This window comes from Rhododendron vialii, chromosome 1a, assembly GCF_030253575.1.
Source record: "Rhododendron vialii isolate Sample 1 chromosome 1a, ASM3025357v1".
NCBI classification, from domain to species: domain Eukaryota; kingdom Viridiplantae; phylum Streptophyta; class Magnoliopsida; order Ericales; family Ericaceae; genus Rhododendron; species Rhododendron vialii.
Window position 1 is genome coordinate 43053728 of NC_080557.1, and position 266871 is coordinate 43320598.

Here is a 266871-nt window from a genome sequence, read left to right on the forward strand (position 1 = left end):
TCCCGAACTCCAATTTGTGCGTGGTTTGGACCGTTAGAAACCTTGTTGAATCTACTTTCTAACCCAAGTACTTCGGATTCCAATTTATTTGTACATCAAAAGATATTACCATTTTACCCTTAGTTGGTCAAAATACAAATCATTTCCGCAAAACACTCATATCTCCCTCCTTTTAAATCATTTCACTTTATAGTGTCTTTTGATATTTCACTTTATGGTCCTCATATATAATAGCAGTGCCATTCAACTGTATCCTTTATGACAATACAGAATCGAATGGTCAATACGCCATCCAGATAACTCAAAAGGCAAAGAAGTACCACAGTGGTATCCACAGAGCTACCTGGTGCTATCCAGCTGGTCAAAGCATCTTCCATCCCCACATTTTCAGGATTGCCAATTGTTTTGTTTCTACGAGGAACTACAATATCATTCAATTTGCTTACATTTCACCTCATTAACATTTGGAATGTCGATCGTTTTGTTTCACCTTCAAGTTATTGTATTTGAACATGGAATTGTAGTTTTTTGTGTTCAACTTTCATCCGTAGAATACGTATGATGGGTATGCATGAAGACATTCACTATATTTGCTTCTTTGTATGTGAATGTGGTTACATAGCAAGAACGAAAGAATCGAATATGTGGAAGTAAGATTGGAAATTTTTTACTCAAGCCTTAGAATATTATAATGATGATGTTAACTGCCTAGTGATGGGATTTTATAATCCTCCATTTGATCCACATGGTCTGATCTGATACATACATGCAGGTATAAAGTTGGGTGTGACTTGCCTGGGAAGTATAGGGTTGCTCTGGACAGTGATGCTCTATAGTTTGGTGGACACGAGAGGCTAAGGGGCCCTTTTCGTTTTGTTTTTTGAATCGTTTTCATGTTGTTTCTGGCCATCCAATTGCCGCCTGTGTTCAAGCAGTCTTCATATGCCATATCCACTCCAAAGATGTTATGGGTGCGGGCTAATCTGCATATGAACCTCAAAATGGAACTCTTTATTTTGCATCAAAAAGATGTAGTAGGAACTAATTCTATTGTGCCAAAAGTGTTAGTACTACAGTTCGATCATCTACTGTATGATTTAAGGCTCTGAGTAAGATGGTAGACTCCAGTCACAGGTTTCACAAATTAAAAGTTAAAACTCTATTGCCTTAATGACCAACCTTCAAGACGACTTTTTCCATTTGAATTTCCTTCTTATTAACGTAAAGTGGCCACTTCAGTTCTCGTTGGTCAGAAATGTGCTGGACCCTTGATGGGTTTCGTTAATGAACATCAATTCCATTACTTATGACGCATGTCTGATGATATAATGGATAATTTTGTTTTGCAGGTGGGCCATGACGTTGATCAGTTCACATCCCCTGAAGGAATACCTGGAGTGCCTGAAACGAACTTCAGTAACCGTCCCAACTCCTTCAACTCAAAGTACTCTCACCAGCATGCACTTGTGTGGTATGACTCTCTTTTTGTATTTTCTGTTTCTATCGTGATGATTATGTAGAAGGCTGAATTTCCCTTCTTTTCGTGAAAAGGTTTACCACAGAGTTGAGGAAGAGTTGGAAAAAACTGATGAGAGCGATACAACAAGTGTAAGCGAGTCTGCTGTCACTAATGTTATGGCCAGTGATGAGAGAGTTGAAGATTCAGCTCCTGATGAAGATTTTGCTGTTGATCCATGTAAGGCAGAAGATTTAGAAGTGGAAGAGACAGGAGAAGGCACAATGGATGATTGATAACATCCCCTTACTTCATATTATAACTCGAATCAATCTAAAAATGCAGCCCACTCATGTGTACGTATTGCAGTGCGAGTAACTAAGCCAAAAGGACCTGTCACGGCATATAATCGCCAGAGTATGGATAGTTATAGAGATCTGTCCCAGGATCTTTTTGTTTCTAAAAGGTTCCAGCTTTGTACATAATTGATTTTCATATTTTGGTATTGCAGCACCTTATAATTCTTCTTTCTGGAGTTTTACTCTTTCTATCTAGTTTTGTTCAGTGGACTTGCATAACAGGAGTAAAGAAACTGACACAACGCAACCGAACCCACAGTTGAGACTTGCAAGTGTCTTTACCAGAGCAAGGTAAAAACGCATAAAACTGACTATGTTCACAGCACAGCAGAACAAAATGGGAAACACTACCTCACACGTCTAATCTGTTGGGAACCCAATCAAATTGTTGCACTCCAAGAAAATCGACCACGAGAACCTTATGCTGAAGTTGCTGGTTCTCCAGACTTTGATTTATTATAGAGTTGGTTGGCACTCATTTGTCAGAAAATCGGATTTCAGCAACAACCATATTTTCTTGTAGTGTTGTAGTCAACTCCATTGTGGGTGATTCATCAAGCCCAAACGCACAAACCTCCAATGCACAAGCACCATATTTTCTTTTGTTCCTGCGCAACCGCATCCGAAACAATTTCAGTATCCTCTTGTACACAAGCATCCAGTAAAACGTTTTGCTCGAGACCTTGTCGGTGTCACTAATGAAAAGAAAGACCGTGGTCCTTTTCCGGAAACGAACGAGATTCAATGAAAGAAGAGTTAGGCGTATTCAAGAGTCTAAAGCAAAATGTCGTCTTAATAATCTACCTTTACCCGATGAAGTGGCTAGGGCCGAGGAGGAACCCCAAGAAGTTCATCCTCATGCCTCCAAATTAAACAAAGGGGATCTCTTACAAACAAGATGTGTCAAACTATTAGAAGAACTTAGATGAGCTAATTGGTAAGTGAACTTTACCCAATTGGTAAAACCGAATTTCGTCATTATAATGAGCAATTATACTTTTTCCTTCTAGATGAGATCCAGTAGAAATTTCTTGGCATTAGCATTTGTACGGTTTATACCCAAAAACAAAAAGAATAATGACTCACATCTTTAAAGGAGATTAAGAATACAGGTCTTTGATGCCCTTGGAACTTGTGCTATCTGCCAGATATGTGAATGCTGACAATCAACTGTCATTTTCTTCAGAACTTCTGCATTTCTCAGCAAATATTCTATCACTTCAAACTCTTGGTTTTCTCTACGTAAGTAAAGAAACTCAACTTCCTTGAGATTGAATAACAAACAATGAGGCGCTCTCAGAGGTGGGCTCCAGGATTTGGTTGAAGAAAATCTATTTCCCCGAAGATGAAAAGATTTATTTGTTAAAATTAAGCAAATGCAAACCAATGCCAGAACAATCCTGTAATTATTTTCAACATACCTCAAGAACAAGTACTTCGAGATTAGGCGAGCACCCAAGAAAGTCATTCAGAAAGTTCAAGTTGAAGCCTCTACAGTTAAAGCCACACAGAAGCCTTAGATGTGTCAAATTCTGAAGAGTATGGAAAGTTGTCGGAACATAATCCGTAATATCAGCATGAAACTGCACCAGTGACAACTTACAAATATTACAACACATGGAATAATGTAAAAACCTGTTAGTCAAAACTTTTCACTCGTGGAGGTGCAGCAGGAAAGTCTTTGTTTCCTTGCTCCACTCACGAACATACATAACATATCTATAATCCATACATATTCAGGGCAAAACGGGGTTTCACATAATAGATAAGTCCTATAAGTATAAACATGAAAAGAAATTCCTCAATCATTGCAAGCATTTTTTGAAACATTTTCTTTCAATAGTAACCAACAGGTGGAAATCTTACCCAAAGAAACTTAACATTTGCAATTCCACGAAGAAGTTTTAGTATGTTGGCTGAATTGATGGGTCTTGAGCCGGACAAATCAATATCGATGCGTGCTTCCAACAAGGATGATAAGTTCACCAATGAAAAACCCTCCGCCCAATAATAGGTGAGATCAAGGTATTCAAGCATCAGGGTATTAAAAACAAGCTGCTCACCAGGACCTAGACAGGTTACCTCCAGACGCTTCAATGTGGGCACAGAAATGTTCAACACTTCTCCACTCTTCGCATCCTCCCTATAAAAATCCAAATATTCAAGAACAGGGCATCCGTGGATGAGCTTCTGAGCTGAATCTCCATTTTCATATATAATGTCCTCCATCTTAAGAATCTTAAGACTGGGAAGCCAAATCGAAGCAGGAATTTGTAGGGAAACCATTCCTTTCAGCGTTAGATCCACCAATGTTTTGCAAATGAACATTGTCTGAGGCAACTGAATAGGAATCTCTCCACATAATTGTGAGTATCCAAGCTCTAGCTTTTGACCGTTACGCTTTATTGCAATGCTGATCCATGACTTGACAATGCCAATAATGCAAAATGATTCAAGCTTAAGACTGAACTTTTCCAAACATGACACGTTACTGAGAAGCAATACGGTGCTCACGAAATTCTTGAAACTCAAATCAGCCTCAGCTTCTCCAATATCATTAGTAAAGAGTTCAGAATTGTCAAAGTGAAGGCTGGTAATGTAAGTCCAAAGGTACTGATATCTTGTCGATAGAGTGCTGGTCCTAACAGCATATTTCATCGGAAGGAATGAAAGTATGTGGCACAGTATGGAATCTGGTAACATGCTGATTCTATCTAAGCTCCTTATAGTAAATGAATCCATTGCATTCCACCGATGCTCTTCCTGCAGGTTTTAGTGAAAAATCAAACATCATTGTGAATCGTGATTACTAAGTTGTAATAAACCCAGCAGCATCACTTGATTCACATGGTTTTTGTTGCTTTTTTCACATCGACGTACAGTTCAAAAACAAAAACAGAAAACCAAAAACATATGCCCCCAAAGTAAAGCAACCTCATGTCAATGACTTCTAATTTAATTTCCCTTTTCTACATCAAGAAAACCACCCACACACAATTACAAAACACAGAAGTTAGCCCCCACTCTTCCAATTCTACTACTCATCCTAATTAAACAGCATATCCATTAACAACTGAGAAACAAAAAACAAGAGCCGAGATATATGCTCCTAAAGTGAAAACATTCATTTGGATAACGAAAGAAATACCAACAAAAGAAACCCCCACAAAATTACAAAACATAATCGTTAGTCGAAAAGATGAATTTTATACCAAATTCTCATCCTTCCCAACACCAACAATTTATGTTAGAACTTGAGGCTCATATGTTAATATGAAGAGATACTAAGAAGTTCTAGAAAGAGGCCAGATGCCGGAGCGGAGCGGAGCGAGTGGAGCAGACGTACCCTGTTTCGTACTGTGATTATAAGAACAACAGCCGCTCTCTCGTTCCGGTGGACATACCGGGTTTTGGGGAACCACGTATATTCTGTGAGTTGATTTCTTTACTGTTTTCTATTCGCATATCGTGTGTGTGTTTCGGTCCTACAATTTATTACTTAAATAATCTCTATATCACAACAAGCGCTCAAATACACATTGGTCCATAGGCAATTCTCATATAACCGTTATTAGTTTGACCAATTTATAATGGCCTATATAAAACAACATAAGATAAGCACTAGAAACTGCACACTACCTCTGAGTGAATAACCATCATTATCCTGATTAAATACCCAATGCAATTAGATCAAATTGAGTCCTAAACAAATAACTACATAATCATGGCCAAAAAATTGCAAACTGCTTTTGGTAGTGATTAATGTAGGTGGATAAATTCAAGTAGTGCTTTCAACAGCACTGGAATGCAGCGGCTCCTCGTGCCTCTTGAACGTAACCCTAATTCGTCAAAGAAACCCTTATCCTGCAAAACAGACAAGGAGTGAGCGCACCTTTGCCTCTCGTGGCAAAGGCCCTCCGATGCCTTTGTTAGTATTTCGTACTAATGATCAAACCCTAATTATCAGTAGGAAAGCAATAAGATTGCAGTGTATTGCGTACCTTTTACCTCTAGGCTTGCTCTGTTTATATAGACATTCGGATGCTTGGTGCCCAAGCATCCCTATTGCCATAGGATTCCCAACTCGTATAGGAAACCCAGGATATCAAGGATTCTCGTTTCCTTTATCAATTTATGGAAAAGAGTCCTTTTAGGATTCTTTTCCATTACTGACCGAACATCCCATTCTTATTGGGTATCTTTCTCAGACCCTGTATTCTCGGGATCTTATTCCTTAACGGAATACCATTGTTTCTGGACTCTTCCGGAATGTTCCCTCAAATAGTACTTCTCTCTCTGTTCGGCCATCTCATGGCCGAACAGATGGCCTGGACCAATTACCTCACGTGTTACTGGTCCTAAGGAAACAATTTGAACCATATCCTTTGTAAGGAACTCTCCACTTGTTCGGCTCTCTCTTGCCGAACAAGTTTCTATGAATAGTGGCATCTCATGTCATTTTCCTTGTATCTGGTCCAATAACGTCTCATGTTATTGTACCGAGAATCGTACAACCTCTCTGGACCATTGACTTCTCATATCAGTGGTCCACAGTGCGTTGACCCTTTGTTGACCGTGCTCGGGCTCATTTTGCACCTGTTCGGGAATACCTCCCTACAATTAACTCTTATACGACAAACTAAATTCATGAAGAATGTGGAGTAAATCAAAACTCAGATGACATGCATGGTTCAGCTCAGCAGAGGTCAGGAAGGATTTTGAACAAGATGACTGACTGATAAGAAAAAGAAAGCCTAATTGAAGTGGTTACCTTAATAACCTGTAACAGCAAGGATGAGAAACTAGCTAGGGTAAAACATGGAAGATCTCTTATCCAGATTTCTGCTCCGATTCCTCCTCTGGCTCTGCTGAACAAAACAACCCTGTTGTCGTTGTGAATACATACAAATGAGTTCACGCTTTCAATAAAAGCGACGAATGAAAGCGCGAGAGGGGAAGCGTGGTGAGGAGAGGGAAAAAAAGAAAGAGAAGGGAAAAGCGTGTTTTAGGTTGAATTAACAGGAAAAGCAATAAAGTTCGGCCAGAAGCAATAATTAGCGGCCATAAGAAATATCTGGCGGCCAAGAGTAATAGTTAGCATCCAGGAGCAACGTCATTTAAATGACAGAAAAGCCGCTTTTACAATAGTTCGTGGCCAGAAGCAATATTTTACGGCCAAGAGCAATAGTTTGCAGCTAGAGGCCAAAGTTTGCGACTTCGTTTGCCACCGTACTAGTAGTCGTCGTCGTCGTTCCCATTTCCCCGAAGATTTGTACTCTCTCCCTCAATTCTCTGCGAATTGATTTTGGCCCTCAATTTTCATCCGAATTCTATAGGATTCAATTTTTTTCAGCAATTCTTGTTACTACCAAAGCTATCATTTTTCCTTTCTGGCTTTCTCAGAGTGTTTGGATAAGTTTTTGTGCATGCGAATTTCCAAGGTCAAAATCCATGCGTTTGATTATCTGGTGGATCTTTGGCTGGTGGATTCTTTCTTTCAGGACGGAGCTCGGTAAGGTAGAAAGCTTTGGGTTTTTATTTTTATTTTTTATACAGTATCAAGCAGTAAAACCACTTGCCAAATTGTGGGTAGATCGTATGGAGAAGATCGTATTGTAAGTAGCACTAGAACTATATTTGATGATGTGGGGGGCTGATTTCACCGTGCCTTTCCTTCTCGAGCCCTTCTTCTGTAATCCATGGGAATGTTGAAGTCTTTGTGTACCTGCAGAACCGGAGGGGGGTGTTCCTCCTGGAAGAAGCTCCGACGGACTAGTCAGTAAGTGGAGAAAGGAGAAGTTCAGCAAGATGGTTATAGAAAGATAGAGCTAGAGAGAGAGAGAGAGGTGTTTTTCCTTTCTTTTTCTTAGACCCCTTCCCATGAGGGGATGGTCCTGTATTTATAGTCAAAGATGTTGAGTGTTGCACAGGCTGGCTTTGCAACCCACGTGGTGTGCTACGTTCGGATGACATCATATGTCAGCGTATTTACTAGACATCACTTCTCTGTAGGTTGCAGAGCCGCGTTTGTCAGTGTCAGAGAAGTCACATCATAATCAGACAAAGATGTCTTCTCAATTGTCAGAGATGACAACCCAAATATCAGTGGAAGCTTCTAGAAGATTCTACTGAAGCAATATCCGAACAAACTTACTTCCGAGTGAATCAAACCAATTCGATCGAACTCATTATCTACCGAACAACAGGAACTCTATCCGAACATAGTGATCACCGAACGTTTGAACAAATTACCGAAGGAGACCAAATCTTCATATCCTCGGATAATTCCACGTTCGGCGAAGATTACAAGGACCTCCTTATCCTTCGGGAAATGGTCACATCCAACATACCAACTCACATGCAAATCCACAGATGAACTAAGACAACTATGTGGTGAGCTCGAGCGCGACCCATTCGGACTCGTCTACCCCTCGGATATTTCGGCCCACTACAGATGATCAATTATTTTACTCATTATTGGCTTGTAAACACCCGTAATTGGTCCTTTATAACTGCAACTGTCGAGGGCTAGACCTTAGAAACTCGGATTATGTAATGTGTATAAGTTCTTTTTGCAATGAAAATGATGAGCTGGTTCTTGATGCAGTTTTAATTTCAGGGACTGCTTATGTTCACGGTTTGAAGCATGCCTCGGGCAATTTTGTCCTAATCATGGATGCAAACTTATCGCACCATGTAAGTATGTGTTTTGGTTGCTAATGGCAACTATCGGTTCTCTTTTGGTGGGTTGTGTTTGTTTGAGAGAGACTTGGGAAAACAAGTTCATTTTGATGGATATGTCGCAGACTCACCCGATGTCAGGATCTTAAAAATGGGATATTTAGCATTTCTTCTGTTCTAGTTCATTTATGTCTAAATTCTCGGCGAAACCAACCAATCTACCACTGGACTCCTTTTTGAAGCATTTCGATTTATTGATAGCTGAGTTAGACCATGCAATGTTCTTCTATCTTGGCGAGTATGCTTTAAGTACCAAAGATACAACCAATGGATAGTATTTGAGTCCAGATTAAGGGACATGTCAAGGATGCAATGAAATATTTGGTAGGACCACGTTACCTTTCCATCAATGCACTCCGTCTTAGTTATTGCTAGTATCCATGGATGCACACAATGATTGTGTTTACATTCAGTGGGAGCAATTCTCTAGCAGGAATGGATGCTCCTCTGTTTGCCCTTGGAATTACTCATATCTTGACTTTATTCTCGGCTCCTGATTATGCTCAAATCAGACGTGAAGTCCAACATGTTTTTCTCCTATTTCTAGGTGTAGCTAGCACTCCTTCCAATTCCTGTATATCTATTTTAGAACTATTACCTTACCTTGATGGGGGAGCGTCTCACTTCCCATGCTCGCTTATCTATTTAGTGTTTGTGTTTGTGATGAAACAGTTTTTGTATGCTTTGATGAAATGTAAAAAGTTCCAATGATATTAGTAGTGGCCTGCTTTCTACCCCATTTTCATAGCATAAAGTTTATTATTTTTATTTTTGAATACCATCATCTTTTATTGCTTTGCAAATTGTCTTTATCGATATATCATAGGTATTTATCCGATTTAAAATGAGGGAGATGTGAGTGTTTTGCTGAAATTATTTGTTTTTCAACCAACTAAGTGTAAAATGGTCATATCATTTGATGTACAAAAATATTAGGTTCCAAACTACTTGGGTTAAAAAGTAGGTTTAACAAGCTTTCTAACGGTTCAAACCACGTCAAAATTGGAGTTTGGGATTGTCTATGGCAAGACCGCAAAGTTTGGCCGTTTTATGAACTTCGGAGAATGTGCCTGGGGCTAAACCACGCGCAAATTGGAACCCAATTCCGTTGCCTGAAATGGCTAGACTCCATGGAACCCAATTCAGTTGTATAAATAAGCTTTGGTGATCTCGCGGTCTTGACCCCGCAACAACTATGTGAGTTTGCCTGGGGCATTTGCAATAGCAACCAGCCATTTCTTTGGATGATTACACCAAATTTCGCCAAGGGCCAATTGGCAACTCTGCCACTTGAGTTCTTGGAAAAGACTAAAGAAATGGGTCTGATAGCCACATGGTGCCCCCGGAGCAAGTTCTTGCCCACCCTTCAGTGGGAGTGTTCGTGAGTCATTTTGGGACTAGCTCAATGCTTGAGAGCATTTGTGCTGGAGTGCCTATGATCGGTTGGCCGTATTTTGGTCATGACCATCAAGTGACCTGCCGGTACAGCTGTAACCGATGGGTTATCGGGAGGAAGATCGACGAGGATATAGAGAGGGAAGAAGTGGAAAGCCTAGTTTGCGAGTTGATGGAGGGAGCCGAGGGTAAAGCAATGAAGAGGAAGGTGATGGAGTGGAAGAAACAAGCAGTTGAGGCCACCAGTAACGGTGGGTCATCGGCGAAAATTTTCAACAACCTTTTGAAGGCATTATCAAGATCACAAAACTTCATGGGTCATCAAATTCTCAGCTAGTTATAAGTTTGGTAGGTTAGGTTAGCCAATGTTACAGTTCTTTTCTTTTCTTGTCGTGCTATGAACTGCTCAATTAGGTTGGTCTTTAGGGGATTAATGGAGGTGCATGTACATTGGCCACCCTAAAACATCAAAAGGTTAGGTTAGTCAATGATATGTATCCCTGTAATTATGAGTAATGAGTGTTCTTAAATATTAATAAGCAGAGGGTTCATGTCGCATGATCAAAAATTGAGAACTGAACTATTCTTGGACCAGAAAATTAATTAAGAAAATATATACTCTGTAAAAAGGGGGTAATTTTTGCACTTTCCAAATTATTAACCGCACTCTCAAGGGGTGTTAGGAGTGCGAAAATCACCTCCATATTGAATTTTGCACTCTCTATGGGAGTGCGGTTAAAAATTTGGGGAGTGCGAAAATGACTAAAAAAACTAAAAATCGGTCCAGGATAAATTTAGCCTTTGTCGCGCCGATGATCTTTGAATCGATCTCTCTTCGGCCAACTTTTCATAAATAAAACTTTAATGTTTTAATTGTTCGTTTGCATCATCTTTCAATACAGTGAAAACCTTATTTATCATTATATAATTGGTCTTAATCTGATTTAAAATGAGAGCGATACGAAAGTTTTACTGAAATAATTTGATTTTTGATCAATTGAGGGTAAAATGGTCATGTATTTTGATGCACAAATTATTTTTTATCAAAACTGATTCAGTAGGAAAGTAGATTGGACACGCTTTCTAATGGTTCAAACCACGCGCAAAGTGGAGTTCGGGAGCGTCCGGGACAAGTCCGCAAAGTTTGGTATTTTTGGCAGCATTAATGCGCCTCAGGCGCAATTCTATGCGCCCAAGCGCCTTTCACTGCGCCCCGGGCGCAACATGAACATGCACAACAAGTCCAACTTTGCGAACTTGCTTCGAATACTCCCAAAGTCCAATTTGCGCATGGTTTGGACCGTTAGAAAACTTATCCAATTTTTTTTCTAGACCAAGTAGTTCCAATCAAAAATCATTTGTACATCAAAATAAGTGACCATTTTACCTTGATGGTTCAAAATATGATTCATTTTGGTAAAATGCGTGTATGTTTCTCATTTTCTATTGGATCAAGACCCATTGTATATCAAAAATAAAGTTTTTAAAGCACTAAAAGATTGCCGAATCAAACTATAAAAAAAATTATATTTCATTTATGACAACTGGGTAGAAACAAGACAACTACAAAAATCGTCAAAGCCATTAATGCTAAAACACGTTTTACGTTTCATTTGGAAATCAAACTCCTAATTCTAAGGTATTTCTTCTTTGCTTAAGTGTTTCAAAGTGTTCATAGAGTATCCACACTACATCAAAGCATAGAAAGAACCGTTTCATCATCAAAACTTCAGGAACTCTTTGCTACCCCTTGAGTTTCCTTTGTTCACTTTTTTGGCACTGTAATTGCTTTTTTCTTTTTGTTTTGGTCTAGGGTCTGTCGTGTACATGGCGGGTTTTCGTGTTAGACTCTCAAGGATATCCAATGTCACCTTGGTCCATGTTTCTTGGTTTGTTTTTTTCTTAACGAAAAGCTACTTACGAAATCAAACTTGTACTAAAGCTCATTGGGTGGACTCGTCTTGTGGGTCGAGGACCTAAACCAAACACTCACACACGAATCGACAAGAGAAACTTAACTACTAGTAGATCATACGCAATAACATTACAAAAAAAAAAAACACTGAAGAGGAGCACCCCTTTGAGCTCGACTATCTCAGGTTATCTCTCACCCTCACCACAAGTCTCGCCTTTGGTGAATCCTGATTATGAAATGGTTTCTGATTAGTTAATAAAGTGTGGAGAGCTCTATGAACCTTGTGGACACTCTTACAAAATGAAGGCATACCCTAGAAAAAGGAATGTATGAATCGAATGGAAATTACAATGTGGAAATGGACGCAGAAACATACTTTAGCCTTTGTCGCGCCGATGATCTTTGAATCGATCTCCTTTTGACCAACTTTTCATAAATAAAATATCATTATTTTAATTATTCGTTTCCATCATCTTTAAATACAATGAAAATCTTATTTATTGTTATATAATTTGTCTTAATCCGATTTAAAATGAGAGCGATACGAATGTTATAATGAATTAACTTATTTTTTGACCAATCGAGGGTAAAATGGTCATGTATTTTGAGGCGCAAATTATTTTTCATCAAAATTGATTCAGTAGGAAAGTAGATTGGACAAGCTTTATAATGGTTCAAACCACGCACAAATTGGAGTTGGGAAGCGTCCGGGGCAAGTCCGCAAAGTTTGGTATTTTTTGCGGCATTAATGCGCCTCAGGCGCAATTCAATGCGCCCAGGCGCCTTTCAATGCGCCCCAGGCGCAACATGAACAAGCAAACCAAGTCCAACTTTGCGAACTAGCTCCGAACACTCCCAAACTCCAATTTGCGCAAGGTTTGGACCGTTATAAAGCTTGTCCAATTTTTTTCTTGACCAAGTAGTTCCAATCAAAAATCATTTGTACATCAAAATAAGTCACCATTTTACCCTTGATGGGTCGAAATATGATTCATTCTGGTAAAATGCGAGTATGTTTCTCATTTTCTATTGGATCAAGACCCATTGTATATCAAAAAATAGAGTTTTTAAAGCAAAAAAAGATTGCCCAATCAAACTATAAAAGTAATTGTATTTCATTCATGACAACTGGGTAGAAACAAGACAACTACAAAAATCGTCGAAGCCATTAAAGCTAAAACAAGTTTTACGTTTCATTTGGAAATTAGACTACCAATTCTAAGGTATTTCTTCTCTGCTTAAGTGTTTCACAGCGTTCATAGAGTATTCACACTACATCAAAGCGTAGAAAGAACCGTTTCATCATCGAAACTTCAGGAAGTCTTTGCTACCCCTTGAGTTCCCTTTGTTTTGTTTTTTTGGCAATGCAATCCCTTTCTTCTTTTTGTTTTGGTTTGGGGCCTGTATTGTACATGGCAGGTTTTTGTGTTAGACTCTCAAGGATATCCAATGTCCCATTGGTCCATGTTTCTTGGTTTCTTTTTTTCTTAATGAAAAGCTACTTACGAAATCAAACTTGTACTAAAGCTCATTGGGTGGACTCGTGTTGTGCATCAAGGGTCCAAACATAACACTCGCACAAGAATTGACGAGAGAAACTTAACTACTAGTGGATCTTACATATTAACATTAGAAAAAAAAATTGAAGACGAGCACCCCTTTGAGCTCGACTCCCTCAGGTTTTTTCTCACTATCACCACAAGTCTCGCCTTTGGTGAATCCTGATGATGAAAATGGTTTCTGATTAGTTAATGAAGTTTGAAAAGCTCTATGAACATTGTGGACACTCTAACGAAATGAAGGCGTACCTAGAACAAGGCATGTATGAAATGAATGGAACTTAGAATGTGGAAATGGGCGCAGAAACATACTTTAGCCTTTGTCGTGCCGATGATCTTTGAATCGATCTTCTTTTGACCAACTTCTCATAAAACAAATATCATTATTTTAATTTTTAGATAATCTGTCCTAATCTGATTTAAAATGAGAACGATACGAATGTTATAATGAATTAACTTATTTTTTGACCAATTGAGGGTAAAATGGTCATGTATTTTGAGCCGCAAATTATTTTTCATCAAAACTGATTCAGTAGGGGAGTAGATTGAACAAGCATTCTAATGGTTCAAACCACGCACAAATTGGAGTACGGGAGCATCCGAGGCAAGTCCGCAAAGTTTGGTATTTTTTGCGGCATTAATTCGCCTCAGGCGCAATTCTATGCGCTCTGATGCCATTCAATGCGCCCCAGGCGCGACATGAACATGCACACCAAGTCCAACTTTGTGAACTTGCTCCGAACACTCCCAAACTACAATTTGCGCATAGTTTGAACCTTTAGAAAGCTTGTCCAATTTTTTTCTTGACCAAGTAGTTCCAATAAAAAATCATTTGTACATCAAAATTAGTGACCATTTTACCCTTGATGGGTCATTATATGATTAATTCTGGTAAAATGCGTGTATGTTTCTCATTTTCTATTGGATCAAGACCCTTTGTATATCAAAAAATATAGTTTTTAAAGCACTAAATGGTTGCTGAATCCATCTATAAAAATAATTGTATTTCGTTCATGACAATTGGGTAGAAACAAGACAACTACAAAAATCGTCAAAGCCATTAAGGCTAAAACACGTTTTACGTTTCATTTGGAAATCAGACTCTAATTCTAACGAATTTATTCTCTTCTTAAGTATTTCACAGTGTTCATAGAGTACCCACACTGCATCAAAGCGTAGAAAGAACCATTTCATCATCGAAACTTCAGGAAGTCTTCGCTTCCCCTTGAGTTCCCTTTGTTCTGTTTTTTGGCACTGTAATCCCTTTCTTCTTTTTGTTTTGGTCTGGGGCCTGTCGTGTACATGGCAGGTTTTTGTATCAGACTCTCAAGGATAACCAATGTCCCCTTGGTCCATGTTTCTAGGTTTGTTTTTTTCTTAATGAAAAGATACTTAAGAAATAAAACTTGTACGAAAGCTCATTGGGTGGACTCGTGTTGTGCGTTGAGGACCCAAACCAAACACTCACACACGAATCAACAAGAGAAACTTAACTGCTAGTAGATCATATGCAATAACATTACAAAAAAAAAAACTGAAGCGGAGCACCTTTCTGAGCTCAACTCCATCAGGTTATCTCTCACCCTCACCACAAGTCTCGCCTTGGGTGAATCCTGATGATGAAATGATTTCTGATTAGTTAATGAAGGGTGGAGAGCTCAATGAACCTTGTGGACACTCTTAGAAAATGAAGGCGTACCCTAGAACAAGGCATGTACAAATCGAATGGAACTTAGAATGTGGAAATGGGCGCAGAAACATACTTTAGCCTATGCCGCGCTGATGATATTTGTATCGATCTTCTTTTGACCAACTTCTCATAAAAAATATCATTATTTTAATTGTTCATTCCCATCATCTTTAAATACAATGAAAACCTTATTTTTCATTATATAATCTGTCCTAATCCGATTTAAAATGAGAGCGATACGAATGTTATATTGAAACGACATATTTTTTGACCAATCAAAGGTAAAATGGTCATGTATTTTGAGGCGCAAATTATTTTTCTTCAAAATTGATTCAGTAGGAAAGTAGATTGGACAAGCTCTCTAATGGTTCAAACCACGCGCAAATTGGAGTTGGGGAGCGTCCGGGGTAAGTCCGCAAAATTTGGTATTTTTTGCGGCATTAATGCGCCTTAGCCGCAAATCTGTTTGCCCAGGTGGCATTCAATGCACCCCAAGCTCAACATGAACATGCACACCAAGTCCAACTTTGCGAACTTGCTCCGAACACTTCCAAACTCCAATTTGCGCATGATTTGGACCGTTAGAAAGCTTGTCCAATTTTTTTCTTGACCAAGTAGTTCCAATCAAAAATCATTTGTACATCAAAATATGTAACCATTTTACCCATGATGGTTCAAAATATGATTAATTCTGGTAAAATGCGTGTATGTTTCTCATTTTCTATTGGATCAAGACCCATTGAATATCAAAAAATATAGTTTTTAAAGCACTAAAAGATTGCCGAATCCATCTATAAAAATAATTGTATTTCGTTCATGACAACTGGGTAGAAACAAGACAACTACAAAAATCGTCAAAGCCATTAAGGCTAAAACACTTTTTACGTTTCATTTGGAAATCAGACTCCTAATTCTAACGAATTTATTCTCTTCTTAAGTATTTCACAGTGTTCATAGAGTATCCACACTGCATCAAAGCGTAGAAAGAACCATTTCATCATCGAAACTTCAGGAAGTCTTTGCTTCCCCTTGAGTTCCCTTTGTTCTGTTTTTTTCCACTGTAATCCCTTTCTTCTTTTTGTTTTGGTCTGGGGCCTGTCGTGTACATGGCAGGTTTTTGTGTCAGACTCTCAAAGATAACCAATGTCCCCTTGGTCCATGTTTCTAGGTTTGTTTTTTTCTTAATGAAAAGCTACTTAAGAAATCAAACTTGTACTAAAGCTCATTGGGTGGACTCGTGTTGTGCGTCGAGGACCCAAACCAAACACTCACACACGAATCAACAAGAGAAACTTAACTGCTAGTAGATCATACGCAATAACATTACAAAAAAATAAAACTGAAGCGAAGCACCCCTCTGAGCTCAACTCCATCAGGTTATCTCTCACCCTCACCACAAGTCTCGCCTTGTGTGAATCCTGATGATGAAATGATTTCTAATTAGTTAATGAAGTGTGGAGAGCTCTATGAACCTTGTGGACACTCTTAGAAAATGAAGGCGTACCCTAGAACAAGGCATGTACAAATCTAATGGAACTTAGAATGTGGAAATGGGCGAAGAAACATACTTTAGCCTATGCCGCGCTGATGATATTTGTATCGATCTTCTTTTGACCAACTTCTCATAAAAAATATCATTATTTTAATTGTTCGTTCCCATCATCTTTAAATACAATGAAAACCTTATTTTTCATTATATAATCTGTCCTAATCCGATTTAAAATGAGAGCGATACGAATGTTATATTGAAACGACATATTTTTTGACCAATCAAAGGTAAAATGGTCATGTATTTTGATGCGCAAATTATTTTTTCTTCAAAATTGATTCAGTAGGAAAGTAGTTTGGATAAGCTTTCTAATGGTTCAAACCATGCGCAAATTGGAGTTGGGGAGCGTCCGGGGCAAGTCCGCAAAATTTGGTATTTTTTGCAGCATTAATGCGCCTTAGCCGCAATTCTGTTTGCCCAGGCGCCATTCAATGCACCCCAAGCGCAACATGAACATGCACACCAAGTCCAACTTTGCGAACTTGCTCCGAACACTCCCAAACTCCAATTTGCGCATGGTTTGGACGGTTAGAAAGCTTGTCCAATTTTTTTCTTGACCAAGTAGTTCCAATCAAAAATCATTTGTACATCAAAATAAGTCACCATTTTACCCTTGATGGTTCAAAATATGATTAATTCTGGTAAAATGCGTGTATGTTTCTCATTTTCTATTGGATCAAGACCCATTGTATATCAAAAAATATAGTTTTTAAAGCACTAAAAGATTGCCGAATCCATCTATAAAAATAATTGTATTTCGTTCATGACAACTAGGTAGAAACAAGACAACTACAAAAATCGTCAAAGCCAATAAGGCAAAAACACGTTTTACGTTTCATTTGGAAATCAGACTCCTAATTCTAAGGAATTTATTATTTTCTTAAGTATTTCATAGTGTTCATAGAGTATCCACACTACATCAAAGTGTAGAAAGAACTATTTCATCATCGAAACTTCGAGAAGTCTTTGCTACCCCTTGAGTTCCCTTTGTTCTGTTTTTTGGCACTGTAATCCCTTTCTTCTTTTTGTTTTGGTCTGGGGCCTGTCGTGTACATGGCAGGTTTTTGTGTTAGACTCTCGAGGATATCCAATGTCCCCTTGGTCCATGTTTCTTGGTTTGTTTTTTTCTTAATGAAAAGCTACTTACAAAATCAAACTTGTACTAAAGCTCATTAGGTGGACTCGTGTTGTGCGTCGAGGACCCAAACCAAACACTCACACATGAATCGACAAGAGAAACTTAACTGCTAGTAGATCATACGCAATAACAGTACCAAAAAAAAAACACTGAAGCTGAGCACCCCTCTTAGCTCGATTCCCTCAGGTTATCTCTCACCCTTACCACAAGTCTTGCCTTGGGTGAATCCTGATGATGAAATGATTTCTGATTAGTTAAGGAAGTGTGGAGAACTCTATGAACCTTATGGACACTCTTACAAAATGAAGGCGTACCCTAGAACAAGGCATGTACAAATCGAATGGAACTTAGAATGTGGAAATGGGCGCAGAAACATACTTTAGCCTTTGTCGCGCCGATGATATTTCAATCGATCTCTTTTTGAACAACTTTTCATAAATAAAATATCATTATTTTAATTTTTCGTTCCCATCATCTGTAAATACAATGAAAACCTTATTTATCGTTATATAATATGTCTTAATCCGATTTAAAATGAGTGCGATACGAATGTTATAATGAAACAACTTATTTTTTGACCAGTCGAAGGTAAAATGGTCATGTATTTTAAGGTGCAAATTATTTTTCATCAAAACTGATGCAGTAGAAAATTAGATTGGACAAGCTTTCTAATGGTTCAAACCACTCACAAATTGGAGTTGGGGAGCGTCCTGGACAAGTCCGCAAAGTTTGGTATTTTTTGTGGCATTACTGCGCCGTAGCCACAATTATGTTTGCCCAGGCGCCATTCAATGCGCCCAAGCCGCAACATGAACATGCACACCAAGTCCAACTTTGCGAACTTGCTCCGAACACTTCCAAACTCCAATTTGTGCATGCTTTGGACCGTTAGAAAGTTTGTCCAATTTTTTTCTTGACCAAGTAGTTCCAATCAAAAATCATTTGTAAATCAAAATAAGTGACCATTTTACCCTTGATGGTTCAAAATATGAATCATTCTGGTAAAATGCGTGTATGTTTCTCATTTTCTATTGGATCAAGACCCATTGTATATCAAAAAATATAGTTTTTAATGCACTAAAAGATTACCGAATCCAACTATAAAAATAATAGTATTTCGTTCATGACATCTGGGTAGAAACAAGACAACGACAAAAATTGTCGAAGCCATTAAGGATAAAACACGTTTTACGTTTCATTTGGAAATCAGACTCCAAATTCCAAGGTATTTCTTCTTTGCTTAAGTGTTTCACAGCGTTCATAGAGTATCCACACTACATCAAAGCATAGAAAGAACCGTTTCATCATCGAAACTTCAGGAAGTCTTTGCTACCCCTTGAGTTCCCTTTGTTCTGTTTTTTGGCACTGTAATTCCTTTCTTCTTTTTGTTTTGGTCTAGGGTTTGTCTTGTACATGGCAGGTTTTTGTGTTAGACTCTAAATGATGTCCAATGTCCCCTTGATCCATGTTTCTTGGTTTTTTTTTTCTTAATGAAAAGCTACTTACCAAATCAAACTTGTACTAAAGCTCATTGGGTGGACTCGTGTTGTGCGTCGAGGATCCAAACCAAACACTCACTTATGAATTGACAAGAGAAACTTAACTACTAGTAGATCATACACAATAACATTACAAAAAAAAAAAGCACTGAAGAGAAGCACCCCTCTTGTGGGCACGCGCCCCAAAATTTTCAATTTTATAAAATCGGGTGCGGCCCTTTTTCGGGTAAGTGCGGCAAAACGCCTCGATTCAAAGTCGCCACTCTGGTTTTAGCGATGAAAACACCCAAGGAACCGAACTCGAAAACGTTTACCACGTTTGTTTGATTTTTGAAAAAGGCGTAGACCGGTCCGTCGTCACCTTTGATATCTGAGGTTCGGGAGCCAGGTTATGAGAGGGAAAGGGTTTTATGGCACTCCATCTCGCCCAATCCGGAGATCGGTCTCTACTCAAACATTTTTTGTAAAAACGTTTGCATTTTTTTCTCTCTTTTGATCATTTTTTAGCCAGCTAGGGAGGGGAAACAGTTAATGGGGGTTAAAACTGTAACAAGTTGTGATTATGTGACAAAGTGCTTTATGGATGATTTGCTTGCAATAATAAATATAGATTGAGAAAAAGCACCGAGAGCAACCTGAGTAAGTTGGAGTACGCTGTGTTGAAGGAACGTGAGCAGGCTCCACACCAGCATGCACTGGCCGAGCCACTGCATGCTGATCAAACCCGCGCACGCCATACCTAAACTGGCGTACTCCACTTATCTGGTTTCTCAGTCTTTGTTTGCAATCCTCTGGGCTCTGGAAAGGGACCAGAGCACACCCAGGACAAACCACGCAGTTTAATAGAACAGAATATATACAATTACAGACAAACGAAATGGCTTCAAGCCACGAAAAGCATCAGAATACCCCAAAAACAGTGTGGGGACAGGAAAGAGGCCAAAACTAAGCTAAGATGCAAGGGCCAACCACTGGATCCTGGGCAACACTGCCGTATGCCAGTCATAGAAGACCGTACGCCAGTTTGTTCTTAATCCAATGTTTGGCTTTGCATCATCTGGGTTCTGGAACACGACCAGATGGATCCCAGAGGCCTTTTGAACAAAATGAAGGAGCAAGCAATAACTACTACAGCTAAGCAGCTCTAAGTATACAGAAAGCAGTAAACTGGTTATTAGCATGCTTGGGTGATTGACAGAAATGTAAGCTAACAGAAGTGATGATCAATGATCCCCACACCAGTAGTGCTCGTACTACCATGACTGGCATACGGCATAAGTATACTGGCGTGCGCCATGTCTCATCTCACGCGACTGTTGTATTTCACCAGTTTAAGGCCAGGACTAGAATTGCTTACTAGCCTGGGCCTTACTGGTTCCCCTCAGGAGATGAAAACAGAAAGGAACACAAAGGTGGTATACCTTTGCTTGGGATGAAAGGATAGCTTAAGCTTTGATTTGGGGAGATAGAAGGTGGTAATGTGAGTAGGTATCAGTGGAGTGTGAGACTGAAATACCCCTTTCTTACTTCCTCTTTCAATGAAGGAGTAAAGAGAGAGAAGAAGAAGAAGGGCCTTGGGTTCTTTATGTGGTTAACCCCTTGCAAATGAATGCAAATGGGGTATTTATAAAGGAGAGAAGGACTGAGATCAGGCTGTGATCAGTTGGGTTAAGGATTGGTTGAGTTAGGAAGGAGCCTCCCATGCTTTAATGCATGGGACTTGGCTTGATGGAGGGTGTAGGAGAGAGAGGGAATGCCTCTGCCGAGAGTAATCATCAGGGAGACTGTAGCCGACGTCAGGGTGGCATAAAAGTCTCGTCCATGTGGCTGAATAAAGTTGATTTGACTGGGATTGACTGGCGTGCACCACATGTGGACCAGCGTGCGCCAATGAAAACTAAGTCAACGGCCGATGACCAACACGTGGCAGTCAACTGGCGTGCGCCAAGGGAACAATGGCGTAAGCCAGTTTGGGTTTTGCTGGGGCTGTTTGGCTCTGGTTTGAAGGGTTTGGAGCGGGTTCGAAAGAGGTTCGGGACGCTCAAAGCTCAAACACACCATCGTCCTCAGACTATTCTCGACCGCAATCATCATTGGGGAAATAAAACATCGAAAAATAGTGCTCTCTGGACAGTCCAGAATGGGGTGTCTACAGTAGCCCCCCTTTGACGGCACTTGAAGTACCATTGACTGGAGACAAGTAATGTCAAAGGTTTTCTAGACACCCTCTTCAAGGCTATCCAGAATGCATGGATTTTGAAGAACCTGTTTGATTTGAAGTTGAGACGGATAGATCGTCGTTGATTTGATTTGGACGGATGAATCGTCGTTGATTTGAAATTGGACAGATAGATCGTCGTTGATTTGAATTTGGACGAGTGGATCGTCGTTGATTTGAATTTGGACGAGTGGATCGTCGTTGATTTAAAATTGGACGGATAGATCGTCGTTGATTTGAATTTGGACGAGTGGATCGTCGTTGATTTGAATTTGGACAGATAGATCGTCGTTGATTTGAATTTGGACGAGTGGATCGTCGTTGATTTGAAATTGGACGGATAGATCGTCGTTGATTTGAATTTGGACGAGTGGATCGTCGTTGATTTGAAATTGGATGGATAGATCGTCGTTGATTTGAATTTGGACGAGTGGATCATCGTTGATTTGAATTTGGACGGATAGATCGTCGTTGATTTGAATTTGGACGAGTGGTTCGTCGTTGATTTGAAATTGGACGGATAGATCGTCGTTGATTTGAATTTGGACGAGTGGATCGTCGTTGATTTGAAATTGGACGGATAGATCGTCGTTGATTTGAATTTGGACGAGTGGATCGTCGTTGATTTGAATTTGGACGGATAGATCGTCGTTGATTTGAATTTGGACGAGTGGATCGTCGTTGATTTGAAATTGGACGGATAGATCGTCGTTGATTTGAACTTGGACGGGTCTCTGCTTGGGGATGACTTCAACTCGGGTACCAATGTGACTCATGGCAATTTAGAACACCATTTGAGAACGGACCCCGTCGCACGGGGTGATTTGGGCCCCAGGCCCAATATATACTGGCGTACGGTATTACAACACTGGCGTGCGCCACTTTGTGCAAAGATCCGAGCCCAGGCCCGGCCCAAATCCGGCCCAATCGCTCTCCACGTCGTTTAAACTTCTGCAGAAGACAGTAAACCGCCATTCTTTCGGTTTTGGACTCCAAAATACTCTCCAACTCCCTCAAACCTCCAATTTCTTCCTGAATCTTCCATCCTTCTCGTAAACCCACTTACCCACGCTCATTCATGGCGGAATCCGGAGGCGGCAATGAAGGCAACGGTAGTGATAGAGGTGGTGGTGACGAGGCTCGGCCGAGGAGCGAAGCCGAGATCATGGGTGTTCGAATCGACGATCCATCGACTGCAGAGGCTTCGTCGACCGTTGGTGCAGCGGTTACAGGCGAGTCTGGTGGTGGCGATGGCCATGCACTGGAGGTGGTTGGTGGTGATGAGGGGTGTACGCCAGGTTCTGTTGGTATAGTAGGTCCACGGGTTCGACGATTGGATCCAAGGAGTGGTGTAGAGGGGTTAGTGATCACCGGTTTGGGTTCGGTTGGGGCCGGCGGCAGCGGCAGTGGTGGTGGTGATGGTGATGGTCGACCGGGGACACCACCGAGGGATCCAGCGAGGGGCAAGGGTCCCGTGGTTGAGGAGGGGGTATCCGAGGAGGTGCCCACGGAGGAGGTGGAGTTTAGGCCGGCAGTGGGGTCTTCGGCGCACGTACCCATCACTCGGGGGGATTTTGCAGAGTTTGTGTCCGAAGAGGAACTTGGTCGATTGCTCTGGGAGAATCCGGGGGTGGTGGCTGCGGTGCTGGCAGCGCAAGAGGATCGGCTCCGGCAAGTTTGAGAGAGCCCAGGAGGAGGAGCGCTTGAGAGAGGAGGTCGAGAGGGCCAGGGCCGAGGATGAGGCTTTTGTGCGCAAGACGGGGGCAGCCGAGAAGGCTCAGGGGGAGGTGTGGTCCTTTGAGCGGGCAGTGACACTTGCAGAGTCCATACGGCTGGCACCCCGTGCTAGGTTCGACGCGGCCACGTATATTTTGCCCGAGCCACACTTGCGGAGAGCTATGACGCGGAGCTTATACTGAGAGACCCACAGAGACACCTGTCCGTGGACTGAGCGCAAGTATACTTCGGATCCTACTTTGATATGCATGCTTTGTCATTTAAAACCTTACGTAGTTTGAACTGTCGTGGCTTGGCTTGTAACGTACGTAGGCCAGAACCTTGAACTGTAGCTCGACCGAGAAGATAGAAAATGGTATTGGTAGGCCTCGACTTTGAAACTTGACTTGAACGACAGAACACTTGACACAGCTGAATCGACTTGTAGAACGTCCATAATTTCGATAAAAACCGTTAGGGCCAAGCTTGAATCAATCATAAGCTGCCTCGACTGATAAGATAGTCCTTTGAACTTGAATTCAACTAGGTAGATTACCATGACATGTTGAACGCCCGAATGGCGTGTCCAATAGTTTGAATCGACCACTTTGACAAACAGAACACCTTTGAAACCAACTGAGAAGTGTGCCTTGATAAAATATAACACCATGTATCTCGGAACTTGACTAAGACATGCCTTTGATTTGATTCGACCGATAGTAGAATTGGATAGAATAACACGAGTGCCTGGTAGCTTTGTTTGACCTCTATGATACCTGTTTCGACCGTAGAGTTACTTTTGAAATTCTGAATTCGGCTGGCTGTTTGAATTGCAATTGCTGATGAGACTCATTTTGTTGTCTGTCTTTGTATGCAGAGAGGAGCAGCCAGCACTCGGGGCCACGGAGGTCCAGCGAACTCGCTTGAGTTGTACCGAGGGCTGCCAGAGTGGGTCAGGGCTTTGGTAGATGCTGCAGGGTTTCGGCCGTTCATTCTCACATTGACGGCCGTGAAGAGTGATCACGCCCTGCTTACTGCGCTGGCTGAGAGGTGGTGGGATTCCTCGAACACCTTCCATTTGCCAATCGGGGAGATGACGGTGACTCCGTTTGACTTTGCAGCTCTCACCGGCCTGAGGGTAGGAGGAGAGCCTATCCCGTTTGACTCGGAGATTCACAGGGATCCCAGGGCTTTGGAGTGGTTCTTAGGGCAGGCGCCAGCAGGCGAGGCAGAGACCGTCCATTATGACCAGTTCAAGCGGTATTTGCACGGGAGGGAGCCGGACTCTGAGCTAGAGGCGAAGCAGATGACGAGGGCCTATTTGTTGTACTTGTTCGAGGCTACGTTGTACCCGAACAAGCGATCCACGGTGCACCTGTCTTACTTGCCGGCCCTCCATGACTTGCGCACAGCTTCGCGGTTTGACTGGGGAGGAGCAGCTCTGGGACGTGCTACAGCTTCATGGGGGAGTTCTCTCGGGGAAAGAAAGCGACGGCCGGCTACTGGAGAGTGTGGGAGGTAAGAAACAAAGCTTGCAATTCATTTCCTGTTTTCCCTTTTCTTGCACTTGCCCTTGATTTGCATATGAACTGTATTTTTATGCTTTGATTGTCTGAATATTTTGCAGCTGTGGGCCTATGAAGTGCTGAAGATGTACCCATCGGAGAACAAGTGCCCGAACCTGAGGATGCTCCCACGTGCCATGATCTGGGGGCCTATTTAAAGTGGCAAGAAGAAGTCGAGAGGGAGCCTCCTAGCCTTCAGGTCGTACCTTGACGAGCTATCGGGTACTCAGGTAAGCAACATGTTAAATCGATCATTCTGCCCTTAGAATTGCTTTAATGCTGTCGCTGATGCCTTAGAATCTGTGCAATTGCCTTGCAGGTAGAGTGGAACCCATGGAGCAATGCCGAGCCAGAGCCTGAGTACTTGGCGAGGAGCAGGGTGGTGATGGTGAGTCGGGTGCTGCTGGAGTCAGCCTTCGGGTGGCGGTGGTACTTGGGTGACCGGGTGACACGGCAGTCACTGGGCTTCCTCGAGTACCAGGTTCCTGGGCCACTTCCAACTCATGCCTTTCACACAGATAGGTACACCTTGGCTGAGCTGCGGCGCTTCACCGTTCCGGCCGGCCTTGCTGCTTTTCTGAGGCCCGAGCGTGACTATGCTGTCTATCAGAGGCAACGCTTGGCGAGGCCGCTTGGAGTTTTGGAGCACATCGCCGTGCAGGGTGAGGCGCTGGAGGCTGGCGAGGAGAGGAGGAGCCAGGAGAGCAGAGCAGCCCAGCCGAGAGAGAGGAGCGACTATGCCACAACGATTGGGCTGCCTTGGCTTTCTTGGACACTAGCGGTGTGGGATGCGCAAGGAGAGGAGGCCATAGTTCGGTTTGAGCCTGCCAGGACAGAGCTAGCAGAGATCACAGGACTGGTATGATACTCTTCATCCCTTGTAGTTCCCTTTCTTCACTTTTGGCATGTATATCTAGCTTGCATTCTGATTTTTGCCCAAAATTGTAACACAGGCCCCGATGGAATGGGTACGTGAGGCGGCTCGCTTGATGAAGGCCATGGAGAAGGAGTTTCACAAGATAGCCGGCGGCGCCTCTTTGCAGTTGCACTACCCACCACCAGCTCCAGCTCCTGCCGTGCAGCCTCAGGTATAACTTTCCATTCTGCTTTTGGATAGGATTGCTTTCAAAGTTTCCTGCACTTAGCATTTGAATATATACAATATGCACAATGTATGCTAAATGACTTGAATGACCATGCAAGGACATGCTAGGGCGGCTCCTAGAAGGAAAAGCGTGCGGCCTCCTTCAACGAAGAAGGTAGCACCGAGCTTCTCTCGGCCAGTAGCGCGCGTTCAGAGAGGAGTGCAGATCACTCCGGCTAGCGAGGAGCTCCAGTTCCGCCGAGAGCTGAGGAAGAGGCCTGCAGAGAAGAGGCCTGCCGAGGGACCATCGCAGAAGAGGAGGAGAGAGGAGGAAGAAGAGGAAGAAGAAGAAGAACAGACGTCCCTCAGCAGCGGCTCTGACTCAGCGAGCGATCCTAGGTTCCGGATGGACCCTTGAGAGATGGAGGAGAGCGAGGAGGACGACGACGACGAGGACCTCTTTGATGACTGAGGGCTATCACTGAGCCTCAGTTTATTTCGCTGCCACTTTGATACTTTTGAGATGGACACTTGATTTTTGGGATAGGGTCTGCGTGCCTTTTGACTTTTGGGCGAGTGTGCCCTGATACTTTTAGTTCTGCCTGGGCCGTTGTGCCGCTTCGATACTTGATACATTTCTACCTTTACGCTTTGACACAGTAGTATAAAATTTCTGCATCTTCTGTTTATCGTTTTCCCTTGCTTTGATGAGATTTTGCAAAGGAAAAGAATAAACCCTCCACTAATATCTAACATGCATTGATGAATGCTCTGAATCGACAAAAGACACTTGCACACATACATAGTCGACTTAGCTCGAAGGAAAGAGGGACAGAGAGGTCCTAGGATACGGCACATACCCTAGACACACGGAGGATACGGGAACTTTGGGCATTAGCAGGCCAAAACCCGGCATTCCCCTAAACGAAGGAAACTGACCCTTTTAAAAGATAACATAGGTGCATAACGACTTGTATGAACTACCAAAGCTGGCAGAATTGTCCCGGTGTGAGGAAAAATACCGAAGAAAAGCTAAAAATGCCACAAAAACGGACATAAGACGCAAAGATGACTCGATATGGTCCCGGACCAAAACTGACACCCCCGTATAGTCACATAAGTCCTATGTAACATGTACGGTATGACAAAACTTGGCAAACACCCTTGAAACGAGATTTGACCTCCCGTATCCTTGATTTTAGCTTGAAACGGGCCACCGAGGGTCCGAATTCTTCATCGGGCGTGGTCCGAATTCTTCATCAGGCGTGGCTTTTGGAATCCGACGCCTTGCCATAGTCCCAAACGACATTTGTGACTTGTAGGAACCAATAAACGTCCGAAGCCAGCCCCGAAATTGAAAACGACCATGCAGAGGCAGTAGCTGCTGCAGACTGGTTTCTGGTGAACCTTACTGGCGTACGCCAGAAAGGATGCCCCGTACGCCAGTAAGTGGGGGACACGCATACGCCAGTTATAAACTGGCGTACGCCAGGTTTCTGAGTGCCAGATCCACTTGACTGACCAACTGTCCTTTTTCAGGGGGCACTTTGTTTTTACCCTCACACGTTTTGCACACGGTTTCTGAGCTCCCATAAGGCAGTGTCCTTTGCTGTAGTGTAGTTTGGAAGGTAGCATGATATTTGAATGAAGTATCAGGAGATGGAAAGAATGGCCAAGGCCTATAAAGCTGGGACATATGCATTGTGGCCTTCACGGCTGCATTGCTTCCCCTTTTCTTCAGTATATTCCGGCACTTTCCATGGATAACCCCCTCCCAACTTTACTTAGGCCCTGGTTGGCGCAATTTCTAAGCGTTGACTGGCTTAATTTCCAATATCACGGCCTTGCTTCATTCCGTTTTCTTCGACACGTGCCGCTCCGCCCGGCGCTCCTGCGGGCTGCCCTTAGATTCTGGGACCCTGACGTCCATGTCTTTCGCTTTGGTGATGACGAGATGTGCCCGACCGTTGAGGAATTCCAGGCGTACCTCCGGACCTTCTCGTCCCCTATGCTTGTTGTTCCGCCCTATCAAGCGAGCATGCCCAAACTGCTAGCCAGCTCGCTCAACATCTCCCGGGGTTTGGCGAACATTATCCTTGAGGGTGGCCAAGTGAACATCATGCGGCTGATTGAAGTGTACAGTCCAGACGGCGATTTGGACAGCGATGAGGTTCAAGCGCATCGTCGCTTTGCCTTAGTAATCTGCCTGCTTGCCGCCTACCTGCTCATTCAGGCCCACGGGCAGGTCAGCCCTTCGCTTGTGAGCGTTGCTGCCCAGATGGGGGCATGAAGGAAAAACGTGATCCCTTTGGTCCTGGCTGAGACGCTCTTGGGTTTGGATCTGGTATATACGGGCCAGTCGGCCGTTTTCAGCAGGAGCCCGCTTTTGCTTCAGGTAACCTCACTCAACTCACCTTTTTCTGGCTTTTCACACGTTCTCGTTTTACCTCGACGCTCGGCTTAGGCTGCTTCCTAGCTCCTTACTTGTCTTTTCGCTCAGGCTTTATCTGACTTCTTACTTGGCTTTTCGCTCATGCAGTTATGGTTGTCCAACAAACTGAGTCTACTGCACCTGCCAGTGGCAGGCTGTAATCTCTTTCCGAAGAGGATTCATCAAAGGGAGATGCGGTACCCTGACATGGATATAGAAGGCTGGTACGAGTTCATACAGCAAATGCAGCCTGATGAGGTCGCCTAGAGATGCCCCTGGCTAGACCTCTCGGATATGGCTATTCACTCCGATGGATTCGCCAGGATGGTGATTGCAGGACTGTCGAGCTTTACTTTCTACATTCCCGGCCGTATCCTTCGCCAATTGGGCGCTTCTCAGAAGAACCACCGCATCAGCATTGGGGACTTCCATGTCCCGAATTTCAACGCTCAAACACTCAATGGTTACCAGAGGCGCTGGGGCCTTAGAGCCCTTCAGGCTGAGATGCCGGAATTTACCACAGGGCTAAGGAATCGCTACAGACAGTGGCTGAGAGCGGATGTAAATGCAAGGGAGAACATTAACTGACTCCGGGCCACTTTGCTATGCTTAGAATAAACTGCGAGCCGTTAGGCTTCTTAAGCATTTTGTTCTGTTTTTCATGCTTTAACTGTTTTAAGGCTTTCATGCTCAACTTTATGTATTGGAAGTAGTAATTTGCAATAAAGTTGAAAGACGATGGGTTTCCCCTTTTCTGATCCTCCTCAATGCGGCTTTGACTTGTGCTCGACCTTCTCAAATTGTGGTGTGGACCCAAAAATGTCAACCCTGGACCAAAGCTTTGATAGAATATGACCGAATCTCAAGGTGAGATTGCCTACGTATCCCTTTTCAAGGAATCAGGTCAGAATGTAGTTCAGGCAAAGGTTCACTCGTGTATTTTACCTCTCCTTTTACGTTCTAACTTTTGCCTAGAACCGCCTTTTCAGGTTTTTGGCCTAGAGAGCTTTTGACTTTTGCCTTTTTTTTTTTGCCTAGAACCGCCTCCTTAGGTTTTCGATCTAGCAGGCTGCTCTAACTTTTGCTTAGAATCGCCCACCCTTGTGGTTTTCGACCCAACGAGCATCTCTCAGGGATAGTAACGCTTGAGTTGATCCAGGTTGACTAGGGTGTTGAATTCGTTACCCTCGAGGTCGATGAGCTTAGCAGCACCCTCGGATAGGATGGTCTTTGTAGACACCCCAATCTGGGCTTCCAGATTAGTTTACTTACGGTTTTTGATTCCCCGATGATGAAACGGATCAAGAACACCCCGGGAATGATAGTGTGTTTGAGCTTTGAGTGTTTGCAATACCCTTGAACCTAACCTAGCCTAAGCCACTTCAAAAACCAAAAACCCTACTGATGTGCGCCAGGGCGCAACCATCCCGCGCCAGGGCGCACCATCGCGCGCCTGACTCACTCCATCGCGCGACAATGCGCCAGGGCACACCATCGCGCGACAGACTCACTCCATCGCGCGACAATGCGCCAGGGCGCACCATCGCGCGACAGACTCACTATGTCGCGCAACGGTCAAAGCTGTCCCCATCACCTTTATCAGCTGGGATGCTTAGCCACCAAGCAAACCTCAACCAGCCTCGTGGACTAGTTGAGCTCCTCTCATTACACCAACCAGATTTATCACCATCCATCCCTATAAATACCCCCATTCTTCTTCCATTAAAAGGGTTCAAAAAATTGATACATGAAGGGCTAGAAGATCCATACACCTTGGGTTCCAAAAAATGAAAGGTTAAGCACAAGCTCTAGTACTTTTCTTCCAAAACTCACAATCCTCCATTTTCACACTTCAACCATCCAAGAACAAAGCTTGTTCTTTGCTTCTACCACTCAAACTCCTCAATCAAGCCTTCAAACATCAAAGCTCAACACCTTTCAAACTCAAAAACCGAAGGTATAGCTTACCTTTGTTCTGTTTTCTGTTCTGATCCCTGAGGGGGGCTGGCAGGGCCAAGGCTGGTAATCAATACCAGTCCTGGTCCTAAAGCTAGCAAGGTTTCAAAAACCGTCGAGGTAGGAACCAACGCGCGATGGTCCCACTCTCGCGCGCGACACTTCGGTGCTGCATGCGATGGACCGCGTGGGGATTGGTGTCCTACTGTTTCATGCTTTATTTTGTATATAAATCACTGTTAAGCATGTTAAAAACCAGTTTACTGCTTTCCTTCGTTAGAAATTGTTAGCTGTAGTTCAATATGCTTATCTGTTGTTTTGGAGTACCCCTAGGATCATTCTGGACCTATCCCAGAACCCAGAAATGTGTAAACCAAACACTGGTCCGCGCCAGGGCGCACCATCGCGCGCCAGACTGGCTCCGTCACGCGACAGTGCCCCAGGGCGCACCATCGCGCGCCAGACTCGCACCATCGCGCGACAGAGCGCCTGGGCGCATCCTCGCGCGCCAGAGTGACTCCATCGCGCGACAGTATGCCTCAGACCAGTGAGTGGCCTTGCACGAGTAGCTTAGTTTTAGGCCATTATTTTGTCCCCACACTGTTTATGGGGTGTTTTATTAATTTGTAAGGCTTTACAGCCTTTAAATTGTATATTATGCTGCTATATGAACTGCGTGGTTTGTCCTGGGTGTGCACTGGTCCTTCCAGAGCCCAGATGGTTTGAGAATAAGAGCTGTGGGTTTGAGCTCACCGGCGCGCACGTGTCTTGGAGTTGTGCGCGCAGGAGTGAACAGCATGCAGTGACTTGTTCAGTGCATGCTGGTTTCTTCCTCCGCACGTCACTCCAAAACAGGGGCCTCCCAGTTTGTTTAAACTCCCACACCAATCTGTTCTCATCCTATACTAACTGCTCATGCATGCTATCCATCACATCCTGCAAACATGTTACAGTTTTAAATCCCCGATTAACTGTTCCCCTGCCCTAATTGGCTAAAAATTGATTAATCAAACAGAATCGCAAACAAACATCTTTCGCAAATGCCTAAGTAGAGACCGATCTCCGGATTGGGCGAGAGGGGTGCCATAAAACCCTTCCCCTCTCGTAACCTGGCTCCCGAACCCAGATATGGTTATGACGGACTGGTTCCTTAACTTTTTCAAATCAAACAGCGCGACAAGTGCTTCGAAATACGGTTCCTTGGGTGTCGGACCTTCAAACCCGGGTGGCGACCCTGTATTTTCGCGAGCGCTTGCTTCCCCGCTCGCGCTCCCTCGACCCGGGCCCTCGCATCTCGGAATCCGAAAATTCCAAAGGGCACGCTGCCCACAGTCTTGATGATGTAAGGCCCGGATCGCTTCGGCCTGAACTTCCCGCGGGGATCAAACACTGGGGCACGGATTTCCTTTGTGACCATGTCTCCTTCGACCAGACCCCTGGACTTCACCTTTTTGTTGAATGCGCGAGCAATTCGACGCTGATACCCCTGAACATGATACAAGGCCCGGAGCCTTCTCTCATCAAACAACATCAGCTCGACAAACCTCCCGCTTAGCCATTCAGACTCCTCGAGACCACTTTCAACCATGATTCTCAGTGACGGGACCTCAAGCTCGATGGGAAGCACTGCCTCCATCCCATAGACCAAAGAGAAAGGGGTTGCACCAGTTGAGGTGCGGATTGACGTTCGATACCCCTAAAGGGCGAAAGGCAGCTGCTCATGCCAATCCCTTACAGACTCGACAGTTTTCTTGATGATCATCTCGACATTCTTGTTTGTAGCTTCGACCGCTCTGTTTGTTTGTGGGCGATAGGTCGTCGAATGGTGGATCTCGATACCGAATTCCTCAAAAAGCTCCAGAACCCTTCCTTTGAAATGACTCCCGTTATCTGACACAAACACCTGAGGGACCCCGTACCGATAAATGATGTTCTTTCGAATGAATTAAGCGACCTAAACCGTTGTCAGCGTCTTGTAGGATTCGGCCTCGACCCATTTGGTGAAGTAGTCTATTGCCACTAGTATGAATCTATGGCCATTTGAACCAGACGACCTGATCATCCCAATAACATCGATGCCCCAAACAGAGAATGGCCATGGTGAAGTCATGCCATACAGTTTAGACGGAGGGACATGTTGCAGGTTCGCGTGGATTTGACATTTGTAACAGCATCGTACGTAGTCGATGCATTGCGATTCCATTGTAGACCAGTAATAACCCTACCTGAGGATCTTCCTAGCGAGCATGACGCCGCTCATATGAGGCCCGCAGACTCCCTCGTGAACCTCTTCCATTATCCTTGTTGCTTCAACACCGCTGACACAGAGCTTGTGCATCCCACAGTGAGACCTTCGATACAACTTCCCCCCACAGATGATGTACTGAGAAGCTAGTCTTTGTAAAGCAATCTGATCCTTCTTCGTGGCCTCGGCAGGAAATTCCTCGCGCTCCACAAAGTTTCAAATGTCATGGTACCAGGGTAGGCCATCATCGACATCATCAATGGCGTTGACATACTCATAAGCAGGCAAGTCCCTCTGTTCAATCACAATCGGCCGCAGCTTAACGCCTATTGGAAGTTCGATCATTGAAGCCAAAGTCGCCAAAGCATCGGCGAACTGATTCTTCAAGCGTGGGACATTGGTGAAAGTCACCTTATTGAAGCGAGGAATCAGTTCTTCCAAATCTTGGTGATAAGGCTTCAGCTTTTCCTCACGAACCTTCTAATCTCCATTGGCTTGGGAGACCACCAAGTTTGAATCTCCAATTACTTCGAGCTTCTCGACCCCTAAAGCCATAGCAGCTTCCATTCCGACGATGCAGGCCTCGTACTCAGCTTGATTATTGGTAACATCGAAGTTCAACTTGAAAGCGAGCGGTATGTGTGCGCCGGCGGGCGTGATCAGCAACACTCCGATCCCAAATCCCTTTTGGTTAGCAGCTCCATCAAAGTAGAGCGTCCATACTTCCTCGACCACTGTTAACACCTCTTCGTCGGGGAAAGTGAAATCCACATCTTCCGGCCACGGCACGCCCCTTTACAGACTTTCTTGTGACGTGTTGGAGTTCGAACTCAGCCAACAGAAGCAACCAACGTGCTAGCTTATGGGTGAGCGCGGGTTTCTCGAACAGATACTTGATAGGATCCATCCGAGAAATCAGTCTCACCGAATAGGTTAGCATGTAGTGTCTAAGCTTTCTGGTAGCCTAAACCAGCGCCCAACATGTCTTCTCCAGAAGGGTATAGCGCCCCTCGGACCCCACCATTTTCTTGCTCAGGTAGTAAACAGCTTTCTCGACCCCATTGCTTCCTTCCTGTGCTAGTAGACATCCCATGGCTGTCGGAGAGACGGACAGATAAAGAATCAACGGTCGGCCTGGCGCAAGCGGCGTTAGTACAGGCGGGTTCTGCAAATACCTCTGAATAGACTTGAAGGCGGCCTGGCATTTCTCTGTCCATTCGAATGGGACCCCCTTTTTGAGCAGACAGAATAACAGCTCGCAGGTTAGAGTTAGCTTGGAGATGAACCTGCTGATGAACTGGACCTTCCTTAGAAAGCTTAGCACGCCTTTCTCAGACTTTGGTGGCTCCATTTCGAGAATCGCCTTGATTTTGGAAGGGTCTACTTCAATTCCCCTTGCGGTGATCAGAAACCCCAACATCTTGCCTACCGTGACTCCAAATGTGCACTTTTGTGGGTTCAGATGCACGTTGTACTTGCGAAGCCTTTCAAGAAACTGCCTGAGTGAAGGAAGATAGTCATTTTCCTCCTTTGCCTTCACAATCATGTCGTCGACGTAGATCTCAACGGTCTTATGGATAAAGTCATGGAACAAGGTCGTTTGGGCCCGTTGGAAAGTACATCCGGCGTTCTTCAGCCCAAATGGCATCTTCACATAGCAGTAAGTGCCCCATTCCATGACAAACGTCGTTTTCTCTTGGTCCTCGGGTGCCACAGAGATTTGGTTGTATCCGGAGAATCCGTCGACAAAAGAGAGCAAGGCATGCCCTGCCGTGTTGTCCACAAGCACGTCAATGTGTGGCAAGGGAAAACTGTCTTTGGGGCTTGCCTTGTTTAAGTCCCTGAAGTCGACGCAGACTCGAATCCTTCCATCCTTCTTAGGGACAGGCACGATGTTGGCAACCCATTTGGGGTACTCTGCAACCCTTATGAATCCTGCGTCAATTTGCTTGGTAACCTCCTCTTTGATCTTTTGAACCCAATCCAGCCTCATCTTGCGGAGTTTCTGCTTGACAGGGACAGCCCCAGGCTCCAACGGGATTCGATGTTGTACTATTTCAGGATCAATGCCGGGCATATCCTTGTGGGACCATGCGAAAACCTCGGAGAATTTCTTGAGGAGCTCGATTGTTCCAGCGTGATTTTCCGAGGACAGACTTGCACCAATTTGCATCATGCGGGGGTTGTTCTCGTCTTTCAAATTTACAAAAATTACTTCTTTTTTAGAGGCTGAGCACGCCTTTCGTCTTCCTTTTCGATGATGGAACGCAACTCAGCGGGGATACTCCCGTCGAAGTTTGTTCCTTCATCGTCAGGGTCGACACAGTTTATATAGAAGCTAGCAAAGTAGTCAGAAGTAGGATCATGCATTTCATAAAGCCCAACAGGGTTGCCAAGTACAAACGACTCGAACTCAAAGTAAAAGCTACGACGTGGAGGGCCGAGAGGCACAAACTCCGACTCTAAGCTAGACTTAGACTCGACAAATTCTGTGTCAGATTCAGATACATCGTCAATGCATGTCAGATGTGGAGTGAAAATGCAGTTATTAATACTTCCCTGCGCCTTCACAATGAGGGAGGTAGGATCCTCGAGAGCATCTGATGAGTCAGGCCCAAGCATCAGCACTTCAGCTTCCTCACCCTTGCCAACCAAACCTACTTGGGAGAACAGCATCTCCAGACCCCCTTGATCGAAAGCCTTCAGCCAATTAAACTTCTCCTTGGTCCGACCCAGCTGTTTCTCGAATTCCCCCTTAGCAAGCTCCTCTTCGGCTCTCTCCTCTTCACCGTTGGACCAGGTGTCCGCAGCAAAGATTTCGAATCCCGGCAGCCAGGTGCAAGTCTCTGGATCCCAAAACGGCTCTATCTGTCCCGAATAAGCAGAGCCTCCTCCTTCCCGAACAAAATAGCTGTCGGGGTTACCAAAAAGGGTCCGAGGTTTTCCCGTGTCTTTCCTCTTTTTGGCCCCTTTGGCCGGTGGAGTGTAACCTAGACCAAAGCGGCCTTCGGTGGAAGGAAAGACAGGGAACTCAGCGATCCCTTATTGGTTGATCCCGAGTCCTAGGCCAGGCATGAATGACATTTTCCTCATCATTTCAAGGATAGTTGAGCTTATGGTGAAATCATCATCCATGGCGATGGCGAGGACTGAGCCAGATGTGTCGAAAGAGAATCCCCTAAAGTCTGAGTCTTCTTCCCCGTGCATAATTCCTAAAACAGGCGTTCCATCATCTGTGAGCGGGCGGATCCCAGAGTCCCCGCAGATTGTCAAAGTCCCGGTGGAGAGCCCCAGCATGACCTTCTGATGCAGAGTTGAAGGCACCACCATGATGTCGGCCCTGTGAAGCCATGGCCTGCCCAGCAGCAGGTTGAAGGTAGCAGGGACATCGACGACATGAAATTCTACGTCCATTTCAAAGCCCTCCGCATCAAGTTTCAGGGTCAGCGTCCTTTCCACCACACGGCGAGTGCTGTCATACGCTTTGATGGCCAGATTGGAGGGTGTTAAGTCATTCTTTGTGAGCCCCAAGCGGTAGGCAACCCTCATAGGGTAAACATTGATGGCGAAGCCATTGTCGATTAGCACGGTTGGCACCCAATGTCCCCGGCACTTGACGGTGATGTGCAGCGGGCGGTTATGAGCGGTTCCTTCAACGGGCAGGTCCTTCTCAGTGAACGTGACGGAGTGCTTAGAGAGGAGCGGTAGTACAAGAGCAATCATGGCCTCGGGGGTAATGTCGATTGGTACCATGAGCCGGGCCAATGCGGAGGATAGCTTTTCACGATGCTCCTTTGACGATGATATCAAACCCCAGATAGACACGGCGGCCGGAATCCGTTCGAGCTGTTTCAGAATGGCATCTTCTTCGGGAACCCCACTTGGAAAGACCGGATCATTCCTCTGAGCAGCGAGAGCGGTGGTCCTTTGAGCAAGCGGATTGGACGAACTCCCAGCTTGGAGATTAGATGGCTGGAATACTCGTCCGCTCTGTGTGACATTGGCAACATCCCACCAAGAAGACGAGTCAACAAAATCCCACAGATCGGCTGGCACTTCTTCCATCTTGCGCTTCCCTTTGTCTGTTGATGCGACCGTTGCGGTCGAGTCTGGCCCCAAAGCTGAGTCCGATTCCAAATCCTCCATCACTAATCCCTCCCAAAAAGCAGGGTCCTGGCAGCATCTTCCTCGAAGGGTGCCCCCGGATTGGTGACAAACGGAACATCCCAGAATCCTCCGTCGACAAGAGCAGTGTTAATAGTCCACACTTCGTTCCCCATGTTCAGATCGACAATATTGTCCACGTCCCAAATATCAGCAGGCGGTGGAGTTTTAATGGTTTCTTCTGCATCCCAAAGGTCGGCAGGAGGTGCATGCAGGACCATGATCGAACAGTCATCTCCGGGAGTAGAAACAATAGGGCGAGGCTGTTCCACAGAGACAACGTCGAGGGTAGGGTCAAACTCATGGGCGCAGCGGCCGACCATGCCAGCGATCGTATTTACCAAAGGTAGCATGGCGCCGAGCGGGCGGCGGACATCAGACATGATCTCCCCTTCTTGAAAGTAGTCCCAGTATTCCTCATTGATGTCATCCTGGTCCAAATCAGCCTTGAGACCCTGACCTATTTGCCATCATCGGGTTATGGATCCCACACGTATTCCTCGACTTCTTCCTCGACTTGGTTCAGCTCAGGCTGGTAAAAGAGCGCGAACAAAGAGAGACCGTCCAGAGGATCAACCTGCGCCGCATTCCACTCTCTTTCCCACTGGTCTAGCCATATCTGATTGACTTAAGGGTGTGCGGGGAACCCCATGTTATACTGTTCGATCCAATCATTGCAAAGCTCCTCCCATTCCTTGGCTTTGTCTTCCATGGCCCATCCGGCTGCCATCATGTTATCACTTGGCTCTGAAGGAAAGGGTATGACTGGTCTAGGGTTGTTGGCTGAGGTAATATGGTCGATGGGGTTGAATATGGTGGAGCTGAGGGTTATTTGGTTTACTTGAGGGTTGGGGTCGTGTTTAGGCAAGGAGTTGGTAATGACATTGGGTTTAGTAGGTGGAGTTGGAAGGGTACCATTGTCCACCAAGTCTTGTATCGCATGACGAAGGCGATAGCAAGAGTCAGTGTAATGGCCGGGCATTCGGTGGTATGCACAGAAAGCATTGGGGTTATGGCTGGGGGGTGGATTTTGAGGAAGTGGAGTTGGGGCCTAAGGTGTCCGGGTTATGGCTAGAGGCCTAAGGTGTCCGGTTTTGACTAACTTCTCCAACACCGAGGAAAGTGGTGCCTCGAAATTGGCGAAGTTACGGGGTTGGTTGCAGTTTCGGGGCCTTTGAGGGGTTTGAACTTGGTTGATATCGGGATGTGGTTGGAGCTTTGGGCAGAGGCATTGTTGGTAGAGGTTGTGTTGGCGTAGCTGTTGCCACCAAATAGAGCAGTGCTGTTTCCGGTGTACGAATGGGGCTTTGATTTTGATGCTGAGGTAGAGGAGGAATTGTCACTTCTGGGTAGAACACCAGTTTGGAGGGCTTCTTCAATGGCCAAACCAGAGTCGTAAAAAGTCTCGAAGCTCGCTCCCTGAACCAACACAAGGTTTTTGGCAAAGTCCGGCTGCAGATTGCGGGAAATGATGCGGATCTGGTCCTTCTCGCTCCGGCAATCGGGCATGAGAGCGGCCTTGGCCCTCCACCTCTGGATGAAGTCCGCGAAAGACTCCTTTGCGTTCATCTTAGTGGATTCCAATTCCCGGGTGGTCATCTTGAGCTGGGCGTTGTAGCTGTACTGAGCATTGAAGGCTGTGCCGATGTCTTCCCATGTCCGTCTCTTGGAGATGTCGAGTGATAAGAACCACTGGAAGGCGGGGCCGGCAAGGGTTTGTGGAAATAGCTGAGCCATCGCGTCTTCCCCAACACCATGTAGTTTCATTGCACCATGATAGGCCAACAGATGAGTTTTCGGATCTCCGGTTCCGTCAAACTTCGCAAAGTCGAGCATTTTGAACCAATCGGGCAACCTGGCGTTCGGGAATGGGCAAAGGCGATCCATGTCTAGCACTCATGCCCCTTTCCTTTTGGATTTAGCGACTGCTTCTTCCAATTTCGCCATTTTGCCGATCAAATCTGCCATTTCCGGGCTTGGGGCAGGATTTTCAATTAGAGGGACCTCTTCAGCAACGATTTCCCGTTCTCGCCTTTCACCGCCTTCCCCTCCTGCTGCGAGAGGAAGTCGCTTTTCGATTAGGGTTCGGAGATTGGCCATAGAGGCGTCGGCCTGGTCGGCCCTTTGCTGCATGATGGCCAGGTTGTGTTGTAGATCTGCCAATACGGTAGCGAGGTTCGGAGGTGGGATGTCTGCCATTGCTAGAACTTCCGTTTTAATAGGTTTTGGCGATGCCGGCGGAGACGGAGTAGACAGAGGGGACTCGTGCGGAGTAGTCGGCGGTGAATCCTCCCATGACACAGTGCAGGCCAAAGCTTCCATTGTGACTGACCGAAAGGCGACCCCAAATCAAACCTTCAAACGGACTCGGCGGACGGCCCCAAGTAGGTTTGGCTCTTGATTTCGAAACCCTGCTTTGACATCGGCATGGCTAGATAGCAAAGCACAAGAACTCAGTGATAGCCTGCAATCATTTTATTTGAAAGAATTGAAAAGAAAGGAAAATGAGCATGCCAACGTCATCGGTGTCCTCCTAGACTCTAGAGCTAGAGAGAGTCTGCCTTATGACACTCGGACATTTGCCATAGAATCCTCTGATTTTCTTTTCGACGGTGTATCCTTGATTGAATCGAATGTTACTAAGAGATGCCAAAACAGCCTTTGACTTTCACCTTCCTCAAAGTTTCAAAGTTTGATTTTGGAACAACTCGGCGTAGATGGCGTGATACCGTAACCGAAATGGCGTAAGCAGCACTGTGCCGGAGCCTGAGCGGTGTAAGTGATTAGCACTTTTAACCTGATTGGTGTAAGCATCACGTCATTCTCTCCGTTGTTCCTAGTTTTTCAGTTTGAAACCTCGATGGGGTATTTGGACAAAGACTTAGAAAGTGTTGATTTCCCGAAGTCTCATTGATTAAGGACTTGAAAATTTTTGGTAGCGTGCAACATCGAGATGCACGACTCGTCATCGGTCCAAGGCAATGTTGAACAGGCGCAAGACAGACTCGACGAAAGACACCCTAAAAGCCGCCCTAGCATGCTCCTACGCAAAACGGTCATGAATGTATGTACAGGCATGCGATAAGGAAAGCAGTAACACATAGACGGGATATAGGGGTTAGATGCAAATAATCCTACCCTGCGGGTCCCTGTCTTAGTTTGCAAGGTTCTGATGCTTTGTAAGCGCTGTAGAGGCCGGTTTTGGCTTAAGGGGTTCCTCTTACTAAAGCCGCGATATACCTCCCATTGCAACACGTAGAGCAAAGCAACGGTCGAATGGTAGTACGACTCATCATCGTCCAAGGTTGTTGGGCGTTCGAGGACCCCGGGCTCCAATAAATTGTGTCGGTTACCTAAAACACCTCAACGGGGCTGACCAACCATCGATGCGAACGGAGAATGCCGAAAAATGATTCGACGAGAGAGAAAATGCAACGCTTTTGAAATAAACGCCCTTTGAAGTTTGGCTCACTTTTGTTAATTGAGACTTGGAGAAAATTACACAAGAGAACAATAGAAAAAAAACCCCAGTTCGGATTGGTCGGATGCTGAGATCCTGTTACGTTACCATTCTGTTCTTCAGCAGCGCGAAGCGTACTGTTTTGACAAGCTTTTGAAAACTTGTTCAATTATGTATTATTCGCCAAATATCAATTAACGCAATGAGTCCCCAGCAGAGTCGCCACTGTGGGCACGCGCCCCAGAATTTTCAATTTTATAAAATCGGGTGCAGCCCTTTTTCGGGAAAGCGCGACGAAACGCCTCGATTCAGAGTCGCCACTCGGGTTTTAGCGGTGAAAACACCCAAGGAACCGAACTCGAAAACGTTTACCACGTTTGTTTGATTTTTGAAAAAGGCGTAGACCGGTCCGTCGTCACCTTTGATATCTGAGGTTCGAGAGCCAGGTTACGAGAGGGGAAGGGTTTTATGGCACCCCATCTCACCCAATCCAGAGATCGGTCTCTACTCAAGCATTTTTGTAAAAACATTTGCATTTTTTTCTCTCTTTTGATCATTTTTTAGCCAGCTAGGGAAAGGGAAACAGTTAATGGGGGTTAAAACTGTAACAAGTTGTGATTATGTGACAAAGTGCTTTATGGATGATTTGCTTGCAATAATAAATATAGATTGAGAACAAGCACCGAGAGCAACTTGAGTAAGTTGGAGTACGCTGTGTTGAAGGAACGTGAGCAGGCTCCACACCAGCATGCAGTGGCCGAGCCACTGCATGCTGATCAGACCCGCGCACGGCATACCTAAACTGGCGTACTCCACTTATTTGGTTTCTCAGTCTTTGTTTGCAATCCTCTGGGCTCTGGAAAGGGACCAGCGCACACCCAGGACAAACCACGCAGTTTAATAGAACAAAATATATACAGTTATAGACAAAGAAATGGCTTCAAGCCACGAAAAGCATCAGAATACCCCAAAAACAGTGTGGGGACAGGAAATAGGCCAAAACTAAGCTAAGATGCAAGGGCCAACCACTGGATCCTGGGCAACACTGCCGTACGCCAGTCATAAAAGACCGTACGCCAATTTGTTCTTAATCCAGTGTTTGGCTTTGCATCATCTGGGTTCTGGAACACGACCAGTTGGATCCCAGAGGCCTTTTGAACAAAATGAAGGAGCAAGCAATAACTACTACAGCTAAGCAGCTCTAAGTATACAGAAAGCAGTAAACTGGTTATTAGCATGCTTGGGTGATTGACAGAAATGTAAGCTAACAGAAGTGATGATCAATGATCCCCACGCCAGTAGTGCTCGTACTACCATGACTGGCGTACGGCATAAGTATACTGGCGTGCGCCATGTCTCATCTCACGTGACTATTGTATTTCACCAGTTTAAGGCCAGGACTAGTATTGCTTACTAGCCTGGGCCTTACTAGTTCCCCTCAGGAGATGAAAACAGAAACGAACACAAAGGTGGTATACCTTTGCTTGGGATGAAAGGATAGATTGAGCTTTGATTTGGGGAGATAGAAGGTGGTAATGTGAGTAGGTATCAGTGGAGTGTGAGACTGAAATACCCCTTTCTTACTTCCTCTTTCAATGGAGGAGTAGAGAGAGAAAGAAGAAGAAGGGCCTTGGGTTCTTTATGTGGTTAACCCCTTGCAAATGAATGCGAGGGGGTATTTATAGAGGAGAGAGGGACTGAGATCAGGCTGTGATCAGTTGGGTTAAGGATTGGTTGAGTTAGGAGGGAGCCTCCCATGCATTAAATGAATGGAACTTGGCTTGATGGAAGGTGTAGGAGAGAGACGGAACGCCTCTGCCGAGAGTAATCATCAGGGAGACTGTAGCCGACGTCAGGGTGGCACAAAAGTCTCGTCCATGTGGCTGAATAAAGTTGATTTGACTGGGATTGACTGGCGTGCGCCACATGTCGACCAGCGTGCACCAGTGAAAACTGAGTCAACGGCCGATGACCAACACGTGACAGTCAACTGGCGTGCGCCAAGGGAACAATGGCGTAAGCCAGTTTGGGTTTTGCTGGGGCTGTTTGGCTCTGGTTTGAAGGGTTTGGAGCGGGTTCGAAAGAGGTTCGGGACGCTCAAAGCTCAAACACACCATCGTCCTCAGACTATTCTCGACCACAATTATCATTGGGGAAATAAAACATTGGAAAATAGCACTCTCTGGACAGTCCAGAATGGGGTGTCTACACCTCTGAGCTCGACTCCCTCAAATTATCTCTCACCCTCACCACTAGTCTCGCCTTGGGTGAATCCCGATGATGAAATGATTTCTGATTAGTTAATGATGTGTGGAGAGCTCTATGAACCTTGTGGACACTTTTAAAAAATGAAGGCGTACCCTAGAACAAGGCATGTACGAATTGAATGGAACTTAGAATGTGGAAATGGGCGCAGAAACATACTTTAGCCTTTGTCGCGCCGATAATCTTTGAATCGGTCTCCTTTTGACCAACTTTTCATAAATAAAATGTTACTATTTTAATTATTTGTTTCCATCATCTTTAAATACAATGAAAACCTTATTTATCGTTATATTATCTGTCTTAATCCAATTTAAAATGAGGGGGATACGAATGATATAATGAAATGACTTATTTTTTGACTAATTGAGGGTAAAATGGTCATGTATTTTGAGGAGCAAATTATTTTTCATCAAAATTGACTCAGTAGGAAAGTAGACTGGACAACCTTTCTAATGGTACAAACCACACGCAAAGTGGAGTTCGGGAGCGTCCGGGGCAAGTCCGCAAAGTTTGGTATTTTTTGTAGCATTATTGTGCCCAGGCGCAATTCTATGCGCCCAGGCCCGCTTCAATGCGCCTCAGGCGCAACATGAACATGCAAACCAAGTCCAACTTTGCGAACTTGCTCCAAACACTCCCAAACTCCAATTTGCGCATGGTTTGGACCGTTAGAAAGCTTGTCGAATTGTTTTCTTGACCAAGTAGTTACAATAAAAAATCATTTGTACATCAAAGTAAGTGACCATTTTACCCTTGATGGGTCAAAATATGATTCACTTGTAAAACGCGTGTATGTTTCTCATTTTCTATTGTATCAAGACCCATTGTATATCAAAAAATAAAGTTTTTAAAGCACTAAAAGATTGGCGAATCCAATTATAAAAATAATTGTATTTCGTTCATGAAAACTGGGTAGAAACAAGACAACTACAAAAATCGTCAAAGCCACTAAGGCTAAAACATGTTTTACGTTTGATTTGGAAATCAGACTCTTAATTCTGAGATATTTCTTCTTTGCTTAAATGTTTCACAATGTTCATAGAGTATTCACACTTCATCAAAGCGTAGAAAGAACCATGTAATCATCGACACTTCAAGAAGTCTTTGCTACCCCTTGAGTTCCCTTTGTTATGCTTTTTAGCACTGTAATCCCTTTCTTCTTTTTCTTTTGGTTTGGTGCCTGTCTTGTACATGGCAGGTTTTTGTGTTAGAATCTCAAGGATATCCAATATCCCCTTGGTCCATGTTTCATGGTTTGTATTTTTCTTAATGAAAAGCTACTTACCAAATAAAACTTGTACTAAAGCTCATTGAGTGGACTCGTGTTGTGCGTCGAGGATCCAAACCAAACACTCACACACGAATTGACGAAAGAAACTTAACTACTAGTGGATCATACGCAATAACATTACAAAACAAAACACTCAAGAGGAGCGCCCCTCTGAGCTTGACTCCCTCAGGTTATCTCTCACACTCACCACAAGTCTCGCCTTGGGTGAATCCTGATGATGAAATGGTTTCTGATTAGTTAATGAAGTGTGGGGAGCTCTATGAACATTGTGGACACTCTTGCAAAATGAAGGAGTACCCTAGAACAAGGCATGTATGAATCAAATGGAACTGAGAATGTGGAAATGGGCGCAGAAACATAATTTAGCCTTTGTCGCGCCGATGATCTTTGTATCAATCTCCTTTTGACCAACTTTTCATAAATAATATAATACCCACCCCAGATATTTTGGTATTTCAATTCCTTTTAATTGAACTATATGTTTTGGGAGTTAAAAACCGTAACCAATAGAACTTGCGAGGGTCTTGTGGGTGATTTATGATTAGAACATAAGTTAACAAAAGGTCTCGCTTGCACACAATAATCTTTTTATAGGTTTACAAATATCATGGGGGAGATATTTCTCCCCATTCTTATCTCTTGAACGTGTAGAGAGAGAGAGAGAAGGAGTGAGAGAGAGAAACGGATGAGAAGAGGAGAAGAGAAAAAAGAAGAGAAAAAGGAGGAGGGTCTGCTCTTCACGAAATTATTCAAGGTAAAGAGCCGGTCATTCGAGAGGTGCCGAAACCTTAATTTGGCATACTTCGGTCGACACAAAGGTGAGTGTATTTGATATGGTTATGTTCAATAAGGTATTACATGGTGGTGATTGTAAATCATGCTATTTGGGATTTAGCTAATGATATGTCTTTGTTGGGTATTGATTGTACCCGCTAAATGATTATGGAGTGAGTCACACCATATCGTGGGCCATGCTGTCTAATTAACGGTGAATGGGAATGTGGTGTACGGGACACAATACCTTGGGCACATGGGATGTGGTAGACGTGTCACTGTATGTTGGTGTTTATACATGTGGTTATACAATTGAGTACTTATGCTGAGTTTTGTGTGGTTTACATTCAAGTAAGGTATTCCTTCGGGTTTTGTGGTATTTTATTGAATGTATTCTATATCTCACACACTCTAGTTTTCCTTTTTGGATTGCCAGGTCACAGGTGGTCGTAGAGTTGGCCCACTACTGGTCGGCATTTTGGGGACACTTGGATTAGTATCGAGTGTTGGTGTTTTTGGTCGAGTTGGTTGTAATGGGTCAAACTCTAATATTTGTTAAACTCATTTTGTGACTAGTTTTGTCAAGTACTTTATGACTTCAAGTTGTTAATTATATGGGAAACTCCGTTAATGTTTAATTACTTGTGTTGGGATAAGAGGCAACAACTTGTGTACTATGTAAGTTCGTAAAGTTGTTGACACCTTGTTTATATTAATGTTAAGTCTTCCGCTGGGGTTTTACTCCGTTTCATGTATGGTTTGTCGTTTAGTTGTTGTTCTTTGGTGTGGAATGCCACGTGGTCGTGTTAGTTCGGGCCCACTTCAGGTGTCGTTCCGGGGCGGGGCGTGACAAATAAAATATTGTTATTTTAATTGTTCATTTCCATCTTTAAATACAATGAAAACCTTATTTATTGTTATATAATCTATCTTAATCTGATTTAAAATGAGAGTGATCCGAATGTTATAATGAAATGACTTATTTTTTGACCAATTGAGGATAAAATGGTCATGTAATATTAGGCGCAAATTATTTTTCATCAAAACTAATTCAATAGGAAAGTAGATTGGACAATATTTCTAATGGTTCAAACCATGCGCGATTGGAGTTCGAAAGCGTTCGGGGCAAGTCCGCAAAGTTCGGTATTTTTGGCAGCATTATTGTAGCATTATTGTGCCCAGGCGCAATTATATGCGCCCAGGCCCGCTTCAATGCGCCTCAGGCGCAACATGAACATGCAAACCAAGTCCAACTTTGCGAACTTGCTCCAAACACTCCCAAACTCCAATTTGCGCATGGTTTGGACCGTTAGAAAGCTTGTCCGATTTTTTTTCAAGACCAAGTAGTTCCAATCAAAAATCATTTGTACATCAAAATAAGTGACCATTTTACCCTTGATGGGTCAAAACATGATTCATTCTGGTAAAACGCGTGTATGTTTCTCATTTTCTATCGGATCAAGACCCATTGTATATCAAAAAGTAAAGTTTTTAAAGCACTAAAAGATTGCCGAATCAAACTATAAAAATAATTATATTTCTTTCATGACAACTGGGTAGAAATAAGACAACTACAAAAATCGTCGAAACCAGTGAGGCTAAAACACGTTTTACGTTTCATTTGGAAATCAGACTCCTAATTCTAAGGTATTTCTTCTTTGCTTAACTGTTTCACAGCGTTCATAGAGTATCCACACTACATTAAAGCGTTGTGCTTGCGACCTTAATGTGTGTTGCAATAAGAATACCCCAAGCGTAGGGCTAGGTCGGTTGAAAGCATAATAATACCCGGAAGTCCGGGGTCGAATCCACAGAGAGCGCATCCATAACTTGGTTCAGAGATTAGCTTGCGTAGAGAATTTTGGCGTTAGGACCGCCAACCAAACTTTGGCGTTAAGACGGCCAACTGAGAATTTTAGGTGAATGGCTACTTAACCTAACTACGGCTTTTTAACTGGAGGTTTAAACTAAAGGCTAGATTTAGGGATAATCAACGCCCATAACACAAAGGTAATCTTATTCTTCTCTTTTTACAAGGGTGCTAAGCATGTCTACGGTTCTTTTGAGACATTTAAACAAACACATGGAGGGACATAGCTCCAAGCATCAAATGTGACAAGAAGTGTAACCCTTGCCTACATTTGATCAAAGAGATTAACACCTCTAAGTTTTGATACATAAAATGAACCCTAATACATGCTTAAGCTAGAAAATGAAGATTTACAAAAGAAGAACAAGAAATACCCATGGCTACGGGATGCTAACCATCCCACAACCTAGCCTTGCGACACTACTCACACATAATGAAAGGAGACATGTAATGAGCAAGAGTAAAGATAAAGAAAATACTAAACATGGATTAAATGCGAAATAAACACAAGATCCTCGAAGAGGAGAAGATTCCTTACAACTTTAATGAAGGCGAAATGCTTCGAAATTGAACGGATCGTACCTAAAATCCCTCCTCAAAGCATGAATGAGGAGAGAGGTGAGAGCAAAAGCTTTAATGGAGGTAGAGAGAGAAAATGCAGGTCTTGAATGCCCTGAAATCGGGCTTAAGTTGGTATATATACCCCCTTTACAAAATAACTACAAAAATGCCATTAAAAAGTTCGCGCGCAGACACCGGGTATTGATACCCCTAAAAAAGGTATCGATACCTTTGTCCTCTCTGGACAGCATGCTTCCTGGTATTGATACCCAGTGTTGGGGGTATTGATACCCCATGTTTCTCTGGCTGGTTTTTGCTGTTTTCTTCTTTCTTCCGGTCTTTGAGAGCCCCGCACCTTCCTTTCATGCTTTGATCACTTCGTTTGAGACTCGGGGAGCGATTCCTAACGTGCCACACGTACTCGAATGCTTCCGGATTCCTCCAGGGATTATTGGGAGCCTTGGAAACGACCTTTTCGCTCCGATTACCTACTTTTCAACAAAAACACAACTTGCGCACAAAATCAAATAGAAATAAGTAAAAAGCGCTTGCAAGAGTAGAAAAAGGGGATAGATAAGCCCCATTATTTACACTATTTAGGGCTTATCACGTTGAAAGAACCGTTTCATCCTCAAAACTTCAGGAAGTCTTTGCTAGCCCTTTAGTTCCCTTTGTTCACTTTTTTGGCACTGTAATCCCTTTATTCTTCTTTTTTTGGTTTAGGGCCTGTCTTTTACATGGCAGGTTTTTGTGTTAGACTCTCAAGGATATCCACTATCCCCTTGGTCCATGTTTCTTGGTTTGTGTTTTTCTTATTGAAAAGCAACTTACCAAATCAAACTTGTTTTAAAGCTCATTGAGTGGACTCGTGTTGTGCGTCAAGGATCAAAACCAAACACTCACACATGAATTGATGAGAGAATCTGAACTACTAGTGGATCATACGCAATAACATTACAAAAAAAAAAAAAAAACACACACTCAAGAGGAGCACCCCTCTGAGCTCGACTCCCTCAGGTTATTCTCACCCTCACCATAAGTCTCGCCTTGGGTGAATCCTAATGATGAAATAGTTTCTTATTAGTTATGAAGTGTGGAGAGCTCTATGAACCTTGTGGACACTCTTATAAAATGAAGGAGTACCCTAGAACAAGGCATGTATGAATCGAATGGAACTTAGAATGTGGAAATGGACGCAAAAACATACTTTAGCCTTTGTCGCGCCGATGATCTTTGAATCGATCTCCTTTTGACAAACTTCTCATAAATAAAATATCATTATTTTAATTGTTCGTTTCCATCATCTTTAAATACAATGAAAACCATATTTATCGTTATATAATCTGTCTTAATCCGATTTAAAATGAGAGCGATACAAATGTTATAATGAAATGACTTATTTTTTGACCAATTGAGGGTAAAATGGTCATGTATTTTGAGGCGCAAATTATTTTTCATCAAAACTGATTCAGTAGGAAAGTAAACTGGACAAGCTTTCTAATGGTTTAAACCACGCGCAAATTGGAGTTCGGGAGCGTCCGGGGCAAGTCCGCAAATTTTGGTAAAAACTACAATTTGCGTGTGGTTTAGACCGTTAGAAAGCTTGTCCAATTTACTTTCTAGACATGCAAAACAAGTCCAACTCCAATTTGCGTGTGGTTTAGACCGTTAAAAACTACACAATATGTAAAACTTCGTGGGCTCGTCTCGAACACTCCCGAATTAAGATATGTGCGTGGTTTAGACAGTTAGAAAGCTTGTTGAAATCTACTTTCTAATCCAAGTAGTTTGGATTCTAATTTATTTGTACATCAAAAGATATGACCATTTTACCTTTAGTTGGTCAAAAAATAAATCATTTCAGCAAATAACTCATGTCTCTCTCCTTTTAAATCGATAAAGACCTATTATATATCGATAAAAAAGAGTTTTAAAAGTGCTAAAAGAGTTTGCACTGTTTTTGCTTTCAAAATTGTCTTTTAAATATTGTTAATTGATGGCAGTTGGATGTGATTGGCATTGACTAAGCTTAGTTCTTTGACAACCTTTCTGTGAACCAAGTAAACAAGTACAAACAAACTGGGGCATCCCAACTGAGTACTGAAGGAGAAACAAGTATCTGAAGACAGAAACATGCCCTCCCTAATTTTACAGGTCCATTGGAGCTCGTTATTCATTATCCCACACAGAGTAATGAAGGAGATTGAGGGCTTGCTCAGGACCTTTTAATGGTCAGATATGTCATTCGTAAACGGGTGGATACCTTTATTTGGATTGATAACTGACATCTTTAAGGCCACTTTTTTTTTTCTTCCAGAATTTTGGTTCATATTAAAGACTTGATGGTGTAATTTAGCAAGTCAACTCGTTGGTTTTGTAGTTTTAAAGTGTTTCTCAAGGAGCCTTTGGGCCTTACCCTTGGTGCAGGGCTTGTTAAAAACAAAGAAATAGCAATATATCTATCTACATACCAAGACTGTATAATAATGCATAGGTTTCATTTTCATTCGCAAACCACGTTCTGCAATCTGCAGATGATCAAATGACTCTTGCTGTTCAAGAAAAAATTACGTAGACACCTGAAAAACAACGTGCCAGCCCGATACCAAATGATCAAACCTGTACGCTCTCTAGATGAAGGACCGGATCGACTTCTCTGCAGTACACCCCTTGCACCGGATTGCATGAGATTTTGGCCATCGATTTCGACAATCAATGGTTTGATTCATATCTCTTTGCGGTAGGATATGTATGTGCACTAGCCGTTGGACTGCAGAGAAGCCAACTCCATTTGATGCACTAGCAGTAAGATATGAATGTGAGTGTTTTGCTGAAATTATTTGTTTTTCGACCAACTAAGGGTAAAATGGTCATATCATTTGATGTACAAAAATATTAGGTTCCAAACTACTTGGGTTAGAAAGTAGATTCAACAAGCTTTCTAACGGTTCAAACCACGTCAAAATCGGAGTCTGGGAGTGTCTATGGCAAGACTGCAAAGTTTGGCGGTTTTGTGAACTTTAGAGAATGCGCCTGGGACGCAATGATGTGCGCCTGGGGCGCATATAGGTGCGCCCACAATATGTCAAACTTCGCGGGCTTGTCTCGAACACTCCCGAACTCCAATTTGTGCGTGGTTTGGACCGTTAGAAAACTTGTTGAATCTACTTTCTAACCCAAGTACTTCGGATTCCAATTTATTTGTACATCAAAAGATATTACCATTTTACCCTTAGTTGGTCAAAATACAAATCATTTCCGCAAAACACTCATATCTCCCTCCTTTTAAATCATTTCCCTTTATAGTGTCTTTTGATATTTCACTTTATGGTCCTCATATATAATAGCAGTGCCATTCAACTGTATCCTTTATGACAATACAGAATCGAATGGTCAATACGCCATCCAGATAACTCAAAAGGCAAAGAAGTACCACAGTGGTATCCACAGACCTACCTGGTGCAATCCAGCTGGTCAAAGCATCTTCCATCTCCACATTTTCAGGATTGCCAATTGTTTTGTTTCTACGAGGAACTACAATATCATTCAATTTGCTTACATTTCACCTCATTAACATTTGGAATGTTGATCGTTTTGTTTCACCTTCAGGTTATTGTATTTGAACATGGAATTGTAGTTTTTTGTGTTCAACTTTCATCCGTAGAATACGTATGATGGGTATGCATGAAGACATTCACTATATTTGCTTCTTTGTATGTGAATGTGGTTACATAGCAAGAACGAAAGAATCGAATATGTGGAAGTAAGATTGGAAATTTTTTACTCAAGCCTTAGAATATTATAATGATGATGTTAACTGCCTAGTGATGGGATTTTATAATCCTCCATTTGATCCACATGGTCTGATCTGATACATACATGCAGGTATAAAGTTGGGTGTGACTTGCCTGGGAAGTATAGGGTTGCTCCGGACAGTGATGCTCTATAGTTTGGTGGACACGAAAGGCTAAGGGGCCCTTTTCGTTTTTGTTTTTTGAATCGTTTTCATGTTGTTTCTGGCCATCCAATTGCCGCCTGTGTTCAAGCAGTCTTCATATGCCATATCCACTCCAAAGATGTTATGGGTGCAGGCTAATCTGCATATGAACCTCAAAATGGAACTCTTTATTTTGCTTCAAAAAGATGTAGTAGGAACTAATTCTATTGTGCCAAAAGTGTTAGTACTACAGTTCGATCATCTACTGTATGATTTAAGGCTCTGAGTAAGATGGTAGATTCTGGTCATAGGTTTCACAAATTAAAAGTTAAAACTCTATTGCCTTAATGACCAACCTTCAAGACGACTTTTTCCATTTGAATTTCCTTCTTATTAACGTAAAGTGGCCACTTCAGTTCTCGTTGGTCAGAAATGTGCTGGACCCTTGATGGGTTTCGTTAATGAACATCAATTCCATTACTTATGACGCATGTCTGATGATATAATGGATAATTTTTTTTTGCAGGTGGGCCATGACGTTGATCAGTTCACATCCCCTGAAGGAATACCTGGAGTGCCTGAAACAAACTTCAGTAACCGTTCCAACTCCTTCAACTCAAGTACTCTCACCAGCATGCACTTGTGTGGTATGACTCTCTTTTTGTATTTTCTGTTTCTATCGGGATGATTATGTAGAAGGCTGAATTTCCCTTCTTTTCATGAAAAGGTTTACCACAGAGTTGAGGAAGAGTGGGAAAAAACTGATGAGAGCGATACAACAAGTGTAAGCGAGTCAGCTATCACTAATGTTATGGCCAGTGATGAGAGAGTTGAAGATTCAGCTCCTGATGAAGATTTTGCTGTTGATCCATGTGAGGCAGAAGATTTAGAAGTGGAAGAGACAGGAGAAGGCACAATGGATGATTGATAACATCCCCTTACTTCGTATTATAACTCGAATCGATCTAAAAATGCAGCCCACTCATGTGTACGTATTGCAGTGCGAGTAACTAAGCCAAAAGGACCTGTCACAGTATATAATCGCCAGAGTATGGATAGTTATAGAGATCTGTCCCAGGATCTTTTTGTTTCTAAAAGGTTCCAGCTTTGTACATAATTGAGTTTCATATTTTGGTATTGCAGCACCTTATAATTCTTCTTTCTGGAGTTTTTACTCTTTCTATCTAGTTTTGTTCAGTGGACTTGCATAACAGGAGTAAAGAAACTGACACAACGCAACCGAACCCACAGTTGTGACTTGCGAGTGTCTTTACCAGAGCAAGGTAAAAACGCATAAAACTGACTATGTTCACAGCACAGCAGAACAAAATGGGAAACACTACCTCACACGTCTAATCTGTTGGGAACCCAATCAAATTGTTGCACTCCAAGAAAATCGACCACTAGAATCTTATGCTAAAGTTGCTGGTTCTCCAGACTTTGATTTATTATAGAGTTGGTTGGCACTCCTTTGTCAGAAAATCGGATTTCAGCAACAACCATATTTTCTTGTAATGTTGTAGTCAACTCCATTGTGGGTGATTCATCAAGCCCAAACGCACACACCTCCAATGCACAAGCACCATATTTTCTTTTGTTCCTCCGCAACCGCATCCGAAACAATTTCAGTATCCTCTTGTACACAAGCATCGATGTCAATTTCGTCTTGATCTTCAACTTCAATTTTGACCTCTCCCACGGCTTCTGCAATAATTTGTTCTGCATGACATTGTTTTCGCCTATGTTTTTCCTCCAACAATTTGCTCATAATTCCAACAATTGCCCAACTCACTGTTTGGTCTGCCAATTTGTTCATCGTCCACCAACGTTCAGACTCTCCCTAAAGTTGCTAGAAAAACCTTCTGATGGTCACAGCAACGCATGACCTTGAAAATTTTCTCTAAGGCTGAGATCTAAGACTTGACAGTCCTCGGATCCATTCAGTTCCATTCCCCAGCAATAGTCGAAGGTCCCATCCTGAGAAATTCCTTTAACATTCGATTTGTCACCCTGGCCCATAGGAAATGGTACCTAAGGTGGAGGAGGAGGAGGAGGAGAAGGAGGTCCCTTTCCTGCAGAAGGTGGAGGTTGTGGAGGCAACACATGTTGCTGTAGATTCTGAACCACACTCCAACCAGATTGGTCATCATCAACTCCATCCGAGCCATTCTAGCATTGTAATCATCAGCCAGAGGGTCAGTCAGCCCAAGTTCGTTCCCAATAATGCATCTAACGACGGTGCAAATAGTAGGATGAACAAAGATAGACTAGCAAATAAGGCAACAAGACAGAAACAAGATTCTATAAAGGAAGCCAACTGCAAAAAGTACACTGATAATTGCATGACAAAACTTAAACATGTTTCATAAAGTTTAACGTGTCGACCCACTTGATAGGTCTGCATCATTCATCTGTGAGTAGTTATCATTATCCTCCGCAGGTATTACGTCCATCACAGGGACAACTGCAGGTACCACATTTGGTACAGGTATAGGGTGTGACCCGGTTCTCGTTTCACCAAAATTTCTATCATCAAAGATTTCATAAATGGCGCTACTATAGTCAAAGAAGTTATCCTGCATGTAAATCCATGGCCCAGGTAATGTTCAATTTGGTCAATAAATTATATTTAACCACGACCCTTAACTCATCCCCCTGCAGGGAAGGGTTTTGCTGAGATTCCTCTAAAATAGCCCGATTCAACATTTGATGGGCCTCGTTTGTGGTGATGTGATGGTATACGCCAAACTGTAACAGTTCGGCTCGAGGTTGTAGTCCTGGAAAGAGATAGATGCGATAACCTCCATAGGCATCCATATGTTCAATCGTATCCATTTAAGTCTGTAAGATAATCTCTTATCAGCATATTAAACTACCAGGGATTCATGCAAACGTTCACTAACGAAGCCACGTAACAAGTATTGTCCTTAGTGTGAACATAATCCTACAGCTCTGAAGTTTTTAGAAAATATTCTTACAACGTTTTCTTGGGGTTCCTTCTCAGCCCTGCCACCTCATCGGGTAAAGATGAATTATTAAGATAACGTTTTGCTCTAGACTCTCGAATACGCCTCAGACTCTTCTTCCATTGAGTCTCGTTTGTTTCCGGAAAATTACCACGATCTTTCTTTTCATGAGTGACTCGAGACCTTATCGGTGTCACTAATGAAAAGAAAGACCGTGGTCGTTTTCCGGAAACGAACAAGACTCAATGGAAGAAGAGTCAGGCGTATTTGAGAGTCTAAAGCAAAACGTCGTCTTAATAATCCACCTTTACCCGATGAGGTGGCTAGGGCCGAGGAGGAACCCCAAGATGTTCATCCTCATGCCTGCAAATTAAACAAAGGGGATCTCTTACAAACAAGATGTGGAAAACTATTAGAAGAACTTAGATGAGCTAATTGATAAGTGAACTTTACCCAATTGGTAAAACCGAATTTCGTCATAATGAGCAATTATACTTTTTCCTTCTAGATGAGATCCAGTAGAAATTTATTGGCATTAGCATTTGTACGGTCAGGGCCGGCTCTGAGATTTTGGGGCCTAAGACGGACGTAGACAATGAGGCCTTTAATAAAATTTACGACAATAAAATAACAAGTAGTTAAATGATTTTTTCAAAGCCAAATGCATGTATTCGACAAGGAAAAACCCAATACAAATACTAATTTCTGATCCTGTTTTCTCTTCTTTGATCTCTAATTCATTTTCTTCCATTTTATTGTGTGTTTAAGAGATTAGAGCTGTTAAGGGTAGAATATGCATAAAACTTATATAGGAACCCACCACATGGGATCATTTTCCAAGGGGCTCTACATGAAGACAGCCGCCCGTATCTGCATTTTCTTTTTCTTTTTTTGTTTCCTTTGATTGAGCAAGTCAGGTTGGGCCCAACCATTGGGCATGTGTCTCTTAAGTGTTTAAGTGTAAAATAAGTGGTTTGGATATTAAAATGGGCCTCTAGTGTTGCTATACCCAAAAAGATTGGACATATATAATGGGTACCCAAAATAATAGGAGGCCCTAGTTTTTACACATTCTTGGAGGCTTAAGGCGCCGGCCTCTTGGGCCTTAGCCCAGAGCCGGCCTTGTGTACGGTTTATACCCAAAAACAAAAAGAATAATGACTCACATCTTTAAAGGAGATTAAGAATACAGGTCTTTGATGCCCTTGGAACTTGTGCTATCTGCCAGATATGTGAATGCTGACAATCAACTGTCATTTTCTTCAGAACTTCTGCATTTCTCAGCAAATATTCTATCACTTCAAACTCTTGGTTTTCTCTACGTAAGTAAAGAAACTCAACTTCCTTGAGATTGAATAACAAACAATGAGGCACTCTCAGAGGTGGGCTCCAGGATTTGGTTGAAGAAAATCTATTTTCCTGAAGATGAAAAGATTTATTTGTTAAAATTAAGCAAATGCAAACCAATGCCAGAACAATCCTGTAATTATTTTCAACATACCTCAAGAACAAGTACTTCGAGATTAGGCGAGGATGAGAAACTAGCTAGGGTAAAACATGGAAGATCTCTTATCCAGATTTCTGCTCCGATTTCCTCCTCTGGCTCTGCTGAACAAAACAACCCCGTTGTCGTTGTGAATACATACAAATGAGTTCACGCTTTCAATAAAAGCGAGGAACGAAAGCGCGAGAGGGGAAGCGTGGGTGAGGAGGGGGGAAAAAAGAAAGAGAAGGGAAAAGCGTGTTTTAGGTTCACGCTTTCAGAATTAACAGGAAAAGCAATAAAGTTCGGCCAGAAGCAATATATGGCGGCCAAGAGTAATAGTTAGCGTCCAGGAGCAACGTCATTTAAATGACAGAAAAGCGTGATTTTTAGTTGCGCTTTTACAATAGTTCGCGGCCAGAAGCAATATTTTGCGGCCAAGAGTAATAGTTTGCAGCTAGAGGCCAAAGTTTGCGACTTCGTTTGCCACCGTGCTAGTAGTCATCATCGTTCCCATTTCCCCGAAAATTTGTACTCTCTCTCTCTCTCAATTCTCTGCGAATTGATTTTGGCCCTCAATTTTCATCCGAATTCTATAGGATTCAATTTTTTTCAGCAATTCTTGTTACTACCAAAGCTATCATTTTTCCTTTCTGGCTTTCTCAAAGTGTTTGGATAAGTTTTTGTGCATGCGAATTTCCAAGTGCAAAAGCCATGCGTTTGATTATCTGGTGGATCTTTGGCTGGTGGATTCTTTCTTTCAGGACGGAGCTCGGTAAGGTAGAAAGCTTTGGGTTTTTTTTATACAGTATCAAGCAGTAAAACCACTTGCCAAATTGTGGGTAGATCGTATGGAGAAGATTGTATTGTACGTAGCACTGGAACTATATTTGATGATCAATTATTTTACTCATTATTGGCTTGTAAACACCCATAATTGGTCCTTTATAACTGCAGCTGTCGAGGGCTAGACCTTAGAAAATCGGATTATGTAATGTGTATAAGTTCTTCTTTTTGCAATGAAAATGATGAGCTGGTTCTTGATGCAGTTTTAATTTAAAGGACTGCTTATGTTCACGGTTTGAAGCATGCCTCGGGCAATTTTGTCCTAATCATGGATGCGAACTTATCGCACCATGTAAGTATTTGTTTTGGTTGCTAATGGCAACTATCGGTTCTCTTTTGGTGGGTTGTGTCTGTTTGAGAGAGACTTGGGAAAACAAGTTCATTTTGATGGATATGTCGCAAACTCACCCAATGTCAGGATCTTAAAAATGGGATATTTAGCATTTCTTCTGTTCTAGTTCATTTATGTCTAAATTCTCGGCGAAACCAACCAATCTACCACTGGACTCCTTTTTGAAGCATTTCAATTTATTGATAGCTGAGTTGGACGATGCAATGTTCTTCTATCTTGGCGAGTATGCTTTAAGTACCAAAGATACAACCAATGGATAGTATTTGAGTCCAGATTAAGGGACATTTCAAGGATGTAATGAAATATTTGGTAGGACCACGTTGCCTTTCCATCAATGCACGCCGTCTTAGGTATTGCTAGTATCCATGGATGCACACAATGATTGTGTTTACATTCAGTGGGAGCAATTCTCTAGCAGGAATGGAGGCTCCTCTGTTTGCCCTTGGAATTCCTCATATCTTGACTTTATTCTCGGCTCCTGATTATGCTCAAATCAAACGTGAAGTCCAACATGTTTTTCTCCTATTTCTAGGTGTAGCTAGCACTCCTTCCAATTCCTGTATATCTATTTTAGAACTATTACCTTACCTTGATGGGGGAGCGTCTCACTTCCCATGCTCGCTTATCTATTTAGTGTTTGTGTTTGTGATGAAACAGTTTTTGTATGCTTTGATGAAATGTGAAAAGTTCCGATTATATTAGTAGTGGCCTGCTTTCTACCCCATTTTCATAACATAAAGTTCATTATTTTTATTTTGAATTGCATCATCTTTTATTGCTTTGCAAACCGTCTTTATCGATATATCATAGGTATTTATCCGATTTAAAATGAGGGAGATGTGAGTGTTTTGCCGAAATTATTTGTTTTTCAACCAACAAAGTGTAAAATGGTCATATCATTTGATGTACAAAAATATTAGGTTCCAAACTACTTGGGCTAGAAAGTAGGTTTAACAAGCTTTCTAACGGTTCAAACCACGTCAAAATTGGAGTTTGGGAGTGTCTATGGCAAGACCGCAAAGTTTGGCCGTTTTGTGAACTTCGGAGAATGCGCCTGGGGCTAAATTATGCGCAAATTGGAACCCAATTTCGTTGCCTGAAATGGCTAGACTCCATGGAACCCAATTCAGTTGTATACATAAGCTTAATTTGTCGATCTTGCGGTCTTGACCCCACAACAACTATGTGAGTTTGCCTGGGGCATTTGCAATAGCAACCAGCCATTTCTTTGGATGATTACACCAGATTTCGCCAAGGGCCAATTGGCAACTCTGCCACTTGAGTTCTTGGAAAAGACTAAAGAAATGGGTCTGATAGCCACATGGTGCCCCCAGGAGCAAGTTCTTGCCCACCCTTTAGTGGGAGCGTTCGTGAGTCATTTTGGGACTAGCTCAATGCTTGAGAGCATTTGTGCTGGAGTGCCTATGATTGGTTGGCCGTATTTTGGTCATGACCATCAAGTGACCTGCCGATACAGCTGCAACCGATGGGTTATCGGGATGAAGATCAACGAGGATATAGAGAGGGAAGAAGTGGAAAGCCTAGTTCGCGAGTTGATGGAGGGAGCCGAGGGTAAAGCAATGAAGAGGAAGGCGATGGAGTGGAAGAAACAAGCAGTTGAGGCCACCAGTAAAGGTGGGTCATCGGTGAAAATTTTCAACAACCTTTTGAAGGCATTATCAAGATCACAAAACTTCATGGGTCATCAGATTCTCAGCTCCTTATAAGTTTGGTAGGTTAGGTTAGCCAATGTTACGGTTTTTTTCTTTTCCTGTCGTGCTATGAACTGCTCAATTATGTTGGTCTTTAGGGGATTAATGGAGGTGCACGTAAACTAGCCACCCTAAAACATCAAAAGGTTAGGTTAGTCAATGATATGTATCCCTGTAATTATGAGTAATGAGTGTTCTTAATTTATTAACAAGCAGAGGGTTCACGTCGCATGATCAAAAATTGAGAACTGAACTATTCTTGGACCAGAAAATTAATTACTCTCTCCGGCCCTATTTAATTGTCCTCTGCGGTTTTGCGTGCATTTTCAACGGCTTATATCTATCGACATATATTGCTAAAAATATGCAATATGGATCTTGTTTGATAGATCACAATTTTTTCTATAAGACAATGATTTCAAAAATATAAAACGTAATTTACGTCGAGAGATATAAACCATTGAAAATGTACGCAAAACAGTAGTGGACAATTAAATAGGGACTGAGGGAGTAAGAAAATGTATACTTTGTATAAAAAAAAGGGGGTGATTTTTGCACTTTCCAAATTATTAACCGCACTCTCAAGGGGTGTTGGAAGTGCGAAAATCAACTCCATATTGAATTTTGCACTCTCCTTGGGAGTGCGGTTAAAAATTTGGGGAGTGCGAAAATGTCTAAAAAAACTAAAAATCAGTCCAGGACAAAATTAGCCTTTGTCGCGCCGATGATCTTTGAATCGATCTCTCTTCGGCCAACTTTTCATAAATAAAACTTTAATGTTTTAATTGTTCGTTTGCATCGTCTTTCAATACAATGAAAACCTTATTTATCATTATATAATTGGTCTTAATCTGATTTAAAATGAAAGCGATACGAAAGTTTTACAGAAATAATTTGATTTTTGACAAATTGAGGGTAAAATGGTCATGTATTTTGATGCACAAATTATTTTTCATCAAAACTGATTCAGTAGGAAAGTAGATTGGACAAACTTTCAAATGGTTTAAACCACACGCAAATTGGAGTTCTAGAGCGTCTGGAGCAAGTCCGCAAAGTTTGGTATTTTTTGCAGCCTTTCAATGCGCCTAGGCGCCTTTAAATGCGCCCTGGGCGCATCATGAACATGCACAACAAGTCCAATTTTGCGAACTTGCTTCGGACACTCCCAAATTCCAATTTGTGCGTGGTTTAGACCGTTAGAAAGCTTGTCCAATTTACTTTCTAGACAAAGTAACTCCAACCAAAAGTCATTTGTACATCAAAGTAAGTGACCATTTTAACCTTGATGGGTCAAAATATGATTCATTCTGGTAAAATGTGTGTATGTTTCTCATTTTAAATTGGGTCAAGACCCATTGTATATCAAAAAATAAAGTTTTTAAAGCACTAAAAGATTGCAGAATCCAACCTAAAAATAATTGCATTTCGTTCATGAAAACTGGGTAGAAACAAGACAACTAAAAAAATCGTCAAAGCCACTAAGGCTAAAACACGTTTTACGTTTCATTTGGAAATCAGACTCCTAATTCTATGGTATTTCTTCTTTCTTAAGTATTTCACAGTGTTCATAGAGTATCCACACTTCATCAAAGCATAGAAAGAACCGTTTTATCATCGACACTTCAGGAAGTCTTTGCTTCCCCTTGAGTTCCCTTTGTTATGCTTTTTCCACTGTAATCCCTTTCTTTTTTCTATTTTGGTTTGGGGCCTGTTTTGTACATGGTAGGTTTTTGTGTTAGACTCTCAAGGATATCCTATATCTCGTTCGAACACGTTTCTTGGTTATTTTCTTCTTAATGAAAAGCAACTTACCAAATCAAACTTGTACTAAAGCTCATTGAGTGGACTCGTGTTGTGCATCGAGGATCAAAACAAAACACTCACACTCAAATTGACGAGAAAAACTTAACGATTAGTGGATCATACGCAATAATATTAAAAAAAAAAAAACTCTCAAGAGGAGCACCCCTCTGAGCTCGACTCCCTCAAGTTATCTCTCACCCTCACCACAAGTCTCGCCTTGGGTGAATCCAGATGATGAAATGGTTTCTGATTAGTTAATGAAGTGTGGGGAGCTCTATGAACCTCGTGGACACTCCTACAAAATAAAGGCGTACCCTAGACAAGGCAAGTATGAATCGAATGGAACTTAGAATGTGGAAATGGGCGCAGAAACATACTTTAGCCTTTGCCGCGCCGATAATCTTTAAATCGATCTCCTTTTGACCAACTTTTCATAAATAAAATATAACTATTTTAATTGTTCGTTTCCATCATCATTAAATACAATGAAAACCTTATTTATCGTTATAGAATCTGTCTTAATCCGATTTAAAATGAGAGCAATACGAATGTTATAATGAAATGACTTATTTTTTGACAAGTCAAGGGTAAAATGGTCATGTATTTTGAGGCGCAAATTATTTTTCACCAAAACAGATTCAGTAGGAAAGTAGATTGGAAAAGCTTTCTAATGGTTCAAACCACGCAAAAAATTGGAGTTCGGAAGCGTCCGGAGCAAGTTCGCAAAGTTTGGTATTTTTTGCGGCATTAATGCGCCTCAGGCGCAATTCTATGCGCCCAGGCGCCGTTCAATGCGCCCCAGGCGCAAAATGAACATGCCCACTAAGTCCAACTTTGCGAACTCCCTCCGAACACTCCCAAACTCCAATTCGCGCATGGTTTGGACCGTTAGAAAGCTTGTCCAATTTTTTTCTTGACCAAGTAGTTCCAATAAAAAATCATTTGTACATCAAAATAAGTGGCCATTTTACCCTTGATGGGTCAAATTTTGATTCATTCTGGTAAAATGCGTGTATGTTTCTCGTTTTCTATTGGATCAAGACCCATTGTATATCAAAAAATAAAGTTTTTAAAGCACTAAAAGATTGCCGAATCCAACTATAAAAATAATTGTATTTCGTTCATGACAACTGGGTAGAAACAAGACAACTACCAAAATCGTCGAAGCCATTAAGGCTAAAACATGTCATACGTTTCACTTGGAAATCAGACTCCTAATTCTAAGGTATTTCTTCTTTGCTTAAGTGTTTCACAACATTCCTAGAGTATCCACACTACATCAAAGCGTAGAAAGAACCGTTTCATCATCGAAACTTCAGGAAGTCTTTGCTACCCCTTGAGTTCCCTTTGTTCTATTTTTTGGCACTGTAATCCCTTTCTTCTTTTTGTTTTGGTCTGGGGCTTGTCTTGTACATGGCAGGTTTTTGTGTCAGACTCTCAAGGATATCCAATGTCCCCTTGGTCCATGTTTCTTGGTTTGTTTTCTTCTTAATGAAAAGCTACTTACCAAATCAAACTTGTACTAAAGCTCATTGGGTGGACTCGTGTAGTGCGTCGAGGATCCAAACCAAACGCTCACACACGAATTGACGAGAGAAACATAAAAACTAGTGGATCTTACGCAATAACATTACAAAAAAAAAACACTCAAGAAGAGCACCCCTCTGAACTTGACTTCTTCAGGTTATCTCTCACCCTCACCACAAGTCTCGCCTTGGGTGTATCCTGACGATGGAATGATTGCTGATTAGTTAATGAAGTGTGGAGAGCTCTACGAACCTTGTGCACTCTCTTACAAAATGAAGGCGTACCCAAGAACAAGGCAAGTATAAATCGAATGGAACATAGAATGTGGAAATTGGCGCAAAAACATACTTTAGCCTTTGCCGCGCTGATGATCTTTGAATCGATCTTCTTTTGACCAACTTTTCATAAATAAAATATTATTATTTTAATTTTTTGTTTCCATCATATTTAAATACAATGAAAACCTCATTTATTGTTATATAATCTGTCTTAATCCGATTTAAAATTAGAGTGATACGAATGTTATAATGAGATGACTTATTTTTTTGACCAATCGATGGTAAAATGGTTATGTATTTTGAGGCGCAAATTATTTTTCACCAAAACAGATTCAGTAGGAAAGTAGATTGGACAAGCTTTCTAATGGTTCAACCACGCAAAAAATTGGAGTTCGGGAGCGTCCTGGGAAAGTCCGCAAAGTTTGGTATTTTTTGCGGCATTAATGTGCCTCAGACGCAATTCTACGCGCCCGGGCGCCCTTTAATGCGCCTCAGGCGCAACATGAACACGCACACCAAGTCCAACTTTTCGAACTTGATCCGAACACTCCCAAACTCCAATTTACGCGTGGTTTGGATCGTTGGAAAGCTTGTCCAATTTTTTTCTTGACCAAGTAGTTCCAATCAAAAATCATTTGTACATCAAAATAAGTGACCATTTTACCCTTGATGGGTCAAAATTTGATTCATTCTGGTAAAATGCGTGTATGTTTCTCATTTTCTATTGGATCAAGACCCATTGTATATCAAAAAATAAAGTTTTTAAAGCACTAAAAGATTGCCGAATCCAACTATAAAAATAATTGTATTTCATTCATGACAACTGGGTAGAAACAAGACAACTAACAAAATCGTCGAAACCATTAAGGCTAAAACACGTCATACGTTTCACTTGGAAATCAGACTCCTAATTCTAAGGTATTTCTTCTTTGCTTATGTGTTTCACAGCGTTCATAGAGTATCCACACTACATCAAAGCGTAGAAAGAACCGTTTCATCATCGAAACTTCAGGAAGTCATTGCTACCCCTTGAGTTCCCTTTGTTCTATTTTTTGGCACTGTAATCCCTTTCTTCTTTTTGTTTTGGTCTGGGGCCTGTCTTGTACATGGCAGGTTTTTGTGTCAGAGTCTCAAGGATATCCAATGTCCCCTTGGTCCATGTTTCTTGGTTTGTTTTCTTCTTAATGAAAAGCTACTTTCCAAATCAAACTTGTACTAAAGCTCATTGGGTGGACTCGTGTTGTGCGTCGGGGATCCAAACCAAACACACACACACGTATTAACGAGAGAAACTTAACTACTAGTAGATCATATGCAATAACATTACAAAAAAAAATATCACTGAAGAGGATCACCCCTCTTAGCTTGACTCCCTCAGGTTATCTCTCACCCTCAACACAAGTCTCGCCTTGGGTGAATCCTTAAGATATAATGATTTCTTATTAGTTAATGAAGTTTGGAGACCTCTATGAATCTTTTGGACACTCTTACAAAATGAAGGCGCACCCTATGACAAGGCAAGTATGAATCGAATGGAACTTAGAATGTGGAAATGGGCGCAGAAACATACTTTAGCCTTTCTCGCGCCGATGATCTTTGAATCGATCTCCTTTTGACCAACTTTTCATAAATAAAATATTATTATTTTAATTTTTCGTTTCCATCTTCTATAAATACAATGAAAACCTTATTTATGGTTATATAATCTGTCTTAATCCGATTTAAAATGAGAGAGATACGAATGTTATAACGAAATGACTTGTATTTTTGACCAATCGAGGGTAAAATGGTCATGTATTTTGAGGCGCAAATTATTTTTCATCAAAACTGATTCAGTAGGAAAGTTGATTGGACAAGCTTTCTAATGGTTCAAACCACGCGCAAATTGGAGTTCGGGAGCGTTCGGGGCAAGTCCGCAAATTTTGGTATTTTTTGCGGCACTAATGCGCCTCAGGCCCATTTCTATGCGCCCAGCTGCCCTTCAATGCGCCTCAGGCGCAACATGAACATGCACACCAAGTTCAACTTTGCAAACTTGCTCCGAACACTCCCAAACTCCAATTTGCGCATGGTTTGGACCGTTAGAAAGCTTGTCCAATTTTTTTCTTGACCAAGTAAATCCAATCAAAATCATTTGTACATCAAAATAAGTGACCATTTTACCCTTGATGGGTCAAAATTTGATTCATTCTGGAAAAATTCGTATATGTTTCTCATTTTCTATTAGATCAAGACCCATTGTATATCAAAAAATAAAGTTTTTAAAGCACTAAAAGATTGCCGAATCCAACCATAAAAATAATTGTATTTCATTCATGACAACTGGGTAGAAACAAGACAACTACCAAAATCGTCGAAGCCATTAAGGCTAAAACACGTTATACGTTTCACTTGGAAATCAGACTCCTAATTCTAAGGTATTTCTTCTTTGCTTATGTGTTTCACAGCGTTCATAGAGTATCCACACTACATCAAAGCGTAGAAAGAACCGTTTCATCATCGAAATTGTAAGGACCATATTCCGGAGACTTTGTGTATTTGCAATTCTGTTTGACAAAACACATAATTTTTATCGAGTTGTAATTTTTTTATTTTTAATAGGCTAGTGAGTCTGTATAGGATTAAAGTGGAAGGAATCTTTATTTGTAATTCCGAGTGAGCGTATTAGATAAAAAAAAAAAGGAGGTCGACTACAGCAAGATTGATTTTGGCGAAGACGGATCAATCTAGTTACAATCGGTATCTTCTGTTAATAGAAAAGCAACGTGGAAAGAAAAAACGGGTCCAATTAGAAGTCTATTTATGGATATGTGCTTTTCCTCCTAGAGTTTGACTACACCATATAAAAAGGAAAAGGGGCAGCAAGATTGGGCAAGCCACACACTGCATATACACAGTCATTGGCAAAAGAAAGGTGTGGCGGCAGTAAGGTAAAAAGGGACATGCAACTGGGTTCTTTGGCGACCCATTCCTAAAGGAGATTTTGATTTGGTTTTGGAAGGCTTGTGGACTCAAGGTCGTTGACAATCAAGATCACTGGGTGCAGTGTACGTACGACTCGGCAGGTGGTACTTAAAACGTTATGAGGATTTACTTCGTTTGGATAGGTATATCTGTAACTGCACAATGATTATGGTGATTTGATTCCTTCCCGTGGTTTTTACCCATTCTGGGGTTTTCCACGTATATCTCTGCATTGTGTGATTGATTGCTTTGCGTAGTTTTTGCTAATAATTTTACTTAGTGATTCTTGTTGATACTGTTAGGTTTTTTTACGGATTATTAGGGAACCCTGATTTTTCAATTGGTATCAAAGTGGGCTGCTCCTTCCGTTAGAATTTATTTTATTCTTGAGCAGATCCATCATGAATATGAACATGAATCACATGTCTAGAAATATGCCTATACTTGATGCTGATAATTTTGATTACTGGAAATCTAGAATAAAGGCTATAATGAGATCAGCCAGAGAAGAAATTTGGGACTCATGTATTTTGGGTTACATTCGACCCATGAAAATTGTTGAGGACAAGCCGGTTCATAAAACTGCATCTGAGTTATCAACCACAGAAAAATCCTTACTTCAGGCTAATAATCGTGCACTTGATATTTTATTTGCTGCTGTTGACATAAATGAGCATAGGAAAATAGCTAACTGTGAAATTGCAAAAGAGGCTTGGGATATTCTGGTTACTTGCCACGAGGGGACAGAAGTTTTTAAGCAGTCTAAGTTGCAAAGGCTTACCACGGAGTTTGAAACCATCAGAATGCAAGAGGAAGAGACCTTCAACAATTCTACTCCAAGCTCATCACCATCGTCAATGGCTGTGAGAACTTAGGTGAGCCAATTCCTTCTTTTCATATTATTAAGAAATTTTTGCGCTACTTACCTCCTAGATTTAAAATTCATTTAGGCCAGTCATTTACCAAGCCTTGAACCCTTGACCTTCAGGTTTTATGAAATAACACCACACCAACATCAGGTCAAGGAGAGGGTAAGAAAAAGTTAAAAGAAAAATCTATTCAATAAATTATTGGGATTCTCTAAACTTATGAGGCTGACCTATTGCAATCTAAACCTGTTAAACCCAAAGTAAAACCTTCGGAGACTTCGATTGCTTTTAAAAGTGCTCAAAAATATAAGAAAGGTTCAGATAGTGATAGTGATGTCGATCTTGAGGAGATGAAAGCATTTTTCAAACAATTTAAAAATAGTACGAAAAAGAAAAATGATAAAGGAAAAGGGGAATTTTTTGGAAAAAATAAAAGGGAGGGAAAAGGACCACCCGAGGGACCACAATGTTTCGAGTGCTATGGTTTTGGTCATTGCGCCCAAGAGTGTATAAATAAAATGAAAAAGAAGGCTCTTGTCACTAAAACGTGGGATGATAGCGATTCTGATGAATCGATTGAAGAATAGGGGGCCGATAAAAATGATAAAGGAAATTTTTTGGCTTTTGGAGTAACCTTAAATTCACATGGTCATTCTGAATCAAGTGATTCTGAAACAGATAATAGCGAGGCGGATAGTCATGATGACATAGATGAGGTCAGAGAAAATTACAACAAACTCCATGTTTTTAGTAAAAAACTGATAGACGCGAGTGAAAAGCTTTTTGATAAGGTTAAAAAGTTAGAGAATATTTTGAATGAACGCACTCAAGAAAGGGATGAGAGAAATAAAGAAATTGAGCTCCTTCTTAAGAAAAACAAAGCTTTAACAGCTAGCTTCAAATCTAAAGATAAATCAGAGGATGACACATAGACAGGGACCAAAGTGTTGGATCATATTTTGTCCATCCAACGACGACCTAGCGATCGTTCAGGGCTTGGTTATAATGCAACGTCTTCAACTCCATCGATACGGAGAAACGAAACTAAACGTCAAGGTAAGAAGACTAATGCGAATGACATGCAGAACATGATTAATTCTCCTATGACAGAGAAGCAAATGGCAACAGAGGTAAACAGACATCCCAAGCGCAATGAGGTAAAATCTAAGGTTATTAATATTCATAAGTCTCACGTTTTTACTCCTGTTGTTAATAAATTTGTTCCTACTTGTCATTATTGTGGTATGACTGGCCATATTAGACCACATTATAGGAAGATGCATGAGTCATACACTTCACATGCACATGTAGCTCGTCCTTATGGTCATAATTATTTTGTGCCCACTTGTCATCACTGTGGAATTAGAGGCCATATTCGTCCATACTGCTTTGCCCTTTATGGCTACCATAAGACTCCTCCCCGCTACTATAACATGAATAGCCGCAAGAAATATTTTCAAGGGCCTGAACGTAGGATGTCTTCGCATGCTTATTTTACAAAGGTAAATTCAAAGCTCATGACCAATAAAAAGACTCATATTGGAAAGGCCAAAATGAGACAGATTTGGGTTCGTAAAATTGATTTGGTTTCTGAAGCTGATGATGACCTTGACTCTCTAGATGAATATAGTTCATTTGGAGAGGTTGACCTTGCCTTTTGAGGCTAGGTCGTGGTTCCATAACCTAGGTTTAATTGTTCATGCATATCTCATTGCCTAGAGTTATGGAGTTTCATAGTTTTTGTGTTTCTTTTGTTTCGTAGTTATTTTGTTTGTCTTAAAAAAAATTTCAAAAAAGTTATATTTTTTTTGAGTGTCGTGTGGAATGAGCATGATATATAGTGTTTGATGCGTAGTTGAATATCATTGGATTTTATGAACATATTCATCCATAGTCTTATTGCACTTCTTTCATGGTATTCTCACTACAATTAAGTTTGAATGTTAATATATCATGAGTATTCGACATTATGTACACTCATCCATGGCTATTGGTCATGTTCTCAAATAGGGATCACTCTTCTCATATGCTTCGTTTTTATCTTGTGTCTTCCGTGAGCCGTTACCACCTCTTTTTTTTGGTTTCTGTTAATAGAGCCCTCGTTTATTCCAAAAAAAAAAGGAAAAGGATAATAAATATCTTGGCTTTTGCTTATCTGAGCGTTCATCAAGTAACCGGACAATTGGGGTGAGGTATTCTCTCTCTGAGCGTTCACGTAAAAAAAATGGATAGACCTTGTGAAGACACCCATGTTGGACCATTTGCTTAGTAACCGGGCATTGGGTATAAGGTATTCTTACTCTCAATATTCGTGTCAAACAGCGGTGGGGTAAAAGTAAAAATACGGTATGAATTTCTATTGATAACTTATTAAACAACTGCCTGTTGTTGAAGGGGAGCTTGTGATTAATTATCTGTGACATGTATGTCGAACCTAAAGAGGTGTATCTTGTTGAGGGGAGTCACTAGATAAACCTAAGCACTTAAGCATCTTGGCCCTATTTTGAGTTGCTGAATTTTTTGGTCATGGATGCACACACACACACTTTCCTCTCATGTCGATGATCACGGTGTGTTGCATTCCTTCTACCTTGCATGGTGTTATATCATTAAGCAATACCTTAAAATTTGGATGTCTTTTTCATCTCATCTTATGATATAATACTTGCGATAAAACTATCTCATGCTCGTATGTTCACATTTCTCATTCTCTTTTAGCATTTAGTTTAGTTTTATTTTATTAGATTTTGTGTGTCGTTAGTCCTTCATTCTACTATTGAAATAAGCCATTATGCTAGTATTCACGCTTTACTTAAATCTTTTCTTTGGCTCCTTCTATTGGTCACTCATTGATTAATTCTCCGATACTTGCAATTATTGTTTTATTGTTTATCATATTCGCCATTTGTCATTCCATGTCAAAAAGTGGGAGAGGATGAAAGGGGTAGTATGTTGCTTATTGTTCTAATGTGTTTGGATGTTGAGTTTTGTTTGCAGCTTCTCTACAACTCGATCTCAATTCGTTCATTTTTCATTGTAGTGTGTTTTGTCATGGAAATGCCAAAGGGGGAGATTGTAAGGACTATATTCCGGAGACTTTGTGTATTAGCAATTCCATTTGACAAAGCACATCATTTTTATCGAGTTGTAATTTAATTATTTTTAATAGGCTGGTGAGTCTATATAGGATTAAAGTGGAAGGAATCTTTATTTGTAATTCCGAGTGAGCGTATAAGATAAAAAAAGGAGGTCGACTACAGTGAGATTGATTTTGGCGAAGACGGATCAATCTAGTTACAATCGGTATCTTCTGTTAATAGAAAAGCAACGTGGAAAGAAAAAACGGGTCCAATTAGAAGTCTATTTATGGACATGTGCTTTTCCTCCTAGGGTTTGACTAAGCCATATAAAAAGGAAAAGGGGCAGCAAGATTGGGCAAGCCACACACTGCATATACACAGTCATTGGCAAAAGAAAGGTGTGGCGGCAGTAAGGTAAAAAGGGACATGCAACTGGGTTCTTTGGCGACCCATTCCTAAAGGAGATTTTGATTTGGTTTTGGAAGGCCTGTGGACTCAAGGTCGTTGACAATCAAGATCACTGGGTGCAGTGTACGTACGACTCGGCAGGTGGTACTTAAAACGTTATGAGGATTTACTTCGTTTGGATAGGTATATCTGTAACTGCACAATGATTATGGTGATTTGATTCCTTCCCGTGGTTTTTACCCATTCTGGGGTTTTCCACGTATATCTCTGCGTTGTGTGATTGATTGCTTTGCGTAGTTTTTGCTAATAATTTTACTTAGTGATTCGTGTTCATACTATTAGGTTTTTTTTACGGATTATTAGAGAACCCTGATTTTTCAAAAACTTCAGGAAGTCTTTGCTACCTCTTGAGTTCCCTTTGTTCTGTTTTTTGGCACTGTAATCCCTTTCTTCTTTTTGTTTTGGTCTGGGCCTGTCTTGTACATGGTAGGTTTTTGTGTTAGACTCTCAAGGATATCCAATGTCCCATTGGTCCATGTTTCTTGGTTTGTTTTTTTCTTAATGAAAAGCTACTTACCAAATCAAACTTGTACTAAAGCTCATTGGGTGGACTCGTGTTGTGCGTCGGGGATCCAAACCAAACACTCACACACGAATTGACGAGAGAAACTTAACTACTAGTAGATCATACGCAATAACATTAGAAAAAAAAAAACACTAAAGAGGAGCAACCCTCTGAGCTCGACTCCCTCAGGTTATCTCTCACCCTCCCCACAAGTCTCGCCTTGGGTGAATCCTGATGATGGAATGATTTCTGATTAGTTAATGAAGTGTGGAGAGCTCTTTGAACCTTGTGGACACTCTTACTCTTAACGTCCATTTGAAATAATTTAAAGCTCAAAAAACATGTGACAGCTAGCATAATACGGATAGACTCTAGCCTAGCAACAGGAGCGAATGTTTCATCAAAATCAATTCCCTCAACTTGTGTGTATCCCTGAGCTACGAGACGAGTTTTATTTCTAACAAAAATACCCTGTTTGTTAGATTTGTTTTTAAAAATCCATTTTGTACCAATAATATTAGTGTGCGGGGGTCTAGGAACTAACTCCCAAACATTATTACGCTCAAATTGGTTTAACTCTTCATGCATAGCATCAACCCAGCACTCATTAATTAAGGCTTCTTTAATATTTTTTGGCTCAACTAATGAAACATAACAAACGTATGATACCTCATCCCTGAGCTGTTTGCGAGTTTTCATCGGGTCTGCAACATTTCCGATTACCTGACTCGTGGGATGATTGAGCTTTACTCGAGCTATTGGGTTCAATGGGTCGTCGTGACTTTCACATTCTTGCTCATCATCTTTGTGCTCTTCTTCTTTTGAAATATCTGTATCTTCATCACTTGAATTTGCCTCTACCGCATCACCTGTATCCTGATCACTTAAAGTCTCATATACATCATTAGAGATAAAATCTGCTTCATTTAATGGACTCTCATCAACAACGACATTTATGGACTCCATAACACTGCGAGTATGATTATTATAAACTCTAAATGCTCTGCTATCTGTGCAATAGCCTAGGAAAATTCCTTCATCACTTCTAGAATCGAATTTACCTAAGTGCTCCCTATCTCTCATGATAAAACACTTGCTACCAAAAGTTTTAAAGTACTTAACATTTGGTTTTCTACCTTTCCATAGCTCATAAGGTGTGTTCATAGTACCTGGTCTAAGATAAACACGATTGATCACATAGCAAGCAATATGAACTGCTTCGGCCCAAAACCTACGAGCAATTTTCTTAGCATGTAGCATAGCACGTGCCATTTCTTGTATCACACGGTTTTTCCTCTCAACCACATCATTTTGTTGTGAAGTTTTAGGAGCAGAGAACTCATGACGAATACCAAGTTCATCACAAAAGTTAGCATATTCTGAATTTTCAAACTCCTTTCCATGATCTAAATGAATACGAGAAATACAACCAATTTTCATTCCTTTCTCATTCTGAATATGTTTAACAAGAACTTTAAACATAGATATCATCTCAGATTTTTCACGAAGAAACCTCACCCAAGTAAAGCGAGAAAAATCATCCACGACAACAAAAATATATTTTTTACCTGCAATGCTTTCAACTCTGGAAGGACGCATCAAGTCCATGTGTAGAAGTTCAAGGGGCCTCTTAGTAGCTATCCCAGTGGTCTTTTTGTGAGCTGCCCTGGTTTGTTTACCGAGTTGGCAAGGACCACAGACGTGATTTTTCGGTTTGCTGAGTTTCGGTACACCTCTTATCAATTCACTTTTAGCCAACATAGATAAATCCTTATAATTAATGTGACCAAGACGTTGGTGCCAAAGTTCAGTGTCGCTTAATGTAGTAGAATGACATGTTATCTCACTAGAAGGGAGTATACCATAACAATTATCATCAGTACGAGTACCATGCATGACACTATTTCCTTCTTTATCCAAAATATAGCAATCATTTTTGGAAAATCGAACTTCATGATGAGAGTCACACATTTGGCTTATACTAAGTAAATTAGCTTTTAATCCCTCCACATACAGTACATTCTCAAGGCGAGTTAATCCGGAAGCTTGTATGGTACCTTTACCAACAACTTTCGAAGTGTTTCCATCACCAAAAGTCACTACACCTCCGTTATAATTTTCAAAACTAATGAACACGGACTTGTCTCCAGACATATGACGAGAACACCCACTATCAAGATACCACACATGAGAATTACGAGCTTTAAATGCAGTGTGAACAAACATACAGCTCAAATCTCTTTTTCTAACCCAAATCTGTCTAGTTCGAATTTTACTCAAGTTCTTTTGATTTTCAAACAATGGTTTTGACTGCAAACTCTTTACCCTTTTATATTTATCATGACTGGACATACCATCTATATTACCATTCTTGGTAGGATTTTTATAGTGACGAAAATCTTGAGGATACCCATACAATTGAAAACATTTTGGTTTAATGTGACCCTTAAGTTGGCAAAAATGACAAGTGGGAATGAATCTAGTAAAAATGCCCTTTTTAATGTCATGAGTCTTTACAATCATATTTTTTGCAGTATCCGTACTATGGGGTTTGAGCTTTACCTTCTTTGATTCCCACTCATTCGCAATATCCCTGAATGTTTTTTAGGACGAAGCTTCATAAAAACCAAGCCCTGTTTTGTCACTTGCTGGTCTTTGTATGCTCAGAATCTCGTCCAATGTCTTTGACCCTGTATTCAAACGCTCAAATAGAATGTTAGCTTTATCAACCTCAGCTTTTAGCATAATTATATTTCCTTCCGAGGCGGTATTTAACTCAGTCAAGACTCTATTTTTATCTTGAAGACTCTTAACCTCCTGACACAACTTATTCTTTTCAACAGTGACATTGCTCAACAATCCTTTTAATTCTTCCATTTGTGTTTTAACAGTCACTAACTCCATGTTAGACTTATTATAATTCTCAGCCATTTTCAAATTAGAATCATTAATTTTAATACTCTCCTTAAACAACATATTGTAGGATTGTTTTAACTCATTGAAGCTAAACTCCTCGTCACTTCCCTCATTCTCACTATCGTCTGAGGATTCATGATCACTAAGATTCGACTTTAAAGAAGCCCCAAACGCCATAAAGTTCGTGTGTTCATCTTCGGAGTTATCAGACTCACTATCGTCATCCTATGTTATGTTGGCCTTGAAGTTAGTCTTTTTCTTTAATTTATTAATGCATTCATGAGCAACATGACCATAACCTTGACACTCATAACATTTAGGACATGCGGGAGGACCTTTTATCCCTTTCTTATCTTTAGCACTCGAAGACTCACTTTTTCCTCTATTTTCGAATTTCTTATTCTCATCACTATCAGTCACTTTCTTCTTGAAAAATTGTTTGAAATTTTTGGTAAACAGCGCCATAGCTTCAAGATCATATTCACCATCTCAATCAGAATCCCTAGACTCGCTTTGAGAGCTTGAAAAAGCAATCGACTTAGCGGAAGGTTTAATTTTCGATTTTTGGGACTCAGGTTGTAACATATCAGCCTCATAAGTTTGGAGGATGCCTACCACTTCTTCAACAGATTTTTCATTGAGTTTACGCTTACCCTCAAGCATCGTGACCTTCATCTTAAATCTTTCTGGCAAAGATCTCAAAATCTTCTTAATCACCCTAAATGGAGGAATAGGCTCACCGAGGGTTTCGCAACTATTGACAATAGAAATCAATTTAGAGTAGAATTGATTAAATGTCTCGTCCTCTTGCATCCTAATTATCTCAAATTCAGTAGTGAGTCTTTGCAACTTAGATTGTTTAACCACATGTGTTCCTTCATGACAAGTTACTAAAATGTCCCATGCCTCTTTAGCAATCTCGCAATTCGCTATCTTACGATGTTCATTAACATCAACAACACTAAATAATATGTCATGATTATTAGCCTGTAAAGGAGCTTTTTTCGTGGCACTTAATTCAGAAGTAGCTTTAGGGACCTGTTTTCCGTCTACTGTTTTCATAGGACACCTATATCCATTAATGCAAGAATTCCAAATTTCCTCATCCACAGACCTCATGATAGCCTTTATTCTAGATTTCCAGTAATCAAAATTCTCACTATCCAAAATAGGTGTGCGACTCAATGGATGATTCATGTTAGTGTTCATATTCATTATTGCTACAGATCTGCTCTAGGACAAAATCCACACAAAAAAATGAGCGACCCGCTTTGATTGTGCAGTTACAATAACAATAACAGATGAACACAAGAATATATGTAGAAAACCCCTTAAAAAGGGTAAAAACCACAGGAGAAAATCGAACCACTAAAAGTAATCATTGTGCAGTTACAAACGATCTTAATTAAACAATTGTGAATCCTCACCAACTGACCAAAGATCCATTTGTCGAATCCACGTACACCGCACCAAGTGGTTGATTGCCGCATGTCTTGAATCCACAAGTCCTCCAATATACTTCCAGAATCCACCAGAAGAAAGTTTCAAGTAGTAGGAACAATGATTGAAAAAGAACACTTGGAGTTTATGTAGAAAAGTTCATGATCACCGAATCATGTGTAACTCCAAAAGGTAAGAACCAGTCACCATTAGACATTACTCGGCATTGGAGACAAAGGTAAACACTAATGTCTTTAGTCGTCTTGAAAAGCTTAGCAAAGCCACATAAATAGACTGCTTGAAGAAACCCTTTGAAAGGTTGCTGCATTTCCATATTGCCACCCACGAATTCTGCATTTCCTTTTCTAATATAGCATATGCACGAAATCCTTTATGCAAAATGATTTCCTTCCAAACTAATTCCCTTAACACACTCTCCCTATCAATTACATAATACAATTGATATCCTTTCCATAAAACAGATGCTCTAGAAAATAAGATACAACTTAATTAACGAGATACAAATCAAACGGGATTTTTGTCATGGGATTTACCAAAATATGGACCTTACAGCATCAACGAAAATGGAAGCGCGAGCAAGAAAGATCTCTTTCAACAAACATCATAAACTACTATGATTCGAAAGATGGAGAATTGGCAGCACGAGCATACCGCAAGCATTGAGATTGAAAGCGGAGAGAGTCAAACCAACCAAAATATTACGCGACCGAAGCCCATCTAAGGCCCATCTAAGACTTTTGAATAATCTAAACTGTAGTATTATCTATGGACATTTTGGTGGTAAGAATGGGGATCCATCCAGATCCTCTTCACATGTCCCTCTCCCCACATCTACCACACCTTTGCATCAAATGTTGCCAACACATTAATGAATCAATCCAATGGCCCATATTAAAACAAAAGCCTCACGTTGGTAGCCTTAAGAAATACGACGTCATTTCTATGATTCTCCTCAGACGGAGCTAACAGTGCACCGTTCTCTCTTCTCTCCGGTCTCCGCCATTTCTGATAATCCCCAAGTCTCCGCCATTTCTGATAATCCCCAAGTCCAACCCACTGGAATTCATCTCTCTCTCTCTCTCTCTCTCTCTCTCTCTCTCTCTCTCTCTCCCCTTTGTTACTTTAGAAATTGCCATGGAATAATTTCAATTCCATCCCGTCTTCTTTGAATAGCAGTTTTTTTTTTTTTTTTATCAGTTCTTTGAATAGCAGTTGATGAACCTGAGTTCTTCGGTTCCCTGGAATTTTTGTAAATAAAATCAAAATCTTGACCACCCCAAAATTTTCCAATTTCCCTGAATTGTTTGGAGAAAACGCCACTAATTTTGGAATACAAGGGATCTTCTCTGTAATACCACTAAGAACACATAGATTTCAACAAATGAAAATTTACAAAAACAAACGATGAGGTGCAGATAATAGGGTAAAATAAAATCAAAATAGAATTCTTCAAGTTAAAAACCAAATGGGTTCAACAGAATCGCACCCCATATGGAAAAAATCAAAACACAAACAAATCAAATTACAGTATAAGCCAAACCCTATTTTTTCCCAGAGCAAAAACAAACCAAATCAAATGGAGAGTTGGATAGATCAACCTCTACATCTTACCAATGTTCGTGTACTAAGTGGCTTCATCATCGAGGTCAGAGTCACTAGACCGATTGCAGGGGAGAGGCCGGAGTCCGGGCTGAACTCATAAGAGGGACTGAGTTTCATTTTTCGTTTTTTGTGTTAGAGAGAGAAAGAGAGGGGGGGAGGGGATGGTGCACCGTTAGCTCCGTTTGGAGAAAATCATAGAAACAACGCCGTGTTACTTAAGGCTATGCTACCAACGTGAGGCTTTTGTTTTAATCTGAGCCATTGTATTGATTCATTAATGTGTTAGCAGCATTTGGTACAAATATGTGATAGATGTGGGGAGAGGGACATATGGAGAGGATCTGGATCTGAGTCATATTTCTACCGCTTCGAATATTGTTAATTTTACTTTATTCCCTTGAAAATCCTATACATTTTGCCATAGTGTTTCTCAAATTACTACTTTTTTGCCGTAATCCATCTAAACTCAATGGAATTTCACGTGTAGCTAGCTCATTTTTTTTCTCAAATTCCTATCGGTGTTGATATAGAATTCTTCCTTAAAATCTTTTAAACAATATCCCGACGTAAATTATGTCTGGGTCTTTGAACCAATAAAGCGCTTGAAATATGTTAAATATAAGATCTATTGTAATTGTAAATTAGTAATTGATGCATAAGAGCCAGTATTGATTGTTTGTGGATGATAAAACAAATTCCTCATCCAAGCAATAAAAAGTAATGCAGAAATTAGAGAAAGTGTGAAAGGCAATGCAGAATAATTAGAGTTTACTCATGACATACATATGTGAATGGAACATAAAAGGCATGAGCGGCGCCACGGCGGAATTTGATCATCACATAAAAAGTGTGAATACGATAAAAGAAATTTGAGAAAATTCCCTCTCTTCGCTAAAGAACTTTAAATATTTTGAACAATCATATAATATCTGAAGTACTTAATTCATAGATAATATATTATGTTTTTTGATAATCTAAAAATGGTTAGAAAGAGTCCTAAATGTAGAACTGAGTAGACTATATTTTATAAAAATAGAATAAAAAAAATGCACAATCTAGTTCACATTCTTTAGCACCGGCACTTCCGGAAGTGCCAAAAGGCCCGGAGGCCGGAACTATAAATGAGCAAGTATGTTCTTTGCGTAAAGACTATATAATTTTAAACCAATTTGACTTATTATCTTATAAAAGTGTCGATATCATTGCTTCGTATATAGAATGTATATAGGATTATTTTTGCTTTAATCTTATTCTCTGGCATCTCAAGAATAATATACCAAGATAAATTCCGCCCACTTCAATATCATTGCTTCACATATAAAAAGTCGTGTATAGGACTATATTTGCTTTTATCTTATTCTGTCGCATCTCAAATATAATATACCAAGACGAATTCTGCCCAAGTGAAGTGGATTCGAAATTGTATGTCGAGCTTCACCAAATTTGTAAAAAAATTCAAAGAATGTCTTGATGCAATTTAATTGTATCGTTTTTTCCCCTCCATGACAAGAATGGCAAATGGGGAGAAAAACTTCTTTACTGCATTCCGGAAAGAAGATTTACGGCATTAAGTCGCGAGTGTCCAAAAATGTTTTGGACGGTTTAGATTGAAAATCAATTTTGACAGTTAACTAGTCAAAATTGAAAACACATCTGAGTTATTGATTACGCAAATGAACGAGTGAGATTGAACTCCACCGTGAATAAATTTCTCTCGGTAAATGGGATGAAAATGAATTGATCTTTTTCCAACTCATGATAAGTCAAACACTTTCTATAGAAGAATTTTGGAAGCTTTTTGTATTTATTCCAAATTTAACCCAATTATTCCACAATTACCGCCACCGCATTCATGATCCTTTACACCATTTTCCCTTTTTAAACAGAAAAAGCAGCTGTAATAGTAATTCTTTTTCCTAATATTCCAAAATCTTCACCCTCGTTGGAGTCCTCATTCTTCAAATTTCTTCTTCTTTTTTGTTTTTGTTTTGTGTTGTGTTGGGTTTGTACCCCGAAAATGACCGTTTCTCATTCAAAAAAAAGAGAGACCGTTTCCCATTCTTTCATTTGAGCCTTGTTGCCCACCATAGATGATGTGTTTCTTTAAATTCCCTACCAAGAAACCCTAGGACTCTCCTCTGTAGCTAGCTCTGTCTTCCGTTCCATCTGATTCCCAGGTACAAATATCGCTCATTTTCAAGTTTTTATTTGCAAAACGATCTGGGTATTGTTGGATTGCTTTGATCTGGATGTTATTTTGCTTTCCCTTATGTGATTCTAGAAGAGTTTTATTAGGTCTAATTTCTGAAAATGGGTTTGGGTTTTTCTGCATTGTTTTCCACCTCTCATGGTTTGATTGACAATTGTGCTTGTGGAATACTATCATTTTGAATATCTCTCTGGTTCTTCATTTGTTTCCATCCATGTGAATTAAGGCCCCGTTTGTTAAAAGTATTAGATGGGTTGGGATTCGTAAGGAGATGGAATTCATAAGGAGATGAGATTCATAATTTGCATGTTTGTTTCACACGGGATTAGATGATGGAATTCGTAAGATCTTCGCATCGGTTCAAACGGATTGAAAATTGGAGCACTTAATTTTTTAATCATATTTTTAATATATAAGCGGTCTTAAAAAATTTAGTACTCCAATTTTAATCCGTTTGAATCAGTGCGAAGATTTTATTTTTTTATCATTTTATCTTAGATGGTGATAAAAAATTTACCTCTAGAACTTTCATATGAAAGCCCTAAAAGAATCGGAGGACCAAATGAGGACAACTTTGTCTTTTTGGATCAACCCACCTCGGATAGGATTATCAATACCAAGTCCCAAGAGGGATTCTTAATACCCCTATGGAGCTCACTACTCATCCCAACGGAGTAATAATCCAGTTATCAAACCGGGGTTTTGGAAGCCCTTGGGATTGGTAGTCCAATCCTAAGACATAGTTTGGTTATCAAACGGGGCCTAAGATTGTTATTTGCACTCCATCCAGATTGGGCAGATGAATAGTTATCAATTTGCTGGTTTTGAGATTTTTTTTCAGCCCCCTTGTTGAAGTGACCAAAAAGCTTCCAAATTTGTGGGAAATATTACTTAAATTTGATTGTGCCTGATGTGTTCTATCCAAGATATGGTGGATTAAATTGAAGTAAGCATTGGCCGTGGAATTCAAAAGGTTTCGATGGTCTGAACTCTGAAGGGCTTTTAGGTTTTGCAACCTTAGTTACATAATCCGTGTACGCAAGCATGAAAGTGACTTCCGAAAACATCCCAACCTACTAAAATTCGCGAGACCGAGAATTGAGAGGGGGAGCAAATGGCCCTACTGAAGGATTATGTGACTTAGTTTGTGGCTCAATTAGATGAAGCCTTTGTCCTTCAGTTTGTAGCAAATATTTTTTGCATCGACTTGCTTGCAGCCAGACTGCCAGAGTAAACTTATCATCCTCTTTTACGAACATGAGTCCTCTGAATTTCCAGTGGGCTGCGTCCATTTCCAAGGAGGCGGAACATCTAACTTGAAGGGTAATATACAGGCGAAACAAGCCTGCAAGCTTTATGCAACAAGAAGTATATCCCAGTCTTAACGATGGTGTCTAAATTTATGACCCAACTCCAAAGATCAGAGATGTAACACAGCTGGGGGAGTGGAGGTTGACTGGCTGCTGGGGTGTGTGTGTGTGTGTGTGTCTCGCCCACCACCCCATTTGGGAAGGTCTTCATAGCACCTGATTTCAGAGAGGTTATAGCCTTTATTGAAGCTAAGAACCAACCCATAAGGTTGTGGAGTAGTTGGAGAAAAGATAAGCAATCAATGAAAATGTAAAGCTGGCTAATATGAACTTATAATAAACTAAACCAACTTGGTACTGAACATTTCAAGTTCCATAATTATTTTAATGTGTTTCTAGAAACTGAGAAGGTAAATTTAGGATCCTTAGTTTATTCATTCTTTTGAAATTATATCGCCCACTTTGATGATGCAGCTGATGCTTCTCCAATGAACCAACCCCGTAGAAACTTCATATATATGTAAGGGCATAAGAGGTTGCGGAGAAAAAGTTTGGCTGCTATATGTGATAGCAATTTGTTTGTACACTTCATAGTTGCAACCGTCTGGCTTCAAAATCCCGTGCTCTGAAATTGTTGCATCTGGCCTGTTATATATCCTGTAAAGTCACTAAACCTGCCACCCAATGGTTTATACTCCACCTTTTTGTTTAAGCTATTGATGTGGGCTACTGGTGGATTGGTTGTTGAGTGGGGAATATATAGTCCTCTCTGGTAACGTTTATACATGGTTTGTCCTTCGTGGCACTAAAATTTGACCATGGTGCTATGTTAAAAGCGCTTGATTTGATTCAACTTTTAACTTCAAATTAATTGCAGATGGAACATCAGGATGTCTCCAGTTTGAGGACAGAGCACCAAGTGGAATTTGAGATGATTGTAGCCTCTGAAGAAAATAGTAGTCTTCCTCTGCCGCTGCAACCATCTTGCAATCACCTTTGTGCATTTGCCGAGAAAGAGTATCAGGATTCAGCGTCGGACCAACGATCAAAGTCGGCTGTGAAACTCTTATGGCTTATAGTTTTATGCGTAATTTTCATGGTAATAGAGGTAGTTGGAGGCATGAAGGCCAACAGCCTAGCAATACTCACAGATGCAGCACACTTACTCAGTGATGCTGCCGGATTCGCCATTTCCCTTTTCGCAGTATGGGCTTCTAGTTGGGCTGCCACCTCACACCAGTCATTCGGATTCAACCGCCTTGAAGTTCTGGGGGCACTTGCATCCGTACAACTAATTTGGCTTGTCTGCGGGTTACTAATTTACGAGGCATTTGATAGAATTCTTCACAAGCATGTTAGGGTTAATGGGAAGCTCATGTTTTTAATTGCTGCACTTGGGTTTATAATTAACTTAATTATGATCATATGGCTTGATCATGGGCATCATGGTCATGGTCATGGTCATTCTCATTCTCATCATGCATGCAAACATAAGGATCACCACAATGAGAGAGATGAGTTATGCGAAACAAACAAAGAAGAGAGTACTAATTTGGTATCTCAACCACAAGAGAAGAGGACCAAAGGCTTGAACATAAATCTTCAAGGGGCCTACTTGCACATCATAACCGATCTGATTCAATCTGTTGGGGTAATGATTGCTGGATCCATCATATGGGCAAAACCAGATTGGTTGGTTGTAGACCTGGTTTGTACTCTCATCTTCTCTGTTATTGCACTTACTACGACTCTACCAATGATTAAAGATATCGTGTGTATATTGATGGAGAGCACACCAAGTCAGATAGATATCGCTGGTATTGAAAATGGTCTCAGATGTATCAAAGGAGTTCGAAATGTCCATGATTTGCATGTCTGGGCTATCACAGTTGGGAAAACTGTCTTGGCTTGCCATGTAATAGCTGAGCCTGGAGTTAACTCAGATGTAATCCTTCCCAGGATTAAAGATTACTGTGAAAGAACTCACGGCATTCATCATGTGACAATTCAAATTGAATAGGGAGTACGGGCTGTAGTTCATGTCCAGTGTCCTTTTCTTCTTTTTTTATTCGCATGTATGTAGAATGCAAGATAGACAATGTATTGAGAAACGAAAGCCATTTACTCTACAAATTGGTCTCATGAAGTGTTATACGTGGTTTTACTCTCTTTGGTTCTGTACATGCATGGATTTTTTTATACTGCAATTGGACCCAAAAGAGTTGCACTTTAGCATCAACCCCACCATCCCACCACCAAGGGTTGATTCTCAACATCCATAATTGAAACCAATCATCTTAGGTTCCAGTGGTTTCTACAGTTCCGGCACTTTGAAACTTGAGAAGCGATGAGGGCGATGAGTGATAATTGCGTCCACCAATGGTTGATTCTCAACATCCATAGTTGAAACCAATCATTTTATGTTCCGGTGGTTTCTACAGTTCTTGCACTTTGAAACTTCAGAGGTGATGAGGGTGATGAGTGACAATGGCACCCGCCCACTGGTCTGCACTTTTGGTGATCCCATTTACTCTAATGTGTCGAGAATCAATCATATCGCCTTGATTATGTTAACTTGAGCCGATATTGCTTTACAGAATAGTTAAACAATAAGTTCATGAGGTCCATTGACTGTGCTATCAAACAGTTCATCATTAATTTTCTGGAAAGAACGATCTCACGTTAAAGCTCAGTTGCCATATTTCAAGACTAAGCAGCTACAATGTAAAACCTCCAAAAGCAAAGATGCCAGGAAGTCTAGAGCAGATTATGAAGAGAGGACCAACTGTCAAAAAGATGGCATGGTTTTTATTACGGCAGTAACCAACACGAAAAGGAAACAGTCAAAATGCCGCCTCTTTTGCCCTCCTATCTCACTCTAGTGCAATTAACACGTCTAAAATCAGTCATTTCAACTCATTGCCAATAAGAATGTATAACACGAAATAGCATACCCTCCTAAGCGAGTGGCCATAAGTTTAGTTCAACTTTCACAATCTTCCATTCCATCAAACATTGGAAAACAGAGTATTCTACAAGGGGAGAACGAGAAAAATTAAAAAAAAAAATTTGTGGTTGCTTCTGAATCTTTGCTTCCTCCTTCGAATGTAAACTAAGTAGAACAACAAACTCCCTTTTTACCCCCTGACGCATCAGCCACATTGATAGTGGTCCCTTGACCAGGAAGTGCCGTGGTGCCAGCTGCTTCCTGCGCTGCCAATGCTTTCTTGCTTATGACGTGGTATATCTCCGTCAAAATGGTTTGAAATGCCTTCTCAATGTTGACTGCTTCCAATGCTGATGTCTCAAGAAACGAAAGTCCTTCCTTCTCAGCCAAGGCCCGGCCATCTTGCTCCGAAACAGCTCTGAGATGGTTTAGGTCAGACTTGTTTCCAGCCATCATGATGACAATGTTAGAATCCGCATGGTCTCTTAGTTCACGGAGCCACCTCTGGACATTGTCAAAGGTTTGCTTCTTGGTTATGTCATAGACAAGAAAAGCACCTACTGCTCCCCTGTAGTAAGCACTAGTGATAGCTCGGTATCTCTCCTGGCCTGCAGTATCCCATATCTGTGCCTTCACTGTCTTTCCCTCTACCTGTATCAGAAAATATCGTAGAATATGCTTTAGAATTGGCGTGATGTATTTCCTGAACAGAGGCATGATGCATTTCGAAGACATCAGACCTTAAATGTCATGGAAACTAAACCAAAAGACAAGAATGCTGGTCAGTTCCAAATAACCAATTGTGCAATAAAACAAGTGCCACACATCTTGACGTGTATTCACAAGTGGAAAAACTCCAAAAGTCCAAGCACCAGTATGAAAAGTTGATTGGGAACTGAAGCATTATAGATCATATAGCATCTAATAAGTAGGCAAATAACCAAGCAGCAAAGCCTTAATACACTGATGCCATAATGGATCATATAGCATCCAATAAGTAGGAAAGTACTTGGAATGGGCTCGAAAAGCCTGATGCCAGTGCATAAACAGGTAACAACGCTGACCGTGTTTCAGTTTCGTCATGTAGGTGATGTACCTTAATCAAAGTAGCAAGCCACAGGCAATATTTTCTAAAAACTTTGATTCAAAACCAAACCAAAGAAGAAGAAAACTCTTCTCATTGATTATTTTGAACCCTGTTCCAAAGGTATGGTTCAATCCACCAATGGACAATTCCACCAAAGAAAGAATGCCCATCAATCCTTCACAAAATCATATGGTCCTTGAACTTGATGTCAACAGGTCTTCGTACACAAAATCTACTTAATGAAACAATCCAAGCCAAAGATTTTTCATTGGAGGCTTTCATAGTTAACTGTTGAACTAGTCTAGGTTTCCAATTCCAAATCAAATACTATGGATTTCATGGCACCAAATACACTCATCTAGCATCCACCTAAAATGAATTCGTACCATCTAGCTATTCTTCTTGACATTCAATCTTAGCATTTCCCGTGTAATTTTTCTTCGGATGCGGGCCGTGTGGCACAATCATAATCAATGATATTTTCTATGATCCCTAATAGATGTCATGCACGCAGTTTCACCGGTTAGTTACAAGCATATACAACCAACACAACATCGGCTCTTTAAACCTGTACAATGTAAAACTACGTAATCGACAAGCTTAACAATTAAATCCTTCAAAGTCAGAAGGGTATCCGACATTCAAACAGGCACAATGTCAATCTTTGAATAAGTATAGGTGAAACATCTAATTACAGTATAAAACACGACTAAATAAATAACTCGGTCGGTGAACAAATAAGAAGATCAACCAAAACATTAAGAAGAAGAAAAAAAGAAACCCGAAAATGAAATAAAGATCTGTTGCAAGCCAACATTGTAACTAAACAGATTTAACTAGCCCCAAGGGTTAGTCCAGTTGGTTGGTGGGGATGCTCCCCACACAATTGACCAGGATTCAGCTCCTGGGGTCAGGCCGCAACAAAGAATTTTTTGGTGAATCCTTAGTCCGGGCGTGGATAGCCTGCTTTTGACCGGACTGGGGAGAGGATTAGTCGAGGTACCTATAAGCCGGCCCATCAAAAGAACCCATACGGTAAAAAAAGAGAGTGAGCGAATAACAGAGTATAGAGTGTAGAGAGTTCACCTGAAGAGTTCTGGTAGCGAACTCAACTCCGATAGTGGATTTGGACTCCAAGCAGAACTCATTCCGGGTAAACCTCGAGAGAATGTTGGATTTCCCAACCCCACTGTCCCCGATCAGCACGATCTTGAACAGATAGTCGTAGTCGTGATCTACCTTATGCGCCATCGTTTTAACTCCCTCTCTCTCTCTCTCTACTCCTTCGTCCCTGCCATAAAACCCACACCAAATTCAGATCCAAACCACACAGATCTCACCCAAATCAAAACAAATCACACACATACACACACGTACCTTAAAGTACAGAGGAGGAAGGAAAAAGGGTTGTTGGGATTGCTGTAAATCTTGAGGTGAATCGGTGGGAAATGTAGGAAAAAAGGAGGGACCTGGGTGATTTTATCTCGAAGGTGTTTGATGATTTGTCAAAAGACAGATGGGACAGAGAAGAAATGGAGGAAACAAGGAAGAAAAAGGTCGGTTTTTTTTTTTTCTTTCTGAAACGGCTCTCGTTATTTTGTGTCCATACGCAGGTATCCAGTTTTAAATATGGATGTGTTTAGGCAAAACCGCAAAATATGTGATCCTTTGGATTTTTTTATCATTTGGAGGAGTGGTGTCTGAAAAGAATCCAGCGTCGTAAAGGGAAAGTTGACAAATTTGGAGTGTGTGGTCTGGGTTAGCACCAGTGTGCAAACTGAAAAGGCAGACTGGCAAAGGGTCGATCTCTTTTGTCTCGAAAATTCATGTGTCTCAATACAGAGTGATTTTTTGGCTTTTGAATTGTGTGATTTTTTTTTTAAATTTTAAATTCAACGGTTGAAAAATTCTCTACACAAAGACAGCACGGGAATTTTCGGCAAATAAAATTCTTCCTCCTGGCAAAGGGGGTTTTCCCGAGGGAGGGACTAGTGAGTGTGTGGAGTTGATGCATTTTGTGGGATTTTTTCCCCTCGGATGTGATGGTGGAAAGTAAAGGATGTTGTTCGTGATTCTCCCGTGACGCAAAATGAAGCCTATCACGGTTTTATTTTATGATTCAAGTCATTGATTTCGTAAATCCTAATGGGTAAATTATTAATTCAGAAAATTAGACCGATTGAACCCCAATAAAACGGTTTGGTTTAATCATAGTAGTACTTGCTTTTAGAGTAATGGGTGGGTTTTAAGACAAATGGGGTTGTTCAAATAATTATGATGTTCAAACAATCTAATTTTTGAACCGATAACGTACATATGGATATCTTCAAATGAAAATCTTGACCCTTCAAACTAGGCCATGTTGGGTTCTAGTTTATATATCACATAAAAATCACACAAGGAATTGAATCAACATCTTGAAACACCATACATGGTTCACAAATCATATTCTTTTGCTGAGGGCTGCTTTAGGTGCTTTCTATACTTCTTCTTTTTTATGGTCTTTAATTAGCAATTATACATCTTGACCAATTTCTTTCTCTAGTCCAATTAGACCGATTGAACCACAATAAAGTCTTTTTTATTCGTATTTGAACCAAGTCCAAATTAACTATGAAAATGGAAGAATAGAATCTAAGCTTTAATAAAAAGCAAAATTGTTTGGAGGAAAGTTTCATTCCGACTTTATTTTTTATTTGCAATCTAATTTGTTAAGTTTGTAATCACGTTTATTTACTATTTTATTTTCGTAAGATTTTGTTCCATCAATATTTCATGTAACGTACTTTGACCAAAATTTAGTGAAGTTAATGGGTTATCTATAATCGATGGGAGCTCTTTGTAAAAATTTAAGCGAGATATGCATAAATCGATCATAGAAAAAAACATTGTTAAAATTAAAATCAATTATTTTGGAATTTGGACTCCACTAAAATATTATAATAATTGTGTGTTAAATAACCTATCAGAAAAATTTGCGCAACGTTAGAACTAAGACTTTGTTTGAAACCTATGAATGAAAGGAACAAAAATCTAAAGAGTGATGTATCAACATTTGCTATCGCAATGGAGGAAGATGTTTTTTTCTTTTCTTTTCTTTTCCAATCATCTCTCAGCGTGATTGTTGCGACAGGAGCAATCTTAGAAAAGAGAACTGATCTAGCCAAGTCTTTAGTTGCTGGCTCCCCTGTCATCAGCTCACCATTAATTTCCACATTGGATGCAGATCTATATTGAAGTATGCAACCTTTGTTATGGATTTGAAATTTTTTGGTATGGCAAGCTCGAGAAAATGGCATATCTTGGTTTCCGAGTTGGAATTGTGAGAAGCTTCTCTGCCATTGATTAATGCAAATAATGCAGTATTTTAGTACAGTAATTGGTGAACTGTTTGGCTGAATGATGGAGATTAAACTAAGCAGGCTTTTCTTTATTTGGGTTTTTTTTTTTTTGTCGTTTCTGGATTTTTTTTTTTAATATCTTGGTCAAAGGTATAAAAAATAATGAAAAATCTTTACTTAAGACTTATTTTCCTTATATTTTGATGATTGTTTTTCTGTACCCAGTCAGAATAATTTTACTCAATTATTATTAGTGTTCACTCAGACTGGTGATCATGTGTTGTAGTTATTGACCAAGATTTATGGGTCATTGATTCAAACTTCTTTAATACGGGATCATTATTACTAATTAATCATATCGAATCGTTCTAATCTCCTTTTGCTTCCCATGGCATCTTCAATTTCCTGTGCTTGGACAAAGGAACAGCATGTCAGCATTAGCCTTACTGAAATTAGCCAAGTTTCTTAAACTTGATGATAAAAAGCTTCAATACATTCCCCTGCTTTTGGGAAATGTTATGCTTATATTTAGTGGATGTTAGGCCTTCTTTAGTGAAATATTACGACTTGTTTTTGGTGAATGTTATGTATTCTTTATGGTTAGTGGTGCATACGGTATGCACCTTTATAGGTGTTACGTTTATTCGGGTAAAATGATACACCTCTTTGAGGTCTTTGAGGGTCAAATATTATACTTCTCTTTGTTCAAAATGTTACACCGTTTTTGGCGAAATATTAGACCATCTCCAATATTGACTCAAACTCTTCCCCAAATTCAAAATTTATACAAAATTACAAAAATCTCTCTCCAATCTTTTATCCAAACCCTTTGATCCCATTTTGGACTTTACCCATTTATTTGTCCATATTTGGGACAACTGAGACCCTTTCTCCATTTTTTCAACAGCTAGTTATAGAGAAAGAGAGAGAGAGAGAGAGAGAAGACCTGGTCGGAGCTGGCCGACAATCCCCGGATACGTTCCAAAGCTTCGCGAGGGTTGGGGGTTTGAAATGTGAAGGAGGAGCGAGGGAAGAATTTGGTACTGACGAAGAATAAGATGTAGAGAGAGAAAAATGGTTGTGTGAGCAAAAGAAGAAGATGTAGAGAGAGAGAGAGTGAGAGAGATACACAGAAGAAGAAGAAGAAGAAGAAGAAGAAGAAGAAGAAGAAGGGGTGAGTAGAAGATGCAAAAGAAGATTGCTTTATATTTTCACCATTTTGCCATTTGGAATTAATATATAAGGGTAAAATTTGGGTTTGTTGATTGGAGGTGTTCTTACACTTCTTTTTGTAGTGAATGTTATGCTTCTTTTTAATGAATATTATAGCGGACATATGGAATGGGCAGTGAGGGTGGAGGTGGAGGAAGAAATGATTGTTTATTTTTATTTTTTTCTAAACCGAAATGATTGTTCTTGGTGAAGGCAGCGATTAACATAATCTGTTATCCTAGCCCGCAAGCATTATTTGAAAAGTGTTCGAATTCAAAAGAGTTAGGGCGTGTTTGATAGGAGGTTTGGAGGGGAGGATTGGATTAATAATTCCATGGGATTGTTAATACCTTGTTTGGTTAGGTTTTTGTAGGGGGGATTAGTTGTCCCATGGGATTGTTAATCCCCCAAAATGGGGGTATTAGCAATACCATGGGGGGGTGTTACTAGTAATCCCATCCCCATGGGATTGAGCAATACATGTTTAAAAACCCACTTCAATCCCAATCCCAATCCTAATCCTAGCCAAAACAAACATGTTATTTACAATCCATTCCCATTCTCAATCGAATCCCAATCCTAATCCTATGCAAAACAAACATGAATAAATAATTCATCTCCTCATTAATAATCCCACCTCATTCTCAATCTCAATCCTAATGCCATATCATTACGAATCCCCTTAAAACGAAATCTGCAATCAAACACACCCTTATAGTTTAAATATTTTTTGTTCCCTAAAAGCGTTGAAGAAGGTGGACGTGCCGGAGTGGTTATCGGGCATGACTAGAAATCATGTGGGCTCTGCCCGCGCAGGTTCGAATCCTGCCGTCCACGTCTTTTATTTTTATTTTTTGTGTTTTTTTCCTTTTTCCTTTTGGTAATTGTGTTTAAGTCTCTAAGCATATCCAACCCATCTTTATTTCTTCACTAAGAGCATCTACAGTAGAATAATCAAAAGTCGCCACATCATTTTTTAGTTATCCATTTAAGGGATTGCTAAGGTTAGTAATATAGAGATTCACAATGGTACAATCAAAATTGAATAACCAAAACTTATTATATCACCTTTTCAACTTATAAAAATCTAGAAATTGTGACAAAGAAAACAATTTTTTTAAATAGTTTTCAAACTAATAAAAATAGGTTATTAGAAAAAGAGAAAATAGTTTTTTTGAAAACTTTGATTTAAAAAAAAAAACAGTTTTCAGGAAAAAGTTTAAAAGAAAACAGTTTTTGAATAAAAAAAAGTTTAAAAAACTATTTTGAAATAAATTATTTTTAAAAGTACTTTTCATAGAAAAATAAAAATATTTTTGTGTAATGATGGTGTATTTGATTGAGAAAATATAGGGACAACTAAATTTGATTGTTTGCAAACGGTTGTTAGTTTTGATTATCCAATGGCCAAAATTTGATGAGTTGCTAAGAAGTTGCTAAGTTTGGTTATTCCAATATGACCTCTTTTTTGAGCAAATGTTGCTAACCTTAGCAACCTTTTGGTTTTAATTATATTACTGTGGATGCTCTAAGCATCTCCAACTCATCTCTATTTTTTCAAAATAGAAAATGGATGTGACGTATTCAAAAGAGATTTTGTAATTTATGCTCTATTTTCTTCACTTTTTGAGAAAAATTTGGTGAGACAAATCGTCCTTTTTAGAGATTTGGCCCCAAAAATAAAAGCGTGGTCCCCATATTTGGAGACCCAAAAGTAAATTTGGAGACAAAACTTCTAAAAAAACAATGGGTCTCTCCAAAATTCTCCCGAAAAGATGGGATAAATTACAAAATATTCCTTCAATATGTCACATTTATTATCTGTTTTGAAGAAATAGAGATGGGTTAGAGATGCTCTCAGTTCGCTTTTCAATTTATACCGATAAGATTTGCGTTTGGGGGTGGTCAAAGAGTTTAAGAAAATGAAAGAATACAAAAAAAAAAGTTTCGAAAATTGAAAGGACCAAAAACAAAGTCAAGGTAACCTCGGGATTATTTCTTACACATTAGTTTATCACTAATTGTTCTCGGATATGAACCGAATTCGAATATGAAGATGTTATCTAGTGCATACTAAATCTCAGGGTGTAAGTGAGTTGGACTGAATTGATGTGAGATTAGTTTAAGTCCATAAAAAAAGGCCTTAAACTTTAGAGCTGGTAAACAATTTTAGTTTCTAGCTCAACTTTAGTGACTTCTTTTTCCATGAAGTCCTAAAGTTCTTCCTCGCCCATGGAGTCTAGTTTGAGGTCGAATTGAAAATGCATTTAAGTTCAACTTCTTCAAGTAATTTGTTTTATTTGATAAAAGTCAAGAAAAAAAAAGATAAGAAGAAGATACGTTAGTACCATATATTAATCAACAATGCTACTCACACAGCAATTCAAACTGTGTGGAGCCCATATGTATGTGAGAGATTGTATTTGGTGTTGTGTGAATATCACAGTTGTCAACTTTATAAAGAATTTGTCTCGTATCCTTTATCTTTTTGTAACTATTTGGAAAGTTATGGAATTAGCATATATAGCATCGCTTTGGAGGATTATAAGATGTTGTAACACGAGCAGAATATTGAAAATCTGTATCTTTATGAAATGGTAAGACATTCTTGGACACATGCAAGTCCAAAATCACAACGTTTGGTTTGAACAGTCTTTAAGTTAATATTTTTTGCATTTTGTTAATTTACTAGTGCATGTCAGGCATTGTTCGAACGATCAACGCATATAAATAAATTCTAGACTCGTGCGCAATATATTAACCCCTGCCCAACGAATCCAATAATTATGCAGAAAACAATAACTCAAGCATATTCCTTGATTTGTTTAATTTTAACAAATAATTTTTCGATCCATAGTTGCATGTGCCTGAAGGCACAACACAATACGTTCACAACAAATGAGCCCGTGCCTAAAAGCACTTATTAAAAAATATTAATCTAATAAAAGTTTCTTGCACTATCAACAATGAAATTGCATACTCTCAATCAAAAATATTACTTAAGGAATCAAAACTGTTTCGAAGCTGCTATTCAAATTACAAACATTCACTAAGTCAATCAAAAGAGTTATAAATATGACTAAAGAATATTGAATTTAGTACAAAGTGAGGGTCTACCCACCAAAATTCAAAGCCACCATAGTTGATGTAGCACTTAATAGCTACCAACAAAAAAGATAGAATGATAGCCAACAGTATAAAAAGAATCGAAGAAGATAGAATGAGAATCATTCGAAAGAGGATAACCAACAATATGACCTCCACCACCACCTTCCATCTTTGGATACCTGCATATAGATGTCCCTTAAGTAACTTTTTAAGAAAAAATCCCAATCGCGTGGGTTCGATTGGGGTTAGAGGTGGACATATAGGGCATTACAAGTAGTATCAGAGCAACATGTGTACACAATCATATGGGTTCAGGCCAAGGGAAAAGACCTGTAAAATATTGTGCTAACTCTAGGCTCGAGGTGCATGTGGCCACCAAGAAAAAGACTTATGAAATATCACGGCGACTCTGTTGACAGTTTACCGGGGTGTTCATAAGTATATAAGAAACCACATACACTACTACTAGTAATTTGGGTTTAAATATTTTGGGCCATATGATCATTAGGCACAAACAAGTTACTTGGCCAATATTTTGCATGGTTTCATGTGAGACTCACAAGACTTAGGGTGCGTTCTTTTGATCTTAATTTAAACTTAAAATGAGAATTGTCTTTATTTAAATTTTTTCGCATTTGTTCGTTCTGCGTTAAACTTTTGTTGGTTATTAATTCATCTCGTTGAGACGAATGAGAAAAGTAAAAAAAATTCACTTTTACCCAAGTATTTTTAAAAATAATCACTAAAAAGTGGTTATTTCTCAAAATACTTGGGTAAAAGTAAAGAAATTTTACTTTTTCGATTCCTTTCATCGAGACGAATCAATAGCCAACAAAAATTTGGCTTAAAACTAACAAATGCAAAAAAAAATTAAATAAAAACAAATTTTATTTTAAGTTTAAGTTAAGACCAAAATAATGCACCCTTAATACGAACCGGTTTCCCTTACATGTGGTATCCCTCCATATGACGGTATTCCATAAGCACCAAAGAGTTTATTTTCAGTGACCCCACACATCAACTTTTCTCCACCTATCGTAGAAAAGATTGCACTCTCCACATCGATGGAACTATGGAAGGCGCATAGGAATCAAAAGGGATTTAAACTAGATTCCGAAAGCCAAAAACGGAAAAGAAATCTATAGGAGCAGGCCTTTTCTTACGTACCCTTTTTTGTCCTGGCCTTTTACCCTTGAGCGCATGTGGGCGGCCCGGCAAAAAACCAATGTGTACAAATTCTTGAAGACGCTTTACAAGAAAGGGTTTCTGAACGACTTCTAATTCGCGAATTTGTGAGTCCGTTTTGCGCCCTTTAATTTCTTCTATTAGATTCACATCCGCTGTTTCTGCTCTGTTGTTTTCTAAATTGCGCTGCAAGAATCTTATCTCTGCGTTCCTCAATTGGGTATTTTTCTTGAGACTTTTTTTTTTTTGCTGGGCTGCCTTCGCAAATTAAAGAAAAACCCATAAGCAATGGAAAACAAGAAGCACTTGGGCTCTTCTTCGTCAGCTGCTGATCTTTTGGGTTCCAAGAAATCGCCGCCGCCGTCTGGCGCTGGAATTTTCGCGTCAATTTTTCCACCGCCCCCGTCGGTATGTTTTTTTTTTTGCATTGCTTGATGTTTTTTTTTGATAAGTGCACAAAATTTTATTAGGCTCAAACCAAGAAACAAATTACAGGGATAGAATCCCCTTACAAGAAACAAAAATACAGGCAGCCATACTTAACACCTCTGAACAAGAAAACAAAATCAAAGAACACACTGAAAAAAAAACTATACAGATTGCATGATCCTATGAGGCAGGCCCCATATCTCACAAATACTCCGATTTTGCGAGGATTGTTTTACATTCCTTCTGGAGCTAAGGAAAGCACGAATCCCATTGGCTATATCTGTTGCCACTGCAACACCTGAGTATGATCCTTCATCTTTGCACAGAAAATACGAGAGTTTCTTTCCTGCCAAAAACCATAAACAGTAGCTGCCAATGTACACTTCAAACTAACAAATCTGAAACTATCCCAAGATACATTGCCCTGCAACCAATCAAGGACATCTCCCATATTATTAGGAATGCCAGCCACTCCATTCTTTGACACCAAGTACTGCCAAACACGTGTAGAATATGTGTAGAATATGAACAATCAAAGAACAAGTGATGATGTGATTCCTCCTCATCTTGATGTTTGTAACGTTAGGGTTTAATGCAATGTTATTATTCATTCGTTGTTGTGTTTCTTAAACCTTTTTGGGTAGAAGTTATTGTTTCTTTTCATTAGACAATAAGAGCTCCTTTTTTGGGTCAAGTTTGATGTTCTGATAAAACAAACGCACTTATGATTAGAGTCTTCAAACTGAAACCAAGGGGTTGGATTTAGACCAGATATACAACAACAGCAACATAACATAACCCATCTAGTCCCCAATCATTGGGGGTATGAGCGGGGATGATTGGAGACAGACCTAACCTTTGGCAATATATACACAAAATGACTACTCTTAGAATACCACTAAAACAGTGGCTCCCCTAAACCTCCAAGAACCGAGGAGCTACAAGGACGTTTTGTTGTAAAACCATGCCCCCAAATCAAAGCCAAATGGCATCAGAGACCCAAATCAATTTATGTGCACATTACCATGCTTCCTTCATTGATAATCCAGAGCATCGGCATGCACAATGATTTAGACCAGATATACTGTCCAAAATCAAGAAACCGAATTTGAATCAAATCGTTCTTTCGATTCTAATTTCAAGGAGATGGTAATGGTATATTGCTTCTCTTCTATCGATATGAAGGGTGGAAAAGATATCAAAGATGGAAATTCGGGTCACGATTTCCGTCTCTAGTATACCCCATTTGAATGGTGGTGATGTTAAAACCCTAACCTGCTATCTCCTGGTGCAAAAAAAATGGGGAAAGGAAAATTGAAGGAGGGTTTTGCAGAATCCTGACGTGGTATCCCAAAAGATGAATAACAAAAGAAACACAAGATCTGCATGATTCACCACGGTTGCTGCTGTTTCGGTATGATGAAAACTAATGCAAGAACTACGTTGGAGATGCCTAATTATATTTGGCTGGGTTACAAGTAGGTAAAATATTCCAAAATTACCCTTGGGAAGTTAGATGCTGTGAACACATGGCTTAGCGTGCATCACCATCGGGCTCCACACTATGAGATACTATATAATACTTCACAATGCAGTCAGCAGACTCCTAATGGTTGAATTAAGTGGAGTGTGTGCTTCTTCTAAAAAGGCTTTTGTTAATATGTTGCTGTGTGTATCTCATTCAACTGTAAGAAAATAAGAAGCGCTTCATTGTGAATTTGGGATATAGGTTGTGCGTAGGAACTACTCGTGCTCGGATCTCGTGGGATGTTTGCAAGAGCAGTCCACAAGGGATGAAGTTTGGGGCACCAGACAATTAACTGCAGGTGTGCACTTCAAGCCCTCTTTTCATCAAGCTCCCTTTGGTGGTTGTTTTAGACCATTGCTGTGGAAATATTAAGAATTTTTTAGGAGTATTCTCTGAGGTCTTATCATGTTAATTTCGTGTGTCTCTTAATCAGTTAATTGTACGAGAAAAAGTGAAAGGAGTAAGCTGAGGAATATTACCGCCTTATTTGGAAACTCACACCTTCCCCTGCATTCTTTTGTAGAGATTACAGCTGACAAAAATGAAGGCCCAAAAAGTTGCATAACCAACAAGGAAAAGAAATCCATCTTCCTTGAAAGAGTAGAAACATCTCCTCTAAGTTCATCTCTCTATTACGGTGGACAAGAAGACATGTACATCTGTTCTTCGAGCACTAAAAGCTCCGGCGCCTACCCTTTTGTGAGTCTTGATTGGAGAATGTTAGCGTGGTACTGATAGATTGCTTAATAATGGAAATGATAGTTTTACTAAATTTGCAATGAGTGTTGCTATATGTACCGACCACGGGGAGGGAAAACGTACCGACGGCCGCCGGCGGGCCGTCTCCGGCCACCGGACGGCCGATCCGAGCCGTTCAAAAATTCTAAAAAATAAAACCGAGGGGGTCAACGCGGGAATCAAGGGCATCCGAGGTGTTTAGGGTGCTTGATCAAAGCACCCTTTTTTCGTGTATATATGTGTGTGTACATATATACACGAAAAAAGGGTGCTTTGATCAAGCACCCTAAACACCTCGGATGCCCTTGATTCCCGCGTTGACCCCCTCGGTTTTATTTTTTAGAATTTTTGAACGGCTCGGATCGTCCGTCCGGTGGCCGGAGACGGCCCGCCGGCGGCCGTCGGTACGTTTTCTCTCCCCCAATGGTCGGTACTCATAGATTTTTCGATTTGCAATTGTTTTAGACCAAGCAAGGAGTGGAAGATGATTCATATGGATCCAATTCAGAGAGCGCTTGTAGAGGGAATTGGTGGCAAGGTAAATTTGCAAAAGACATACAAGTGAGAAAAAATTATCGACCTACATGAAAAAGTAGCATCTCTAAGCTTGAATTCTATTGCTGCAGGGTCGCTTTATTATTGAGACTTGACCCCGCCTAGGATGTGAATTGTGAATATATTTACCAAGGTAGAGTAATGGTACCTTTTCCATGAATCATTTCACGCATCTATCTTGTTGTTTGGAAATAGGAATCCTTCTACTTTTGCAGTATGTGAGCGGCAGGGGTTATTATGTACAACATCTTATCGTTCAAATACAGTGAGTTATGGAAAGCCTAAATGTTGATCTCAATTGGTTCAACTGGAATGATAAACGTGCCTTTTGCACATGTGCAATCCTATAAGAACACTCTCCTACATTGTCATAAAATATCCGTTCTTGTTAAAATTTATCTTGCTGTTGAATATGCTAATTGCTAAGTAAATAGCATTTGTGTCAATCTCCAAGTATGATGTGCGTACGTCTTTCTTTCTATTCAGTATGCTAGAAAATACCTTTTATGTCGATCTCTTTGAAGTATGATGTGCATGGTTCTATCTTCCGGTTATATATGCTAATGTACAAGAATTTTGATGGGCCGGACTATTTGCAACCACAAATTTCCTGAACGTAGCCTGTTTTCATATGCAAATGAAATGTGTACCATAGTATAAACAGGCTACGTTCAGGAAATTTGTGGTTGCAAATAGTCGGCCCCATTTTGATTCAGTTGTTTAACCTGATGTTACTTTCTTGTATCAAATTTTGCAGGAATTCACATTTTGGCAGCGATTTAATTTGGAATCTCTTATAGCATATGCAGTATTACGCATACCTTTATTGGACAGAACCTATAAGTTCTTTTTTTCTTTTTTCTTCGTATATGGAACTCACGATGTTACAGTGGGAAATCCTTGTCAATTTTTTTCTGAGGAGGTTTCCCTATGATTTTTCATTTCTTACCAAGATGGTCTACCCATAATACTTGTGGCCTTGATATTAGGGATTTCACGTGTAATTGACCAATATTAGTAAAGTTTTCAACTAGAAATAATGGAACGAGGAAGGTTCTTATGTTTCCCAACTTGTTTTTCTTGGCCTGTCATTTGGAATGGAAACGGATTCCAAGCATGCATGTTTGATATATTGGTTTTGTTACTGCTGAGAGCCTAAGACCATCCAAACTGTTTGGTCATGTGGGAAATGTTATTTCAGTAGTATCAGCATCACCATAACATTCTCATGATTGCATCTTATTCAGATGTTTGAATACGAGACGTTGACAGTATAACAGACATTTTTTGTTGGCTAGACTGATGGAAGTACCATTCCAGAGGTTGTGGCAGCAAAAATGGGGAGCTATCTGGTCTTCGTTTGCAGGCTAGGCGATGTGCCCGCTTGGCTATTCTATTTGAGACAACGCAAGAGCTGTAAAGAAGAGGCAAAAAATGTGGAACTGGAAAGAACTAAGAAGCAGTATTCAAGAGATTCGTAAAAATTAAGTGAAAACCCACCTCCAGATTGTCTTTGGATTGTGAATTTGTGGAGGTATTTCCAACTTTGGGAATAAAAGAGCCGACATCCACCCTTTTGAAGATTTCTATCCTCAACCATGTGTCAACCAGAAAACAATGTATCAACTTGTTTTTAATCCTTTCTGTTCAGCCACTGGCCCACTGGAGGGCATGGATTGCCTTTAATCCATGTTCTCATCAAAGCTTAATTTCGCAGACAAAATTTCATGCCACCAATACTCTGAGAATCTGACTATTTTAACCAAATGAAGGCTTGTATGTGCAATACTCATTACCACTTTCCCTACTATCTGAAATGCAAAGGAACAACCTTTCATATGCATCTGCCATTTTAGTGGCAGTGAACAACTTCAACCCTCTTTCCCTACCCACCTGACCTTTCTTCTCCAGAATCCCTCTCCCATCATTCCAAACCCGATAAAGCGCCTGTTTCAGTGAATCTACGGTAGGCGAAAACGTGTAACCCATTTCGGGGCTGACAATTATGGACCCCGTAATGCTGGCAAGTCGCGTTGCAATCACCGGAGTGCCACAAAGTATTGCTTCTAACAGTGTATGATCCAACCCTTGAGCCCTTAGAGTTGGGTTCACAAAAATGTCTATTGCATTGTAGAATCTTGAAAGTTGAGCTTGATCAAGTGGCCCCAAAACCAGTAGATTGGGACCTAAATCTTTGTATCTAGCACCCCATGGACCATCCCCAGCAACTAGGACAATAACACTTTCCTGAAATCTTGAATTTTCTGCAATCATTTGCTTTAGAGCTTCAAATATTAGTGGGTGTCCTTTGTCTTTAACTAACCTACCAGCCATTCCCAACACCAATGCCTTTGATTCTGGAATCCCAAATTTGAACTTGAAATCCTTACCTTCTGAAAAATCTGGCTTGAAAATCTCCTCATCAACGCCATTGAGAATTATATGAACGCGCTCTTCTGGGATCATGTAAATCCTTTTCAGGACATCACCAACGTGATCACTTGTTGCGACATGATGAGCATAATTTTGGAAAAACTTTACCTCTTCAACAACCCTTGTAGTTCTTTCGGTCAATTCATAAGCACGATGCTCATCAGGTGCTCGAACGATTTCCTGAATGATGTCTGTATGTATCGCTTCATACGCGATTCCATGCCAGCTGACAGCCAAGTTAGTGAGGTTCCGCGCTCTGGTATACAAGAGTCCTACACTCTCAGTGTGGATCATATCAAAAGGTTTCCCAGTAGAGTTTTGGGCTTGGAATTGCTTCCAAACTAGGCTTTGGTCCAATAAACCGGCGGATGTTGGTTTCGAGAGGTGGAAGTACAAGTTGCTCATTGGGTAAGTGGGAAACGATTTGTTTTGGGCAGAAGTGGTGAAGATGTGGAGCTCATGGCCGCGTTTGGCTAGCGCGAGGTGGAGCGTTTGGGCATGGCGCTCGAGCCCACCTGCCCGAGATTCGTGGGGCCATTTCTTGACAAAGAGTGCGATTTTCAGGATTTTGGAAGTTGTGTTTGAGGGGAAGGAAAGATGATTCCATGCTGAAGGAAAGGAAAGAAGGTTAATGGGTTGGTTTTGGTTCTGCTCTACTGTTTGGACATGGAAGTAGAAGGGGATAGAACAGTGAGACCAGTACAAGAGTGAAATGGATGAGAAGGCAGACAGAGCAACAAGGATGTAACAGGAACAGCGGAAACCGAAGACGGTGGATTGATCCTTTGCCATGAAAGAGCTGAAATCAATGGAATTGAAATGACAGGTATCTCAGCAACCAAACAGGGCTTTCAGAACTTCTTGTGAATTGAACAAGAAGCAAAACTCTTTCAAGTTTCAACAGAGAAAGGGCATGAATCTACTGTTTTCTTCCTTTGTTTTGGATCTGATAACAGTTGCACGTGGGTATTGAACTGTTTTTTACTCTACTAGATAGTACAACTTGACAATTACAAGTGGGGATTGCTTACAAAAAATTAGTAAAATTTGTTTGAAAAAGGGAAAGTTGTTTTGACTTTGGGATTCAATGTAGCCTTCCTAGAGTCTAACCTGCCCTTATTATAATGCAAGAAGACACAAGTTTCAGGATACCGTCGCTGCCAATGCAAAAACAAATACACTAAGCAAAGAAAAGAGGGTAAACAAAACCCATGATGTGTCCAACCAAACTACTAGTACTAGTTTCATCAATAGTGATCAGAGTTTGTGAGGTCTAAGCTAATTCAAAGCATGAATGCTCAAAGCTTCTGCAAGACAAAAAAGTTACCAAACAAAGAAACTCAATTTCTATTATTAATAGGGCACCCGCTGGTCGACGGTGGAATTGGTTTTTGAGGATTAGTCAAGGTGAAGGTAAGCTGGCTTCGGCACCCTGAGTTGACAGAAGAAAGAAGAAAGAAAACAGAATCTACTTTGTTTGCATTCTTCTTTCCCCTAATCGATAACTACTATTCGCCCTAATTAATAACTCTTAGTTTGGAACTTGTGGAAGAGAAGGGAAAAGAAAGGGAGAAAATTGGAAATTTTCCTCCTCTCTTGTTTGGATTTCTATAGATAGAAGAAGAAAAAATAACAAAATGAATTCAACTTGCCTCCTATTTTCGCTCCAACTTTTCCTCTACTTTCTCTTTTAATTATTTTTCCTTTCCGCAAGTTCCAAACAGAGCATCGCAGTATACTTTTTGGGGTTTCGCCTACCGATTTACTCAAACATATACACAAGTATACCTCAGCAACTCTGTTGAATATTCTTCAAAACTCGAAAGATAAACAAAATGAGTATAATCTGCAAGTTGAAAGCAGCAACTTGCAAAAACGTTGCTAAAACGCCTTTGCCGGGAATCGAAGCTGGGCCAGCCTCATGACAGGCAGGACCATCAAACTCTTAACAGTCCATTTGGCGGGCAGAAAAGGGAAGGGGTACAAGGGCCTTGGGGGATAAGCTATTTCAAGACCGTCTTATCGACATACACTCCACCCTGAGATAGGCTTATCTGGGTGGACATAATTACCGGCGTGCTCCTTAAATTTCTCAAAACCTTTTTTGTATTGACATCGAAAGGGGTAACTAAGTAAATTATCACATTATTTCTGTATCCACCCACTCTTATCCATCCATTTCAACTACACCAAACAAACCACTTCTTAGTTAATCCATGTTCTTAACTAATTCTCTATTGTAACATATTCACATACTATCTACTCTTCTTCTTTGTCTCAAAAAGTACGCAATACATTGGGACATAAGGAAATTAAGGCTCAGCCCAAAGTCAGAAGGTCTAATTCTTTTATAAATTTTTGGTACCATCGATGCAATTTAGGGTTGGTTCATTCAAATTTCCAAGGAAATTCCCTACAAAAGGACCGGCACACCCTTTGGGAGTAGACCATAGTTATTACTAGTTAGTTACGTCTAAACTTTGAACGGATTTAAAAGTGGAAGAAAGTACGGGAAATGCAACTCTCGCTTTTTCCAATTAGTTGGAAACCAACGGAATAATTTTGTTCATCCTCTTCGGAGGATAGTGAACATTATCCTCCATGTGATTGGTGGAAATTGAGTGGGCCTACGGAATCAATACACTATTTTGGTAATAATGAGGTTTTTTTTTTTTTGGTGGAACCCGCAGAATTTCTATCAATCCCCGGGAAAGTAATGTTTACCTTCTTTAGAGGAGGGTGTACAAAAAGCTGATGACACTGTCCATGATATGTTGTGTTTAGGAAAAACTCTAATAAGATGTTTAATATTGTTGAATTGTTTAATACTTGTATTTTATTTCTTGAAATATATGTGGTTATGTCAAAGTATGAGACATAGAGGTGAGAGTTAGCTATTGAGTTTAATTGCTCACGATGTTACTCCCTCCGTTCTAAAATGAGTGAACTTTTTGAAAAAGTTTGTCGTTTTCAATTGTTTATAGATTTTAAAATGAGTGTTAAAAAATATGTAATACGGATCTTGTTTGATAAATTTTAATTAGTTATATTAAACAAAGTTTTCAAAATCACATAAACTTCATAAATCGAGAGATATAAGTATTTTAAAATAATACGGAATCTCAACAATGTCACTCATTTTGGAACCGATGGAGTACATTTTTGTGGCCTTAACATGTAATGCCAAAATTTGGTGAAGAATAGGGACAATTTACCAGCTAGCGGAGCAACGAAGTACGGTGCTGAGCTTGGTTGAGGATGAGGAAGAAGGACACAAAGAGGAGTAGATTTACTATAGTACCCTCCCCTTTAATTTAAATAAATGTAATTCGGATAGGGAGACAATTCGGTTTATAAAGACTTATCCGTCCTTATTTTATTTAATCAATATAATACTTAGTTTAATTTTATTAAATTAACATTTTCAAACGTTGGGACGTTACAAGGAGAGACAGAAAGCTCCCTCCACCTCCCACTGGGCTGTTGAACCTCTTGATCTATGGGCCCAACTAGGTAATTGGGCGATGACTATTAATCCGGCCCACTACATTTTCAATTTCTTGGTGTAAGTAATGTTGTATATGCTAATGATAAATGTATTGTTCCTTTTAGGTCAATTATTTATACATGACAAATATATTACTCTCCTTTTTTTTTAAATCAATTCTTAGCAACATACATATTACTCTTTTGATTTTTTTGAAAGCAATATTTAGCTTCTAATATTTAATTATGTTTGATTTCAATACAGTTTACGTTCTCTCACTACCATATTGTATATTACGAATTTTCTATTAGTATGATAAAAAAAAATCCAAAAAAACCTTGTGAAAAAGTCGTACATGGGGCTAATTAACAATACTAATCGAAAATCTTACCATCATCAAGATTTCTTGATCAGTAATGAACATTGACTAATTAACAAGACCAACCGAAAAACTTACCATCATCAGGATTTCGGGAAAATGACGGTCCAGGACGTATTTTGATAATTAATACCTGCCAAGGACATGCTGAGAACATTTGTTAATGCTGAAAATATCCTTGGAGGATATTAATTATCAAACATGTCCTTAGCCGTCATTTTCCCCAGGATTTCCTGATCAGTAATGAATGTTGCCTAATTAACAACACCAATGAAAAAACTCACCATCATCAGAAATTGAACGTTAACTAATTAACAACTCTAATAAAATATCTTACCATCATCAAGATATAGTCCTCAATAATAAAAGTTGACTGAACAAGCCTATCTGTATAAAAAAAAACTAGTAATTTTAGGCACGGCACAATACTTTCTAAACATAATCGTTCGATATTCTACATACAGCGAACAGTTTCTACACACAGTTGTGCCCGAAAATTATGTTTTAAAGTTGTGTGTAGACTTTCCAGCAAATACTAAATGGTGGTGATTTTCACGTTTCTTTTTTAATCCGTAGTCCTTTTTTGTTTTTATACACATGAATATCTTGCACCTCTTTCAAAATTCCTCCGTCCCAATTTATTTGTCTAATTTTTTGGAACGCAATTTTTTAGGGAACATAATGATTACACTTAAAAAAAATTTAACTTTTCAATATTACCCTTCTAACATTTTTAAAAGTTACTTTATATATTTGAATAAAGCAAGGAGAAAAATGACATTTAGTTCATTAAAAGTCAAATAAACAAACTTATGTGACGTGGAAAAGTCTAAAAGTGGGCAAACAAATCAGAATAAAGAAAATATATTTTTTCACACATTCGAGAGCAACATTGTAAAATCACGATGGAGACAAAAAAAAAATACTTGCATGAAGTAGTTGTGAACTATAAGAAGTGGAGTGTAAAAATAATTTTCCTACCTAAATTTGTTTTCGTCTCCTTAAGAACAGTCTCCCCTCTTGCCACCGAGTCTCTCCCAGACTCCCACCCCCACACATTTCCTGGAGAGAGAGAGAGAGAGAAAGAGAGAGAATCAATGGAGGGAATGGACGTCATGCCTCCGTCGTCATCGTCTGCGAACGGCACCAACGAAATTATGATGCACATGACCTTCTTCTGGGGCAAAAACGCCGAGATCCTCTTCTCGGGCTGGCCCGGAACCAATTCGGGTATGTATGCTGTGGCCCTCATGTTCGTCTTCGTCCTTTCCCTCCTCGTCGAGTGGCTCTCCCACGGCAACCTCATAAAAGACGGGTCGAACCAGGTCAGCGTCGGGTTGGTCCAGACGCTCATCCACGCGATTCGGGTCGGGCTGGCGTACATGTTGATGCTCGCCGTGATGTCGTTCAACGGCGGCGTTTTCGTCGCGGCTGTGGCTGGGCACGCGTTGGGGTTCTTCTTGTTTGGGAGTAAGGCTTTGAAGAAGGCGGTGCCGACGCCGTCAAATGGGAAGACGTCGGATGTTCCTCTTGAAATATGATTTGTATGATACTCCCCCCTCTCAAAATATTTATTCAGTCTGTAAAACAGAATTTTAAAAATAATACAATTTTTATAAAAAAAAATTTAAAAGTTTTTCAATAGTAATTTACTAGACATCAATGAGTTCTAACATGAATAATTTTGTTCACTCTTCTTCAAAGAAGGTGAACAATACCTCACATGTGATTGGTGAAAATTGTGTAGAGTCCACGGAATGATCAGCACTTTTTTAATAAACTCTCTTCGTCCGACTTTAAATGTCTCCTACGATTTTTCGTGCATTTTTAAACCTCAAAAAAAATATTCTATATCCTCTTCTTTTTTGTTTTCTTACACCAAATTAAAGTATTTATTTAAATTGCAACGGAGAGAGTAATAATGAGTTAGTTTGTGATGAAGTCCAAACAATTTCCACCAATACCAGATAGAATAATAAGACGTTGCACGATATGCTGCGTTTACCAAAAAAAAAAAAAAAAAGACTCTCATAAGACTTTGCACTTGAAAGTACGAGATGTTTAATATTGCTGAATTGTTAAATACTTGTATTTTATTTCATGAAATATTTGTGAGTTATGTTAAAGTATGGGATATAGGAATAGAAGTTAGCTGCTAAACTTAATTGTTTACGGTTACATTTTTTTGGCCCTAGCATGTTATGCCATAATTTGGCGAAGAACAAAGACAGTTTTACCAGTTGGAGGAGTACGCTGCTGACCAAAGCTTGGTTGAGGAAGGACACCAAGAGGAGTAGATTTACCATAGTACCTTCCCTTTTAATTTTAAAAATTGTACTCCTTCCGTCCGGATTTAATAGTCTCCGATTCAATTCTAACCAGATAAAAAATAAGTTATATCTTTCTATTAGTAATAAATTTTATATCCAATATAAATCTTATTTGATGTATCTCAAATAGTTCTATAAGACAATATTTTTAAAATTACATAAAGCATTATAAATTATAAGATATAATCGATCGAAAAGTTGTACGAATTTTAAAAAATGACTATTAAATCCGGACGTAGAAAGTAATTCGGATAGCGAGACAATTCGGTTTGTAAAGACATATTTGTCCTTTCCTTTATCTAATCAAAATATTAAACTTAGTTTAATTTTATTAAATTAACGTTTCTAAAGGGACGTTACAAAGAGAGACAGAAGGCTCCCTCCTCCACCCCCTGGGCTGTTGGGCCAGTCGATATATGGGCCCAATCAGAAAATTAGGCTATTAATCCGGCCCACTGCATATCATTTATTGGTATGAGTCTTGGGAAAATGACAGCCTAGGACGTGTTTTGATAATTAATATCCGTTAAGAATATGCTAAAAATAATTATTAATACTAAAAATATCCTTAGCAAATATTAATTATAAAAACACGTCCTTAGCCGTCATTTTTCCATGAGTCTTAGGGCCCAATCAGGTAAAATGGGGGCTATGACTATTAATCCGGCCAACTACATATATTCATTTTCTTGGTATGAGTAATGTTGTATATATGATAAACGTATTGTTTCTAATTGTTCCTTTTAGGTGAATTGTTTATTTATGACGAACGTATTACTCACCTTTTTTAAAAAATCAATTCTTTTGCAACATACATATTACTCTTTTGATTTTGGTTGAAACTTGAAAGCAACATTTAGCTTTTGAATTTAATTATGTTTAATTTTATTACAGTTTACGCTCTCTCATACTATATTGTATGCTACGAATTTCCTTTTAGTATGATAAAGAAAAAACCCCAAAAAAAATATTATGAAAAAAGTCGTACGCGGGCCTAATTGACAACACTAATCAAAAATCTTACCATCATCAGCATTTCTTGATCAGCAATGAATGCTGACTAATTAACAGCACCAATCGAAAAACTTACCATTGTTAGATTTGAACATTGAGTAGTTAACAACACTAACCGAAAATCTTACCATCATCAGGATTTAGTCATCCATTAAGAAAGTTGGCTAAACGAGTCTATCCATATAAAAAAAAAAATTGGAGCAAATATATAAAGAACAATAATGGGCAGACAATTATAAAACACAATTTCAGAAACAATCATGTCCGCAATCGTTCGATGCGCATTGTTCCACATTCATCGAACGGTTGATGTACAGTTGTGCTCGGAAATTATGTTTTATAGGGGTGTGTGTAGACTTTCCTATAAATAAATGATAGTGATTTTCACATTCCTCTTTTTATCCACACTCTCCTTTTTATTTGTATCCACATAAATTTGCTATTTTACCATTTTTCAAACATCCAAAAACAACATTAAATTCACTTAAGAAGAAACATAAAAATAATGCGAACTATAAAAAGTGGAGTATGAAAATCATTCCCCAACTGTACTCACACAGATAACTGCTCACAAATCGCGAATTGATTTTTGTGTGTGGGGCCAACTCTGAGTCTCAAACAAACAATTTGAGCCGTTCAATAAATGTAAAAAAAAATATTCAAGGGCTCCCGCTAAAAATAAACTCAATCCAATACATATAGGTGCTCGATCCAATCATCTAACTTTTCATTCGGATTTCAAGATACAGAATTGTTAGATGATTGGATTAAACACCTATAGATATCAGATTTGGCTGATTTTTCACAATAGCTCTTAAAAAAAAAAATCCACTTTTTTGGTTTTGTCCTTATTTAATATTTATTTTTCGCGTTTGTTTGTTTTGCGCCAAATTTTTAACTTTTTGATTCGTCTTGTTGAGTCAAATCGGAAAAGTAAAAAAAATTTACTCTTACTCAAATATTTTAAATAATGACCACTTTTAAGTAAACTTTTTTTCACTTTTTCTACTTAAAAGTTGTCCTAATTCAAAATATTTTGATAAAAGTAAATTTTTTAATTTTCCGATTCGCTTCGTCAAGACGAATAAAAAGTTTAAAATTTTTTGGAACAAAACGAATAAACGCAAAAAAAAAAAAATTAAAAGAACAAAACTGTAATTTAAAAAAATATATATAATGAAACACTAAAATCTGTGTCCACATACTTATTGATCATACCCCCACCTAAATTTGTCTTGTACTGCACAAACATTACTTCACTGTACGTCCCCCCAAAAACTCCTCGTCTCTCTCGTCTCCTTAAAAACGGTCCCCCCTCTTGCCACCGCGTCACTCCCACCCCCACACATTTCCTAGAGCGAGCGAGAGAGAGAGAGAGAGAGAGAATCAATGGAGGGAATGGACGTCATGCCTCCGCCGTCACCGTCTGCGAACGGCACCACCATGCTCCACCCCCACAAAATGATGATGCACATGACCTTCTTCTGGGGCAAAAACGCCGAGATCCTCTTCTCGGGCTGGCCCGGAACCAGTTCGGGCATGTACGCTGTGGCCCTCATGTTCGTCTTCGTCCTAGGGCTGTCCATCGGGCGGATTTGGCCGGATTCGGGTCGGGTCGGACCCGACCCGACATTTTTCGGGTTGGTTAAACAGCAACCCGCAACCGACCGAACTTCTGGTCGGGTTCGGGCGGGTTTGTGGTCGGGCGGGTTTGGTCGGGTCCGGTCGGGTCGTCGGATTGGGCCATTTCAGTGGGCCTATTATTTTTGGGCCACATTCATTTTTCTGGGCTATTTTTTCCCATTTTCTTATATATTTTGGGCTCTAAATCTCCTAAATTTGTAAGTTTCATAGCAGGCCACAAGGCCCAATGCCCTTATTTGGGCTTTCACCAAAGCCATATAAAAAAAAATTCACTAATTACATTGGGCCGAATGGCTCAATACCCAATTTTCCAGCAATCAGCCAATCACCATTCATTCATCAGCCAAAAAGTTTTACACATTTCCAGTCAACTTCCACCAAGCCATATCAAAAAAAGTTCATTAATTGGAATTGGACATTTCCACTTTCCAGCAAGAGAACTCCCGTCAAAAAAAGTTCAAAAAAAATTAAACATTTCCAGTAAGAGATTTCCCTGTCTTCCCTGTTTTCAGTCCACTACTAGTCTACTACATTAGTACATTCCCAGCAAGGCAGCAAGAGATTTCTAGCAAGATTAAGTTGGAAAAAAAGAAAGAAGAAACCAAACACAACCACATAGCAAAAAAAAATCAAACCAAACACAGCACACAGCCACACACCAATGAGGCAATGACCAGCCTCTCTACTCTCTAGTCTCTCCTCCCTTGTTTTTTCAACAGCCATACAACAAGTCCTAATGTTTCCAGTTCACTACTGTCTACTAGGCAAGCAATTACAACTTTACAAGTCCAAATTACAACTCCAAAGTGATTAAAAAACTACAAGTCCATAATAATTAAAAGCAACCAAACACGCACGTCCATAATTAAATAAACTAGTCCAGTAGTTGAATGTCCAAAGTGCTCCCCAATCCCATGTAAACTGACCAAACCTGTTACATAGAAAGAAAAATCACACAATTAAATTGAAAATTTCGAAGATTACAAAATAACATAATGTTAAATGTTTTACCAAGGTCCAATGTCCAAACTCCAAAGGCCCATCACTCAATCCCTAGAAACTTGCGTTGCATCATCAATTGATTCAGTTTGTAAGAGTTCTGAAAAACAAAAACAAAAAACACTTAAAAGCCAATTGAATTAAACACTTAAAAACGAAATAGTAAGTAGACTAGATCAATTGAATTAAATTACCTCGTTCAAGATCTTCAACTTTATCCATAGATTGTCGAAGAGAGATTGGAACCGTGCTTAAAAGCCAATTTTGGGTGCATACAAGAGTCTCGACCATTGACGGTGAGAGTGAACTTCGAAATGGATCAAGTACGCGACCACCCGTACTAAAGGCTGATTCGGAAGCAACGGTAGACACGGGCATAGCTAATACATCACGCGCCATTTTTGACAAGATTGGATACTTGTTGGAATTGTTCTTCCACCATACCAAGATATCAAAATCTGGATTGTCCCTACGTTCGCACAAATCCACCAAGTACTTATCTACTTCCGAGGAACAAACACTAGAATACTCTTCCTCCAAGTAAGTGTCAAATTCGCTAGCTAAATTCAAGCGACGTTCACAATCCTCATTCTCCTCCATTACTCTCGGCATTGAACTTGAACTAGACACATTTTGTCTAACTTCACCCTCTTTTTCATAAAAATCATACAACTTGTTCAAAACATCCTTCACTTGTTTCTCCATTTTCTCACCCACCGCCTTTCCTTTGGATCTTGTATAGCAAAATTTCACCAACCTTAACTTATATCGGGGATCAAGTGCCACCGCCACATAAAGTAAGGGATTAAATTTCTCTACATCCCCCCAATACGTCTCAAATTTTCTCTTCATTTCAATTGCCATCTTAGACATAAAAGAATCTCGGCTGAGAATTGATTCATTTATACGGGTATCAACCTCAAACAACTCATGAAAGAACACATTGGATGTGACAAAAAGAGAAGCTGAAAATTTCTTGGTTGCATCATAGAAAAGTTTCAAGAATGTAACAAACAACCCACAATTCTTCCAATCAAGCTTGTTTGGGACAGTTGCTTGTCTTGGAGTTGGAACCCTATGGCTATGGCTCCCACTTTGGTCACCCTCACCCTCCAATGACAAATCCTCATCGCCTTCTTTTATGCCAAAGAATTTTATGAAATTACTGTCTTCCTCCCCCATTCTTTGGAATGCCTTCTCAAACTTGATGGCTACTTCTAACATTAAGTAAGTGGAATTCCATCGCGTACACACATCAAGACACACAGTTTGTTTCGATTTAATTTTCTCCTTCTCCACACACTTCTTGAAAGTCTCCATTCTTTGTGGAGAAGATCTCACATATCTCACAACATCACGAACACGCAAAATAGATTCACTCATATCTTTCAACCCCTCAACGACAATAAGATTCAAAATGTGTGCACAACATCGCATATGCATATATTCATGACCCGAGACAGTCCTTTTCCAATCCATTGTTTTTCTTTTCAAGTACTCAATAGCCGTGCCATTCGAACTAGCATTATCTACCGTCATTGTAAAAATACCATCAACATTCCACTCAAGCAATAATGACTCAATTTTCTTGCCTATTGTAGCTCCCTTATGATCTTCAATTTGACAAAAGTTTAAGATTCTCTTTTGCAACTTCCAATCATCATCAATGAAGTGTGCAGTCAAACACATATAGTTAAGGTTTTGAATTGATGTCCATGTATCAGTCGTGAGGCAAATCCTACGGCCCTTTAATAATTTTTTCAATTTTCCCTTCTCGTAGTCTTTAATTGCAACCACCTCTCTAGTAATTGTTTGGCGAGAAGGGACCGGTGTGAACTTCGGTTGCATGACCTTACAAAATTTTCTGAACCCAATCCCCTCAACAAACCTAAACGGTAGTTCATCAATAATCACCATTTCTGCAAGAGCTTTCTTACACTCTTTAAAAGAAAATACACTTGTCACAACATCAACACCGCCCCCCTCGTTGACTTTGAATGCAAGGTTTTGTTGTCCATGTTGGTCTTTAAGAGGATATAACGGGCAAACGGGGATGTGAGCTTTCAAATTACTAACGCCATGTTTTTTACTATCAGCCGCATATCGTTTCTTGCAATAGTTACACTCACCCCATGTATCATTGCCCTCTACTATTTTTTCGAAGTGATCCCAGGCAGGAGATCGATGTCGATCTTTTTTTGGCTTAGGGCCTTTGGGAATTTGTGGTGGAAACTTTCTTTTATTGGTTTTTCTCCTAACTTGATTTACTTTTTGTACCGTATCATCTTCAACATTGACAACATCGGCAAGGGTAGTCACAGCAGGATTAGGATTACCTTGAAGTTCAAGTTCTTCGATATCAACAACATCATCCTCAAGTTCCCCCCCAGGATGGAAATCAAAAACTGGCTCCATCACCTAAAACAAACAAAAGTGATGATCAGATGGTTTTATCAGTTAAATTTAAAAAAGGGAAACATAGCATTTGAAAAGCAAAATTCTATGTATATATAGTATTTGCAACTTTGCATGTCTAATCCAAAAAGTTCTACATGTGTGCTGTTGGTGATCGAGAAGCCAACCACACTACACTAAAACCTAATAGAAGAAAAGTACCACAAATGTACCAGACGGAACATCTAGCTAGGAACTAACTAGCAGACTAATACACAACAACAACAGCAACAACAACAGCAGCAGCAGCAGCAACAACAATAACAATAATAACAATAACAGTTGGCGATCGAGAAGTCAACCACACTGCACTAAAACCTAATACAAGAAAAGTAACACAAATGTACCAGACAGAACATCTAGCTAGGAACTAACTAGCAGATTGATACACAACAACAACAATAACAACAACAACAACAATAGCAGCAGCAGCCAGCAGCAACAACAACAACAACGGCACATCCGAAACTGCAAAATAACATCCCTATTCCAGCAATTGCAATATTTCCAACTTAATTGTAGCATTCCAATTCCTTGAACCATCAAATAAAAGTAGTACTATAATTAAAAATTGGAGCAGATTCTTATGCACTGTCACGTGCATAGCTTCACACATTGCGCTTTGTGCTTGACAATAATACTCTCCCCGCAAAGCATCGACGAACTACCAACAGCTATGACAGCAGCCAAGAAACCAATAGCACACCACACATGCAGCTATATAAAATTTAACTTTCAGCATTGCGCTTAAAGTTGATCCAAGCACACCGGGAAATTAAGCAGTTCAAATTTTTTGATCAGAGAGTCTGTCCGAGTGGTCGAAAATCTAAAGCCTCTCGTAGTTCTCTGTTCCTAGTGATAGTAGTTTGGTATCGCCTGCATTTCTCTCTACTGCTAAAATCTATACTATTTTGTAAAGGGAGGAGAGCAACGTTTCAGCTTGGACAGCAGTTGCCAGTTACGAAACTGGCTCACATTTTCGATTTTTAAAATTACCCACAGCTTTTCATTTGCACAAGAATCGCGTGAGTCCCGGGCGCTAGTATATACTAACACAAAACGAGAATAACAAGACAAAATGTAATAGGAAACTATAAACCCAAGAAACGAAAACACAAGCAGTTAAATTCTTTGATCAGAGAGTCTGAGAGAGAGACGTACCAAATTTACTGATTTAGGCGTCGATCGGCTGTGAACGAGAACAAGAGAGTGGACTGTGGAGATCGGAGAATCTGGAGATCTAGAAAAAACTTAACAGTTAAAAAATGAAATCATATAAAATCTTCAAAACTGTGGAGACTGCTCAGACCGGAGAGCAGGAGAGAGAGAGAGAGAGAGAGAGAGCGAGAGAGAGAGAGAGAGACTCAGAGACGTACCACGGTCCACGGTACCAGTTACAACGGTACCAGAGTGGCAGAGTGTCGATCGGCTGCAAGATCGGGTGGAGTGGACTGTGGAGAGCAGGAGAGGAGAGGACTGGCCGGAGAATCGGAGATCTGGTCGCCGGTCGGAGAGAGTGGGGTGGGGCTGGGTGGTGTGGGGTGGGGGTGGGGGTGGCCGGGTGGGGTGGGGCTGGGTGGCGTACTGGCGTGGGGTGGGGGTGGCCGGGTGGGGTGGGCCGTGGGTGTCGGGCCTGTCGGCAGAGAGGGAGATCGAGACTGAGGTCTGAGGCAGTGAGAGTCGTGAGACCAGAAGGAGAACTGGAGAAGGCAGAACTCAGCCCTAAGTGAAGACTGAAATGAGAAAAGAAATCCCTAATTTTTTGCTTTTATAGTACTTTAATAATTCGGTCGGTCGGGTGACCCGAATTACGACCATTTAAAACCCGAACCCGACCGACAAAATTATCGGATTTGTTATTTGCAACCCGAACCCGACCGAATGTCTTGTTTTAACCCGTCCGATACTGAATTTTCGGGTCGGGTCGGGTCGGGTCATCGGTCGGGTGGGTTTTTTGGACAGCCCTACTTCGTCCTTTCCCTCCTCGTCGAGTGGCTCTCCCACGGCAACCTCATCAAAGACGGGTCGAACCGGGTCGCCGTCGGGTTGGTCCAGACGCTCATACACGCGGTTCGGGTCGGGCTGGCGTACATGGTGATGCTCGCCGTGATGTCGTTCAACGGCGGCGTTTTCGTCATGGCTGTGGCTGGGCACGCGGTGGGGTTCTTCTTGTTTGGGAGTCGGGCTTTGAAGAAGGCGCCGCCGCCGTCGAATGGGAAGACGTCTGATGTTCCTCCGATGAGTTGTTGAAATCTGATTCGTATGGTAATAATTTTCCCGTAGGGCTGGTTTGGTTGTTTGTCAAAGTAAGGGAAGTTTTGGAAAATAAGAAGCAATTGTGTATTCAGGATGATATTTTGATAAGTGTTGGGGTTTAGTCGAATTTGGGGATATGTTTAGGCTGCGTTTTTGTGAACTTATAAGTCTGAAACTTATTCGGTAGTTTTTTACTTTTTGTAACTTTGTATTTAGCAAATAAGACAGTTATTTAATACTTTTTTGGTCTTTAGTATTTTTTTGTTTTTGGTCATAATTTTGTATTTTTTAGACCGTTCTTGTTAAAACGGATGATTAATTCAAAAAATTACAAAATCCAACAAAATTCAGAAAAGATGAATAGAAACACACAAAACAAAAGAATAAGTTAAATTTACAAGGAGCCACCCTTTGTTTACTAATCAAGATGGCCTAATTAAGGGGACCCGGGGCCTCTGCTGCCCCAGGGGCGCAGGAGCCCCTGCCCACACGCCAAAACGGCAACGTTTTAGTTAAATAAAAAATTTCAACCACTCATTTGCAATTCTATGAAACAGAAACGTGATTATGAGAACTTTAGAGACAAAATTTGATTATATCTCTTTAGAATAATATGATCAGAATAGTAAGATTTTCACACCCGTTCAAACAGATTAAAAATTGGACCACTTAATTTTCTAATCATATTTTTTAATATATAAACGGTTTTAAAAAATTAGTGCTTAAATTTTCACCCCGTTTGAATCGGTGCAAAAATCTTGTTATTCTTATCATATTATTCTGAAGGGTCGTAATTTATTTTTATCTCTAGGGCTCTCATAATCACATTTCTGCTACATATGGTCCTAAATAAAGAATATATACTTAATATGAGAGCCCTAGAGATAAAAATGAATTACGACCCTTCAGAATAATAGGATAAGAATAATAAGATCTTTGCACTGATTTAAAAGAGGTGTTAAATGGGGTGAAAATTTGAGCACTAATTTTTTTTGTTTTTTTAGACTGTTTATATATTAAAAATTATGGTAAAAAAATTAAGTGGTCCAATTTTTAATCTGTTTGAACGGGTGTGAAGATCTTACTATTCTGATCATATTATTCTAAAGAGACATAATCAAATTTTGTTTCTAAGACTCTCATAATCACGTTTCTACTTTATAGGATTGCAAATTGGTGGTTGAGATTTTTTATTTAACCAAAATGCTGCCGTTTTGGCGTGTGGGCAGGTGTGGGCAGGGGCTCCTGCGCCCTGGGGCAGCAGAGCCCCCGGGTCCTAATTAAGGCTCCGTTCCAGAACACTTTCTTAAAAAATAAGTACTTATTTCACATTTTTAAATTCAAAAATAATATAAATGAAAAATTATTTTTCAATTTTTTTCAACCGTATAAAAGATCTCAATGAGATCTATCAAACAAGATTCATATTGATAGGAAAATTATTTACATAAACACATGATTTTTGAGCTTGAAATTACCTTTTTAAAAAATAAGTACTTATTTCCGTTTCCAGAATGGGGCCTAAGTAATTAGTTAGGATCCAGTCGAGGATACCGGATTTTTGCTAAAATGGAGAATTTCTTACCTGTCAAAGATCGTCTATAGATCCAAACCATTAAAAATACAATTCAGCGATTGAAATCATGTTACGCACGAAAATTGAAAATCCGGGATATCCGGACTAATTAAGTAATTATACTTCATTGTGTAATTACTTGTATGGAAACCAATGGGCAAAATAGGAAAGAAAGAAAGCAAAAATCACATCTCTAAGATTACGACGGTTTATTTGTTATGTCAGTGTTCGTTTGAATCATACAGCATCTTTTTTCAAACGAAATGATACTCACACAACCGTTGTGTATATTGTGTAATCGATTCTGACCGTTCAGATGTGTTTAGACGCTCTAGATTTTAAAAAAACTCTTCTAATGAAAAGTTTTAACTCTTTCAAGAAAAAGTTTGAACGAATCTTCATCATTTATTATAACAATGGACGGATGGAGATTGGTTGTGTTTAATATTTTGCACAACCGTTGTGCATGTAGCATCTTTGTTTTTCAAACTACCATTAGTTGGGTTGACATCGTGTTGCGTTAAATATTTTGTGTCATTTTAGATTCGGGTCAAAGTTAACATAAATGTATCATATATGACGAAACTAACCTGATTTACTTTAAATCGTGCCCATTCGAATTGACACTGTTAAAATCCTTATATATATTTTTGTTTTATTTTTTTGACGAACAAGCTCAATTCGTTAAAATACAATTAAAAGTTTAATAGAGCTGCCCTAGCTTTCACATGAGCAGCCTTAACCGTATGTCTAGCTACCTTAACCACTTTTACTACATTAAAACGAGTACATAAAGTGCAAAAGTCCATAATATATTTTTGTTGGGGATCGAGATTCTCTGTAAGGATTCCTCCCTGTGAGGATCGTGTGAGGATTTCTATGGAATCTTGACTGTTCATCTCGACAATCAATGTTTCGGATTAAAAATAAATTCTTTTGGAAAAAAGTTAACTCTTCCCTAACTTTTAGAGGATCCGGATCCAAAATACACCTCACTATACGCATGAACTTGTTTATTTTATTTTATGATACTTCGGAAATATACATGAACTTGTTTCAGCCAATAACAAAACGAGCCCACATCAAATACTATCACTAACAACGGAATGCCAACAAAAACCAGTGATGTTTTTTCCTACATAAATAAACCAAACATGATTTTGGAAGATCAAATCTTTTACTGATTGAAAAATTCAACAGGATCAAAACTAATCTTTATGAAAACAAAGGTACATGCAGGTTGTGGGTTCACATCATCGCATTGACACATCGTGTTCGCAAATTAAATGTATACTAAAAAAAAAACATGCATTGCAATATGAATAGTTATCGACTTTAGGAAAAATTAAAATAACATAATAAAAACTATAGTAAATGATGTTTGTCGTTTGCACATGAAATACGAAAAAGACTACTATAGTTTTGGAATACTATTTTGGATCTCATTTCTTCAAAAAATCTAGCGGTGACAAGTCTATATAAGTTTGAGATAACTTTTTTTTACATATAATAATTACATTTTCTAAAATTCTTGTCATGGTGGCTGCCCCTATTAGACCCCCTAGCTCCATCCTTGTGTATGCACCTTGACTAATAATATCTTTGGGGGACCAAATACGACGTGACAATAACTCAGCAAGGTAGCACGCTAGAGTTATCAATTTTGATAGAAATCTTCCCTTCTCTGTCCATGTTTGATAGATGGGTCTTGAGTCTTGACTCTACGATAAAAATCTTTCAATCACTAATAGTCATGTTACTAGAACTCCATAAAGCAACAAAAACTTGGCAAAGTCGTATGTCATTATATCATAGAACTGATGAGAAGAGTCTTTCCTCATCTTTCCGTGTTGGTTCCGTTCGTATAACAATGTGAGCTTGACTCAATCAAAAAATCTTACGATTACTCATGGCCTATTTCTTTGGATTCCATAGAGCCTCAAAGACTTGGGCCCATTGATTGAAAACCTCATGTTTTATCATTAGGGATTGATGACCATGTCATTACCACTCTGTACAAAAGCTAACACGCAAAGACTTGGCAAAACCAATTCAGTGTCATTATCATAGAATAAAACTCATTGGAAAAATCTTGCAATCAGACTCCATGCATAAAGTAGCCCAGACTTGATAACGTCTCTTTGTAGTGGATATTTATTGGTGATTTTGTATCCGTCTCCATCGATTTTAGTATATAATGTGGAACTTGGCTCATTGAAAAATCTTGCAATGAGTATTTATTCACTACTACTGATATGGCGCGCAGGGGAGGCGAGTTATATTTCTAGAGATGGGCGAGACTATACATTTTGATAATAAATTTTTTTTTCAATGTAATAGTAATATCTTTTTAGAATCGTAGGGGGACAACCGCCCCTACTAGTCCCCTCTGTCTCCGTCCTTGAATACACGGGTAGCATACACATAGGATTATGCATATCTACATAGAAGGTGAAGCATCCTTAATTGATCAAAGAAACATAGGAATTGTCTTCCAACCACTACAACTTTTAACTAAATTTGGGTTCAAATAATATAGGCTCACTTCAGCGACCATAGTTTGTTTAGTGTTTATAATTAGGGCCAACCAACATGGAAAAAAGAAGAAACAATATCAGGGTTGTTTAAAGTGCTAATGAGAATTTAGAGTTTAAGATACATTTCTACTAATTAAATGCACTAAAGCCTATGTTTTACGGATTTGTAGGCAAGTCATTCTCCTCAGCGTCCTCGCATACAACAACTAAAATACTAGTTAGCGGAAATAACTTGACCATCATTATTAATCTGTTGTCCATTTAATTTAGCAAAAACACACTCTAAACAGTGATAACTAGTTTTTGGAGAGGGGAAAAAAGATATCGGGATATTTTGAAGTGAATATGAAAGAATACGGCTCCGTTTGGTTCGATGTAAAATGTTTTACAGAAAACAAACTCCAAACTTTTATTTTTCAGTGTTTGGTTAGCACTTGAAAAATATTTTCAAAAATCGACATATTAGTGTAGAAAGAGAGGGGGGCTTAAATGGTGGAGAGATCTGAAAATATTGGAATTGAACGTGGTACATGACTGATGATCAAGAAAACTGAGTAGTGATAATTGCAGTAGTAGGTAGTGAGTTCTTTTCGGAAAATAACTTACGGGAAATAAGAGTAAGTCATTTTCATCAAATTAATGAAAAATGTTTTAGATGTAAAATGTTTTCTTCATTTTTTACACAACCAAATATCAAAAAATAGTTAAAATATTTTACCGAAAAATATTTTACGTCAAAACAAAACGAAGCGGTTAAAACAAAACGAAGCGGTTAAATGCGTGGAAATTGTTGAACTTGGGTAGGAGTAATGGATTCTGAAAGTTTCTTGGTTCGTGTGGTTGTGGAAATCGATGTTTAGCTCGGTCTGAAGATTCTACTTCTCCTATTAACGGACTTGTCCCATCTTCTTTTCTTTTGAATTTATTTGCCCTTCAGGATGAGGATTTTTATTTCATGAGAAGTGATTTTTGCATTCTCTAAATTATTAATTACACGTTTAAGAGAAGTGCGAAAATCATTTTCTTTAACTATCTCCCAGACCATGTGGTTCTCACCACAAAAACGTGGTCTTCATACCAACGGGTGACAGAAGCTACCACACATTAGCCCACCACCCATTGATGTAATCTTCATCAGGATTTGATCTTCACATTCTTTTCTCTTTTTTTTTTGTCTTTATCCACTTAAATTTATCATATTGTCTTTTACTCAATAAACTTGTCACACATTTAAAGACAATATTGTAAATTCATATGAATAAAAATAAAAATGGGAGTACGAATGATTGAAAGAAAACGTGAAAATCATTTTCCTTTCCATCACAAAGAGCGTGTACTATCCACTAATATGTTGCCCGCAATACCGTAATAAGTTTAGAACCACACACGAATAAACAAACACTTATACACACACTCACAATAGGGGTGGGCCCAATACACACTGCACACTTCGAGTGTATGTGGGTCCCATTCCCATTCCTATTGCGAGTATTTGTGTGTATAAATATTTGTGTATGGTTGTAACATTGTTGATGTCGCCTAAGGGTTTTTGGGGCATTGAATTCAAATTGGTAAAAAGAGCAAAAAAGTAAAGAAAATCCTGGTCCACATGGGGCTGATCCTAAATTTAGAATTGTATCGAGACGAATCTAGGGCTCCGTTTGTTTCGATTGTTTCGATGTAAAATGCTTTACAATGTAAAATATTTTTCATATAAATTAAAAAAAAAACAAACTTCAAACATTTATTTTTCGGTGTATGGTTGACACTTAAAAATATTTTTAAAAATCAACAAAATAGTATCGAAAGAGAGTATGAGGGTCGGGACTGACGATCGAGAAAACTGAGCAGTGAAAATTGCAATAGAAGGCAGCGGGTTCATTTCGGCAAATAACTTACGAAAGATTTAAGGGTAAGTCATTTTCATCAAATTGATGGAAAATATTTTACATGTAAAATGTTTTTCTTATTTTTACACAATCAAACACCGGAAAATAGGTAAAACATTTTACCGGAAATATATTTTAGGGAAAATGACGGCTAAGGACGTGCTTTGATAATTAATATCTGCCAAAAACATTTTCAGTATTAACAAATGTTCTTAACATGTCATTGGCGTGTATTAATTATTAAAACACGTCCTAGACCGTCATTTTCTCAATATTTTACATCCAAACAAACAGAGCTCATGTCAAGATATTTGTGCCATTCGGCCCTTCGGTTCGGACGCAAGCTTGGGCCAAATCTCTGGGCCTTTTATTTGGATTGGCAACCGAACCAACTTGCCAGGCTTCACTCATTCCTTGAGGAATATATATCAGCTCCTCCTGCATTTTGAAGTTTCTTTGTAAAACTGCATTTTACAAAGAATTGGTGTAAAAATTGGCTTCAATCAATGCAACGTAGCGTGTCCTGTGCCCAAAAAAACTTACTCCGCTTAACGTAAACACTGGGCATCACAATGTATTATCGAAAATTTGGTGTAAAAATTTTATTGCCCCCCTCTCCAAAAATTAAAAAAAAAACATCTTTCGAAAAAATAAAAATTATTGAACTATACAATTCAATCTGGAATGCACACACGCATTCTCCATTAAAAAAAAAAGTACTCTATGTTTAGTAATTGAGAAAATTTCCAAGAAAAACGGATAAAGTAGACTAATAATGAACAATTTTTACTGTGGGCCTGATTTGGAAAACAGATTGTTTACTGTGGGCTAATGTATAATTTTCCCTAATGAAGGGAGGTTCCGATAATTAAAATGACTAGAGAGCTCTGAAACGTACCAGAAGGTTCGTCGGATCAAAACGATCACCAGTCCGTCATAAAGGCCCCAGAAAGTACTGGAATTCTCCTCTCCTTCCTATAAATACCCAACCCCTGCCATATCCAATCCAATCCAATCGAGAGAATTTCAAGGACAACTTTCTCTGCAACCAAACAGACTTAGCAAACCCTTTCCCCCTGAATTACGCATCAAATTCCACAACCGAAACAATGTCGCTGATCCCAAACTTCTTCGGCAACCGACGGGGCAACAACGGCATCTTCACCGATCCGTTTGCTCTCGACGTGTGGGAGCCCTTCCGAGGCATTCCCTTCCCGGAGCTCTCTCGCGAGAACTCGGCGTTCGTGACCACCCGCGTGGACTGGAAGGAGACTCCGGAGGCGCACGTGTTCAAGGCGGACCTGCCGGGGCTGAAGAAGGAGGAGGTGAAGGTGGAGGTCGAGGACGACAGGGTTCTGCAGATCAGCGGGAAGAGGAACGTCGAGAAGGAGGAGAAGAACGACAAGTGGCACCGCGTGGAGCGGAGCAGCGGGGAGTTCATGCGCCGGTTCAGGCTGCCGGAAAACGCGAGGATGGATCAGGTGAAGGCGGCGATGGAGAACGGGGTGTTGACCGTTACCGTCCCTAAAGAGGAGGTGAAGAAGCCTGATGTCAAGTCGATTGAAATCTCTGGTTAGAGAATTGTGGATGTTTTCTTTATGTGTCCCTCCCTAGTTGAAGTTTTAGTTTTGTTGCTCTGTTTAGAGTCATCGCCGTTTGTGTGTGTGTGTTAATGTGGTGGAAATATGTGTTTTGTAGTATGTAATGTGCAGTTTTGAGATGAGTAACAAGACCTCTTTGTGTGATGTGAGAAAAAATACAGAGAGAATGCAAGTATGTAATGGTGACTTGTACTCACCAATTTTAATGTTAAAAGAGTATGGTTACATGAGTCAGGAGTTCTATCTTGAACTAAATTGCTAGCTAGTATGCCTTGAAGAAGATGATGATTCGATGATGATGTCGCTTCTCTCTTTCTTCTGTTTTGGATATTGCTAGTATGCCTCGAAGAAGATGATTCGACGATGGGGTAGTAGAAGCAAGTAATTGTGGTAAATGCAAGAAGTTGTAGACAAAAAAAAATTAGTGTAAACAACCCTAAATAAGATGAAAGAAAACCGAAATGATGGTTGTTAGTAGATTCTTTTTTCCCAAATTTTGTGTTGCTGAATGGTTGTTTTTAAAAAAGAAAAATAGTGGTAACAAGAAAATGGTTATTCTGATCTAAAAAAAAAATGGTTACCAAATGGAGAGAAAAACACAGAAAAAGAAAAGAAAAAAACTGTTTTGGTTTCTTGTAAAATCACTAAGACGGACGGAGTATCCAGTGATTTCACATATGTGATTATGTAGAGGTATTTTCATTTTAATTGGAGTACTTTTTGTCTTTGAGCAATTTTTTTATCTGAGTGATTAGCAAGGGTGACATACAAAAATAAAAAGGTTTTGCAGCCGGCGGTCGGCGGGATCTGGCAACCTGTGGCGGTTTGCAGTGGTGGAGCAGCTGCTGAAGTGGAGCAGTTTGGGCTAAGGTTGGGCTGGTGGGGGGGTTTTGGTTGGTGTGGGCGGGTTGGGCTGAGGGTTTTGGGTGGGTTGGGCTGAGGTAGTGGGCTGAGCAGTTGGGGCTGAGGGATTGTGCTTGGTGTGGGCCGGCCCAATGCAAATGGGCTCGGCCCAATTTTATTGCATTTGGGTTATTGCTTTGTTTAGGGGTAGTTGGGATTTGGTTAAAACATTAGGTGTGGTTTTGTTCTTGCTCACAGGATTTTATCAATGTTGAGGGGTCGTTTGGATGCTGGCATGAGAAGGGGTATTTGTTTCCCCCCTTTCTCAGACCGTGGACCCATGGTTAATCCTTGGTTTGAGAACCCATTTTGTCGTGGGTTACGGTGGGTATTAGTTTCCTCCCGGATTCTCTTGTACCATCTCAAAACCTCATTATAAATACCCCCTCTCTCATCTCTCTCTTTCATTTTAACTACAAAATAATCTTATCTCTTATTTTATCCATCATTTAAACCAAATACTATTTAATTCCTCTTCTCTAATAATCCAAACCAACTACTTCTGCCGATCCGGTTTCTCCGAAAAGGAACTTTTAGAAAATGAAGGTAATTTCAAGCTCAAAAATTATGTGTTTAAGCAAATAATTTTTCTACCAATATAGATATTGTTTGATAGATCTCATTGAGATCTTTTAAACGGTGCAAAAAAAATTAAAAATATTTTTTTTATTTTTATTATATTTGAACTTGAAATTACCTTCTTTTTGAAAAAGAAGATTTAAAAAGAAAATGAAACGAAGCCTATCTCCCTATCACATCAATGTGGATCCATCCTTTTTACATAAATATCCATTACTATCTTATCCTTTCATAACTAATACCCCCAATTCATATCTCGCATCCAAACAGGCTCTAAGGGATGAAATAGTAGGTTAAGATTTAGGAGTAAAGGTGAAAGAGAAGAATAATGAAAATCTCAACTATATGAGTTAATTAGGGTGCATCAAAACTGAAGTGGTGCTGCAGCAGATGATGAAGAATCTCGACTTGGGGGCTGCAACATTCAGCAACGTTCAATTTCACAGTTCAAAAGCGCGCTTCTGAATGCCGCTGTAGCCTGTAGGAACAGCAGCCCCCAAAGGTCAGAAGAAACCCCGAACTCAAATTGTCTCCCGTCGTTATTCTTATTGTGTTCAAATTTGTCGCCCATATTTAAATAGGAGTAATATTTAAATGCATTCTACCTTGGCTGCATTGTGGTTTGTTGTTTATATGTCAACAAGTGCTTAGTTTACCGATAACATTATCTGGATATTTTTAATTCTAAAATTAAATCTAAACCATCAATAGAATATCCTGTTTAACTATAGAAACATCTACTACTTGTAGCAAATGGGACCTTCCCAAATGGACCTGGACCTAGAGTAATTGTTTCAGTACTCCGGCGGTGCCCCGAACTCCTCAGTAATCGCGCATATAGGTAGAGTCCATGCACTTATTTGTAAGCTTCATATAAATGTGTGGTCAGCAAGGAAGTTGGACTCCACTTAAATGGGCCTCAGAAACACCCAATAATTCTTTGTAGCTAAAGCCTAGTTGTTTAAAGTCAAAGTCAGACCTGCAAATAAATGCATTTCATAAAGATCCGCCGGCCTGTTGCTTCAATGTATATAAATGCAAGGCCAGAATTTAGTAAAATAACAACCCAAACCCATCCTTCAAGAGCTGCAGACAATCAAACCATTTTTTCATTAGCAAACCAGAACACAGAGAGAGAGAGAGAGAGAGACAGAGAGAGAGAGAGAGAGAGATGCAAAAGCAAGGCAGACATAACTGGGTGGTGCTGGTCCCCTGTCCATTCCAAGGGCACATAACTCCCATGCTTCAACTTGGCCATGCTCTTCACTCCAAAGGCTTCTCCATTGTTGTCGCCCACACGAAGTTCAACTCTCCGAATTCATCGAACCACCCTGATTTTGTCTTCCTATCCATACCGGACAATTTTTCCCATCACATTAATCCGTTTGAAATCATTTCGGGCCTGAATGAAAACTCCAAAGAAACGTTCAAGGAGTGTTTGGCTCAGTTTATGGAGAAACACAAGCCAGATGATCGAGTTTCCTGCATCATTTCTGATATCGCCCTGAACTTTTTGGATGACGTGGCTAAGGATCTCAACGTTCAAAGCATCGCGTTGTCCACCAACAATGCTTCGTTCAACCTAGCTTTGTCTGGCATTCCGCGGCTCCACGCCCAAGGTCTCATTCCCGTGCAAGGTAATATGGCCATACGGCCCATACCTGTTTGTAACAGAGAAAAATCTGCTAAGAAAGGATAATCAAAAACAGTTTTCATTTTTCATAGCGGATCACATAGCGAAAATACTATAGTCTATACACCCACTAATATCTGCACTGTAGCAAATAGCCATTCTTTCTGGTGGAGCGTGGCGAGTGAGGGTCTCATTCACGACGGATGCATCCCAAACACAATCTAAATGCTTTTTTGGGATTTAATCAGAGTATGTTTATGTTACTAATATTTAAAATTTTGCCCATATGTCAAGGTGATATTGTTAAGCATAGTGTCAGATGGGATTTCAGTAAAAAGTTCTATTTATGTATCATCTTAGGCAAAAGGGAAGTGTACAAACTGTATCAAGAACTAACCCAAGTTTCTATGATCCTTCTATCAAAGATATTCAACTGTTCAATTAGAAAAGTGTTTCTTAGCATCACAAAAGTTGGGTCTTGCGGTCAAAGAAATCAAAAAGTTAGTCTTTTCTCTTTCTAAACTGGTTGAGTTGCCTTCCATGCTTCTGTAATTTATTTTGGTTTAATAACACGGGACCAAATGTCATTACTCGTGTAAATAAACTAGCAACAGAGACGGATTAATGACCACAGCTGAATTCAATGACAGAGAACTCTACCACTTTGTGTTGCAGATTCTACACTGCAGGACCTAGTGCCGGAGCTTCATCCACTCAGGTTTAAGGATATACCTGTATCCAGTTTTGCAACTTTAGAAGAATTTCTTGAAAAACTTAGCAAAAGCAAAAGATCATCTTCGGCAATTGTTTGGAACACCATGGAACTCCTTGAGCAAACATCACTGGCACAGCTCCAGCAACACTACCAGTGCCCATTCTTCACAATAGGCCCTCTGCACAAAATTGTTCCCTCTTGTTCAACTAGTTTACTAAAAGAAGAAACTAGCTGCATTTCTTGGCTAGACAACCAAGCCCCTAACTCTGTTATTTATGTGAGCTTGGGGAGTACAGCTTTTGTGGATGAGAAAGCTCTAATTGAGATGGCTTGGGGGTTGGCCAATAGCCACCAACCATTCTTATGGGTTATTCGACCTGGCTCGGTTAGGGGGTCGCAGTGGATTGAACTACTGCCGGAGAAATTCACAGAGCAAATTGGGGATAGAGGTTGCATTGTGAAATGGGCTCCCCAGAAGGAAGTTTTGGCACATAAAGCAGTGGGAGGATTTTTGAGTCACTGTGGGTGGAATTCAACCCTGGAAAGTATTTGTGAAGGAGTTCCGGTGATTTGTTGGCCATGTTTTGGCGACCAGAAAGTGAATGCAAGGTACTTGAGTACTGTATGGGGGATTGGCCTAGAGTTGGAGCATGAGGTGGATAGAGGGGAAATCGAAAGGGCTGTTAAGAGACTTTTGGTGGACGAAGAAGGGAAGGAAATTAGGCGGAGAGCTATTGAGTTGAAGGAAAGGACAGAGGTTTCTACGAGGGAAGGCGGTTTTTCCTTCAATTCCTTGAATGCGTTGGTGGAACACATCCTGTCATTTTGATTACGAAGATGGCAGTGGCAAGTTGAGAGAAGAACAGATGCTCCAAGGGTGTAGACTGCAGATTGTATCCAAAGCTGATCCATCCAATCGTTCATACGGGTTGTGAATCAATAGTTCTTTCTTAGCAGTTTGAGTAAGATCAGGTCCTCCTGCATTTGAAATTTTTCAAGAAGAATAATCACATTTCCTGTACTTTGAAATTTTGAATTTCCAATACAACATATACTTGCAAAACTAATGTGCCTTGAGGAGATCATTTTCGCATATGTGCCACCATCCCAATCATGTCTTGTACGAAGAACGGCTACGTAAATTTGGCCAGAAAAATGTCGTATGAAAATATTGCAGCAAAACACTAGAGATGTTGAACTCAAAACAATGAATTCTTTTCTTGCACAAACGTTATTGCCCTACAGTTGGTGAACTCATTCCAATATAATACGAAGATCTCCTTAGAACAGTTGTGTAAATCACTGAAGTATATTGTTTTACTAAAAAATGAGGCAATGAAGGATCTTTCTCAATAGTTGATCTTTCTCAATAGTGAAGTGACAAAGAAACTTCGCGGTCTTTACCAGGGAAAAAAAAAAAAAAACTTCATGGAATCTGCTGCCAGATAGCATGATCCTCACAAAACACACACTTTAATACTACTTAAAAGTCGACTAACTAGAACACCCAGGTTATCTTTTCCCATAAGTTAGAGTAATTGTTTATGGCCACTCTCATTGACCTTTCAAGCATACACTAATCACTCCCAAAGAAATTATATAAATCAACGCAACCTGATACTAGATGTTTGTCTATCTTTTTATAACAAGGGCGGAGGCAGGATTTTCTGACGAGGTCAAGAATCTAGAGCATACATTGTTTGATTTTCGTACTTGATGATAGCGAAAAAAATTACACTAAAATACTGCTCCACTAAAACAAACCTACATCCGCTTGATGCCGACGAGTTTTTATAGTTTGGAAATGCATGATTATTTCCCTTCACAATGCTCTGAAAAATCTCTCTCAGTATGCACAATCAAACTCGACACGCATGAGGGCCCGCATTGAAATTCTCGAGTTGATCCTAGGATGCCAAGAAGTCTTCGGGACAAACTCCAAGCAACCAATTCTGGTGTGTGCCACCGCTAAAATAAGCACACTAATTTTTTTTGAATTAAAGGTGATGTATTGTAAAAGAATAATCGGTCTCGTAAAGCAAAAAATAAATACTTAAAAAATAAGAAACCTAGCGGAACGGACATGCGGTCTATGCAGAAATTTATCTGTGTGTAGTACAAGCTGAATGAATCGACAACGCAATATACAAAACCCAAATTAAGCAACGTAATTGGGCCGGCCCATTACATGTTGGGCCGAGCTCTGCTGTTACTAAACGATATGAATTAGGCCATGCAAATAGTGGAGTAACAACTAGAGATTTCTCAAACGTACCAGAAGGTTCGTCGACCAAAATCATCTGCTTGGTGCTGCGATAAGTCCCGAAAGTACTCGAATTCTCCTCTGCTTCCTATTAATGCCCAACAAGTCCCCGATTCCCGCATCGAACACTGAATAACTTTCTTGGCATCCAAACAGAGCTCTAAATCCTCTCCTTCGAAATTTCCACGTCGAAATCATCGTCGTATCTTGAAAACCAAACAATGTCGCTGATCCCAAGCTTCTTCGCCAACCGACGGGGCAACAACAGCATCTTCTCCGATCCATTTGCTCTCGACGCGTGGGATCCCTTCCGGGACATTCCCTTCCCCGAGCTCTCCCGCGAGAACTCGGCGTTCGTCAGCACTCGCGTGGACTGGAAGGAGACCCCGGAGGCGCACGTGTTCAAGGCAGACCTGCCGGGGCTGAAGAAGGAGGAGGTGAAGGTGGAGGTCGAGGACGACAGGGTTCTGCAGATCAGCGGGAAGAGGAACGTCGAGAAGGAGGAGAAGAACGACAAGTGGCACCGCGTGGAGCGGAGCAGCGGGGAGTTCATGCGCCGGTTCAGGCTGCCGGAGAACGCGAAGATGGATCAGGTGAAGGCGGCCATGGAGAACGGGGTTCTGACTGTTACCGTCCCTAAAGAGGAGGTGAAGAAGCCTGATGTCAAGGCCATTGAGATTTCTGGTTGAAATTACTAAACTCAGCCTCTGTAACTTCTACTATTAATGTCTATGTAATAATGTAGTGGTTTTATGTGTTCTGTTCTTCATTGCGCAGTCTGTTAATGGGGATTGTGTGTGTGTGTGTAATGTGAGTTGCTGAGGATGGTAGTGTAAAATGAAATCAAAATGTTGGACTAGTTTCGTTACATTACGATAGCCTATTTGATTTCTTTGTTTATGGTTTTCTTTCGGACTTGGGGAGACAGCAGCGTTCAACTCTGTTCAATTTCAAGAAAGGGTTTCAAAGAGTTCTTTCAAAATTCAAAATGTATTCAACCCCGTTCAATGTCAAGAAAAAGTTGGAAAGAGTTCTTTCAAAATTCAAATTGTTCAAAAAAAAATTGAATTGTAAGTTTGAGCGCTATTGAATACTAAATGTCTCCTGATTTTTTTTTTTTTATCCTTTTGATCACTTTTAACTCTCCAGCCCGTAGGATAGGATTACGAAAATTTTTCAGCCCTCTAATTTCATGTTTGATTTCGCAATCAGAAATGCTACGGATGCTACCTCATTTCACAATATCATTCACCCCATTTTTTATGGGGTCCACTCTGAGTTCCATAAAAATATGAAAAAATATTCATAAATTTTGAAATAATATTATATTTTATAAGGTCCAGTAAAAAATCAGTTCCAATGAATTTTTCTTAGATTCGTAGAGGTGAAACTGTTCAACCATGTAGTTTCGCCTCCACGAATTCAAAAATAATACTTACCGATATCCATTAAAGTTGATTTTTTATAGGGTCCCACAAAATAATATTCTAAAATTTATGAACATTTTTTTTGTATTTTTATGGGACTCGAAGTGGACTCCACAAAAGATATAGTGGATGATGTAATGGAATGAGATAATGTATGTATCACCTCTTGTTTGCAATATGGACGCGGGGGGCTGCTGTCCCAATTTTTTGGGGCCCACCCCGGTTTCGCTCCGATAATCTGAATCGTTCATTTTGTAGAGTTCGTCGAGTAGAACAACTATGCAAAAAATCAGCTTAATTGGATATCATTAAATACCTGATCGGAGCTTATATAACTCTCAGTCCATGGGTTACAGTTGATTTGATCCAGTGTTTCGGATCCATTCTTTTTAAGATAAAAAGGTTCCGATCAGGTACTTAATGATATCCAATTAAGCTGATTTTTTGCATAATTGTTCTACTCGATGAGCTCTACAAAGTGAATGATTTAGATCATCGGAGTGAGACCGGGGTGGACCCCAAAATGAGGTGCAGCAGCCCCCCTCCCTCATTGCGGTATATACGGGACTATGAAGCCCATGGAAGTCGCTCACTAAAGCGGATTATCAGTACTTGGGGATGAGTTAGATTTACTCTACTGCCCTCGTTTTCTGTTATTCGTCTCCCATTCACTCTTGGAGTTGCGGTGCTTAAGCGAAAGAGAGCAACTCCGCTGGGTTAGAGTTGACCCATCTTCATTTGAGCACCAAAACTCTATTTTGAAGAATTCATACCCTCCAATCCATCTCCGTTTAAGGTCTTCGATTAATCGAAAAATGAAAGGCGGCAATTTTCCTAGTTGTGTAATCCGACCGGTTTGATTTGCCTTGAATGATGTATTTCCAATAAAATGTAAACCCAAAGTTACAAACCCACTGAACAAGAGAAAAATGGGAAAGCTTGTTTTGCAATCCCATCTCCGTGTAGTACACAAACATGATGGTAAATAGAAAAAAACAGTGCAAACAAACATGATTTTGGGATTAGGCATGCCAATCCTACGGGATCCTTGCAAAAACAAAGATGATCTTGGGACTGGCCTATGGATTACAACGGTGCTACGTTCACCACGCATTTTCACAGCTCAACATCTCACATTCTGTTTCGACAATCAATGATTCGGATTTAAAAAAAACTCTTCCAAGGAATGACAATCGGAGTAATTATTCAGTGCCTCTGGCCCTCTGCAGCACCATGTTGCGGTGCCTCAATCTCTTCTCTACCACATATTTTGATGGGTTTCTCATAATGTACGGCGAGATCTATATAAATATGTGATAGATGAAGAATTTGGGGCACATGACACAGCTCGTGTCGCTGCCCAAGGAATATTGAATAATTCTTGGTATGGACATGATAGATCATCCTTGGACTTTTTTGTTACTTATGGCAGGACTGATTTGGAGCTACATAAGCTATCCTGATACTATCACTGAAGGTCAATAATTCAAGGCTAGATTTTGATCTATTCCACCAGAGTAATCATGTACTTCTAACTTACTCTCAGAGCATGAAGACTCCGCTTTTTTAAAAAGATAATTTCAAATTCAAAAATTATGTGTTTACGTAAATTATTTTTCCATCAGTATAGATCTTGTTTGATAGATCTCATTGAAATTTTTAATACGGTGCAAAAAAAAATTGAAAAACTATCTTTCATTTATATTATTTTTTAATTTAAAAATGTAAAATAAGTATTTATTTTTTAAAAATGTGCACTCGAACGGGACTAAGCAATCAGATCAAGTGTAAAAAAGTGAAAAAGTGTGAAAAGCAATAGGCGACAAAATCTCTTTAATAGTCTATCAAAAATTGAGTGCCACTTTATTGGTGCCCTTTTACACTTTTAAGATTCTTCTACTATTTGGAAATCTGGGAAGTGAAATTTCGTGCCAAAAGCAAAGCAAATTTACTATTAAAAAGAAAGGGAAAAAAATCCGTAAGAACACATAATTCGTTGGCATATATGATTCTACCTTTGAGATTAAGATCAAACACGTAATTATGTAGGATTATTTTAACACAGTCCACCCAATAAAAAACAAAAACCCAACCAAACACAACCTTAAATCTTACTTAGTTCTCAGTTGTGTTCATCCACTAGCTAGCATTAGTAGCCTTTTGGTTTAAACTTTTACAAGTAGCACATGGCCACAGCATGGTTTTCCTTCAAGAATGATGAAAGAACAGAAAAGAAAGAAAAGAGTAGAACACCCTTTTTCTTTTGAGCAATTTTGTTGGCGAGGTGTTCGGGCGAGCTTACATTCACTTCGACTAATTTTGTTAAGACCAAGAAATAATAGAGCAACTGGAATAACGAAATTCGTATCATGCTTCTCTGCGATCTGAGGTTAATTGAATTGCATAGATCAATCTATGTAGTAATTTCGTCTCTCTCCAATAAAAGGTGCTTTGAAGATCAAGGAGACGGCTCCGTGGGGTTTCAGGAAAATTCCATCATTTCTATCTAATGTTTAAACAAGTGTAACTATCATGGTGATGAATGATGATCATCAAGTGGGTTATACCAATCATTTCTGCACCAAATAAAAATAATAATTAACGAATGTTATGGTATTAGGAAAGAGATTTGTATCGCTCGGCAATGCTTGAAAACTAACGAAAAAGTTAGAAGATTTGTGCATCGCTGGGCATGAGATAACAGTATAAAATAAAATAGGGACTTCGGGTTGGTGCTGTGCAGTAAGGTGCACTGCACACCGTGCTGCGCACCTTCGAGCCGTCGGATGCATGATTTGAAGGCTCGAAGGTGCGCAACACGGTATTGCACACATTATTGCACAGCATGATCCCCCAGTTCATAAAGTAGTTACAAAAAGACTATATGACATTATCATCAATCTTTCATCAATTCGTTGTTGATGAATAAAATAGATTAATTTTCATTCTTGATTAATAATAAAAGTAGAAAAAATATGTACTATAACAGTCACTTCAAGATGTTTCATACTCACCAGGAACAGAACTGGAGTTGCAGATTGCTAACAAAAAGTCCAAAAGAAATAGAGAAAAAATAAAGTCAACATAACCTCCCCATAATAAAAAATTATATATCCAAGTCCCACTTGTTAATTGTTACTATTCTTTTACAAGAAAAATAGGGATTGCCCCTGTTTGTCATGGAAAATTTTATATACTCAAGCGGGCGGAGTTATGTTTGGGCCTAGGAGCTGCGGTCTCCGGAGCTCTTGAATTTTTAAATTTCTATTTTATATATACTTGATTTTGAAAATTATTTGTATATGGCTACTTATAATTTTAATAATTTTGGTTTGATTTGATAAAAAAATAGTTATTTTACCTTATCATTTCTCAATTTATTTTATAAACGAAAATAAGCATGTAACTGTTGAAGTAAACTAAAGAAAAAATTAAATTAATTGGTATACTTTAACTGCATTAAGCTAGAATCACTTCAGTATACAAATGTAATGTACTGAAAAATAAAAAATTTATCATAGTAATAAGTATACATTCAGATAAAAAATATGTCTATTAAGCCTGTCCTTCTCGGGTTAAAATCCTAGCTCCGCCTTCAGCTCCGCCCATTTTGGGACCGGAGAGGATCCTCCCCTTAACAAAACTAGTCCCATGGTTGGTTGGCCCCTCCAGAAGCATGCTTATATTGCTAATCAATAAATAATCATAGGGGGCATGCTAACAAGGATAACATTTAGAATTTCAGGAGATAAAAAGAAAAAGAAAATCTGGTTTTTAAATGGAAAGGGATAATTATTTACTCAGTATAATACCAAATATAAAACAGGTTGGATTAGGTAAAGAAGATTAAAAAAAAGTCACCAAACACCATTTTAAATTTCAACAATTATAATTGTTACAACCAAAGTTGCATCATCGCGACCTCTGCTATTTTTTAAAACTTGGTTGTTGATCGGTGTGTTGGGATTATTATTGAAGTTGAAGGTAATTGGATTTGGTTTTTTTTTTTTTTTTGGTTGCAGAAGGTAATTGAGGTTGATGCATTAACTTCTACAGCAACAAAATGGCAAAGACAATAAACAAAAGAGAAAATCTTTTTAATGGTGGAGCCGTGAATGGTTGTTTCAGGAGCCAATCGCGACTGTCCGGATTTTACTGAAACTTTTTTGGAAAAAAGTTTATCCGGATGTTAATGAAACTTTTTTCGGGGAAGAGTTTAATAAAACTTTTTTTGGGTAAGAGTTTAACTTTGGACGATCGCAATTGGTTGCTACTGTAAAAAATTTGTTTACGGCTCCGCTGAGTAATAAACTGCCTTAAATGGCCCCCAGGTGGTGAACGATTATATTGCTCTTAGAAATTAATCAAAATCGTAGATTAGCTTGAATATACCCAGGTAAATTTACGATAGTGTCCTAAAAAAATTATTCTAGATTTTTTTATGAGAAAATTTATCTGATATATATTTTAGGGGCTTTGCTATTTGCAAGGAAGATTTGCAGGGAATCATGCACAGAAAAATGCATTTGGGTCCATTTTGGATCGCAAAAAAATCTAGAAAAATATCCATAAACTAGTGCTTATCTGTGCCTACAGCACTACGCACCTCGGTTGGAATTACTTGTGCCTACGGCACTTGCTAGCTAGTGGTTCAAGCACTAAATTGATTCATTAGTGTGTAGTATGTGATCCTCTTCTTAGTGGCACGAAAGATAATTACTCATGCTTACGGCACTCTCCAACTAAAATTTTAAACTAGCTACAAAGAGTATTTCTAACACCAAAAACTGCCAACGATGATCCCAATAGAGCATTGCCTTTGCTTTTAGACACCAAAACTCCAAAAAAAAAATAGAGAAAAAATCCAAAAAAATCCCAATCCCAGTAAACTCCAAAAATTTCCAAATACCTTTGCTTTTAGGGTTCTTTCTTTACCCACCGTCCCAAATCCAAAAAAATCCCAATCCCAGTAAACTCCAAAAATTTCCAAATACCTTTGCTTTTAGGGTTCTTTCTTTACCCACCGTTCACGCAGCTTGTAGGCTTTCTTCCAAACGGATATAGTTTATTTGTTAGACCCCCTTTGCTGACACCAAAACTTCAAATAAAAAGAGACCAAAAATTCAAAAAAACCCCTAGTAAACTCCAAAAAATTTCAAATACATGTGGTTTTACGAAGCTTTCTTAGCCCAACTCCCACCGTCCACAATACTCAACAGATTTGAAAGATTTGGCTGGGTAAGGAACATTCCACGCAGCTTTGTTGGCCCAGATTTGAAAGATTTCGCTAGGGATTTGAAAGAGAGGTGTCGATTGATCGAGAGAGAGAGAGAGAGTGTTGGCCCAGATTTGAAAGATTTCGCCGGGGATTTGAAAGAGAGGTGTCGATCGATCAATCGAGAGAGAGAGAGAGAGAGAGAGAGAGAGAGAGAGAGAGAGAGAGAGAGAGAGAGAGAGAGAGAGAGAGAGAGAGAGAGAGAGAGAGAGAGAGAGAGAGAGTGTTGGCCCAGATTTGAAAGATTTCGCCGTAGATTCAAAAGAGCGGTGTTGAGAGAGAGAGAGAGAGAGAGAGAGAGAGAGAGAGACCCAAACGCCACTAGAAGCAGGGTTATTTTTATTTTTATTTTTTATATGCTTCTGACAAAATTTGATTTGGGTAAAAAGAACCGATGACATTTTTGTAATATATTTGTAAGAGTGTGGGTGTTTTTTTAAAAGAGTTGGAGAGCACACATCAGCCCTTAGATCAAATGAATCTCAACTCTCCTTTCAACTTGTGTTTGTGTGACCCCCACACTTTTGAGTTTTATTAGGTAGGTTTTTGAATATTATTTTATTCTCCCCCACAAATCCAAAAGTAATACTTACCGATGTTCATTGGAGCTGATTTTTTATAAAGCCCCATAAAATAATATTCAAAATTTATTGATATTTTTCTAAATTATTGTGAGATCCGAAATGGACCCAAACAAGTTTTTCCTTGCGTGGTTCCTTGCAAATCTTCATTGTGATTAGGATTTCCAATAATTTAGAGTGCTAAATTTTCTCACAATATAAATTTTTTTTATTTTTACAAACACGCCCATTTATAATTATAAGATGTAGTTATAGATGCAGTCACCAATTTGTTATTTTACCGACAAGAAATATGTTAATTAAGGAATTGTATAAATGTACATGTATAAGTTTATTAATGTGTACGTCCCCAAATGCAAATTTCTTGATTCGTCCCTTCAGCGGGCTCTTTGTAATAAAGTTCATTTCAGAGTAAATGACCGAGACTTAGAGCACCTTCGACCCTTTACTTCAAATTGGAGATGTCAAATTTTTTTTGAAGGCTTATGTGGTATTTTGGCATCTTCAATTTGATATCAAAACCTTTTCTCCAACCCTTATGCCTAATTATATTTATTTGACATCATGCTATATATGCCTCTCCCACCCTTAATGTCAACCCTTATGTCAAACTTAAAAGGAAAAGAAAATCAAACGGCACTCTTTTGAAATTCAAACGGTTAGATTTTTGAAAATTGGCATGTCACTATGTTGATGTAAAAATTGACATACCTTTAATTTTCCACGTCACAATTGATGTCAAAATTGTCACGAATTTGCAGCGTGAAGGTGTCAAGAGTAGCCGTTGCATTATCCACGTCATATTTGACATCTCCCATTAGAGATGCTCTTATGATCACTTTTTAAATCTCGTCAACGTCCTCATGCACATCCAAATTAATTTTAGAAGGCAGTTATTTTTGAAGAAAACCCTGCAACATTGAATCAAAACTCCTTTTTCTTAACCAGTGTCGGATCAAATTTCCCCCAAGAAAAAGAAGGTAGAAAAAGGAAAGAGGAGCGCATTTTAAAACCCAGTTCTCGGTCCCTAGCCAGGCAAAAAGGCCGCAACGCTCCGATGCGTTGTGCAGTCAAAAGTCGTGGTTTCCACCACAGAGCCGCTACAGTCTTTATGGCCCACATGTTTTATATATGGCATATATAAATTATGGGTTTTAATAGAATTTTTCATATTTTTATGCTTAAAATTTTATTTTATTGGTCAAATGGAGAAGCTTTTGCCTAAATAGACTTTACTTTGATGAGAAGTAAATATCAGTGTCCACTATGGAAGATTGGATCTTTCTCTGCCTATAAAAAATGTCTAGGGTTCCATAAATATGCGATATATACGAAACAGTTAGAAAGAAAGGTAAGAGAGAGAGAGAATTTCACATAAGGCTTAATGTTATTGTAAGATACTATAGTTGTTTTAATTAATCATTGGATCGCTCAAGTTTCGCATTATTGGATCCACGTATGTCGTTCTTGATTATTTAACTTCCACTTAATGTTTTTATTGTGATAATCATGATAGTTCTGGATCCTAATTTATTGGGGTCATTAATTATCTGACACCATTAAAAGAATTTACAGTTCATGCATACTAATTTTGAACCCGTTTCGGATGCCTTAAAAATAATTTGAGCTGCTCATAATTGTTTCTTTCGGGTGGCTAGGATTTTGAAACAAAATTAGATATTTCGTAAATACTTTTACCGATATCCGATTGAGTTAATCTTTTACACAAACCCTAAATAAACATTTTAAACAAAATGAGCGGCTTGGATTATTTGTGAGGGACCTTAGATGGGTCTACAATTTGTATGCATGTGCTGTATGTACTCATCATATCCTTTTCGTTTACGTTGCCCAGCCTTTTCGGGAAAAAAAAAGAAAAGAATTTGCGGCATAACCAATAAAGTAGGTTCAATATTTCATTTTGAAACACCTCAAATTTGGTTCAAAAAAACTCCTCAAATTATTTTTCTAAAACTCCAAGAATAAAAAGTAAATTTATATTAATGAATCCGCATGTATTATTAAAAATAATTTTACACATAAAACTAAAAATACCAATTAAACAACTTCAAAGTTCAAACATAAAATTAAGACGACATTAAAAACAAAAAAGTTGACTCTTTTTTTTTAATATTATATACACGAGATTAGTAAGTGTCAATAGGTCAGTCCATGAGAGATTTTAAAGACTATTCATAGCATCAAACGCCCACGACAACGGCATCTGAACCCTGATCTTTCATATGTTGATGAAGAATACCCGGAGATGCCAAGTCGGCTAGAATTCATGGGCAAATAGTTGGAGTTTGCACGGTGAGAACAGTAAATTTCAGTACGCGCTGATCAAAAAACAAAAAAAAAAACGTATAGTACGCGGTAAAACGAGGTCATCAGTTGGTGGATCCCAAACGCGCCTTTCTGAGCCGATGTGACCCACCCCTTCTCCCTCCTCCTCTCTCACCCGTCCGATCTAATAAACGATTCATCTCTCTCTCTCTCTCTCTCTCTCTCTCTCTCTCTTTCAAGCTCTCGCTCTCTGTTTGACAGTGTTTGAGACGACACCTGAGCTCGATTCAACCGACCTTCTCTCTCTCTCTCTCTCGCGTCTGTGGATACGAGAAGATCTCTTGTTATATCTTATTTCTGGATATCCTACGACCTCTCTATCACCCCTTCTCATCTCTCTCCGGTTACTAATCTATTGGGCCACCGACACTTTGTTCTCTCCTCTGGACAATGAATGGGTTCCTAATAATTTGTGCATTTGTCAAGATTGTTTCCCGCCGTAGGTACGCTCTGTTCTTTGTCCAAATAGTTCCTTGTCGAAGTCAACATGTGGATTTGGTTCGGTTCAGTTTTCTCTTCTTTTGTTTTTTTTTTTTTTGAGGTTCAGTTAAATTGTTTGTTTCTTGGGGAATTCTTGGGACAGTTAAAATTATTCTTTTTTTGTGTTCCTCTTTTGTTTTTCTGTTATGGGTTTACCGTTATTGAGGTTTTGGACTACTGTTCATTCTGTTCTGGTAGTGAATCTTGATTCTAAAAGCAAAAATCCTGGGTTAATCAACTTTCAAAAGGTAAAAAAAAAAAAAAAGGTTCTTGGGAGCCCGTGAGGTAGTTCAGTTGGTTGGTTGATTTGCTTTTCACATGATTACATAATTGATAAGAGTTTGATTCTTAATGTCAAGCCACAACAAAGTATTTTTTTTGTGAATCCCTAGTCTTGGCGTGAACGACTAGTCTTTGACTAAACTGGTGGAGATTAGTCAAGGTGCGCATTATTTGGCCCAGACACACCGACCGTTGAATAAAAAAGAAAGGTTCTTTGGAAGAAGATTGGACATTCTTAGTGTTTTTTGTGTTCTCCTTTGAATTATTTTTATGGGTTTATGAGATTTTTGGGTTACTGTTTTGGTAGTGAATCTTGATTCTGAAATCAAACGTCTTGGGAATATCTACTTTGAAAAGGTAAAAAAGGTTCTTTGGTAAAAGCTTTCATAAGCACAACTAAAGTGCTTTCAAAAGCAAAAGGCTTTTGGGTTCATGTGACTTCCGGCTTGAATCAACACTCTGGCTTACCATTTGTGTTCTCATAAAATATGAAGGAAAACAAAAAGAGTCGAAAAGAAACCTGCTTTTAAGACAGTAAAAGTATGGGGGGGAAAGGGCATGAAAGCTAGAATATTTTCTTGTCTATGTTCTTTTTTTCTTTTTCCCAGGAGCCAAACGGTGGGTTTTTAAAATATGGAATCATGATTTTCTCTGCTTTTTTACCAGCTGGGACCTTATCTTTTCCATCACTTGCAGCTTTGATAAGGACTGGCTATTTTAGCCTCGTATCCCTGCTAAATTCCAATTTGTAAGGACCACTCGATTTTCGATTGGTTGGTTTGTTCGTGTTTTCTTTCTCCTTGCACAGAGTGTCATCTGTTGCCATCATTGAACTGCTAAATTTTGAACCATTTGGCACTACTTGATATCATAGCAACTTGTTGGAGATTTCTCTGTTTGCTTGATTGTGAGGGGTCGAACGTCAGCAATTTGTCACTATTAAAATTGGAAAAGGGGAGAACTTAATTCAGATAAGGAAAACGGTGAAGCATAAGTTGTGAGTTGTGACCCCAACCATTGCTTGGTGCCCTTTGAATCCGGGTGTTAGTGTGGTCCCTCCGGATTCATCGTCTTTTTCCCTTATTTGTAGGTAGAGAAAAATGGTGTACTTTCCGAATCTTCAAGAATATCTTTGCTTTGAGGATTTTGGGGAGATTTAATTTTCCCAAACTTTTCTGCTTTTTTCTTTGGGAGTGGAGGGGGATAAGCGGGGTTGAAATTAGTTTAAGAGGACAAACTAGAGGAGGGTATATTCATGGTGAAGAGAAGGGGGAAAAGTCAGAACAGATGTTCCGCCATTGCCAAGTGTTAATTGAAGAAGATAACTAATGTTAATCATATCTTATAATTTCCAAGCTGCGTGAGATTATCCGAATCTTGTCACCTGCTGGTAAGAATGATTAGCTTGTAATTGTTCAGTAGCTTGAACATGTCTTTTCTTTTCTAAAGTTGTTGCTTGGGAGAATTGTGTGCTTCTTGTGTTGTCTTCTCATTCTGGCATAAATTTGGTTGCCGTAAATACCGCAAATCTGGCATAATTGTGCAGAAAAGCTCAAAAAGACCCAGTGCTTTATCTAAGCTACTTGGATCCCGAGTTAGAGAAACCATCCAACATCTCTGCCATTTGGAGAGAGAATCTCATTTACGATGCCCATTGAATGAGCTCTTTGAACTCCATACTTGGTGATTGGAAATATTTGTCTTTCCTAGAGTACTTTTCCAATTTGCTCTCTCTGTGGGCATCTCTCTCTTTAAGTACTATTTGTTTATTATGAATGAGGGGTTGGGGTTGATTTGTGAACTTCAACGATTACATTTAACTTAGGGTACACTGGTTCGCAGCCAACCCTGTTCGAATCAGATTGATTCACTAGATGAGTCATTTTCTTGTTTTTTTCTTTTCTATGTTCCAATACATCATAAAATCCTAAAAATCAGATCTGTGTTTTGAATTACTGAGGTTATCACAATGGGCTTGGGCCACTTGGCTGTATATGATCAAACACTGTCGTAGCAATGCAGTTCATTTCAAATCCAGGAATACGAATGTAATTCTGACTTTTGAATTGTTTCCTTTCTGCCTCTGTTATTCCACTAAGAAGTCTGAGTGATGTTGGTTCCTCTTAAATCCAGTTCAGTGATATGCTTTTACCTCTGCATTTCCCCCATGTTGTTGTCAACTTGCATGTGGTACTTCAGTTTTCTTGTAGTGTAGTATGATTTTTCTGACTGTTGTAACAATGTTCTCTTTTGCTTTGTTCTGCAGAGGACTATCAGGTGTGAACATATCCGTCTGCCGTTGTTGCAAACTTCCGCAGGACTGAGAAGCTGATAAATTACAGCGTATTCGAGTAAAGATATAGCACCATCTGAAATAGGACTAGAGTCCTTGCCACCTTTCCATTCTTATGGACAATGATTTATAGTTTGGAAAACCTCCCAAGTTCAGAAAGTCATAAGAAGGATGGATAGCTCGATGTCATCCCGAGCTAGCCAAAGTACAAAATTGCAAGACAAGCTGAAATTCAAAGAAATAAAGAACGTAGAGCGTATCCCATCAGCATCGTTGGCGAAACACCCAAAGCAGAAGGAGGAGCTTGTTAAATTCATGTCAAATGTGCCAAACTATTTGGAGAAAGGAGAAAACCTCAAGGAGAAAGCTTTAAACGTTGGAGTCCTTGACTTTCGCCGTTTAGAAAAGTGGCAGTCTCATCATAAGGCAATATCTCAGCAAAGTAGCAGGTATTCGCCCTCCACCAGCAATTCCTCATTTTTCTCGACAGATGACTCATCAACCCATTCTAGCAGAGCCCACAGCAGCTCTCCTGCTCGGAAAAGGACGCATGGGCCATCGCTACGATCCCATTTGAATTCATCACCAAAAGAAGCTTATTCTCAGGGTGCCAAAACTGCCATTAAAGAAAATGTTGGAAAGTTTGAAGATCTCAAAGCATCATCGAGCAATCCCTTGAAGGGACAACAGAATATCTTTAGAATGTACCAGTCTTTTAGCAGAAACCAACCAGGAATCAAGCTGAAAGAGTCCCAGTGGGAAGACACGGAACCAAAAATCATTCCTAAAGTTGCGAAAGCGTCCCTGGATTCAAAAAGTTATGGGGCAGTATCACGAATGAAGGGCAAGGAAAAGATTCAAGATGGTGAATCTACTAGGGGAGTAGAGGAGCGCCAGGACCGCCTACGTGATGACCATCGCAGTTCCCATCAAAGATGCAAAACAATGGTCTTTCCAAGGGATGGTGCTGAATGTAGTCATTCAGCAGGAAAAAGCCGAAAGAGCATTTCAGAGGGATCTTTTCCTAAGGAGGTATACAATGAATATAGCTATTCTGACTTCCCCCACTCGTGCTCACTGCCTTGTGAAAATGAAAATACCAATGACTTGCGGAGAAAACAACCGAACTCCGTAGATGCAAAGACTATGAAGTTGTCGTATGTACCATTGCAACCTGCTCCATGTTCTGTGAAAATGTCAGTCAGCCCACCCAGAGGAAAGAAAATGGGAGAGAAGTTAACCCGAATGCCTCGAAATTCAAACATCAAATCTTCCGAGGTGTCAGATCTTAAAACGGGCATACTGGAGGCTCCTAAGTCGAGAAATCCTTCTCCTACTCGCCGGTTAATCAATAGCCTGGGTCTGATTGGCCGAGTCTCCACCTCCAAAGATAGTTCAGAAAATGTTATTGCTACATGTGGATCAGATAAAACTATTTGTTCTTCTTACTTGGAAGATTCGGGTAATAGTAAATCCACTGGCAAAAGTAGATCCCAGTCCAGCCCTTTAAGAAGGTTGTTGGATCCATTGCTGAAGCCAAAGGCATCGAACTCTCACCAATTTTTGGAGCCATCGGAGAAAGATCCATCATTGGTGGATAGGGCCTGCAAATCATCTACTGTACATCCAGTGAAAGCAAAATTAGATTTTTCTGGTTGCAAGAGTGTTGTGGTAGATGATTCACATGGCAAAAAGAAACAAGGATCGTCAACAGTGCAAGCACTTTTGCGAATCGTCATCAAGAATGGCCTTCCGATGTTTACTTTTGCAGTTGAGAGCAGCAGTGACATTCTAGCAGCTTCAATGAGAAAGGATGAGAAATGCTGGATTTATACGTTTTTCACTGTTCATGAACTCAAGAAAAAAAATGGGTGGAGAAATCGAGGCAGCAAAGATAAAAGTCATGGTTATGTTCCAAATGCTGTTGCCCAAATGACAGTTTCTGATTCTGAGGTCCCCAACTTGGCAAGACAGAATTCTGCAGACGAGCTTCGCATTAGGGAGTTTGTTTTGTTTTCTGTGGACCTAAAACTTGAAGATCAACACACATCTGACCTCCAGACAAATGATGAGCTTGCAGCCATTGTCGTGAAGGTCCCAAAAGGGAACTCTTATGTGGAAAGTGGGTCTTTTGTTCGAAGTCAAGAGCTTCTTAGCACAACAGTTATATTACCTAGTGGTGTCCATGGGCTACCGAGCAAAGGAGAGCCTTCACCATTGATTAAAAGATGGAAATTGGGAGGGATATGTGATTGTGGAGGCTGGGATTTGGGTTGCAGATTAAGGGTGCTTGCTAACCAGACTAAACTTGGTAAGAGACCAAGTTCAGCCAAAATTCATAATGCTGCCGATAGATTTGAGCTCTTCTCTCAGGTATTGATCATGCCTTTGCACCAATCTCCATTTGTGTTCCATTTTGCTTGTGTTTGGATCGTGGACTAGTAGGTGGACTTACCAAGGGAGAGGGAAATGACCAGGAACCAAAGAAATAGATTTAGCTTCTTCATTTCATTATAAAAACCAAACCGAGCCTTGTGTCTCAATCAATTGGGGTCGGCTACATGAATCCTATTTTTCCATTGAGCTCTATCCAGGGCTTCTTCATTTCATTATCTCCTTATCTTTTCCTTTACCGTTTTCTTTCCCTCCACAAATCCACGATCTGAGTACAGTCTTAGGGTTTCCCTAATTTTCGTTAACTAACCTACTTTCCTGCAGGGAGAAGAAGGAGACGATACGCCTGGCTTTAGCATGTCCTCGTTCAAGGATGGTATCTTTTCGGTTGAATTCAATTCGTCGCTCTCATTTCTACAAGCATTCTCCATTTGTATAGCAGTTTTGAGTTGTGGGAAACCATATGAGCTTTCAGATTTGAGCAAGCCGTTTGGAGAGAAATCTTTTGAGAATGAAGGAATAAAGGCCGCCAGCCAGGTCAAACTGGAGGTTCTTGAGAGTTATAGCTCAAATCCACCAGTTTCGCCTATCGGAAGGGTCTAGATTGCACGTGAACTGGGCACGCATTGTACAGTTTTGTATCTTCACTTGGCTAAAATTATTATCATGGGAAGCCTACAATAAAAACTTCTGATTGTTAGCGATCATCTTGTGCTGTCGTAAGTTGCAGCCAAATGGAGCATGACCTTTTAATCTCAGAAGACATGCTATAGGGGCCGTATGATATCAGAAATAGGGAGTTTTTGCGTTCTCTTTTTTGCTTAGAAAGTGTCGATTTTACTAGTACATGGAATGAAATATATGCAGTGTATTTTGTAGCTTCGTGGTGCACGAGGCTTCATTTCAATATCACATGATTTATTCATTCAGTGTTTTCAGCTGAGGGATGCCTGGTTTATTGGCAGAGAAATGTTGTCTAGTACATTTGGTGCAGTTTCTTATTTCTGGACTCAATTAATCACTTCTGTTGATGCCTTTTGTTGGGGAATCCACCCACATCATAAACTGATGCCTTTTGTGGTGCTGTCGTGGTTTTGTTTTTTCTGTTTATTCGGGAAATATTAATCTTGGGTTTGTCAGTCCGGTCAAATCAAGTTGGAAGGAATATGCTTGGAGAAAATTTTCAGTGCCGGGTGGGTACAGCTGATGTCGTGCCCGCTCGGCGCATCGAAGCCATCCAATTGGACGATTTGGATTAAAAACACTAGATTGTTTTTAATCCGAATCGTCCAAAACACTTTTGGACAGTCCGAATGCGCCGAGCGGCACCACGTGGTTCCCACCCGGCACTGAAAAATTCCTCATATGCTTGGCTTCTGGCAATCTCCTTGCTGGCCATTACCATGATTTCGGGGCAAGATTATAGGACTGTGCATGTATTTATAATTGCAGACGAGGGCCCTTGATTCCTCTCATTTGCGATATGAGCCGTTCAGAGGTTAATGCGTTTATAAACTACTTTGCAAAGAATTGGTTAATCAAACTATAATAGGACCCAGTTTTGTGACCCGAAGATGTTGTACGGCTGCTCTACAGCATGTAGTGCAGTTTGATCCAGCCGTCCCAATGGACTGCTCGGATTTTAATCATGAGTAATGGATGGTTTAGATCAATAAGAATTCAAATTAAATCTAAACCGTTCGTACCAAAATGAACGGTCGGATCGGCCGTACTACAACCATTTAGTGTGGCTATGCACTATAGGAAACCCAATCCAGTTTGGGTGTCTGATCAACTTGGTCGTTTGTTTTGTAAAGAAAAAAAATTAAATTAAATGGCTTGAATCGTTACTGAGACTTTCAAAGGAGATGGATGGTGAACTCATAATGAATGGCTCGAATCGTTAAAAGAGATTGTCAAAAGAGATAAATGGTCCGAGTTGAGCGTTCATCTCGCTTTTGCTTGGATGATAAACACACCGGGACCAACAAATAAATGGCTTTCTTGCTATTCACGGTCGATGCTGAATTTTGTGTTTGAGCTGTTGTTGATTCAACTTCATATTAGAAAGCAGAAACACGAAAAGTAGAGCATATTTAACAGTGAAAGATGCCCCAATATGTTTCAAGACCTAGAGTTGAACAGGATGTCTGGGCTACAAAGCAAAGTACTTCAAAACTGCAAATACTCAGTAACATATCGACTCGACACAACCAAAATGCACAATTTCTGAGACCCTTTGAAAAAGATGGACGCCTTCCGAAACCTGCCGGAAGGAGCATAACAAAGTCGAAAACAGTCCAATTTCCCACTATAGATAAGCCAACAATTGCACGACATTTCATCAACAACAATGGCCCAACGGGGCTACTACAACGCCTCACTCGATACAACACAAGAATAAAGGTCATGTACTACTACTCTAGAGACTGCTATGGTGGGCACATACTTCTATAATTAAGACGGCATAAGACACAGATACGCCCACCGCGGGGCACTTATGTTTTGGGTTTTCAGGAAAGTACATTGAAGTGAAAGAGCCAGGAGATAACAAAGGCAAAGACCATGCAAGCAAGTAGTGTGTTCATAACGCGACGCCCGTGCCAGAAATTCCGGGTCTCGGCAACGACTGTAGGAGCTGCTGGAGCTGCGCCGGCAATTGCAGTTGCACTGTTCGCTTCGCTCGTCTGCTCTCCAACAACATTCACTGCTGTGGCTCCGCAGATCTCGCAGGTTCTGTGGATAGCATATGTGAGCGAGCAATGAGAAGTTAAACATGACTAAATGATGGATTGAAACTTGATGCAGAGCATGAACATAGACGTTAGGTAGAAAGCTAAATTTTAAACTAAAAGACAAGAATGCACACGAAACACTAGATGCAGTGTGCTCTTACTTAGTGCCATACATTCATGCCTGAAAAATGCAGTGTGCTCTTTCTTAGTACACCATACATTCATGCCTGAAAACACAACTGAAAAAAACAGCATCTCTGTGTGTGTGAGTGTGTGTGTGTGTGAGAGAGAGAGAGACAGAGAGAGAGAGAGAGAGAGAGAGGAAAACAGTTGCAAACATATAATACATTCTAAATCCCCCGATCAAACTCATTAACTAGCCATATTAACCTCAAGGTCCTCAATACATGTTAGCCCACTGGTAGTTAAAATTCAAACCACTTGCCCATACTTCTTTCAAGGATGGCATATTAATACAGATTTCTAAATCAAGAGCTCGAAGAGGGAATCGTAGATTCATCGTTTTATCTTATCTCTTACATGAATTTCACAATTAGCGTTCGCAGCAATCTAACAGCCAAACCTCTTGAATCTTTGTTTAATGCTTGAAGCAACCTCAACTTACGGTCCTAAAGAACTCCATGACTTCTACTCTTCTTAAATTAGTTACGTTCACCATTCAGGGTCAACAGACAGCTAACAGTATTGTTTTGTCACCCAAACCCTGCTCTGTCTACCAGCACCAAATCTTCTCACACTTTCCCCCTTACCCTTGGCCTTCAAGTTAGTTCTTTACCTCATAATTAGAAGCAGTTCAGAACTACCAGCAACCTAATGAGTCAAATTCCAGCACCTAAGTTGAACTTCATCCAGATTCCATCCCTTTCCATCTACAAGCCCCACAATCTTCAATCTTTTGGAACCTTAAACCTTAAAACCTCCTCCTACTGGAATCCACTAAACAAGAACTATAGCGAGTCGGAAATATTATTTGAAGTTTTAGAAAAGCGGTGCAACATGAGTCCCCATATGCAAAAGAACTCTGAGAACATGAAAGCTATCTGCATAGGGCAGGTTGACAAAATTCACTGAAGATGTAAATTTCAGGGTTTCTCAATCAACAGTCACTTTTATGTGTTCTCTATTCCACTCCTCTAGTTATCCCAATATGTTCACCACAAACATACAGCGCAGAGAACCCTTATAATTAACGAAATCACGTTACCAAGGCACAAATATCTCGCAGGATATAAAAAAACTATTCCCTCGCTAAAGAATCTACTGATTCGCCCAGCCCAATGTAATGTTATGACTAACGAATCCAATTTTATGATTTGTACAGATAGATCAAATCAATGCACCGGTAGCATGAGCTTTTACGTTAGCAAACACAAATAATCTTAGAATGTGAAAATGATGGAAATTTTATATGCGACTTCGATAGAAGTTCAGAAGATATCAACAGTAAGAAAGAAGGACCAAATACAGGTACCTAACCGTACCTTACACAGTTTGATAATGAAATTCTGTGTGCAGCTGTAAACTAAAGTTCCCTGTATGGAAATTGCTCATTTCTTGTCGCTATAGTAAATGTTTGTTAGTGCAGTCAATTCAACAGCTTGCATTGGAGCCCATCTTCCCAACAAAAGAAATGGACGTCAGGGTGCAGTTAAAAAACTTTGTAAGACAGATTTTCTCCATCCACAAATAATGGGAACATGAGGTGACCAGACATTTTGTTCTTATCCATTACTGATATTCAACCTGACTGTACTCTTTTATTTGATACCATCTTACGATAAAATGGCAAAGCAATAAGGAAAACGACAAAAAATGACATGAAAGGAGCCGGAGCAGGGCAGATATAATGCAGTTAACAAATTGAACCCAAGCACAAAAAGGATAGCATCAACATCTTAATGAGGAAATTACAGGGATTACAAGGGAAACTACAAAACTACGACAACATAACAGCACCCATGTAATCCCCAATTGATGGGGGTATGGACGGGAGAGAACTGGAGACAAACATAACATTTGACAATATATGCGCAAAGGGACCACACTTAGAAAGATTTACCACAGAAATAGCAGCCCCCTATACCTCCAAACATCGAAGAACTCAAGGAACAATATGCAGTTGATCCATAAACCGCATTCAAATGCCTTAAAGCAAAAAGGAACAAAACAGCATGCTTCAACTGAAGAGGCAAATGCCCCGTCCCCAAAGAGATCATTCCACATGAGCATCTCTCTAGAAAAACAAGGGGTCTGATCCTAACAATCAGTCTGATCCTAACAATCAGTCTGATCTTTTCAATAACAACCCCAAGTTTAAGTCATTTTCGAAGGCAAATTCATCTACTTTAATTGGTATCTGGATCTTGAAGGTACCTTATTAACTTGACAAGAGGGAAAAAAATTAAGGAGTTCCTGTGATTCTGGCCTTTTAGATATTAGTATAAGAGGAATTACAGCTCTATATTATCCTGGGAACACAAAACCCAGAATCCAAAACGAGTTACAAATTAGAAATGATGTACTCGTACATAATTAGGAAGAACTGAAGTGTAAGGTATGAAACCTTGCTATACTGAAACATGTAAACATAGCTTAGGAAAGTACAAGCATCTTTGAAGCATTACAAAGAACTGATGTCCCAGTTACCTCATTCGTAACAAAACAAAGCAAAAGAGACTAAAACTTTGACTCTACTCTCTTGCATTCTGCTTGAGATTTGGTGTCTTGAAAAAGTGAGAAACCTCAAGAGTCAAAACACAAGTCCCATAACCGGAACCGCAACTCATAGAGACTGAAGTAATCCGATACAACAGAAAACACATCCTCTGGACACATTGCAAAAGAAATGTAAATAAGCAATGACAATCCTGTATTCTTTCCACTTTTTTCTGTTGCACAAACATCGGACCAAGCACAAAAACCGCTCAAATCCTCTGTACCCAAATTTCCTTGTACCTACATTTTCGTCCATTGGATCACGCGACTATTTCGGGATAAGAGGATTCTTACTTGATCCAATGGCTGAAAATGCACCGGAACGGGGTCACAAGGAAATTAGGCTACATAGGATTTGAACTTGCCAAAAAATGGCACATTTTTTTTAGTTTTCATATTGCAGAAACAGAAAACAAGAACATAGAAGCAGCAAGGTCCCAAGAAAGTTCTGAGAAGAGATCACAGAATTCGTCTTGTGCACTTCAGATGGAAAAAGTAGCCAATAGTAAATTAAACGGGTAAGCAGAAATATCTCATTACTGGCAGAATCTTCATAAACACAAGACAATTAAGCTACACAAGCAGCATATCAAAATTTATACCTAATTCACCATCTTCAATACAACTAGTAAAGTAGTAACCAAGGAACTGCAAAGAAACAAACGCAATGCAACCCCGAGGGTTACAAGGAGGGGGGAGGTAAGTGCCTTACAAGCACAAATTCCTAATTCTAACTCCCATTAAGTGCAAAATCTTCGTGTCAACCTCCTCGAAAGAAAAAGCTATCGCGAAGGGGCTTCCGGTCTACAGTGAGGTTACACGACCAAAGATTGCTGAAGGTGCAATCGGCTCTTGATTACAATAAATGAACAAAAAATAATCTGCAAACCCAAAATTCCGCACAAGCATCATAATGCACCATCAAGATTGCACATTTACAACGTAAATTCATTCAATTTAACCTAAGCAAATTAGGAAATGCTCAAAATGGGTGCTCTTAGGGCGGGTTTCAATTAAGTCTTTTATGGCATTCCACGTCGCACCACAAGACTGTTTTTAGAGCGGTCGCAAGGAGTAACATTGTGTACCCAAATCCGTGGGGCACTCACCCAACCGTCTCAAAATGGGTGTTCTTTCCCACAAATGCATCAACATCTACTACCAAAAGAAAGTACCACAATTCATAAAAAAAAAAAATCAAAGCAGATCAAAATTTATGGATTGAAAAAACTCACGTGTTACCCCTGATCTTGAACCAAGTCTCGGCACATTGCTTATGAGCAGCCCCCAATTCGCCCTTACAAGAACAACCCAGCTCAATCCCCTCCCCACCACCACCAGATTCCCCATCGCCACCGCCACTCCTACCACCACCACCCTCCAACTTCATGTGACAAATCCTACACTTCCTCTTCTTCTTCTGCTTCTCCTCCTTCACGTGACCCGAACGCAATTCCCCACTCTCCAAATCGCCCGCATCCGAGTCCGACCCGATCTCCGAAAACCTCGATTCGGCCGAACCCACCCACGACTGTTCCCGGTCCGAGTCGTCGGAGAAGCAGAGGCTGCCGTCCGTCGTGGCGGTCTCGGTGCTCCCGGCCACCGAAGACCGCCGGCGGCGGCGGCGGCGACGCTTGCGCCGGCTGCTGCCGATGCGGCCGGACTCTAGGTCCGGGATGGGATTGTCTAAGGTCGACATTTCTTTGCAGATTAGCCGATGATGATCGACATTTCTTTATACTAGTAGGTGGGGTTCAATTAAATCAGCTGGGTTTGAATCTTTATGTATTGATTTGGGTTTATGTATTTATGTGGAGATCAGTCCGTAAGTACGAAATTGTGGGGAAAGTGTCAGTTTCGAGCAGTAGGAGTGTTCGTTTGTTGAAAATGAAACGCAAGAGATCAACTACAGTTGAATTGTTGAGCAGAGAAATACAGTACTAGTAATTGCGGAGGAAGTGATGAGGAGAGAGAGAGAGAGAGAGAGAGAGAGAGAGAGAGAGTACGACAGTTTCTCTCCTCTTTACTCTTTGTTTTTGTATTGTATTGTATGGCTGGTAGCGAAGCGAAACAGGTCGACTTGTTTTTATTTGGGCACGATATTATGGTTTGGATGATAAAAATGTGCCGAAAGTCATTAGATGCTCGTATGCCTGCTTGATGCACATAAGGCTCGCATGATGCACATTTTGTATCCGAGACCTAATGTCGAAACAAAAATTAGAAAACTGACTAACAAAAAAGTCGTTTGATTTACGTAACTCTTCAAGATGATCAATTTGTGTCTATGTCCGTTCGAAGTATTTCCATCTTAAATAATTTTATTTAGTTTACTTATTAGTAATTGATTTGGACTTTTATAATCAAATATAATAAGTATACAGCTTCTCTATATTCCCTTTTGAAAGAGAAAATTCAAATATTCCTGCTAAGAAGCAAAAACAACACTTTTATAGGTACTCATTTGAAATTGAACCTTTCAAAAAAAAAAAAAGTACTCATTTGAACCTTAAATATGCAAACTTACAAAATACTCCAGAAAAGTATATGTTGCCTCATACCCAGTTTGGGTGCTTGTTTAATAGAAATAGATTCTCTTCAATCGTACTTTTAGACCGGAGGGGACACTTCACATTGCGACCATCCATTTGCTGCAATGAATGGTTGAGATTTGTTCAAACGACGACACTTCACATTGCGACCATCCATTTGCTGCAATGAATGGTTGAGATTTGTTCAAACGACTGAAGAGCATCCATTTTCATGTTTAATTTGCAATTCTCATGAAAAAACATGTCCAACATCACATGCTTGCCCTCTGGTTCTATTCTTTTCCTTTTCCTTTCCACCACTGATGAATATTCTGCAGTTGGAATCTGCAGTTGAGTATGTCAAAAATGAATGAGGCATGGAAAAGGATTTGTCATTTTTCCACATATGTAGTATGAGCATCCTGTCAAAGCCACTTTGCCTTTGGATTTATCTCAAAGGGACCAAACAATGTAATGTCCACAAGTTCAAAACATCTTTTTTCCTGCTTCTGTCATTTGAATCCCTTGGACAATCTGACACTGTGATCTCAAAAATTGAGTAAAGGCTGCTCCAACTTAATATTTTTTTTCTCTATATCTCATATGTTCGGATCAGTTTACGCATATCTCGACTAATGGAGAAATCTTTTTATATGAGGAGATTAATTGAATTATGGTTAATGTGTCACACAGTTGTAAGGAAAAACAGAGACAAGTATGGCATGATTAAGTTATCAAGTCTTTAAGGTCGGGGAATTAATTTGGACACTTTCCAAATTGATAACCACACTTCCCATGGGAGTACTTTGGCACTTTCCTTTGAGAGCGCGGTTATAAATTTAGAAAGTGTCAAAATCACTCCCTATAAATTTAGAAAGTGTCAAAATCACTCCCTAAGGTTATCCTATTATAAAGTCTATTGTATGAGAAAGAAATGGTTTACACACACAAATTTTGATCTTGTATATGAGGTACAATATTGATCCAATAATTTGATGAACAACGACATATCACTAGGTTACGTGGAACAAAAGAAATGGTTGCAAAGAATAGACTTGTTTTTTAAAATCTATTCTGACATAAGTTATGTCTCCATCTTCTTCTTATTTTTATAACCGGATGTCCGGATCAGCTCGCGTGCACCTCGACTAATTCTAAAGCCTTGAAGGTAACGACCAAGCATAACTCCCAATAGCTCCAAAGTTTGAAATGTTTGACCTCCGTGAGAATAGAACCTGTGATCTCATGGAGGAGCAATTATTGTTTTTCCACGACCATGTTTACCAGATGATACAGGGGCATAGAGGGAGACATAGGAAGAGATAGAACTCGAGTGCCTACTGTGCCTTTTGCGAAAATAAAGAACGAAAAAGAGAGAAAAATTAAGGGATGGTGCTTATGCCAAAACTGTTTTTATGGCAGTTTCCTTGGCTGGAATTTGGTTAAGTTCCACATGATTGCCCGGGTTGGAAATGGAGATCGGTTGTGTTCATACACAAGAGAGACTTTTTTCAAATGGTCATTTTGTAATGCACATTGCAATTGGGTTGAATACTGCTTTAATTTGAATAGATTTTTTTAGTCATTAAGAAAACCCAAAAGTGGGTTTATTTTGGAGTACAAGCAAGAACATCAATCGAGTATACAATTATCTAAGGGGAATGAGGTATGAAATTAAACCTAAGTGCTAACTCGCAAATTCGTCAACTTTCGTGGGGTTTTTCTTTTTGGTAATGAAGAGTTGTTTCCGGGCCAGGTTGAACTTCGGTGGTTAAGTCCAATGTTGTCTCATTTGTTTTTAATAGGTCTCTCTTCTTCTTCTTCTTCTTTTTCTTTCTAAATTATGAGATTTCAGGCAAGCAAAACAGCCATTTCTAAAGTTCTGTTTCCTAAGCCTGCTTCGTTTTGTTTGTGAAGGTATCCGGTTGGAAAACTACTTTAAGTATGCCACCTTCTTAAAAAATAAGTACTTATTTCACATTTCTAAACTAAAAAATAATTTTTTGATTTTTTTTGCACCGTATAAAAGATTTCATCGAGATCTTTCAAACAAGATCCATATTGCATATTTTTAGATTTCATTAAACCCATTATTTTTGAGCTTGAAATTGCCTTCTTAAAAAATAAATACTTAAAACTCATTCTGGAACGGGGAGAGATCTTCCTATCGTGTTTTCTTTGTGTTTTTATTTAGCCTCGTGGCCCTGTTATTAGAGTTGTGGAGTGGCAAAATCAAGAATTTCATTCGGGCGAGGTTGCCATCAATTTTAGGTTAATTTTATTAGTTTAACAAATCAATTTTTTCATCTAATTCAAATGAGCCCGACCGTTACAAGTCTCCTTTGTCTATCCAAGTTGTAATTTTGGAAACCGATCAAATTTTTTTCCGTAAATCATGTACAATATATGAGCCGTAGCTCATGTACTGCTCGTATCATCCTATTCGTGACCCGTCGTGAGCCTACATGCCAAATAACGACCTAAGCCCTGCTATTGCTAGTGAACGATGAAATTGATTTTCAAAATTAATTGAGATACACGTAGGGTGGTTTATAAAAACGACCCGTCCAACTTGGATTGTCCGAAGAGAATCTGACAACTAATTCCAACTCTCCAATCTCACGTAACAGAGGAAAGGCTGGAACATTACTATACTCCAGTCAAAGCAGATCTACAAGGAAGGTCAAGATTGGCTCGTCTTTAGGCTTCGGCCTTGGGGCATTATTGGCTATGCGATGGCCCACATGACTTGTTCGATAGAGCATCGGACACAAAACCGGGGCACATGAATTCTACACCGGGTATTCTCACTATTCGCAACACTTCATTCTAGGGATGCAAACGAACTGAGTTCGGTCCGGCTCGTTTACAGCTCTAATTCGACCTCAGTTGTTTTCATGACTAAGTATTGCTATCTTCATTTTCTTGTTCTCTTTTTCTTTTTTTTTCGTTCAATTCCGCCATTCTGTGGTGTCATTTGACACGAAGAGTTCGTAAAAACGACGTAAAATTGTGCCTACCTATTACTACTTATCGTGAACATGGAGAGCAAACGGTCGTCCATAGTTTTGCTATACAAGCGGTTTTTTTTCATTTTTTTTATTTTTTATAATCAGGTGTTCAGGCAATTCCATCGTCCACTTACGGGAGGCCAGCTGTATATGCGTTTCTGGAGATGTTCACATACTATCTTGTGCACCTGAGTTATCCCTCCCTCTTGATATTGTATACTGTATAGTAGTTTTCTTCCAACATGTCATCACATGCGTCTAGGCAGTGTAGGTTGTAGCTTAGCTCCCCAGTCCCCTCATTCAAAGCTCTCTACCAGCTGCTATCTCCACGAATTTGATTTGACAATTCAACAAGATGTACAATTATTGAAGCTAGTCCAATAGTTGCACATTACCGTGACGAAACCCAGAAGTTTTTTTTCCAAACAGTAGCACTAGCAGGTCGTAAACATTGCTCAATTCGATGCTATTTATGTCCTATATACGTTTTCCCTCCCAATTTAATTCACTTTTAGAATTTCGTGCCACTTTTCAATTGATTATATCTTATAATTTGTAATGTTTTAGATAATTTTGAAAACATTATATTATAGAACAAATCGAGATTTATCAAACAAAATCTTTATTGAATATAAAATTCATTACCCATTTAAAGATATAACTAGTTTTTTTATCTAGTTAGAATAGAACTGGAACAAGTAAATTGGGACGGAAGTAGTTTCATTTGACACCGTTATTTAGTCCCAATGTGAAATTTTCTTCCTCTTCATTTTAGTAAGTAGCATAACAATTCAGTTTAGGATGGCACTGGAAAATGTTTGTGGAAGAATACTTTTTATTCAGACAGACACGGTTGCCTTAGGTGAGGGTTTTAACTTGTAATGGAGCAATTTATAAGTGCCAACTCCATATGAAAAAGGGTAGGTAGACTATGATCTCTTACCTAGTCACATGACATATTCTTTGTTAGAGTACATATATGTCTTTGATACAAATCTCCATATACATATGCTGCAACCACAATTCATGAAATCAAGTAATCTAGCTGCTGCTGGATATGTACATTGTAGAGTGAGTTGATTGGATAGAAGCCAGAGAGCATGCAACGGATTCCAGTGATTCAGTAGGGGCAACCCCAGCAGCCTTGGAGCAAATGAAGCGGTAAAAACCGGACCATGAATCCGAGGTTACTAATTGTTTCCAGTGTGTAAGATGCGAGAACATGAAGAAAAATGCAAATAATAAAAAGAAGAAGCTTTCAGCTAAAATAACATGATACATCAACTAGTGTTAACCACAATGTCTGCTAAAAAACACACTAAAACAGGGGAAATTATGAAAAAGAGCAACATTTTTCAGAACCACCATCAACTACTTGCCTCCAATGGCGCAATTTTTACGACAAATATGAGAAACGTTTTCTTAGTTAGGACACAGGATGATTTAAGGCAAGACACGGGAAGCTGTAGCCTGAAGTCCAAAATTTGGGAAGTTTAACCTTTAAGGTTTTGCCTCGTCATCATCCTCTTCGATCTTAGGAGCCAAGTAGAACCTGATATAACCCATTTCCGCAATCTTGTACTCAACCACAACTGGTAGCTCGGAAGATAAGCTTAATGTGACTGTGCTTGACAATGGGGTTGCCTTTGTGAAGGAGTTCATGTATCTTAGAGCAAATGTAAGTGATACTGGCTCATTCATCTCTATGATTGTAGCTTCTTCAGGCTGCAAATTGCAACACGAAATAGCCCATGTCAACCGATTAGTATATTGCACACTAGACCAAATATATCCAACTCATCCATGAATGAAAACCACAACGACAATACAGTTAATGACAAAAATAAGGGGATAATGTACGTTTCCAGTACTATCCCATGTCAAACATCTAGCCCCTTTGCACATATACATGCGTAAAATCCCATTTTCAATGCAATTCTTCATGAAACTAAGAGGATAACAAATGTTTCTCATAATATCCCATGTCCCCCATTTAGGACATAGCTCATATCCATGTGAAAATACCATTACAAGTCAATTCATCAGGAACTGAAGACAGTTCAACAACTAGATTCTGTTGACAGTAACACCTTAAATGTATAACCAGAAAACATACCTTGTCTACCGTGGTATTCTGGCGACAAACAACATTTGCAGTCCCAATATCACCTCTTGTAGAGAACCTGACACCTTCCTTTGTCACAGATATCACAACTGCGCACATCCACCAAATGCTCAGAAGTTTGCACAACCAACAATGAACTAAATTACAGAATATATAAAAACATAATCATCAGTGGATAGATTAAAACACTACCAGTGTCACCAATACTGCTAAGATCTTTACAAATCCTGGCAAATTCTGATGAGGGCATCCGGACAATAGCATGGTAGTCGGCTTCCGGAATTCCAAGATGCTCACTATCGATGTCCATCAACTTCATCTCAAAATCGGCAATCTTATCTTGAGCTGTAAGGCATTGTCCATACAATAAGAGCACAAACAAGAAACGGGCACAAGACTAAAAAAATCAGAGTCCAAAGGAAGGACAAATAACAAAAACACAAAATCCCAAAACTCCTTACCCAGAATAGGAGATACACAAGCTTGGCCACATATGAGTAACCAAAATAAATTAGTAAAATAATCTCATGAGCATTTATCTTTCAATTGCCCTTTATCCTCTATAGTGTGGCAGTATTTTTTGGTGAAGAATGACATTCATAGGCTGTGTTTGTAACTGATCAATGAGGTGCAGTGGATCAAGGATGATAGAGGTGGAGATAAACTAAAACATATGCTTGTGAAGTTGTCTTGCGCAGCAGTCATCAATTACTTGTGGAGGGAGATGACCAGACATATTTTTCAAGCCACAAGCTCTGATGCAAGCCAGATTATTAGGGCAGTTGCCTCTGATATTCGTGGTTTGGTGAGTTCTTGGAGGAAAATTCGGAAATCTGAAACCAACAGATTGCTATGTCGTGATTGGAACATCTCTATTAGGGTGTTTGAGGTCTCCTAATGCTCTTTCTTGAAGTATGTTTTTCCTTTTCTAGTGTTCTAATTGAGTATGGTGTTCGCAGTGTGTTTTGATTGTATTTGTCTGGGGTATGCCCCTTTGCCCTCTATTTTGGGCATACTTTGCAAGTAGACCCTAATCAGTTTATTTTGACTTCGTTAGATGACATAAAACTAAATATCTACAGACTCCCTATCTTATTTGCATCATTTTCTTATATTTTTTCAGCAACTAAACAAAACCATTCATTTTGTTTGAACCCTCAAAATAGAAACTGTAATAACTATAACTATGGATTAATCTCATACGATTCATAAGTTCTTTCTCAATCCAGGGGGGACTTCTCTCATATCTACAATCTTTATGCAGTGTGCTCCATTTACTTCTTTCATGCTTTACCAAGTACCAAATTCCTCGAACAAAACAATCATAATTGGAAATGAATGATAAAAATTAACTGAAAATTATAAAAGGAGGAGAAGGGGTCTGGACCTCAATTCTGGTGAACTTGGCAATTAGAAAGCAATTGATAACTCTTTGTTACACCATATAAAATCAATAATTGAAGATTTTCATGCTCAATTTGATTAAGTTTTCAGTTATTATACCACCTACTAAACAAATACTTCATTGCCCATAGCCCTTGCAAAAGCACACATAATAGCTACACTACGGTTTATTAAGTAGCTGGATAAGAAACAAATCATAAAAACCATAATTTGTACGGAGACTAAAATAAGAATTCCAAGTACTGACAAATATCAACTACGTAATATACCAAAGTTCCTCGCACGAAACGGAGATAACAGAAAAATAACCGCAAATGAACCCAAATATAAGAAAACAAATTTTGGTACACTTGGCAATTAGAGTTCACTTGATAGCTCTAATTTCGTTAGACCACACAAAAATGAAATAACTGAATACTTCCAAGCTTAATTTGCCTTAAATATTATTGTATTTAACTAAAGACTCATTTCCTTTAAACCCTCTTCAAAACATATGTTCTCACTAGCTAAATACTAACTGTTTGGTTTGTGAAGCCTAAGTAGGTTTGATTTGTCCTTTGTTGACTATTCGGGGTTCGACCTTAAACTAGTTTGAGCCGTGGAAGTATTCAACTACGCAATTGGGAACCACGTTAATCTATGTGTCTCCTTTCTATTTTCTTTTCCTGATCGATCTTCGCATGTTGCGTGTTTGTTGGTTTGGCCAATTTCTCAACAAGAACTCTGCCAAGAACACACATTACCATTGTAAAACCTCACAAGAACACAACACACATTACCATTGTAACAACTGAAAAAAAACAATGCAAGTAAACTCCGCCAACGAGCGCAAAAAACCCTAATTTCCAGAAAGACGCTTAAATTAACCTCAACAGGCCAAAAGAAACAACTAAAAGCAAAAACCTCACTTGGACTTTCGAACATGAAGGTGACGGTATCGCTCCCGTCGTCCGCCTTAAGCGTGATAATATCATCGTTACCGGCGCACTTGAGCATCTTGGCCATATTGTTAAGATTTATGCCCATGGATATGTTCCGGTCGCACCGGTAGTGCTCGAACCCCTCGGATCTGAGCAGGAGCGCGACCAGAGCGACGTGGCTCGAGTCCATGGCCTGGAGTGAGAAGCCGGTGGCGGAGCAGTCGAAGTTGGCGTCGTTGACCAGGTCCTTGATCGACTCCAGGACCTTCTTCAACAGGCTGCCCTGAACGAGCCTGAGCTCCAGCATCTTGGGAGGGGGTTTGGTGTGCTGGGGAAGTTTGGGGGTTAGGGTTTGAAAGAGAAAGTGAGGGAAGGAGTGGGAGGGAGAGAGAGTCGGTTTTCGGGTATTATTTTATAGCCGCGGCGTGGGTCCGAACCGAGAAAATTTGGGCGCCATTGGGAAATCACTGTATTCCCGCCACGAGTTTCGAGATTTTCGACCATTTTTTTGGCCGGGTATGGCCCGTAATACAATCGGATCCAGGTTTGATGGGCTTTGGGCCCATCCAGTTCATGGGCTTGTTGTCATTGTGTGTGACGTGAAATTCAAACCAACCATGTGTACGGATTTTTTTGTCCACGTATTGTGCACAGATCGAGATTGTGAAGCCCACACCTTCAAAATCTAAATGAAAAATTAGAAAATTGAATCGAGCAATTACAATTACTCAATTGAGCTTTTTTTCAATTGCAATTAATGAATGATTTGGATTATTTTGTGCGGGATTCGGAGTGGACTCCACGTCACGATCTGTGCACGAAAAGTCCGTGCACGTACTTTTCGCATGAAATTATATGCCAAACCAATAGCTTTCACCACTTCACATAACCGAACCTTGCATGTACTTTTATTCATGTGTAATTTTGCGACTGAATTTGCACGAGAACAAAGGTACATACATTTTTCGCGCAGATTCGACGGTAGATTTGGCCTAAGCTTTCACAAGCCCATGACTAGCAGCAAACTGCATTTATTTGAGTGGTTGATATGAAAATTGCATTTCGTTATGTCATTTCCTACCTCTTGCATTTTAAAATCTATAATAATGCTGTCATTTCCAACGAAATTATTGTTTTGCCATCCATTGAAGGAAATGACCATAAATTTTTTACTTCGACTCTCAACGAATTCATGGTCTTTTGGGTCGGGTCGTGAGAGTTTGCTTGTGAATTTCCTAATGTCAACACTGATTATATATCTTTTGCCAAACTAAAAATGATAAGGGTTTTGTTAACGTATGTCCCATAGCCATATAATAGTGTATATATATTCTCTTTCATTTATTACGGAGTATTTGTTTGTATGAAAAATCTAAGTTTGAAACACGCCATAAATACTTCATTAATTGTTTTTGAAAGATTTTCTATTTTGGACAGAAATATCCCCAATTGAAGGTCTTGTATGAATATAATTTTTGTGCAAAAGTAGAATGGCAATACTTTTCATTTTGTGTGTTTCGTTTGTTTTTTCTTTTTATAAATTTTTGTTATATTCGCGTGATTTTTTTTTTTTAGATTAATCATTCGTCTCGACAAGAGAAGTCTATGAAGTATAAAATTATGACGAAAAGCCAAAAAAAATATAAAACAATTGTCATTTGAAGCTTAAGTGTCGTTTTATTTGAATTTTTTCAACACCATTCCATACTTTTGTACTTCTCCGATCCGTTTCGTCAAAACAAACGATTAATCCTAAAAGTTACAACGAAAAGCCAAACGAAAAATTGCAAAATATAAAAAATACTGAAATAATTAAGCTTCAGACTTGTAAATTTAAAAGAACGGCAGCCTTTATTGAGATGGTGTGTGGGTATTATTTTGACGTTGAGTGCATCATACATTCATACCTCAACAAATAAGAGGACCACTGAGCATATGCTGCCCTCCATTATCAATCACGGACTCACTCCACCTGCTCCCTTTAATTATTTTCCGGTACTGTTCTTTTTCTCCATTTCCTTAAGGGGTCTTTTGCAATACGCCCACTGGGCTTATGGTATGGAAAAAATAAAGTAAGGAACTTAAATTAAATGGGCGACACGTGTCTATCTCTAACATCTTTTTTGGCTACTTTCGCACGCAGTCGAATATTTGAATTTTGTACTGTCATAGCTCTTAGAATTCCCATTTTAGGCTTCCTGTCCTTTAAGGCTTTTAACCCATTCCCTATCTCTTTTGAGTTCCCTCTTTCTATAAGCCTCCAGCTCTGAAGGCCAGATCTACTTTCCCAATTCTCTCACTATTCACAAACCAACGCATGTATATTTGCTGAGGATGAAAACAATATTTCGAGAACTCTAATAAAATCGATTCCCAAATTTATCGACTGCTTGTCTCCCAAATTCTAATATTACTTGATTCAACACGAATTGCACGAAAATAGTTGATTAATGCATCTCTCTAGCCTCTATCTATCATGTTCCATATTCACCAAATGTACTTCAAAATAAGGAATCAAAGGTCTAAATTGATTGCCCAACTAAAAAACAAGAACACGACAATCAAATCTTACGACATTGGAAATGGGAACTTTTAATTTTGACTACGACGGCAACAATGAAAGAACCAAAAGGCCATTACTAAAGAATTGCACGCTCAAAACAATACAAGCCAATCACCGACCCAATCGAAGCGACATCTATCCTTCTGTTAACTCAATAAAAAAATACACTGGAAATCAGATATAGATCTATAAAAGAAGAGATTTATAAAGAGAAGAAAACCATGAGTGATGGAGAAAAACAAACCATGAGTAAAACCATGAACCTGAGGTTACTATTTGTTTCCAGCATGTAAGATGCGAGAACATGAAGAAAAATGCAAATTATAAAAAGAAAAAACTTTCGGCTAAAATAACATAATACATCAACTAGTGTTAACCACACCGTCTGCTAAAAAAACACACTAAATCGGGGGAGATTATGAAAAAGAGCAACATTTTTCAGAACCACCATCAACTACTTGCCTCCAATGGCGAAATTTTCACGACAAATATGAGAAACGTTTTCTTAATTAGGACACATGATGATTTAAGGCAAGACACGGGAAGCCGTAGCTTGAAGTCCAAAATTTGGGAAGTTTAACCTCAAGGCTTTGCCTAGTCATCATCCTCTTCGATCTTAGGAGCCAAGTAGAACCTGATATAACCCATTTCCGCAATCCTGTACTCAACCACAACTGGTAGCTCGGAAGATAAGCTTAATGTGACTGTGCCTGACAATGGGGTTGCCTTTGTGAAGGAGTTCATGTATCTTAGAGCAAATGTAAGTGATACTGGCTCATTCATCTCTATGATTGTAGCTTCTTCAGGCTGCAAATTGCAACACGAAATTGCCCATGTCAACCGATTAGTATATTGCACGCTAGACCAAATATATCCAACTCATATCCATGAATGAAAACCACAACTACAATATACAGTTAATGACAAAAACAAGGGGATAATGTACGTTTCCAGAACTATCCCATGTCAAACATCCGGCCCCTTGCACATATACATGCGTAAAATCCCATTTTCAATGCAATTCTTCATGAAACTAAGAGGATAACGAATGTTTCTCATAAACAAAGCTCATATCCATGTGAAAATACCATTACAAGTCAATTCATCAGGAACTTAAGAGGTAATGTCAGTTCAACATCTAGATTCTGTTGACAGTAAAACCTTAAATGTATAACCAGAAAACATACCTTGTCTACCATGGCATTCTGGCGACAAACAACCTTTGCAGTCCCAATATCACCTCTTGTAGAGAACCTGACACCTTCGTTTGTCACAGATATCACAACTGCACACATCCACCAAATGCTCATAAGTTTACACAACCATCAATGAAACTAATTTTACAGAATATATAAAAACATAATCATCAGTGGATAGATTAAAACACTACCAGTGTTACCGATACTGCTAAGATCTTTACAAATCCTGGCAAATTCTGATGAGGGCATCCGGACAATAGCCTGGTAGTCGGCTTCCGGAAATCCAAGACGCTCAATATTGATGTCCATCAACTTCATCTCAAAATCGGCAATCTTATCTTGAGCTGTAAGGCATTGTCCAACAATAAGAGCACAAACAAGAGACGGGCACAAGACCAAAAAAATCAGAGTCCAAAGGAAGGAAAAATAACAAAAACACAAAATCCCAAAACTCCTTACCCAGAATAGGAGATACACAAGCTTGGCCACATATGAGTAACCAAAATAAATTAGTAAAATAATCTCATGAGCATTGAAGTCTCCTAATGAGTGAAACCTCGACCTCAATTTTTGGTACACTTGGCAATTAGAGTTCGACTGATAGCTCTAATTTCGTTAGACCACACTAAAGTGAAATAACTGAATACTCTCAAGCTTAATTTGCCTTAAAACCCTCATCAAAACACATGTTCTCACTAACTAAATAACTGTTCGGTTTGTGAAGCCTAAGTCGGTTTGATTTGTCCTTTGTTGATTATTCGGGGTTTGACCTTAAACTAGTGTGAGCCGTGGACTCTGCCAACAACGAGTGCAAAAATCCTAATTTCCAGAAAGACGCTTAAAAATTAACCTTAACAGGCCAAAAGAAACAACTTAAAAGTAAAAGAGAGAAAAATTCTACACGGCCCCACGGAGGGACGGTGTAGAATTAGTTGTGCGGCGGCAAACTGAGGAAGAATTGACACGTGGCCAATTTGAAAGCGCATTTGTTCCATCTTGCTGATGGGTGCTCTCTTTTGGGACCATGTAAAATAGATACTTGATTATGAAAAAGTCTTAGAGACAAGAATAAATTATGATCTTTTAGGATAAAATGATAAAAAGAAATTGCACTGGTTCAAACGGATTAAAAATTGAAACACTTAATTTTTCACTATAGTTTTTAATACATAAAAAGCATCAAAAAATTAAAGTTTCCAAATTTTTAATCCGTTTGAACCGTTGCGAAAATCTTATTTTTCTGATCATATTATTCTAAAGGGACATAGTTAATTTTTATCTTTAGTGCTCACATAATTAAGTATGTGCTCTACAAGATCACAAAAAAAAAAGCAAATACTTAATTATGAGAGCCGTGTAGATAAAAATTAATTATGACAATTTAGGATAAAATGATCAAAAACATAAAATCTTCGCATCAATTCAAACGGATTGAAAACTGAAGCACTTAATTTTTTAGATTCTATATATTTAAAATATGGTGAAAAAAATTAAGTGTTCCAATTTTCAATCTGTTTGAATTAGTGCGAAAATTTTATTTTTTGATCAAATTATTCTAAAGGATCATAATTAATTTTTATCTCCACAGCTCTCATAATTAAGTATATGTTCTTTCTTTGGGACCCTGTAGGGAATATACTTAATTATGAGAGCTTTGGAAAAAAAATTAATTATAACTTTTTAGAATAATTTGATCAAAAAATAAAATTTTCGCACTAATTCAAATAGAATGAAAATTGAAACACTTTAATTTTTTAAAACTGTTTTTATTTATATTAAAAAATATATTGTGAAAAATTAAATGCTCAAACTTTCAATCCGTATAAATAAGTGCAAAGATTTTATTTTATTTTATCATTTAATCCTGAAGTGTCATAATTAATTTTTGTTATGTTATAGGAGAAATTTTTTTTGATGTCGGGTGGGGATATCCCACGTGGCGCGCATCAGCAAGAATGAAACAATTGCTTTTAAATTGACCACGTGCCGAATCTTCATTAGTTGCCGCACAATCTACTCTCCACGGAGGGCCGTATAGAATTTTCTCTCGAAGTAAAAACCTCACTTGGACTTTCGAACATGAAGGTGACGGTATCGCTCCCGTCGTCCGCCTTAAGCGTAATAATATCATCGTCACCGGCGCACTTGAGCATCTTGGCCATGTTATTAAGATTCATGCCCATGGATATGTTCCGGTCGCACCGGTAGTGCTCGAACCCCTCTGATTTGAGCAGGAGCGCGACCACAGCGACTTGGCTCGAGTCCATGGCCTGGAGGGAGAAGCCGGTGGCGGAGCAGTCGAAGTTGGCGTCGTTGACCAGGTCCTTGATCGACTCCAGGACCTTCTTCAACAGGCTGCCCTGAACGAGCCTGAGCTCCAGCATCTTGGGAGAGGGTTTGGTGTGCTGGGAAAGTTTGGGTGTTAGGGTTTGAAAGAGAGAGCGAGGGAGGAGTGGGAGAGAGAAGTCGGTTTTCGTTTCTTTTATAGCCGCGGCGGGTGTCCGAACCGAAAAAGGAGAAGAGTCCTTCCAGGTTTCTTTTTCAACCTTCCTTTTAAAAGCAGGTAATTTCATATTTGATTTTTACCCTTTAAAAGATTTCAATGAGATCTATCAGACAAGATCTATATTGGTAAAATCACTTACGTCGACACGTAATTTTTGAGTTTGAAATTACTATTTTTTTCTAAAAGTTCTTTTTTTAAGAAACTGGAACGGCACCTAACACTACGCCCACTGGTGAACTCCCACCGAAACTATAAGCGACGTCGTTTTGGATTGTTTTTATTGGTGTTATAATTCTCTTAGAGTTCTTCAACGAGAGCTCTAGAGCTAAAAATTAATTAGGATTCTTTAGGATAAAATGATCAGAAAAATAAGATCTTTACACCGGTTGAAACGGATTGAAAATTGAAACACTTAATTTTTTCATTTGGTTTTATAGTTTTCTTAAGACTTTTCAATGAAAGCCCTAGAGCTAAAAATTAATTATGATTTGTTTAGGATAAAATGATCGGAAAAAAAGATCTTTGTATCGGTTTAAACGGATTAAAAATCAGAACATTTAATTTTGTTAGATGGTTTACATATTTAAAAATACTAGTAAATAGCACGTACTTTACACGGGGAGATCTTCTCATTAGAAGGATTTCTACTTTGAGAAAAACTTAATTATGATCGTAATATAGTCAACAACTTTTTTTTTAGTTTGTTAAGGATGTTTGAATTGGATCAGCAGAAGCAAATGGTGACTGGTGAAGAGTTTTAAGTGTTTTTATTTTTAATTCGTTTGACCCGATATAAATATCTTATTTTTTTAATCATTTTATTTTAAAGAATCCTAATTAATTTTTAGCTCTACGGCTCTTGTTGAAAGCCATAAAAGAACCATAAAACCACGTGAAAAAATTAAATGTTCTAATTTTTAATCCGTTTGAACCAGTGTAAAGATCTTATTTTTCTGATCATTTTATCTTAAACAATCTTAATTAATATTTAGCTCTAAAACTCTCGTTGAAGAACCTTAAAAAAAATATAATGCCAATAAAAATAATCCAAAACGGCATCGCTTATAGTTTCCATGGGAGTTCACTGGCTTGGGCGTCCGTTGGCGTAGTCTTTTCTTTTTGGAAAATTTGGGCGCCACTGGGAAATCACTGTATTCCCGCCACGAGTTTTGAGATTTCCGACCATTTTTGTGGCCGGGCTTAGCCCGTAATACAATCGGATCCAGGTTTTATGGGCTTTGGGCCCATCCAGTTCATGGGCTTGTTATCATTGTGTGGCGTGAAATTCAAACCGACTATGTGCACGGATTTATTTGCCCACACATAGTGCAAAGATCGTGATTGTGAGGCCCACACCTTCAAAATCTGACTGGAAAATTAGAAAATTGGATCGAGCAATTACAATTACTCGATTGAGCTATTTTTTCAATTGCAGTTAATGAATGACTTGGATTATTTTGTGCGGGATCCGAAGTAGGCCGCACGTCAAGATTTGTGCGCAAAAAATCCGTGCATAGACTTTTCGCGTGATATTATATGTCAAACCAATAGCTTTCACCACTTCACATAAGTCATAACTGAAACTTGCATGTACCTTTATTCCTGTGTAATTCTGCGACTGAATTTGCACGGAAACAGAGTTACATACATTTTTCGGACACTAAGATTTGGCCTAAGTTTTCACAAGCCCATGACTACGAGCAAACTGCATTTATTTGAGTGGTTGATATGAAAATTGCATTTCGTTATGTCATTTCCTACATCTTGCATTTTAAAATCTATAATAATGCGGTCATTTCCAACGAAATTATTGTTTTGCCATCCATTGAAGGAAATGACCATAAATTTTTTACTTCGACTCCCGACGAATTCATGGTCTTTTGGGTCGGATCGTGAGAGTTTGTCTTGTGATTTTCTAGTGTCAACGCAGATTATGTGTCTTTTGTCGAACTAAAAATAATAAGGGTTTTGTTAACGTATGCCCCATCTATATAATATGTCTATATAATATGGGAGGGTGGTTTATATTTTCCACCGTTGAATTGATATATATTTTTCACCGTTGGATTGAAAGTATAATTCTCACCTTAAATCTCTTTCTATACATACCTTCTTTTTGAAATTAAAAACTCATGCCTTTACACGCCTTTGATTAAGGAAACAAAACATTCTCAAAATTAGAGACTAATTTCCGAATACTAACTTTCCTTTCGAGAAATCTATAATTAAGGAGGTTATCTATATTATATGGGGAGGGTGGTTTTCAAATTCATATATTTTGGACCCTAGGATCGGTACATATTTTTTCTACGTACGGCTAAGATCTAGAGGTAGTAGAGGTAGCGATATATTTGGAAATAATGATACTTTTCTAACAGTTATCAGTCCTCTGATTAAAAAAAAAGAAGGAAAAAACAAACAATTATACCCTTATAAAGGAATGGATGGTGATTTAGGCAAATCGTTAAGGGAAGGTCTAGGTCACCGATTTTGCTAAAATGGAAAGGTATTTTCTATTGATTTTAGAAATAATAGTTCCGTGCCACCCAATATGGAGGTCTAGGCCAATCATTATTGAAATTGAAATATGGATACATATATCATCCATGATTTATCGAGAGAATCATTTCGAAAAGGAAAAAATGTTTCAGTGGGATGATTTCCCAAACTAAGAACTCTCGCATGTGAATTGTGTACTATTGGCGTCCATTTTTTAAAGGATGCTCAATTATCAAATTCTTCCCTTCCTGTTTGATTCTCTTTGACATTTTCTTTTCCTTACTGGTACATCAACGTTGGTTTATTAGTTCACCCAATTGAATACCTATCAGAACCCTCCCAATCTCATTTTAAAGTTATGTATGTTTGAAAATGTTTTGCAATGATCAATGTTTTAATAGAAGAAAGGCTTCAGTACTTGGGCATGGAGACAAATGAGAGCTTAGGCTCTTGCCCCATCTCTATAGTAATGCGGCCCCGTTCCAGAAACCTTCTTAAAAAATAAGCAGCTTATTTCACATTTTCAAACTCAAAAATAAAGTAAATGAAAAATAATTTTTCAATTTTTTTTACATCGTATAAAATATCTCATCAAGATCTTCCAAACAAGATCCATATTGCATATTTTTAGATTTCAATAAACCTATAATTTTTGAGCTTGAAATTGCCTTCTTAAAAAATAAGGACTTATTTTTTGTTCCGAAACAGAGTCGCAGTAACATCCAATATTGAATTATGTGGGTGGGTACTATTTTGTTTTTTTCAATTTCCTGACTCTAGCAATATCCATTTTCTGTCTTCATTTGATTATGATATAAACTGGTGCCCTGTCTTTCTTTCTTTTTTTGGTGCTTTGTTTGGGTTTGTTTGGCGACGAAAGCAAGTATTGAAGGCAAATAAATCGAGGTGGAGAACACTGTGCTTTTTATATACTGACTTTGGGAAGAGAGAACTTGGTTGGACACCTATGAATGTACACGAATAAGTCACTCTGAAGGAAGACTTCTACTCATTTTATTTCATATTTTGGTGGCATGTCCTATGTTTTGTATTTTTTCTTGGAAATTTGTGGTCCATTCACAAAATAATACCATTTTGTACTCTACTTTCTTGCTACAGCATATCAAGGAGAATCTAGATTCAAGTATCCCTTACGCACGGGCGTGTCTTTTGAATGTTTGTCATATCGTTGCAAGATAATTTACAAGGCCCGAGCAACTTCGTGGCATGGAAGGATAAACAATTGTGCAACAAGGTTCTTTCAAAAAAGTAAGACAATTGTCAATTACCTACATAATAGGGTGTAGACTCTCCCTCGTACGACATGCGTCTTGACTCCTATTGTACTTATGTAAAGAGACAACCTACCACGATTGTTCTTCTAGGGAGCTTTTGCTAATGTAATGCATTTGTTATATGAAAGGCCTTAGTGGAATTGGACTGTATTGGTTTCATTTTCTGTATCTTATCATATTTTTCTTTAATTCGCTTGCTGGAATTTATTAGATGGACCTTATTTGTCACTTCATTGAAAAAACAGACTTTGGGAGGAGTTGGTTGTGCGGGTGAATATGATTATCAGGGAAGGATTATTGATTTAGATTGAATCAGAATATACTGCGTCGTGCTTTCAGGCACGTGCAATCACTAGATTTTCTTCTTACTTTTTGAGCATACTCTCTTATTTGGGTTTAGATTTTATGGAACTTTAATTGAGAGTTGCCGGGTTTGATTTGTATTTCATCTCTAAACCAAGGGTTTTCTTATCCCATGAACGATGATTTCTATTATGTTACTACTATGTTGATTCAGTGATTTTTCTGAAACTTTAATTTGGAGTTGTTGATTTTGTTTGTATGGTTGGACAATTGATCGCTCGAACAATGCCTTCAGACACAGGTATGCACTAGTAGGCATATATAATAGTGTATATATATTCTCTTTCATTTATTACGGAGTATTTGTTTGTATGAAAAATCTAAGTTTGAAACACGCCATAAATCCTTCATTAATTGTTTTTGAAAGATTTTTTGTTTAGGATAGAAATACCCCCAATTAAAGGTCTTGTATGAATATACTTTTTGTGCATAAGTAGAGTGGCAATACTTTTCGTTAGTTTTTGAATTTTTTTTGGATTAATCATTCCTCTCGACAAGAGAAGTCTATAATAAAATACAAAATTATGACCAAAAGTAAAAAAAAATCAGTAAAGACGAAAAAAATATAAAATAGCTGTCATTTGGAGCTTAAGTGTCGTCTTATTTAAATTTTTTCAACCCCAATCCATATTTTTGTACTTCTCCGATCCGTTTCGTCGAGAAAAATTACTACGAAAAACGAAACAAAAAATTACAAAATATAAAAAATACTGAAATAAGTTCCAAATTTGTAGTATAAATTTAAAAGAAGGCAGCCTTTATTGAGATGGTGTGTGGGTTGACGTTTAGTGCGTCATATCCCAACAAATTTAGAGGACCACTGAGCATGTGCTGCCCTCCATCATTATCAATCACGGACTCACTCCACCTGTTCCCTTTATCATGAGTAATGCTACATACACAGCAAAAGTGCACAGATTTTGTGCACAGATTTTTTGTGGGGCCCATTACAGGTCTCACACAAATAATTCGAACCGTTCATTAAATGTAAAACATTTTTTCAAGGGCCCCTGCAAAAAATCAGCTCAATCCAATACTTATAGGTGCTCGATTCAATTATTTAACTTTTCATTCGAATTTCAGGATAATGAAAAGTTAGATGATTGAATCAAGTATTTATAGGTATCGGATTGAGCTGATTTTTTGCGGAAGCCCTTGAAAAATGTTTTACATTTAATGAACGGCTTGAATTATTTGTGTGGGACCCGTAGTGGGCCCCACAAAAAATCTGTGCACAAAATCTGTGCACTTTTGCTGTGTATGTAATCATTATCAAAAATTCAAAAGGAATACTTATCGATATCCGTTGGAGCTGATTTTTTACAGGGTTTCATAAAATAATATTTAAAAATTTATAGATATTTTTTTAAATTTTTTCGGAACCTGAAATGGGGCCAAACGTATTTTTCTCTGCGTGATTCTCTGCAAATTGTCTATGCGGATAGCAGAGCTGTTAATTATTTTCCGGTACTGTTCCTTTTCTTTCTTAATTAATACTGAAAAAGTGATTTCCCCTTTCTTTTTTTTTTTTTAATACTTCGGAATATGAAAAAGTGATTTCCGAGGATACGAGTACTCTCATACAAGGTACTCCTTGCACTGCCATGTTTGTTTTCATTTTCATTTTCTTATTCATAGTTGAAAACAACAAAGTATTAACTGGTACAATTTTTATTTTTTATTTGATTCAAATGGTTATGGGGAATTTCTTCCCCTCAGCGTTATCATCATACAAATTACTACAAACTATGCTCAACGCAGTTTTAGGAATAGAAGTAGTAGTAGTAAGGCTCCGTTCCAGAAACCTTCTTAAAAATTAAGTACTTATTTTGGAATTTCTCAAAGAAAAATAAGAAGGGTTATTCCAGAAAACTCAAATAAGCAGCTTATTTCACATTTTCAAACTAAAAAATAACGTAAATGAAAAATAATTTTTCAATTTTTTTTTGCACCGTATTAAAATCTCAATGAGATCTATCAAATAAGATCCATATTGATAGAAAAATTATTTGCGTAAACACATAATTTTTGAGCTTAAAGTTGCCTTAACCAAAAAATAAGTACTTACTTATTATTTTGTGGAACAAGCCTTATTATTGAACAAAAAATAAGAACTTATTCAAGTTCTGGAACGGGGCCTAATACTAACAACCGAAGCTGTTTTGCTAGAAATGTAAACTAGCTGACATATTCGCGCACAAACGTTGACACGATTTCCCCGTAAATATGTTCACTTTCTTCACTTCCCAGCTTCTGGAGCAAGCAATAACCTGCAAACACACAAAAACATCGCTAATAAGTTCATGATTCTGTACTTTGTCGTCTTCCAAGAGTTTTGCTAGTATTAAAGTTTAATTTTGATATTTGTATCGCAACCCACGAGTTGCTCCTCCTCTGGATTTTGACTTTTTTCTTCTTCTAGCAATAAACTTCAATCATTCCGCCATTAACTTTATGAAAAATTAGAAAACACCCGTGATAAATGATACTATTCTGAATAGATTTTTGAGATATAAAAAGCACTCCCTCCGTCCCATTCATGAAACCAAAATTTGAATTAATGGTTTGTTTCAACCAGTGAAATTGGAAAAAAAAATTTTAACTACAACTTTTACCCAATTTCTTTTGATAATATCTAAATTTTAGCACTTTAAGTTTAAAAAAAAAAAGAGATGTTAAAGTTGATTTTTTTCCCCTTCTGATTGAGACAAATCAATAATTCGAAAAATTTAATGCTAATTTAACAAATACGAAAAAAATTTGAATATTCATAAACAGAAAAAAAAAAATCTTTATTTTTTTGGGGAAACTGGCCTTCCCAACCCGAGAAAAAACCGGATTTTAACTAGGCCTGGGTAACAGGTCGTGTCGGATCGTGTTAGTTGGGTTTATGTCACAAATCACTCAACCTGAACCCAACCCAACCCATTTAGAATTCGCGTTTCTCGAGTCGTGTCATTTTCGTGTTTCGTGTCAGAAATGCTCAACCCTAACCGGTTAACTTCGTGTCCGGCTCGTGTCGTGTTATCGTGTCTGTTGCCCAACTCTATATAGAATTATAGATATACCATATATTATGTATATACGTTCGTGTTAATGGGTGACATGATTAGTAACCGTGTTAGTCGTGTCAATTTCGTGTCTCGCGTGTTCAACCCGAACCCAACCCATTTAGAATTCGTGTTTTCGAGTCGTGTCATTCGCGTTTCGTGTCAGAAATGTTCAACCCTAACCCGCTAACTTCGTGTTCGGTTCGTGTCGTGTTATCGTGTCTCGTGTACGTTGCCGGGCTCTAAATTTTTAACCATCATCTCCGTTTAGAGTCAAACTTACACCTGATATAAACTCACTCTTCACCATCATCTCGCCCTTTACTCCAATCGCTTACGCCCACCAATGGCGGATCCCAGGCAAAATACGGAGATCTCATTCGCCGGAACTTTCGCCAGCAGCGCTTTCGCCGCTTGTTTCGCCGAGGTATCCCTCCCACACACGCTTCAATTTCCAGTATCTCCTTATACAATCCAGTACATTTTAGTTAATAATTGACTCACCATTTTAGTGCATTCTGAATTCGACCGGTGGAGGATTTTGACTTGTTGATAATAGTGTTGTGAGCTACACAGTGCTGTGTATTTTGCCGTCATTAAGACGATTCTGGGTCGATTTTTCCTAAGTAATTGTTATGGTAGCAGCACAATTGGTATGCGCATAGACGTCATCACGTCAATTTGTTTCCATTTACGAGTTGGGGAAACTGATTCTATGCATAACAGTCACGAAAGTGTGGATTGTGGCAGCAAGTTTTATTTTTTATTAGATTTCGGCAATGATACGGGACAAAGTGAGAACTGTTATGCCAAAATACGGGCTTTACTGGATTGATATGGTATTTGTTTGGATCTCGAGTTTGTGGAGGGATTGCGGAGGGAAAATAAGATGTAAGGATTTCTCTCCACAAATTCTAACTGTGTTTCCCTTACATGCTATTTGCTTCTTGCGAATCTCTTCACAAAATCTCAATGAATCAAGGATTTGGTGAGGGACCAGGAAAGATAAAAGAAATACACCTTGAATTGTGGAGAAAATCCCTACATTTTCTTTTCCCTCCACGAATCATCAAGTATCGCCATTTTTGTGCCTCTAATCCTCAATTATAATGCTAAACAGTCTTAAATACTTCTGATCTTTCATCCTTTCGTTCCTCTCTTTAGCATTATTGAGCAATTGTTGCCGTTATCACATCAGCATGAATATTCGATTTTCAGTGTGGTGATAAATCTGCATAAGTGGTTCCAAACAATTCTGAGCCCAATAAGAATGAGATTTTAATTTTTTTTTTTGAATTTGAATTGAAAAATCAGTTATTTCCAAGTCAAATGTAGAAGACAAACCATTTTGGCATTTTGTTGTTTTTTTTCTTGCCGAATGCCGAGATATATGGTTGAATCACAGTGGGCGTAAATACATTTCTTTTGTGTTTGATATCACTGAAGAATGTGACTGTCCTTAGCTATTGATTGGCATATTGCAGATTGGTTCTCATGAAATATATGAATCCTTTAATTTGTGCATATGAACTTTGTGCAGTTGTGTACAATTCCTTTAGACACAGCTAAAGTTAGGCTTCAGCTCCAAAAGAAAACAAATGTAGAGGAGGGGGCAGGCGTTCCTAAATACAGGGGTATGCTGGGTACTGTTGCTACTATTGCCAGGGAAGAAGGTTTAGTAGCGCTTTGGAAGGGCGTCGTACCTGGATTGCATCGTCAATTTTTGTATGGTGGCTTAAGGATTGCACTATATGAGCCTGTATGTTTTGAATATTTTCTGTTCCATTGAGTCAGCTAATTTCTATGTCTTCAAGGTGATAGACTATTGTGTATAAGTGATTTCATGTTTTACAGGTCAAGGCCTTTTTAGTTGGCAGTGAGTACATTGGGGACGTTTCTTTATTCCAGAAGATACTTGCTGCTATGATTACCGGTGAGTGTTTTAGGTAACTGCTGCTTCTTTATTCTTCATGATAGTTGTTTTTTAATTGTTTACATGCACACTATAGCTTGCGACTTGCATCAACCCCTTCTCATGCTAGTTTCATCACAAGAAGTTATTAACTAAACACGTTGACTGTCTCCTTCACTTCTAATTTTAAGTTGGTACTTGGACATCGAACAGGTGCTCTTGCAATTGCAGTGGCTAATCCAACTGATCTTGTAAAAGTTCGACTTCAAGCTGAAGGCAATCTGCTGCCTGGAGTGCCTAAGCGTTACTCTGGAGCCTTGAATGCTTATTACACCATATTCAAACAGGTATGTATTTTTTTGGAAATATGGGTCCATCAAAATCTGTCGATCTTTCCCATACTTTTTTTAGTCTAACAAAATAGAAGTAGGAAGGACTGGCAGCTTTGTGGACGGGGCTCGGGCCTAATATTGCACGCAATACTATTATAAATGCTGCAGAACTAGCAAGTTATGACCAAGTGAAACAGGTAACATTATGATGCAGAGCCCATTGTTTTGCCTGAGTTATGTAATTGCATTTTTTTGATATCTGAATATTCTGCCCTATGTTGTCTCTGTCTGTGCAGACACTTCTGCAGATTCCTGGTTTCACAGACAGTGCTTTTACACATCTCCTAGCTGGTTTAGGGGCCGGGTTATTTGCAGTTTGTATCGGTTCTCCTGTTGATGTGGTAAGCATTTCCTTTCATTTTCTACTTCCTTGTACAAGCTAATTGATTAAGCACACTATAGCCTCGTTGGTAGTCGTGTATCAGCAGCAGGCTGTCTACTTATTATCATGTGTGGACTCTTTTTCTGTCGGTTCGACGGTCAAGGGTGTCCGGGCCAGCTTATGCGCACCTTGACTAATCCCCTCCCGGTCCGGTCAAAGGCTGGCATCCATGCTGGGACTAGGGGATTCACAAGAAATTACTTTCTCGTGGCCTGGCCCCAAGAATCAAACCTTGGCCAATTGTGTGGGGAGCAAACCCACTAACCAACTGAACTAACCCTTGGGGCTTCATGTGTAGACTTTGATTTGCTAGCTTTTGAAATATGGTGAAGCGTATGGAAGTCCGTATAAGTATGTAGTAGGAGGTGGAAATGTCATCTAATCATTTGAAACTAGACTAGACTTGGCCACGAAACGTACAAGGTTTTCGTCCAAAATGCTGTATCACTTGTTCCACTCAGGTTCTCACTCAGCAGGCTTTAAACTGAAATCTTTTAGGGTTCTATTCCAGGGAGCCTTTTTGTTTATTTGATTTGTTTGTACAATATTTTTGGGTTGAACGTAGGCAATATGTTTTGAATCCATTCACTCTCAACAATCGGACATTTATTGGTCTCGGTTGCCCTAGGCTAAACTGTTCAGGTTGCCAGGCACTTGAATATATCCTTTTTTGGGATTGAGAAAATGCATCTTAAAAACAAAGGAAATAATCATATCAAAACAAATGCTTCTAATTTTCTTTTTCCACTCACAGACTTTTCCAATCCACTTTTGACAAAATAACATAAATTATTGCTTTTATCTCTTATTGCTTTATAGAATAGGGGCCTCTGATGTTAAAAGGGGATCAAACAGTTAATTTCACATTTCTTTTTTCGTTCAAAAGTATATATTTCTAAGAAATTAGCTTCATTATGTTGACAGAGTTTCTGTATTTCGAGTGAACTTGATGAAAATCCACATCACCCGACAGAGAGACTCAATATACGTAAATATAGTTCTCCAAACTTATCAGATTGTCGCTAGTTAGTAGCTACTGTACTTATTCTGGGTATTGCATCACAATCCATGCATGAACGGTTGTTTATATTCGTCAATGTCAATTTGTTGGAGTTGCTGGCGATGGCTATTCACTCAATGTCAGCTTGGATATCTGGTTATTATGTTTTAGGTTAAATCCAGAATGATGGGAGATTCTATCTACAAAAGCACCTTAGACTGTTTCATCAGAACTTTGAAGACCGAGGTACAAGGTTTTTTTTTTTTTTGGTTTTTTCAGCTTTTAATCTGTCAGTGCGTTATGGAATCTACTGTGTCATTATTGCCCTCTACAATCTTAACATTGAGAGGACAACCAACATTTCAAATTTCCTACAACATTGAAGGTCTACTTGATCCAGTCAGAAAATATTGTTAGCAGAGTTAAAACCATTCTTTTTGGACTATATGCCTTTTGTTTCTTCTTAGTGCTTGCATCATTTCACCTTCTTAATCACTCCAAATATGAGGCTTTTAGGTGAAGCAGTTCTCACTTCTCTTACCACGGATAGTGGCTTTCTTGTATCTTCATGCACAATAAAAGAAACTGATTGCTATTACATATGCTAACTTCTCATATGCCTGGTCAAAACAAATGACTCAACACTTTTTAACATGAGTTTGTTCATACTTATATCCAATGGTGTCTTCTTTATTAAGTTACAATGGTATGTCATATGTACCACTTGATTGCATGGAGTCACTTTTTGGTCTTGGGCTGTCGGGTTTGAGAATCCGTATTTGAAGATGAGATTGTTAGCTCCACAGTTAGTCGGAACTATTCCAGAATCCCATAGCCCTTTCCTGAGGGAAAATTTGAAAATCCACCCTTCTATTTTCCTCATGTAGTTTTTTGTCCCTTCCTTGCAACTGAATTTTGACTTAGTCATAAAGACATGGTTCCAGTTCTGTACTACTCTTTCTGCTTCTTGCTACCTAAACTTGAACTTCAGTTCACTCATGCATCAGCTGACAACATGCTGCTAAGGGGGAAAAAAAATATGCGGGAATAACTCCTTCTATCATATTGACTGCTGCTTTTTTGTTTCAGCAGTGCTTGTTTGGCTGTATTCACTGTTCTCAATTTTTCATGTTGGATTTGATGTTTGATTTAGTACTAAATAAAAATTTGGTGTTGATTGAGGAGATACTGGTACAGACACTATCATCAAGCTCAATCAAGTAGTTACTAATTCTAGTTAACGCGCTGCAGGGACCCTTAGCCTTCTACAAAGGATTCATCCCAAATTTTAGCCGGATTGGAATTTGGAATGTTATCATGTTCCTGACTCTGGAGCAAGTAAGATATCTGGATTCTGTGATTTTGACATATGTCCTCTAGCAAGAAATTTTTAGCAATTACGGCATGCTAAATTCATGCTATAGGAGAGGGTATTTTTGTTTTTCTCGGACTTGAAATTGACAATCTTTCTTCTTTTGTTTGTAACAGGCCAAGAAATTCTTTGTAATAGCAGTTTAGATGGAACCACATAAATTATCAAATTTGGCAATGGGGGTGCAGCTTTTGATTGCCATATGCCTTCTCATCTCTCAAACATTTTCATAGGAGCGGTACAAGTTCCCTTCTTCCATTAGGCTTTCCATTTCAAATCCAATAGTAACAAGAAATTCAGGTCTTCGAACTTACGAAACAGACCTAAAGCTTGATATATTCAAAGGTTGCAGTGGAGCACACCCCCTTGTGTTGTACGAGCTGTTTTCATCTCGGGTTATATCTAATGGAATCTACCATAATAAGCAGAAATGCTATTCCTGTTTAAAATGGGTGAGTTAGAAAGTCATTTGCGAGCATACAAAGTTATACGGCAGGTGACAAAAAGTCGGTTACAGGGGTTAAATTATTGATCTACATTCTACATTGGTGGATTCAATATATGTTTATTTGTAACAATACATTAGACGGAGTAATATTTCATGAGCAATGATGTAATTCCTCCATTGAAATTCTACTTGATCTCAAATCCATGATGTAGAATAATGCTTGAGAACACTGTACTGAATCTCCATTGAACTTCAATTCATATGGTATAGTTCAACTGCCCAGTACTTCAATTCAAACGATCAAGAATCGGGGCTGTCAATGCAAGCTTTTCTCTTACGCCCTCCCTTCCTGCAATTTTTGGAAGCACCTTTTGCAGTTAACCAGGAAATACATTATCCTCTGTAAGCTTTTGTCTTCTGAGAAATAATCAGAGCAGATTTCTGTTAACTGAAATCACCTCTCAAGCAAAGAAAATCATTGCCAATTCTAACAAATGGCAATTGTAATTTGCTGCATACTGACCCGACAATGCTTCACGCCTAGTGTACGAAAATACAGAGACTGGACGGTGCTGTTGAGGGCTGTGGCATCCGCCAGAAGTCCAGTCTCGGTTATGTCCACTGTTCATCTTTTTCCGCCGCTCATAAACTCCCTAGCCTTGGTACCTGAAGTTTGTTACTTTGATCATTATCAGCATCTGAAAGTGTAACATCCAAGTTCTGGATTGCTTTGTTAGCATTCAGGAAGTAGTCACCAAAAATCTTTACAGTTGCAACTACCATCCAAGAACCTGTGGTATCTGTTAACATCTCTCACAATAATCTCCCTCTCCACCACTCTACTGATGTACTTAAAAGCCTCATGACAATCCCTACAAATCCTCAAATTCTTCACAATCCTCAAAGGCTTCCCTGGTGGTGCCGCTCCACTCACCAACCCAAAAGCCAATGCCAACTTCTCACTGTGGTACATTAGCGCTTCCTGTTTCTCTCTTTCCCCCACTTCGTGCAACATCTCCTCCCAACGCGGTACATAACCCAACTTCCCAATCTCCTGAATCAACTCTGCCAACTTTGCATATATCTCCTCTGTCTTCTCGTGCCTCCGATCCGCAGCCAAAAATACATGAGCCTGTCCTTGCACTTCGATCCAACTCCTCCCCCCCTTTTTCCTCACCCTTCCATCTTTCATCAGCTTCCTTACTTCCTTAACCTCATCCCACCTTCCAGCACTCGCAAATGCATTCGCAACAATCACGTAAGCAGAGTCATCACATGGATCAAATCTCAATAATCTCTTGGCCATAGTCCAAGCCATTTCCACATGACCATGTTGTGCACAACTGGATAACAGTGCACGCCACACAGGTGCGTCTGGCTCAAATGGCATCGTCATTGCAATCCTCTCACCATCCTCCAATCGCCCTGCTCGACCCATTGCACCCACTAAACACGTATAATGCTCTAACGAAGGCTCCAACCCATAATCAACTCTCATCCTACTCAACCACTGTTCAGCCTCCCCAGCAAAACCCGCATTGTGAAACGATGAAAGAATCGCTAGGAAGCTATATTCATCCGGCTTAAGCCCCGTATTTTCCATTTCGCCAAACAGCTCCACCACTGAATTCCAATCCCCTTGTTGTGCAAACCCTGCCATCATTGCATTCCACCCGATAACACTCATCTCTGGCCTCAGCTCATCAAACACCCCTTGAGCCTCCGTTACCAAACCACATTTCCCATACCCATCAATCAAAGCGGTCCCGACGATAACATTCGAATCAAATCCGGTCACAACCGCATGCCCGTGAATTATCCTACATTGCTCCAACGCAGCTAGCCCAGCTGCCGCACGAAGGGCTCCCGATACAGAATACATAGTAGACCCAACCCCACACTTCCTCATACCAGAAAAATAAGACAAAGCCTCGACCGGTCTTGAGTTCTGCGCAAGCCCGACGACGATTGCTGCGTAACAGACTTCGTCTCGTTTGGGAATTTCGTCGAACACCTTCATAGCATGGTCTGGGACGTGGGTCTTGGAGTATAAATTGATGAGGGCTGAGGCGGTGAAGGGGTGAGTGGAGAGGGAGATCTTAAGAGAGAGAGCGTGGAGTTGGAGGCCGAAGGAGAGAGAAGGGAGGGAGGCGCAGGACTTGAAGAGGACGGAGAGAGTGCGGTGGTTGGGGAGGGTGGGGTGGCGGAGCATGGAGACGAAGTGAAGGAGAGAGAGGGAGGAGAGAGAGAAGGCGGAGATGAGGGCGGTCCAGGAGACGACGTTTGGGGAGGGGATGTGGTGGCGGAAGAGGCGGAGGGCGTGGGAGGGTAGGTTCGATTTGGAGTAGAGGGTGATGAGGTTGTTGAAGACGGAGCGGTCGGTGGTTAGGGTTTTGATGGCTTGGGCGTGGGCGCGGCGGGGGTCGGCGGTTTTGGGTGGTGGTGGCGGAGGTGTTTTTGCCGTTGGGGGGGCGGTTGACGACGGGGACCACGTTTCATCGTCAGCATTGAGAGATGAGAGCATTCTCCCTTCGTGTACTTGGTCAATTTACTCCCAGGGTGGGGCAGTCCAGTGCTCAGGGCAGTTGATACTCCCTCCGTCCCGGTTTGTTTATCTTTTCTATTATTTGTGACTTTCTATAAAATTATTTGTATGTTTCAATTTGTAATGATTTTTATATGCAATATGGATCTTGTTTAATAGATCTCAATTAATTTTATATATTTTTTAAATTATGTAAAATATTATAGATTTTGATATAAATGAACAATTTTTTGAAGGACATGTGTGTCAAAATTAGACAAACAAATTGGGACGAGGTCAAGGTTCGAGCTGTGTTATCGATGTACCTTCGAACCTCGTCCTCGGGCGATTCCTGGCTGTGTTTCTCGAGCTCTTGGTGGGACAGTAGTAGCCATGGCTCTTCGGTCTCTTTTCGGGTCTGTCGCCGCTTTGGAGTCCTTATGGCTTCACCCGAAAAGAGCTGATACGCCTGGTTGCCCCCTCTTTCCCCCTTTAGAGTAGCAAAAAAACCAAAAAAACTTAAGACAGTTTTGTAGGAAATACTGTTTAACCCATGAACTGTGGGCCCGCAAGCTGCTCTAAAATCTAAGTGGATTTCATCCCAGCTGAAAAATTGGATAATTTGAACCATTTATTTTACAGAATTCAACTAAGTTAATTATGTAGAAGATCAAGTTTGTCACAGATCAACAACTCTGGAACCGAATTACTCCTATATTATTTTCGGAAAAAGGAACAACCAATGTGTCTTCAGAATTGCACTTTGAATACATTTCATTCGTTGATGTAGGTATCGATATCTGATCAACTATTTTTATTTTATTTTTGCAAAGATGTTATCATCGTGAAATTCTCTAACGCAAACGGTTCAAGACTATTTTTTGGACTCCGAATGAATCCCAATTTAAACATGACCAAAAAGAAAAAGCCTAATGCAAAGACAGCACCAGCCCCCAAGTCCAAGCATCTTCAATCTCCAAAGTTTTCATCCATCCTTAATCTGGGTTAGACTATCACAGACGAGACTCGCCTGGGCTCTCATCGAGACCAACTCACTTCTCTCTCCTTAACGTCTGGTAGCATTGCCCCACCACTCTGCCTATCTTCTTGTGGCCGGGTTGGGTCATTCTTCACTCCTGTTACAAGAGAGACCTCTCTTCGCATACAACTTCAAAGAAAAAGTCCACATACTAAAAATTAATAGAACGAGTTTTCCAAAGTAGCTCAGGTGACAATTTTAGGTAAAAAGCCAATTCATTCCTCTAAAAAAGTCTCAACATGACTTTTTTCGAAACTACTTGTCTTTTTAGCACTTTTAGTCAACTCATTTATCTTAAAAAACCTTTAGCACTTTTGGCAAACAACTTGACTTTTTTTGAGAAACGACCCCTAATAAGTAGGTAAGACTTGGAACATGTCAGAATCAAAACTTGATTTATTAGAAAGTAAGAGTACTTTGATTCCAAGCCCACTCCAAGGATACGATAAAATCACAAACCAATGTACAAGTATAGGACAAAACGAGGTTTGAATAGGCAATGGGGCAGCCAAAAAAGAAGAAATAATATTTCCATCAGTCTAAGAGCAGAGAGCGGACCCGGGGACCCTGCCGAGCAGCACCCCTGCCGAGCGGGTGCCGAGCGGCCAATCCGGCCGTTCATCTCGGAATCAACGGCCCGAATCGAAACATCTTTTTCCTTTTCTTTTTCTTTTTTTTTAAATCCGTTCGGTACCTTTACATCCGGGCCATCCAAAACACTTTTGGACGGCCGAGATGCGCTCGGCACCGCTGCCAAGCACCTCTGCTTGGCAGCATCTCCCAATCCGCAGAGAGCTTCGTCTTTTTTACAGTAACAAATAACAAACCAAAATAGAATACCATAAATGTTAAAGTCTAGATTACAAATGGAATTTAAAAAATGTGGATTTAAAATGAATTTATACAATTACGGAAGTGTAACAACATACAAACGACTACACCCGATTCTCCATTTCATGCAGAACGGAATTCATAGCTCTCACCATCTTCTATCCCAAACATTTCCCGATTGTCCTTCCTCACATCGATTTGCTCGGAGTAATGAGCAGTGGAAACAGCACGAACATTGTTTTTCTCTCTAAAATCTTTCCGAATTCCCCATAACACTTCACCACATTGCTTCATAGAGGGTCTTGACTGTCTATTAGGTGCAAGGCAGTGTCGAGCGAGTCTTAGAACCTTTTCCAAGGCCTCTATTGATGCTGGGCTTCTTTGCAGCCTCGGATCCATTGCCACTACTGCACAGCCTTCTTTTAATGCTTGCAGTGCCTGCAGACAAAGATGATCCTTACTAATTACTCGTTTTTTTCTTTTATAACTTAGGCGTCCGGGTCAGCTTACGCGCATCTCGTCTTATCCTAGGGGGACTAATTTCTTTTTTTCTTTTTGGTAATTGATGCATTTTATAAACAACCAACCAAAAACAACAGAACCCTCTACACAGATGAACTGTACTAAGCAAACCTACTACAAACTACAAAAAATAATCAATTCCTCTAAGGAGCAGTACTTCCCAAAATTCTAGGAGAGATATTCCAAAGATGGCATAGTCTTTAGTTCTCTGCTGAATTTGGGAGATGTCTCCAAGTGCAGACTGAAAGCCTCATGTTGTCCTCTATGCATGCAAAAATACCATTAGGAATCATTGAAAGTAAAAGTTTCTCAATAGAAGAACCACCGAAAGTAAGAAAACAAGTACTTGTGAATAGAAGAAGTTGCATTCTAGTTGAATCGTCTTGGTAGAATTGCACAAAAATCCATATTTCCCGGTATAAAGCTTATCAAAACTGACTCAACTGATACTCCAATACTAAAAATGCTTCTTAATCTAATCAAGGGAAGCTCACAGAAGGCAGTAGAAGTAAATACTGGAAGCGCAACATATTCGTAAGACACAGTTATTTTGGATTGTAGATAGGATAAAATGGAGAAGAAAGTATGATGTGGTACAATACTATGGTTTTAATTGTCTATTTGCACACGAATCTTGAACGATTTCTAAATTAGATAAGGTGTTTTAGTTCAAGGAATTAGTGTACTAAAGTTCGGGATATACTACTGAAATTTGCATTCAGATAGTGGATAATGTTGATTTTATAGAGCTCAACAATGTAGCTCCCAAATTTTAGCATCATAGAAATCACGTCATGAATTTCTGGACTGGCAGTATTAGGATATGGAATTTGGATATGACATATCATCTAAGCTTATATTTTTGTGAATTCTAAACGGACTTTGAATTTGACAGGGTAGATGAGATTTTATCTAGTCATAGCAGATATATTTATGTCACCAAGAGTAGAATAGTCTAGCTTATATAGATAGTAAAGAGTTTAACGAAGAAATGTAGCTCAGAACATATTACCATATGAATGTTTCCACTTAATTGATGTAAATCTTCCGCATCTGCAAGATTTGTCCATTCTTTTTCTTCGTTTGCATCAGTTATTTATGTGTGCTCAGGATACGATTATAACTTCCAGACAATTTTTTGGTAGGTTTGTTGAATTTAAGGATTGGGGAATGACTTTGAAAGCAGGAATATTATGATGTCTATGTTGGGAATATAGGGCAGTAATTAGCCTAGTTCATTTTGCTACATCTAGAAAATCATTTGTATTCTTCCTACTACTCATATTTAAATAGTGATTATTGGATAATACAACCATGTACTAATGCCGACATATAATTCTCTGAAAAAGTTCAGGAACCAGGTTGAATGAACAAGTTCATTCAGCCAACAGTAGAGATGGTCCTTAAACATACTGTCCTGATTAAGTTATAAGACCTCTTCTATGGCATATCAGATAGAGAATCTGTGTTCGACTTTTAACTCATAATTCAAGCACTTCTATCCTAGTTCCCTAATACCTACTGTTTCCTTTCTTTCTTCTTCCATGGGAGTTCTTTATACTTGGTACTCATTACCTTACCCTAGAATCAACGTTTATGTCGTGGGATAGTGAGATTCAACCTAATGCTGCTAAAAGAAAATTCCATAAGCTAATGCTTTTATGATCATGTAGCTTTGCATGACATGCTTACCCATCTTGTTGTGATTCTTTCTTTGATAGGTCTCTCTGATTGAACGGGTTGCCTTCCAGTCATCAGTTCTACAAGCACCACTCCAAAGGAGTAAACATCGCTCTTTTCTGTAAGTTCGTACGTACTGATGTATTCAGGATCCAAGTACCCGACTGTTCCCCTGACTTGGGTCAAAACGTGGCTTGCCCCTGGATCCTCAGAAGCTAATCTTGCAAATCCAAAATCAGCAACCTTGGCACGGAATTTCTCTGTGATAAGGATGTTTGACGCTTTTATGTCTCGGTGGATTATTGGACGATCTGTGACATAAGTGATCAAAACTCATCATTTCATCGTTTTTCACAATCAATAAGTTAATTTAAGTCTTAAAGAGTAACTACAATGATCGACTAGCTTGCCCACGAAATGTCCTCCTTTTGCATTTCTTTTTTTAAATAGGGGCTCCTTTTGCAATTCAGGCTACCAAAATTTGAAGGCCAAAGAGTACACAGGAATGGTTTCAACCTCTTTCAATTGGTCGGTATCATAGGATCGAAGTTTTAGCTTTGTTTTGGTCATCTTAAAAAGGTTCAGTGAATGATAAAATTATTTTGATTTAAATAAGTAGTAGTTAATACCAAAAGCTCATACAATACCTGTGTACATGTGCAGATATGTAACAGCATGAGCTACATCAATTGCAATGTCAAGGCGTTCTGCCATTTCAAGCTCACTTCGACTTTTACCTGCACCAAATATCATTGTCCTGATCTCAACTTTCCCAAATGAACTTATGGTCAAACGCTGTAGTCTTACAAGTGTAGAAAGTAGAAACTGATTTGTTTTAACAGGTGACAGTTATAGTGGACATTTCTGAATAGGTTCAGCTCAACTTGATAGTCTCAGAATAGATAGTTGAAAGAAGTAAAACAACTGCATCTACTACCTTCTTGCAAATCTAACTTTTTCACTAAAATGTTTTTATGCAGAAAGAGCGCTTAGTTGTAAATGTTCTTCATGTTCATGTTCTGCATTTTAGTGTTGGCAACATGTTGCTTGACTTACCATCCAAATGCTCCCGCAGTGTACCATTGCCAACATATTCAACAACAATAATTCGTTCATCACCATCCTCTATATATCCAAGTAGCCTCACCAAATTTAGATGTTCAATCTTCGATAAGGCAAGGATTTCATTTTTAAACTCAGCAAAAAGGCGATCCTCGTGCATTTCCTGCTGTAAAAGTTCAGTGTCAGTCAAGCATGCATACTTGTATTAATTTGCCCTGCGATTATGGTACTATTCTACCCATACCAAAGATTATCGAATTAAAGGCGCCTATAATGTTCTGGACTTTACCGTTGTGTTAAAATCCACCTGATATGAAGTTTAGTCAATGCTACTAATTGGTGGTACTGCTAAAATATATGTTTGCACTTCATGTAATGGCATACTAATTTTCCAAATGGGTTACCGTTTTAGCCCGCTTTACAGCAACAAAAGATCCATCCTTCAGCTTCCCCTTGTATACCGTCCCAAAGCTTCCCTCTCCGAGTATATTTTTCAGAGAGAAATTACCTGTTGCCTTGGAAATTTCTTCAAGGGAATAAGTAACAGTGCCTGCCTGTGACCTTGTGGAATCAAATGAAACACTGGAATAAGAATGCTTAAAGCTCAACGGAATCTTGCTTCTGCTTCCTGTTGAATTATCTGTGGAAGCTGCAAATTACAGGCAAGAATGGATTAACCAATCATTAAAACACCGTTCGCCACAACCAGAAAGTAATTGGAATTTTGAATTCAGATTCCAACTTTGGACTACTGTGAGTGTGATAAACACACAAAGAGGTCATTTAATTCCTCAGGTCATCAGCAAATCAGTATCAACAGTCAATAAAATCTAACCTGAATTTTGCAGGGGATAACTACAACCTAGTGCCATGTTAGGTTTTCGAATTTGCTAACAGAAAGGACATTAAAGGGAAACGCAATTACTACTGCATGGGATGAGGACTATCAAGAAAGGCAAGGAAAAGATATCCTATCACGTGTTAGGCTAGGACCAAATTGGATTGTTGTTATTGCACACTTCATGTTTATATCAGCAATTTGCGATCCTATCCCGATTCCCATCACCTCCTACAATTGAGTTATCCCACTGTCATGAATATAGTATTCCCTATCATGCCATTGTCTAATTGGGCACGCCCTCAAGCAAACTCACACTCCAACTCCCAAAACAACCAGAGAACAAACACGGAGCAAGAAGGAAAACCATTGAGCTTTCCGTTCCAACTACCATCTTCACTGTCTTAATTCATCCATCCTCCCTTTTGTTCGGTTCAGGCCCGGACACCAAAGTTATTTGAAAAAATTCAAACGTGTCCTAATAGAACTTAATTTTCTATGACAAATACACAACTTTATAAACTTAATTTTCGAGCTGAGACCTTAGAAGGGAGCAAACCCTATGACCGCCAATCCCCTCGGATTTCTTTTCCCTTAACTATTATTTCCCCTCCTCAAAACCCAGATCAAAATATAGCACAAACAGGGAATCAAAGGCTGCCAATTATGCTAATTCACCATACAAAAAAAATGAACTGAATATCTAAGTTGAGGCAACTTCAGATCAATAACTTACCAGAAGGAATCCCTATCACTTGACTAGCAGGTTTTTCGTCAGCATCATCAGTATTGGAGCAGCCCTTTCTCTGCCAAAAGAAAACTGCAGCTCTGAAACGACTTAACACAGACTGGGTTTTCTTCTTGAGGAACGTTCCGGCAAAATTGTGGTCCTTATTCGCGTCGCCGGAGCTGATGATCCTCCGCGGACTGGAGGTCTTCTTCATCTGCAGAGCCGGCGGCCGGCGGAGTAATTGCTACGATCAGATTATATTTGCTGAAAATTCAGAGCAACTTGGCGACAGGTGAAGTGGTGCTGTCTAGAAATTTATTGATTAATCAATAGTACTAGATGGGTATGAACTATGTAGCGAATTAAGACTGGTTCAATTTAACGTGTGATGTTTAAAAAATAAAAGACAGTTTGGTATTTGGATCAGAGAGAAATTTATTCACCGCTCCACTGTGAACAAAATTTTTTTAAAGCAGCAACCAATTGTAACGGTTCAGATTTTAATAAAAAAGTTACCCGAAAAACACTTTTGAACGATCGCGATTGGCTTCGTAACCGACTATTCACGGCTCCGCCGTTAAAAAGATTCTCTTTGAATTATCTTTTTATTATTTGTTACCGGAGTTTGGGATTTGAATGACATCATATATTTTTTTCTTGAACATGCATGTAATTTTTGTGTTTGTCGATTGGAATACATATACTCCACATGTTTATGCTTTGTCAATGAAGTATCTTAAGAAAATTGACAACATAAAATGGCCTGAATTTTATATCAAATCAAGTCAAAGTTAATTAAATGATAAAATACTAAAATATTAAATAGTGTATCAATAAGAAACAAGTTTACATAGTGCAAAGATCGATAATGATTTTTTGAACCAAGGTCCATCTACGCAAAATAGATCCATCCCGTAGAAATTGGAAAATGTTTGAATTCAAAAGGAATAGGTCAAAAGGACTAGAATGAATATACTGTACTAGACATAGACATTTTCTCGCGGGGAAATTGGACGTGTAGCAAAATTATGAGTCGTATAGTAATACTCTATTATATTACCGCGGGTCAAAATTCAAAAACGAGAAAAAGAAAAGGGAGGATTACCGGCAGGTGGTGCTCAGTGGGCTTAAAATTCCCACTTTCATGGTGTGTAGTTTTGACTTTTGAAATCCCCAATACATGACATGTACGTACAATAGTATTGACCACCAAGACATGGTAACATAACTTCTCCAGACCATTCTACCCTTATACCCACCATCTCCTATTGATGCTCTCTCTCATCTCTCTCTCTCTCTACAGATAAGAGAAAAACAGATGACAGATCTATCTCACTACAAGAAAAGCCCTGGCGTAAAAATTCTGTCTTCCGTCAAATAATTCTCAACTCCAAATCTCTCTCTCCCTCTCTCTTCACCTGAAATTTAGGGATGGCAATTTCGGCCGACCTGACCCAACCCGATCCAACCCGATCCATTCCCCGCCCCAAATGGATAGAGGATTTGGAGATTATTTGGGGATTGGGTAGGGCATGGAGATAAATTTTAAAACAAAGTGGGGAATGGGTAGGGGGTGGATATAAGTTAGTACCCGCCCCATCCCCGCCCCGATCCCTGCCCCACTAGCCTACTATATATAATTATATATACATAAGTTAGGGTTCCCGATGTTTGCGTATAGGCACTTCAAGTTTCTACTGTATAAGTACTTCAAGTTTTATGCTGGGAATCGACTGTTTGTGCTCCGTTTTTTAGAGTTCCTAATGCTCTATTGGTCTTGTTTGTTTGAAACTGTTTTTATTTCAATTTGGTTTGTAATGCACTATGGCAACAGCTATGTGATTGTGTTAATTTAAATTTGGTTTGTAATGGCATTATGGCAGCGATGTGATTATTTTTATTTCGATTTGGTTTGTACTGGCACTATGGCAGCAACTGTGGCTGTTTTCCTTGACATTTGTTTTTCTTTTTTTTGAATTTAGTTTCATGGTTTGTATTTTCTAAATTCTAATGGCAGGTGACTTTTTTTTTTTATAAATGTTTTGAAATCTTTGGATTCCCGATTTTCCGTTTGGGGCCGGGATGGAGGGTAAAAATAAATCACCGGTGGGAATCGGACGGAGATGGGGAGGGATTTGGATTTAGGGATCGGGGACGGGGATAGTGGTATCCACCCCCGACCCTTCCCATTGCCATGCCTACTGAAATTGAAGGGTTTGGAGTTGACTCTCTCTTTCTCTCGACCTGAAATTGAAGGGTTTGGAGTTGACGGCTACCTGTGTTGGCTGAAATTACACCGAACCCGACTTTTGAGAACATTTAATCTCCACGATGCACAACGGTTTCCTCTTTCTTGAATTTGGTTAAACCACAGCTTTTATGTTTCCTGGAATTTTTATTGTTTTGTATAGATTGATACTCTGTCTTGTCGTTTCAGAAAAAAAAAAAAAAAAACTCTATGTCTTGCTATTGGTTTGCAATGGCTGTTGAATTGAATTTAATATAGAAGACCCGAAACTCTTTAGGAAAATTAAAAATATGAGAACCCCCAAAGATATGGCTATGAAGCTAAATAATACTCTCTCCATCCATAAATAAGTGTTCGACGCGCAAATCTAGACCTTACAAAAGATGCATATTTTTCGTTAAAAAATTTAATTTTTTTTCACAATCTAATAGAACTCATTGCCATCCATTGATTTGTGAAAAAAATTTATTTTTTTTAATCAAACAAATATTTTTTTTTAAAGACCTAAATTTGTGTGTCGGACACTTATGTAGAGACGGATGGAGTAATGTACTCCGTATGTGGTCTTTTAGAACAAAGTTATTCATCTTTTAGAAAAAAAATCCTAGTCCACTCACTTTACTGACTTGTCTTTTTACACCCATTAGAATGTTGGTTGAAATTGAATTGAGAAAAGAATCTCTCTACTTTTACACTTGTCATTAGAGTGGTTTTTTAAACGGGACATTTTTTTTTTTGACAAATTCTCAACCAATATTTTTCAGAAATCCTATTGGTACCGACCGGACCCATAGGGAAAATGAACCGACGGCCACCGGACGGCCGTCTCCGGCCACCGGACAGCCGATCCGAGCCGTCCAAAAATTTTAAAAAATAAAACCGAGTGGGCCCGAGCGAGAATCAATGGCATCCGAGGTGTGTATGGTACTTGATCCGAGCAACCCTTTTGTATATTTGTATATACGTATATATACACGAAAAAGGGGTGCTCGGATCAAGTACCCTATACACCTCGGATGTTATTGATTCCCGCGCAAGCCCACTCGGTTTTATTTTTTTAAATTTTTGAACGGCTCGGATCGGCCGTCCGGTGACCGTCGGTGCATTTTCCCTATGGCCCGGTCGGTACCAATAGCAGCTCTCAATATTTTTTGAGCTAAAAACGGGCAAGTCAGTAAAAGAAAAGAACTCTGTCATTTTATCGTAAAAGAGCAGTACAACTGTACAAATATTGACAGGGACCAAGTCGAATCTTGTTACAGGACATTATCCCATTTGAATGACCGGTCAAATGGAAGCCATCGTTCAAATGGATATTCAACTTCACCGCAATGGAAATGAGGTTTATGAGCATTAACTCCATGGGCAAGTTAGTAATAAAAAAAGACTATGTTGAGTATTAATGAAGACTAATCATTTTATTAACAACATGGATCAACACATGTATTCTCAAGAGAACCTTGTCTCATATGATTGACAATTATAATGACAAGACTAAGAGTACATGAGAGGTGAAAAGTTATGGGAGCCATTTCTCAATCAACATTGTTTGAGGTATAAAAGAGCAAGTTAATAATTATTAACGACTACGTCGGGTATGGGTAATACCAATTTTCATGTTCACATAGACCAAGTCATATTTTCTGACAGATTTGTCCCGTATGATTGACTGAATAATGACAAGTCAAGTTACACGAGGGTGGAAAATTAGGAGAGCCATCTCCCATTCAACCTCAACAAACATTGTCTGAAGTATAAAAAAATAAGTCATTAATTATAAAGGACTACGTCGAGTATTAGTAAGAATCAATCGTTCTGTTAACATGGACCGCCAAGTTATGCATATTGTCCCCAATTCTACAATCCTCAGCTTTAGTTCTCAATTCTCGTTCTATGCTCGCATTTTCAATTCCTTCCCTGGTAAATTTAAGTACTCCTATTTTGAGATATTTTTGAAAAATACTTTCACACGCGCATTATGCGACTTTGAACAAGGGACACAAAAATTAGGTCTCAAATCTCAATTATCTTTTCGGTTAAGCCTATAACCAAACAAAAAAGAAAAAGAATCACAAAGAATCAATTTTTGTTCAACCACGAAATGATTCTCCTATATTTTCTCAGCAGCCAAACAAATCAATAACCAGCAACTAGGGCTGCAAACGAGCCGAGCCGAGCCGAGTTTTAGAGTGTTCGAGCTCGGCTCGGCAAAAATTTAGTTGGCTCGAGCTCGGCTCGAGCTCGTGGCGAGCTGCAGAACTCGAGCTCGAGCTCGGCTCGATAGGTATTTACGGAGCTCGAGCTCGGCTCGTTCGGCTCGTTTATGAAACAAATATATATATAAATAAATATAAATATGTAAATATATATATATATAAATATATTATATAATCGAGCTCGCGAGCCAATTCGAGCCGAGTTTCGACTAGCTCGAGCTCGGCTCGTTTATGAAACGAGCCCAGGACTCGAGCTCGAGCTCGGCTCGTTTTTGTCTTGAACCGAGCCGAGCCGAGCCGTTATCGAGCCGAGCTCCGAGCCGCTCGCGAGCGGCTCGGATCGTTTGCAGCCCTACCAGCAACACATGATGACACCAGATCACACAATTTTAAACAAACAAATCACAGCCAGTACATATTATGTTGGAGTTTTTCAAAATAAAAGTGGATTTTAGTTTGGAATTTTCGGAAAGGTACTAAGTGGGGATTTTGTGAAAGGTTGCTATATTTTTTCACATGAGTTATGACTTTATGTAAATGGTTGTAACACCCATTAAATTGGGGTGTGTTCATTTGGAAAGATGTGATTGTTAGGAAGGGATGTGAATCATGGGGTGCCTCCAAGAGGCATGACCCTTCCTAATTAATTGTTTAAAGGATGCCTACTAATAGGCATGTTCCTCTCTATTAATTGTCTTTACAAGACATGATCTTTCCTAATTGGTGTCTTCAAAGGACATGACCATTTCTTATGGTTGTTTACTATAGCAACAACCTTTCATACAAGGGTGCTTATAAGTCTATAAATAGGCAATTTGTAAAGTCATTCAAGGGGCTGAAAATTCCATATTGATTTGCTCTCTTTTTCTCTACACATTCTCTTCCTAGAAATGGCAAACTGATATTCTGTTATATCTCAAAATAGAGTTACAGTTTTGTTGGTTCTTCTACATTTGCTTAGCGGATATTCTGTCTGTCTCTGTTTGTGCAAACGATGATAGAAAGAACCTAGAGTTCGGATTCGATTTATCTTGAAGGCGGATTTGCTGTAACCCGGTGCACACCTTCTGGTGGGGGCAAATACTGTCTTTAGGAAAGCGTTTTCCTAATGTGACTCGAATGCTTCTACCATTCCAAATCTGAAGAGATGACGCCATCACTTTCATCATAATGAAGACCGAATTTCCAACATATTACAGATCTACAAATAAAGAACAAGAGTATATTTTGCTACTGCTATATACTGGTATACTCTCCTATCATCTCGATTCTCATCAACCAGCAAGATCTTCAGAATTTGATTGCAGATCCGAAGAGGAAAACCGTGACGGGGACGGGGCAACCGAGTGCAAACGAAGGCGAGACAACGCGCGGCCGAGGAGACGGGGCTCGGAGCTGATTCTTTGGCTACGAGAGAGCTTCCGACAAGAACAGGTGACGTAAACTTTACCAGTGATGTAACTTGGTGACGTAAACTTTACTGGTGATGTAAATCTGCTCCACAGACTCCACGGGAAGTCAACGATCAAGAGCTTTCACTAATCAAAAAGAATGCCCCAAAGAGTTGCAGATATTGCTTCTCACCAAGCTCTCTTCATAACTCAATGCAAAACCAGATGTATTTGCTTCGCATAATCCTTTTAAAAATGTATTTATATAGAGTCTATTGCGTCGTTGATCGTCTGGACGAACATAACTACCGCCCGGACGGGAAATACAGAGAGCTTGGATTCTATCAACAAAGTCGTCCGTTCGGAAGAAAAATACAGAGACCACTCAATCCGGCCGACCTTCTGGAGGGAAAGTACTGAGGGCAAACCTTCCGGATGGTTGACCATCCGGATGCCCAACACCAAGACGAGAGAACTCACAATTGCAAGGTCTTGTGGGAAAGAAAAATTGCTTTGGCTGAAAACTAGACAAGGCGTTGGATTTGCTCTAAAAGAACAATTAGCCAAATGAAAAAGGAAGAAAAACACACACATACACCCACTGTATACATGAATTCTCCTATTTGGTGAACCTATATCTACAAGTTGAAACTCTAATGGAACTATTTCGAGGATAGAAAACACCCGAACACAAGCACTTTCAGTCCATATGGAACTCGGACCCAACCAAACCGAGGGACTTTGTCCACTTGATCTGTGTGGCATATTGGAATAGAGGACAACTGTGATTTCTGTTTTGCAGCTTCAAATGCGTGTGCGAGTGTCTTTTCATGTCCTTCATTTAGATTGCTTGACATGTAGTCTGTAGGCAAACGACGCCTTCTCTAAGAAAACTCTAAACTAGACTAATTCACAAATAGCCAAACCTTGTTGCCCTTTCTTCTGGACTACTGCAATTGACGTACGAAATCTCTCAGCTTGATTGTGTAGTGTCGGTGAAGGGCGGAGTGATGTGCAAATCCACGTGTTGAACATCTGTATAACTTTCTTGAATGGCGTTGAAAACAAGCCTCGAGAGGAGAGAACAACTTACTACTTCATTGCTAACACATCATAAGCAAGACACAAGAAGTATATCCAGTATCCAGTATATGCGACCAGCCTACCAGTAACCTAGACAAATCATACACTTCATAAGAGAAGTTAACCCTTGAGTGGAATTGTGAAGTTCATTGATAGCACAGCACAAGATAAATCTGTACGAAGCCAAAACAACCTTAAGCAGTATCGATCATTCCAAGCAAACGACTCCGTGATTTCAATAACATACAAACCTCTACACAACTAAGTATACCCCTTACCGTACAAGAAGAGACAACGCAAACCACAACCTCCGTATGGCACACATACCACCATGCATATGGTTCGTGCTTCTTGGACGGATTGTTGCTCCACTTTCTTGTGTATACGGTTTTCCTCTGTGATCCGGAAGATCTATGCAAGGTTCGAAGTTCATACTCATTCAATACATTTATATTTGAGAAAGCGTTCACCAATTTCCAACCACTAGGCAACAAATATACAAACCCTACTGCATAAGATAATCATCAACCATAAGCAGCCATAGTAACTCTCCACGCAATGGATCAGCCACAGAGACTACCATACTATATCAAGTTCAAAATAAAATTGGAAACATGCCACAACATTCATACTAGATGCTTCAACTACTGAAAACTTTTTTTCCTGTAACCATTATTACTCAACATCAAACCCTTTCTCTTGTAGCTCCGAAACGACTTCATTCCTCATCCTCATCCACAGCTTCAGAGCCTCCTGCTCGAACTTCTTGTCTTGCAACTCCTTCTGGTAATTGGCCGCGTCTTTATCAAACTCAATGATCCCTTTAGGACCTATCGTCGTGCCAATCATGCCGCCCTTCTCAACAAACTCCTTCATAGCCTCCTCATCCCCCGGGTATGGAAACCTGCGCTTCTCGTACAAATGGGCCAGCTCTCTCTCCTCCTTGGGCTTCGGCTTCAGCGTCCACCAACCCAACGGAGACGTCTCGTTGTACAGCCACACAACCCCGAACAGCGTGTAAGTGCATAGCAGAGCTTTTCCCACTTGCTTCCAGAAGTAGTGGTCTTCCTTTCCCAGCCCTATCTTCTTCAAGTACTTCTCCGCACTAAACGGTTTAGCCATTGAAAGCCCTGCAAAAGAGTAGAGCCTTGGAGTACATTGATTGTTCTTCTTTGAGACATTTCGTCGAACAGTTTACAGGCAATATTGGTAAATTAAAATAGCAGCGCATAGGTTACCGCATATAATAGGACCCAAATCATTGATTAGATTTTCGTGATGATTGGGTAAAGACTGGTAATTTGACCTTCATTAATTGATTGATTTTCCGAACCCAAAAGCCCGGAACCTTGAAATGCATCGAGTATGATAAAAGGAGATGAGGATTTACGATCTTACCCGTCTTCGCGTCGAAAAATTGTTTGCGAACCATTGATAGTGTGAGGGTGAGATAGCAGGAGGGGGATGAACGTTCGATGAACTGCAGTGAGTCTGGTATCAGTGCTGAATATTATTCGTACTAGGGAAAACGAAGGCCCATGCGGTAGTACTAATTTTTCTTTTGAGGGTGTTTCACCATAATCACCATTCACCACAACTTTTGGGTTATGTGACTGCTTTGTTTGGATTGGTTTTTGACAAAAAAATTATGAGGGCAGCAGGAGTAATAATAATAAGTGAAGAGAAATAAAAAAAAATGATTAAAAGTAAGAAGAATTTTAAAAAAAAATGCTTTTCAAAAAGTAAAGTGAACAAGGCATCATTATTCAAATTTTTTCTGCATTCGTTAGTTTTGTGCCAAATTTTTATACTATATTATTGGATTGTATCGGCCAGAGAAATTAGAAAAGTAAAAAATTATGATTTTTATACAAGTATTTGGGGAAATATACAAGGAAAAAGCTCAAAAGTAAGTTTTTTGGACTTTTTATTAGATAATTTCAAAAATATTTGTATAAAAGTCATAATTTATTATTTTTCTGATATTTTTCATTGGGACGAACTAATATAACATAAAAATTGTTGGAACATTTCCAAAATATTTAATGAATATTAAATGTAAATATTGGTGAACGGTTTTAATCCAAGAGGCGTGACTATTCAGGTTAAATGAATAGACATGAGTATTGGATTTGAGCACAAAAGGTGTGTCTATTCAGGTTAAATGAATAGATATTACTAGACCAAAAGGCGTGACCATTGGGGTGAAATGAATAGACATGACTATTATAAATAGACATGACTATTGCATTTAATAAAAGAGGTGTAATCATTGGCCAACGGTCACGATCTATGCCTATAAAAGGCAAATGGTTCTACCAATTGAAATGATGAAGAGAATCAGAACAATTCTGATTGTTCTTTCTCTGTAGAATTATCTCCTACGATTATACTTAAGAGGCTCGCAAAATCCAAAGGTATTCGGGTCTCTCTTCGTTTGTGCATAACGCAGTTAGACAACAGTTGGAGACTGGGCTTCATTTTATCTTGGAGGCGGCTTCGTTGTAACCCGGTGCACACTGTATTCTCTTGAATTGGTGGAGGCGAATATTGTCTTAAGGACAGCGACATAGTAACGTGACTTGAAGCATCTCTGTTTATCCACTTTTATCGGCTACGACGAATTTTGCACTAACAAAAATTTGGAGCAAAACTAACAAACGCGAAAAAATTTGAATAAGAACAAAACTAAAAAATTATGGTTCACAACTTGTTGGTTTAGTGGAAATAAGAGGTTGGTAAAAAAGGTATTTTATTTGTTGTCAACAAAAAATTATTTAAATTGTGGTTTGGAGACCCCATGGAGCAACACTAAAGTGTGTCGTTTGAAGACCTTATCCTTGTGGAACTCGTTTGTTACTGTACTACATCGTAACCCGAATGGAAGGAATATATTATTTTCTTATATATTGCATTCCATCAAACAATTTTTTAAGGGTTGGAGGAGGAGGAGAAGCCGGGAAGGAGGTGGCACCCTTAACAGCGGTGGTGAACCCTAGCTGTGAAAGGTTAGAGAGAGAAGGAGGGAGACGACAGGTTTAGAGAGAGAAGGAGGTAAAGAGAATGTTTCGGTCCTGTTCGTTTTGGAATTTTGGATTTGGATTTGTAGGTAATTAGTGTAGAGAGAAATAGAGTAATGATTGAAAATAGAGGATTGGAGAGAGAGAGAGAGAGAGAGAGAGAGAAATAAGAGTAATGATTGAAAAGAAATAAGATAATCCTTAACCGAACAAGGTCGAACGTGTGTATCGTTATAGGTACGGTACTCCATCTAATTACTCCCATATGTTTGTTTAACTACTAAAGTTTCTACCAGGATGTACTCTGCCAATGAAATGCCATCTACCACAAGAGGAAAACCTTTGAAAGCCCAAAAAAAAGAGCATGGATTGACCACTGTTAATCGAGACGACGTTTGTTCGCTTAATTTTCATTCTCACTTGAAACATTTAGTGTCAACACACAGATTTAGTTTCTTTGTAGAATAAACATAGGTAATGCGACGATGATCTTCATGTCAAAGCGATATACTCCATATTCTACACCTGTCCCGACTGCTTACTTGGGTGCAGAGGCGGACTCACCTTGGGGCACATGGGGTCACGTGCCCTCACGCTTTTTTAAAAAAACAATCCGGATTTTATATATATTATATATGTCAAATATGTGTAAAAAGGCAATGTTTGGTGTAATGGTAAGTTGTTGACTTTGGAAATGAGAGAGAGGGCGTGTGTTTGAGTCTTTCCCACTCTCCTAAGTTTTTTTTTTTTTTTTTCAAAATCCACTAGAAAATAGTGCATATCTTGGGGGAAAACGAAAAAACCGAAATCTTTCACTTCGAGCGTCGTTTATAAGCCACACCACTGCTCCGACCTATCCTCTCACAGGCAAAACCAAGGTTTCCCCCACTCCCCAACGTCTCCGATCATTTGTGTAGTACTCAATATGAACCCGCACATTGCATTTGTAAACTTTTAGTTCCCGAAACTTGTACTTGTAGAGTCAATAATAGAAAAATAGATAATGAACATGCGATAATTTTGTTTTAACGCATATACTTTAAAATTATTACTTTATCAAGAATGCTAAAATTATTTTGGTGTGATTGTGCTTAACTGTAACTCACATATTACGGCGTTATAAAGAAAACTAGTGCCCCTCTGTTAAATTTCTGGGTCCGCCGGGTGCATGCAATCTGTTTTTCTAAACATTCTGGACAAGGTGTTTCAAAAATTGTCCCTACCATGTCAAAAGTTGTTTCATTGACTCTTGCGTTGAGCGTAATTCTAGATGCTGAGAGAGAAGAAGGAAGATCCGAAGATGTACGGCTCCTAACTCCTACTCATTCTTCCATTGCTTTAACTAATTTTTGATACTCACTCTAACCCAGTTTAGTTAGCTGCCTCATCTAACCATCAATTCGAATTAACTGTAATTTTTACTTTTTTGAAATTGGTTGGTCAAGTGGTTGTAGCGGCTAACCTGATTTTCTTGCAAAAAAAGAGAGACCATGCTACCCCTTTGGATAGAGACGATTGCTTTCATTTGTGAAATGTGTACTTTGAAATGGTCCTCTCTTGCTTAATGTTGGGGTTCCTAGGCTACCTGGGTGAGTTCACGCTGTTGTCTCAACGGTATTTTCAATATTTTAGTTAAGAAAATACCTACCATTTAAAATAGTAACTCATTTCTTTTAACTTTGTTGTCTAAATGATATTTTTAGTGAAAATAAGTGGTATTTTGACGTCTATCTGAAGACCAAAAACATATTGTGAACTCGCCCTTAGGGTAATTATTGTCATGCTTTAGCAATGGAATTTCCCTTTTTGCCAAACATTATATCTCATGCAGGCCCACATTTGAAAGGGATTTTGTTTTAGGGGAAAGGAAGAAAAGAAGGGAGCAGAGGAGCCAGAGCTAATAAACAGAGTTCTATTGGGTAGGCAAATTGGAGTTGCTCAGAGTTTTTTTTTTTTTTAAAGAAAAAAACAGCCCCTATTGTAATGGTTTTATTGTTTTCTCATGGGTAGTTGTTGGGTGTATATGGTCACATAATGTATTGCGAATTAAGTTTCCAAAGGATCTTTGAAGGTTACTCCATTTTTTACGATATAACTTAGTGTGTTAACCTGTGCGCATCTCGACTAATACTTGGAGGATCAATCTGATAGTTCACGAACAACAAAAGAAAATCTCACTGTTAAATGAACTCGTATGGACTGGCTCCTAAAGAGTTGATGCATTAGGAGGTTTCGAACCTAAAAATATGAGAATTAGGAGAAGCAAACCCTTAAGATCCGGCCTTGACCACTAGACAAACTCTTTAAAGTTTTGTATTTTGAACTTTGAAAATTTATCATTGTGTGGGTCACTGTAATGCCCTTCAATCTTGTGATTAATCTTCCGCAGGATCAAACCAGACCTAGACAGCCAGACTCTGCTTTGTTGCACACAGCAGAACCTTTAGTCACATAATCTTTTCAAATGACCTTCATTCCCATTGTTAATTCTCACAAATTTTAATTGTTCGGGAGGTTTTCTAAAAGACACTTTCACTCTAGCGCTCGTGCTCCCGCACCCGCACTCTCCTACGCATTATGTGACTTAGAGTTGGACACATTACACATAGCAGGCCGTGGAGTGTCTCAAGTATGGGTCCTATCCTCCTATTTCAGGTCGTGCAATTAATATATTTATGTTACTTTCATGTATCAAAATTGAGAAATATTAAGGCTCCGTTCCAGAACATTTTCTTAAAAAATAAGTACTTATTTCATATTTTTAAATTAAAAAATAATGTAAACGAAAAATAATTTTTTGATTTTTTTGCACCGTATAATAGATCTCGATATGATCTATTAAACAAGATCCATATTGGTAGGAAAATTATTTGCGTAAATACATTATTTTTGAGCTTGAAATTGTCTTCTTAAAAAATAAGTACTTATTTTGAGTTCCGGAACAGGGCCTTAGTGACCACAATTGTCTTAACCCCACAACAGCTCAAATTATCTTTATACCTACTCTTGATCTGGAATTGGTAGGATTCTACTCCTCTGGAATTGGTAGGATTAGAATATACGCTATTATTATACCAAAATACAGTTCACACCTAAAACTACAATACACATTGATTTCCTAGTTTATTAATCAGAGATCACATTTTTTTTAAAACATTAAACAGTTAAAATAGATCCAAAATTCTTTGGGAATCTATCTTTAGATATCAAATCCTTCAGTTATGAGTACTGGTCCGCCCTTTAAATTTTCAAAAAATAAAAAAAATAAACTGAGTTTTGATGGGGAATTAAACTTGGATTTGTTCACTAACTATGTCATGAGGATACAAACTGCTTAGCTTTCTGTTATATCCACCACTCCCTCAAGACTAGGATTTTCATTTAAAACCAACTTTCAATAAAGTATTTTTAACGATTTTTTTGAATAACTCAAAGGTGTCCGGACTAGTTTACTTGCACTTCAACTCATTCCTGGAAGATTTATCCTACCATTCACTAGCAGAGCCCAATTAAAGCCAGGATGGACCGGTCCCACGAGACTTGATAGCACTAATGAGGTTTTGAACTTGAAACTAAAGCGGGAGCAAATCTCAAAATCTTAGCCCTTGACCATCAGACCAATCTGGAGTTATTTCGAAGGGGATTGGGGATTCCTATAGGGCGGCCGATCCGGCCGTCCTTTTTGGCACTGACGGCTCGGATTTAATCCAAACTCCTATTGAGTCGAGCTGTCCATTGTGTAAATTAAAATCCAAATCGTCTATTACCGAGATAGACAACCCGAATGCACCTTACAGGGACTGTAGGGCACCCCGCCCTACAGGATACCCAGATCCTTTGGAAGGACTTGAAAGTACATGCAAAAGCAAGATTAGTTGGCTCTGTTTCACTTCATGAGCATGTCACCGTCATCGCATTGACCTCTGTGCTGCATGTGTGTGGAAAAGTTTAAACTTGTTTGGTCACGTTTGCTAGGATTTGTTGTGATTAATCCACTATATGGTTGGCCCAACCTCAGTTTCTGACCATCAACCCTTAAGTCCCATTTTTGAGAAAAAAAGGGAGCAATTTTACGAACACAATTTTGCACAACTCCGAACGCAACTGCATCCAGAATCACTCAATGTATGTCGGGTAACATAAATTGGACGGCTCCAAACATGTTTGTGTTTAGAGTTTTTGTTTTAAAGTTGTGTTCCTACACTTTTTGGCAAAAAAAAAAAAGAGAGAAGGGAAAATCTTGTTTACAGAGCTCAATCTCGGCCGTCCAAAAGTGTTTTGAACGATCCGGATTAAAAACAATCTATTAACGGTAATAGATAATTTATTTTATCTATTACCATTAATAAATTATTTTTAATTTGGCTCATCCAATGCCGAAATAAACGGCTGAAATCGCTCAGCTCCGTAAAGAGGCACTTTACAGCGACTCCGTAAATAAGTATATCTCAAAAAAAAAAAAAAGGGGTGGGACCAAGAATCCCTTATTTCACTCGGCTTTGAAAAGCATAACTTGGCTTTGAAAAGCATCTAAGTCGATACATAAACTGCTTTGTGTAATACACAAGAAATAAAATTCAAGTGGCTTCCTGGATTTACATTTCAACGTACAAGTACTTACCATATCCACCTAACGAACTAAAACGACTTTTCAGCCGTGACCCTTCGTCTTTATAAGGCTGTGTTAATTGACACATTCTTGTAAACAAGCCCAAGTACAGTATACAGCCATAAAGTACAGGATAAGATTTTAGAGAGAGAGAGCGGGGGAGAGAGAGAAAACAATGGCGCCGTGGATTCGGGTGTTGGTCATGGTGGCTTTTCTATACCCGATATTAGCGGAATGCAGGATTCGACATTACAAGTTCAACGTAAGTTCGTGCATGGTCCAAGATAGAGTCATGACCGGTTCGCTGAGCGGGAGGGAGAACTTGTTTCGAACTCTTCTAAGACTCGTTTACAGCATGTCATGCTCATTCGTTTTTTTAAAGAAATTTAGCTTTATTGGTTCGTTTGAAATGGAAAATCTGAACTGTAAAATTTCTACCACAGCAGTGTTCTAGTTGACTAAAAGAACTTTTTTTTTGTTCATTCTGAAAATCAATTATGCCACCAAATATATGCTTTTCGTAATTTATTGTAGACTTTTTTAAACAGATTCTAATTAGCCAAATTAACATAAATTGTCTAAAACAATAAAAGAGTCTTATGACCAGTTTATTGGTGGCTAATGTGTGCAGGTGGTGTTGAAAAATACGACGAGGCTATGTGCATCTAAGCCCATTGTGACTGTTAACGGGCGGTTCCCCGGTCCAACTCTGTACGCAAGGGAGGACGATACCGTGCTTGTGAAGGTCGTCAATCATGTCCAATACAATCTCAGCATTCACTGGTAAATACTTACAACATGTTGTATGCTACGAATTAATCCTGCTACTCTGTATGTGAATCGCAATGTTTTTTGTTTTTAAATTTCACCGTTTTTATACTTGTTTGGTGATCGTAGGCATGGGATAAGGCAATTGCGGACTGGTTGGGCCGATGGGCCGGCATACATAACACAATGCCCAATTCAACCCAGGCAACAGTATGTTTACAACTTCACCATCACTGGGCAAAGGGGCACTCTTTTATGGCATGCCCATATCCTCTGGCTCAGGGCCACTGTTCATGGCGGCATCGTCATCTTGCCCAAGCCTGGTGTTCCGTACCCATTCCCAAAACCTGACAAAGAAGTGGTGGTTGTATTGGGTAAGCTCGACCCCAAACTTTACAAGTCTTTTTCCTCCAGATTAGTCGCGCCTTTAAGGTCATTTTTTTTTTCCCAAAAAGTTACTTAACAGATGAATACGATCCGATCTGTATGTAGGTGAATGGTGGAAATCGGATGTTGAAGCCGTGATCAACGAAGCTAAGAAATCAGGGCAGGCCCCAAATATTTCTGATGCTCACACCATCAATGGCCATCCAGGACCTGTCAAAAACTGCTTATCACAAGGTAAAAACCAACATGGCTATTTAAGGCCTTGTTTGAAATATATTAGCAAACTGAACATCTCACTTAGCTAAAGATGGTTTCTTGAGCACGTTTTTTTTTTTTTTGTCGTTCTCAGGATCGACGTCTAGATTGTCAGTGGAACCAAGCAAGACGTATATGTTGAGAATCATCAACGCTGCACTAAATGAGGAGCTCTTTTTCAAGATCGCCGGCCACCAGCTCACGGTGGTGGAAGTTGACGCCACTTATGTCAAACCATTCACAACGGACACAATCCTCGTAGCCCCAGGCCAAACCACAAACGTTATCCTAACAGCCAACCTTAGTCCGGGCAAGTACTTGGTTGCGGCTTCACCTTTCAATGACGCACCGGCCATTGCAGTTGACAACAAAACTGCCACCGCCATATTACACTATTCCGGCCGCCTATCCACCGCTGCCACTAAACTCACCGCCCTGCCTCCCAAAAACGCCACCCCTGTCGCCACAAACTTCACCAACCTCCTCAGGAGCCTAAACTCAAAACAATTTCCGGCCAACGTCCCTTTAATGGTTGATCATAGCCTGTTTTTCACGATTGGTCTTGGCGTCAACCCTTGTTCCACTTGTGTTAATGGGAGCAGAGTGGTGGCAGATATGAATAATGTCACTTTTGTTATGCCCAAAATCGCCCTACTTCAAGCGCATGTCTTTAACATAAAGGGCGTTTTCACCGACGATTTTCCTGGAAATCCGTTGATAGCATACAATTATACGGGCACTCAACCGACGAATTTGAGGACGAGGAAAGGGACAAGGCTGTACAGGCTTGCCTATAATTCTACTGTGCAGCTAGTGTTGCAGGACACTGGGATGCTTACCCCCGAAAACCATCCAATTCATCTCCATGGCTTCAATTTCTTTGTTGTTGGAAGGGGAATAGGAAATTTCAATCCAAAAACGGATCCGAAGAGTTTTAATCTTGTTGATCCTGTCGAAAGGAACACGATCGGAGTCCCATCTGGTGGGTGGACAGCCATCCGATTCAGGGCCGATAACCCAGGTAATCCTTTAAGCATTTCAATAGGTCAGGAATCCCTTGTCTTCACAAACTTCATTTGTTTTGCCTATTTTTGCTGCTTCGATTCAATGCGCCAGTTGGCTAGGGTTCTTTCACCGGAAAAAGTCTATGTTTTTTTCTTTCTTGATCGGCTAAAGTCAGTATTGTTAGGATAGTTAGATTAACACAAAGTCTATCAAATTTGTAGTAATATGTTCAGATTTCGAAATACACAAATCCCAACCCCGCGATAAACGTTGAAGACGGGTTTTTTTTTCCTAATTAATTAATCTTTTTTTTTTTTTTTGCAGGGGTTTGGTTCATGCATTGTCATCTGGAGGTGCACACAACATGGGGGCTTAAAATGGCATTTTTAGTTGACAATGGCAAAGGCCCAAATGAGTCTGTCTTGCCACCTCCAAGCGACCTTCCCAAGTGTTAACAGTGAATTCCCATTTTGCCAATATACATAAAAATCTCATCCAATCTGTATCACTCAGGCCCACATTTGCAAGGGATTTTGCTTCATAAAAAACTAGAAGAAAAGAAGGGAACAGAGGAAACAGAGTTTCCTTTAGGTAGGCAAACTAGCTGCTTAGAGTTTATAATAAAACCAGCCCCAACTATTATGGTTTTATTGTTTTGTCATGGGCTATTTGTTGAGTGTATGTATTCAATAATTCCATAGTGTATTGCTAATTTAAATTTGCCAAGGATTTTCAAGAACACGGAACTGGGAATCCTGTAGTGCACTGCAGGGGTGAGTGGCACAATTCAAGCCGTTCAAAAGTTTAAACGACTGTAAATGCATTGGAACAAAGGTTGATTTGGTTTGCCTCTGTTTCCTTTCGCCAGTTAATTGGATGTTCTTTTGATTCATGTTAAATAATAACTACTAGCAGTAGTAGACATAGTATTCTATCTGGTCATGTGAATAACTTTATACTTTTATGCACATGGACAATGTTCGATTCTCGTAAGCACTTATCCCTCTTCCCAAGTCTCCCTAGGATAGAGTAAATTAAGTTTAACGAATGACAAAAAAAAAAACAGCTTTATAAGACGGTGGAAAATGACTGGTAATGTGAAGTTCTGAGGTTAGATATTTGTATTTTTAATAAAGTCTTATTAACAAATCAGGTTGTTCAATTTCAAGATCGTAATTAACTCTTTAAAAGCTCGTTTGTGATCGATTTGAAACTCAAACAAGCTAAAGTTTGAACTTTGTTTTTGAAACTTAAACAAACTAAGTTTGAACTTTTTTTTGGAGCTCGTTAATTTTCAAATCAAGCTTAAACAAGTTACTATTTGTCAACCCGTTCATCTTTTGATGAGTGCATCTATTCGAGAAATACTCGATTAAAACTCTTTTGAAATCAGCTTTTCATTTAAACGTATTTTTAATATATACTTGTTAAGTTCAAAAATAAAATTTAAAACAATTCGTTGTCCAATTCGTTCAGCTCGTTTATGAGCTGCATTTTAGTTGGGCTTTATATAGCCCAACCCATATTTAGTTGGGCTATAAATAATGCCGTCCGGCCTGTTGAGGATTGACTCCTTATTTAATGGACTTCATTTTTTTAAGATTGGGATCGTATATAGGGATCCCTAGTATATATGGGAAAGTATTCGGTACACACTTATTTTACGAATTTTTGTGGCTCATTTCATGCAATTTTTATAGGTCATTTTATTTTTGGGTGTATGGTACACTCTTTAAGAATTTTGTGGCACATTTATGAATTTTTGTGAACCGAGATATGAATTTTGTGGTGGTTGATTTTCTGATTTTTTTCGGTTAATTTACAAACTTTTATGGTATTATTTACGAATTTTGTTGTAAAAAAAGAAGCCACCACGTCTAAAAAGACGTCAGAAAATTATGAATATTTTGTAGTACATATATTTTTTGTGTTCAATTATTAGATTTTGTAGTGGTTTACGAATTTTTGCGGCTAAAAAACAAAAAACAAACTGGAAGTCTGTTTTTAGAGGTGTTTACCCTAACGGCCCGTTTAGATGGAGGATTTGATTTTGGATGGATATAGAAGGAGAGTGGATTTGAGTATGGATATGGAATGAGGGGTGATATGTAAGAAGGGTGGATTTGTAATCAAGTGTTTAGATGATTTTCTAAAAAGGGGTTATGGAAGGTGGATATGGTGGGTTTAGATGTCAAATGACTGAATTGCCCCCAATTTAACTTTTTAATGCTCAAAATTGGTTTATTTCATATTAATTAGGAAAATTTAATATTTATCATTAATTTGAGGATGAAATAAATTCATTTTAACTTACAAAAAAAATATTAGTACAATATTATTTATCATAAAGTTAGTATTTTGGCGATTCTCCCCACGGTAGCCAAAGTAGAAAAAATATTATTTCTTCCCTTTTAAAGTCACCGGAAATTAGAACAACATAATACTATTATTTTTTCCCTTTTATCATAAAATATTATTTTCCCACATCGGCCGACTGCCCAGTCAACCGCCCAAAACGAAACCCACCACCGCCTAAAATTATGGGAGAGAAGCTCTAAGTTAATTTCTTTCTCAGTGAATCTCCTACCTCCTACTCTTTGTTTCTCCGAGCACCAGTTCGTCAATGGTTCTGTCGAGTTTTGTTCTCTTCTTCTTCTTCTGCTCAGACACCATCACTGACAAGCTCCGCACCCTCTTCTCCTCCTACGGTGACATCGACTAGAAAAAGGTAAGGGCAAGTTCATCAATCTACCACCTTGCATAACCAACGACAGGGGTATCCCCTATCGTTACAAATCCACCCACGGGGTGGATTGCAAATCCAGAGGCTCCAAATCGGTGGGCAAATCTGGCTGCCATTTTGCGCAGCCAAAGACCTGAGATAGAGGAGGGACGCATTGTAACTCCAGGCGCGAGCCAAATTCGGAGGCAAATCCTCTGGCCAAACAGGCCGTAACCTTGTTACCTATATATTTGGGCTTGCTCTTGGGCCACAAGTCTCCAAATAACACTTTCAACGTCCCTCATGTAGCATCCAGATCACAGAGCGACAAAAATGATTTTTAAAGGTATCCGAATTAATATTTTTTTCACGTTCCTGCAAAATTTTACTTTATCAGAAACATAGTTTCGAGTTTTTTCATCAATTGTAATAACTTGGTAAATAATTTTCACAAGTTTATCTTCGTTCATATTATATGCATTCCCGTTCGGCTAAGATTCTTATTTTTTAAGTTCTTATTTCCTGTTTCGTGTGATAAGTCATTCTCTCACAATATATTACATTTAATTCAAAAAATAAGTATTTATTTCTCTTATCGGAATAAGGTCTTAATAGTTTAGAAAAGGTATTATTGTCGGGATCCAGCTTCTCTGGAGTCAACTGCAGAGAAGCGTGTGCAGTGCAATCTGAACCGTTTATCTTGATAATCAATGGTTCAGATTTGCTAAAATTTTACCAGTAAGAGTATATTCTTACCGTTAAGAATATGAAAACAAATCTGGACCACCAAAAATATCACCTGACAGTTGCGATCACTTGAACCGCACTTCTGTTGTCCAAAACTGGACTGCTGACAAACCGGATTCTTATTGTCGATCCATATAAAGTGTTGCAATTTGACAAGGGGATTGCGTAATACTGTAGAAGAAGCCTATGCTATATCGCACGCGCGCACATGACGCCTCAAATCAAATTTGGTTTGGTGGGGTACAACAAACGCACAATTATTTTAAAAGGAATCTTTCCCATAATGGAAACAAATTTCGCGGTGCTACCTACCCCATTCTCATAATTTAATGCCCCGGCGATTAGCGCGTTTTGTTGGTAGATTTGCTCATCGCACAATTAACATGGTTTGTTTTTCGGAATCATGCCATAAAAAAGTAATTATTGTGAATTCTCTAGCTCCGAGATAGATGATCTGTCTTTAACCGAACTGGTGTGGTGATTGGTTGAAAGTGCGAATAAGCTAGCTCGAACTCTTGACTGTCAAAACGGAAGTAATACTATTTCAATATCGTGACGGTGTCACACAACACAGATGCGTAACGAGAGAGACTATTCAGTGCTTATCTCCTTCGGGACTTTTTGAAATACCATGTGTGCGTGATTCAGTCACAATACCTAAAACAAGGGAGAGGTTTGCTACGTGATCTGGCCACAATACCTAAAATCCACAAGGAGAGGATTGCCAAGGATGGACGGAGGGACGGATAAGTCAGGGCGACTTCCCTACCCATGTCTCACATTTTTATTAGAAATATAGTAGTCCTCCACAACTTAAAATTACATAGGTTTGCCTATCCAACATCGTTTTGAACAATTCAGTAGTCGCACAAATAGGAGTTTTTAGAAAACAAATGTTAATTTTAGCAATACTTTTGACTTTAAGGTATTACTACATTGCTTTTAAAATGGAGAGAGCGATATTTTTTTTTTTCAATTCTTTCCTCAAAGTCTACCCAAATTGAATCAAATGATCAATTACAAGAAACAGGAAAATGATCAGATCAAATGTCAATGGAAAATGGGTCATTAATTAAAAAATAATCGAAATAATTCATTAATTTAAACACGCAGCATTTCTCATTAAACTACATGGGAGAACCAACCTGGTTCATTGTATTTGGAAGGTGGAGCTTTTAAAAATAAATATTTCATTTGGAAATAATTTATCAGGAATTATAAAAATTGTTTTACTTCTTCTCCTGTTCCCCGCGATACGTATGCAATTATTAAAAAAAACACTTTATAAAATGCAGACAAAAATCTACAGCTCTGAAAAAGTTATATAACAAATTGCGCAAAAGAGTAAAATAATTACAGTAATAAACATCAAAAGTGTTAGGATCCAAGAAATCTAGTACATGAAATTGTCCATAAAAATAAATGAACGGTCCAGATTCAGAATACTGTGAATTTGGACCTTTCATTTGTTTTCATAAACAATTTCATGTACTAAATTTCCTGGACGGTACTACTCCTCAATAAACAAACTTTATTTGCCGTTTGAATTTTGGGAAAGACAAAACGTTATTTAAAAAAAAAAAAAAAACCATTTTGTCAGCATGGAGTCACACGTGAGGGGCACTCAAGTTATCATCTAGTTTAATAATGGCCTGATTAGTGTAAACAACTTTTGTTAAACAAACTAGTTATCGCCCTAATTAATAGCATTTAACAACATTGATGACAATCATTATCCATAATTAATTACGATTGCTGTTTGTTTCCATGATACTTGGAGGTCTTAAGCCTACTTTTTGTTGCTTCTTTGAGAATTAGAGGTGTCAAATGGATCGTGCCGTGCCGGCATGGCCCGTTTAACTTCGTGCTAACCGTGCTTCGTGCCGTGCCGTGTCATGCCAGCCCGTTTACTTTATTTACTTAAATCGTGTCGTGTCGTGCCGTGCCGTTTGTCAATCGTGCCGTGCTATGCCGGCCTGTTTACTTAAATCGTGTCGTGCTGTGCCGTGCCATGCCATTTGCCAATCGTGTCGTGCCGTGCCGGCCCATTTCTGAAATCGTGTCATGTTGTACCGGTCCATTTTCTTAAATTGTGTCGTGTCGTGTCGTGTCGGTCCGTTTTCTTAAATCGTGTCGTGCCGGTCTGTATTCTTAAATCATGTCGTGCAGTGTCGTTTTCAATCGTGTCAAGATGTGCCGGCCCATTTACTTAATCGTGTCGTGTCGGATCGGGCCGGGCCGTGCCGTTTTAAGTCGTGTCGTTTTAGTTTGCCTTAACATGTGTGGATTGACTTAAGGCATAATTAATCTTGCATCAGACATGCAACCATTGTATACATTTGATTTTTTGGCATATTGGAAACTCAGCGACATTGGGCAAGGATAGAGAGATCCTTGTATTCACTGCATCCTCATAACAAGGGATGAGTGTGTGTGTTTGAGAGAGAGAGAGAGAGAGAGAGCGAAGTTGCTATTCAACTTCGGTTGCCCCTTCTTTTTTTCCTTTTTTTTCTTTGAACGTCCCCTCTTTTTTTTCGCTTTTCCAGCTTCCTACTTAATAAATCTTAGACAACTTTTTGGTTAGTATACAAGCGAGTTTGGTAAATGACTCAATCAATCTGCAGTTGCACTTTCAATTCTTATTGTCGCACATTTGAATAGTTTGAGGTGTTTTCTTAAAAAAGTTTTTACCGTTTTACGCTCCTTCTAGTGCACGAGAATTATGTTAGGCAAAAGATCTATACTCGGTCTCAGAATATCATAATCACTCTGTAACTTGCAGAAGAGAAAAAAGAGAGGACAATTCACAATGAAAGGAGAAAAATAACAATGGACGCCGCATTTTCATATACTATGGCACGCCAAAAAAATTTAACAATTAAAAAAATAACATATTACAACCCCTAATTGAAAAGAAATTCTTGGTTTTAATGAAGTAAAATTTAACAATTAAAAAAATAACATATTACAAATGGTCCTATTGTCCTAGTCCAGACTGTCCAGCTAACCGTTATTTATATATATTTTTTCCTTATTTCTACTATGTATTTTTTTTCTTTTTGTTTGACACTTTTTTTTTTTAATTTCTTGTTAGATTTGGGGTAAATAATATATGACTTTTGCACGTTTCCTTTCACATTAAATTACTCTTGCACCATAAATATTTTGATAAGTTTTTTTAATTTTACTTGTTATCTTGTATTGTAATGTTAAATTTGCAAGCCAAAAGTCCAAAGCCTATATAATTTTACTAACAAAAACAAAATAAATATTTTTACCGAATAAAATTTGATAGTTTTTTAAAAGTGAAAAAATAATTTTTTAAAAACATGATTTTTTAATAAATTTTTTTAAAAAAAAAATTAAATATCTTAGTTGTACAAATATTTTTTACAGAATAGAAATTGTTTAATTTTTTTAAAATTTAAAAAAAAAAAGCCATTTGGCTTGTTTAATTTTTTTTCTCGTGCCATGCACTTTCGTGCCCATGTCGTGCTGGGTCGTGCCCATGCCCGTGCCTTGCTAGATCCGTGCCGTGCCGTGCCGTTCCTGTCCACTTTTCGTGCCCGTGCCCCTGTCGTGCCCGTTTACGACCGTGCCGTGCCAGGCCAACTTTCGTGCCGTGCCTGTACTGTGCCGCCCACTTCCATGCCCGTGCCATGCCCCGGGCCTACTACAATCGTGTTGTGTCATGCCGTGCCAGGCCAATACCGTGCCTGTGACGTGCCGTGCTGTCCCGTGCCCGTGTCATGCCGTGCCGGCACGGCTCATTTGACACCTCTATTGAGAATGTTAACCTGTGTGTAAGTGTTACCATCTCCGTCCCATATTATGTACTGTATCTTTTCACAAAAATCATGTCACTTTCTCAAACTGAAATACTTGGACGCCTAATTTTTTCAAATTAAATTTTGACAGCAATTTTAAAAGGGCAGATGATACTGGAAAGAAGAATTATGTGTAATGCTACGATTTTAGAAAATATTAAATTTAACATTTTTCCAAGATTCAATTAGAATCATTTCATTGATTAGAAGAGAATTAGTCATAATTAGCATCCATCCATCACTTGGATCCAACATACTTTTAGTATCATAAATCATATACTCATTCCGTTCATTTTTAAGTGTCCTGCTTCATAACTCCAACTTATTAAAAAGACATCATCATTATACCTTTCACATCAATTTTTTCCTCTATTTTCCCTACTTACCCATCATCATTACACTTTTATTCACTAACTTTTTCAAATGGAATCTACTTTTAGGGGCAAAATGGAAAATTCACCAATTTTTACCCACTAACTTTACAAAATGGACACTTATTAAGGAACAACTCAAAATAAAATACTGGACTATAAAATAAGGACGGAAGGAGTAAAACTTATAAAAGGAGAAAAGAAAAGTTCATCATGTTTATGACTAGCTAGGTTCATGAATTTCTAGCTTTCTAGTTCTAGGTGATCACATTGGTCATAAAACTCAGGCTAGCTAGCTAAAAGAGTAAGAAGACAAAAATAGAGTCATGCTTCCATTTTCTACACTTTCGGCTAATATTTTTGGGCAACGAATAATTTAATGTTTCATAAAGAAAGAAAAGAGGTGGCTCGATGTAGACTAATACAAATATGCAGATCTCATACACACTGTAAAATATATCGATGCAAGATATGGGTTGAGGTGCTGATAAAAAGAAGAAGAAGAAGATATGGGTTGAGGACGAGACACCCCACGCTTGAAAAAATAAAAAAAGGAATCGGCTTAAAGAAACTGAACGACCGGAGCAAATGTTAGATTACTGGGTTCATTTTGATAATCCAATCCGTTCCTTTTGTGAACCTTTGAGTAGGCCATAGAATTCTGTAGGAATTATATCGCAAAATTTAATCATATTTGTGGTGCGAAAAATGAACACGTTAACGTTCTTTTATGAGAATTAAATTGTTTGGCAGTATATTCCACCATGAATTGGTAGAAACACAAATTAAATTGTTCACATCGAACCAAAAAGGCCCAAATGAGTCAACGGGCCAAGTTCAATCGATCGGTATCAAAATAATTGTCAAAATTATATTTTGATTTTGACTTGGTACACCATCGAAAACTCAAAAAACTTCATTGTTTCTCATCGATCGGTTTGGTATATTATGGCGCAATCTCAAATACAGAAAAATACATAAATTTATCTTATTTTTCTATTAACATCTACTATTAGTTTGGGTGATATGGCGAATTTGCACTAAAGATTGTTACAATTTGCAGCAATATTAGCCCACTGGTGAGTATGAATTATAAAAATTCTGCTAAAGTAGTTTTGACAGCAATTAATGGTCTTTCTCTTATTAAATTTTTTTAATAATTTTCTTTAATCATGTGAAAGAATTTCATTCAAGAAACGTCTATCACGACGGAGCGGAGGATAAACATCCTCCCTGCTAAGCTGGTGCCAAGCGACTCATCCGAACATTCATCTCAATAATCGACGACTCAGATTTTGATCGAACAATGAACGATTCAAATCTGTAAGCGCTCAGATTCAATCACAGCCATCCGCCCTCAACATGACAGTTACAAATCATCAAAAAGAGTAGATTCAAGCCTAACCAAGCAACCCAACACAAGAAGGAGTCGTACGTACCCAACACTTGAAACTCTTGAGAAGATTGGATTGCCTTTGGCCTTCAATAATTAAGCAAGTGGGAGCATGTCCTGTCCTTTAGTGCATCTGATTCATACAGCGAAAGGACACCTGTGGACCTGCGGTATAAGGTATGGACCTAAAAAGGATAGTTACGTAACTTCATCACAAAACTATATAGCATATTTAGCAATGGACATATTGGACAAGCTGTCCTATTGAATAACGGGGTGCGAGGATCAATGTACCCCACAATAAAAATAATGGTGGCGACCAAACCCATTCAACAGGATAATTATTTACATGTGAGACACAAAGCATATCACCCCTTTTTCCTTTTTATAACATGATGACACAAAAGCATGATTTCTATATCTCCAGTTTACGTGCACTTAGAGATTGAGAAATTCGTAATCGGATACACTCTTGGTAGCCACGATGAGAATTGAACCTGCGAGCCTGAAAATAGGCCTTTGCTTGCTTATATGCATTCCTACTCAACTCAGTGTTTGAGATTTATGTAATGTGATTACTTTATGGCACATGTTCTGTATTGGTATCATCAAGTTTTGAACTCATATGTAGGTAATATCTTGTTTTTCCTGCACGTTACGCTAATTTATACTACTCTATCCGCAACCCAAAACTCGTCAATAAGTATATCGGTTTTCACACACACACACTCATAATAAGAGTGGGCTTGAGTCCCACACACACTACAGGTCCACTCCTATTATGAGTGTGTGTATAATTGTTTGTGTGTGATTTATAGCATTGTTGTTATGCGGACTATACTTTATGTATTTCAGTGCATATGATAGAGTGATTACACTTTCTTGCTTGAGCTCCTAAGTGAAATGATAGGACAAGTACTTGCAATCAAGGAAGTGGACAATGATGCATGTGATCAAGCCTCTCTGTACATAATTAGATTGTCTTCAGGATAATTGTGAAAGTCCGACGATGTATGTGTTACAAAGGAAGTAATGGGTATATAAGTAATTAAGGAAAATGATATTGCCACTCTAAAAATTGATGGAGGCACTTCAAAAAATAAAGAAAAGTGGCTTTAGAATTACATTGATTTTAGAGTGTTTGCATTAATTTTTGAAATGTCAATATCATTTATCAATAAGTAATGACCTATAGCTATATGGCATAATGAACTTAAGTTTTTGAGCTGCGTGATTATGCAAATAATTTTCATTTACATTTAGAGTGGGTCGTTACCGTAATTAATGCAAAACAAATGAGAGAATCATTAGACTCAACTATTTTTTCAATCTATAAAACTATGGGTACCCTATCTAATGCACAACGCTTTTGTGAGACTTATCTCGGGATTCCATACAAATGAACGGAGTTGTTTAATATTTTTTAAAAACATTAGTGAAAAATCAGCTCAAACAAATATCCACACAATGCGGTGTGTAAATGGTGTAAAAAATCAGCACAATCAGATACTCCTATGTAATACACGTAATGGGCCCCAAAAGTCCCATGTGAAACGGGTTCCATCGATGCATTGTAGGAGTAGTGCTAAAATATTGCTCTTACTTACCTCTTGTGATGGTAGAGAGGGAAAAGAGAGGAAAGAGCACGACGAATGCATAATTTTATGAATAAGGCTTGGGCGAACAATCTTATTTTTAGTTGTACGAAATGCACTTTGTATTTTGAACCACAAAAATTCTTAAATAATCAAAAATAAAAATAAAAATAAAAATAAAAATGATCGTAATTGAACACCAAAAGAATTGTATATTGGTCCACAAAAATTGATAAGCCTCACCCCAAAATAATACTGAAAAAATTTGTAAACACCACCACAAAAACTCATAACTTTGAGCCTTCTTTTTCTAACTTGCGCCATCCTTTTCATGAAACAGATTTCATAAACAATACCATAAAAATTCGAAAGCAATGCCACAAAAAATCGTTAAAGTAATCACAAAAATTTGTAAAAAGTTCATATCAATTTGACCATAAAATCTCATTATATGAACCACAAAAATTCATAGGAGTCACAAAGGTTTATAAAATAAATTACTACAAATTTCATATCTACATCCACAAAAATTCATAAAATGAGTCACGCAAATTTGTAATGGGCGTACGGTACACCCCAAAAAGGACATGTACCAAAGATTTTTCCTAATTTTAATGTTGGGTTTGCGAACATAATAGTTTTTCTGCCACATTAATTTCTCTCAATCGTGTGTTAGTGCAAAGAGAGTATGTTCTCTCCGCCATGGGTTTCCGCCTCCGTCTGTGGGACCCATAAGATTTTTTTGTTCTAATCTGAACCATTCATCTTGTATGGTACATAGAGTAGTATATCCATAAAAAAAAACAGCTTGATTGGATATCAATATATTTTGAAGTTAAACTATTCATGACTGTCTATTTCCTAAATCGAAAGTAGATTTTTAATATACCTATTGACATCCGATAAATCTCATTTTTTGCATGGATATTCTATTCTGCAGACCATACAAAAATAGACGATTCAGATTATAACAAAAGATGCCTTGTGGGGCCCATAAGGGGCCGTGGTGGAAAACCCAAGATTTCCTCCGCAGTTGGAAAGAATTTTAAATAGTACTTAAAATAATTATTTTCCCAAAAAATTTTGATCAACCTATCTACCTAATAAAACACTAGTAGATGGGGTGGGTAGTGCTGTAAGCACGGGTAAACACTAATAGAATTATAAAACATCGTCATGTACCATTGTAGACGCATTAGAAAAAACTAAACATATGACACATATAATCTCGTGCATCTATATCAATTGGAAGGGACAAAATAAAGTATCTAACGTTGAATTTTTAAGAAAGACATAATCTAAAGAGGACAATTATTGAAATTTTCAAAAAAATAAACTAGGACGGAGTGGTGTTAATTTCCATTACAAAAATATTGGGTGGGCAAACTTATTAAATATAGTCGTCGTTTTTAGAAATAAACTGATTCTCTAAACAATATCAAAACTTTACTAGATTCAAATCATATTTTGACCATAATCCAAAAAATTAAAAAGACAATAAATAAAATGCAAAAAAGTCAAAATTTGAGACATCCAATAGGACAATTGTCCAGAGGCACTCGACTCTTTCGGTTCATTCTTTGAAAACACTTATATGCATATCTATATGGGCGTGTTTGATAGGAGGTTTGGGAGGGGAGGATTGGATTAATAATCCCATGGGGCTATTAATTCCTTGTTTGGTTAGGTTTTTGGAGGGGGACTAATTGTCCCATGGGATTGTTAATCCCCAAAAATGGGGGTATTAGCAATACCATGGGGGGGGGGGGGGGGGGGGGGGGGTGTTACTAGTAATCCCATCCCCATGGGATTGAGCAATACATGTTTAAAAACACACTTCAATCCCAATTCCAATCCTAATCCTAACCAAAACAAACATGTTATTAATCCCTTCCCATTCTCAATCCAAATCCCAATCCTAATCCCGTGCAAAACAAACATGAATAAATAATTCATATTCTCATTAATAATCCCACTTCATTCTCAATCCCAATCTTAATCCCACGTCATTACGAATCCCCTCAAAACGAAATCTGCAATCAAACACGCCCTATATGTAGAGAGGGAGAGATAATCTAAGTAACACAATACGCATATGCTGATGTGAAAGAATCTCTCAAAAACATCACATTTTATCAAATCCACAAAGATGAGTATTAAGAGCGGACGATTATTGAGAGCAAAAACGAAAGTTCCATAGAAAAGATCCTTTCTCTGACGGATCTCGAGATGCTGTCAAGCACTTCCCAATCAAACAAAGTGTCGAGCAGCATTTGGCTGTTCATTTTGGTCCGAATGATTCCAATTCAATCTCTGACGGGGGACCAGAGCAGCGTAACGGTTGGTAACATCAGAAGGAAAGGAACTGCCAGTGCGCGGTTGTGTGTATTGGTCGGAGGGTAGAGAGAAAGAGAGTCGTGTGGGTGCGTCACTCGCGAGGAGAGAGAGAGAGAGAGAGTCGTGTGGGTGCGTCACTCGCGAGGTGAGGCGCGTGAGAAGCAAGTGCTGATCTACGATTGGTCCTCGGGAGGTGTTGCGAGAGGTGGTGATTGGCTGGCACTGTGCTGAAGAGTTGTAATCATCTGTAGACGGACACATCACATCAAATAATCTACTACCAGCACTTTCCAAAACTGGCAGTCGACGTGGCAGTACGTGATTGGAAAACGAGCATGTTTTGGCCACGGTATCGTCTCGCCAATAAAAACTCGTTTCGTCCCGACACTCTCACTCGAGAGCAATTATGTGGGAATCTCTGCCCCAATCAGAGTTTCCGGGACCGTGTTGTGGTCCCACGGTATTAAGTTGCGGCTGCAAATTTATTGCTCCTACTCGTGCTGTGATGGTTCAATGAATTGGGCAAGTTTTATTTAACTTTACAAAAGTCTAGGAACATTGATGCGTTTCAGACACAACTTTAGAAATAACTGTGCCCGAAATCGTTAGACGTATGTTGATTTCATTTGCATTTAATGATTTCGAACACGGTTATGTCCGGGATTATGTTTTTAAGTTGTGGTAGAAAAAATTCTTCTTTAATCTGTGTCAGTATTCTTAATTAAAGGAGTGTTTACCCTACTTAGGCCCCCTTTGTTTTAGTTACCTGCTGAAAATTTTGCTTGTTTTTCTATGGTTTTCTCTTAATTTCTATCGGATTCGGATATAATTTCTAGCTTTGGTCTGTGTGGATTTTTTTCAACTTCCGCTTGTGTTCTTAAACGTTTTCGATTCCGTTCATTGAGCTGAATGATGTGATGAAAATTATACTCTAATTTAGTAAAGATTAAGAGAAAATAATAAAAAAAGATCATGCCAAAAAGTATGCTAGAAATTAGGCCCAAGAGAGCCTTGGTAGTATATGAAAAGCACATGAAATATACAGCATATAAAAATATATATACGCATATAGAAATGCGTAGAGCATACAAGTATATGTAGAAATTTTACGTAAAATACATTAAGAAGCTAAAAATATTTGGCTTTATATCGTAACAACAAACTATTAGGCGTGGCTTGCCAATATTTTGATGTTAGTAATTTACTATTAAACAATCAAGGTTTTTAGTTTTGCCATTAAAAAAAAAAACGTTTTCAATTTTGTTCACATATGAAAACTTTTCGCACATTGCTAAAGCCATGGCTTTTTCTTTTTTTTTTGCCATGGCTTTTTAACGTACCCAAAAGCCATAATTGAAGAATATTTGAGATTTTGCACTTTTTTTTTGGCAATCAGGTCTTGTTTGGCAACAATTAATAAAGGACGAATATTCTAGTCTTACAGAATTTTTGGGATAATTTGCTAATATCGTTCGCCCCTTCACCCTTGATTGAAGTCCTGAAGGGGTAATAGAGCCCTGAATTACGTTTCCACTTTGAACTTTGGAAAAATGAGAGCAATTTAAAAAAAAAAGAAAAAGAATTCCGATTGACGGACCATCAATTTTTTTTTTGTCCACTTTCACTATTCTTTGACATCTCAAAAAACTATTTATGTTTTCAATTATACAATGTTTTAAATATGCAATATGAATCTTATTTTAAAGATTTTCATTATTTCTATTTAACAAAGTTTTCAAAATCATTTAAAATACTAAGCAATTTATAAACGGTCCATATACGCAAAAATGGACCCAAAAAAAAAATTGAAGGAAGGAAGGAAGTGGATTATCCTCCTATTTATGAGATCAATAGTGCTATTTGGATCAAGCACCCTACACGCATCGGATGCTGTTGATTTTCGCATATGGCCCCCTCGTTTTTTTTTTATAGAATTTTTGAACGACTCGGATCAGCCGTCCGGTGGCCAAAGATGACCCGGTGTGGCCGTTGGTGTGATTTCAATATGGAGACCGTTGATCCCTATAGCTTTATTGTTTATGAGATGAAGAGAATCAACCTCTTGACATTTTGTCCACATAGACATAGTAGGATTAGGATATAGACTTGCAGTTATAATTAGTCAAAGTAGGTTTCCTCTAATCATGACCATTAAGCTATTAAACTACTCTTAACTTTGTCTTAATTATAAAGTCGTCGTTTGAATGATGTTCAGATTTGCTGAATTCAGATCTTAATTAACCTTAGCGAAAAAGTTCAAGAATCTCAACGTACACTTTTTGTTTTGTTTTGTTTTTGTTTTTTTCTGTAATCTTGATGTCCGAGTCAGATTCTGCACATCTCGACTAGTCCTAAGGCCCTGGAGATAACGACAAGACAAATAATCCCCCAGTAACCTTAAAGGTTTGAAATGTATGGTCTCCGTAGTATTCAAGCGTGTGACCTAACGAAGGAAAAAGTGACAAACACTTGTTGTTTTTTCTCATTTTTTCACGTACCCAAAACCCCTTGGAATTATCTCAACACTTTGTTAAATAAGAAATGAAAGGCGTATATGATTAAGAGCTTTGAAAAAATATATTCTGAAATACTAGTATCTTACATTTGATTTGTCTTAGATCTTGTTGGCTCGATCTCATCATGTTCATGGGGAAGATAATTGGAAAATTTTAAAATCAGTCCAGTGGACTGACAATAATGAGTGTGCGAATGTGTATTAAAGGATATAAAAAGTACACAGAAGTACGTATTTTTCTTGTCTTCTAGTGTGTTTATCGTCAGCCTAGTAGGCTGACAATAGCAAGACCGAAGATAAATACACTAAGATGATCAAAAGCTCTTTGAAAAAATCTATTGAGATTTTCTTGAATATTCCTCGCGTAATATCTACTTTTCTTTATGCTTTGAAACACTAATTCAAGGATAAATATTTAAACATATTTACTCATATAAGATTCTCCAAGATAGTGTAGCAAATTTTTTTTTGAGGGGGGTAATGTAGTCATTTAAATGCTTGTTCTTACCGTTTAAGATTATTAAAAAGCCTATTTAATTAGCAATCAACATTTTATAATTTTCACTCTCTGTTGTACAGAGAGGAAGGGGTCTTGCTATGCTTGGCCCTGCCCCCGTTGTGACCTAAATATGGGGTTAATATTGTGCCTAATAAAAGTGATTCAAATCGTTCAATTTGTTCGACTCATCTAGTTTGTTATGTATGCAAAAAAGTCCCACGGGTCGGATATGTAGCGGCATAAAAAAAACACGTCTGTCTTGGAAAAAAACTTAATGACTGACATGATATTGAGAATAAACTTCAAAATAAATATGTACCATCAATCATGTTGTTACCGACGCTTGATCAATGTGATTTTCCGTAAGTGAGGATGATTCCTCCGTAGTTTTTTTTCCACTTGTCAAAGGAAAAATCTTCTACCCCTACTAAATAAAATAAAATAAAAATCACACATTTCTTTATCTATCGTTCTGAAATAAAAATTCTAAAAAATCCCTAGGAAATAGAGTGGCAACATCAATTTTCTCCATAAAGCAGGAAATTAGAGCAGACGGTAAGGGGCTGCTACCATAAAGTTGCAGTATCCACAAACCCCATAAACATCCAATCACATCCCACCACCTTCAACCCCTCTCTCTCTCTCTATCTCTCTCTCAGTAGATCGCTCTATCTCCTCTCCTTCAGTGGAGAGTGTTTCTCTCTCTTCTTTCTCAAAGATTTTTTAGATTCTTCCTTCAAGCTCGCTAATTTCCTTTTCCCATTCCCATCATCTTCTTTAAGCTTTCTGGCCTTTTCTTCTGTTCCCAAGCTTAGCTCAGGGAAAAAGCAAGAAAAATCACACGATTTTCGTGTCTTTTTCCACAATTCCCCTGCATTCAGGATCCACCCCTTTCACAGTTGTTGGTTTTCACTTCCAGCTTTTTGGGTTTCCCTTGGATTTGCTTCTGAGGTTTTCCTTCATTTTCTTTCCCTAGAAACTGTCCTGGGTTCAGATCTTTTAAGGGGTTTTCTTGGGTGTTTACAGTTTTAGGTACTTATTTCTTCAATTGTTAAAAATTTCCAGGACATTTTCTGCAATTTTGGAAAAGTGGGTCTTTTTTAGATTCCTCAAATAAGGTTGGCTATTGAGATAAAGATATTCTGATTCCTCCCAAATTGCCTCTTGATTTAACACTGCTATCCCCATTGTGAAAACTCACACCCCTTTCCATTTCCTATCTAGCTCCTCTGCCTCTCTTGCTCTGTTCTTTCCCCTGTTTCATTATATATTCATATAAAAAAAAAATCCAAAATCGCCAATATGATTCAATTATGAGCCCAGAAATTTCACCATCATGAGGTGGGGAATGGAGATTCTCTCGCCGGCATCGTACCATTCGGGCTCGAATTGGTTGCTGGAGGAGAGCAGGAGCACAAAATGGACCCCAGCAGAGAACAAGATGTTTGAGAATGCTCTAGCCATCTACGACAAGGACACGCCGGATCGGTGGCAGAGAGTCGCCGCCATGATACCGGGGAAGACGGTTAGGGATGTGATGAAGCAGTACAAGAAATTGGAAGACGACGTTAGTAGAATTGAAGCAGGGTTGATTCCAATTCCAGGGTATAATAGCACTTCTTCCCCTTTCACACTGGAGTGGGGAAATGGCCATGGGTTTGATGGGTTCAAGCAGGGGTATGGCCCCGGTGGAAAGCGGTCGTCGTCGGGTCGGGGTTCGGATCAGGAGAGGAAGAAAGGGGTTCCATGGACTGAAGAAGAGCACAAGTCAGTTTTACTGAATTTTGAAATTTTTGGTCTGTTTATTTTCTTATTTATTTGAAATGCAGTTTCATATGGAATTTCTGAACTTGGGTTAGTTTTGAGAGCTCTTTTTGTCTTGTGGGTATTACATAATTTTGTTCATGTTTTGGGCAATTATGGCCAATTGACTTGTGGGTACAATTTGGCATAAATGTTCTCCAGTTTTTTAGGCTTTAGTTTATGCATTTTCTTCTTTTTGACACGGGTTTTGGGTGACTTTAGATGAAAATTGGGCTCTATACTCAATTGACAAAGGGGTATAATAGGCCATATATGTTTCCAGCAACACGAATTTGTTAATAGCGGTCAAGATCTGGGACTTAGTTTGCTCCATCCTTGGGTAAACTTCTTAGATACTATCAACTTATTTGGGGTCACTTTATGTGGAGTTTTGCTCCGACTTTAATTGGACTCTCCACAAGTGGGTGGTGGGATTGGGCTCCAGAATTAGTTGAGGTGCGCGTAAGCTAGTCCGGACACCTGATTTATCCAAAAAAAAAAAAAAGCAACATGAATTTTGTGATGATTTCAACATAAAACTTCTCCAGTTTCATTAGCTTTAGCTTCTAATTTTTTTTTTTGGGACATGGGTTTGGACCATTTTAGAAAATTTTGGACTCTGATCAATTGACAAGTGGGTATAATAGGCCTAAATGCTACAGCATTAATAATTTGGTTTGTGATGGCTTGATGATAGAAATTCTTCAGTTTTCTTAGCTTACTCTCTGCATTTTCTCATTTTTGACGTGAGTTTTGGACCATTTTAGCCCAGCTTGGTCTCTTTTGGTCAATTGACAAATGGGTAAATTTTTTGGCATAAATATGGCAGCAACCAGCATTTGGTTTGTGATGACTTGATGATAGAAATTCTCTAGTTTGCTACAGTTGCTCCATTTTGACATGGGTCTTCTTCTATCATTACAGGTTGTTTCTCTTGGGCCTGAAAAAATACGGCAAAGGGGATTGGAGAAACATTTCGCGTAATTTTGTGGGAACTCGAACGCCGACTCAAGTGGCTAGCCATGCCCAGAAATACTTCATTAGGCAGCTTTCTGGTGGGAAAGACAAGAGAAGAGCTAGCATTCATGATATAACCACCGTCAATTTGAACGATAACCAAACTCCGTCGCCAGATGATAAAATGCCGCATTCGCCAGACCATTCAATTGCGATTCCCCAGCATCCGAATCCTGTTTCTGTGCCCAGAACACAATTCCAATGGAATCAGCCAAACGGCGGATTGGATTTCAGCCGAGCATATGGAAACATGTTCATTTCCTCTCATGGGATGGACTCATATGGGATTCATATGCATGAATCTCATGTTGGATCCCCAAACATCGGTTTTCGGATGCAATCCACTCACCATCACTACCCTCATGGATGAGATTGTTGTGCTTTCTTTAGTTTTTTTTTGTGTTTTTTTTTTTCCTGATCTTTTGTGAATATGTTATTTGGCACTTGGGTTAGTTAGTCCTTAGTATTTTGAGCATGATATTGGAGACAGGACTTGTCTTGATTTTGCTTGCAGAACTTCAAATTCAGGAATGTGGTAACAAGACAATCTCAAAACTTGGGCCTTTCTGTTATACATGTTTTTCGGTGCAACCCTGGAACTTGCTCGGATAGAACTTCGGTGAGAGATAGGCATTGGCAAATGAGGAAGCAAAAAAAATCTAAGAAACTACGGTTGATCTCAGTGACGACTTTAACCATTGAGTGACAGGCTGACAAGGACTCGGTATAGAGTTTGGCCTCGAGGCAAGAGAGTGAACCAAAAGCTGTTGATCTCACTATGAGAGCTGAAGAAGGATTCTGCTCCATTGCAAAGATCAAGATCGAGAAATGAAGTCTTTGAGTACTTGTTTGGATAGAGAAGAAATTCTAAAGATATCAGCAAGAGAATAAAGCACCTTCAATCACTAGTTGAAAGCTTTTCGCATCTCAAGCAAAGACATGTATAAATAGAAGATGTTCTTTCTTGTAAGTGATATCCATTATATATGAAAGATTCACCAGTTGTCTTTGTTTGAGCCAAGAAAATGCAAATATATCCCTATTGGAGCTTCTGCTCTTCAGTCAAATGGTTTATGCCAACTGATAGATACTTGAAAATGGCTGAGTCACAGTGCACTCCTGATGATTAATTTTTGTTCCCCCGGTTGTTAGATAATTGGGTATCTGGTCAACTTGCCTACACCTCCACTAACATAACCCTCCACTAATGTAAGAGCCATGCAATTAGCGACCGGTAAATTTTTAGTTATCTAACTTGGGGGCCTGGAGTTGCCTTTCCTTTTTTGCTGCTTGGTTGCCCTAACACAGATTTTAATTATCTGATTTTCATTCACCGAAAAGGCCAATTTGACCATAATTGAACTGGGATATTTAGTAGAAAGCTGACTCTACATTCCACTGTAATTTCAAAGCATCATATGCTTCAATCAATCTCTCTCTCTTGCTTTCATTTTTATTAGACAAGTCTTCTTCTTTATTAGATCTTCCCCAAGGAACCCTTTTAGAAAGAGGAGAAAATCCTATATGTAGGAGCATTAGCTAGTGATTATATTTGAGGTTATGTCGGTGCAAAGCAAGATTCATTCTGGATTACAAATCTAATCCAAGATAAGGTATCTTTACAACAAATTAACCAGTTCTCATGTAGATTTAACTCATATGAGATGTTTCTCTCTCCTTAATCCAGTTATTAATGTAGTGGTGACTCTGTTTCAATAGCGGGTTACTGTTCAAGTCAGTCGAGCATCATGGTTTTGTAGTGGTGGTCTTGGTTCTTCCACCGACACACATTTATGTTGGGTCCCATATTTGTGCGGTGAACAATGAGCCTGAGGCATAATAGAGAGCAGAGTCTAAATTTGTAGTCATTAAGCATATGATTGTCAAGTTTTGTTATAAATCATACGTCCAATGGAGTGCATAATTGAATGATGATTAATTACCTAAGTAGTCAATAAAGCAATTATAATTTGCCAATAATTCTTCTAAGTTAATGAATTGCAAACACACTTGCTTTTGTACGACCCATCAATTTAGGTCTCTCTCTCTCTCTCTCTCGAGATCGACATGCACACCAGATGCATACAAGTACGGAGCAAGCTCCTACCCAGTGTCATTACCCTCCAGGTCAAGTTTATACCTGAAAAAAAAAAAATAGATTGATCGAACATCGAGAGATATATGAAAAAGAAGAAGAAGATTTATGTGAGGAAAAATGACATGAGAAAATAGGATTTGCAACTATCCTCCATTTTTTCTTGCCCAAATCTGTTCCATTCACGTAGCTATCGATGTTCGATCAAGCTACTCTTTCTCACATTCATTTTAATCGACGAGCTCTACAAAATGAACAACGATTCTGATCAATCTTAATAGGGGCCCACCAAGGACCAAACTGGACCGGAGTGGACGGTAACAACACTGGATGGGAGCTTGGTCCCACAATTACATGATGACATAGTCCTCCACTGTCTCCATTTCACCAAATTCAACTGGTTTTTTGTTTTTCCTCCTTGTTGATCATGACTCATGCATTCAACCAGTACAGTTTCAACCCATGGTGGTCATGGGTAGGTCAAGAGAGTCATAGAGTAGATGTCCAAGCTAAAAATGACAAAAAAGTAACAACAGATTTCACCAATTTGTACTTGTGCTGTTTCCACCTCTTTTTCCCTGCTGTGTTCACTTTTCTCCTGCAACTTTCTTTGACATCCCCAGTAACCGCCCTTGTCACTTTGCATATGGTATATTCAGTCCCCACCCCTTAAGCAAAGAATTCCAAGGGCAACAGCAAGAAATATATGGTCATTTTCATTTAGCTTTTTGTGTAGGAAGTGACAAATCCAACCCACTCTCTTTTTCAAAAGCAGAAAAGCCTTTATGCCAGCAAGTTGCAGAGTAAAGCACCTTCCCCACTTTATTCTCAACTCAATCCACACATTAACCAGTAGTAATTTCAACCACATGCAATATCAGGGGTAACGCTTTCGGCTAACTTGTTCCGGCCCCTCGCTATTGCAAACAATATTCCGATTCTTCTCCCCTTGTGTGTGTATGTGTACAGTATTGATGTCTGGTGGGAGATTCAATCAGTGCTTGTTGTACCTTAGATTTAACAAAAGCTTATTATGCTACAAGCAGAAGCCAAAAGCATCAAAATGAAGCTTCCGATTTACTGATTCTTTTCCCTACTTATTTGAGCTATTATACTAACTACTATATGAGGAAGCAGAAGCTGCCTCAAACAAACTGGCATAAATTTCATAAAGAACCAAAAAAACACACACAAAGGCATAATAAGCCACAGTAAATCTGCAACATAAAGGGTTAAAGAACACAAGGACGGAAGCAGAAAATGGAGTATATATCTGAAAGCCACCAATTCACTAAATAGGTCCTTAGAGACAGATAACCAATAGTTGGGTACTTATAAGGCAGCATTCAAATGAGAAAGGACGATCGAGTGGAGGTATGATCATTTAATAATGCAACTGTATTGATACTTATCACATATTGCTACTTTCTTTGACATGGGTTCAATAATTTAGGTTACCTTTTGCTTTGCTTTTAGGTAATCTGAAATTTTATTGGAGAACAAACATTATGGAAAGACAAAGAAGTAGAAGGCATACCTTCCAAATTACAAGAAGTTATCAACTGAAACAACTGTGTATTAGGGAGGGATACAACCTTAAGGATAATTTGCCAAGAAGTTAATCCCTTCGAGACTCATATCCATCTTAAGCCAAGTTCCATGCACATGCAGCTGATAATTACCAAAACAAATACCCTTACTCAGAATTTCAATACAAAATAGAAGTCCTGAGACACACCAACATACGGCAAGGCGTAGGAATCATGAATATGTTGAGGTATTTACTAAGGAAATGGAAAATGATAGGGAAACAAAGAATGTTTAGCAGCTTCACTTCATTAACTTTTTCTTTGCATTTTTATCGCTACCCACAAAGAAATGATCAATATGCAGCCTAATTACAACTACCAACAAATGGCAGACCGATTATTGGTATAGCTTATGCAATAACTACATTCAAAATTGCAATGGGGAGTACAGACTGAAGCTTACCAAGTGGGAAATTTGGATAATTGCTGGCCCATCTCTGCCTTCCGTCATTGGATTAAGGAACTTAGACCTTCAGCCAGCTGTGCATCACATGACTGATCACTCAGAAAGCTTTTGGTTATTGCTTGTTAACCCAAAGCCAAAGGGAAATAAAGGGTCATTGGAGTTCTCCCCCGAATGCATTGGCAGTTGTTCAACCCTTTTAAACCATGTCATAGGGAGTCTTCCTTGGAACTCATAATCTCCAAAGAGAACATCTGTAATTCCCTCTCCCTCGCTCCCGGGCAACCAAGCGGCTACCAGGCCATCTATCTTTTCCAAGAGCCATGGCTCTAAAACTAATGGCCTTCCAGAGATTAGAATCACCAATGTGGGAACTTTGTCCGCAACTGAACTAATGAGTTCAGTTCCATTAAAAGGGATTGTGAGCTCCGAATTGTCGCCCGCAGTTTCAGCATATGGTTCCTCACCAACGGCTACAATGGCAAAAGAGAATTCTTGAGTTGCAAAGGTGTCAGCTGATGGGCATTGCTCGTACACCAATTTGGTTTTTTCTCCCACTGCTGCTTTAAGAGCTTCCAAAATAGTTGTGCCTGAAATGCAAATGATATCATCAGCCTAATCTCAATATGCTTTTGTTAAACTATTAACTAATTAACAAAAAGTAAAGAGTTCATTCAAACAATTTATGACTCCAACAAAGGACATTAACATTTAGACTTAATGTCGTCCCCCCAAAAAATATGAAATCAGTCTACAACAAAGACATTTAAAAAGTTTGTTTGTCTCAAACATGTGAGTTTGACCATGTTGGAAATGGCTCATTCACAACAAATACTAGAAAATGCGATTGTGTTCACACAACACAATCGCGTAAGGTGTAACTTGGGAGTAATTAGATATTTTCCTGTCTTTATGAAAAGTAAACGCAGGTAATTAAATAAGAGACATATACATATTGTAGACACAAGACTTAATATCTGTTCTATTTTATGCCCACACAAATCTTTGTACGACTCATATTAATTCATGATCACATTCCTAGATCCAAGTGGTCCCTAAGTGTATATTTATATAGTCTGTATCTGTAGACTGTATGTGGAATAGAGCAATCAAATGATTGTTAACAAGTACATGAAAGTGGAGATATGAATGCAAGCATAGCTTTGTACTATCTATGCTACTGTACATGCCACTAGTGTAGTGAAGAGAGTATGTGCATTGTTTGTAATCAACAGATCAGATCCGGATGCGGTTGTTGCTCCGCGGCAATACGGACTCGACCCGCTCCTACCCACCCCTGGGCACTATAGCATGTCGGGCAAAGGGGGGCGACCCCACCTCCATCGGCCGAAACCATGCCAATCATCATCATCATCATCTTTTCTAACGTGAACAGAGAGTTTGCCTTTAATGAGATGATATGCAAGCATAACTTTGTACTATCTTGCTACTGTGCAGGCCACTAGTGTAGCGAAGAGGGTTTTTGTGCATTATTTTTTGTTATCAACAACCCCACCTCCATTGGCTGAAACCGTGTCAATCATCATCAGCTTTCCCAATTGAGAATAGAGAATTTGCTTTTAATAATTATGTGTCAGGCAACTTGCAGAATATTACATACCAATAGTTATTCTGCCGCTGGCTCCATTCCAAGTAGCTGTCCAACCCCCACACTGATATCCAAGATTATCAGCATGGGTTCCAGCAACAAGAATTCTTACAGCATTCCTATTTAAAGGAAGAAACGGTTTCCTTGGATCCTTTCCATTCTTTAACAAAACCAAGGACTTGCGAACCGCCTCACGAGCAAGTTCTCTATGCAGCTGAAGCAATATCAGAGAAATATAATTGTCTTTAAGTCACAAGTCTAGTTACCAATAACCTTCAACGAATAAAAATTGACACAAGATGAGGACAGGAAGCAACTAATTCTGCACAAAAATTTTAGAATTTAGCATGGGATTATGGTTAGTGAGTGAAAAGGTAAACTACAAGCACGAACGACATACTGAAACAAATGGACGTGTTACTGTGAATATGTTTGTGTAAATTTTTTTCTTCTGTCTGATCCGAGATAATCCCTTTTTCGAACAAATTTTGAGCTAACCAAGGCAATTATTGCCTCACCACTTCTTGTCACTTGCATACTACAGTTCAACAATCAAAACACTCCAGTGATCTAGGTTCTTTAGAGGTATTTACTTAGATCCAAAGACAAACACAACATGCAGCTAGCTCTAATTCTTCTTCTCGTTTCATTTTTTTAAATTCTCCCAATGTTTATTTCGATTAGATACCAAGCCAGATGGAAGCACACATGAACCAATTGGTTTTGGTTCTATGTTTCGAGCAGTTCTATCACCTTCAAATATATGAAAACCAATTGGCTTTGGTTCTTGCCTTCTTGGTCACTTTAGATACTTAAAGAGGGTAAAAACTTAAGATCAAATAATAGAAGGAAAACAAGGCCTATTTAACAATAGATGTTGCGGTTCAAAAAAAAAAAATAGATGTTCCATCCATAGCCATATTTATCTAACTGTGATAAGAAGTTCCCCATGATCACACAATACATGGCATGGTTATTCACACGGCTGCCCGGATACGAATATGGGTATGGAATTTGCTTTTTGCATGCTTGAGTCAAAATGACTAAAGTGTTTGAAAAATCCTTGTTTTTACTCCAAAATTTAAAAATTATGAAGATCAGAATATTAGACATACCGACGCTGACATATGAACCTAAATTTAACGATGCCAAGACAGATGAAAAGGCACTAATTTCCTAAAATGGTACTCAAAGTGGTACGATACTCGTCACACACCAACAAAGTTCCCAAACAATGATAGGAAGCCCATCATTCTCTCCAACCCTTGACAAATTAAGAAGAGACAATCTGCTGATTAGTAGAACGTTGTCCTTGGACCTTCACAAATGAGAAAATATCTTTTTGGGCATGAAACGTGGAAAGGCTGGTAATGGGATGGAAAAAAAATGAGATACAAAAGTTTGCCCATTGAAAAACCACACATGCCCAATTTATTCCCAAATAGATGTTTAATGATGCTCCACACATGATATTCTCACTACTTTCAAATCGAAAGACACTAGGCAAACTTTCATGCGATGTTTGGGAGTCGTAAAGAAAAGGCAAGTGAATGTAGGGGATATAAAGCCTCAAAATACTACAAAAAGGACACATGAATAATTAGTTCAGCTTAAGCAGAAAAGAGTCTTTTTTTCCTAACAAAAAATACAGTGTATGCGCTGTATGGTGAAGCCAAGAGGCAATGCATATAATTTTGAGAAAAGAGAAGTCTACCTTGCAACCAACTGTATCTAGCAAAGATCTATCAGTCAGGGGATATTCAAAAACTCCAGCAACGAACTTCACTTGCAGGATCCGTTCTACAGCATCATCAATTCTGGCAATAGGTATCTTTCCCGATTCCACTAGATATGTCAAATCCTCAATGAATAGTTTATACCTAAAAGGCACCATCACCTGCACATATTGTCAGTGATAGAGACAGAGGCATCACATTTGAGAAGGAACTTTCTAGCATGGTTTTTTGGGAATAAAAGTTTGATCTCTACCATGTCAATTCCAGCATTGATGGATAACAAGACGGAATTTCGATAGTTAGAACCATATGGATGAGAAAGTCGATCAAGTGCTTCGGAGTCGGAAATGACAAAACCCTGCAGCATAAAGTTGGGTTAAGATATACAGTTTCATGTTGGGTGCAATTAAGGGTTCCAGGAACTATGTCTCTTTAAGCCAACAAAAGGTGCAAAAAATCATTGTCTAGTTGGCAGAAACAATGTCTCAATGAGACAATGAAACAAATAAAAAAGCAAAAGAAGAGCAGAACTCGACTACATGATTCCAAAATTCGGACAGCTTGTAAGATGAAATAATAAAGAAATCTAGACATGAACAATTGGCAAACAATGCAGCGTAGGATGAGAACCGAAATTTAGCACCCCAAAATGGGAGGCAATGTCTGAAAATATTGGTGTGATTAGATACACGCATGCTTGAGATTTAACAATTCTGAAACCACAAAGTTAGGCTAGAACTACCTTGAATCCCAGTTTTTCTTTGAGAACTTGTGTTAGGAGAAAATGGTCAGAGTGCAGTTGCCTCCCATTCCAGCTAGAGTAGGAGGCCATGATAGTGCAAACTCCCCGAGAAATACAGTTCAGATAAGGTGCCATATGGATTCTCTCCAACTCATCATACGATGCAACTGTATTGCCCTCATTAGTACCTTTGTTTGTCCCCCCGTCTCCAACAAAATGCTTGGCACATGCGACAATATTCTCTCTGGCATATAGAAAGTGCACTAGATTTAAGAACTGAGATCGTCAGGCAAGCGTATCAACCATCAATATAGGAACTGAAGATAATATAGAACTTGATGAAAATAAAAAAGAAAACAATTCACTATTGTAGAAGCTGGGAATTCATAGCTGTTTTGTAAGGTGGTGAAATTTTTGTTTACTGTTTGGAAAAACCATGTCTCTGAAGGGTGGTGGCTGGGGGAGGGGGCAGAGGAAGAAAACTTATTTTGGAAAACAAACCATTTTTCAAAATTATAAAAACATTTTTTAAACATAAATATCACTAAATGGTTCCAATTATTCGTCAAACAATAATAAAAAAGAGTCCCCCCCCAAAAAAAAATTCCAACGAGATCCAAATCGAAGAATCAGCCTATGCAAAATGATTCCATTCAATTATCTTCAGTCAAACAGTCAAAAAGGTTGAAGTAAGCTCTAAAAATTAAGATGACGACTAAATATAAGTTTGAAAACCAAATATCCATTCAACTTTTCCTGCTCCCGTAACAGTATAACTTTCTTGGAAGGGTTTTCTGTTTCTCTTTTCTTTTCTTTTTTTCTTTTTTTTCCTGATCTCAGAAATCGTTTCTGCATAGGTTGTTAGTTGTAGAGGGGAGGGGAATGGGGTGTGTGGGACTTGAACCTCACCCAAGTGCATGGGAGCATAGAGCCGCCCTTTGCACTTGCACTCCCTTTGCTTGGAAGAGGATAAATAACGTGAATCATACCCAATAGCAGAACATGCAGCACGTTATTTGTGAGAAGAGCGCAACAAGACAGTGCAAGATGAGGAGTGCTCTTTACCTTCCAGCTACAAATGGGTATCCCTTTGGATGTCCTTGGGGTGGCTGTCCTTGCAAACCTGTAACTATTGAAGTCATCTTTCTAACAATCTCAGTATCTTCACTGTAGCTCTCGTAACATCTTCCCCATCTGGGATCTTTACATACCTGCCAGAATCCATTCAACAAATATTAGCAAGAAAGCTATTGTCCAAGGCAAAGAACTCTTACATTAAGGGACAAGATTATGTATTGCAAATTTGCAATGTTAGATACGGAAATATGCAGAAATAGAATTTGAAATAAGACAACATTTAGGAATATACTCGAAAGCAAATGGGACCAAGAAAAAGTAATCTCTATCTTGCATCCACAAGAGATGCTATAACTGTTCTTTTCTACCAAATGTGATCTTATATTTCCTCCGTCGTTACAAAAAGTGATGTAAGTGTCCAATTAAGGTAGAAGCGTAGGACACATATATAATCTCCCGCCCTTACCCTTGTCATATCTTGTGAACAATGGTACTTTCAGGAGAATTAAAGAGACCGTGCGTCACATACTAGACGATCGGTAAAAGAATTAGGACATGAAGGCTGTGTTTGGAACCTCTAGACCGTGGATTTGTCCAAACAGAAAAGTATGAAAACAAATCTAGTTGAGTCACTTTAATTGATAACCGAGAACTCAAGAACTATAGCAATTAAGGCCAACTCGGTCTACAGGAGACAATTTTCCCTTCCGCAAGTGTGATTGCATGGTTCCCCTTTCTTCTCAAAACGATCACTGCCTTATTTTCTATAGCGGATAGATAAAGCAAGGTGTTGCAGCAAGACAACGGAAAAAGCTCCAATACATACCCGTATAACTACATATGTTACGCATACGTTGGACAAATGTTATGCCTCTAAGCGGTAAATGTTAGAGCATACTCAATGTAATAATCAAAACCAAAGGGTTGCTGAAGTTAGCAATATGTGCTAAAAAAAGTGCTCACATTATAACAATCAAACTTAGCAATCTCTTAACCAATAATCAAATTTGGGTATTTGGATAATCGAAACTAGCAACATTTTGCCAATAACCAAATTTATTGGACTCCACATCTTCTCAATCAAGTATAACCATCATGGGAAAGTGAAACTCACTCTCCACTTTGGCAAGTGGTTGTGCATTTAACAATATTGATCACATTATGGATTTTAACAAATGCTCTCTACTTTCATTTATTTTACTAGAATGACATTCAATGTAGACCATTAGAAAAAAACTGACCGTAAGATTTGAATTTTTGCCAACTCGTTTTGATTATGAGCAAAAAAATAAACAATGTGAGACTTTAACATTGTTAACTTTAACAACCTCTAAATGGACAATCAAAATTTGATGTGGTAAGTTTTGATTATTCACTTTCGATTATTACATTGAGGATGCTCTTATGTCTCTAAATGGTACTAAATGTTATGCCTCTAAATGAATAAAGGTGCATACGGTAAGCACTGTTATGCCTATTTGGTAAAATGTTACACCAATGTTACGCCTCTCAGTGCTAAATGTTACGGGTGCACATTGTACGCTAGTGTGCACCGTAGACGTTCTCACCAACATATCAAACATTCAAGTTAAAATAAGTAAACATCCGAACACAAGCATTGAGCATTTAAGATTTGACAATATTCCACATAACATGCACACACTTGGCGGTAATGAACAAAGCATTGAGCATTTAAGATTTGACAATATTCCACATAACATGCACACACTTGGCGGTAATGAACACCATCGTTAATCTGGAAACAAGTGAATATTAGGGCTGCAAACGAACTGAGCCGCTCGCGATTCGTTAGTGGCTCGTTCAAGTTCGACTCGAAAGGTTAACGAACGAGCTCGAGCCAGATTTTTTAGCTCATTTTATAAACGAGCCAGATTTTTCAACTCATTTTAAGATTTTTCAGCTCATTTTATAAACGAGCCAAGCTCAAGCTTGCCAAAGCTAGGCTCGAGAGCCGTGTGTGTATATATATATATGCAGTCCGGATCAAGTCTACATCCTTAAGGTCCGCACCCGTCCGCACCTCTCCTTTCCCGATTGAATTTCGGTGATCCGAGCCGCTCAATGTGTTCAGAACGTGATTTTAAGGGTACCCGCAAAGAATCAACAAAAAAAATGACCGGAAATGACTTGATCTAAGCAGTTTTTTTTTGAACCGTTTAGAAAAAAACTGTATCAAGCCCTTTCTCGGTCATTTCATTTTTTTTTGCTGATTTCACGCGAGTACCCTTAAAATCACGTTCTAATCACATTAACCAACTCGGATCATCGAAATTCAATTGAAAAATGTAAGAAATCACATTAACCGACTCGAATCATCAAAATTCAATTGGACCGACTTGAATCATCGAAATTCAATTGAAAAAAATAAGAAATGGAGAGATGCGGACCCGAGTTCCGGTCCACCTCCTGACCCGATCCTGATTGTATATAAATGTATAAACTACTTTTATTTATTTAAAATTAGTCCTGGTAAATGTTGCAACCATAAATGTGGTCGATGGGAGTCTTCCACGCATGGGTAGACGAGAACACGTGCGAGAGAGCATCCCACTAGTTAGCTTTATGGAAACAAAGAAGGCCCTCGTAAGCTTGTTTTTCCGATGTGGGAGAAGTGAATAACAAAGCCAAAGTGTTTTATCACTTGTTTTCTAGTCCCACTTCGGGCACTTACAGAAGTGAAGCCATGTAGAGCACATTATAAATAGAGAGAGAACCCCAACTTCTACTGTTGTTCTGGTCTTAGCTTTATTTATCGAGCAAATACGAGCTGAGCTCGAGCCAACAAAAATATACATGAGCTGAGCTTGAGTTGAAGAATTGGAGCTCGTTTTGAGCTCGAGCCGAGCCGAGTTTGAACATGTTGAAACCCGGCTCAGCTCGATTGCAGCCTTACATGAAGTGATCACTTAAAAGAGTAATGATGAAGTTAACTACTAAATTGACGTAAACAATAACTACTTACAGCTCAAAAAAAATTAAAATAATAAATCACTACTTACAGCTACACAAGGCGCAAAAGTGAACTGAGCGCCACAAGCCCTAACTTCAAGAGCTGTCGCAACCCCAATCCTCCGAACCAATTCCGCATCCCTGCATCAAGTTTTCAGTCGATTAGAGCCTCCGACTCAACAAAGAAAAGAATAACAGTGGTTAACAGTCGATTAGTCCTCAGTCACATAATTCTCGAGAATGCCCTCCGCTCGCGCTCTCAACGCTCTCGCAAATTTTAGCAGTTTGAGTTCGGGATGTTTTTCAAAGACACTTCTACGCTCACGTAGGGCCGGCCCTGATATTTGGGTTGGCCAAGCCTGACTTCAAATTTGGTTGCCTACATACCATTAAGTCATAAAAAATAGAATGACATACAAGTCAAAACAAAAAAAAAAATTAAACATTACATTGTGCTTTTACCTTAAATTATATCAAAAAATCAAAATCGAAATGTACCTCCGGTTATATTGATTTATGGCTACCATGATCCGATTCAAAGAAAATAATTTCTCCTTGCATTTCTAAAAATTAAATATTCAATTAAGTTATCGTACTTTAGCTTATCTATATACTCATTTTAAATTGAGATTATAGCCAATCAACTTAATCTCTCGTGTGACATAGTAGTCCGAAGATAAATTTTTATGCGACTTCAACTAAGAAAAATTACTATCCGCTGAAGCAATTGTTTTTACAAATACTTTTTAGCAAAAAAATCCTACTATATAAGGTTAAAATTAAGCGAGTTTGATATTTACCAATATAGACTTTTTAACGTCTTTATCGTAATCAAAAGAAATATGAAAGTAAAATATATAGTTTGGCCAAAACAAAAAAGATACATTTCAACAAACTTTATTTACCAAATAAATCCTTTAACTTTTAATAGTAGAGGTCACATGAAAAAATAAAATGAAAAAAAGTAATAGTAAGCTCGAGTAAGTAAAATAAAATAAAAAGATGTTCTATGGAGAGAAAAGAAGAAATGGGGGCCTACCTTTTCTCTTTTTTTTTTATCAGCAAATGGGGGCCTATGGGGTATCTAAAAAATGTACTACTTCCGTCCCAATTTTTTTCAATTTGTTTGTCCAATTTCGACATACGTGTTTTTTAAAAAATTGTCTATATCTCACAATTTACAATATTTTACATAATTTTGAAAACATCATATTTTAGATTTAATTGAGATTTACCAAATAAGATCCATACTGCATATAAAAAATATTATAAATTGAAATATATAGACAATTTTGTAAGAGACTCCAAACAGTGAAAAACAAACAAACAAATCGGGACGAAGAAAGTAAAAAAGAAGTTGCAACCAGTGAGACTAGGACTTGGGCAAGTTCTAGGGAAAGCACAGCCTTTCCGCTGGGCTATAGAAACTAACTGTTATTATAGCGCCAACTTAAATATTTATTACATACTTGACGGTAAAAAAAATTTTGGGTTGTCCAGTGATGGGGTTGCCCAAGCTCGGAATTTTGTTGGGCTTATTCAGGACCGGTCCTGCGCTCACGCGCACATAAATTATGTCACTTAGCATTATACATACAGAGGTATATAACTCACCTGCTGGCTCCGAGGCCGACGTTGTGAGGAAACACAGTGGCGCCGTACACGTTGCTGTTACCGTGAACAGCGTCAGTGCCGTAGAGCAGTGGAATCCCTAGACGAGACCGCAACGCGGCCTGCTGGAATCCGTCGGTCATGTTAATCCAATCCGACGTCGTCGCTTTCTCGAACGGCCCGCCACCGCCGGCGCTGAGAACACTCCCTGCAACATCAATTTTCAGAACAATATATATAGACATCATGTAAAGATGTGTGGACACGTGAAAGTAGAGAGGTAGAGAGACCAATGGAGAGGTGACGGATGGCGGAAGGAGAGGCGACGCGACGGTCGATTTGAGTCATCTGGCCGATCTTCTCTTGCAAGGTCATCCGAGAGAGCAAGTCTTGGATTCTGGATTCGATAGGGGCGTTAGGGTCCTTGTAAAGGCAATCCATGAGCTCTCTCTCTCTCTCTCTCTCCTTTGATCGTGTTTGTTTGTTTTGCTTCAGATTGTCGATTCGAACAAGAGGAACGGATTCTTCCAGTTCAGTTGTTGATTGCAGAGCACACAGTGGTACCTACCATAACTATACTACTCCTACAAGATAGATAGTCAACTCAAGTCATGGGCGCTAGTCTCTTCGATTGGCGGGAGACCCGATGGTGGGACCAAGATGTGAGGATTTTTTTTTTTGATCCGCAGATGTGAGGATTAGGAAATGGTACTTCTGCTAGGGTGTCTTCCGCTAAAGTTGTTAAAGTAGTAAATATTTATCTGTAATATTTAAGTTTAAAAATAAAAAATTTATTAAAATAATTTTTTGTGTAATATAAATTTTATTTTATATATTTTGATGAGATCTTTTAAACAGTGTAAAAAAATTAAAAAATTATTTTTATAAATACATTATTTTTAAGTTTAAAAGTTATAAATAAATACTCATTCCATCCGGATTTAATAGTCAATTTTTGACGTTTGTAGTATTTTTTAATCGATTATAGCTTTCAATTTCTAATGTTTTACGTGATTTCAAAAATATTATATTATAGAACTAATCGAGATCTATCAAACAAGATCTATATTTGCTATGAAATTCATTATGAATTAAAAATATAATACATTTTTTAATCGATTAAAATAAAATTAAAAATAATTAAATCCGAATGGAGGAAGTACTTATTTGTCGGATTGTCCGATGGAAATGTCTATCCCCAAGTAATTTTATTCATGGCCTCACGGGGGATTGGGGGTTGTACACAAAATTTAATAGGGGAATTTTCACTCACCGACCTTGTACTTTGAGAGATTTTCAGAGACACTCACTAATTATGTTTTTAAACACTTACACCCCTTGTACTATGAACAAAGGTGAGACTGGTGGTTATTTCGTTAAAATTGACGAGAGAACATATTTTTTTCACTTTTTTTTTTGGTTAAGAAGTGTTTTTCGCAGTTTCTAGTATTTTCGCTTCGAAATACGCATCTAAAATCTATAAAGCTTCCTTGGCCGAATAACAGAGCTTCCTATATTTTTTTTCTCTCATTTTTCTCTTCCTTCCTTTATCTACCATTCTAGTTGTGATGCCTGACCCAATACAAATGCATTTCGTTTCGTGGACTTAGAAATAAACCAATTTTGGATTTACCTTATCAAACCAGCCCTAAATCTGGCTTGATTGCGGTGCGGGATGGAGATTGGTACGGAGATGGGATTTGGAAAAAAAAAAAAGGCAGGACGGAATAAAAACTCGCCCCAAACTAGGCCAGAATAGGGGAACGTGCATCAAAGCTGTCAAACTCAAATATCAAATGAAAAATTACTACTAGAAGAAATATGAATACAAAATGACCAGCATAGTGAACTTATAACGTTGATGGTGAATTTTGGATAGCAAACATTTTGATCATGGTAACTTTTGAGTAATATACATTTCGAACATGGTAGATCGAAAAATATGGTAAAATTCATGGGCATGGTAAATTCGGCAGACAACAAATATGATTTTAATGATTACATAGAGTCATGTTGACGTCATTAGAATTAGACAAAGATGATAGATTTTTTTAACTCAACATTTCGATTTAACGATGATGAATTATATCTTCCATATCATTGATAAAATGGGAATGCCATGACGAAACAAAACATTCAAACAAGTGCAAGATAACATTTCAACTGATAGGTTAGTCAATCATTGACTAAAGGAGTAAAAGATCAACTTCAAGGATTGTGGTATTCATACCTCATCAGTTAGAAACGAAAAATTAATGCTTTTTCCTTTCTCCCAATTTCAACAAAGGACGTATGAAAATTCTTGTGCTTAAAAACATGTTTGAAAATTCAAATAACAATCTGAATTATGGTAATGAACGAGCTAATAAGAACAAAATTCGTTAAGAAAGGGAACTCCTAATCCTGGTAATATGGGGTGGAGAGAGAGAGAGAGAGAGAGAGAGAGAGAGAGAGAGAGAGAGAGAGAGAGAGAGAGAGAGAGTGTGTGTGTGTGTGTGTGTGTGTGAGTTAAGAAAAGGAACTCCTAATCCCGGTAATTTGGGGGTGGAGAGAGAGATTGGAAATGTCCTCGATAATTAAGGAAAATATTCTATGTTATTAATATACTAGGGTTTGCTCGTGCCTGAAAGCACGGTGCAACAAATTTTGAACACAACTAAAATGAATTACAAAATTATTGACCATCCCCGCCAACGAAACTGATTTATAAAGGAATATTTTTTTTAAAAATTAGGTTCAAACAGAGTTCTTTTAGTGCTTGCTTGTGCTCGAAGGCGTGGATCAAACAATCAACACACATGCAAGTTAACATTGTAACCGTAAACAAAGTATCAACCTGTTCATGTAACACCGATGGGTCGTTCAAAATTTCAAAATAGCGCGCACACAGAGAATAAAGAACTCCAAGGGCAACTGCAAGAAATATACATTTCATTTAGCTTTTTGTGTAGGAAGTGACAAATCCAACCCACTCTCTTTTTCAAAACCAGAAAAGCCTCTCCGGTAGGAAGTTGCAGAGCAAAGTACCTTCCCCACTTTATTCTCAACTCAATCCACACCTTAACTAGTAGTAATTTCAACCACATACAATACCAGGGGTAACGCTTTCGGCTAACTTGTTCCGGCCCCTCGCTATTGCGAACAATATTCCAATTCTTCTCCCCATGCGCGTGTATGTGTACAGTAATGATGTCGGGTGGGAGATTCAATCAATGCTTGTTGTAACTTAGATTTAACAAAAGCTTATTATGCTACAAGAGGAAACCAAAAGCATCAAAATGAAGCTTCCGATTCACTGATTCTTTTCCCTGCTTACTTGAGCTATCATACTACTGCTGTATGATGAAGCAGAAGCTGCCTCAAACAAACTGGAATAAATTTCATAAAGAACCAAAAACACACACAAACACACACAAAGGCATAATAAGCCACAGTAAATCTGCAACATAAAGGAGAAAAGAACACAAGTAAGGAAGCAGAAAATGGAGTATATATCTGAAAGCCACCAACTCACAAAATAGGTCCTTAGAGACAGATACCCAATAGATATGTACTTATAAGGCAGCATTCAAATGAGAAAGGACGATATAGTGGTGGTATGATCATTTAATAATGCAACTGTATTGATACTTATCACATATTGCTACTTTCTTTGACATGGGTTCAATAATTTAGGTTACCTTCTGCTTTGTTTTTAGGTAATCTGAAATTTTATTGGAGAACAAACATTATGGAAAGACAAAGAAGTAGAAGGCATACCTTCCAAATTACAAGAAGTTATCAACTGAAACAACTGTGTATTTGGGAGGGATACAACCTTAAGAAGAATTTGCCAAGAAGTTAATCCCTTCGAGACTCATATCCATCTTAAGCCAAGTTCCATGCACATGCAGCTGATAATTGCCAAAACAATTACCCTTACTCAGAATTTCAATACAAAATAGAAGTCTGAGACACACCAAGATACGGCAAGGCGTAGGAATCATGAATATGTTGAGGAATTTACTAAGGAAATGGAAAATGATGGGGAACCAAAGAATGTTTAGCAGCTTCACTTCATTAACTTTTTCTTTGCATTTTTATCGCTACCCACAAATCCCTCCACAAAGATATGATCAATATGCAGCCTAATTACGACTACCAACAAGTGGCAGACCGAATATTGGTAGCTTATGCAATAACTAGATGCAAAATTGCAATGGGGAGTACAGACTGAAGCTTACCAAGTGGGAAATTTGGATAATTGCTGGCCCATATCTGCCTTCTGTCATTGGATTAAGGAACTTAGACCTTCAGCCAGCTGTGCATCATGTTGTTTGGAAGGATAGGAAAAGTGCATAGGGTGTTAAATAGCCCTAACACATAACAATCTTATTTATATAGATGACTCACATATTGAATAAGTAAACTAAGCAATGTGGGACTACTACTAATACTATATTCTAACACACCCCCACAAGCTGGAGACTATTTAGCTTGTTACATAGCAACCAACGAAACAATTACCTCAACTATTAGCAGCAATCACTAAAACAACGACCAATAACAAACAACGAAACGACTTCAACGACCAATAAAACCAACTTGCAACTTCAACGACCAACGAACGACTGCAACGACCAACGACGACCAACGAAACAACTTCAACAACCAATGAACGACTTCAACGACCAACAAACGACTTCAACGACCGAAAAAACCAACCGGCAACCGCAACTACCAACCGAAACGACCATGTTTAGCACCGCCACCAATCTTCCTCCCCACCTGGAGATCCTGTCTGAGCAAGCGTAGCAGTGGCGGAAGAAACCATAGCTGGAGACTGAATTGACATAAGGCGTTGGTATTCCTCTGCAGAGATAGTCACCACATTGTTGGCAGAAGAATGAGTAAGCTATTCAGCATCCTGAGAGATCGCAACCTGAAAAGCCTGAGGAAACCCGTGAAGATGATAACAATACTCCACAGTATAATTGGTGCCTCAACAATAAGTACACAACTTGAAATCACGACCGTGACCACGGCCACCTCCCTTTGACATGCGACCTCCATGAGCACCAAAACCAGAGTCACAACCATCAAGGCATAAACACCATGACCAAGACCACCAAATCCAGAATCACGACCACGATCACTAAACCCAGAATCACGGCCACGACCACAGCCGCGGCTGAAGGAAGAGCCAAAACTACCAGAAACAGCGGAAGCTAATGCTGAACCATCAAGAGAAAGGGCAGGCGTAGACACAGATACAGAAGACTGACAAAGGCGACTAAATACCTCACTAAGAGAAGGTAAATCTCGAGACCCCAAGAGCTGACTAACAGGATCATAGGTGGATGATGCACCATATAGAAATCGGGCAACCTGCATACGCTCACGCTGACGTCGCATAACCTGAATGTCAGATGAAATAGGCTCACAAATATTGAGTTCCTCACAAATACCGCGAAATTTGGCATAGTAAGCCTCAAAGATAAATCACCCTGGGATACAGAAAAGAAGAACCAATGAAGATCATACGTCCGACGGAGATTGTTAACACCAGAATACCTCTCTCTCCTGAGCCTCTGTCCATACCTTTTTGGTAGTTTCTAAGATAACAAGCGTGCTAGCAATATGTTCTTTCATACTATTCCACAACTCAGATCGAATTCGGGCATCCTGAGATTTCCATGCCTTGTAAGTAGAAGCAGTCTATGTGGGGGGATCATCAATCAAATAATGATATTGTGTCTAGCCCAAATAATAAACTTCAACTGCTTTAGCCCAAACAGGATAATTTTTACCATTCAATGGGGTGGAGGTAATAGAAAGCTTTTCCTGAAACCGTGAAGAACTGAACGAACTACCCGTAACAGAAGAACTAGAACCGGAACCAGAATGAGTCTTTTGCTCAGACATTTTACTGAACAATGGAGAGGCAACCAAAAAATAAAGATCTACCAAGCCTCAATCAACGAAACACCAACCAAAACAAATAACTAATCAATTGAGCGCCGAACAAAGTAATACCCAACAGTATCAATAGCAATAAGACATTAACTAATGAATCTGGCAAACCCATAACCACGATTAACAAATCAGATGGTATAGAAATTCAATTAAAAATAACGTAAAGACCGTTACCGAAACTGGAAACAAGAGCACGATAGCATACGCATATGGGAGAGACCAGATCTAATGATTCAAACATAACCAAGTGCTGATATGATGATTTCGATAACCATCAAACACATTCAGACTATTTCGAACGTTCGAACACTCTGGAGGAGATTTCGAGCTCAAATCGAGGTGTTACAGGTCGGATTGGAGATGTTTAAGAAGAACCAATGAAGATCATACGTCCGACGGAGATTGTTAACACCAGAATACCTCTCTCTCCTGAGCCTCTGTCCATACCTTTTTGGTAGTTTCTAAGATAACAAGCGTGCTAGCAATATGTTCTTTCATACTATTCCACAACTCAGATCGAATTCGGGCATCCTGAGATTTCCATGCCTTGTAAGTAGAAGCAGTCTATGTGGGGGGATCATCAATCAAATAATGATATTGTGTCTAGCCCAAATAATAAACTTCAACTGCTTTAGCCCAAACAGGATAATTTTTACCATTCAATGGGGTGGAGGTAATAGAAAGCTTTTCCTGAAACCGTGAAGAACTGAACGAACTACCCGTAACAGAAGAACTAGAACCGGAACCAGAATGAGTCTTTTGCTCAGACATTTTACTGAACAATGGAGAGGCAACCAAAAAATAAAGATCTACCAAGCCTCAATCAACGAAACACCAACCAAAACAAATAACTAATCAATTGAGCGCCGAACAAAGTAATACCCAACAGTATCAATAGCAATAAGACATTAACTAATGAATCTGGCAAACCCATAACCACGATTAACAAATCAGATGGTATAGAAATTCAATTAAAAATAACGTAAAGACCGTTACCGAAACTGGAAACAAGAGCACGATAGCATACGCATATGGGAGAGACCAGATCTAATGATTCAAACATAACCAAGTGCTGATATGATGATTTCGATAACCATCAAACACATTCAGACTATTTCGAACGTTCGAACACTCTGGAGGAGATTTCGAGCTCAAATCGAGGTGTTACAGGTCGGATTGGAGATGTTTAAGGCTGTCAACACCTTGGGGATGGGTTTTGTTGGGTTTCGGCGTCTGGGTAAGCGTTTTTGAGATTGATTAGGGTTATTCAGGGTCAATTCAATGGGTAAATGCGTGATTCAGGGTTGATTAGGGCTGGTATGGAGGTTTTGGGGGCTGTTTCAGTGGGTAAGGGCTCAATTAGGGTTTCTGTGAAGATAGCGATGAAGGGTGATGGTCGGCGGTGGATGGATGACGACGAACGGAGGATCTCATGGTGCTGGACGTAAATGTAAGGTTATGGCTGGGCTATGGTGGCTAGGGTTTCCCAATTATTGTTCACAACTGCTATAGTAGCTGATTTTGGGGACTAGGGTTAGGATCTATGGTGGGTTAGGATTGGGCTCTGATACCATGTTTGGAAGGATAGGAAAAGTGTATAGGGTGTTAAATAACCTTAACACATAACAATCTTATTTATATAGATGACTCACATATTGAATAAGTAAACTAAGCAATGTGGGACTACTAATACTATATTCTAACACATCACATGACTGATCACTCAGAAAGCTTTTGCTTATTGCTTGTTAACCCAAAGCCAAAGGGAAATAAACGGTCATTGGAGTTCTCCCCCGAATGCACTGGCAGTTGTTCAACCCTTTTAAACCATGTCATAGGGAGTCTTCCTTGGAACTCATAATCTCCAAAGAGAACATCTGCGATTCCCTCTCCCTCGCTCCCGGGCAACCAAGCGGCTACCAGGCCATCTATCTTTTCCAAAAGCCATGGCTCTAAAACTAATGGCCTTCCGGAGATAAGAATCACCAATGTGGGAACTTTGTCCGCAACTGAACTAATGAGTTCAGTTCCATTAAAAGGGATTGTGAGCTCTGAATTGTCACCCACAGTTTCAGCATACGGTTCCTCACCAACGGCTACAATGGCAAAAGAGAATTCTTGAGTTACAAAGGTGTCAGCTGATGGGCATTGCTTGTACACCAATTCCGTTTTATCTCCCACTGCTGCTTTAAGAGCTTCCAAAATAGTTGTGCCTGAAATGCAAATGATATCATCAGCCTAATCTCATGTTAAACTATTAACTAATTAATAAAAAGTAAAGAGTTCATTCAAACAGTTTATGACTCCAACAAAGGACGTTAACATTTAGACTTAATGTTGTCCCCCAAAAAAATATGAAATCAGTCTACAACAAAGACATTTGAAAAGTTTGTTTGTCTCAAACATGTGAGTTTGACCATGTTAGAAATGGCTCATTCACAACAAATACTAGAAAATGGGATTGTGTTCACACAACACAATCGCGTAAGGTGTAACTTGGGAGTAATTAGATATTTTCCTGTCTTTATGAAAAGTAAACGCAGGTAATTAAAGAGACATATACATATTGTAGACACAACAGACTTAATATCTGTTCTATTTGTACGACTCATTAATTCACGATCACATTCCTAGATCCAAGTGGTCCCTAAGTGTATATTTATATAGTCTGTATCTGTACACTGTATGGGGAAGAGAGCAATCAAATGATTGTTAACAAGTACATGAGTGGAGATATGAATGCAAGCATAGCTTTGTACTATCTATGCTACTGTACATGCCGCTAGTGTAGTAAAGAGAGTATGTGCATTGTTTCTCATCAACGACCCCACCTCCATCAGCCGAAACAATGCCAATCATCATCATCATCATCATCGTGAACAGAGAGTTTGCTTTTAATGAGATGATATGCAAGCATAACTTTGTACTATCTTGCTCCTGTGCAGGCCACTAGTGTAGCGAAGAGAGTTTTTGTGCATTTTTTTTGTTATTAACAACCCCACCTCCATTGGCCGAAACCATGTCAATCATCATCAGCTTTCCCAATTGAGAATAGAGAATTTGCTTTTAATAATTATGTGTCAGGCAACTTGCGGAATATTACATACCAATAGTTATTCTGCCGCTGGCTCCATTCCAAGTAGCTGTCCAACCCCCACACTGATAGCCAAGATTATCAGCATGTGTTCCAGTAACAAGAATTCTTACAGCATTCCTATTTAAAGGAAGAAACGGTTTCCTTGGATCCTTTCCATTCTTTAACAAAACCAAGGACTTGCGAACCGCCTCACGAGCAAGTTCTCTATGCAGCTGAAGCAATATAAGAGAAATATAATTGTCTTTAAGTTACAAGTCTAGTTACCAATAACCTTCAACGGATAAAAATTGACACAAGATGAGGACAGGAAGCAACTAATTCTGCACAAAAAATTTAGAATTTAGCATGGGATTATGGTTAGTGAGTGAAAAGGTAAACTACAAGCACGAACGACATACTGAAACAAATGGACATGTTACTGTGAATATGTAGTGTAAAATTTGTTCTTCTGTCTGATCCAAGAAAATCCCTTTTTGGAACAAATTTTGAGCTAACCAAGGCAATTATTGCCTCACCACTTCTTGTCACTTGCATACTACAGTTCAATAATCAAAACACTCCAGTGATCTAGGTTCTTTAGAGGTATTTACTTAGATCCAAATAAAAACACAACATGCTGCTAGCTCTAATTCTTCTTCTCGTTTCATTTTTTTAAATTCTCCCAATGTTTTATTTCAATCAGATACCAAGCCAGATGGAAGCACACATGAACCAATTGGTTTTGGTTCTATGTTTCGAGTAGTTCTATCACCTTCAAATATATGAAAACCAATTGGCTTTGGTTCTTGCCTTCTTGGTCACTTTGGATACTTAAAGAGGGTAAAAACTAAAGATCAAACAATAGAAGGAAAACAAGGCCTATTTCCCAAGAGATGTTCGATCCACAGCCATATATATATCTAACTGTGAGAAGTTCCCCATGATCACACAATACATGGCATGGTTATTCGTACGGCCACACGGATACGAATATGGGTATGGAATTTGCTTTTTGCATGCTTGAGTCAAAATGACTATAGTGTTTGAAAAAACCTGTTTTACCCACAAAAGAAAAGAAAAAAGCAAGAACATGAATTTTGACCATGTTCCCCCTGATTTCGGAGTATGTGAAATTTAATAATTATGACGATCAGAATATTAGACATACCGACGCTGACATATGAACCTAATTTACCGACAGATGCCAAGACAGATGCAAAGGCACTAATTTCCTAAAATGGTACTCAAAGTGGTACGATACTCGTCACACACCAACAAAGTTCCCAAACAATGATAGGAAGCCCATCATTCTCTCCAACCCTTGACAAATTAAGAAGAGACAATCTGCTACTTAGTAGAACGTTGTCCTTCACAAATGAGAAAATATCTTTTTGGGCATGAAACCTGGAAAGGCTGGTAATGGGATGGAAAAAAAATGAGATACAAAAGTTTGCCCATTGAAAAACCAAACATGCCCAATTTATTCCCAAATAGATGTTTAATGATGCTCCTACACATGATATTCTCACTACTTTCAAATCGAAAGACACTAGGCAAACTTTCATGCGATGTTTGGGAGTCGTAAAGAAAAGGCAAGTGAATGTAGGGGATATAAAGCCTCAAAATACTACAAAAAGGATACATGAATAATTAGTTCAGCTTAAGCAGAAAAGAGTCTTTTTTTCTGAACAAAAAATACAGTGTATGCGCTGTATGGTGAAGCCAAGAGGCAATGCATATAATTTTGAGAAAAGAGAAGTCTACCTTGCAACCAACTGTATCTAGCAAAGATTTATCAGTCAGGGGATATTCAAAAACTCCAGCAACGAACTTTACTCTCAGGATCCGTTCTACAGCATCATCAATTCTGGCAATAGGTATCTTTCCCGATTCCACTAGATATGTCAAATCCTCAATGAATAGTTTATACCTAAAAGGCACCATCACCTGCACATATTGTCAGTGATAGAGACAGAGACATCACATTTGAGAAGGAACTTTCTAGCTTGGGTTTTTGGGAATAAAAGTTTGATCTCTACCATGTCAATTCCAGCATTGACGGATAACAAGACGGAATTTCGATAGTTAGAACCATATGGATGAGAAAGTCGATCAAGTGCTTCGGAGTCGGAAATGACAAAACCCTGCAGCAAAAAGTTGGGTTAAGATATACAGTTTTATGTTTGGTGCAATAAGGGTTCCAGGAACTGTCTCTTTAAGCCAACAAAAGGTGCAAAAAATCATTGTCTAGTTGCAAGAAACAATGTCTCAATGAGACAGTGAAACAAATAAAAATGCAAAAGAAGAGCAGAACTCGACTACATGATTCCAAAATTTGGACAGCTTGTAAGATGAATTAATAAAGAAATCTAGACATGAACAATTGGCAAACAATGCAGCATAGGATGAGAACCGAAATTTAGCACCCCAAAATGGGAGGCAATGTCTGAAAATATTGGTGTAATTAGACACATGCATGCTTGAGATTTAAAAATTCTGCAACCACTAAGTTATGCTAGAACTACCTTGAATCCTAGTTTTTCTTTGAGAACTTGTGTTAGGAGAAAATGGTCAGAGTGCAGTTGCCTCCCATTCCAGCTAGAGTAGGAGGCCATGATAGTGCAAACTCCGCGAGAAATACAGTCCAGATAAGGTGCCATATGGATTCTCTCCAACTCATCATACGATGCAACTGTATTGCCCTCATTAGTACCTTTGTTTGTCCCCCCATCTCCAACAAAATGCTTGGCACATGCGACAACATTCTCTCTGGCATATAGAAAGTGCACTAGATTTAAGAACTGAGATCATCAGGGAAGCATACCAACCATCAATCTAGGAACTGAAGATAATATAGAACATGATGAAATTCAAAAAGAAAACAATTCACTATTGCAGAAGCTGGGAATTCATAGCTGTTTTGTAAGGTCATGGAATTTTTGTTTACTGTTTGGACAAAACCATGTCTCTGAAGGAGGTAGGGGCGGTGGCTGGGGGAGGGGGCAGAGGAAGAAAACTTATTTTGGAAAACAAACCATTTTTCAAAATTACAAAAACATTTTTTAAACATAAATATCACTAAATGTTTCCAATTATTCGGCAAACAATAATCAAAAAGAGTTCCCACAAATATATATATATATATATATATATATATATATATATATATCCGACGAGATCCAAATCGAAGAATTAGCCTATGCAAAATGATGCCATTTATCTTCAGTCAAAAAGGTTGAAGTAAGCTCCAAAAATTAAGATGAAGACTAAATCCAAGTTTGAAAACCAAATATCCATTCAACTTTTCCTGCTCCCGAAACAGTATAACTTTCTTGGAAGAGTTTTCTGTTTCTTTTTTCTTTTTTTTCCCTGATCTCAGAAATCGTTTGTGCGTACGGTGTTAGTCGTAGAGGGGAGGGAATGGGGTGGGTGGGACTTGAACCTCACCCAAGTGCATGGGAGCATAGAGCCCTTTGCACTTGCACTCCCTTTGCTTGGAAGAGGATAAATAACGTGAATCATACCCAATAGCAGAACATGCCGCACGTTATTTGTGAGAAGAGCACAAGAAGACAGTGCAAGATGAGGACTCCTGTATACCTTCCAGCTACAAATGGGTATCCCTTTGGATGTCCTTGGGGTGGCTGTCCCTGCAAACCTGTAACTATTGAAGTCATCTTTCTAACAATCTCACTATCTTCACTGTAGCTCTCATAACATCTTCCCCATCTGGGATCTTTACATACCTGCCAGAATCCATTTAACAAATATTAGCAAGAAAGCTATTGTCCAAGGCAAAGAACTCTTACAGACTTACATGAAGGGACAAGATTATGTATAGCAAATTTGCAATGTTAGATATGGATGCATGTACATACAATCAGTTAAATACATAATATGCAGAAATAGAATTTGAAATAAGACATCATTTAGGAATATACTCAAAAGCAAATGGGACCAAGAAAAAGTAATCTCTGTCTTGCATCCACAAGAGATGCTATAACTGTTCTTTTCTATCAAATGTAAGTGTCCAATTAAGGTACAAGTGCAGGACACATATAATCTCCCGCCCTTACCCTTGTCATATCTGGTGAACAATGGTACATTGAGGAGAATTAAAGAGCCCATGTGTCACATACTAGACAATCAGTAAAAGAACTAGGACATGAAGGCTGTGTTTGGAACCTCTAGACCCTGGATTTGTCCAAACAGGAAAGTATGAAAACAAATCTAGTTGAGTCACTTTAATTGATAACCGAGAACTCAAGAACTATAGAAATTAAGGCCAACTCGGTCTACAGGAGATAATTTTCCCTTCCGCCAGTGTGATTGGATGTTTCCCCTTTCTTCTCAAAACGATCACTGCCTTATGCTCTATAGAAAATAGATAAAGAAATGTGTTGCAGCAAGAAAACGGAAAAAGCTCCAATACATACCCCGTATAACTACATATGTTATGCATATGTTGGACAAATGTTAAGCCTCTAAAGTGGAAAATGTTAGAGCATCCTCAATGCAATACTCAAAACCAAAAGGTTGCTAAAGTTAGCAATGTGTGCTAAAAAAATTGCTCACATTGTAACAATCAAACTTAGCAATCTCTTAACCAATAATCAAATTTGGGTATTTGGATAATCGAAACTAGCAACCTTTTTGCCAATAACCAAATTTATTGGACTCCATCATGGGAAAGTGAAACTCACTCTCCACTTTGGCAAATGGTAATATTGATCACTTTATGGATTTTAACAAATGCTCTCTACTTTCACTTATTTTACTAGAATGACATTCAATGTAGACCATTAGATTGAGAAGAAAAAAACTGACCTTTAGATTTGAATTTTTGCCAACTCGTTTTGATTATGAGCAAAAAAATAAACAATGTGAAACTTAACATTGCTAACTTTAACAACCTCTAAATGGATAATCAAAATCTGATGTGGCAAGTTTTGATTATTCACTTTCGATTATTACATTGAGGATATGCTATTATGCCTCTAAATGGTACTAAATGTTATGCCTCTAAATGAATAAAGGTGCTTACAGTAAGCACCGTTACGCCTATTTGGTAAAATGTTACACCAATGTTAAGCCTCTCAGTGCTAAATGTTACGGGTGCACATTGTACGCTAGTGTGCACCGTAGACATTCTTACCAACAAATCAAACATTCAAGTTAAAATAAGTAAACATCCGAAGCATTGAGCATTTAAGATTTGACAACGTTCCACATAACATGCACACACTTGGCGGTAATGAACGCCATCGTTAATCCGGAGGAAAGTGATCACTTAAAAGAGTAACGATGAAGTTAACTACTAAATTCACGTAAACAATCACTACTTACAGCTGAAGATCAAAAATAATAATAATAATAATAATAAATCACTACTTACAGCTACACAAGGCGCAAAAGCAAACTGAGCGCCACAAGCCCTAACTTCAAGAGCTGTCGCAACCCCAATCCTCCGAACCAATTCCGCCTCCCTGCATCAAGTTTTCAGTTGATTAGAGCCTCCGACTCGACAAAGAATAAAATAACAGTGGTTAACTAAGTACATTATAGTCCTCAGTCACATAATTCTCGAGAATGCCCTCCCACGCTCTCAATGCTCTCGCAAATTTCAGCCCACCCAGGTATCCCAAAATCCCAATTATTTTGTTGCTGAACCCGATAGTCCTAAGTCCACCTCAAACTCTATAATATGGCCCAATCCATTTCTATTTGAACCCATAATCTCCGACCCCTGTTCCTTAAACTCTAATAATGCTTCAGAATCCTCCATCCTCTACCCTGATCTACAAAAAAACCCCACCCAAAAATTCCCCTCCCAACCCTCAAGCCATAGTACTAGCTACTGTTTTTGAATTTTGATCGATTGTTGTCCCTCAAAAGAAAGGAGAACCCTGAAGATTCTGCAGTTCCACCTCATAAATGATCTTAACCCATTTCAAATCAGGAGGTTTTGGAGGAATCAATTTCAAAATCGAAAGCCATAATTAGCTCTGGGTATGGACTTTCGAGAGGAAAGGCGCTCTTATCTGGGAAGAGTGGGCGTCAAACTAGAAGAAGCCCTTGCTGGGGTAACCCCAACCTTGATGGGGTGGTGTTTGATGTCAACATCAATGTGCAATCTGGTGAAGAAGGGGGGATGTCTGAGGCTCCGAATTCAGGGATTCAGATGGAAGCAGAGCCTGCTTATGAACAGGAAAGTGATGGGAAGAAGGCGGTGGTGGCTGGCCTGGAACAGCCACATGCCCAATGGTAATTTTGAGCTGGAATGTGCAGGGGTTGGGGCGACCTCTGACTCTCCAGATCTTACAAGGGTGTTCCAGACCTCTGACTTTCCAGACCTCTGACCCATCGCCCCCTAGTGGTGTTCCTTATGGAGACCAAAAATAAAAGGGACACACTAGAACAAATAACGAATCGTCTCCAGTTTCAACATAGTAGTTATGTCGATCCCGATGGTCTCTCGGGTGGTTTAGCTTTATGGTGGAAGGATGAGGAAGATATAGATGTTCGCTCAAAAAACAAAAATATGTTTAGGTGCATAATAAAGTGGCCGTCCAAACCTTGTCCTTGGTTGGGGACTTTTGTCTATGCCCCTCCCAATTAAAAGGATAGATTAAGTTTCTGGAATGTTCTTAGGGCTACAGCTCGGGGGAATCAGTATCTGTGGTTGTGTGTGGGGGATTTCAAGAAATTGGGTCCATGTGGGACAAGCAAGGCGGGAGAACTTGTAACAGGAAGCGGTTGGAAAATTTTCAAAGTGTTATTTCGGACTGTCAGCTGATGGATTTGGAATTCAAAGGCCATGCTTTTACTTGGAGTAATAAACAAGAGGGTGAGGCTAATATTCGGGAGAGGATTGATGGAGTTCTAGCCTCTGTGCCGTGGAGGGATCTTTTTCCTTACGCTCAGGTGCACCATGAAGCAATGATTGGCTCAAATCATTGTCCTCTGGTGATTCACCTAATGGTTCCTCCAAAAAAAGTGAAGTTTAAATTCAAGTTTGAGAGCATGTGGTTCAACAGTGCGGAATGCCCTGAGGTGATAGGCAAAGCGTGGGGGGAGAATCAATCAGGCTCTCCTACATACGCTTTCAATCAGAGGCTTAAGTGTTGTAAGAGGGTTCTGATTCAATGGAGCAAGAAGCATTTTGGCAATAATAGAATCAAGATTAAAAGGTTGAAGGACTAAATTCAAGAGATTCAGGGGCTACCTGCAACTAGCGATAATGTAAGGAAGGAGAAAGAGCTTACCCAAGACCTTGAAGTGGTCCTCAAGCGAGAAGAAATGTACCAGCATCAAAGATCTCGGGTGAGGTGGTTAAGATATGGGGACAACTCCTTTTTCCATGCAACGGTGATTCAAAGAAGGCAACGCAATCAATTGGTCAAAATCAGGGATGATAGGGGGGAATGGTTGACTAAGGACCCAGATATAAACCAACACTTGGCTTCCTATTTCGCCAAGCTCTTTAACTCATCGGGTCCTAGACTGTTGGATAAAGCTTTGGAAGGGGTGACACAGAAAATCTCAGATAGAATGAATGCGATTTGGAGGTAAAGAAAGCATTTTTTCAGTTGGGGTCCCTCAAGGCTCCTGGACCTGACGGATTCCCAGGGTTCTTTTACCAAAACTACTGGGATAAGGTGGGAAAGGAGGTGATCTTGGCAGTGCAGCATTTTTTCAATGGAGGATATATGTTGAAGGAGCTTAATCACACAAACCTGGTGCTTATCCCAAAGGTACAGCATCTGGAATCCTTGAACCAATTCAGACCCATCAGCCTCAGTAATTTCAGTGTTAAGGTGATTACTAAAGTCCTGGCCAAGAGACTTAAAAATGTCCTGAAGGATCTCATATCTCCCAATCAATCCGCTTTTGTTCCAGGGAGAATGATCCAGGATGATATCATAGTGGCACATGAGGCTTTTCACTTCTTGAAGCGTAAGAAGACGGGGAAAACTGGGTTCATGGGACAGAAGCTGGATTTCAACAAGGCCTGCGTAGGGTTGAGTGGGATTTTTTGGAAGCTTTACTTCTCAAGCTGGGCTTTGATGAGAGATGAGTTCAATGGGTGATGCAGTGTGTGACGACAGTGAGATACTCTATTTGTGTTAACGGGGAAGCAAAGGCACAAATTCATCCAAAAAGGGGCTTGAGACAAGGTGACCTGCTTTCTCCTTACTTGTTTTTGATTGTTAAAGATGTCCTCTTGAACCTAATCCAATCTGCTGTTGATAAAAAGGAATTATTCTGGTATGAAAATCAATCCTCAATGTCCTGTTTTATCTCATATGTTTTTTGCGGATGATGCTTTATTATTTCTAGAAACTGAATTGTTGGAATGTAAAAGGGTTATAGAGATTCTGGACACCTATGGCAGAGCCTCTGGGCAACTAAATTTCGACAAGTCTGGGATTTGTTTTTCTTCTAATCTCCAACCTATGGACAAACAATTATTAGATCAGAGTGATTTTTTCAATATACCTGTGCTTAAACACGACTCCAAATATTTGGGCCTTCCTACTTTTTGGGGGAGGTCAAGATCTGAAGCATATAACTTTTTAGTTGAGAGAGCTCTCAATAAGCTCCAAGGTTGGAAGTTAAAATATCTGTCCCAAGCAGGCAAGGAGGTGTTGATAAAAGCTGTTATTCGGGCCATTCCCACGTATGCCATGGCCTGCTTCATGCTCCCTAAAATTTTGTGTGACAAATTGACGGCCATCATTAGAAATTACTGGTGGAAGGGTGATCCTGAGGACAGAGGCATTTGCTGGGATAGTTGGGACAATCTTGCACTACCAAAGCATAAAGGGGGGCTTGGATTTTGAAATTTTACGGCTTTCAATTTAGCTTTGCTGGCAAGACAGGGTTGGAGGCTTCTGATGAACCCACGGGCGTATTGGGCTAAGTTTCTCAAGGGCATTTACTTTCCCAAACTCAACTTTTTTGGAAGCAAGCAAGGGCAGAAATGCATCATGCGCTTGGGCTAGTATCTTGCAGGGACGTGACATTTTAGAACAAGGTTTGAGGAAGCAAATGATGTCGGGTGACACTACCAATTTCTGGGAAGGAAGATAGGTGGATACCTACACTGCCTGGTTTCAAGCTTATTTCGGGCAGAATAGAGCAGTGTGAAGTTTCCCGAGTATGTAATGTTATTGATAGTAACTGAGGAGAATGGAAGAAGGAGTTGCTGAAGGATCTGGTTACCGAGACAGTACTGAAAGCTATTGAGACCATTCCTTTGTCATTGATCAAAAGGCCTGACTTAATGGTTTGGCACTTTAACTCCTCGGGTGTGTGTACAGTCAAATCTGGATACCAAGTAGCTTTTAATATCCAGAGATCTTTGAAGAAGGAGAAGCCTGAACCTTCTTTTAAAGCTGACCCAAGTGCCTGGAAGTGTATTTGGCAGCTCAAAACTATGGCAAAGGTGAGAAGTTTTTGGTGGAAAGCTTGTCAAAATAATTTAGCCACGAAGGAGAACTTATTTTCCAGGAAATTGTAGACACCCCAATCTGACTTCCCGATCGTTTTACTTTCTTCTTCGGTTTCTTGATTCCCCGATGATGAGTCAGGTCGAAACAGTCCCGAGAACTTGGAATGGCTTGAGTTTGGCATGTGAGGAACCCATCCTTAGCCTTAAAACCTTAAATCAGAACCTGAACCTTGGGTTTGAATGTCGCGCGACATATTGGGACCCTCGCGCGATGGTTCATTTGCCAGGTGGTGGTCAAAGTCAAAGCTTTGACCATTGACCATCGCGGGGTTGGCTGGACCCTCGCGCGATGGTCTCACTTCATCGCGCGATGGTCAACACCTGTCATTTTCACCCAGATTGCGTGTTGGTCAGGGGGCTACAGACCCACGTGACCCCGTTTTCTCGGCTGAACAGCGTTCTGGGGGGGGGGGCTCCCCTTGCACCACCTCACCCCCCATTCTCCCATCACCTTTGTCACCCACTCCTCCACCAAGCATTTGTAACCAGCATTGTTGGCTGGTTACAAGGGCTTGGTTAGCCATCCACTAACCCCCTTCTCCTATAAATCCCCCCCCCCATGCTTCCTTGCAAAGGGTTACAAAAAAACTCCCTAAGAAAGAAGGAAAAAAGCTCAAGCACAAATACCTCACACAACTCAAACCCACATAGTCACCCTCCAAATCTCACCATCTCATCATTCAAGCCATTTCCAAAGCACTCAAAGCAAAGGTATAATATCTTTCTGCTCACTGTTCGAACCCCTGAGGGGGGCTGGCAGGGTCAAGGCTGGTAATTGATACCAGTTCTGGCCCTAAAGCTGGCAGAGTTTCAAGAGTCTGTTGGCTAGGAAACCCTCGCGCGATGGTCCCGTTTCCTCGCGCGACGATTCTGTCTGCGTGAGAATGGACCACGTGGGGAAGGGACCCTGGTCTTTACGTTTATTATTGTGCATATAGCTCTTTTAAAAGTCTTTAAAGGAGATTTAGCTCACTGCTTTGCTGTTTTGCATGTTGAAAATCACTATTAGGCTTAGTTTATAGCACTTCTTGGTTTGGAATGCTTTTGGGATGCTCCTGAACATGTCTCAGAGCCCTAAGTATGCAAAGCAATTCCTGGAAATCCAGTCAGAACAATCGCGCGGCTGTCTCAGACTGTCGCGCGATGGTTCTCTCTCTCCCAGGGAATGCCCTTGCATGAGCAGTTTGGCCTTGGCCTTCGTTTAGACACCCCCACTGTTTAGGGGCTGCTTTTTCATAATATTTCTATCTGTTGGCTGTAATATTGTTTACTTTCAAGTACCCATAAACTGCTTGGTTTGCACCTGGGTGAGCACTGGTCCTTCCAGAGCCCAGAAGGGAATGAAATTCAAACCATTGGTGAAACATGAACACTCGCGCGAGGGTATGGTAATGTCGCGCGATGGTTTGCTTGCATGCGGATGAACTCACGCATGCAAGCTGGCTGTTTCTTCGTGCCAAAATCATACACAGCGCTATCTTGATGTATGATCGATGTTTTTGAACTTCGTTCCATTTATTACTTGTCATCTTACTAATCCATGCCATATCTTATCACATCCTGCAAACTGTTACAGTTTTAATCCCCGATTAACTGTTCCCCCGCCCTAATTGGCTAAAAACTGATTAATGAAACAGAATCGCAAAACAAACATTTTCGCAAATGCCTAAGTAGAGACCGATCTCCGGATTGGGCGAGAGGGGTGCCATAAAACCCTTCCCTTCTCGTAACCGGGCTCCCGAACCCAGATATGGTTATGACGGACTGGTTCCTTAACTTTTTCAAATCGAAACAGCGCGGCAAGCGCTTCGAAATACGGTTCCTTGGGTGTCGGACCTTCAAAACCCAAGTGGCGACTCTGTATTTTGCGAGCGCTTGCTTCCCCGCTCGCGCTCCCTCGCGTTTCGGAATCCGGAAGTTCCGAAGGGCACGCATGCCCACAGAAATGCTCTCCTTCTCCCCTGTGCCCTCTTTGTGGAAGGAAAGAGGAATCAGTGGAGCATATCTTGTTCAAATGCGAGTGGACTAGGGGAGTGTGGTTTGGGGGCGTGGGGGGGGGGGGGGGGGGTCTTCAAGGTTTACATGAAGAACCACCTCCTAATGTTCTGAAATGGACTTCTAGCGTGCTTGAGAAATTCAAGTCCAAGGAGGAGGCCTTGGAGTTAATCAGTACGGTGGCAACTTTTGCTTGGTTCATTTGGAAAGCTAGGAATGAAGCAATTTTTCACAAGTCCAGTGTCAATCCCATGACTACTTTGACGCGAATTGTTACTTCGAGGATGGAGTTTTCAGAAGCTTTTGAACCCTTTTTTCAAAGTCATGATGACCAAGGTCCGAACCATGCAGTTCAGGGTTGGCTGCCACCTCCAGTTGGACATATTAAAGCCAATTGCGATGTGGCGATGTCCAACGAGGGGCGAGATGCCATGGCAGCAGTAATCCTAAGGAACAGCAGGGGGGAAGTTGTGGATGGAGCAGTTAAAGGCTTCAAGGTGGATTTGGTTCTCCAAGGGGAGTTGCAGGCTATCAGGTTGGCGTGTGCAATGGCAAAGGACCAAGGTTGGCAAAGCTTGATGGTGGAGTCGGACTGTAAACAGGCCAATGAACTGTGTTAATGAGTTGGTTCCTCCATGGAATTGCATAGCTCTTGTGGAAGATATTAAAGAGATGGCTGAAGAAAGGAGTACAACTCTGCAGTGGATTCGAAGGACTGGGAACAAAGTGGTAGACAATGTTGCATCCCTTGTTTCGAAGGGGCTCCTACCTCTATCATGGCGTTCTATTTTTCCGTCTACTTTAAGTTTTTTGTTACTTTCATATGTAAGAGTTTCTCTGCAGCCGTTGTTTGGCTTTTCTCATGATAAAAAAAAAAAGTTTGAGATGTTTTTCAAAGAGGCTTTCAGCAATTTTAGCAATTTCACGCTCACATGAATTATGTCACTTAGCATTATACATACGGAGGTATATAACTCACCTGGTGGCTCCGAGGCCGACGTTGTGAGGAAACACAGTGGCGCCGTACACGTTGTTGTTACCGTGAACAGCGTCAGTGCCGTAGAGCAGTGGAATCCCTAGGCGAGACCGCAGCGCGGCCTGCTGTAATCCGTCGGTCATGTTAATCCAATCCGACGTCGTCGCTTTCTCGAACGGCCCGCCACCGCCGGCGCTGAGAATACTCCCTGCAACATCAATTTTCAGAACAATATAGTATATAGACATCATATAAAGGATACGTGAAAGTAGAGAGATAGAGAGACCAATGGAGAGGTGACGGATGGCGGAAGGAGAGGCGACGCGACGGTCGATTTGAGTCATCTGGCCGATCTTCTCTTGCAAGGTCATTCGGGAGAGCAAGTCTTGGATTCTTGATTCGATTGGGGAGTTAGGGTTCTTGTACAGGCAATCCATGAGCTCTCTCTCTCAACTTTGATCGTCTTTGTTTGTTTTACCTCGGATTGTCGATTCGAACAAGAGGAACGGATTCTTCCAGTTCAGTTGTTGAATGCAGAGCACACAGTGGTACCTACTACTCCTACTCGTACAAGATAGATAGTACAAGTCAAGGGCGCTAGTCTCTTCGATTGGCGGGAGACCCGATGGTGGGACCAAGATATGAGGGTTTTTTTTTTATAATCTAATAAAAAGGTGGGAGGGTACAATCAGTGTAGCAATTTTCCTTGGGCATGACTATAGGGACTCCCTATCTGCTAATGAAATTTCCATTTTGAGCCATAACTACCATATGAGTGGACGAACCGTCACTACGGCACCACTTTAATACACAGCTGGTGAAAAATCCCCCTTATTCGCAAATGAATTTGGAGCACCAGCCGAGACTGTACCTCCGTATACATCAAGGGGAGTAGTGGCCCTCTGTGGTAGCTATGAGGATTGGGAAAGGAATACTTCTGCTAGGGGTCTTCCGTTGTTAAAAAATAAATATTTATCTGTAATATTTAAGTTTAAAAACAATAAATTTATTGAAATAATTTTTTATGTAATATAGATATAATATATTCCCTCCGTCTCATTTTCTTTGGTCTTTTTTTATATTCGTACCGTTTTTTAAAATTCTTATATCTACCAATTTATAAGTACTTTTCATAATTTTGAAAACTCTTTGTATTATAGATCTAATAGAAAATTATCAAACACGATCCATATTACATGTTTTTGGAGATTCATACTAGAAGATAAAAGAGTTTTAAAAATGACACGAATCTCAAAAAAGTCCAAAGAAAATGGGACGAAGGGAGTAATTATTTACTTATTAAAAAAAAGGAAATTATGTTCGTTGATGTCTTTCTTTCCTTCTGACGTTTTATTCCTGTAAGCAATTAGTATGAAATACTTGGGACAAATTCAAAGATGATTTTTGTCATGGATGCGGAATTCCATTTTTTCCCCCTTCTCTAACCGCAAGGCTTAAGGCTTTATTAGCTTTCCTCTTTTTACACTCATGAAGAGAAACAAATCCAAATCCCATTGCTTCTTGCATATTTGTATTGGATTCATGTTTATAAGGGATATGCCCTCAGAGCTTTTGAAATACACAAAAATGTCCTTGAACTTATGGACGTTTTAACTAAATGTCTTGGTCAATTACCACAATTTATAGTGAGAAAAGCGGGGGAGATGTATTTTGGTCAATGAGCCATACTGCAAACGAATAGATTGGTTCTGATAAATTCATATGGATTTGGATAATATGGTGGAGATGGAATCAAATCTAACAGCGATTTCAAAAGAAGAATTTTAAGTTCTTTGAGTTGCAATACTTTTTGTTTAAATTTAGACACCTTGAAGTTGTCTAGGATTGTTTGGTACACTTTATTTGGTTGCCGAAAATACCGACTATATAGAATCTTTCGGTTTGCTTGTTTTGTTGAAGAAAACTCGACTGTGACGAGTACTTGTGTTAGACTGGGCTTAGTGCAAATTTTTTCTATCAACAAGAAAAAGAAGTAAGATAATTATAGATGGAAAGTGGTAATTTAGTTTCCTTTGAACAAAACACACGATGTCCCATGTAATTTCCTTGAGTAGCTTACCTTTTTTAAATGATGTAATGTTCATTGCAGGGTTCTGCTAGCAGAGAGGCTGTCTCGCTTGCAGTGACAAATTATGGAGATAATCCAACCAAGGTATTTTCCCTCCTTTTCCGATGCCTTAAATCCTTAGTGGGAATGGTATTCTGAATCTTTTGAATTCTAATTGCTAGGTACCTAGTATAGTAGCTCAACACCTGAAGTCATCCCATTAAAATGTTGGATTAGTTCCAGAATCTCATACAAAACACATGTTGCGGGATGTTTATTAGATTCAACATTCCTTATTTGACAGATTTATTCTAGAATGTAAGATTGCCAAGGGGGAAAGGTCATATTCCTGTCTGTTTCAAATGCAGGAATTGTTTAGAATCAAATTCCAAAACCCCCCTTAATATACGTGGCAAATGTAACAGGAAATGATCTGGGTTTTGTGACAATTGGAGCATATTAAGATGTATAGTGCTCATTAACACCAAAAGATAGCCACAAACACATGCAAAAGAACTTTTTCTTGGTACTGTAGAGATGCTATTGTGACAGTATGTTCATGGTAGTTGGGGTCGTACGCCATTGAGATCTGTGGTTCCTTTTGCCAAATGTCTCATCTTTACGAATTTTATGCCAAGATTTACTGACATGTTAAAGATTTATTGACATGTTAAACAAACAGGATGAGGCATTTACTTAGATATGTATGGATACTAGATTGTCTTTTAGCAAGGCATGTTTGGAGGTCCTATTGGACTTGATTGCCTCTTTGTATTTGTTTTCCACTTGGGAATTTAGTTCCCTTTGTTTCTGACAGGTTTTATGTTTTCATACTTGCACTTTGAACAAAACATGATATCCCACGTAATTTGCTTACCGCTTTTAAAGGCTGAAATGTTTATTGCAGGGTTCTGACATTGATCCTGCTGTTATCCAATCCACTATGGAGAAAATGATGGATTTGGACTCTCAAACTCGATCCACTATGGAGAAAATGATGGTAGGTCAAAATTTTCTATCAACAGGAAAAAGAAGAAAGATAATTGTAGATGTAAAGTGGTAATTTAGTTCCCTGTGAACAAAACATGATGTCCTGTGCAATTTCCTTAAGTTTCCTTTGTTGCACTTGGGAATTTCCCTTTGTGGCTTAAGGTATCAATTACCTTTTTATATTGTTTCCGACAGATTTTATGTTTTCATACTTGCACTTTGAACAAAACATGATGTCCCACGTAATTTCCTTAAGTAGCTTACAACTTTTAAAGGCTGAAATATTCATTGCAGGGCTGTGCCATTGATCCTCTTAGTGTTGTTTGCAAAAGCATAGCGCCGGGTGTCATTAGAGAAGCTGTGCAGCTTGGAGTTGCAAATTATGGAGACAATCCTACCAAAGTATTTTTTTCCCCGTTTGGCTATGTTTCGATGCCTTAAATCCTTAGTGGTTGGAGTTCTGAATCTTCTAATTGTTAGGTACCTAGTATAGTAGTTTAACAGTAAGTCTACTGGTACAGCAAAAGGGGACAGATTTTATGTACAGATTTTTTGTGGGGCCCACTACGGGTCCCGCACAAATGATCCAAACTGTTCATTAAATGTAAAATAGTTTTTCAAGGGCCTTCGCAAAAAATCAGCTCAATCCGATACTTATAAGTGCTCAGTCCAATCATATAATGTTTTATTATCTTGGAATCTAAATCAAAAGTTAGATGATTGGATCGAGCACTTATACGTATCGGATTGAGCTGATTTTTTGCAGGGGCCCTTGAAAAACTGTTTTACATTTAATGAACGGTTTGAATACTTTGTGTGGGACCCGTAGTGGGCCCCACAAAAAATCTGTACACAAAATCTGTCCCCTTTTGCTGTACTAGTAGACTTATTGGTAGTTTAATGCCTGAAGTCATCCCATTAAAATGTTGGATTAGTTCTAGAATCTATCTCATACAAAACACATCTTTCAGGATGTTTATTAGATTCAACATTCCTTATTCGACAGATCGATACCGGGAATTAAAGATTGCCAAGGGGGTTTAAATCCACACTTAGTTTGGTAATAATGTGACTTCATATTGGAAATGGAAATGTCATATTCCCATCTATTTCAAATGTAGGAATTTTCTAGAATCAAATTTCACAACCCCTTAATATCTTGACATCCAAACTGAGGAGCACTTTTTGTCGTGTGCCAGAGGTGCAATAATTGCAATAATGAGTGATTATTAATAGATAGTCTAATGGCTTCTCTATAGCACCCTGGATGTAATCAATATTTTCAAATCGGGATACGTATCCTGTATCGTTTTTTCACTTGTATAGTTCATATCGAGATACGTGTCGTGTATCTTGAGATACGTTTGCTGGAAAAGTAGGAGTTTCTATTGTGTAGTTAGACAATATTTTTGGAGGAGGGAGAATACTAAATACAAGAGTGGGGAAGGAGAGTATTTGTATTACACTTGAACTCAAACTTTTTTTTGGCTTGGTATAAAATGGTTAGAACTCATCCCTATTTATACTACTCCATGGAAGACTCTAGTACAAAGATATTCTCACAAAAAAACTCTAGATCTTTCACAAGGATATTCTAGAGCCTTCTAGAGCTAGATATTTTAGAGTTTCTAAAAACTAGATATTTATATATTTTTCGATAATATCTATCAAATATGGGTTTTGTCAATTGGAGCTTCGTCAAAATACTCAATTTAGTTTATGTTTCAACAACGTTAATCATAGTTGAAATATAATTAAGAAGTAGATACACCTAATAACACCAACAAACTATGCTTGCATTTAAAAAAAAAAATTAAGATGCAAAATTTCAAGTCTCTGGGACCTATTACATTATGGCTTTATGTTCTCTTTGTTAGGAAAAGAAAAGTAAGACAAAATACAATCGAAGTATGGTTCTTTCTTTTATACAAGACCTACATTGAGGTTGAATTTCTATCAAAGGGTTTGAAAGATGCCATAATTAGATCAAAGGGCTTAGATTAATACATTTGGGGTCCCGCTTCTTGAAATAAGGTCCGACTTTTTTCGAATAAGTAATCGTAAGATACATACAAAATTAGGATACATGTATAAATCATAGGATACGCAGTTGTATCGTAGGATTTTTATACAAAAATGATACAAGATGGGATACGTATCATTTCCCGGGGAGACGATACAAATCGTAAGATACGTTTCGTGTATCGTAGGTTTTTGAGTTTTTAACCACTATGGATGTAATCCATGGGACTAACCTTGTCTTGTAGCTTTCTTTCATGTAATCCATGGGACTAACCTTGTCTTGTAGCTTTCTTTCATGTTAGAATTGAATCTCTATGAGGTTAAAATTCATTAACTCATGGCATAACCTCCAAGCTTCTCGGTTTGCTGTTCCCCTGATACAACATAACGATTTCTTTCTCTACTGTGAGCTTCGTTGTCCGTGTTTGAATAGGTCATTAGAAAATTTGGTGTTACTCAATATATTGTTTGTTTTTCTTAGGTTAGCAAATTTGTCGATGGCTACACCCTCTTGCGAGAACATGGCTTCTTGTCAACCTACATTTCAAAGGCATTGGTGATGTGTGACAACGATCTAGACCAAGCACTTTCCCACCTGCTTAACAGCTCATCCTGAGGCGTTGGTTATTTTACATGGGTGAAAAGGGTGATTGACTGTAAAAAGCATTCCAGAGTTTCAGTTTGGTTATTTTACTTGGGTGAATGGGTGGTTGACTGTTGCTTAGCACCTAACCTCGCCTTCAAATAAGGTTGAAAACCCCAAGCGTAGGGCTAGATCGTCGATAACATAATATCCGGAAGTCCGGGATCGATCCCACAGAGAATCGAATATAGCTTAATCGGATTGTAGGTTTTATATGGTGGTTTCGGCGTTTAGACGGCCAACTTGATTTTGCTTTGAAAGGTGGAAATGCCAAAGAAAAAGACTAGAAATGTACTTTATGAACTAAAAAGAGGCAAGTCTAGGGATCGTCTAACCCTTGACTAAGGCCGTTACCGGTTCTCAATATAACTCAAGCAAGAGTCACGACCGCGTGCTCACGCCCAGTAAATTTAGCTTTAACGACTACGTTTATTGAAAGATGTGATTAAACGGAGGCGAACCAACTTGTTTGTCAAATTAATCGAACACATAGGAGGCCACGAGCCCTCAGTGAGCCGCTTGCCAAGACCGCTTGACTAAGCACCTCACCAAGGAGTTAACACCCCTTGTTTAGACAAAAAACGCAAGTTAAGCCCCATTCCGAAAATCATGATTTTAAGCATGAGGGTTTTAGAACCAAATAACCACCCTAGTCCTCGGGAAAGAATATCCTGAGACTTAGCCAAACGACTACCCACACATAGCTAAAACATAAATCAAAGCATAAAAATGAGACATGACTTTTAACCGAAGAAATTGAAAACAAACTTGATATTATAAAGGATCTAGTTCGTACAAGCAACTTTAATAAACGAGAAATTAACAAATAACAAACACTTACCAAGGTTCTTGAAGAAAATAACCTAAGAAAGCTTAAAGCTTTTAATGGAGGAAAGCCAAAAACTAGAAAGACTTAAAGTAGGAGATGACAAAAGTGATAGATAAAGAGGAGAGAGAAAGACCCTATTTATACAAGGTGGTCTTACTCTTTCACAAAATATCCCAAAAATATCCTAAAAGTAGCCAAAAGTGAAAAATATCCCAAAAGTGGAAGGTTGAAAAAAGTAGCAAAACGTGGACAAATTCTGCAGCATGAACCGGTACTGGCCAACTCCCAGTACCAGTTCATAGCCTTCAAAAATCTGCCAAAAACTCTGATCATCACAGACCGGTACTGGGCAACCCCCAGTACCGGTTCATACATGGCAGAAAACTGTCTTTGTGCTTGCCTTGGTCTTAACAGCCCGATGACGACCCGACGGGACTTGATGGGGCACCGCCACAAGGCCTTGGATGCTTGGATACCTCCGAGAGCAACCCTTAGCGATAAAAACCGCCTTAATGCCACGTATTTCCTGAAACTATCAAAACACAATCTTACGTGCAAAATGGAATAAAAATAATAAATTAGGGAATCAAACGCTACAAATTAAGGATTTTAAGCGCCAAGACTATACAATCTTGACCGCTTATCAACTGTAAAAAGCATTCCAGAGTTTCAGTTTGGTTATTTTACTTAGGTGAATGGGTGATTGACTGTAAAAAGCATTCCAGAGTTTCAATTTGGTTATTTTACTTAGGTGAATGGTTTTTTTTTTTTGGCTCAGATATGGCTGCAAATTTTACTTGGGTGAATGGGTAATTGACTGTAAAAAGCATTCCGAGTTTCAGTTTGGTTATTTTACTTGGGTGAATGGGTTTTTTTGGTCTCAGATATTGGCCTGCAGCCTTGTAAAATGATAAAGGATTCCCCAATTAATTAGGCTTTAAGGCTTGATTTGATTTGATTATGTTAAATGATCAAAAACCTAGTTGGATGCGATGAGGAAATCTCACTATTTTTCTTCTTACCTTACATGACGAATCATGCACTTTTTATTAGTATTCCTTCTTATACTAGGTATGCAAACGTGCGCGCGGGCAAAGTACCATCTTTTGGGTCGTTTGATTCCCTTGCATGAACGCAAGATTTGAAGGATGAGATTGACGTTCTCCGGGTTCATTTCTAGAGATGGCATTCGGGGCGTTCGGGGCGGATACGGGGAATTCCGTACCCGATCCCCGAAACCGAAATGCAACCCATATCCGCCCCGATACCCGAACGGGGAGAGGGGAAATAAACCATAACCGAACCAAACGGGGTTCGGGTAATCCCCGAACCGATTGGGTACCCGAACCAACCACAGAGAGATTGAGAACCCATAAATTTCAGATTACACGAACCCATCAATTTCAGATTACGCAATTAAGTATTAGAAATTTGGGAAATTTAAGTGAAAATCAAAGTCCTTAGAAGTTGGATTACAACAATCGCAAAACAAACAATAACCTCAAATTCAATTTAGATCTGGTAAAGAGAGAGAATACCGAGTAATTATTTAGAACAGATCATACAACCATGTACAGAAACAACTCGAGATGATTCTGCATCACCACAACCACGGCAAAGAACAATAGTAGCCACCAACAAAAGCTCTTACATTGCAGCTAGCAACAGAAGCTCTTCGATCTCCTTGATCGCCGACGACCGCAAGACGAGTGATGAAGATCGACGGCGACTCGGCGAGAGTGGTGAGGATGATCGACGGCGAGAGGTGTACGATCAAAGTGGCGATGACAGGAGGTTGGGATTGAGAGAGAGAGAGAGAGAGAGAGAGAGAGAGAGAGAGAGAGAGAGAGAGAGAGAGAGAGAGAGAGAGAGAATCGCCTCACAGTGGAGGCTGAGGCGTTTCTGAAACGGAAATAGGGCTGGAAAACCCTAACTCACGCAGGTCTATATATATAGGCAGGGGTAATTTTGTAATTTACTGGTTCGGTTCAGTTCGGTTCGGTTCGGTTCGGGTATCGGTTCGGGTATCATCTGAACCAGAACCGAACCGAAACCCGTTCGGTTATCCTGTGTGCCAACCATACCCGTACCCACGGGGATAATTTCGGTTATGGTTCGGGGATAATTTCGGTTATCGGTTCGAATACCCATCGGTTCGGTTCAAATTGCCATTCCTATTCATTTCTTGATTTGAAGAAAGCTTTATTCCAGGCAGCCAAATGCGGCCTTAAAATAGGTTGTCAAAACGAACAGTGATAAAGACACAAATCAAACACTTACTAATTTATAACCACACGCTTGCGGACACAAATACACAAATCAAATTCCTCACATGAGGAGTGAGGCTCACACACACTCTGACATTGTATACGATCTTATAGAATATATAGTCCTATCGGATAAATAGTGACGAGATGGTTTCATAGCACCACATCTCCAATAGAATTGCATACGCAAAATTTGTGGGAATAGGATTCCTATATCCAACGAGTGTTAATTCCAGGCCACAAAAATTTTAACTGGAACACTCGATATATGACTCCTTCGTACATATAGGCCAATTTGGAACTCATATCCGCTCAAACAAATGCCTCTAAAAGAGATGAAGCAAGGCAAGAGTTTCTTGGATGGCTAAATGATAGCAGAGTAGCTACACAACAGGTCCTTATCGTTGTTCCATAGAATTGTTGAACCCCAAGAAGAGTCTATGTGCTCCATTTGCACTAAATCAATGGAGTACTTCACGAATTTTATTGGATTAGGCTTGATCAGGTTACTCGGGGAAGACAGTCATGGGGTGAAGTGACCGCGCGCCTCTACTTATGTAGTTGGTGAAAAGGATGAAAACAGGACAAGGAAAGCAGATCACAGCGCGAATGTAGCGTAACCTATATCAGAACCGGCATTGGCATCTGCTTTTCGGCAGAATGTTTACACGTCGACCAAAGAATTCATGTTCCCGAGGATCCAATTTCCGTGAATTCTTCTAAAAACCTCTGGAAAAGAATACTAGTACATTAATCTACGAAAGTCTTGAGAAACCAAATCGAAATTGTCGTTAGAGATTACATGCACGGTGAAACACAAAACAAACAAAATACAGGTGAGTAATAGTTCCTAAGAAGCACAACTTTTAACTCTCCACAAAGAAAACAAATAAAAGTCAAGATCTGCTTAAACTTATTATTGTCTAGTGTTTTTAAGCTTTTGGTACTAATTTTCTTTTCTTTTTTTTTCAATTCTTTTTCGTCAAGAAGAATCGAAAAATATAATAATAAAAACTAAATGTAAAAGAAACTGAGAAGAGACAAAAATAAGTCAAAAAGATAAAGATATTAAAAGGAGGAATCGAAAACCAAGTACCCTACCAACTAGTGTTTTGGCAACAAACTGATTGCCACGTACTCTCCAGTAATTTGCATGAGCAAAAGTATAATAAAAAAAATAAAAAAAAAGAATTTGTAGGAGCAGAATCAGATCTCCCCATCAAACTCTATGAACTCAGCTATGAACTCTATGATGAATGAAATTATGACGTCAACACAGTGATAAGTATCCATCGGAGCTTTTGCTGGATTGGATTTCCCTGATGAAGTATCGCGAGAGGTAAAGGATTTCCTGCTGCGGGATGCAAAATTCAGAGATGCGGTAATCTTATCGCTGGTACGCTTGAGAAATTTTGTTGGCGATAGTCTTGATCTTCTAGATACCTTGACTCCCTTGGTAGAGCTCTTCACAACGTGGGATTGTCGTAGTTAGTTTCCGATTTGGCGGTCACTGGTTAACTGCCTACTTTCGATATTGAGACGCACATGTTTGTCGCGGAGGAAAGAGAGTTTAGGTGTGCGAGTTTGAGCCAATGGAGTTGTATGTGGAATGCTAGAAGCCTAAGCGAAGGGCAAAGAGCAATGCAATAGAAGAGTTTTACTATAGAGGAGGAGAAAGGAACGAATCAACAAAACACTCACGACAAAAAAACCCTAGAGCTCCCAGAGTCTTATGTATAGAAAACTCCCTCAATCCCAACAGACTTAGGAAAACCTAAACCATAAAGGAAACCGAATAGGCCACAAGGTAGTACCTCTGGTTCTACGCATCAACGGACTAAAGGTAACGACTGGGCAGAATCCCCAGTGGCCTCAAGATTTGTAATATTTGGCCTCTATGGGAATTGAATATATGATCTCATGGAGAAGCACTTATTGCTTTCACACAACCACTTGATCAGATCCCTAATAAGTGATTATTCATTAATCTAGGAGCATTGGCATGTGGTGCTCTAGACTACCACATAATCACACATTTATGCGAGATCTATATATATGTAAACTAATATTACAGAATCTAAAACATCATGTATTTTCACTATCAAATACATACTGCAAAAATACATTAAAGAGACTCG

At 39.3% G+C, this 266871-nt stretch overlaps 27 protein-coding genes, 1 long non-coding RNA gene, 1 other non-coding gene and 2 pseudogenes across 46 annotated transcripts; 17 read left to right on the forward strand and 14 right to left on the reverse strand.

Annotated features, from left to right (window-relative positions):
* The first annotated feature begins 469 nt into the window (after nt 1-469).
* LOC131331942 (1,4-alpha-glucan-branching enzyme 1, chloroplastic/amyloplastic-like) lies at nt 470-1939 on the forward strand (annotated as a pseudogene).
* Nucleotides 1940-3227: 1288 nt separating this feature from the next.
* Nucleotides 3228-4606, reverse strand: LOC131331947 (F-box/LRR-repeat protein At4g14103-like). Its single transcript, XM_058365931.1, has 2 exons — nt 3682-4606; nt 3228-3398 (listed from the first exon to the last, which is right to left on the reverse strand). Exons 1-2 carry the CDS (start codon nt 4555-4557, stop codon nt 3228-3230), a joined length of 1047 nt encoding a protein of 348 aa, XP_058221914.1. The 5' UTR covers nt 4558-4606.
* Nucleotides 4607-9889: 5283 nt separating this feature from the next.
* Nucleotides 9890-10288, forward strand: LOC131331957 (UDP-glycosyltransferase 85A8-like). The gene has a single exon (XM_058365942.1). It carries the CDS (start codon nt 9890-9892, stop codon nt 10286-10288), a length of 399 nt encoding a protein of 132 aa, XP_058221925.1.
* Nucleotides 10289-50408: 40120 nt separating this feature from the next.
* On the forward strand, nt 50409-52040 carry LOC131316831 (uncharacterized). The gene is made up of 2 exons (XM_058346293.1): nt 50409-51485; nt 51566-52040. The coding sequence occupies exons 1-2, from the start codon at nt 51372-51374 to the stop codon at nt 51764-51766; spliced, it is 315 nt and encodes a 104-aa protein (XP_058202276.1). The 5' UTR covers nt 50409-51371; the 3' UTR covers nt 51767-52040.
* Nucleotides 52041-52848: 808 nt separating this feature from the next.
* On the reverse strand, nt 52849-55336 carry LOC131316837 (uncharacterized). Of its 2 annotated transcripts, none has more exons than XR_009197292.1 (3): nt 55306-55336; nt 54971-55223; nt 52849-53007 (listed from the first exon to the last, which is right to left on the reverse strand). It is a non-coding gene; the product is annotated as an uncharacterized LOC131316837 (long non-coding RNA). The 2 variants fall into 2 exon arrangements; XR_009197293.1 differs by having other exon boundaries at nt 52849-53067.
* A 1527-nt stretch (nt 55337-56863) lies between these two features.
* On the forward strand, nt 56864-58212 carry LOC131331966 (7-deoxyloganetin glucosyltransferase-like). The gene is made up of 2 exons (XM_058365951.1): nt 56864-57147; nt 57699-58212. Exons 1-2 carry the CDS (start codon nt 56864-56866, stop codon nt 58210-58212), a joined length of 798 nt encoding a protein of 265 aa, XP_058221934.1.
* A 19380-nt stretch (nt 58213-77592) lies between these two features.
* Nucleotides 77593-81322, forward strand: LOC131316842 (metal tolerance protein B-like). The gene is made up of 2 exons (XM_058346310.1): nt 77593-77847; nt 80067-81322. Exon 2 carries the CDS (start codon nt 80067-80069, stop codon nt 81207-81209), a length of 1143 nt encoding a protein of 380 aa, XP_058202293.1. The 5' UTR covers nt 77593-77847; the 3' UTR covers nt 81210-81322.
* A 762-nt stretch (nt 81323-82084) lies between these two features.
* LOC131316847 (ras-related protein Rab2BV) lies at nt 82085-84954 on the reverse strand. Of its 2 annotated transcripts, none has more exons than XM_058346323.1 (3): nt 84601-84954; nt 84310-84514; nt 82085-82787 (listed from the first exon to the last, which is right to left on the reverse strand). In XM_058346323.1, exons 2-3 carry the CDS (start codon nt 84472-84474, stop codon nt 82302-82304), a joined length of 651 nt encoding a protein of 216 aa, XP_058202306.1. In that variant the 5' UTR covers nt 84475-84514; nt 84601-84954; the 3' UTR covers nt 82085-82301. The 2 variants fall into 2 exon arrangements, with proteins under 2 accessions (XP_058202306.1, XP_058202315.1); XM_058346332.1 differs by having other exon boundaries at nt 84310-84494; nt 84587-84857.
* A 3577-nt stretch (nt 84955-88531) lies between these two features.
* Nucleotides 88532-88613, forward strand: TRNAS-AGA (transfer RNA serine (anticodon AGA)). Its single transcript has one exon. It is a non-coding gene; the product is annotated as a tRNA-Ser (tRNA).
* A 3400-nt stretch (nt 88614-92013) lies between these two features.
* On the forward strand, nt 92014-96797 carry LOC131316862 (uncharacterized). 6 transcript variants are annotated; one of them, XM_058346372.1, is made up of 7 exons: nt 92014-92180; nt 92343-92477; nt 94228-94324; nt 94550-94725; nt 95230-95302; nt 95391-95452; nt 96077-96389. In XM_058346372.1, the coding sequence occupies exons 2-6, from the start codon at nt 92358-92360 to the stop codon at nt 95405-95407; spliced, it is 483 nt and encodes a 160-aa protein (XP_058202355.1). In that variant the 5' UTR covers nt 92014-92180; nt 92343-92357; the 3' UTR covers nt 95408-95452; nt 96077-96389. The 6 variants fall into 6 exon arrangements, 4 of the variants coding, with proteins under 4 accessions (XP_058202355.1, XP_058202337.1, XP_058202372.1 ...); XM_058346354.1 differs by having other exon boundaries at nt 92014-92176; XR_009197316.1 differs by lacking the exon at nt 92014-92180 and adding an exon at nt 95535-95884 and having other exon boundaries at nt 92215-92477; nt 96016-96389.
* On the reverse strand, nt 93446-93538 carry LOC131308793 (small nucleolar RNA snoR100; annotated as a pseudogene).
* A 239-nt stretch (nt 96798-97036) lies between the features above and the next one.
* LOC131316854 (uncharacterized) lies at nt 97037-99708 on the reverse strand. Its single transcript, XM_058346341.1, has one exon. It carries the CDS (start codon nt 98542-98544, stop codon nt 97078-97080), a length of 1467 nt encoding a protein of 488 aa, XP_058202324.1. The 5' UTR covers nt 98545-99708; the 3' UTR covers nt 97037-97077.
* Nucleotides 99709-102602: 2894 nt separating this feature from the next.
* Nucleotides 102603-104924, forward strand: LOC131316901 (copper transporter 6-like). The gene is made up of 2 exons (XM_058346418.1): nt 102603-103162; nt 103814-104924. Exon 1 carries the CDS (start codon nt 102716-102718, stop codon nt 103157-103159), a length of 444 nt encoding a protein of 147 aa, XP_058202401.1. The 5' UTR covers nt 102603-102715; the 3' UTR covers nt 103160-103162; nt 103814-104924.
* A 1289-nt stretch (nt 104925-106213) lies between these two features.
* On the forward strand, nt 106214-112553 carry LOC131316893 (copper transporter 2-like). The gene is made up of 2 exons (XM_058346410.1): nt 106214-106527; nt 112027-112553. The coding sequence occupies exons 1-2, from the start codon at nt 106352-106354 to the stop codon at nt 112307-112309; spliced, it is 459 nt and encodes a 152-aa protein (XP_058202393.1). The 5' UTR covers nt 106214-106351; the 3' UTR covers nt 112310-112553.
* Nucleotides 112554-119193: 6640 nt separating this feature from the next.
* On the forward strand, nt 119194-120152 carry LOC131316907 (18.1 kDa class I heat shock protein-like). The gene has a single exon (XM_058346429.1). The coding sequence runs from the start codon at nt 119427-119429 to the stop codon at nt 119892-119894; it is 468 nt and encodes a 155-aa protein (XP_058202412.1). The 5' UTR covers nt 119194-119426; the 3' UTR covers nt 119895-120152.
* A 1838-nt stretch (nt 120153-121990) lies between these two features.
* On the forward strand, nt 121991-124811 carry LOC131316916 (UDP-glucose iridoid glucosyltransferase-like). Of its 2 annotated transcripts, none has more exons than XM_058346441.1 (2): nt 121991-123037; nt 123709-124811. In XM_058346441.1, the coding sequence occupies exons 1-2, from the start codon at nt 122572-122574 to the stop codon at nt 124575-124577; spliced, it is 1335 nt and encodes a 444-aa protein (XP_058202424.1). In that variant the 5' UTR covers nt 121991-122571; the 3' UTR covers nt 124578-124811. The 2 variants fall into 2 exon arrangements, with proteins under 2 accessions (XP_058202424.1, XP_058202432.1); XM_058346449.1 differs by having other exon boundaries at nt 122572-123063; nt 123759-124811.
* A 1202-nt stretch (nt 124812-126013) lies between these two features.
* On the forward strand, nt 126014-126879 carry LOC131316922 (18.1 kDa class I heat shock protein-like). The gene has a single exon (XM_058346465.1). It carries the CDS (start codon nt 126233-126235, stop codon nt 126698-126700), a length of 468 nt encoding a protein of 155 aa, XP_058202448.1. The 5' UTR covers nt 126014-126232; the 3' UTR covers nt 126701-126879.
* Nucleotides 126880-135516: 8637 nt separating this feature from the next.
* On the forward strand, nt 135517-142014 carry LOC131316923 (uncharacterized). Of its 3 annotated transcripts, none has more exons than XM_058346488.1 (3): nt 135517-136083; nt 138669-141068; nt 141414-142014. In XM_058346488.1, exons 2-3 carry the CDS (start codon nt 138867-138869, stop codon nt 141690-141692), a joined length of 2481 nt encoding a protein of 826 aa, XP_058202471.1. In that variant the 5' UTR covers nt 135517-136083; nt 138669-138866; the 3' UTR covers nt 141693-142014. The 3 variants fall into 3 exon arrangements, with proteins under 3 accessions (XP_058202471.1, XP_058202476.1, XP_058202464.1); XM_058346493.1 differs by lacking the exon at nt 135517-136083 and adding an exon at nt 137093-137150; XM_058346481.1 differs by lacking the exon at nt 135517-136083 and adding an exon at nt 137099-137792.
* Nucleotides 142015-143293: 1279 nt separating this feature from the next.
* On the reverse strand, nt 143294-148573 carry LOC131316936 (uncharacterized). Its single transcript, XM_058346506.1, has 2 exons — nt 147796-148573; nt 143294-143825 (listed from the first exon to the last, which is right to left on the reverse strand). The coding sequence occupies exons 1-2, from the start codon at nt 148257-148259 to the stop codon at nt 143603-143605; spliced, it is 687 nt and encodes a 228-aa protein (XP_058202489.1). The 5' UTR covers nt 148260-148573; the 3' UTR covers nt 143294-143602.
* Nucleotides 148574-153358: 4785 nt separating this feature from the next.
* Nucleotides 153359-156960, reverse strand: LOC131316943 (proliferating cell nuclear antigen). Of its 2 annotated transcripts, XM_058346519.1 has the most exons (4): nt 156540-156960; nt 154420-154572; nt 154219-154316; nt 153359-153827 (listed from the first exon to the last, which is right to left on the reverse strand). In XM_058346519.1, exons 1-4 carry the CDS (start codon nt 156856-156858, stop codon nt 153603-153605), a joined length of 795 nt encoding a protein of 264 aa, XP_058202502.1. In that variant the 5' UTR covers nt 156859-156960; the 3' UTR covers nt 153359-153602. The 2 variants fall into 2 exon arrangements, with proteins under 2 accessions (XP_058202502.1, XP_058202509.1); XM_058346526.1 differs by lacking the exon at nt 154420-154572 and having other exon boundaries at nt 156540-156947.
* A 2471-nt stretch (nt 156961-159431) lies between these two features.
* Nucleotides 159432-162756, reverse strand: LOC131316956 (proliferating cell nuclear antigen-like). Its single transcript, XM_058346535.1, has 4 exons — nt 162379-162756; nt 160505-160657; nt 160302-160399; nt 159432-159921 (listed from the first exon to the last, which is right to left on the reverse strand). The coding sequence occupies exons 1-4, from the start codon at nt 162695-162697 to the stop codon at nt 159709-159711; spliced, it is 783 nt and encodes a 260-aa protein (XP_058202518.1). The 5' UTR covers nt 162698-162756; the 3' UTR covers nt 159432-159708.
* Nucleotides 162757-170287: 7531 nt separating this feature from the next.
* LOC131316995 (mitochondrial uncoupling protein 2) lies at nt 170288-175817 on the forward strand. The gene is made up of 9 exons (XM_058346578.1): nt 170288-170453; nt 171567-171785; nt 171881-171959; nt 172152-172285; nt 172369-172467; nt 172567-172671; nt 173884-173958; nt 174964-175050; nt 175201-175817. Exons 1-9 carry the CDS (start codon nt 170373-170375, stop codon nt 175228-175230), a joined length of 909 nt encoding a protein of 302 aa, XP_058202561.1. The 5' UTR covers nt 170288-170372; the 3' UTR covers nt 175231-175817.
* On the reverse strand, nt 175558-178108 carry LOC131316963 (pentatricopeptide repeat-containing protein At4g33170-like). The gene has a single exon (XM_058346548.1). The coding sequence runs from the start codon at nt 178054-178056 to the stop codon at nt 176284-176286; it is 1773 nt and encodes a 590-aa protein (XP_058202531.1). The 5' UTR covers nt 178057-178108; the 3' UTR covers nt 175558-176283.
* A 1799-nt stretch (nt 178109-179907) lies between these two features.
* Nucleotides 179908-185112, reverse strand: LOC131316971 (calmodulin-binding receptor-like cytoplasmic kinase 2). Of its 5 annotated transcripts, none has more exons than XM_058346563.1 (6): nt 184765-185112; nt 183595-183830; nt 183185-183356; nt 182776-182880; nt 182141-182439; nt 179908-180364 (listed from the first exon to the last, which is right to left on the reverse strand). In XM_058346563.1, exons 1-6 carry the CDS (start codon nt 184970-184972, stop codon nt 180050-180052), a joined length of 1335 nt encoding a protein of 444 aa, XP_058202546.1. In that variant the 5' UTR covers nt 184973-185112; the 3' UTR covers nt 179908-180049. The 5 variants fall into 5 exon arrangements, with proteins under 5 accessions (XP_058202546.1, XP_058202558.1, XP_058202542.1 ...); XM_058346575.1 differs by having other exon boundaries at nt 182776-182865; nt 183185-183353; nt 183595-183839; nt 184765-185111; XM_058346559.1 differs by having other exon boundaries at nt 183185-183353; nt 183595-183839; nt 184765-185111.
* A 6996-nt stretch (nt 185113-192108) lies between these two features.
* LOC131317002 (uncharacterized) lies at nt 192109-193305 on the reverse strand. Its single transcript, XM_058346588.1, has 2 exons — nt 193095-193305; nt 192109-192826 (listed from the first exon to the last, which is right to left on the reverse strand). The coding sequence occupies exons 1-2, from the start codon at nt 193126-193128 to the stop codon at nt 192372-192374; spliced, it is 489 nt and encodes a 162-aa protein (XP_058202571.1). The 5' UTR covers nt 193129-193305; the 3' UTR covers nt 192109-192371.
* Nucleotides 193306-199238: 5933 nt separating this feature from the next.
* Nucleotides 199239-202587, forward strand: LOC131317011 (laccase-4-like). Its single transcript, XM_058346597.1, has 6 exons — nt 199239-199587; nt 199957-200108; nt 200223-200467; nt 200586-200714; nt 200830-201756; nt 202065-202587. The coding sequence occupies exons 1-6, from the start codon at nt 199501-199503 to the stop codon at nt 202193-202195; spliced, it is 1671 nt and encodes a 556-aa protein (XP_058202580.1). The 5' UTR covers nt 199239-199500; the 3' UTR covers nt 202196-202587.
* Nucleotides 202588-218310: 15723 nt separating this feature from the next.
* On the forward strand, nt 218311-221592 carry LOC131317020 (transcription factor DIVARICATA). Its single transcript, XM_058346606.1, has 2 exons — nt 218311-219513; nt 220474-221592. Exons 1-2 carry the CDS (start codon nt 219083-219085, stop codon nt 220934-220936), a joined length of 894 nt encoding a protein of 297 aa, XP_058202589.1. The 5' UTR covers nt 218311-219082; the 3' UTR covers nt 220937-221592.
* Nucleotides 221593-222454: 862 nt separating this feature from the next.
* On the reverse strand, nt 222455-234977 carry LOC131317031 (uncharacterized). 3 transcript variants are annotated; one of them, XM_058346618.1, is made up of 11 exons: nt 234689-234976; nt 234402-234606; nt 232838-232928; nt 229806-229951; nt 228741-228984; nt 228252-228356; nt 227977-228159; nt 226275-226476; nt 224654-225243; nt 224199-224332; nt 222455-223671 (listed from the first exon to the last, which is right to left on the reverse strand). In XM_058346618.1, exons 1-9 carry the CDS (start codon nt 234837-234839, stop codon nt 224750-224752), a joined length of 1821 nt encoding a protein of 606 aa, XP_058202601.1. In that variant the 5' UTR covers nt 234840-234976; the 3' UTR covers nt 222455-223671; nt 224199-224332; nt 224654-224749. The 3 variants fall into 3 exon arrangements, with proteins under 3 accessions (XP_058202601.1, XP_058202596.1, XP_058202606.1); XM_058346613.1 differs by having other exon boundaries at nt 222455-224332; XM_058346623.1 differs by lacking the exon at nt 228252-228356 and having other exon boundaries at nt 222455-224332; nt 234689-234977.
* A 2988-nt stretch (nt 234978-237965) lies between these two features.
* LOC131317099 (uncharacterized) lies at nt 237966-240707 on the reverse strand. Its single transcript, XM_058346679.1, has 2 exons — nt 238622-240707; nt 237966-238291 (listed from the first exon to the last, which is right to left on the reverse strand). Exon 1 carries the CDS (start codon nt 239790-239792, stop codon nt 239262-239264), a length of 531 nt encoding a protein of 176 aa, XP_058202662.1. The 5' UTR covers nt 239793-240707; the 3' UTR covers nt 237966-238291; nt 238622-239261.
* Nucleotides 240708-241951: 1244 nt separating this feature from the next.
* LOC131317048 (uncharacterized) lies at nt 241952-256522 on the reverse strand. The gene is made up of 9 exons (XM_058346628.1): nt 256201-256522; nt 255918-256122; nt 248825-248915; nt 247030-247175; nt 245955-246198; nt 245469-245573; nt 245194-245376; nt 243461-243662; nt 241952-242566 (listed from the first exon to the last, which is right to left on the reverse strand). The coding sequence occupies exons 1-9, from the start codon at nt 256349-256351 to the stop codon at nt 242073-242075; spliced, it is 1821 nt and encodes a 606-aa protein (XP_058202611.1). The 5' UTR covers nt 256352-256522; the 3' UTR covers nt 241952-242072.
* Nucleotides 256523-256539: 17 nt separating this feature from the next.
* Nucleotides 256540-263458, forward strand: LOC131331983 (uncharacterized). The gene is made up of 7 exons (XM_058365997.1): nt 256540-256561; nt 256729-256892; nt 258025-258087; nt 258890-258982; nt 259267-259374; nt 261476-261675; nt 263140-263458. Exons 1-6 carry the CDS (start codon nt 256540-256542, stop codon nt 261608-261610), a joined length of 585 nt encoding a protein of 194 aa, XP_058221980.1. The 3' UTR covers nt 261611-261675; nt 263140-263458.
* Nucleotides 263459-266871: the final 3413 nt, after the last annotated feature.

What these genes read in the sequence shown, in the direction of transcription:
- LOC131331947 (XM_058365931.1), bottom strand. Translation starts at nt 4,557, where the DNA reads ATGGATTCATTTACTATAAGGAGCTTAGATAGAATCAGCATGTTACCA. An exon ending in CAAATGTTAAGTTTCTTTGG is followed by an intron (nt 3,399 to 3,681) that starts GTAAGATTTCCA and finishes TCACTGGTGCAG; the next exon opens with TTTCATGCTGATATTACGGA.
- LOC131331957 (XM_058365942.1), top strand. Translation starts at nt 9,890, where the DNA reads ATGGTGCCCCCGGAGCAAGTTCTTGCCCACCCTTCAGTGGGAGTGTTC.
- LOC131316831 (XM_058346293.1), top strand. Translation starts at nt 51,372, where the DNA reads ATGACGTTGATCAGTTCACATCCCCTGAAGGAATACCTGGAGTGCCTG. An exon ending in CACCAGCATGCACTTGTGTG is followed by an intron (nt 51,486 to 51,565) that starts GTATGACTCTCT and finishes TTTCATGAAAAG; the next exon opens with GTTTACCACAGAGTTGAGGA.
- LOC131331966 (XM_058365951.1), top strand. Translation starts at nt 56,864, where the DNA reads ATGATTGTGTTTACATTCAGTGGGAGCAATTCTCTAGCAGGAATGGAG. An exon ending in TTTGTGATGAAACAGTTTTT is followed by an intron (nt 57,148 to 57,698) that starts GTATGCTTTGAT and finishes CATTTGCAATAG; the next exon opens with CAACCAGCCATTTCTTTGGA.
- LOC131316842 (XM_058346310.1), top strand. Translation starts at nt 80,067, where the DNA reads ATGGAACATCAGGATGTCTCCAGTTTGAGGACAGAGCACCAAGTGGAA.
- LOC131316847 (XM_058346323.1), bottom strand. Translation starts at nt 84,474, where the DNA reads ATGGCGCATAAGGTAGATCACGACTACGACTATCTGTTCAAGATCGTG. An exon ending in TCGCTACCAGAACTCTTCAG is followed by an intron (nt 82,788 to 84,309) that starts GTGAACTCTCTA and finishes TTTCTGATACAG; the next exon opens with GTAGAGGGAAAGACAGTGAA.
- LOC131316862 (XM_058346372.1), top strand. Translation starts at nt 92,358, where the DNA reads ATGGAAAACAAGAAGCACTTGGGCTCTTCTTCGTCAGCTGCTGATCTT. An exon ending in TTTTTCCACCGCCCCCGTCG is followed by an intron (nt 92,478 to 94,227) that starts GTATGTTTTTTT and finishes TTTGGGATATAG; the next exon opens with GTTGTGCGTAGGAACTACTC. An exon ending in CACCAGACAATTAACTGCAG is followed by an intron (nt 94,325 to 94,549) that starts GTGTGCACTTCA and finishes ATTCTTTTGTAG; the next exon opens with AGATTACAGCTGACAAAAAT.
- LOC131316854 (XM_058346341.1), bottom strand. Translation starts at nt 98,544, where the DNA reads ATGGCAAAGGATCAATCCACCGTCTTCGGTTTCCGCTGTTCCTGTTAC.
- LOC131316901 (XM_058346418.1), top strand. Translation starts at nt 102,716, where the DNA reads ATGGAGGGAATGGACGTCATGCCTCCGTCGTCATCGTCTGCGAACGGC.
- LOC131316893 (XM_058346410.1), top strand. Translation starts at nt 106,352, where the DNA reads ATGGAGGGAATGGACGTCATGCCTCCGCCGTCACCGTCTGCGAACGGC. An exon ending in GCTGTGGCCCTCATGTTCGT is followed by an intron (nt 106,528 to 112,026) that starts CTTCGTCCTAGG and finishes TGGACAGCCCTA; the next exon opens with CTTCGTCCTTTCCCTCCTCG.
- LOC131316907 (XM_058346429.1), top strand. Translation starts at nt 119,427, where the DNA reads ATGTCGCTGATCCCAAACTTCTTCGGCAACCGACGGGGCAACAACGGC.
- LOC131316916 (XM_058346441.1), top strand. Translation starts at nt 122,572, where the DNA reads ATGCAAAAGCAAGGCAGACATAACTGGGTGGTGCTGGTCCCCTGTCCA. An exon ending in AGGTCTCATTCCCGTGCAAG is followed by an intron (nt 123,038 to 123,708) that starts GTAATATGGCCA and finishes TTTGTGTTGCAG; the next exon opens with ATTCTACACTGCAGGACCTA.
- LOC131316922 (XM_058346465.1), top strand. Translation starts at nt 126,233, where the DNA reads ATGTCGCTGATCCCAAGCTTCTTCGCCAACCGACGGGGCAACAACAGC.
- LOC131316923 (XM_058346488.1), top strand. Translation starts at nt 138,867, where the DNA reads ATGGATAGCTCGATGTCATCCCGAGCTAGCCAAAGTACAAAATTGCAA. An exon ending in GATTTGAGCTCTTCTCTCAG is followed by an intron (nt 141,069 to 141,413) that starts GTATTGATCATG and finishes ACTTTCCTGCAG; the next exon opens with GGAGAAGAAGGAGACGATAC.
- LOC131316936 (XM_058346506.1), bottom strand. Translation starts at nt 148,259, where the DNA reads ATGTCGACCTTAGACAATCCCATCCCGGACCTAGAGTCCGGCCGCATC. An exon ending in TTCAAGATCAGGGGTAACAC is followed by an intron (nt 143,826 to 147,795) that starts GTGAGTTTTTTC and finishes TGCTATCCACAG; the next exon opens with AACCTGCGAGATCTGCGGAG.
- LOC131316943 (XM_058346519.1), bottom strand. Translation starts at nt 156,858, where the DNA reads ATGCTGGAGCTCAGGCTCGTTCAGGGCAGCCTGTTGAAGAAGGTCCTG. An exon ending in CTTCATGTTCGAAAGTCCAA is followed by an intron (nt 154,573 to 156,539) that starts GTGAGGTTTTTG and finishes AATGCCTTACAG; the next exon opens with CTCAAGATAAGATTGCCGAT. An exon ending in AGAATACCACGGTAGACAAG is followed by an intron (nt 153,828 to 154,218) that starts GTATGTTTTCTG and finishes TGCAATTTGCAG; the next exon opens with CCTGAAGAAGCTACAATCAT.
- LOC131316956 (XM_058346535.1), bottom strand. Translation starts at nt 162,697, where the DNA reads ATGCTGGAGCTCAGGCTCGTTCAGGGCAGCCTGTTGAAGAAGGTCCTG. An exon ending in CTTCATGTTCGAAAGTCCAA is followed by an intron (nt 160,658 to 162,378) that starts GTGAGGTTTTTA and finishes AATGCCTTACAG; the next exon opens with CTCAAGATAAGATTGCCGAT. An exon ending in TAGCAGTATCGGTAACACTG is followed by an intron (nt 160,400 to 160,504) that starts GTAGTGTTTTAA and finishes GGATGTGTGCAG; the next exon opens with TTGTGATATCTGTGACAAAC.
- LOC131316995 (XM_058346578.1), top strand. Translation starts at nt 170,373, where the DNA reads ATGGCGGATCCCAGGCAAAATACGGAGATCTCATTCGCCGGAACTTTC. An exon ending in ACTTGCTGCTATGATTACCG is followed by an intron (nt 171,960 to 172,151) that starts GTGAGTGTTTTA and finishes GACATCGAACAG; the next exon opens with GTGCTCTTGCAATTGCAGTG. An exon ending in TCAGAACTTTGAAGACCGAG is followed by an intron (nt 173,959 to 174,963) that starts GTACAAGGTTTT and finishes AACGCGCTGCAG; the next exon opens with GGACCCTTAGCCTTCTACAA.
- LOC131316963 (XM_058346548.1), bottom strand. Translation starts at nt 178,056, where the DNA reads ATGCTCTCATCTCTCAATGCTGACGATGAAACGTGGTCCCCGTCGTCA.
- LOC131316971 (XM_058346555.1), bottom strand. Translation starts at nt 184,972, where the DNA reads ATGAAGAAGACCTCCAGTCCGCGGAGGATCATCAGCTCCGGCGACGCG. An exon ending in AGTGATAGGGATTCCTTCTG is followed by an intron (nt 183,840 to 184,764) that starts GTAAGTTATTGA and finishes TGTAATTTGCAG; the next exon opens with CTTCCACAGATAATTCAACA. An exon ending in CTGTAAAGCGGGCTAAAACG is followed by an intron (nt 183,357 to 183,594) that starts GTAACCCATTTG and finishes GAACTTTTACAG; the next exon opens with CAGGAAATGCACGAGGATCG.
- LOC131317002 (XM_058346588.1), bottom strand. Translation starts at nt 193,128, where the DNA reads ATGGTTCGCAAACAATTTTTCGACGCGAAGACGG. An exon ending in ATTTTTCGACGCGAAGACGG is followed by an intron (nt 192,827 to 193,094) that starts GTAAGATCGTAA and finishes ACTCTTTTGCAG; the next exon opens with GGCTTTCAATGGCTAAACCG.
- LOC131317011 (XM_058346597.1), top strand. Translation starts at nt 199,501, where the DNA reads ATGGCGCCGTGGATTCGGGTGTTGGTCATGGTGGCTTTTCTATACCCG. An exon ending in AGAAGTGGTGGTTGTATTGG is followed by an intron (nt 200,468 to 200,585) that starts GTAAGCTCGACC and finishes ATCTGTATGTAG; the next exon opens with GTGAATGGTGGAAATCGGAT. An exon ending in CAAAAACTGCTTATCACAAG is followed by an intron (nt 200,715 to 200,829) that starts GTAAAAACCAAC and finishes TGTCGTTCTCAG; the next exon opens with GATCGACGTCTAGATTGTCA.
- LOC131317020 (XM_058346606.1), top strand. Translation starts at nt 219,083, where the DNA reads ATGAGGTGGGGAATGGAGATTCTCTCGCCGGCATCGTACCATTCGGGC. An exon ending in TGGACTGAAGAAGAGCACAA is followed by an intron (nt 219,514 to 220,473) that starts GTCAGTTTTACT and finishes CTATCATTACAG; the next exon opens with GTTGTTTCTCTTGGGCCTGA.
- LOC131317031 (XM_058346618.1), bottom strand. Translation starts at nt 234,839, where the DNA reads ATGGATTGCCTTTACAAGGACCCTAACGCCCCTATCGAATCCAGAATC. An exon ending in GTCGGCCTCGGAGCCAGCAG is followed by an intron (nt 232,929 to 234,401) that starts GTGAGTTATATA and finishes AACTTGATGCAG; the next exon opens with GGATGCGGAATTGGTTCGGA. An exon ending in CTTTTGCGCCTTGTGTAGCT is followed by an intron (nt 229,952 to 232,837) that starts GTAAGTAGTGAT and finishes GGATTCTGGCAG; the next exon opens with GTATGTAAAGATCCCAGATG.
- LOC131317099 (XM_058346679.1), bottom strand. Translation starts at nt 239,792, where the DNA reads ATGCGACGTCAGCGTGAGCGTATGCAGGTTGCCCGATTTCTATATGGT.
- LOC131317048 (XM_058346628.1), bottom strand. Translation starts at nt 256,351, where the DNA reads ATGGATTGCCTGTACAAGAACCCTAACTCCCCAATCGAATCAAGAATC. An exon ending in TAGATACAGTTGGTTGCAAG is followed by an intron (nt 243,663 to 245,193) that starts GTAGACTTCTCT and finishes ATATTGCTTCAG; the next exon opens with CTGCATAGAGAACTTGCTCG. An exon ending in CAGCGGCAGAATAACTATTG is followed by an intron (nt 242,567 to 243,460) that starts GTATGTAATATT and finishes TTTGCATTTCAG; the next exon opens with GCACAACTATTTTGGAAGCT.
- LOC131331983 (XM_058365997.1), top strand. Translation starts at nt 256,540, where the DNA reads ATGGTGGGACCAAGATATGAGG. An exon ending in ATGGAGATAATCCAACCAAG is followed by an intron (nt 258,088 to 258,889) that starts GTATTTTCCCTC and finishes TGTTTATTGCAG; the next exon opens with GGTTCTGACATTGATCCTGC. An exon ending in CCACTATGGAGAAAATGATG is followed by an intron (nt 258,983 to 259,266) that starts GTAGGTCAAAAT and finishes TATTCATTGCAG; the next exon opens with GGCTGTGCCATTGATCCTCT.